We start from the raw sequence: 285,794 nt of genomic DNA on the forward strand, positions 1-285,794 counted from the left end.
GCATTAAAACAGGCCCGAGAACAACAACTAGAGGCCAGAGAGTACACCTGCACTCGGAGGAGACAAACAAACCTCCCCAGCAGCTGGTTAAACAACACACACGCCCGCAAAACCTCCAGCCTCTTATTTATAACCTGCAGAGGAGACGCAGTCACCAGACAGACAGTAACAGCTGTAACACGGACGCCGAGGCGTTCAGGTCACACAGGAGGACCATTAAGCTTAAAAAACACACTACTGATCCTCTATTTTTGGACCTTTTTTATTAGCCAATTGTATTGAAAATAATTCGTCATTTGCACCAAACATTTTCAGAGCCAAAACTGACACTGATTTTATTTTTAAAAGAATGATAATCAAATAAATTCTTAAAAAGGTCTAAATAATACTCAAGATGTGTGTATGTTGAACTTCTTTTAGTTATTTCAGATATATATTTTGTTTTATTCATTGAAAACATAAAATAAGTGTGGAATATTGACACTGGTTAAACTGCCAGTTAAATAATATGGCCATTTTTAAAACCAAAATCACTGTTTGTTTATTGAATGTTGAACTGCAGTGTTTTGCCATAATTGAAGAATAAGGTGAAAATAAATAATTAGTGCTAATGTACTATGTAGGCCTATCCACCAGGAGAAAAAGATGTTTAACAATCTAAATAATCATAAAGCTTACAAATGTTTTGATATAACAGTAGTTAGTAACTTAACCCTCCAAAAACAAAAACAAATTATGCAATGATTAATATCAACTAACAGCCAGAGTTAATCACGCTAATTTTGCTTCTGATGACTGACACTTGAGCACATGTCTTATGTGAGAGTGTGTGTGTGTGTGTGTGTGTGTGTGTGTGTGTGTGTGTGTGTGTGTGTGTGTGTGTGTGTGTGTGTGTGTGTGTGTGTGTGTGTGTGTGTGTGTGTGTCTGTGTGTGTGTGTGTGTGTCATCACATCATCAGTCTTAAGTTTATGTAACTTGACCGCCTGCAGAGCAAATACTTGAGGATGATTATCACCTTCTTTTTGGCTTCTGATAAAAAGGATATTTGAATGAAATAACTTTTCCTCTATTGAGGTGAAACACAATCCTTTGGGTACCAAGAAGTGTTGGAAAATAAGACATAAATAAGCTATTATTAAAATAAACTCTGGCATTGGCACAAGGAGTTTCTCCAGCAGTTCAGCTAAATGACTGTTCTGCTTGATATTCAGTGATCTGGCATATCCAGTACTAACATACTGCAGTACATGCATTTATAATCGGGTGTGTGCTGATTCAGCTGTGTCAATGTTACAAAAACCTGTCACTGTAATTATAGTTATTCATGGAGGCTACAAAAAAGACAATGAAAGACATTATAAATCCTCTAAACTGTGACTTTAAAATGAAATCAGCCATTAAATCATAATTTATGCGAGTCTCCAAAGTGCAAACAGTGCTGGTTCAGCTTGACACCATCATGCGACAAGTCAATTAGTCACTAAAGTGCCAACTTCAAACACAAAGCAAATCATTTAAGATTTAGTTTAGTCTGTGATTTAGCCAAAATTAACATTTAGTTGTGCCCTTTACCTTCAGATGCCATCCGTGTTTAGCACTCAGTTGATACACTTAATGAATGTGGGAGCTCCCTACCTCGCGTGTCGCTCCTCATGTCCGGACTGTGACAGAGTTGAGTTACAGCAGGAACACGCAGGGTATGTGACCACCTGCAGGAGAGGAGGGTCTCCTGTCTCCTGCTGGTGTCCGGGTCGGCAGTAGTGTCCTCCCGGTGCAGCAGTGTCCTCCGGGTGCCGCAGAGGCTTCGGCGTCTGATCCACCTTACCACGTAAATCAATGCGCGCCGAATGAGTGCAAATCAATGCGCCGCTCCTGGAGAGGGTGGCAATTTAGAAAATGAGACTAAACCGGGGGAAAGTGCATTTCTGCGGTATTGAGACTGGACACCGCGAAAGGAATGATTAATCAATAACATTTGACATTTGATAAACTATACAATTAAGATGTGTACCTTAGGCCTAATTAAGCTTGATATGTTTTCTTCACTAAAGATGTATATTTCTTTTATGTGAATATTGATCTTCCATGACCTGACGTTTTTACAATAATCTTAAAATAATGTATTTATCCAAAAGTTTCCAGATGAGTTAACTACATTCTCTGATCCAACCCTGTCTGATAATCTTGCATGAATGAAATAGTTTGTAGGGATCTCTCTCTCTCTCTCTCTCTCTCTCTCTCTCTCTCTCTCTCTCTCTCTCTCTCTCTCTCTCTCTCTCTCTCTCTCTCTCTCTCTCTCTCTCTCTCTCAATTCAATTCAATTCAATTCAATTCAAAGGGGCTTTATTGGCATGAAAGTTAAATTAAACAATGTTGCCAAAGCATCACAATACAAAATAATTAACAACATTAACAGACATTTCAAATTTTTACATATTATTGATGATATATATATACAGTGATACAATTACATTTCAACACGTGTGTGTGTGTGTGTGTGTGTGTGTGTTCTCTCTCTCTCTCTCTCTCTCTCTCTCTCTCTCTCTCTCTCTCTCTCTCTCTCTCTCTCTCTGCTTCCTTTCTCGTGGGAAAGATGAAGAGCAGCTTATTATAATACTTGAGGCTCAAAGGAAGTTCCTCTGCAGAATGAAATGTTCATTTCAACAGAATTTAAGAAATGTGTGCTATGACAATGTCCATACAGAGAATATTAACCATTATAGACTATTACGTAGGCCTAATGGTAATACAGCAGCACAGTGAAGGTTAGTTAGCAGTCTCAGATTCAGATTCCCACTGCTCCTCATGCATTTAATAATAATATGTTTGACCTGTCAAACGTATTGTTACATTTTGATAAAAGGTTGATTTGAAAAGTTACAGTTTATAGTTTATTGGAATAATAGAAAAATGTGTGAGTAATTTCCCAAGTGTATAAAGTAAACCAGCACAGAGGATTACAGTACAGTGCAGTGATACAATGACTAAAGAGTCTTTTTAATATCATCACCTTGGTTTTGGTGTATATGAGATACCATATTGGTAGTGCACTGATCTTAAGTTCATTTAGATTTCTCCATCATTAACAACTAACGACTAACTAGCAAGGGCCCCTCTCTTGACATGAAAAAATGTGTTTCCTGTTTGGGTCAGAGGGTGTAGTAACCGAGAGCGACTAACATACATGTTATGTTAGTCATAGTTTTCAGGGGTGTTGCAGTTCATAAGGTTAACAAAACAGCCACCAACAACTGAAGTATAAGTATTTTAAAGTGAGGCGTTATCTTTCACTCTGAAGCAAGATGGAAGACTGAAGTATTATTACTTTGGTTCTATATAGGTTGACTTAAAGGCAGTTATTTATTGAATAAACTAAGAGAGGAGTAGTCATTCAACAAAATTAGATCTTCATAAATGTGAAGGTTCCCTATTATACTGTTTTTCATCAATATATTACAGCTCTCAGATATATACAAAACATCTCTCTGAAGTGTTTGGCTCAAAACACCTAACAGATCGTGCATTGTCGCATCCCATAATCCCCTCTGTTTCAGCCCTGTTTCAAAAGTGCTGATTCTCTGTCTGTTACTTTAGATAAATAAGGAGCCCCTCCCCACGCCCCTCTGAGAGATATTTGGTTAAAAGAACACAATGGTGCTCTAGGAGGAGATTCAGGTGATAAGGCGGGGGGGGGGGGCGGTTACCTTGGTTGGTGATTGGCTAATGGTTACACAAGCCAAAAAATCGTTATGACATCATAAAGTGGCCAAAATCTGATCAGCTCATTTTCAGACAGGTTTTTATATAAATGGATCAGGACAAAACGAGAGAGAATCTTTCTTCCTGAAACTTTCAGAATGTCTTTACACAGAGGGGAGGACACATGCTTATGTAAAAGACAGGAAAAAGTGGATTTTGCATAGGTGACCTTTGAATCTGTACCCTTTCAAATGTCCTTACCTCCACTAGATGGAGCCATGGCAGCCTCTTTTCGTTCAGTCCACACTTCTCTCTTTTAAAATAAATCATCCATGGCATTCAAACTCCTTTCTACAAGTTTATTGAACGTTTTACTACAACACAATGGTTCACAGACAATACAGCATAGTGATGAGACTATATATACAGAACTGTGATTCTTCATATAATCATGTTGACGCTACAGTTTAGGCATACAGAAATAAATAAAACAAACATATCTCTGAACAAAGTAAGCGTGTACATATCTTAGCTTTATACTATGTCATGCCACGCTATTTTACTTACAAGATTAACAATATATAGCACACGTATTTTAGATATGTTGAAATCAGACAGTGGGTGACAATATAGTACACATTCGCCGCTCCTTCAGATGTATTTATTATACTTAAAACAGATCGAATAGAGGGTCTGTGTGGACACGTACAGTAGGGTCTGACCGGTTATCTTCTTTATTTTGGACGCCATGTGCTAGGATGTTTTACACTATGGGTGAAATTAGGTGTTTTTTCTGAAGATGTATTATCTGTTAAGCCTCGAAGAACAAACTGCGACCTGATTGGTCATCAGCACTCACATGGTTGTAAGGGTTAGGATGATGGTTGAGGATGATTGCTATGAATGTGAAGCCCTGAGATGTTGTTAATGCCAGTAAGAGCATGAGATAGAGCGGCGCAGTCATGAATGAGGATCAGACGACCTCCACCCAAATTACTCGGGTCATATTTGGGATAATTTACACATAGTCATGCCATGTATTAAAGCAAACTTTAAAAAGAGAAATATCTTCAATATAAAAGATTTTCATGAGCAAAAGCTTGTTATGTTTTCTTTACGGTTCAATTCAGTGACTCAGCTCAATCCAAACACAAAACTATCCTTGTCACCCACACTGCTTTCTTCTATCCTGATTGGCTGGTCAGGATTGTTTACAGAAGAATAACAGCATGACTTGAGAAAAGGCTCAAACAACAAGCTTCTGTCCAAACGGCCATTCATCCAAAACTGGTGGCTGCTCAGCGGGGGACGCGTCTGCAGAGACTCTCTATCTTTCCATTGCTCTGACTAAAGAGCACTGAATCACTGAATACTTTCCATGTAGTCATATTAAAGGGGTTTTAGATGTTACTACAAATTGAGATTACACAGTCAATAGTTTACAATAGCATTTCAGCATTAAGAGGTACCAAATAGGAAAATGCATCAAACACCAGAAAGTTAAGGAACATCTTTGAGTGTCAACATGACCTGCCCTGATACGGAATAACTGCTGCACTCAAACATTTTGAGAGCAATTTTCCAGCTATTCTCCCGTTTCTTATATGATAGAGGAGGAAAGTGTGTAGGAATAAACTCCAGGAGAATATTACTAATGCCCTGAAGAGAGCTTTTAAATCTACTCACAGCTATTGAAGTTCTAAACTTTCTACAGAAACTAAGATCAGCTGTTATAGAGCTTCTGAAAGGATGTTAGTGTAATATCATATAATGAGAAGCTCTAGAGGTGGTAATTACAGATCTATGCACATGGCAGCGTGTTAGTGTGATTATGAGAAGTTGTTAAAGCCCGGTATGAAGACTCACATGGAGTGGAGAAGGGATCCACGGTAAATAGATGTGGGCAGCATTACCTGAAATGTATAACAGCGACAAACAGCTGCAACATCACAAAAGAAAAGTAAGACTGTAAATCAGGACTGGGCTTCCCTGATGCATGTTGCACCTGATGCCCTCTTTTTTAAAACTTAAACTAGACATAGATGTGTATTTTGTTATTATTTTCACACTAAATAGAAAAATCTAAACAGACCATGATCAGGATTAAGGGATACCAGCACTCTCTTTTCCTCTCTTTCTGTGACATCTGTCAAAGTCGATCAGACACTCGCAGCATACCGGCTCCTGACTGGGATCAGGACACATGCAAAGATTTTGAAAGCCAACCCGCTAAGCGACATGCATGCAGAGAGAGGGTCTTCTGTTACAAGCTGGCGTTACACACTATACTCTTATTTACGACGGAGAAAAAGGTCACGTCTGCCTACTGTATGTCATCCGCATGATGCCCTTAAGGAGGTGTGTGCAGGGGAAGGTGGAGGCTGTGCATTCACACAGACAGTTGCTGGTCAAAAACCTCTACTGGAGTATACAGCACTATTATTTACAACATGTGTGCATCAGGGATGGAGTCAGCCCTGTTTCAGTTCAACCACCTCAGGAGGTAACACGCATCGCTGATATCGCCTCACAAAATGATTGGCATCTAGTCGGATGAGTTGATTGTATGTCATGTATTCAAAAAGAAATTCTGATTTGATTTACTTCCTGCACTGAGTGAACTGTAGAGGACTGAACTGCAAACCTGAGGGTGAGCGTGGTCACCATGGGAGGGGCTTCATCTAGTTTGAAGACTACAGGGTTAAAGATCTTCATCATCATCTTCATCAGTTATGCACTAGAGGGACGGGGAGACAGGCTGCATGCAGATGTAAAGGGAGGGTCCTTTATAGGTACAGTGTTTGGTCAACATCTGGAAAGAAAAGAGACAATAAAAACAGAAACAAGTTAAATGACATAATGAAGTATGGTCTGTGTGTGTGTGTGTGTGTGTCTGTGTGTGTGTGTGTGTGTGTGTGTGTGTGTGTGTGTGTGTGTGTGTGTGTGTGTGTGTGTGTGTGTGTGTGTGTGTGTGTGTGTGTGTGTGTGTGTGTGTGTGTGTGTGTGTGTGTGTGTGTGTGTGTGTGTTGCTAATCACCATGGTATTAACTTGCAGCGGTCTCCTGCTGAATGATAAAGTGTCTGTTTGATTCATCCACCTCGCTGCCACAGTGAACATCACTTCTGTCATGAAAATATACAAACACAACGCTTAGTACACAACTAACTATACCGAAAGCATAATCGCACCGGACGCCGCATTTAATCATTAGTGTTTAAATTGAACGATAATTAAACATTCTCTCAATTTAATAAAATAGAGCAGAAACAACACACAGCTCCGTGTTTTTGTTGAAAGTGAATTTAGTGAAACTGAGTTCCTTACCTGTTGTCATTGATGTCTCTCGTTTCACTGTTGGTGTTACCTGTTGGAATGACAACTAAGTAACATTTGTCGATTCATTAATATATCCTATAATATAACAGCAAGTGAACAAAGAATGTCAAACTCCTGTTAAAAAATATCTTGTATGTGTTATTGCATTACATAAATGTGATAAGATTTGTGACAAATGTTTTAATTTAAGCCAAATCTGTGTCACTCCCATATACAGACTGCATGTTCACATTCATTTGGAAACAGGTAAACATGTATGCTCTTGTACTTACCATTGTCGATGTTGAGTGGGAAGGACTCCAGTGTGTCTCCATTGTATTTCCCTGCTCTGTAGCCCAGCGCTGTGGAAACTCTGTGGAAAACATCCCAGAGGAAACAGAAAACCATCATGGTCAATAACGAGAGCAGCATGTGGGGTTAGAGAGAGACACTTGTCTGATTCAGTATTTCAAAAATATCAAGAAGGTAGATGGAGTAAAAAGGAACAGATTGATAAACAACACTTAAAATCAAAGAGAAAAGCCAGCCAGCTGTAGGTTATAATAATATCATATAAATTAGCATGCATGGATGAATGCTCTCAGTAGTTTGGGAAGGTCTGAAGGAAGGACTTGAACTCACGTGTTGCTCTGGACAGAGTTGGGGTTGCAGTCGACGCTGGCGGTGCTCGGCTGTGTCACGTTGCCCTGGAAGAGAGCGTTGCTGTAGGTGTTGGCGTGCTCATTGGCCTGGATGTAAGTGTAGAAGGGGTTGGTGGGAGAGCAGACGGGCAGCTGCTTCGGCCTCACTGGCTTGGCTGTTGGGAGGAGGAAGTCATGTCAAGTAAGATACTACTTCTACGGAGATGTGATACTGAAGACCATACATTTCAAATCCAGAGGTGGGAAGTAGTGGAGTACAAATCGTTACTGTACTTAAGTACATTTTCTGGTATCAGTACTTTACTCCACTACTTATTTTTCTGACGACTTTTTACTTTGACTTCTTACATTTTCTAAACAGGCTGGTTAATTTAGTTTTAATCTGTGTTTGGTGGCCTGATCATTATTATTTAGAGTCATTGCGTGCCTATTGATTTGAACACGATCCGTGTATCCTTCATTTCCTGGTCTTCTCTAAAGAAGAGGGACCAATGAAAACTTTGTCATTTTGCCGTTGTTCAGCATGGAAACATTAATTAGCTAACAATGACATTATTGTTCTATTAATATAAAGTGAGGTCAGGTACTCTTTAAAACAGTTGGTAGTTACGGGTACTTTTTACTTAAGTACATTTCGAAGCCCATACTTCTTTACTTTTACTTGAGTGAAGAAGTTTAGTCAGTACTTCTACTTTTACCAGAGTATTTTTAAACATGAGTATCTGTACTTCTACTTGAGTAAAGAATGTGTGTACTTTTACCAACTCTGTTCAAATGCATATAACAAACAGACTTTATGAAGTACCGATCTGTGCTGCATGGGGGCGCCTCTGAGCGCTCTTGGCCCTCATGGCGTCCTTGATGCGGTCGACCTCCTGCTGGTAGCGGCGGCGGTCCATCATGGCGCCCTCCTTGGCGTCCCTCAGTGCAGTCTCCAGGGCCTTAACTCTCTCAGCAGTAGACCGAAGACGTTTCTCCAGCTTTGGAAGCTCACAGCGCAGATCTGCATTGTCACGTACCAGCTGGAGGAAGAGAGAGACGTGACACAGGGCGGAATATTGGATAGAAATCATAAACTATCAAATGAAAAACCAGAGGAAGTGCAAGGAGTGAAAGGGTGTAGCCAAGTATGACACTTACACGTTTAGGAGCTGAAATTGAATTCTTACTTCAAATGAATGTAAGTACAAACACACAAGAAGCCATGCAATTACAGCAATATGATGCAATTGACAGATTAGTCAACTCTGTAAAGCAACAAGTGAGATCAGAGAGCACACTTTTCTTACATCACACATGATTTGTTTGTTTTACATACAGTATGTAACTTATCGTACTTTACAAAGTATCTTGAAAACAGCGATACATCGTTTTGAGGGATCCTTGGTGTGCAGATTGTTGTGAAATCATCCCCAAAATGGATGTTTCTCTTGAATTGAAAATAACAGGATTACTCTCTCCCAGTCTAATATAATGCAGACTGCCGGTTGTGTTTGCACCAGTAAAACCCCTCTCATCCTCTCTTTGTGTTTCTTACCTGTTTGTGAACCTTTGTAAGTTGGTCCAGGTTATTTTCAAGAAAGGAAATCTTCTGCTTCTGGGTGCAAGACCCCCCACTATCATCAGGCTCCATTTCGGAACTCTGCAGAGAGGAAGACGAAGCACGAAGATGAGCAAATATAAAGAAACCAAGGTGGGGGAAAGAGGGTTTCTGTTATCCAGGGGCATTATCTGCTTGAATCATGTGACAGTCAAATGTACCAAACAACCCATTTAAAGCCCAATCAACAACAGCTATTCATCCAGTATTGTGCATGTTTACATTTAGGGTCTTTAATCCACTGTTCTACACAAAAAAGAAATGTTAAGGGAAATAAAGGATATTGCTGTTATTCATCCTGAGGTATATCAGTCAGTATTCAGGTCACAGATTCCTAGACATGAAAACAACATTTCTTGAGTCACTGTCCTCTCTTGCGAGCCTTCAGCTTCTTACTCTTTTAACCCTCGACGTGAGGTCTTGAACAAACAGCTTTCGGAGGTTGTGGAGGGTCTGGAGCTCGCGGGCCTGGAGGACAGATGAACAGGATGTTAGTATGACAGCTCTTGATGTAAGCAAACAGTATGCAAATAAGACAGAGACACAACGAGGGACAATGTCTCTGACAGATAGTGATGTCAATTTTACTCACGACGGTCTCCTCCAGACCTTTTAAGTCCTGTTTGGTCTGCTCATGACGCTCATGCAGGAATCTGAGAGAGACAGTAAAATAAATATTACAAATAGGACAAAAACTCGTTCAGTATATTTCAATATATTTTTGTTGTCTTGAGCGCCCTCTGGTGGAGTCTGAGAGAAGGGAGAGTGGACTGTTTTTCTTTTAAATAATAATGAACAGAAACGTCCACCATGTGCTGACTCATCACACATAACGATCTCCATACTCTGTTTCAAGAACACTGGGATGTCAAGTGTGAGAAAGTGTTCTTTATGTTGACTGTATGTCCGGATGAAGTCGGATATTGGTGTTTACTCTAAAAAACGTTAACAAAATGTACTTAATTAACTTTATTATAATTAAATGTATTGTTTTCCATCTATTTAATTTCTTATTGTATTCTTATTATGCATCATGTTTTTCATTGTCTTGTGTATTTTGATATAGTTATATATTGTATGTTTATTCCTATGGTTATATTTCTTGAAGTTTCAATGATAAAAGTGTTAAAAAAGAAATTGAAAAGTGTGAGAAAGTCCCCGACACTTACGAGAGCTCCTCCAGGCGCTCGCTCTTGGTGTTGTCCTGACACTTGAGGCGTTCAAAGTCAGCCCGAACCTGAGCCAGCTCCAGCTCCAGCTTGGAGTTGCGGCTGGAGGTGTGAAACAACAGCAAAACCTGATTATTAGTTTGTATAATTGTATGCATGCAGAATAGAAAGATTCATGATATGTAGCGAATAATAATAGTAACATATAACGATTAGTAATAAGCGATTGTCACATATGTATCTATGTGTAAATATAAATATCTGAGGGGGTCACTGACTCGGTGAGTTCGTCGATGATCCTCTGCTTCTCGTTGATCTCATCCCGCAGGCGGGCCAGCTGCTTGTGGTGGACGCCGCGGTGAGACTCGCTCTGCTGACGAGGAACCTTCTGGAAAGTGAAGAGCAAACACATTACAGATACTGACTTCAGCAGGAGGAACTAGAAAATTAAGTAAATATAATCTGTTTGAACGTATTCTTTGGAGCACATTGGTTTGACGAGGCCATCGTGCAACAAAGACAATATGAGGGGTCAGATCATGCAGCATCATACGGGGAAACTCTGGTGTGACAGGTCGTGTAGGAATTTCTCTTTTCTTTTCATCAGTTAGCTTTAAGGCTGGAAGTAGAGATTCCTTACCTTTACATTTCCATCCTCAATCTCACCCTTCTCTGCTTCCTTTTCCTCAAGCATGGAGTTATCTAGTAGAACACAAATAGAAAGAAAGCCTTCACCACAGAGCAACAACCCATTAACACTTCCAGGGAAGTCACTAAGAAATGTAAACAAGAGGATAACCTATTCTGTATTTCAGTACAACATTTCTGCGTGAGTGTACACATGTTACCCTGGTCTTGCAGCTTGGCCAGCTCCTCGCTCAGGGAGTCGTGGCTCTCCTCCAGCAGCCTCTTCTTCTGCTCCACGCTCTGCATGTACTCCGTCAGAGAGCGGATCTTAGCCTCATGCTGGACAAATATAAACACAGATACAGTTATAAAAGATTATAAAAGCAAGCCATGACATAATGCAATACATGATTACTTCAATCGGCCTTTCATAAACTCCTTCTCCTCTCCATGGCTCACCTGAGAGATGAGGAGCTGGCAGGAGGAGAGCTCCCTCCCGGTCTCCTCCATCTTGCGGTGGCACTCCAGCTGCATGTTCTCCAGCTGGCGGCAGCGCTTCACCATGCTCTTCACCTCCGACTTGATCTTGCTGATGTAGAGGCGAGCCACCGTGAACTCCTCCTCGATCGCACCGCTAATCTCCACCGGCTGAGGATCGGAGAAAACATTTCATTATTTTCTCTTTCAAAAATGTTCACCAGTAAGGAAAAACAGGAATTAAGAAAACAACAAAAACAACACTCTATTAAGGGTTGGCTTCACTTTATGAGCATTTTTGTATGTTAATAGAAATATTTTGGTACCACTTTACAATAAGACTACCCTTATAAAGGGTTGACAAATAGTTTGTAAAATTGATTTATTAATTAGGTTGTGAACACTTGATAAGACATGAGATAAACAGGGCAACTGTGCTTGCCAAATAGTGAGCCCACATTTATCTGTACTGCTAAGCTTTATTAGAAATGCTAGTAACTCATTAATAAATGGGAATGTGTTTTACACTTTACAATAAGGCTCCCTTTTGGCAGTTATACATGTTAGTAACTCGTAAATAAATGGTCATAAGAGATGCCAAAAAACATCAAGATGGAAAGGGGGGAGAATCAACCCAGTGAACAACAGATACCAAGGATGCTGGCTGATGAAGAAGACGAAATAAGCTACTGTAGGTAGCCAATATAAAGCTTTGTCATCTTGCCAAATAGTGAGCCTGTGTTGATGTATGAAAACTATGTTAGAACTGGTTTATAAATGGTTCTTAATGATTAATGAAGTGTTTACAACCTAATTCATAACCTAATTATAAGCCCTTTATGAATCCTTCATAAGGGTAGTCTTATTGTAAAGTAGTACCAATATTTCTATAGGGTTAGAATCCTGATTCTGTGAATCGAAAATAGGTTGAAAGCCCTCGATCCTGGGAGTCTTAAAGAATTAATGTTTAATACTGTTTTTAAATGTCATTTTATAATGTGTTTCTGCTGCACTATTTCTTAATGTCTTTTATTTTTGTAAAGCCCTTTGCATAGTTCTTTTGAGTGATAACATAAAAATGAGGTATTGTTTTATATGCACAAATATTCCTGGAATAGAAATGTGAACATTGGATAAAGCAAGGTTCAAATTGTTGTTTAATTTCCTAAACTTAGGTGGAACTCACCAGCTTGATCTCCCCGTTGCCCACGATGTTGCTGAACTCGCTGAGATCCCTCATCAGACCATTGAGGACGTCAGCGATGCGCTTCCTCTGCTGCCCGCTCACCTCCTGCATACGAGATAGCTCTGCCTCCAGCTCCATCAGACTGGCCTGTTGCCAAGAGGAAGAGGAAGAGAGGGTCAGAGAGGGTCAGTGAAGCACCAAAACACCATACAAGAAACAAGGAGATCCACTTGTATTTAGATTATGTATGAGTTTAGTTACTCCACACACTTCACACTAACTGGGTGATGGAGTCATTTTGGGAGAATATCTAAAACATGAGCAGGCTTTCTGCAAGAATTACTTTTGCAAGATTTCACTATAGAAGGCCAATCGGATATGGCCAATTATAATGACCAGGAGCCACATAGACTGAGAAGAAATGACAATCAACCATGAGCAAAATAGTAGAACATCGCAAAAATCTAGTCCCAATGTTAATGTACTACAATAACACTTTCCTCCATTTCTTGATTTTCTACAGTATTTTCCACTCATTGGTGCAGCAAGCAAGCAAGCAACTCCGTATCCACATCATTCCTCTTCAAAACCTACCATTTTCTGGGACAGCTGGTCGGCCAGCTGCTGGTTCTGCCGGCCTTTCTCCTCCACCTCCTGGCTCTTGTGGTCGTAGTTGATGGCCAGCTCCTCCAGAGCCTGCAGTACCTCCTTCACCTCCGCCTTGGCGCAGTCGCTCTCCACCTGCAACCTGCCGAGTTCAGCCTGGACCTTGTCCCCATCGCCTTTAGAGGATGCCAGGAGCTGGAAGGAGGGAGGGAAAGAGGGGACAGGGGACCCTTCAGTTAACGTACAAGTCAAACATAGTCTGTCTGTGTATACAGTGTGAGTTGGTGTATACTGACCTCGTCCTGGTCCATCATCTGCTGCTTCAGTTTCTCCACAAACTGGCACTGCAGGTTGATGTCATCATCCTGCAAAATTATGATATTGTTTTTCAAAAGCTAAACTTTTTCTTGGCACTGAACAACTGTTTTGATGTCTGTTAATGTCTTCAATGACATCCATTTAAAACTATTTGAATCCTGGCATTATCAGATCTAGATGCTTGATTCGATAAGGGGCTATAGAGGTAGAATTCAAGTAAAGCAAACCTAATTATGTTTTTGCTTGCAGAAAGTGTGTGTGTAGTTAGTGTGTTCATGTTTTTATGATCGGACCTTGTCATCCAGCTGCTTGTAAAGCTTGCGGATCTCCTCCTCGTATTTCTGCCGCTCCTCCTCAGAAATACGGACCACAATGGAGGAGGTGTCGTTGTCTAAAACGGGACGCTCCTCGATGGTCTCGAAACGGGTCACCACTTCTGCCGTGGTCTGCTCCGTCTCAGGTACTTCCTCTCCTGAGGGGCAGGGGGAAGGGACCAATAGGTCAGAGAAACACACACATCAGGAGGAGGCTGTTCTTTTATATAATGTCAGCTGACGTTTGTCTAAAGTCAAAATACAGCTGATGTGTCTCACCGTTTCTCCAGCGGTTGAGCTCAGTCTCCAGCCTCAGGACGGTTTCCTTCAGAGTCTTGTTCTTCTCCTTCTCCTTCTCGAACTTCTTCTTCCACTGCTCCGCCGTCAGCTCCAGGTTGATGGAAGCGGTGTTCCTGATGGTCTTGGCACTGTGACAGAGGAAAACAAAGACAGTTTGTTAAAAAAATTAAAATAATAATATGTTAAATAACTGAATCTTTTGCTCGAAATTCATCCGTATCTGCCTTGTTTGGATTTATGAGTTTGTTCCTTGCTAACATTGTGGCTTCATGTGAGAAAGCAGTAATCATATTGTGTTGGGTTTCTTGTTCCATGCAGAAGTAGTTTAAAAAGAGTTTTTTCTTTCCAAAGATGCATTGACTGCATCACACAAATGTATCTACCGTTGTCCAAACATCAGAGTGGACTTGGTCTCGGCGTCGTTGTAGCTGGAGGGGGAGCAGCAGATGAACATGGTGGTGCGACAGTTCCCACCCAGGGAGTCCTGCAGGATGCGGGTCATCTTGCTGTCACGGTACGGCACGTGAGTTTTCTGCAGGGGAGAGAAGGGGGGTGTGGGGGGGGGTGGGAGAAAGATGTTGAGGAGAATAAGATAGATTCAGATGGAAAGGAGAAGAAAAAAGATCCGAAACACAAGACAATTTGGAACCAAAAGAATGAAATGATGCTCGAGGTAGGTTTTATTTCATTCGTGATTTTGACACTAATTCATCAGACGATCATATTCATCATAAATGTACACTTCCCCGTTTCTCTATTGTAGATTATAATAGGTTTAAAAACTGCAGTCCACAGTGTCAGAAAGAAAATGCTGCATCCATCTAATCTTATAATTGGAAGGGACAATGTTGGCATTTGACAGCCAATTGGCAGAAACAAAAAACACTACAGGCAGGTTCTGGGGAGGGTGCATTTCATCAACTATCGACAGCTATCGTTCATGAGTTATATAAATGAGGGAGGAGGGTTATTTCCTACAGTATACGAACTTGGAGGTAAACAGGACCCTTCCAGTTGCACACGTGTCAATTAACCATTGTATTTAAAATCCCAGAATTCTACAGTAAGAAAAGCTTCAGTTGCCGATAAGGTAGATGTTTTGTTTTTCACTTAACATAAATGAAGAGAAATGGCAGTTTCTTACTTATCTCACATTTGGCACAACACTCACAAACAGTGTACCAAGACAAGACCAAGACCACTATTATACCACTGTTTAGCTGATTTCCTTGAATCCATATCTGTGTTTCTGCTCAACTGTTTTACTGTAAATCACGAGGCACACAGTCTCAGCTGTTCCTACTGAGGTTAGTAGGGAGAGGATAGCTCACCGTGCCCTCAGCCAAAGCAGAGATGACGTTTCCCAGAGCAGAGAGAGACTTGTTGATGTTTTTAGCCTCGTCCAGGACGGCTCCTGCAGCGCCGGTCTTACTGACCTGGAATAAAGAAAAGCGTGAAGTCAAACATGAGAGGAACAGATTCATTTGAAGGAGCTCCATTGCAGGTTTGGAGATGTTTCAAAAAGAGGGTCTCCTACCTTCTCACTTCCAGCCAGATCCACCAGGTAGAGTTTTCCACACAGTTTCTGCTCAGTCTCCACATGCTCCTGCTTGATGTTGATCAGGAAGATGCTGTGGCTGCGAGAGCTGTGCTCGTTCATGTCTGCTCAGACAGAAGAGACAGAAGAGTCAGGGAAACGAAAGACAAGGAGGATTCCCTGCAGTCTTTGACTTTCTGATGTTGCGTCCATTGTTTTATAAAACACATTACCATCAGTATTAAGAGAAACTATTATATTGAAGAAATATGTGTGTATTTAAGATCTTCCATGTCTTTTTGTCAATTGGAAAAAGCGTTACTGCAGCAATATGATATCTTTGTCTCAGAGAGCAGATAGCGAGCAGCACTGATCTAACCTCTGTCCGCCCGACAGACGACAGGAGGCTCAGGTTTCCCTACAGATGATATCTGAGGCAGAGCTCAGTGTGGTTCATTAGCCTGCTCTCATCACAGTGAGTCAGCAGGCGTCAACCAGGAAGCAGGGAAGAGGCTCCTGAATGCAGCATTGAGCAAATCCGATCCTGCTGCTTACAGTCAGTCGATCTTCAAAGTTAGATTTTAGCAGGATTTGTTTGTTAACAAATAAGCAAATGTTTTAATATATATATTTTTTTTTTAAGAGATCAAATTGATTCATATGGTCACATTGAATGCAATTTATCTTGGTTCTTATCATCTCTCTAACATGTTATTACATCCAAAGCTTACACAATCCAGCTCGTACTGTCTTTGCCTGTTACAACATCCTTATATAATGCTGTCTATTTAAACTCTTAACACACAGGCAGAAATGAATATGTATAGCGGTTCTGCCAAAGAACAGGCTGTAGCTCAGTCTGAAGAAGTTGGTTGGGACACATTTTATTGGCCTGTCTGGGAAGAGACAGCTCGTAGCGCTGCTCAATGGACGGATGATTTACAACAACCATGTTCTTTAATAGCAGCCTCGTCCAGACCAGCAACCTGGGCTTTCATCTTTTAGTAGCACCATGCAGAATGCTGACAGCCAATCTGAGCCGAGCCTGTTTCTAAATGTACTGAACTCTGTTGAACTCAAATATCTGATCATATTTGAAACATCTCTTTTTTGTTCAGCTTACATCATATACAAACAGCTATGTAGAGGACATCACCCTCTATTACAAAGCTTGGACTGGAGATATCATAGTCCCGAAGTGCATACTTTATTTTTATAGTTTATATAACATTTCTGCCGCTCCTCATTATAAATGCATACCTTGGCCTATTATATTAATGTCATCATTATCACGGCAATGATTCCGTTTTATGGAGATTAAGGCGTCACACAGAGAAGCAGGAACGTGCAACCTTTCCTACTGATAGAACAAGATGAATGAGATGTACCAGATGATTAGAATGTGGTCCACAATATGCTGAGTTGATATCTGGGATATTTGTGGTAAACAGCAAAACAAAATGACCTATTTAATGCTCATTAAAGTTATTTTATCCATCATTTATGGCACTGTAACATTTGACTGTATGTTCATAACATATTGTGGGTTCTTCAAACTCGTCTGTATGCACATGGGTCAATTCTACAGCACAGATGTTGCAATGCCTGACAGTAAAAGTTACTTTCTAAAGAGTACAATCTGATCACTGAAAGTCTGATGTGAGGACAGGTAAACAAAGAAAGCACTGAGGCCCAAAATGCATTAACTCTGAAACAAAGGAGAAGTGCACAGGTTGAGATTTATTACAGCGACGCAGTCTTGGGGTTTCTGTTGAGCACTGAGTCACAAAGCTCATCTGTTACTCACTTCGCCCTGTGAGTCAGCACGGGAAACAATTATTGTTTTGTAATGTTTTCTGCAAGGGTAGTTCTCGAAGGATGTGCCTTATGGTAGTTTTACCGATTAATATACTTCCAATGCAATGCAAAACATGTCTTATTATTGCTTACTTAAAAGACATGACAGTGTTGTATGATTATTATTATTTTTCAGTTTAATGGGCACAATTGTTTGGCAAATGAATCAGATATCATACTGACAAAACATAGAAGGACAAACACTATTAAAGCAATTTGATGGATTGTATTTGAAGTACAATCATTGTGTTTATTAGTAATTAGGTCCCATCTTTTATACACTATAATGAAATATGGTGCAATGAAGGTTAGGCATATATCTGACCTTCTTATATGAGCCATTATCAATATTTTATTACTGAACCGAGGAGTGAGTCAGCACGGTGGAGGCTATAATACAGTACAGCAATAACGGCTCACATAGATTTAATTGTTTTGTATTTCTAAGGTTTTGTAACATACATTAAAAATAAACTTCCTGATGACAGTTTGCTGAATAAAGCACCGTTAGAAACCATCTTATTCTGTGTGTTACTGGGAATGACTTTATTTCACTAATGGCTGCAGGCAGAGATGTTGTTTTGCTTTCTTACTTTCTCCAAACCCACATCAACTCTCCGCCGATGCCAATTACATTACAGTGAACCCTCTCTGACAGAATCTGTTTTATTTTTTTGTAAACGAAAGAAGCTTGAAAATGATAGCGTGCTGTAACAAGAATATTACATAACAAGACACAATAACAGGCTACATGAACGCAGTGGTAGCTTCACGCATCAGTGACTAGTTGTGAGTGCTACTGCTGCCACTCAAGATAAAAGGTAGATACAGAGGTAGAGGAACAAGATAACTTATTTGATTGTCAAGGTGGTTATTTAAAAGATATATCTCCCTGGCATTTGTCTTTTGGGATGTTTTCATATGATAAATCATGATTTCCCTCTTGAATTAGAATATATGTGCCTGTGCATACCGTACATCCTGCTTTGCAACACATATATTACATTAATAAAGACTCACTGGTCACAGCAACATGGCGGGCAGCTTTGCCTTGGTCGATCACATCCATCACCTCATCAGGGCTGGAGACAAAACGCTCAGTGCATCCCTGAGGAGAGGAAACAATAGGAAAAGAGAGGAGATGAGATGAGAGGAAACGACAGGAAATGAAAGGAGAGGAAGCAAATGGGAATTAGAGGAGGGGAGATGAAAGGAAACGACAGAGGAGAAGAAAACAAAAGGAGAGGAGAGGAAACGAGACAAAGCCAAAGGAAACAAAAGGAGAGTAGATTAGAGGAAATTAGGGGAAAGGAGACAAGAGGAGTCGAAAGGAGAGGAAACAAGAGGAGAGGAAATTAGAAAATAGAAGAGAGACAGAATATGATTCTAAATGAATACCATGAATTTGATGCAGACCTTAAAAGGCGACATCCAAAAGATATTCACAAACCTTGACAAATGGCACCCTGTTCTTATCCTCATGGACCGACAGGTTGGTCTTCGTCACTGGAACAAAAATTGAGAACCTTTGAATTGATGAGTGTTACAAAATAGTAGCTACATTAGTGCTTTCTTAGTTCGAATTTTACAAATCAATAAAACTGTTGCAAGTGATTCAAGAAGTGTCATCAGCCCTTACCATCCAGAAGGTCACGGATTTTGTCCATGTAGATCTCAAAGTATGAAACCTTTTGGAAGAACAATAGGGAATCCAATTTAGCTGAGATTGAAAGGTAACATGAAATCATCACAACACTTGAGATTAATAAAAGGAGCAAAACTTAGGTAAAAAAGCAGCACCTTGATGTGGAATTCCAGGTTTTCATCCATGGCGAAGATGTGGTTGAAAATGTCCTCGGCGATGCGAGGAATGATACCCATCTGGTGAGGGTCGTGCAGCTTGCCCTGAAACAGGAAGTCACAGATAAAGGTAAGAAGTGGATGGTGATGGTAATCAAGGGTCAGAGGTTAATGGAGGACAGTATGATGCTTGGCAGTAAAAGAGAAAATGCTATCCTGGGAGAACCACAGAGAGTCAATGAAAAATAGACCAAGGAAAAAAAGATTGGAAAAGCCCCTCTGTCAGACCTTCCAACAGTTTCTAATGACATTCAAATGCATTTGAATCTTTATCAATTTGTGAAACTAAAGTGCAAAATTGTGACAAAGACCTAAAACTCCCAAGAATGTTTATAAATGGGGAGAAACACTAAAACCAATTAGCATTAGCAGCATTAGGCACATTCAGCCCTCCAGATCTGAGTGTTTGGATCTTCTTGAGGTTCACTCGTAAGAATATTTGAGCTTTAATGCTCTACTGTACCTCCATGGTGTGGGTCTTCCCGGAGGCGGTCTGTCCATATGCGAAAATAGTTCCATTGTATCCACCCAGAACATCTGAGAGAGCGACAGAACAATAAATGAGACCAACACACATTTCAAAGTGACATGTTTTGACGTAGTTAATTATCCGTACCCTTGACAATCTGCTTGGCGCAGGTGTTGTAGACCTGCTCCTGGGTGGTGTTGGTTGGAAACACTCGATCAAACACATAGGACTTCCCCTGTGAACAACAACAACCAATACTTTTAAAAAATAACAAAAGATAAAAGGTGTTTTAGCCAAATTAGGATTGTTCAGTCTAGTCTTAGGATATTTCATTAAATCAAAGATGGATGATTTCAAATCTTTTTTCCAGCAGTGAGTCATTGGAAAAGTATGTTCGCCCTGTGAAGTGGCCAGTAACTGATTTGTTCTCTGTGTGGACGTGAAAGAAAGAATGAGATACACACTCATATGAAACGGGTGATTCATTTTAACAGAGTAAAACACACATTGATGAAACCAACACATGTTGCTGTTTTTGTCTAAATAAAAAAATTAAAAGCGCCCATATGATGACATGCAATCAAACATTATTCACATTCAAATAAATATGTCTTAAAGGTTGAAGAACTGTCTCTTGATATCATACTTTATCTATTGTTTTAATAAAACCTTTCAAGATATTCAAATGTGTTATTTTCTTATGACATGGTAAAAAATCTTTGTCACCCCAGTCTGAGATCATTCAATCTGTGTGGATGGTTTGTAAAACGCTGCTTAATCTTCCTAACAGTAAGTACACAACAGAAAGAGATGATATCAGCAGTAAGCTCTGCAGCGGATCGTTCCCCAGACAGTCAGAGCCATATTTCATATAGGAGCTGGCAGCCTAAGATAACACACCGAGGAAAAAGGGAAGCTATTTTGAGTTTTATATCCATGTGTTAGAAACTACACCAGCTTTATTACATTTAAACTTTGCATCCCCAAATAAATCATCTCCTCCCAAAAAACAAACTGTCCTGCGTGACAGACAGACGAGTGACTCAGCCGTGACGATCCCCGCTGCGGAAACCCAGCCAGTAAACCCTAAACGTCCTGACCTGAAACAGACGCCACAGTGCAACACAACATAATGTGAGCTGCCAGAACATGAGCCATATTAAATGTCATTAACAAATGGACTCATCTGCTGACCGCCACCATCACAGGTTGATTTAGAGAGAGACTTTCCGTACCGGGACGAGGGAGGAAGGGAGGAAGAGGGACAGAAAGAGACATAGAAATGGAGATGGATGAGCAATAGAAATATAATGGTGAGAATCAACGAGGCAGCCACATAATAGAGAGGGAAACAGTATGAGAGAGACATGTAGAGACAGACAGATGAAGCTGATGAAGAGGCAGAGCAAGTCAGTTGCTGATGCATGAGCTCGCTGGATGATTATTGATCCACTCTGTGGGCAATTAGAGGATCAGTTTCTGACTGTCCAACATCATGCTGAGAGGAGAGAGGAAGGTCAGGCTGAGAGGTTTCCATGATGGCTGGAGAAAGTTTGAACATGATTCCTCTCTCTGCAGTATGTCTATCAAATCAAATCAAATCAAGTTTTATTTATATAGCACATTTATAAACGATTTTTGGTCGAGCCAAAGTGCTGTACATATAATAAAAATAGCCTACAGTAGAGACACTTTACGGCCAATACAGTAAGCAGATTGTTCAGAATATCAGTATGAGAAAAAAACAAAAGACAAAACATCACAACAACATATCTTTTTATGTGTCGTTGTGTACTCTAACCTTCCTTATATAACTTTATTAACAGTATTGGGAAAAATGGAATCAGACAGATTACTCTTCAGTAGAACATTGATAGAAATGGCACCAAAACATATCTTTAAATCATTTGATTTGTATTGGAAACGCTGGAATAAGATTGAACTGGCCGCTTTCCTTTTTTGGAAGAAATAACGTTTTTTGTATGGCCCAAAAAAATCTGATTAAAAAAAGGCAATGTTCACTCATGCTCCCTGGCTATTAAACATTCCGAATATAAAGTGACGGAATTATAGATTATTTCCATAGAAAATCCATAACTTCAGGGTAAACAAGACATGCAGCATCATCATATGTTGGTCTACCCAGCTCACCAGGCCCCATTTCTCCCAACTTCAACATCTAAAGACCCTCACCATGCAGGCTCTGCACCATCTGTCTGCAGCTGCTGATGAATCAACCATCACTACAGGAGAAATATAGTGTGCTGTAAGCTGACCTCCTTATATGGCAGCATTAAAGCTGATTAGGCTAAATAACAAAAAAACACAATGAATATAGCAGCTGTATTTACCTTGAGTGTTGTTCAAATAGAGGTTATAAATAATGGTATGGCCATGAATGATTTACAGCTAAATGTGTTAACATCTCCATGTCTTTAGGAGAGTGCCATAATAACGTCTGTTTACGGTGACAAGGTGTTGGCTAGGCTTCATACAGGCTTCACAGGACAGAGCTCATCAGCTGGTACAAAGGGCTTTGCGCACGTAACAACATCTCATGTGTTTTTGCTTTGTCATGCATGGAAAAACAGATTTTAAGGTTGAAAGCTTTGATCTTTTCCTGCGCTGCACCGATAATGATGTCAGCCCAGCACCCAAACAGAGGAGTGGGGCTGATGATTTATTGAGGAGGGGCCTGCATGCACAACAAAGCGCCTCCCTTTACTCACCCCAACGGTGACACTGTCGTCTGCTAAGAATTTGGGGATAAACTGGTCCCCTCGTACAATCTCAGACTGGTTGAGAGGACGAAAGCGACACAGCACTTTTATGTTGCACTCCGCCGGGATATCGGCCATTGCGTAGATTCAGGGAGGAGGAGGATGCTGATGAGCGGAGGAGAGGCTGCTGAGGCTGCGGGCGACCCGTCGCTGCTCGGGCCTTTCTGACCGTCAAAATAACCGAGGAGAGAAGCGCAGTCACTTCGTCCTGCTGCGTCGAGAGGACTGTGAGGTGTTGGCTGGTTTTATCCGGACGAGCTGACAGAGGAGGCGTTTACTTGGTGTGCAGCTGGACGATGGCTCGGTGTCGCAGAGGCGGGCAGCAAAATTAATGTCAAACGGCAAAACAAAACCCTACATAATTATCATGACCGGGTGGCTTTATCTTGGTGGTTTCTTGTCCACTGTCCGTCTCTGTCTTGTTTCTTGTTTTCCTCCGCGGTGTGGTGGTGGCTGCGCGTGAGGCCGGTTGAAGGTGAGATGCTGTTGGAAGGGCAGTGAGGTAAAGCTGCTGAAGATCGGCCTGCCTATGTCGCCACAGCGCCCTCTATCGGTGGGAACAGGAAGGGCGTGGTCCGCATCCGTGCCTTTAAAGTGGTACCCACAGCTTCGTCATCCTCCGCTCAGCATCCTCACAGCCCGGCGGAGAGCAGAGCCTCGTGCTGCAGCGTCACATCCTCACATGCAGCGCCACGAAGCATCGTTTCATTACTTTACAGAGCAGCAGCTGCCAGCCCGATGATGCAGTGACCAACCCTCAGTCATCCTCTGGGCCCTCTCCACCATACCTGATAGGCCGTTTCTTGGAAGGCATCAGGAACCATTATGGGAAGGCAGTGGAGATTATTGATTAAAAGACGAGTTAATGCCTCACCTTGAAGGAGCATCAGTAGCCGAGGAGACTGAGATGACACAGCACAATGTAAAAAGTGAAAACAAATTGGTGATAAAAATGCAATACAGAATGAAACCATTAAGCACTTACTGATCAAGGCTGCACAATCCTCTATATTTTTAACCAAAACATATGCGTATGTTTCTGTAACCAAATGCTTGTTTATATAATGTTGTGATATTGAGCAGATCTTTTAATTAAAGGGAATTTTTATAATAAAAGCTGACATTATTTAAAAGATATCTTGATAAAAACGATTAACAGAAAGAACATAAACAGAAAACATATCTCTCTAATAATCATACATTTAAGTTTTCATTTAAAGATAAAGATTTATCTGCAAACTGAATTTATATTACTGTTAGTAGAGTAAACTTGTATATGTTGTTCTCCTTAAATTGTGTATATTCAAAAGTAATGTTACTTGAGTGCAAATACGAGACTTCTTCCAAGGGCAATAAGAACATATTTCTTGATAACATTTTTTGCTGCAACGGCACCATGTTCAATAAAATCCTTATTTAAAAATGGGTGGGTTAAAATTACATTTCAGATAGCTATAAGCTAACGAAGTTTATCACATCCTTTTCAGAATAGAAATCAACACAGGGTACATTTTCTGTAAATAGTTTAATATTAAATAAAAAAAGACTCCCATATAAAAAAAGAAAGCTACAGTCCACAATTGAATCGTCTTTTTAAACATAAGTATTGAAAGAAAAGGGTAGAATGAGAAAAATACTTAATTACAATTCCCAGAAAAATTCACAATTCATTGTTTTCTCTCTTGTCTCTTTCTCTAACAATATAAAATCAAAATAAAACACATTAACTATACATATGTACAAATCTCCAAGTGTAGAAATTGCATAATCTGCTTTCTTTTTCACTTTTCTTTATTCTTCTTTTAAATACAGCAAGAGATGCCAGTACTCTTGGGGCAGGGCAGTGTGTGGAGGAGAGCTCAAACAGTGACATGAGGAGACAGAGGGAGGATTTCACTCCAAATCCACAGAAAAACACCAACATGTAAGACGTCGTCGCTCCCCGTGCGTTACGTTTCCAGCCATTTGTTCAACCAACCAAAGGACATACTAAACTTTGTACTAACTCGTGATTCCTGCTGATATTTCTGTTCAGAATGTAATATATTTTCCAGACATGTATCTAATGGCTGAGGAGTGAAGCTTGGGTGAGTATTGGCTTGACAGATATAATAAATATTCTCCATCACACCACAGATACATTGAATGAATCTCAGCAACAACTGACAACATGTGACAGTGGGTTAGCAAACCACAAATTACCTTTTTTCTGAATTGCTCCACATTCAATTTTTGTGGCTGGTGTCCGATTCACATCATTTCTCTGACCTTCCAGACCTATGACGTGATTCTAAGAGTTGTACAAAAGGACTTCATTTCTTAAATGAATGTTTTCTCGATAAAAATAATAAGTGATGTACTAACACGAAACATCTCACAGGACACGAGAAATTATGATTACATTTCTGTGTGACCGCTGGTTGATGTAAACTGATCATGAAACCTGACACGGTGAACATTATATCCTTGGCTTATCCCATATAAAACATATTTTATATGGGAAAAAGTTTTAAAAAACTCAAGTGTGTTCCTTCTTATATTCTCTTCCAGCACCTTCTGAAAACCTTCCAAACATTTCCATGAAATGCAACCTCTGTGTGCCTCCGCAAAGAACCCTTTATCTTACAGACGGGTCTCATCGACTAGAATGACATGTTTCCTAACCGTTGGACAGTGAGAGGCTCAGCAACAGCACTGTTGTCCACACACACTCAGACACATAGACACACACATCCACACACGTACACACTTTCAACAGAGTTTCATTCAAGTAGTTGGGCTTATTCCTGACTCACAGTTATACACTGATAAGAAAACAGTTGTATGTTTGTGTTTTCCTATAGATATAATTCACCAACCATCATTAACAGATCTCCGATCACAAAGTAAAGCAACCATTATTTTGTGAACTACAACTAAGAGTAGTGAAAGTATTCACTCACCTTTTTTACTTATAAATTAACCTTTCAGACTAGATCTCTCTCCTATGTTTTTTTTTCATCGTGGTTGCCATAACAACAGCATAATATTAGTGCAGTTGAATCAATAAAATAAAGTTTCAAACAGTGGTGAAGATGGAGGTGGAAAGTGAGGCGTCTGGCCGCCTTTGATTGGTGAACAGCTGACTTACAGCTCCCTCCACCAATCACTGCCTCTGAGACCTGGCGCCTCGTCGCCTCCTGCCGCGGACCGACCTCTCGGGCTTCAGCAGCACCGTCTGCGGCGAGAAACAGAGAAATACATTCAGAGCAGCCCCCCAGCAGTGGAAAGACTTTACCACTGCAGTCAGAACTGCACAATCATTGCTATTCCTCAAACTGACTCAGGGTCTGCTTTTGCAGTTTTAAGCACTTTAGCCAACGTGTACAAGAAGAACTCATAACTTTTTGGATTAAAATACACAATTTTATGATGACAATGTGGGTCCTCTCTGTCTGAGCAAAATGTAAGGACGAGCAGTTTAAATATGTTTTATGCAATGATCAGTTATAAGCATACTTGGGGTGATTATGGGAGGAATATCAGTATTGTGGTCAGGATAATCGTGACATTTAATTTGTATATCTTCAAATGCCTACATGTGGTATTATGGAAAGCTCCTTAATTCACACTTTCATTTAGTTTCTTACATATGTAAATCACATTTGTACAGCAGTCATTTGATGACATGAAAACACAGGATTTACATGAACTTGGAGCAATTGCTAGTTTAATGCTTACTTGCAGGAAAACTTGCTCACAATAACAATGCTAACATGCTATTGATTGGCAGGTGAATTTATCCTGTTGGCTATCTTTGTTTTTAGTAATAATTTGAATAAAAATGAAAACTGAGGCTGTGAAAAATCTTGCGGGTATTTGGTTATTAAAAGTTAGGGTAGGTAAGAATGGAGAAACCAGCTCGAGTGCTCTAGAATTTGAAACTACGCAGCTGAAGAAAATCTGCCCCTTCCTTCAGACTTCCTTACAGAGCCCCTCCTCCAACACACACGAACGCGCACATGACAAATGAGGGCACGAGATAAGTTTGTGCACGAGATGGAAGGCTGACAGGCAGTTAGGTCATCCAGTTATTTTAGCCGGGCCGGCTCAGATGATTGGTCGTGCTTTTTACAGCGCCACGGCTTCCACAGATGACATTTTTCTAATGTATTTATTGTCAAAGCATTTCATGTATTCATTGCTATCGGGATGTTAATTCCATGGAATATAAGTGTTTCTGAAGAGAATTACCTACCCCACCTTTAACCAAAGTACAAATACAAATTTGGAGTTGATGATGGCACGACATGAAAAGCTAAGAGATCAATCATGTTATTAATTAATCCTGAAGGGAAACCTACATGTCTATTTCGTGAAAATCAATTTAATAAATGTCAAGACCAAGTGTGAACCTCATTGGGTGCTAGAGGGAAAGTCATAGGATGGGTATAAGCTGTAGTAGTAACATCAACATTTTTTGTGGTTTAAAAGGTCTAAATGTAAGACAGGAGGCTTGGAAATAGTCAGACTCAAAACAGTTCCATAATACTAGCTAGGGGTTATTAAGAACCTGTGCTTGACTAAACCACAGGTCTGCAGGTCTGAGGGGGGGCTGGGGTCTTACCGTAGCCTTGGTTTCCTCTAGTGCTGTAGCATCCATGTCTCTGAAGTCCTCTAACACATTCTGTAGCCTGATGTAAACAAAGAGAGGAAACACATAAATACTCTCTACCGCACAATGAAATCACTTTCAACCTGACGGCAGGTTATTATGAAATATCAGAACAAGCTTAACGCACTGATTCATTACAGAGCCAAGTCTTGAGACTGGAACTTGAGTTCTCCAGGCAATTCTAAAGCGTGTCTGAGAAGTAAACCGCTTACGTTTGTTTCCTTTTCCTTCCTCTTCTGGCTCCACCCGCTGCTCCAGCTTGATCCTTGGGAGGTCAAATCAGAAATATTCATCAGAAGACATTTAATAAGTCAATCCTGATGCTACATTGCTCTTTTATTCCATAGATGCAGTCTGGTGTCTCAGTACGATATTTGTGCAGAATCACTATGATATAAAGATCTTTAGAGTAACATATATAAAACATATCTGATTCCCTTGCAGGTATACTTCACACACATATTGGTTTTATGTCTCACAGAATGGCACAATAAGAAAAGTAATCGGTGTGATGTTCTTCAGAGCGAGTGTAGAAGATATAAATCCCATCATTTGTAATAACTGCAGGTCATACGCCAGGAGGAACAGCCTTAAAAACATTAGGACAACAGACACTTAAGAAGATCCTCCCAGTGAACCCAATCCAAGAAGGGACCGTAGAGTTGGAACCAAGTTAGCATCCGCCTCGATTATCCATCAGACATTTCTGTAAATGCTGTCAGTTATATCACGTAGGAATAAAGATAAGCATCATCTGCAGGTCAGACTCTTGCAAAAGGTTGCCTCCATCTTTTTTATAAAGTTTAGAGGAAACACTCACCCTTCCTTGCTCGGTGTGCATCAAGATCCCAGCTGTCTCCTCGTTGGGCCTCCCACTGCACCCATCCCTGGGACTGAGGTACCCCGGGTGGGGAAGATGCCCCTGCCTATCTACCCCTGCCTCCACATAGGGGCACACAGCTGCAGTTTGCCCTGTATAGTCTGTTTTAGCCTCCTCTAGGTATATAGATGGCAGAGGAGGCTCTGGGTGAGTGTGTCCCCCTACCATAGCCCGTCTCCTTTGTAAGTGTGACGTAGAGCCTTCCTCAGTGGGTTTGGGCGTCCCCTGGGCTGGGGAATGGGCTGCTGCTTCCAAGCTGAGTCTGGATAAGTCTGGGTTGCGCAGGGAACAGGCCCGACGGGGGCTGAGGGAGACCGGGGCACTGGCCTGGGGCAGAGTGGGGACAGAGGTGGACGGGGTGTGATGTTCCACGGGGAAAGAAACGGGTGGTAAGGCACAGAAGGGTGAAGTGGGGTCAGACGGCCCCATGTGGCCCCTGCCTTCCTGCTCTTTAGCGCTGACTTGAAGGAAGGAGGTATAAATCGTGTCCATGAAAGAGGTGTAGGGATCGATGACAGACCTGCCCTCAGAGCCCCGATGTGGGGGTGGGGTGTGTCCCTGTGCAGGGGCTGAAACCCGAGCAGGACTGGGAGCCATCTGATTGGCTGGAATGTCTTCCTGTGGGGAAGGGTTTTGCGTTTCCTGTAAGGGCATTGGCTTCTCTCCTTCTGATGGTGGTGCAAGGTTTAGCTGGAGGAACACACGAGGTAAGAAAATCAATAACAGACAAAGAATCCAAAAGCTAATTATCAACATTTCCTACCATATTGGGAAATGATGTAATGGGCCAGCGAGAAAAGAACGTTGAAAAAAAAGAATTGTTCACATTTGGGAATCTGATTACATACTTATTTTACGTTTGACTAAATGTTATGTTTAATACATGTATTTGGCACATTAGGGCTGAAAGATTTGGACAGACAATGCGATTACCACATGATTTGCATTGCAATGATTATGGCGGGTTGTAAATAAGAAGCTGTTCGATTAATGATTATCCACTACATACTCATTACCTACCTGTATGTTATTGAGCAGGTTGATGGCTCCATCAGGACCATGCAGCAGAGGCATGCCCAACGCAGAGGTCTGCGGCAGGAGGAGGGAACCTGCTCCGATCCCCAACATGTTGTGGAGGCCTGTGATGGCGGAAAGATCTCCTGCAAAGACACATTTCAGAGATGAGCTCACATAATGGCTTACTGCTAAACAATGCCATCGTTTGAAGTATATTTACTGAGAGCAGTTCATTGATTTTCCTGGTATAACTTCGATTATTCCTAGTGTACTGACTCATGAGAGACAATTGTTACACAGGATGGGCACCAACTCACCTAATAGGGCAGAGTTAAGCAGAGTGGGCAGTAACTGTTGGAGGAGGGGGTTGTCCTTGCCTTGAAGGGATAGAGGGATGAGGGTGTCAACACCAGCATCAGTGGGTACCTGTAGAGTAAAGGACCGAAAAGGAGTTTCGTTAGAGGGTCAGGGGAGAAAATACAATACAAAAATAAGTTAAAAAGTAATAAAATAAAAAGTCAATAATTAGTTTTAGGAGGCCTTGATTTGAAAAGAATGTAGGGAAAAACATATTTGAGTTGAGGAAAACAGTGGAATGAGCTCAAAGGTTTTGAAGGGGAACTAGGAGCAGCTCAGAGGAAGCAGCTACAGGAGAAAGGAGAGCCTACCTGAGGTTGGGTATGATGGGTTTGCTGTGCAGGAGCTAATTGGGTGTGGGAGTGCGGGTGGAGCTCAGCTGAGCTCAGGGCAGCATTGAGAAGGGCAGGGCTGAGGGGCAGGAAGGCTGCGTGGGGAGGAGGAAGAGCGGCAGAAAGGAGCAGAGACTGCAGGGCCTGCAAAGAGCCTTCAGCTCCTGGGGGAAGGGGGAGGAGACCCTCCAGGAGCCCCGCGGCTGAGAGGGCCGATGGATCCAGGAGCCCGGAGGTCTTATCCAAGGTGAGGCCCTCCAGAGAGCTGGGGATGTGCTGAGGAACCTCCAGGCTCACCTGGCTCAACTGACCCAGCCCAGACAGAGGTAACAAAGGCCCATGCTGTTGCCCGAGCAACAAGGAGGCCATCAGCAGAGCCTGAAGGCTTGGTTTCTCTGATAGTCCTAAATCAGAATCCTGTCCTGGGGTATGAGTTGAGCCTGGGGGTAGGAGTGGGTTAAGCAGGCCCAAAAGGTTCAGAGGCAGCTCCCCGTGGGCCCCGCTTAACAAGGGCAGCAGGGGGAACAGGGGGTTGGTGTTCATGTGCTGTTGCTTCTGATGATGATCCTGCGTCTCTTGGTGCTGCATCAGTAACTGCTGCTGCTCTGAATGATGCTGCTCTGCAAGAGTCTGTGGTGGTTGTGATGTTGCATTGGCAGGGTGTATCTGTGCATTTTGCCCTCCCAACCACAGCCCCCCAAGGGGCAATGAAGCCAGGACTGCAGGGTCCAGGAGGGATGGAAGACCTCCTGTGGATGACAGCAGCTGAAGCAGCTGCTCTTGGTTCATGAATGGGAAGGCCTCTGCCAGAGGTAAGTGAGAGGTGGAGTCGCCCACCCCTGAAGGTGTATGAGGACTGGGATTATCCCCGAGACGGGAGGAGATAGGGGGTCCAGGGCTCGTGGCTGCTGGAGGTTTGGTCACTTTCGGGTCCACACATCTAGACTCCTCTGTTCCTGTGACAGAGACACAAATCATGTACTTCTGTTCAGGCTGTCTTATCAATCACATTTATAAAAGGCATCTCAAGCTGGGCAGTGTGCAGTGTTTTATATAAGAATCAACTGTAGTAAAGCATCGAGAGACAGACAGTTAGCTACATAACATTGCATTAACAAGGAAGCAATAACATACAGTATAGGGGGGAAAACACCAATTCATATCAATGCTTAATATTTGAAAGTGTTTCGCACTATGATTAACCCTATTTCTTCAACATGCCAATCAAATGAAGGTTAGTTCTCAAGACCACAAACAGAAAAATATATTCACCTGCAGTGGGGTTTCCTTGGGAAGACATCACAACATCAGTGGTATGGTCGGGGGAGCTCCCCTCCCCCGGGGGTGCAGTGGAAGATGCTGCGAGAAGGGCCAGGACATGGTTGCTAAGATCAAGAGGCTTCGGGGAGCTGGGTATCGCCATAGAAACACTGTCTTGAGAATGACTCAGGTCCTCTGATGTAGATAAGCTGTTACTACCCATCTCCGTTTCCCGCAATGGAGTCTGGGAAAGAGAGTCTATTGTAGGAATGTGATGCTCAGTTGGATGATAGTAGGGAATCGGCAACATATGCCGAGACGGGCTGCTGCTGTTGTGTAAAGCTAAATGTGAGTTGGACAGCGCTGTAGAACATGGAGAATGTCTGTGTAGAGGACTGGATTTAGTGGACTGAGGACGCGATGGAGACTGCACTGATCTGTACTGTGAGGGGGGGGGAGAAAGAGGCTGTAGCACCGATAGGGGAGGATTAGTGTTACCGGTTCGGCACGGCGACCGAGTCTGTGGGTGCCTCACCTTAGAATGAGGGGCGGGAGAAGATGGGGAGCGCCTGGGGCTTTGTTTATGAGTGTGTCTGCCTCCTTCAGTAGCCTGAGCAGAAGCAGAGGCCTGTGCGTTCTGCACACTGAGCAGGTGCAACAGCGCAGACAGAGGCTGGGTTGGAGGGTCCAAACCAAGAGGGGTAGTTGTCGAGCCTGTAGTGAAATCCAGAGCCTCCGTTTGTCGCGGAGCTCTGGACAGGTGGGCCATCTGTCTGGGACCAGGGAGCCTTTGTGTCCTCCCGGAGATGAGATGGTGATGGTTTTCTAACATGGCAGCATTCTGGTTCTGCACGGCTGAGGTAGAGGAGGAGTGCGAGGAGAAGGTAGAGGAAGCAGAGGATGATAGGTTGATGACTGTAGCCGAAATGGCGTCTCCCGGTGAGGTCCTCCGCGGCCCATTAACCAGCTGCTGGGTGTCTCTGAGCATGCTGAGCACTGTGGGAGATCGCCGCTGCCTCTTCCTGTGCGACGCATTGCGCTCTGCCATGGGGGGCAGGTGGGGCAAGGAGGACGCCAGGGACTGGGCCAGAGAGTGGGAGGGAGGGAAAAGGACGGAGGACGCCGCTGCAAGGGAGGGATGGAGAGGCCTAGTAGAAGCATGGGAGGAGGGGGAGTGGCTGTTATGTAAAGTGCTGTTTGTTACCTTTGATGACTGTTGCTGCTGTGCCTCCTTCAAGACCTCCGCCTTTGAGCCCTGGGTTATCTGGTGAGCCAGCTGAGCCTTAGCAGCAGCGGAGAGCAGGCTGCTCGCAGGGAAAGAGGCCGGGTGGGGCACCTTTCCCTGATGGCTGTGATGGTGGTGGTTCAGATATGGCCCCAGAGGTAAACTAGAAGTCCCTGCGGAGTTCAACCCAAAACCTGGTGGTCCTGCGCTCTGAATGGGATTCAAGGTGGTCTTCGAGGGCTTAGAGGAGAGAGGGTTGCTACTGCTTTGGTTGGTCAGTAATGAGGAGTTAGTAGGGATCAGGAGGTGGTGGTTATTAGTGCTGCTGTTGCCTGAGTTCTTAAACTGCTCCAAGATGTCCTCCAGCTTGTACTTGGGGAAGTGGGGGCTGGGGTTTGGGGAGCCACCTGGGAGAGGGGAGTGTGGAGAGGAAGAGGAGGATTTCCTCCTCTGATGCAAGTTGCTTCCCATCAGTCCTCCTGCTGCCGCCGCTGTGAAGCCTCCGCCCTGATCAGAGATGGGGGAAGGAGAGGCTGAAGGGTGGCGGGAGCGCTGGTGAGGAGACACACAGTTCATGTTATAGATAGAGGGGGAGAGGGAGGGAGACGGAGAGAGGGGGGAACCTCCCACAATGACACCATGAGGGTGATAAGCGTGAGTCTGTGCTCCTCTTCCTCCTCCACCCATAGGGGAAGAGGGTGGAGGTGAAGAGAGGGGCCCTAGACGAGGTGAGCCCGGCGTCTCGGGGGTTTTGGGCGTTCTTTGACCTTGAGGTGTGGGGGTGCGGGGTGACCTCTGGGCAGCGCTGTATGCTGGGAATGAGGAGGTGGAGGAGGAGCTGGAGGAGGAAGAAGGATGGAGTCTTCTCAAAGCGTCTAGTGGATGGTGAGAGTTTGAGCCTGTGTGAAGGACAGGGGAGGAGCCATTGTAGGGGTAGATGAAGTGGTGGGAGGATTTGGGGCTGGCACAGGGGGTCATGTGGAGGTTGCTGTGGGGTCGGAGTTTGGGATGATGGTAAATGCCATGGTCGTCCTCTTCACGCTCCAACAGTACTCGCTTCGAATCCCGGCTGTCCAATCCACTGCTCATCTCTGGATGTGGGCACACACACATATCGTCGTTAGTTCAATTTGCCAGGAAATATGGGTTATGGTGAAGTCACTTTCTCTGCTTTCATAAAAGGTCTTGCATACAGTCTATTCAAAAATGACTGAGAATTGAAAGTCTGCCATATCTGAGTGCTCAGGAGGAGCATGTTGATGCTTGATGTAATTGGTGTGCAATCTTGAGGCCATTATCAGTCTTAACGACCATATATGGAAATGTTACAAACACAAGAAGAAGAACAGATACCTTTCATTAGCCATGACTTGCACAAAATACAATTGGTCCCATGTGAAAGCAAAGTGGGTGTCACAGAATGCAACACATTGCTCTTCTAAAGAGCCCATTGTGGAAAATATCAATCATTGAATACCTCTTTCGTTCATAAACCTAGTACATGGCATGATGGTTGTTGATCTTCTGTGTTCATTGTCAAAATGTGATTGTTATTTTCCCAATAAAGTATGAGCACTTTAGACAATTTGTGTTATAAAAACACAAATTGATAAAAAGTGAATGTAGTCACAGTGACGGCACCACTTTATTTTAAGCAGAGACGATACGAGAGGGTGAAGCAAAGTACCGAAGTCGGAAGAAGAAATCGTTATGGCAACCACATTTTTTTCAATAATAATCATGAAGTGAAAAACGCACTGAGAGAGTATTAAAGTTTTAAGACGAAATCACAGAGAGCATTTTCACAGATTACAGACTCATCATGCTGGCTTCACCTTTCAAACCGGGAAGTTGAGTTTTTTTTTTTTATTGGATATAAACTTAAGCAAGACAAATCATCTGAGCAAACAAAATGATCACAAATGACAGCACGTGATTTTTGCCTAATGTCTTCTGTTTCAGCAAGGCAGTACATTACCGTTATGAACATATCAGTAGTTTTCATGGCACACCGGAAGCTCACCTGGTAGAGCGGACACACCGTGTACAAAGGCTCCTTACTGCAGAAAGCCCTTTGCTGCACATCTCTCTCTCTATCCCTTCCCTGTCTCTGTGGCTGCACATTAGCAGCAAAAAGCCCCAAACATATTTTTATTATTAATGCATTAATTATTCATTTATTATTATTTAAAAACTTTATTTTGTTTTTAAAGGCTATGTCTGGCACTTGTTTTTCAAATCCGACACTCACTTGCCACTGCAGGAATTCCACCTATTGCTGACTTCTCTGACAGAGACCTCCATACCATCACGTGTACTCCTACGATGTTTCTGATCACACACTATGAAAAACAGTCTCAGCGGTATGTCTGCCCCTTTCCACGGTGAAATTAGAAACACTTGGATCTTTCTGTTCTTACTGCTTCAAGCTAAATCCATAGAGGTCTATTTAAACATGGATATGGATCATGTTACGGTTTCTCTGATTACTGAGGTTGACTCCCGTACAACAGACACCAACATGAGGGACTTCAGAGAAGGACAAAGAGGAAATGGGAGACGAAAGAGCGAGGAGCAAGAAACTAAAGTGAAACATCTGATTCTATATTTCAGGCATGTGGTTTACTGGAGGACAATTTAACAATGCATGGTAAAGACCAATAATAATCTCAAAATTAATTTAAACTTCATAAATTAAATACTTTTTTTTGTGTTGGGTTCCATGGGACCTGTGAGATCTTAGTCCCATTGCAGCCCTCTACATATGGTTACAACTGCGCCCATTCAACCAAATATACAAAGATATACTTCAGAAATGATGATTTTGTTGTACTAGGTAAAACTTTAAATAATAATGCTGATCAGCTTCTGTTGACTTTTTTTAATAAATTGGTTTATGTTCCTTTAAACAATGTGTGACAGGTACAGGAGCAGCGTGTTACCTGGATGATGAAGGTTGGCAAAGGGCAGCTGTGAGGCCTGCATACTCCGACAGAGAGCTGCCATGGCGACCACTTTCCTGCGATGATTACACAGTTTGGTCATGTCCTGCTCAGCTTTGCCTAATGGCTGGCTTTGCTGCTCCACCTTCACTCCCACAGTGAAGTTGAAAACCTGCAGGATGCAAGATAACACAAGGTTTAGTCAATTCTGAGATAAATCTTTGCATAACTTTTCATTAAATGTATGACATTTAAGGGAACCAGTGGGGATTGCACTCATTAGTCACACACCGATCATGGCTTATTGCAGACTATGTGCACTCACACATTTAAAGGTTGATCATGACTCCATACAGTTGGACAAACTTCATTCAAAAAGTTTGTCATGGGTAATTAATTCAATACATGCGGGAATATCAAATGTCTGCATCTCCTTCGCAACGAAAGCCTTCCAGTGCTGCAACTAAGTTCCATGCTACTTAGATATCACCATCAATTTGACTTAATGTTATGGTTTCTTTATGGAAACACAATGTCTTGTAATGGTAAGTGTTCTACAGCAATATCAAAACTCATGTATTGATATCCTCAGTGTCCAAACAAATGAATAATATAACTAGCCGACCACACTTCAGTTGAATTTGAAGAGAAGTCAAGATGTTAAAATCTGTGTAGAGATCCACAATCAACTCTCCAACAGTGTATATATGTTGTCTGTGTAACCACACTTAGACAACACCCATACATGAATATAAAGCATATTGGCCTCCTTTACCTTGTGGATGATGATTGGACACTCAAGACCACACTTGCAGGTGCCATCCATCAAGAGATAGGTCTTGACCTCGTCCAGAGAGCATAGGGCAGTGTCACTAGGACTACAGACAGAAGAAAAAGACAAACTTTTACAGCAAACTCAAAGAAAAGATATGAACAACAATAGATCTCAATATTAAAAATTCTCATTGAGACTTGAGATTTTCCTTCACTCATGGCCAAACTGCAAGCTGTTGTTGTTTACATCACTGCTTCAGACAGCCTGACTGCTGTATGAGAGAAATTATTTTTAACTGAACCAACCCACCTGACATAGATCACCTGCCCGCCATCCACTCTCCTCTGCCAGCCGATGGGGACGTGTATTGCAGTGGTGTGGACCCCATCCTTGTCCCCACTGACAGTCTCACTGCCTCCCATCATTTTGTAGCTGCGGCCTGCCAGCACCTTGGAAGAGCAGCAAAATGTGAATATTAGTGTACGAAAAGACACCAGGGTTTTTCTTTAAATTATTACAAATTCCTTTGGGCAGATAATCATTGTCTTGTATTTAAAAAGTCATTGTCGCTGTCTAAATTGTTTGAATGTGTTTGTCTTTTATTTTTGAAGTAACAGAATGAAAAGGTCCAACAGCATCAGTAATAGCAGTAGTTTCATTGTATAGTCGGCATCACATTTCAATACAAATTTGGAAGGACACTTTATCAGGGCTTAAAATAGTCAAGTCAAGTTTCTTTATTCGGCCAACAATCCCACTCCAGCTGAACGTCTTTTAAAATGAAAGCACACGTGCAAATATAGCTAGTGTCAGTGTAGTTTGTTGGGCCTCACATTTTGTCACTAAATAAATAAATACATGCATGCATAAAACGCATGAACGAATGTCTCTGCATAAAGTCTTGAGTGCTCCAACTTGCATGTGTGCGCACCACATTTATCTAACTAAACAACACTCAATGATGACGCGGGAAATTATGACTTCAGTCTACATTGAACAGAATTATGAAGAATGCTTCAACAAAGGCTGATCATTTAATGTACGCATCATTTCAATATCAATGACATAGACTATACCTTCCAGCTGTCCTCAATGTCCCCAAAAAGCCTGGCAAAATGCACAACTTTGACTATTTTACCTATGTGTGCAAGCTCCTGACAATTCAAGCTTCAACACATTTTAGCATTTTCAAACCCAAATATTGTACCAACTGTTTACCAGTGGGTGTGGCCAAGGCAAATATTTTGCTTGGCTGTCAAGGTTATGCATTAAAATAAATAATTAAAGCATATTTAGCTTACCTTGTCATCTTTGAGAAGCCACGATCTGTTTTTGCTAGGGTGTCCACTGTCCAATGTACATGCTTGTGGATTAGAAGCACAGACTGCCAGTAAAACCTGACTTGATGCCGAAACAGCTGGATTTTCCTCAGCTATAAATCAGATCTTCAATTTAGAGGATGACTCCTGCAGATTTATTTGTTCAGTTCACATCAGAGTAGGATCTTGGATGAAGATGGGAGAGCCTGCAAAGTAAGGTGGAGGTGGATTATGTAATCTGACAGGCACAGCCAGGATAAACAGCTCATGTCATTAAGCATTTCTGCTGTTTATGTAATCAAAGCATTTAATAAAAGTAATTACACCGGATGCATTACTCTCTCGAAAATAATACAACTTCAGAGCAAGCTGGGGCTACTTTGAAGTGGGAGGGTGTGTTTGGATAGGCCCCTGGTCTACTGGATGTTTAGCTACAATATAAGCAGCTGCCTTTCCAACAAACAAAATATATGCTCACAAATAACCAACATGGAAAGCGCTTAAAATTAAAATCTTCATGGAAATTGTAGTTGAGCTTGAGTCGACATCTCTGTAGTATGCATAACAATATCTTATTAACTGCACGACTGGTCCACGGCAGGCTAGCAGCTAGGCTAACAGCTAAGCTAGCAGGCTATCCTACTTTGTACTATGTTGTCGTGACAGCTGTCAGGCGCACAAAACACTCCGATGCAAAACTCTTGCATGTTAGCTACTATTCCAGAAGCGAGCCAAACACAATATGACTTTGCAAAAAGCACTATGAATTTGATCAACATATTGCACTTACTTAATGACAGCGTAAGCTACGGTTAATGTTAGCAGGACCTATCAGCCTGTCTCTGGTCGTGGTCTCTCTGTGGTGGCGAAGTTTTGGACTCTTCGCTTTTCTGGCTCGCGGGAGAATCAAGAGTTAGCTGGCTAGCTAACGGACTAGCCAGAGAATGTTTTGAAAACGGACAATACTTCATTAAATAACCGTGAAATGAACAATCCCATCCTTCAATCTGCGTATAAGCAGGCTCAATCAGTTCTCAGCGTTTATGCAACGTCTGCCAGACCGATTTAAAAACAAAGGGCAATAACGCTTCATTTTACTGCGCCTGGGATCTCGGGGCTAACGCTAGCAGCTAGGCTATCAGAGCTAACTGACTGAAATTTACTTGATTCTGGAGAGTGTCCCAACAAGACTGTAGGATGTCCCGCTCCTGGTGCACAGTTATCCAGCCACTGCTTTGGTCTCCACTCTGCAAACCCGACTAGCATTCAAATGTATTCCGACAACCTTAACGATTCATGTAATCCCAAATTCACAGTTTCCCACTGTTTTTTTTTCTTACAGATTCCGAGCAAAAAAAATAATGGAGTTTTCTGTCGCGCATGCGCAAACAGCGCCCAGGGAGTATTGTACCCAACATGCAACGGGACCTTTGTAGTGCAGACAGACATCAGTGCGGAGCTCCTTGATAGAGGACATGATAATGACAGAATAATAGCAGGCCCATGATTCATCTCTGCTGCTCACAATGATAGGCTCATGTGCATCAGTAAGCGCAATTGTAGCCCAGATAACACAACCTTTATCAAAAATACAGACATTATTTGTAAAGCCTACCCAGTTACACATGTATTTTAGTGTGTACAATATAACTTTTAATGCATAATCACATTCTAAAAAAGGGGTACTGAGAGCATACTCTCATCTTTGGTTTCCCAAAATAGATTTACATGCATATAGAAATGTCTCTCAAGGCATTGACGTTATTTGCTTGTTTGTATATGTTTGGTTTGACCAGTGAAGATTGAATTATTAGTAAAGCAGGAAAGGGTCATGAGCCCCAGAACCTCAGGGGATCCAATAATAATATAAATGTATCATGGATGATATGAGCATTAATATAAGGTGTCACCCGAATCATTACTCTTGGATGAAGGGCATCTAGATTATAGTTTTTTTTTAAATGTTTTTTTTATATATTACCACAGTAAAGTTAGTATAGGTTGGATTTGTTGTCCTTTGACCTCTCTGGACAAATAAGACTCCTCATTCTATTTAATCCAATGCTTCTTCTTTCTACATAAATATTCACATGAAAATTAAGCAGTTTTCCATTCCAATATTACTTAAATAGACAAACAACAAGAACAACTCCTTTTGTGGGGGGAATTTAATATTTAATTGAAAATAATGCACTTCTTTCATTGAAAAGTATCATTCATTTCCAAAGGCTTCCATGCAGCAATGCAATGCATTACGAATATTTGAGTCTTATTTTTTAGATATTTCTTATAGGGCTCAATGAGTCCAAGAAATATCTAAAACTAGGGCTGCTCAATTAATCGTATTTTAATCGCAATTACGATTTTGGCTTGCAACGATTATGAAAACAATCTAAATAAAACGATTATTTTTTTATTATTTTTTTTTATTGGTTTTTCAGTTGAATTATACTTAAAGTTCAGGGTAATCAACTGTTAAAAACATACTGTTCACATTTTTTTCAATAAATTGATGTTTTCAAAGTAAATGGATAATCGTTTTTAATAATTGTGAAATATCAATTATTGACCCAAATAATCGAGATTATGATTTTTGCCATAATCGAGCAGCCCTGTCTAAAACCTGCATCTGCATGGGCCAACAGCTCATTTAACGCAAGACTCCTGGTTAATCCTCTCTTACCTTCAATATCATTTAAATCATTAGTTTTAAACACATTGTTTGTGGCACATTTCCATGCTCATAAAAGAAAAGTGTTTTGATACCTCCACTTAAAACCACATAATTTTCAATGTGATCTAATGAAATATCTTACATCTACCACAGGAATAAATACTTAAAATACAAGGCGACACACAGTGCATTGTTCTGGGTCTCCAAAGGATGAAGTAGGGACAGTGAGCAGCATGAAGACAGAGGGCGAGAAGGTATCTGATTTCCCCTCGTCATCGGGGCTCACTCTGAAGTTCCCAGCTGTTGCAAACATTCAGCTTGACACACGAGTGCTCAGTTTAGCACACACACACACACACATAGAAACAAACACACACACAAAACTATAGATAAATCCACAAACACTATGAATCACAACCCAGCCTGCAAATCACTTGGGAAAACACCTAAAGAGGCTAAAGAGGGAATAAAGAAAGGGCCCAAGTGTTGACGCAGAATCCTGAGGGCCAGAAGTGAGGCGGCTGCTTTTTAGACTCTGTGATCATATGCGTTCCAGTCTTCGTCAGCAGGTGAAGGACCGAAGGACTCCCAGTGAGATTTACCCACACTGGATGTTGTCTTTTTTTCTCTGAGCTTCCTACGTTTTCAAAAGAGGTATGTTCCAGTTTGAAGTTTAATGTTTGAGCTTTTCTATTCAAAAAATATGTTTCGATTAAAAAAGCAGGACATTTGATTTATTTGATTCCAGAGGCAGCAAAATGAAGCTTTAAATACTAGCTGACAATCTACTAAATTCTGAATGTTTTCACTATTGATAAAGTTTGATTTTTATTACTGTCATACTTCCAAGAGTTTGAACTTCCTTTCCTGACTCGCACCCAGATTTAGCTGTGATGAGATTGAATTTCACAACCCGAGAATAGTTTGGGTCAAGCTGACAAGGGAACATGTAGCCTACAGTATATGGGTCTGTGTAGACAAGAGAAAAACACCCTGGATTTAAGTGTGTTTTGTGGCTGTATGTTCCTGTGTGTGTTAATATCATTTCAACAATACAAGCACCACTTGTAATTCTGCTGTGTATATTTTTTATAAATCATTTTCTACTACAAATGTATAAAATAAGACAAAATACAGAACTAAAAAACATTCAAAATATTAATTCTATAGATATAATCTGTGACATATTTAATACAGGTGGCTCTATGAACATTTAAACATTTGCTCATAGCTTCTGTAATTTTACAAAACATAGAGCCTTATAAATGTTGAAATGAGTAAATATACTTGTGCATGTTTGAGGATAAAGTGGTACAATACAGAAGTTTAGCTATTCAATACGCAATCTACTCTACACTTTTTTTCAACTGTGCTGCTTCAAAAATGCAATAATTATTATATTATTTACCCGCAAAGCTCTTGACATTATTTGGTTTATAATTGTGTCTTTCTAGGTGGGGAAGTACTGACATTATTAACCAAACATCATGGACCAGTGAGTATTATTTCTTAAATCAGTTCAATGACTTCTGCAATACAACGTAATGCTTGCCAAACATAGCCTGCCTTCGCTTTACCCACAGGCCTCAATTTGACTGATATGTAACAATCATATACTTTGTGGTCATTTTAAATGATCAATAGGAAACTCCAATAATAAATAATGAAGAATGTGTGTGTGTGTGTGTGTGTGTGTGTGTGTGTGTGTGTGTGTGTGTGTGTGTGTGTGTGTGTGTGTGTGTGTGTGTGTGTGTGTGTGTGTGTGTGTGTGTGTGTGTGTGTGTGTGTGTGTGTGTGTGTGTGTGTGTGTGTGTGTGTGTGTGTGTGTGTGTGTGTGTGTGTGTGTGTGTGTGTGTTGTGTGTATCAGGGAGGAGGACAAAAACTCTTTGGATATCCATGATAACCCTCCCGCTCCTGACAACTTTGTGAGAGAGGATGGAGACACAGTGAGTGACAGAGCCCCCCCCCCCACACACTGTTAGCAGTGTGGGGGGGGATTCCCCGGCTGGTTTAAAATAGCAACAGCTGCGACAGGAACGCAGTGCAGCGTCAATTAGAAAATGATGAGGATTCAGTTCAAGTTCTTCTGTCTTTAACACTGCGGGTTAAAGTGACACTGCTGGCTGACCTGTACGGGGTCTATTCTTGTAGAGTTAGAACACACTGAAAAGTAGGAACTGAACAGCAGGATGGAAAGATTGTAAAAATCACATAACATAAACAACATGTGCACATATTTGTATTGTATTGATTGTATTCTTCATTCATTCCCTTTTTTTACCCATGCGATCAATACCTGTGTTTATTGAATGTTGGCCATATAAACTGAATTTTTATCTGGATTTTTTCAAATCAATTTTTAAATGTCTTCAAGCAGTATGACTTTTGCCGTGTCATATACTGACTCTGGACGGATCATTTATTTTGATGGGAACATCCTTTTTTTCAAATCAACAATTTCTATAGCATAAAACCAAACACTCTACATAATTCAAAATATGGAACATGAATGTACCAAACATGGACATCAGTTGTAAAAAGTGACACAAGAGTATCACAAGTTGTCTAAAAATCTGTCATACAAATGTGACACCTATAATCACTGTCCCTTTCTGATCAATTAATTTCCTCATTCTTATCAATACTTCCCTGGAAGTATTGAAACATTGCCCTGGTGTTTATCTTTTGCAATTACTGAGATGTCCTCTTGTGTGTCCAGGTCTACTTCATTTATGACGAGGAGGTGGAGGTTGAAGAGAAGGAGCCAGAACCTCCTCCTCCTGTCATCCGGATCAACGACAAACCCCACAAGTTCAAGGACCACTACTGCAAAAAACCCAAGTTCTGTGACGTCTGTGCCCGCATGATAGTCTGTATGTATTCAAAATGATGTCGAAAAGACATACATACAAATATCAACGATCAATTTCTCATACTTGTGATGTTTAATATGCCCAAATGTGATGTCTGACTGACACAATGTTTATTTTTCTAGTGAACAACAAGTTTGCTCTGAGGTGTAAAAACTGCAAGACTAACATCCACCACTCATGCCAGTCTTATGTCGAGTTCCAGAAGTGCTTTGGCAAAATTGTGAGTAAAGCGTCCTTCTCTCTGACTTCCTTCTGGTATTCATGACTAAAGGGGTTGGACTCAGTGTGTGTTTTTCTTCTGCAGCCTCCTGGCTTCAGGAGGGCCTACAGCTCCCCGCTGTACACCAGTGACATCCCAGATCCAAGTGAGTGCACTCACAATATGTCTTAACCTGTTAACTGTTGAAATATCTAATTATGAATGTTTGCTGACCAGACAACCCAAACAGGAACGACCCGGTCTTTGACACCCTGCGGGTCGGTGTCATTATGGCAAATAAGGAACGCAAAAAGAATGAAAATGACAAAAAAAATGTAAGTGTTCAATTCATCTTTAATAAAACTGCAAAACCTTTCAAAACTATTTTCAGACATACTGTAACAGCGTTAAAACAAATATACCTTTTGATATATGGCTAGGCTACTGTCCTGATTTACAAGATGTTTCCTCTAGATGATGATGATGATGGAGGAAGAGGAAGAGGAGAACCAACAGCCCAAAGAGAATGAGGAGGGAGGAGAAGGTACAAATCATATACCATTAGATGGTCTCTGCAGTACTTTGCCAACAATGTGTGCATATTTATATAACCAACATGGATTTCCTTTTTTTGGTGCAGAAAAATAAGCTTTCAAAAGTCACATTTTTATATATTCTAGTGGCCAGCTTAGTGAACCTGGAAATGTTGAGTATACCAAAGTTATATGTTTGAAATGTATAGTACGGGTCCCCAGAACATTTAAAGTGCCGGATGCTAAGTTGCTGGGAAATTTGCGAAATAAGCATAAGTTACGTTAATTAAAATAAACGGCATTATGGCCTATGTAAACAACAATTTAAAAAATGACTTTTGGTGATTTTGGTATTTTTGAGGATGCTGAATCCTTTACTGTTCTGACATTCTCAGGATTTTAACCAGTAGGTGGCCATATTTGTTCTTTCTGCGGGATGATTTTGACTACAATGAGTAGTGTTGGGATTATCTCTGTGGACAAATATTTTTCAAATAAACGGCCAATCTGTCCAATCCAAATGATCCAGGGTCCCCTAAATCTTCAAAATCGACCCAAAATGCATAGAAATCAGCCCACAGAGAGAACAAATATGGACATTTTCTGGTTAAAACTTCAATTTTCTGAAAACGTCAGAAAGTGACTCAGCATCCTCAATCACCCCCGAACCACTCCAAAATTGTCCAAATCAGCCCGGCCATTTTTTAAACTATTGTTCCTACGGCTATAAGTCATGCTAATAAATGCACATGTTGCTAATTGTGAAAAGTGCCCTACATATACAAATTAGCATCTGCAGTTTCTATGTGCAGTTTGTATAATTGTATACATGAAACTGCGTGTACTCAACATTTCGGGGTTCACAACATTTCTGGGTTCACAACAGGACACTTGACTCATACCTGAAATAGAGAATAATAACATGGTAAGTATATCCTGCATCATCTGGCTTTGTTGATGACTGATGTCCAATCACTGCAGGGAAGCCTGATGATAAGAAGGAGAAAGGAGAACACAAAGCAGAGGACAAGGTGGGAACAAATATCAACTAAAATGTTTCGATCTCTACTCTCAAACAGCTAAAAGTGTGTGCCTGTTGCCCCAGCTGTATGACTCGATGTGTTTCGCCCACAGAGCAAGGGTACGTTCAGCCAGACTCACTTCTTCCTGGCTCTCTACCGCTTCAAGGCCATCGAGAAAGACGACCTCGACTTCCAGTACGTTTAAAACATGCAAATTATTCCCAACATGAGGTTAAATTGCAATTTGTATCTTCTTTATTAATCACGATTTTCACCAAACTACACTGTTTTAATAATAATAATGTAGATGAAATATATGTATTGTGTGTGTTTATGTATTAGCCCTGGGGATCGGATCACAGTGCTGGATGACTCCAATGAAGAGTGGTGGAGGGTGAGTTCACCTTCATCATTAGTTCACTTTATTTAGCTGGGTTCTTTAAATGTGCCCTTTCAGTTTGTGGCAAACCAGTTTCAGTCATACCCTAGTTTCGTACTTGTTGGGTGAACTCTTCTTCTTGCTCTATTTTCAGGGAAAGATGGGTGAGAAGTCGGGCTACTTCCCCACCAACTACCTCATAAAAGTGCGTGCATCAGAGAGAGTCTTCAAGGTGTTGCGCTCCTTCGTAGGGAACAGAGAGATGGGACAAATCACACTGAAGAAAGATCAGGTAACTGCATGTAAAGGTCCCCTACTCTTTTTAAACAATCTATTATAGGTCTCATATTTATACAAAACATGTCTCTAAAGTGTTTTGGCTCAAAAAACCAAATGGATCATTGTAGCAGGCTGCTTTAGCTGATTCTGGGTCTGTAGCTTTAAATGCAAATGAACTGCCGAACCTCTTTATATGTTTATGTATAAAAGACATGAACAAGTTGATTTTGCATAATAGCTGTGTGTTTAGTTAAACAACATGCATTATCTCTCTGATCACATACTGTAAAAACGGAACGTGTGGAATCCTTTGTGAGGATGCGTCACGTTGAAACTGATGCTGAGATGTTTAGTTTAACTCCTGTCACTTTGTGTTTCAGATTGTGGTGAAAAAAGGAGACGAGAAAGGCGGCTACTTGAAAGTCAGCACTGGACGCAAGCTGGGCTACTTCCCTGCTGATCTGCTGGAGGAGATCACTGTGACATAAGAACACAACATGCAACGAAAGAGCCTGTAACACTTTAAACATCAGCACAGCTCGGACAGCATTAGGACGATGCTTCTGATCGTTTCTATAATGGCTCTTTTTATGCAGCAGATATGTGATGTATGTGTGCTTTTGATACCAAATTAAGCATAGGAGATTAATGAATAGTACATTGATAACTTGGTAAGACACACTCAGGTGATGTATGGGCCTTTTGTGGAAACCATGGTAATGTAGTCAGATGCTTTAAGTGAGAACCTGCTCATTCTAGCTACTAGGAGAACTGTCTTGGACATCCTAGCATAAAGAATAAATCAATAATACTGTTATAGAAATCACCTTTAACATTACTGCTAATGGACCATTCACATGGCTTGATTAGGTATGTGAATCAAATATTTTGCTATGTATTAATGTATCTGTCTAATAAATATTGTAATGATAATTAGTATTGTCTGATCATATCTATGACTTGACTGGTGACATTTACACAGATTCTTATTGCAACTTGAAGCCTTGTATTCATTCCAAACGCACACACAGCTTTCCATTCAGTGTCTGTTGGATTCCAACAAAGAGAAATGTTGTCAGTAGAATAGAGAAAAGTAGAACAAAAGTAGAATAACATTTTAAAAAACATTTTACTCAAACATACCTATAAATAGTAAAACCAGAGAAGCTTGACAATAATATATTATTTTAGTTTGGGTTTATCTTGATGGGTGCGCCCTCATGTGGTCACAGAGACGTAAAGCAACTGATTCATTACCTAAATACTTAGGCTGTTCTACTTGAAGGAAATGCAGTACAGTATTAACAACAGGAAATAGCAAAAAATTATGTGCGAACGATTGAATTAATACTAAAGTAATCCAAAATCATGAAAGGTTTGATTTTTCACAGTATCAGGAAGCCCCACATACGCAGGGCATCTAAAAATTAATTGAAACTCTTATTGTTCCTCTCCACGGAAATCTTTAGTAAAAGGCGAAAGATTTATGCGCTCTGAAGAGAAACAAGATTGTACTATCCCCTGAGTGCTGGAGTGACCTTCTTGTATCTCCGCCTTATGATCCTCACTTAGGCTTCCAATTTCAAAGTAAGACTTAAAAGCTAGCGTTTAATGATTCAATCAACATTCACAAATACAAAACTGTATGTGAAAGAAGAGCTCTCATAATTGCACAGAAAAACCGTGGATGAGAGATTCAATGTAACAAGTTTGGTCTGTTGCAGAAACGGGCGCGATGCATTGTGGGAATATGGCGCCCCTGAAGACGCCTCTGTTGAGAAAAAACAGTAAAAAAATAAACTTTTAGGTTTCGCTAAAAAGTGTAAGAGTGAATGCAAACACATACAATCGATACTTAAGAATATATATGACATTATGTGGAGTCATATAATGCTAATGACAGATGTATGAAGACAACTTGTGTTGTGTTCAATTTCCTTACATGTAAATTCCCTGGGACTTCACGGGTTGTATGAATCTCTCTGAGAGGACAAAAATGTCGATTTATATTTCACAAAGAGAGGAAGCCCCACATACGCAGGGCATCAAAAAATTAGTTGAAACTCTTATTGTTCCTCTCCACGGAAATCTTTAGTAAAAGGCGAAAGATTTATGCGCTCTGAAGAGAAACAAGAGTGTACTGAAAATATTGAGTGTGAGCACCGTATCCTATTCCCAGCGTTAATACTCTCACTTACGGTTCAGTATAAAAATGTGCCATTTTTTAAATAAACATTCAAGTTAAACCACCTGGCATTAAAACACCAAAGACTCACTCCCAAAATAGCGTTAGACCTGATAGATAAATGTAGATAATTATACATTTAGCACTATCTGTCACGCCTGCGCTAAGCATTGTGGGAATATGGCGGTGCTGACCACGCCTCCGCTGTCTTCTGTTGTTTCTTTGTTCCTAGATCAAACTCTTCTTTCTCCTTTTACTTAAAAATGATGATACTGTTGAAAAAATGATCATGAGAAATGTTTTCACCAGTAAAAGCTTAAGTGTTACTATTATGGATGTAAAAACGGAGCCATTCTGCTTACAGCCATCTGCTCATGCGCAAACCCAACAGACATGTTATATATGTCAAGAGAGTAACCCAACGGTTTCTGTCCATTCGTATTGGGAATACATATAAGTAACTATTTCTAGCCAGGTGCAAACTTTACGAGAGCACAGTTCAGCACATTTTTGTTTGGACAACAATTCCTGTGTGTTTGTAATTTCTTTTTTGGTCAAAATTGTATTTGTAACCAACGGAACGAGGACAGGAGCACTATTATACCTACTATGGCAGAGCAACAGACACAGACTGCGAGTTTTGATTATCTGATATGATAGGGATATTAATTATTAATTATTAATTAATTGTGTCATGGCTGGATTCGCCAAATGCGGCCAACCGTTCATCATAAAACCAACACTCATCATAAAAGCCAATCAAGGTTTTGACTAGATGTTAATCCCTGTGTTAAAGTGGCAATGTCTTCAGTAAAACTGCCAGCACTATTAACACTGCATTGCGAATAAAAATATATAACTAATACCCTGTAGTAAGCCTAGGGAGCAGTCATTACCAGTTTGAAGAGATGTCCAAGTCTCCAACTTGGCTCTTCTGATGGCTGGTACAAAAACATTGCTTAAAATAATAATAATAAACGTATTCAACGTGTGTCTCCACTCCATTAACACAATGAAATATGGCTGCTTGTTACGTTACGCACATCATTTCCGGTGACACATGCAGTTTAATCTATTTAATAACATATTTGAATTGTTTTATTTTAGACAGCACGATAATTACATCAGAAATATCTTCAAAATACAATGTTATACACACACACACGAGCCTCGGTTATTATAGTCTACACATTATCATGCGAATTCAAGCTATCTTTAAATGTTGAGGGGGAGCATGACCTTTAATTGGTTTCTGTGTTTGCCTCTGATTCTTCATTAAAGGCAACCTGACTGCTTGGTTAGCTTCTTGCAGTGATGTGTTGGCTTGCAATTCCGCTTATAGGCTGAGCAGTGGCAGAGTCTCAGCAGACTTGTCAGTGATTTCTATATTTCCCGGAGAGAGCCCTTGTCATTTTGTCAGCCTCCCCGTGGCGGCTGTATGCAGGGACAGCGGGGAGGCTGTCAAACTGTGCCCGTCTGACAGCGCCTTTCCCCGGGTTGATGAGACATAATAAGGGCCGGCCAGGTGATGAAAATGAGCAGGGAGGGCAAGTGTGTGTGTGTGTGTGTGCGTGTGTGCGTGTGTGCGTGTGTGTGTGTGCGTGTGTGTGTGTGTGTGTGTGTGTGTGTGTGTGTGTGTGTGTGCGTGTGCGTGTGGGTGTGGGTGTGGGTGTGTGTGGGTGTGTGTGTGTTTGTGTGTGTGTGTGTGTGTGGGGGGGGGGATTCATTCACTCGAGGATTTTTGTGTCTCACTCATGGTCTCACTGCAGAGGGTCTCCTTTACTTTTGCAGTGCGTCTACAGCTTGAACTCAGTAAACAGTACCTGTTCTGCCGGCACATTGTCTCTGAGACGCTCCGCTCTGCGCATGGAGACACGCTGTTGCAACATGAGAGCGCTGTGTTTGAACTTTGCCATCACCTGCCTGTGGCTGCTCCATTCTTCGGTGAGTCAAATCCTCCCATAAAAGTTGTGTGGCTCAATAAAAAATGCGAGGTGTTGTTGTATTTTCAGCAGATTAAATTGATCAAATTACCGATGGAGTCCTGTTCAGTTGCTGTTCATCTCATTGCAGCATTGATGCACTGAGTGTTTTTTGAATAGGGGATTAGTTGGTATTGTGTAATTGAACCCATAAATAATCAAGCATCAATCATTTCTTATACATTTGAAACTGTTCTGTTTAAAAAGATGACTGAATAATAAAATCAAGTTTTATGATGGTAATGTATTTGTGCTAATATTGGTTAAGAGAGACACTTATTCATCTTATCTGAAGAAGTTGGCTGAGATTTTTTGACTCTATCTTGAGACTGATTTTTGATTTGACTTTGACTTTTGAAAATGTTTCACTGAAAGTTAGCAGCTTGCTGTTTTTAATTCAATGAGTGAAATGTGCACTAGTCTCCTGTTGCCCTTTGTTTTGCTATTCAGACTCAGTATCTGCAACACTGCCTTGGGATCATATAGTTGACACTTTTATTTGACAGTGAAGTTCAGCTAAAACGTTTCTCATTGTTCCTTTCTCAAAATGGTCATTTGTTCCAGTATCGTGGTCTGTAATTCTCTTACAGGCATCATTGTAATTTATTCGTCTCCCCCGTCTGTAATTGAACTGCCTTAACTTTGCTGCATGAGCAGAGTACTGCAGCTCTGTATACATTAACAGTGAAGCTGTCATGTGAATACCTCCAAGCAGCTCATTCTGTGCTTTATTAGTTGAACTAAATGAATTGAACTTTCTCACTTTGAAAAAGTTGATTTCAGCCTAAAGGCTTAAGAATGACAAGATTCAGGTTTTTATTCATCTGTTACTGGCACAATAAGGACATTTTGAGCAAAGAGCAAAACATGTTCTCCGTGTTCATTAGTCAAACTGCTGCTCTCAGGTTCCTCGGTGTGTGTGCCCAACAGTGGCGGTTCTACGGGGTGGCACGGGGTGGCAGCTGCCACCTCAGAAAAATGCCTTGCCACCCCAGCTGCCACCCCATTTGGCAGCTTTGTTTTGAAAGAAAAGTTGTGGCTCATCGGACATTTATGAGAGAAAATTTCTAATGTCCGAGTGCAAGTGAATGCAGAACAAGACGCGAACCTTGTAACCCCTCCCCCCCCCCCTGGCGCGAGCTTGGAAATATGATTGGCGGCGATTTCATTTGAACGGGAGGACAGCGCAAAACGAGAAGCATTTCGGATACAAGTAGACAGAAGCAGTGGTGTAGTGGGCGCTGGACGCGGGGGTACGCCGTACCCCCACTCATTTGAAGCATGATTTCTTTTTTAATAGTCTAATACATCTAAAATCATTGCCAGTGTTATCAGTTGCAAGTGTGTGTTTGTTGTATTAATGACGAAAACATAATAGGCAGATTTCACAGTAATTATAATAAAAACGTAGCTCAAGCATTTATGCAACTTGATTTGAAGCGTGTGTGTGTGAGGGGCAGAACCGTGTGTGTAGGGTGACCTGGTGTCCCGCACTGTGCGGGACTGCACACACAGCATTTTTATCCCCACCATGAAAAATGATGTTAAAGTAAGCAAAACAAAGTCTGCCAACTCGCTCGGAGTAAATTGCACAGACAGCATAGTAAGATTGATTTCAGTAGCCACTTGTCTGGAAATACCGAAGACTAGAAACGGTTTTGAAAACTTTTGTCACGTAGTGATCGTCTTCTCAATAGAACATCTTTGATAATGTCTTCTGGCCAATCAGAATCACGATAACGGCTGGGTGTTGTTGCAGGAAGTCCCGACGGAGAATACTTTTGCTGTAGTACATCTCTATATACACAGTGCTTGAATTGGGCCGGTACTCACCGGTACGCAGTACCGGCACTTCTGATTTTTACCCATGTGGTACCGGCACTTCTTACTGAGTACCGGTACTCAGCCGCCGGCAATATACGTATATATTGTAAACGCAACGCAGCGCAAATGTGGGTCCGACTCTGCCTCACAGAGGGTGACTGGCTGTCTACATGACGTGGCCTGCCGACATTGCCACTTTCATACAGATCATATTAATGCCCTCGATTGGTCTCTGTGTGTCATTCAAGCTCGGGAGGGTGTGTGTTGGTGTGTGGCGCGAGCGAGCGAGAAAGCGCGCGCACCGTGTATTGTTGTTAGCATCTGGTGCTAGCTAGCTGCGCTAACGGATATAAGGAGCTGTTTCAACAACAAGGTGGAGGGAGAGTCCTTTGCTGACAGGAGAGGCCGATTCAGGAGCCCAGACACACTCACAACTATAAATGAACCAAAAACAAATAAATAAACAAGTTTCAATGTTTTTTCATATTGGATATTGTATGTTATTGGTTATGGCCATGTACTTATGATTTTATGATTATTTAAATGTATACATTTTTGTTTCATATGGGTGTAGTCTCTTTATTTCCCCCTCAAAATGCACCAGATTGATGCATTTAAGTCCAACATTTAAAAAAAAATCTTACCGGGGGAGCATGCCCCCGGACACCCCTATAGGATTTGAGGCCCGGCCCCACTGTTCCCAAATAGATTTGCAATTTTTTTTAAATAGTAACCCATCTCCATATGTTTCTTTTTGGGTAGTAGATTTAAACTAGAGGGCTATCACTTTGTGCAGCAACGCTATTGACAAATAAATCCAGCAAAATGGCACAAAAAACTGGTAGTGGCCTCAGGGACGAGGAGTCATTTAACCAGCCAGTAGGAATCAAGCTTTACTTTCTTTTATATCCATAAAGAAAAAGTAAATCTGTTTACAGTTGTTTCATTATGGATGTTGAGAGGTATCCATATATCTCTTCATTTTGCTCTCAAAGTGCACCAGATTGATGCATCTAACTTCAATATTTTTTAAAAAATGTTCCCGGGGGAGCATGCCCACGGACCCCCCTAGACTAGAGGGTGTCAGGTCCACTCCCCACTTATAAAAATAGCACTTTACCACTGCACCCCCTCTAATCTCAGATGCACCCTGAGTCATTTTGTTTAAGTACAGTGAGCCTTTCTAAAATATACAGTAAAGAGACAAACCCACCAGCATTATAGGATATACTATGACTTTGTGCCAAATACTTGTTGCTGATTTAGAGTACTGGCACCTTTTTTATTCCAATTCAAGCACTGTATATACATCGGTACAACTATAAGACCCCACGGTTTGATGATTGATAGGTGTGTGGACTGTCTTTCATTTTGACACACAGAACAATGTGGGCTATCCGCCCTTATCCACAATGTAAAGTACTTCACACAGCCTTTTCCCTCTCCTCTCTGTGAGGAGCAGCAGGTTCAGCTTTCAGAACAAAGTAACAAAAAACTAAAATGGCATTCATTTTTTTAAATATGTCGTGTAGTAATATATATTTATTGATTTTTCTTCTCAAGAGAGTACCAGAATGTATATTTGATGTTAGTATTTCAAAAAATCTCGTGGGGGAGAATCCCCCCAGACCCCCCTGCAGGGGTTGGGTTTTCAACTCTTTCACCTGTGGAGAAATTGCAGGATTGGCTCCAGGTCACCCTTTTTATTTACTACAAGACAAATGTGCCTTTTTATTTCATACAGTTAAATTTGGATTGAGACAGGGAAATAATCTAAACCTCACGCATGGCGTTTCACTGTCAAGGGGAGCGTGTATGTAATTACATTGCAAATACTGACTTGATCCCCACCACTGTATGGGTTAGCCCTACCATAGATTACCCAACACAAATACTCTGGAGCCGCCACTGTTTGCGGTCTACTATGACAGAGAAGAGCCTGTCAAGTTTGGCTGTACTCAGCATTGAATCAAAACGCACCATAGCTTTAAACCTTAATAAGTTTGTGAGGCGTTTTGCTGATCAAGATGGTAATCGCCACATTCAGCTGTTATAGGCATGCCAACTTGATGCTCTGCTCACGGATGAGTCGATGAGAATAATAAACTGTTTAAGAAGATGACCTTACATGTGTAAATACATGTTTCTTCTTTGTGGGGGTCTGCCCCCAAAAAACAGTTTCAAGTCCTGAGAAAGTCAAATAAGACGGTGTGTAAAACTTCACTGCCCAGCCAAAAAAAAGTAACTACTTTGATTTAACTAGGCCAGTAGGTAAGGGCTTTCCACTGGAAAATGACTTCAGCGATGTATATGTTTTAGCTGAATACACGTTTTTTTAACCCTAACTGATGCAGTTAGTCATTTCTTTAATGTTTGTTCTTTCTGATGTAAAGTCAAGGTTGTAACTGTTTGCAATGAAGTTGTGGGGCGCTGAACTGTTCCTTTGATTCTTTTGAATTATGATAGTAATTACTGGTCTTTCAAATTTGAAGGAGGTTGAGCAAGCATCTTGAGGAACGTTCATCATTAACTCCTCCAAAAAATATAGTTTATTTAATAATAACACTGAATATGTGAATCATAACAGTGATTGACAGCTGATAGGAATAATATGATTGTTAATATTATCATATTCATACAGACACACATCGATGAGACAGTTAATTAATGTACTTATTGCAGCAGTCTGCATATTTGGTACCCCTGCTGGTCTAAGAGTGAAACCAACTCATTCAGTTAAAATTCATTAAATTACGTGTGCCACCTTATATATTTATATTTAAGGCTTTACTGATGTGCCACAATAATGTCACCTAATGTTATTGAGTTAAAATATCAATATTGTGGCTTTCCAAGTTAACATTGATTGATATGACTGCGATTAAATCAGCATATACTTCTGCCAGGGGATGCCACCCCTGAAATTCTCCTGCCATCCTCTTGCCACCCCATGAATATTTGTCTAGATCCGCCCCTGGTGTGCCTCTGCAGGTGAATTTGCACAAGAGTTGTGTGTGCATCCACTCCACCACAGTTGCTCAGTTGCAGTGGCTGCGCTGGCATCTTGACACAGAGCCAATGACACGGCTGTCACACAGAGGGCTCCAATTAGAGTAGGTGAGAACAGCACTATAGCTGGAGATTTGGCCCTGAAACAGAAATCACTGCTGGAGCTCGTTGTGTTACAGGAGAAGTAAGAGATTGGCACACAGGCCTGCGCTGGTTAGGGGTGATGTGACTCCCATGAGAAATAATGATATCCTAGGAGCTGTTTATTCAGAAATGTGTGGGGAGAAACACTTTAAAGCTCCATCAGCCTTTAATATATTATCCTAAAATGGAATTAAAGTCCCAAACAACAAGAGTGCACAGGATGTCTCGCCCAATTATAGAGGCAGAAATCTTTGACTTGTCTCCCACAGCGAATCCACACCTCCACTTAAAAATGGAAGTGTTTAATGAGAGAACAGTTCTGACACTTGGATGCACTTGATAAGTTATTACTTTTTAACACTTAACATTGAAATTGTACGATTGTCCCTCACACTTTCACTTTTTCATTGTGTGGTGATTTTAAGATATATCATTAATATTTATTGGGATTTGAGCATTTTAATATAGACAGCAGCAGTTTGGCTGCCTGCCTCACTTTTTCACAGTCCTCTTCTTTTATATTTAATACGCATGTGCTATTTTTTCACTTTGAGGGACAGTCAGTGGGAGTTAAGCATGCCTCTGTGTTTTACTGAAGTGCTCTGCTCTCTAGGAGTTATGGAAAACAAATGATTACTGATATCAACAAACAAACAGCTTATAAAAACTAACAAAGTACTGTCTGTCTTTTGTACGAAAATAGGAGAGAAGAAGAAAAAGGAGAATGTTTATGAATAAAACATGCTGAATCCAGGTGAAAAGCTTGATCCCTTATTCATTTCAAGAAGTCCAAATCAGTGTCAGAGGGTTTACTGGGATATGACGTGAACGGTGAAAGGGAGCAAGAGGGATTTCGAGACGAATGAGTTCAGCACAGAGGGAGCTGAGTATGAAGAAGATGCTGCTTCAGACTCTCCAAAAGAGAATCACCTCCACAGTTCCTCTCTCTCTCTCAAACATATTGATTAATAAGCTGGTAGATTCAGTTTAATATCAAGGTGGCATTGAAAGGAGGCTGAGAGAGAGAGTGAGAGGGAGGACAGTCAAATTAAAATGTGTTATTAGCAACATGAGTGTGACTGTGTGTGTGCTCTTGTAAGTCCTTGCCTGAAGGAGCTGACCTATTGATCAGAGGCAATTTCAACTTGTTTTCATTCAGAGGACATCATAGCATAATTATTTGTAATCGATTATCTGCAACCTTGTGATGTAAATACACTGGAACTGTCCTTCATTTGCGCTACTTCTGGCCTCTTTCTCCTCCCTCCTTATTGTGACCGCCTATAAAACACATCCTGTGGGATTGCATTTACTGTATTCAGTTTAAGGGTCTCCTATCATGCAAAATGCACTTTTTAATGTATTTTATACATCAATATGTGTCCCCCTGGTGTGTAAGGGAACTCACAAAGTGTCAGAAAATAAAAACCTGTCTCTTTTCTTCCGTACCCAAATCTCTGAAAACGGGGGTACAACTGAGCTGATCCAGATTTGTTGCCAATATGACGCAATATTGAAAATGCGGGCTGGCTTTATGCCAACGGCCCTTTCAGACACGTTGCTACCAGATAGAATGTGCAACGTGTTATGGACGTAAGACGGTCTTTGTTTACTTTAGCAAGCATCGCTAACACTCAGAGCTAACGTTGCACTGGAAAAAAGGAACTCACCTTGTGGTAAACCCGCAAGAGAGAAAGCATTTGAGCTCCCGTTTCATAAATAATTCTTGATGTGGTTTTGAACATGGCGTTTAATCACGGCAGCGTTTAGCCGAGTATCTCGGTAGAATTGTCCTCCGTGAGTTCTCCTTTTATTTATTTTAAAGCTACGGACCCAGAATCAGCACTCCTCTAAAAGGGCTGCAATAGAGGGTTAACCTTTTTAGTGAGTTACTCAGATGAGTACCAGGAGACAGCGTTTGGTACTCACCCCACAAGTAGCGTGGTGTTAATAAGTGCAGTCTTCCTCACTGTCCTCCTCAGTGTCTCCTTCACTGTCCTTTATTTACACTTCTTGCATGGTAGATGATGAAGATGCTGGAGATGCACCTCCCTGTCTCTGTTTAAGCCTCCAATTTGCTTTCTCCAAAACTTGTTGCCAAGACTGTGAAGTCCTTGCATTTACATCAAATACTAAGAAATGATTACATGACTATATAATGTCTTTGGTTTTTTGACATGTCTAATAGTTTACTCCACTGATTGTTGACAAGAAGCACGTGTAGACGAAATAAGTGTTTTGTTTTGATGACCTGGTACGCAAAGGCGCGCAGTGACACAAGTGACGTTACGCATTTCAGATTTTTGCCGCGCATGCGTACCTGTTATCTGCACCCCTGGTTATGAGGCATTGCTAGAATGGGTGATCTGTTTGGTATTTTGAGCAAAACACTTCATAGACATGCTTTTTATATATCTGAGACCTATAATATATGCCTACAAATAGTAGACCTTTAAGCTCCCCTTAATTTCCCATTTGTCATCCACAGGTCCAAAAAACCGCCCTTCCCTTGGAGTTCCAGAGCCAACAATGGAGAGAGGAGGAAAGAGAAGCAGGAGACGCACTGGGAGCTGCTTTGAAAGTCAAAGACCTACAGATCATCTCCACCAAACAGAAAACTCCAGCTTACGGCGCTCTGGGTCCGTATGGATGGCCTCAGAACTTTTCCCAGGCCCTGGATCAGTATCTGTACCGACCTCCTCCTAAATCCAAACCTCCCGCCAAAATTCCCACAAAGGCCAAGAAGATCCTGGGCTGGGGAGATTTTTACTTCAATGTGAAAACGGTGAAGTTCAGCCTCCTGGTGACGGGGAAAATCGTGGACCACATCAACGGCACATTCAGCGTCTACTTCCGCCACAACTCGTCTCGTCTGGGGAACATATCCGTGAGCATCGTCCCGCCCTCCAAAGCTGTGGGATGGGAGGTTTTGGATCCAGCAGCTCAGGGTGTTCCCACCAAAAACCAAGTCCTGGTTCCAGATCTGACGTCCCAGCTCCAGAGCCCGCCCCAGTCCACCAGCTCTCCTCCTCCAGAGCAGCAGAAGCAGCAGCCGGACGTGGCGATGGTGGCCGGGCTCAACTGCAGGATCGAGTACCAGAGAACCAACCGGTCCAAGAAGACCAAGCCCTGCCTGTACGACCCCAGGCAGACCTGCTACTCAGAAAACACGCAGTCCCAGGCGGCCTGGATCTGCGCCAAACCCTTTAAGGTCATATGCATCTTCATCGCCTTCACCGGCACCGACTACAGGCTGGTGCAGAAGGTCTGCCCGGACCACAACTTCCAGACGGTGCAGAACCAGCAGCACCTCGGATGATGGTTTCTCAGAAATAACACACTGACTTTTCATCTGTCTTTTAAATCATGTGTTTAGTTTTGAAATTATAGGTTTGAGATTGACTGTTTCTGCTGTATATACACTGTCAGTGTGTGGACGTTGTTTTTGTTTTAATGACATTTATATATAAGCTTTGTGTTGTCTAAGCATCTACAGAGAGCTCCACATTGTCTTAAAAAAGCAGCCACTTGATCCACGGTATCACTTTTTGTGTACTTTTTTTGTATATATGCGTACAAAATGTATATATATATATATAAACGTTTATAAGACTTGAAATCTATAACTTGATCTTGATACAAACAAGATAAAACTTAAGAGACAGAATTGGGTCGTTTTTTAAACGAGTGCATTCATTGCTTGTTGATTGTACAGTGACCGATTAGATATTTGTTGATTTTGGAACTGAGAGCCAACAGATGATTTACCGCTGCTGTCACTTTTATCTGTGACACAAAGTACGCATGTCCTTGGCTTTCCTCCAGTACTGATTTTACTTTCACCCTCTGCACCTTGGAAAGTTTCTGTTTTCCCAGCCCTCAGCTGTCACAGCCATGCTTTCTCTGTCGTTTCGGCAAACATTACGGGTGAGTACATTTTTAATAATGTATTTTTCTCAGAGCGCTGATACAAGAAGGTCTCTGACACTGTCTCTGGAGAGAAGATGTACCCAAATCACTTATTACTGCAAACTAGGTCATCTCGGGTCACCTCAAACATGATAGAAACTTCTCTTTTGAAGATGCACACTGTAACCAAATGTGTTTTCAATATGCACTCCAGTTTCTCAGGTGCTGCCATGATAGGTGTGATTATGTCAGCTTATCAAAACAGGAAGGAGTGCTACTGTTTGTCCCAGAACATTTGGAGAAAAGTTGACTGTACACCGTATGCTTTATGCAAGACTTCATTTACTCAAGGCTTAGAAAACATAATGAACAGAGAAGATGAGGAGGAGTTTTGCTAAAATACATATATATGCCTGAACATTAATCTTTCTATTAGGCCAAAGTAACACATGGTTACGTAACTATCATGCCGCTACCAGCTGCCTTCAACAAACAAGACCCTGATAAATAAGTGTGTGTGTGTGTGTGTGTGTGTGTGTGTGTGTGTGTGTGTGTGTGTGGTGTGTGTGTGTGTGTGTGTACACATTTCATGTCCAAGGTTTCCCCCAACAACTCCACACGTTTGTTTTTTTCACTGGCTTTCATTTAATGGATTGTTTAGAACATCAAAAGACGCATTCTTAGAAGTCCCTTGTTTCCAAAAGTATTATCATTTTGAGTGATGAAAGTGTTTATTGCAGAGGTGGTTCAAAAGAGACCAAAGGAGCTATCTTTGAAAAACACAAGTAAAAATAACTTTTACTCTGCACATGCAGCGCCAAATTGCACAATGGAGAGTTGCATCAAATCCTGTGACTTGGGTTTTATTAAAAACATAGTGTTGTTGAAAAGCACAATATCTCTCCAGGGTCTTCCCGAACAGAGAGCCATAATTGTTTAAGAAGAGGTTATTTGGATGTTAACCCTAAATAATATTGTTGTGTGTTCACCCTCCGCCCCGTGCAGTCCTTCTTCCTCAGGGCTTCAGGAGGTCTGGGTCGAGAGGGGCAGGTCCCAGCGGGGTCATGCAGACGAGGCTTCGTGAGCGCCGGCGGCTGGACGGGACAGGAGACCCTGGCCCAGGACGACCCAGAGATGTGGAGCCTCCTACAGCAGGAGAAGAACCGGCAGTGTCGGGGTCTGGAGCTCATTGCATCAGAGGTACAGAGGAGGGAGACAGGAGTAGTATTGGGTTTACATTCACTCTTAAAGGTCCCCTATTATAAACATTTTTTAACATCATATTATAGTTCTCAGATATATACAAAACATGTCTCTGAAGTGTTTGGCTCAGATCATGCATTGTAGCATCCAATAAACCCCTCTGTTTCAGCCCTGTTTCAAAAGTGCTGATTCCGTGTCTGTAGCTTTAAATGCAAATGAGCTGCTGCTAGCCACGCCCCTCTGAGAGATAAGCCAAAACACATTGGGACATCACAAAGTGGCCAAAATCTGATCAGCAGGTTTTTATATAGATGGTCCAGGACAAAAATAAATATACTTTTTTTCTTGAAACTTTCTGAATCTCTTTACACAGAGGAGACATATATTTATGCATTCAAGACAGGAAAAAGTGGATTGTGCATAACGGGTGACCTTTAACAAAACAAATAAAATGTTTTAAAGGGTTTTACCACGCAAACTAAGCCAATACCTTGGCAAAATAAGCTTTTTCAAACTGAAAATGGAAAGAAGCCTTTAATCATACAGCCTTAAATACAGAGCGATGTCATAAGGTCAACAGTAGGCCTACATCAGATGCATGCTGCCCACAAAGATGGTTTTGTAGGCCCCCTATTTAAACAGCAAATGAAAGTCATTTATAGCGTCGGCAGGCTCTGTGATCGCACTTCTCCACTCTACGCGCGCCTGGTCCTCTCCTCCAGATGAGTGAAGTATCAGGCCTCCCTCATGTATTTGTCCGGTTGCCGTTGGCTCCCCTCCACGTAGCAAGTCCTCGTCGTCCTCTCCATCTCCTCCAACAGATAATGTCCTCAGTCCTGTCTGTTTTTCCTCTCCCGCTACTCCATCGCTATCAGAACCAGACGGCCTACTTGGCTCCGAGGCCCCTCGGCCGGCACCGCTGCCACTCGGTACAGAAATCAACTGTCCTTCCTCCTCATCCTGGCTTACAGGTTTAAAATAACCTGTAAGCTTCGGCATTTGTTGTAATGGCTGTTTGTCTCAAAACTACTTTTCCCTGAACAATTTCCTTTTCCGAGCGCCACTCTCAAACTTTTTCTTCTCAAACTTTTTCTCCTAAACAACCTTCATCTGTCACTCAATCACTCGCAGTGTGTTAGTCACATGTGAAACATATTCTCATTCTGATTGGCTGTTAAGTGGTGCCCACTGACTGTTTCGGAGTCATCATTTTTGAGAAAAATCTCTGGAATCCATCGATCTGATTGATTAGCGGAGCAAATGATCAAAGTAGTACGGAGGGAAGATATTTTTGTTGGGTTACTGGTCTGGGGGAAGCTCACGAGTGTGTGTGTATACGTGTGTGTGTGTGTGTGTGTGTGTGTGTGTGTGTGTGTGTGTGTGTGTGTGTGTGTGTGTGTGTGTGTGTGTGTGTGTGTGTGTGTGTGTGTGTGTGTGTGTGTGTATTTTAGCGTTTGTGTGTATTGTGTTTGTTTCCCGGGGAAAACCCTCTCGAGAAACACCGGCTATTGTTATGCCTGCTGTGATGTCAAGTTACTCCGTTCTCCGCTTGTAATTATGCCGTTACAAGCTTCAAAGTTGTATTTATCATCTGAATTTGTCAAAACAAGTTTAATATTCTGAAAGCCAAGACTTTGTTACGGACCCTGCCGTGTTATCTCTGATTAATATACGCCTTACATTCATAGTTTCAGCGGGAGGGAGGGGAACAGCAGAACAGCAGAGTGGCGAAGGAGAGCTGTCTTCTTCCCTTTACAAGCTTCAAAAATGTATTTATCGTGTGATTTTGGAAATAAAAGTTTCATATTCTAAAAGCCAAGACTTTATTTATTTTTTATTTTTTGAAAAACATCCGAAATAAAAAACCTTTTTTTAAATTTGTATTGGCTCATGATAGGCCCCTGATCTCCGTAGGCCCCTGGGCTTCAGCCCAGGTCAGCCCTTGCATTAAGGCCCTGGACCCTGGTACTATATTTCTATAACAGATAGGAGGCTTAAACCCCCACATGTGAACCATATGTTGCAGTTGCTTTAAAAGATAAACAATATTCTTAACAACTTCTTCCATCTTAATCTTCATTGTATATGCACCATTCAGACACAGGTTGAATGTAAGCTGTGATGACCCATGTCCCCTAGTGACTGTTTGAATGTGTGTTCAGTATCTTGCGTCACACATACTAGTCTGTGTGTGAACTTGGTCAAGAAATAACAGTTGTGTTTTGAGGTTGTGCTATGTAATGGTTTTTTTAACATTACAATTTCACTTCTCCCATAAAAGACCTCAGCCACAGACAAACACAGATAGTTTACTGTCAAGATTCAACCTAAATGTTAAAACATACATGTAATAATCACAATATAGTCAGATGTTTAGCCAAATAGTGAGCCTACAAGGCATAGTTCAGTATCTGCCTGGAGTTTCTCGTAAAGGGTGATGGCTTAAAAATCCTTCTTTGTGTCTTTTGCACAATGGCAGCAGCACAAACTGTGAAAAAAAAGGCAACGACAAGATTCTCTGTAGACAGACGCGATCACAGTGTAGAAGAAGTTAAACTGCAGAGGACCCTCCTTTGGTAGTAACAAGAAAATATGTTTCTTCAGACATTTTTATTTTGCATTTTTCCCCTTTTAAGTCTGCGATCTAATCTAAGGGAAAGCTGACGGGGAAGAAAGGACATTGTATTATTATATTCACCAGTAAATGATGGATCCGCAGCACAGTGACATCTGAAATATTTATTTTAGTTGTGCATGTGCAGTTAGTTACTGCTTGAGACTCACTCCCAATGATGGCTGCAGTTTTTTCCTTTTTCTTCAGGACCACAGTCAAGTGATCCCGTTAGGTTTACTCACCGATTTCTGCCATTAATCTCCCAAATTTCAGGCTGGATAGAAGAGGAGGGGTTTTGTATGTGTGTTTGTCGAGATAGTGTTTGGAAAATGTCATAGAGAGAGTTTTGTGTCACACTGAGGGCTGGTTTTAAATCCCACTGGAGTGATTGAGGGATCCCGGAGCAGTGACACGTTTGGTATAATAACAAGACAGAGGGGGCGGCTGCGGAGGCCAGAGAGGTAGACAGGGAGAGAAGATGAGCAGGAGAGAGTGGGAGAGAAAAAAGAGAGACAGAGACAGGGAGAGAAATTCATTTGCATTCATTTCCTTTTCTGCGGCTCCATCTCTCCTCTGACTCTGTGTCAGACTCTGAGTGTCTTTGGAACATTTGACACATTGCTGAACCCCACAGGGATTCAGTAGTTCGATTTCTCTATATTCCTCTTTTTATTTGACTATAACGTCTTTTAATCCCCCTCATATTTTTGAGATATTCTGTATTAATTCAGTGTGGCAGCTTTCAGAAGGCTGCAATAAACCTTTTGTAAGATTAATGCAAAACAAATTAACAGATTTAGATGGCTTTGATTATCCTTTGAGACTTTGGTTTGAAAAATTGGTATTTGCAAAGATTTGAACTGTGGTTGTACTGCAGGGGGGTTCAGTCACCCTTATCCAGGTAAATAAGGTTATATTTGGATGGTGACAGTGTTCCGAGTATAAGCAAACATAATATATTATGTGTGACAGTGGATCTTGACACTGTGCTTGTTTGTCAGAACTTCTGCAGCCGTGCAGCGCTCGAGGCCCAGGGCTCCTGTCTCAACAACAAATACTCTGAGGGGTACCCAGGACAAAGGTAACTACGGACAATGCACTATCCAACGTATGCTGTTACAATTATTACAACATTTTTCAGAAGCTTACACTTTTGTGAAATTTCTTAATGGCTATTTTACTCCCTTATATGCTATTGTAAGAAAACATTTTTAAACAGTATTATATGTAACAATATAATACTAAACTATACAATATGTAACAGTACATAACAATACAATACATTTATATTTATTTTATTTATTTATATTTACCATATCAAATAAAGGTCAAAATAGGACAATGTAAAGACAAAATGATACAAAACAATGACAGTGTTTCCCCTACCATTGTCTTGGAGGGGCGCTGCACCCCGCCAACGGAGCCCCGCGCCCCCCCTGAAATTCAAGGTGTTTAAAAAAAAAAAGAAAAAAAAAGTGTTATTATTATTATTTTTTTTAATATATAAATATAGCACCAAATTGCAACTAATCTATATCTACTGTCACTTTCCACATTGAACATGTGCTTTTTTATTAAATAAACTAAACGCTTTCATTTTAAGTTGTGATTTTAGTGTTTTTGACCCTAAGAAACACTGATGCATTAATCAATAACAATAATCCACAGCTCCTCTCTCTGCTCTACAAGTGGCACTATGTGTACCAATGGGGTGTGAAAGGGTGAATGATGTAGTATGCTAAGCGCTACATAAGTACAGTCCATTTACCATATCAAATAAAGCTAAAAATAGGACAATGCAAAGACAAAATGATACAATACAATGTGATGCGATACAAAACAATACAAAACTGAATTGAAAGTTTACCATGAGTAAAATAAGGATACTCTCAAATCTTAATATCTTGCGTCTCTCTCAGGTACTATGGCGGAGCAGAGATCGTGGATCAGATTGAGCTGCTGTGTCAGAAACGAGCGCTCACTGCCTTCGGTTTGGACCCAAATCTGTGGGGCATCAACGTCCAGCCGTACTCCGGATCCCCCGCTAACTTTGCAGCGTACACATCTGTACTGCAGCCTCATGACCGCATCATGGGCCTGGACCTGCCTGACGGAGGACAGTGAGTCAAGTACTCAAATATAGAGCTTTTAGGTTATACTCATACTGATGCGAACAACGCTAATAATAACTTGCATTATTATCATTCTAACGGGATTAATGTTACTTAAAAGAGCATCAATAATAGTTGCTGTGTGTTAAATTAATAATGAGATATTAAGTCCCCATTAGGAAGTCATGACAACAAAATATTCAATTCAGTACAGTATGTTAAATGTGCCATGAAATGTTGTGAGAGTAGTTTTGATATTTTCCTGCAAGAACCTGTATGTATATGGGAATTAACATCAAGAGGAATTAGCTCAAAGTACAAAACGTTAGTCTCGTGGTGGGGTTATACAACATTATACACCATATCAATTCATTTCTTACCAACCACAGAAATGTTAGAAATGTAAACAATAAAAAGCTGTGGGCTAAAGTGTGCCTAGAGATAAATGCAGACCACAATACAATGGCACAAGGTAACAACATCAAACACCATTTTTCTTCTCAAGTAACAATTTAATATAAGGAGGATCCTATAATGTGACAAATTGTAAACACATGTTCAAATGTACAAGCAGTTACAAAAATCGAGGATTTGTAGATCAGAGGATGGAGAAGGAGGGTGTTTGAAGCACAGAGATACTGTAGTCAGTGTCAGGGGAATTATTCTGCTCCATAGTTGATTAGCTACATTCATAAAACGGTTCGTATTGAAGAGAAATGGAAAGTCAGAATAAGTTCACAATGTCGCAGAAGATCTCGCTGAACTTCTGAAATGCATGCTCTACTGAAACTTTTTTTGACTCCTTCACATTTCAGCCTTACCCACGGCTATATGACGGACACCAAGAGAATCTCAGCCACCTCCATTTACTTTGAATCAATGCCTTACAAGCTGGATGTGAGTAATTCGCTTATAAAACAGAATTTGTGAAGACAACAGCTGATCTGAAAACAAAATGTACTATAATGCACGCCTGATTTTTACCTCTATCCTCCTCCTGTCTCCCCTCAGCCCAAAACAGGTCTGATAGATTATGAGCAGCTGGAGAGGAACGCCCGACTCTTCAGACCCAGACTTATCATAGCAGGAACCAGCGCCTACGCCCGCCTCATCGACTACACTCGCATGAAAAAGGTACCTCTTATGTATCAAAATGTCCACTAAAGGATATTAGAACACGAGATAAACAAGTTAAAAATCGGATGAGAGTAAAATAACGTGTCTGTCTGTGTGTGTGTTTCAGCTGTGTGTGGAGCTCAACGCCTACCTGCTGGCTGACATGGCTCATATCAGCGGCCTGGTGGCAGCCGGAGCAGTTCCCTCTCCCTTCCAGCACGCTGACCTGGTCACCTCCACTACCCATAAGTCCCTGCGTGGAGCAAGGTGAGGGCCTTGATGTAGTGTGTTGATGGTGGTCAGGTCAAGTTAACATTGTGTGGTGTTAAGAAATATATTTAAAGGAATATTTCATGTTAAGTGTACTCTGTTGTCTCCAGGGCCGGTCTGATCTTCTACAGGAAAGGCGTGCGGTCTGTGGATAAGAAAGGTCGGGAGGTGAACTATGACCTCCAGGACAGGGTGAACTTTGCCGTGTTCCCATCACTTCAGGGAGGACCTCACAACCACGCCATCGCAGGGGTGGCCGTCGCCCTCAAACAGGTTCAGATATAAACATGAATCATTAATATTCATCCATAGCCTACCATTGACATCATTATCATTCTCTCTACAGGCTTCCACTCCCATGTTCAAACAGTACATCGCTCAAGTGCTGCTCAATGCCAAGAGCATGGCTAACGCTCTGCTGAAGAAAGGCTACACCTTAGTGTCAGGTACTGTAGACGTTTTTTTTCTACCTAATTTGCATTTTTTTTTCATGAAAGTGATGATAACTTCATCTCATATGTTTGAGTGGAGGAAAGTTACAATTTATTTCACCGACAGACACATTTCCCCCTGAGCTGATCTGCACTTTATTTCACCCTGAACTAAAAAGACAGCTCATCTCCCCTTCCTCCTCCTCCCAGGTGGAACAGACAATCACCTGGTCTTGGTTGACCTTCGACCTCGCGGGATGGACGGGGCTCGAGCTGAGAGGATCCTGGAGCTGGTGTACATCACGGCCAACAAGAACACCTGCCCCGGAGACAAGAGCGCTCTCACTCCAGGAGGACTGCGGCTCGGTACGGGAAGATTTAAATGTTGTATGTGTTGATACCCTGATTACTGTCAGTGGAGAGCTGCAGGAGTAGAGGTTGTTTGGGCCAAATCTGTCAATCAGTCAGTTGTCCTACCTGATTTCATATTGTCCCTTTCTCCCCCGCCCCCCCTCACTGTACGTCCATCAACCTGTCAGTCAGCCTGTCAGCATGTGTCTCCCTTAACCTCGACGTATTATTTAATACAAATGTTGTTATTTTACAGGAACTCCAGCTCTTACCTCCAGACAGCTCAATGAGGCAGACTTTGAAAAGGTTGTGGATTTTATCGATGAGGGGATTCAGATCGCACTGGATGTAAAGAAGAAGACTGGTGAGGAAAGAGGAAGAGTTTTTATGCATTGGTAGACACAGCATGGGGACATTGTTTCCATTGTTGTATGGGAGGCTTTTGAATGTTTACTGTCAAGGAGAACCAGGGATAATGTTGTCAAAAATCATGACGATGTGTATCAAAGGAAATCGTTTTGTTAAGCTCTAGGTTCTGCAGTACATAAATATAGTCTCAATTTCCAGTTTGTTTTGTACAACATGGCCCTTTTTACAACATTAGATTACATTGTTAAGCGGATTCATAAAATACCAACTTTCAGCTTGTTGTTTTGTTTTCTCTCTCCCAACAGGGAATCTGGCCAGCTTCAGGTCCTTCCTGCTGGAGGACCAGGAGACGGTGTCGCGCATCGCGGAGATCCGCCAGCGGGTGGAGCTGTTCGCCAGACCCTTCCCCATGCCTGGCTTCACTGACCACTGAATATAACACCACGTGAGGGAGGGTCATGGACATTTTATTCATTCCCCCTTTACTGTAACCAATCTTTTGATAATACTTGATATTATAATGATGTGCATAATTATTGTGGCTGCCATTGGAGTCTATGATTAAAACGACTTCATATGTAAATGTAAGACAGGTGTTGATAATAATGATAATGCTTTGGATTATAGGCTACATGTGTACAACCTGATCATGTTGCTCTTAAAAGGTACTCTATCCTCCAGCTGCTGCCCTCAAATTGTCTCCAATTCTCAAACTGTAATTTGGTTGGACTAAGCCTAGAAGTATACAGTGTGTTTGGTATTTCACTTTTAGTCACTAAGCTGATTCAAGAGCACTTATCGAGTTCTGGGAGTTTGACAGCAGCTTTGTTAAGGAGCAAACCCGAAAGGGAAAAGCAGAACAAACTGGGTTTCCAGTCTTTTATTAATCACCTTCTATATCTTCAACTTGATTTGTATTTGAAAAGGATATTTGAAGAATGTACATGCAGTAGATCTTCCTAGTTGCAGTCTTTATACAATGTTTTCAAGATTTCATAAGCTCTCTGTAGTCACTTTTCAATACATGGAAGATGATTTGTAACTAGTTTACGAAGCAGGGAGGAGACTGCAGAGTTTATAAACACTGATCCATGTTAAGCTGCTGGCATTTCCTCCGGTCATTTCCTCTCACTGTCAACTTCAGGGAATAGTCCAGAAAAACAAATATAAGCTGATCTTTACACAATTAGATCTGACAGAGGGAGATGAAGCCAAAGCTTTGTCAGTGAGCTTCACATGCCATTTTTTGGAAGTGGACTTCTTATCTCAGCTGGTTTTGATTTCCATCTTAATACATTGTTTTAAATTAAACCTCTTTGCATGAACAATGATAACCAGTGTGTTCCTGTTATAAACAAGTTCCCACTTCCTCTGATACCTTTTTTCCTTTTGTGATACTGTCTCTTTATTTCTCCCTGCTATTACACAATAACCACAGACAGTTCCCTGTGGTATACATGAGAAGACATTAGAAGTGTCATCCATCTCTGCCCTGATGTTTTCGACTTGCATTTATATTTATATTAAAGCTTTCTTTTTGTCGCTGCAGTCAGACCTTTATACTCCTATGAGCAGGCTTCCTCTTTTCCATTAAACTTTAATTTTAATGCATTTATTTCTTATTCTGGAGGCATAATTTCCTCAGAGACAAATAAGGTTTTTATGAAGCATCATTACCAAGCTTTGAAGCATTAAGTGCAGCTACTGCCTTTTTCAGGTGCTTAATATTTATTTCACTGAAGAACTAAATGACGTTTGTTTGGTGTCAGACGTCTTTTGTGTCCTGCTGGGCTTTTTTAATGCGTCTTCCAATTTTTTCCAGTTGAAGGTTATTGCTTGAGTTTGTGCCAGAGGAATGTGTCCGGCCAGCTGAGTCAGAGGTCAAAGGTCAAAGTTCGGGGAAACTCTCACAACTCTGTCGTCAGAAAAAACAGACACGCAGCATCACAACACAAATAACGACAAATCCCCTTCATCCCTGTGCCTGCTTCTCATGACCTGACAACTCTTTTGACGCAGTTTGTGTGTGTGTGTGTGTGTGTGTGTGTGTGTGTGTGTGTGTGTGTGTGTGTGTGTGTGTGTGTGTGTGTGTGTGTGTGTGTGTGTGTGTGTGTGTGTGTGTGTGTGTGTGTGTGTGTGTGTGTGTGTGTGTGTGTGTGTGCATCCTTTGGGGAGATCATACTGTATATTCCCTCATGCTTCATCGTTCCTAGCCATCTCTTTATTGCCTAGAGTCCCCGGGGTGTTTAAAGATTGTTATTTCTTTACGTCCGCTGTTCTTTGCTCTCTCTTCATCCGCTCTTTTAGTTGTTTTAGGAGGAAGAGAGTGCAGTGCAGATAGTCTGAAGGGAGGTCTGAAGGTTTCTGGAGTGGATGAAAGAGGAGTCTCTCCTTCAATGAACAAAGTGACAGGGGTTTATTATTAATGTATCCCTCAGAATATGCAAAGATTCACTAAGACAGTGAAAATAAGGGAGGGATAAGTATATTTCAATATTAAACATGACAAGGAGTCTCGAAGGATAAGAATATCATCCAGCCACATGTTTGGGACTCAATAAACCTGTGGTACATTTATTTTTAAATGACGCCCATAACAGAATGATCATGGTTTTTTAGTTCAGAATAAAGCAAGAACAGAGAGAGCAGAGTTTGGTATAAAGTCCATGTCCTCAATAGAAACAGCTTCAAATCAAAAGCTCTTTGCAATATTTCAATCTAAACACTTCTAAATCTGGCAGAGCTGGTATATGGCTGCCCCCCCATCTGTAACCTTTGCCAGGGGGTCCGATTCTCACCGAAATCACAGTTATTCCCCTCTACTTTAAGCAAACTAAAGCAATTTACTCTGGATTCATGGTGTATGCAATGGTAAGGGGGCTTCTTCTAAATATTAAAAAGTAAATTGTAAATTCAACCACTTTCCTCCTCCTTATCAACGTCTATTTTTAAGATAAATATGGATTTAGATGTTAAAAGTCAATGAGGGACATAGGTGTACGTGTTTCATCGTACGTGTCTGCAGAAAGACAGAAAGGGACCTGGATTTGTGTGTGTGTTGTGTACACTGTGCTCTGCTGTCATACATGAACGCCATGCTGTGGGACTGCTCAGCATCCTGCCACTGCTGATCAAAGACATTGCTGTCAAACACACTGTTGCGCGCACACACACACACACACACACACACACACACACACACACACACACACACACATACACACACACACACACACACACACACACCAACTAAATGTGGTTACAGAAGCACAAATCAGGCTTTCAAAGTGACAGCTGCACTGCCAACAGATGGATGTGTTCCATCAGAGTTCCTGATTGTGTATTTTTACCTTGGAAAAAGATCTGTATCTGACTTTGTTCCATGCAGGTGGGCAGGATGACATCAAAAACTCTCATCACACATAAAACTGACATTTTATTTTTTGAAAGTATCCAGCCCAGTTTATACATCTATCACTACACACAGTCATTGCTGAATTTAGTGGCTGCTAAACCAACAATAACGTACCGGTTATGAAGAAACACATGCAGACCAGTCACATGCATTTGACCATCAGTGCGTTCCAGCAGGCGGTAATGATGTCATCACAAGTTTATATATCTAAGGTTTCACACTTGCAGAAGGTATACAAACATACAGCATTTTAAGCGTCAGATTTAGATCGCATTGACATTAAAAGAAAACTTAAAAGCGTTCGTTGCTTTGAGCCACTTAATAATGTATATATTACTTTTCCGCTGATAATTTATGGATGTATGAAGTTTCAGATATCTTGTGTATTTTTCCAATCTGTTCCAGGCAGCTACTCGTCTCCAAAAAATGTTGGGCATTAGCCTGACACCTGAAGCTTATTTGCATAATTTACTTCAGCTTTTGTGAGTCTAATAACTGATTTTAATTTGTTGGTTGAATTGAAACCAACAGATGGCTGAAATTTTAATTTTAATTTGTATTGGCTAAACAATGCAATAGCATATGTTTGGTGCAGTGTGCATGTCTGTCTTATCTGTCGTGTAATAATGTAGAAATACTACATGGTAAACTTTTTCAATATTCTTATGTGCACTCATGATGCGTTCACTGACCCTCTTGGTGGAATTCACCAGAGGTACAGACGCACTAAAGGGTTACAGATCCTGATCTAGGGTACAATTCAGTTTCCATCTGCAGAGAAGATGTCGAGGAGGGAGTGAATCTGACCCCAGATCAGGATTTTCAATCTGGTCATTGAGAGGAGGCAAGCGAGAGATTCAGAACTCAGGTCCCTCCTTCTTCAGGTTTTTGTAGTCTGTGGTAATGGCCACAAACTTGGGAAAAATCAAAAGCAAAAATCAGTGGGAGGGGAAACTTGATGCAGATATTTCACATGCAAACAGAGATGTATAAATCAAATCACAGTCCGAAAATCTGTGTGCTGGTTTACCTTGTACTGGTATGTGGGATCAAGATTATTCCACGGCTCAGGGTTGTTGGTCTTGTTCCAGCTAAACACACAAACACACAGACAGAACTGGGATAAGTTACAGGTTCTTTGGAAACTGAGATACACAAATACAGCTTTTTTCAGACCTAAGACACACACTAATATTCAGTCAAAAGTGATGTGATAACCCTGAGAGCTGCTATATTTCATCCTTGCTTTAATAGATTACACACAAGAAATGATATGACTCAATCCCAGCACACAGTTGGAGCTTTGGCAACACCATGAGATATTTAAAGCTCATCAGGTAAAGAAAAACTGAAGGAAAGAAATAATGGAAGACAAGAAATGCATCATCCTGTGATCACTTAGTTGCAGTTATTGGAACATCATTATGGACAAATAAACAGTTTGAAAAGCAGCATGAGGAGAGGAAGTTGAAGAAAGAGGCGTTTCAAGGGAGGAATAAAAGCAAGCGGGAATCCCCTGTGGTCACATCATAAAAGAAATCCCTCTGCTCAGTTAGAGTGCAAACGTTTTCTTCAACACTCATTAAAATTAGCATTTCAGGATGAAAGTCTGAGAGGAAGGAAGTCTAAAATCCATGATTTAATTCTTATCTATAACCATCCTGTCACCACTCTGTAGGGAGTCATTAATGCTTTTTTGGAGATTTTTGTCTTACTGTTTCTTAAATAATGTGAACATTTGCTTAACAGATGTTTAAACCGGAGGAAACACACAAATTAATCAAATAAAAAGCAGATTCCTAGCAGCCTCAAGGTGGTGCATTTGTTTATAAAGATGGAAAAATATATTGTAGATAGCCAATCTTCAGTATTGACTATATAATGATGATACTGTTATAGAAACGTTTGTAATCCAAAATACCATGTACTGACAACTTTTCTTTTGCATATTAGAAGAGGTTCTTACGTGACATGCGGTCCTTTGGCCAACCGTATCAGATACATCGACGCCCCGCCCATTCCCAAACAGATGAAGAAGAACTGGGGGATGAGCTGCAGACACAGAGAGACATGATCAAAACATTAGCCTATTCCGTGTTGTCTTTTTCATCATACCTAATTGGTGACTTCTGAATCTCAAGTTATATTGTGCTGCTTATAAATGACAACACAACTTGTTAACAGAACAATTCTATTATCCATATTTACGGTAAATCATTTAAAGAGAAGTTAAATCGAGACCATTCTTTGTAAAAATGATCCCAATTTCACAATTTACAGATTATTTCTCTCTGATCACAAAAAAAATATGTTGTGGTTTTACATATGAAATAGATATTCATCGACAGAACCAGGTCACCCCAGACTGCAGTCTTTACGCTGATATATGATAAATGTTGCTCTAGCCTTTTACAACATTTAGTAACTCCATATTAAATGACTATACTGTTGGGCTCCTTTTACTTTAGAGGACACTGTGCACTACGCTAAGTTAATGTACTTCACTTGCATTAGCGACTTAATGTTGATCCGTCACTGGTGCTAGTCATTAAAGTAGAATCATGTCTGCCAGAAAATAACCCGGTATATACATTTATTTATTATTAAACCTTAATTTTCACCCTTGCATCAGCCTCAGTCAGTTTCAGCCTCATAAATCCTGTCACTGTGTTATCTGACTGTTTTGGTGAGTATGCAAATATAAAAGCACAATCTGAATTTCGAAAGGTGCAGATGCAGATTCTTTCGAAGTCACTGTATACTTATTCAACTGAGAGAAACCCGTATGCATCCCAGGCCAACTTGTTTTTTTTATGGAGGGTCGGAAGTTTAAGTGGTGAGAATGGAAACATAAACCAGTTTATAGGTCAATTGGTTTGGACCCTCCGCAGAAATCAAAGTGAAGAGAAACTTTCCATTACACAAAACAGTGAATTTTCCCATGTTCATTGAGAGTAGAAAAAACACAAACAAAAACAGGGACCAACCAGTTTGAAGTCACCTGCGGTCTGTGGCCAATCAGAATGCAGCTCTGGATTAGTGCCACTCTGACCCAGGTGGCTCCAATCTCCTCTCATTTGGATCTAACTAGCAGTCAATTGCATTTGACAAAAGATCCAACCCACTTGATGGAGTTCATGAACAAGGTCACATTCCCATCAAAGGAACTCATTACATTTAAAGCAGGGAAATTAGATTACGGACATTTAAAAGGGGGTGAGCACTACATCAGATTATTGCAGTGATTTAAACAGATAAAGAAATGTGTTAAATTGTTATCAAAAACAAGAGAAGTAGTGTCACGTTGTGTTGGCTCGATTACAGCCTTAATGGTAACCTTTTTTACTTAACTCACATAAAACCCCTGAACACAGCATGCAGAGATAACATAACAGAAAACGGTGTGTGCAGAAAGACAAGTGAACACTGATTTCTCCAAAATCACATGATCATATTGACAGGCGAGGGAACCCTGCTATCGGCACTCACAGCAAAATTGACACAAGGAAATGTATTGGGAGATAAGAAAATGGCTCTATGACAACTACCATCAATATATACCAGAGAAGCGAATATTAACTGACTCCCATTTCACTATAAGTGATTTCATATTTATTCTCCACAAGGTTTTTTACAAGTTGGAAATGTCTTTGCTGAAGCGGCTGAGATTTAGGCTGTTGTTGGACCCGATGCATGCTTTATTTGTTCACCTCCTGTCTGCAGATTATCGTCACTCAAGTCTAGGATTAACAGCTGCCATGCTTCTGCTCAGGCACCCTGTGTCAACTGGAGAAACCTGCTGAAACACAGCACTGTGTGTGTGCGTGTGTGCGTTCGTGTGTGCGTGCGTGTGTGCGTGTGTGTGATGGTGATGGAAACTAACTGAGTATTCACTCAAGTGCTGTGCCTGAGTAAACCTCTGAGTTACTTCTGCTTAGTTTTACTGTTTCCATTTTATGCAACTTCTGCTACATCTCAGGGGAATATATGTAGAACTTTTAATACAAGGTACTTTTTAACTTCAATACAGATCTTTGACAGCAGCAGGAATAGAATATCTTTCAACATTTTGGATCACCTCAACCAAACAGTGATTTCTTCTTCATACTTTACACATGGTTTCATTTGAATAACTGTTTGGGGCCCCAACAGGTACAATAATGCAATGTTTCGTTAAAAAAAGAGAATAGAAAAAGGCATAGATGATCATACTATAAATCTTTTTAGCAGAACTAAATCTCCTGACCCTTATATTAGAAAGTAATATACTAACAGTATAAGTAAAATGCTGATTCAGTATAATGTCTTTAATGTCGATCTAATATGTCTTGTCAATCACAAAGGAAGTTTTTTCTACAAATGCTTACCGAATATAAGTTACATTTTGCGGATTAAACTTCTGCTATTATGTACGACTTTTACTTGTAAAGTATATTGACATCGGAGAGAGAGAACCAGCCATGGATTTGACAATGCAATAAAACACTTATTACTGTCAGCTAAAGATTTGCTGCAACATGACTGAATGATCATCACGTCTTTCTTTAACTGCCTGTCCCAAACCTGCCTCGATCTGTCTGCCACTGAAATTATTCAGTTATTCTGATGATTACACGGTAAACTATATTTTGGAGTTGTGAGTGATTTTGGACAGAGTCAATGTAGCAGCCACCTGTCTCACCTTCTGTCTGTCTGTCTTAAACTACCTGACAATCTCTCTCCGTCTCACTTGATCGAGGAGTCTTGATGGAGTCCCAGAGGGATGTGTTCCCTGCTGCTCCTCTCTGCCTGTCTGTCTCTCTGCCTGTCTATCTCTCAATCTGTCTGTCTGTCAGGATGATAGACGGCATCACGGAGTCTCTCAGGGATTTCCTCCCTGCAGCGTCCCTCTCCCTCTCCTGGGAGGCACATGACGAGAAGTTCAAACACTGTCACTTGGCTCTCTGACAGCAGAGCTGGTTAAAAAACATGGAGAAATAATCCAATCCCCTGTAGGGACAACTGATATGTTCACATTTATTTTAATGCCAACCACTCATTTCCTAAATGGTTAGATATTGTCAGTTTAGATTGAGGAAGGTTTCTAAAAGTCATGGATGTGTTTTAAATTCTTAAGCCTCTCTCAGTTTGGTTAGATTTTAAATGAGCTTCACTGGAGAAACTTAACCTGCTCACTTAGTTAAAATAAGATGATGTGAGACTAAATTAGACTGCTGATCACTTCAATCATTTGCAAACACTCTAAAAACCTTGCGGACAATCATTTGTTGAGTTTCATTGACTGAAGCTGGAACATGTGCAAAAAGTTAACACTTGAACATACCGAATATTTTTGCCTTATTCATCGGGCATTCATGTTCAGTGAGACATTATGTTAACCCTTTCACGCATAGAGGCTACTACAGTGGACAGCTTTTCAAAAGGTGTTTTCTTATATATGCATGGGTTTTGATGGCATAGTTGCACCATCAGCCACTACATAGGACCCTATTGCACCATCCCATACACTGCCACTCAGTGGTAAATCAGTGTAAGTGCATGATACGTGTCTAAACCTGCTCTAAACCAAGATGGACGACAGAAAGCCAGATGGACCGAATCACTCATCGATATCTTGCCAATCCTTTTATGGAAAGCGCTCCCTGCAGGTATAGAGTGGCAAAGTCACGCCCATTTACTTCCGCCCCATGGGACCTTATTTCTGAAAAATCATGTATTGAAGTCAATGGAGAGAGAAAGATTGCACAATTCAAACGGGATCAAAAGATAATCTCTCTCTCTCCATTGACTTCAATACATACTTTTTCCAAAATAAGGTCCCATGGAGGTCCCCCGGAAGGGGAGGGACTTCACCACTAACAATGTTGGTGACATCAAGTAACAACTAAGGAATCATATAATTCATTAATTGTCAAAGTATTGATTTTATGTTTGCAGGAAATTTTGATTAATCACCTGTCCACTAAAGTGGATGGCATGCATCACTGGCTATATTTCAACTAAAATTCATACTGTTACTGGTACTGTTGTTCTTGAAAATACTTCATTTGCAATATCTTTTTGGGCCTTAGATAAATATACTCAAGTTATTATAATGTAATTTTAAGTTTGCACATCTTTATTTATCATTTTTTCCAAATTGACATTTCTTCAGTTCAAACTTTCGCATACTGTCCAACTGAGTGGACATATAAAACTTTTTTTTTCTAAATTTGAAAAAACTAGATAAAAATAAACTAAAGATAAAAACAGTTGGTAAAAAAATCCTGAGTGAGGCTTTCATAATTCATGCATGAAAGGGTTTTAATCAATACATGCATTTTAAGATGACGTGATATTATTTATATTAAAATGCTATTCTACCATACAGACATACGTCACATTTTGGTTCATAAGCTTTTTATGCATTTTAAAGCCTAAACACATGGATCTGCAAATTAGCTTTATATCGCATTACAATGACTTTGCCATGTTTAAATCACTGTTTGTCTCTAATGGTACAGTTACATAAGGGAAAGGGGCATACATAAAAGCCAAAGTACTTAGCTTCTAACCTAAAGATGATAACCAGGCGTTCATGTGAATAAGGTCTTCAATGTTTTTTTACAAGCAAAATTCTGGAGAATTAAGATTGAAGAGTTTGTTGTTCATTGCAGCTCGAACTCAAACTTTAGCTTAAAAAGGTTTGGATATGAAAACAGGTAAAGAAAAAGTAAAGAAATAATTATTACTCACGCCAGGGTGCCTCTTAGCATGCTCCATTGCTGTCCGAAATACCATTGCTCCAGTTTAGAGAGATGTAGGAACAATGCTTGGAATATAATGAGTTTCAGGCCCTTGTTATCGACAAGCAGCTGTGCACAGACAGCATTTAGACCTGTTGCTCTCTGTGTGTGGAGGGAGGAGGAGGAGGAGGAGGAGGTCATTTACATCTGATCGCAGCTGCTTCTGCTCCCTTGTTGGGGTGGTCACACCGGACACTGTGAGACAGTTTATATTCAAATGATAAGGTTTCACCCTAAATGCTTATTAAATATACAGGTCTGAGACATTTGGTGCTCATGTCAGGGTGTCCTATCAGAAGAAGGTTTGTGAGCTCCTGCAGAGATAAAAAGGGAATCATTTTGGCCCTCATTTCCTTCACTGTAGTTTAAAGACGTGTTCCTTTGGGAGCTGACGGAGGAAATGGAAAAGCATACAAACACTGTGTCCTTTCAACTGCCACTGGGGAACATCTATAGTCTATTAAAGAGCATCTTGCAGGGTTTTTTTTTTTCTACATTTATGCTTAAACTTGCTTGAAAATTACAATTAAAAAAGTGAATGTAGGGTTTGATATGTTTTACGAGACATAAGGGCAGGAATTCAGAGGGAAAGAGCAATGTTGAGCTCTGCTCTTAAAAACGGCTTTTTTTTAAGGTCGTACGTTAAACGCGTCATATTACATCACAAAGGGTAAACATCTCCGCTCTCTGACCGCGGGTATAGTTAGTAGTTGCGTTGAGTTGAGCGGTTGTGTTTTAGTGAGCTGGTATTTTTCGGTAGTTTTACATTGTATTTCACCATTTGTAATCATGGTGCAGTATTGTGTTTGTGCAGGTTGCACAAATACCAGCCTGTCAGGACATCGAGTCCACAGTTTCCCTCACGGGAAAAGGACCGGAGCTAGCGTTAGTGATGGCAAAATGAAGCTTTGAATGAAGCGTCAAACCACTTGGACAATTGTGTCGGAAATAGGTTCATTTCTCGAAGCTTCAGTTACAGCGACCTCTCCTGGCGAAGTGCAAGACTGCAGTGGGTTTAACGTATCTTTGCCTTGAAAAATATTCGATGCACACACACACTAAGACTGAATATCATGTTCTATTAGCAATTAAAGATTGATAATTGTGTGTATTGGGTTATTGAGAAGAGACTAGAGAGTGCTAGACATTTTTTGGGTGGAGAGGGACTTTTATCAGTCATTAAAGTATTAAAGTTGAAAAGCAATGATTAAAAGTTTAACTCTTCCAGGCTTTGAACCAGCTGCGCGGAGGACATCGCTGCATCCTGGCCGCCGGCTCTATCCACTGGACTATCTATTCCTTAGAGTCTAAGGAATAGCGTTCGTTCCTCGGTGCGTTGTGCATCCACCTCCCTGCAGCACATACTCTCCACAGCTTTATCAGGAAACCGTATTACATCTCTCTCCCCTCCCTTCGCTGCTCTCTCTCTCTCTCTCTCCCCTCCGGTACACGGCACCGTAAGACGTAGTGTGGTGTTGCATTAGGTAACGCTGTGGTGGCTGTACTGCTCCAGCCGTCTCCTTTGTGTTTGTTTGTTTCCCCCTGTCTGTGTTGTTTGTGTGTGCATGGTGGCTGTCACTCCTTGCTCCCGGCTCAATCTCCACTCACCTGCTGCAATCAGCTGTGCACCCTCCCCGACTACACACCTGCTTTCCATCAAGCCATTTACAACGGCATATCAACGGAGGCTCCACAACCTTTCTCCGCCAGATCGTCAAGTATCAGCCGTATCTCGGGTCTCCCCTCCGGTACACAGCACCGTAGTGTGGAGTTGCATTAGGTAACGTGAGATACGGCTGATACTTGTGCATTAGTTTCTGTTATGGATCAGTATCAACAGTCCTGCCAGTAACGTTACTATATTATCAATGCTACTTTAGTTATAGCCTGATATATGATAGCTAACTTCACAATGTTGTGATGTGACGTTAGCTAACATTCTGTAGCAAACGCCGATCACTCACCAAGATAGCTGCCCAGTTCTCCACTTGTTCTCCTCACACCACAGCTCAATTTCTCTCCGATGGCCGTTATTTCTTCTAATCCTTGGCTCCTCCTGGTCTCTTGGACGCCTAGCAGGCTCATAATTATAAGGTTGTGGTCCGTCGTATGCATTCGAATATTCATGTTCAACTTCTTCTGTGTCTTCTGTGTCGAAACTAGCATTGGGATCCATGTTTATTAATACGTTACACCGGCCGCTCTCCCCCTTGTTTCCCCCATGTTACGTCACACGCGGGAGGTCACGTGCCGAGGCTTTTTTATGCGGAAGTGAAAATGTCTTACAAAAACGACGCCAGATGTCACTGTAGTGTATATTTCTGTATATTTTTTTGAAAATCTAGTGTGTTCATCATTTTCCTACACATTTATTCACAGGTTTCTTTAACCAGGAAGTTGCTCTTTAACCTCTTTAGCTGACCTCATCATATCAGGAAAGATGCATTCAGTGAACGTCCAAAACAACACACTTCAGCGGACAGCTGCTGCCTTAAAGAGAAAGAGAAGATCCGGGAATGAGGCTCATGGATATTGAAATGGGGATGTAATTGAAGCCTATATTTTAAATTATTTCTAAAAGAAAAATTAAACTGTAACACAGACTTGTTTCATATGACAGATTCTCCTGGCTGATTATTTTTGGCGACTAAATTTAGGGACACTCGAACGGATAATTATGTTCCACAATCACCATGCTTGTACCTTTTTACTAAGGACTGTTACAAAAATGTCAATCAGCACAGGGACTGACCAAGGTAGACATTTAGGGTTTGGAAACATGGCAACTCAGCTTGTTTTGGGTTTTTTAAATATTTTTTTATTGAGTCAGGCACAATGAGTTTACATTTATATAGTCAATATACAGTGGGGCAAAAAAGTATTTAGTCAGCCACCAATTATGCAAGTTCTCCCACTTAAAAAGATGAGAGAGGCCTGTAATTTTCATCCTAGGTATACCTCAACTATGAGAGACAAAATGAGAAAAGAAAATCCAGAATATTGCATTGTCGGATTTTTAAAGAATTTATTTGCAAATTATGGTGGAAAATAAGCATTTTGTCACCTACAAACAAACAAGATTTCTGGCTCTCAAAGACCTGTAACTTCTTCTTTAAGAGCCTCCTCTGTCCTCCACTTGTTAATTGTATTAATGGCACCTGTTTGAACTCATTATCAGTATAAAAGACACCTGTCCACAACCTCAAACAGTCACACTCCAAACTCCCCTATGGCCAAGACCAAAGAGCTGTCAAAGGACACCAGAAACAAAATTGTAGACCTGCACCAGACTGAATCTGCAATAGGTAAGCAGCTTGGTGTGAAGAAATCAACTGTGGGAGCAAAATGGAAGACATACAAGACCACTGATAATCTCCCTCGATCTTGGGCTCCACGCAAGATCTCACCCCGTGGGGTCAAAATGATCACAAGAACGGTGAGCAAAAATCCCAGAACCACACGGGGGGACCTAGTCAATGACCTGCAGAGAGCTAGGACCAAAGTAACAAAGGCTACCAATCAGTAACACACTACGCCGCCAGGGACTCAAATCCTGCAGTGCAAGACGTGTCCCACTGCTTAAGCCGGTACATGTCCAGGCCCGTCTGAAGTTTGCTAGAGAGCATTTAGATGATCCAGAAGAGGATTGGGAGAATGTCATATGGTCAGATGAAACCAAAATAGAACTTTTTGGTAAAAACTAAACTAGACGTGTTTGGAGGAGAAAGACTGCTGAGTAGCATCCAAAGAACACCATACCTACTGTGGAACATGGGGGTGGAAACATCATGTTTTGGGGCTGTTTTTCTGGAAAGGGACCAGGACGACTGATCCGTGTAAAGGAAAGAATGAATGGGGCCATGTATCGTGAGATTTTGAGTGACAACCTCCTTCCATCAGCAAGGGCATTGAAGATGAAACGTGGCTGGGTCTTTCAGCATGACAATGATCCCAAACACACCGCCCAGGCAACGAAGAAGTGGCTTCGTAAGAAGCATTTCAAGGTCCTGGAGAGGCCTAGCCAGTCTCCAGATCTCAACCCCATAGAAAATCTTTGGAGGGAGTTGAAAGTCCGTGTTGCCCAGCGACAGCCCCAAAACATCACTGCTCTAGAGGAGATCTGCATGGAGGAATGGGTTAAAATACCAGCAACAGTGTGTGAAAACCTTGTGAAGACTTACAGAAAACGTTTGACCTCTGTCATTGCCAACAAAGGCTATATAACAAAGTATTGAGATGAACTTTTTTTATTGACCAAATACTTATTTTCCACCATAATTTGCAAATAAAGTCTTTAAAAATCAGACAATGTGATTTTCTGGATTTTTTTCTTCTCATTTTGTCTCTCATAGTTGAGGTATACCTTTTGCCCCACTGTATATATATTTTTCCCCCTTTCCCCCCCTCCCGGTCCTAGCTAGTAAATTAAATAACTAACTAAATAAAATAGATACATGTATCGGTAAAAGTAAAGTAATGTAGAAGATAATATTAAAAGAAAATGTATAGATAAGGGAATAAAGAATAGTAACAGTAATACATGTACCCATATACTCACATATGTATACCCACATATACATATACACATACATGTGTGTATATACCCACACACATGTACACATACATACACGTACCTACATACATACATGTATACAAAGACAGAACAAATAAATAAAATATAAAAATTAAAAAAAATTATATAAAAAAAACAAACAGATAAAAAGAGACACAAGAAAAAGAAAAACTGAAAAAAAAACATACACATACATTCGTAGTTCCCCCCCTTTCTTCTTAATTTAGTGTCTTAAGTGCAGCTGCACCATAGAGCCCCAGACAGATTCAAATAGTTTTGAGAACCCAGCTTGTTGATGCAAAATAAGTCTTACAGTCACACACTCTCTCTCTCTCTCTCTCTCTCTCTCTCTCTCTCTCTCTCTCTCTCTCTCTCTCTCTCTCTCTCTCTCTCTCTCTCTCTCTCTCTCTCACACACACACACACACACACACACACACACACACACACACACACACACACACACACACACACACACACGCACACACACACACACACACGCATCCTTTCAGGAAAAAGACATACATCCATAATGAAGTGGCTCTTTTTCCAGAGTCACATCTATGTTTTTTTAATTACTATGAGATCTGCATTAACTATAATGGAAACGTCCACCTTTAGTTCAAATAAGATAATGATCATTTGCAAGAAGAAGGTTTTTTTTCCTAGCAGCAGAGATTTTTTTATAATGACTTCATTAGCCTTAGACGAGGTGTCTGCAGATCCCAGTGTGAGACAATGCCATGTGTAGAAACAGTATTCACATCCTTTGCTAATGAGCTCCTGGAAGTGTCCTCAAAGCCTTAAATCAGCCTCCACCATGACTGTGTGTGTGAATTAAAACCATGCAACAGGTGCTCTAATCAAGGGACAATTCATATCATTTGCGCAGATTCAACCAGAGTTTTAAAGAGTCACTTCATCCAAAGTCTACCCTTTCAGTATGACACATCTGCTGTGGGCTTGACAGGTTGGTTTAAAAGTGACTTACAAAGGATTTCAATATGACATGTTCCCACAGTGGGAAAAATAAAGTGTTAAAACATTCAGAGAAACTTCTCAAACTGCTACTGTGACATTCACTTTTCCTCTCTAACCAAAATGCGTCATATTAAAAATCATCCTTTTCAAACAAATATGATAAAGAAACCTCTAGCAATGGAGGTGAATTATGCTCCAGATATTATCGTTTACAGATTACTGTGTTTCTGATTATTCCATGGATATTTTCATACCACTGTAAAAACCTATGTCCTCTGTGAAGAATACAAACTCTTATTCAAGAATGTGGGAGTGTTTTACTCAATTTCGAGTGGAGTAGCCCTTAAAGAGGAATATCTGTTAACAATACCTAAAACAAATAAACATGTGGTCAGTTATAATACAGAAATAGATAAAATACCCTAAAGTGTATATAAAACACTTTAAATTAGCTCATGCTTACTTGATAGGTACTTTATTATTTACTTGTCACTATTTACTTTTCATATTCAAACTATATTTTGTTAATAAAACGTTGTAATACTTTAGAAAACATTTTATATTCAGGACATTATTCACTCTAATTTGTTATAGATTGAGATGTATATGAGAATATCTTCGAAATACTTCTTTAATGCATTTAGGTGCATTACTGTACAGCAAAAAAGTAACAATTCAACCTCTAATATACATTTTGAAAAAGTTGAATGCCACTTGCTTTACCAGGAAGACACCATGACATCCTGTGTTATAAAAGTTCCACTCCTCACTGTACCGACCAACTGGAAGTCTCTACCAAGAACAAAATCCCAGGCTTCCTACCCTCTATTCCAACCCACGTGTTTGCAAAAGTCTGCAAAAGTGTCCCTGTATAGAGTGAAATCCTACAGGAAACATGGCGAGCAAAAGCATGGGTGTCTGCAACAAAGGTTGAGTTGGATTTCAACATGTCACCTTGTGTAACCATGCCAACAGGACAATCTGCTATCAGGCTTTTTTAATCTCTTTAACTGTCAAGACAAAAATAGTAGCTAGTGTTCAGAATGTGTGACAGGCTCCGGTTTTACACAGGGAAAATAAAATAAGATTGTCCAACCATTAGGAAAACTCTCATTGTGCATCTGTCTCATGGCCAACTCTGGCTGCTTATTTTCTGATCACCTCCAACACAGGACTGTGACATGAGCTGAGCCTGCTGCTGCTGCTGCTGCTGACCTCAAAGAATCCTCCTAATTGGACAGTAGCCAACACCATAGCACAAACAGTGCCAATCCAGAACCAAAACAGGGCAGGCGTATCTGCAGCTTCACTTGAGCTCTGTAGAGAATTTATTTAGAAACCTAATGATGATGTACATTGGTCCTAGCAGTGAAATTGGCTCGTATAATGGCTGACATCTGGCAGGGTGGTGAGCACAGGGGGGGGAAGCAGGAATGAACATGATTATATCTGCAGGACACCATGAGCACCATCACATATTGATGACGACATGAGCTGAAGGATTAAGAAGATCAAAGCTTTATGAAATAATACATATTAAATATGTCCCACAGTAAGCCTTTTAACCAACCAAAATCACAAAATGGGTTTAGAATTAGCTAAACACAACAAAAATACATTATCCATTGTCTTCTTTGAGTTCCACCTGCAGTGGATTTTTCTTTTTATTTAAATATTATTAAGAAAGCCTTGTGGGATTGTATTTATTCGAAATTAATCCTGTTTATAGCTTTTACACCTAAAGATTGCCTTGTTTTTTCCTTATTAATCCCTCTTGCTACATTTGAGCCAATCAGCCTGCAGTCACAGACCTGTTTTGGCTCTAATTAGCCTCTGTGTGTGTGTGTGTGTGTGTGTGTGTGTGTGTGTGTGTGTGTGTGTGTGTGTGTGTGTGTGTGTGTGTGTGTGTGTGTGTGTGTGTGTGTGTGTGTGTGTGTGTGTGTGTGTGTGTGTGTGTGTGTGTGTGTGTGTGTGTGCTGCTGCTTGAGGAGAAACAGAACTAGCTGGCAGTCTGAACCTCACGCTGAGGCACAGTTTAACACCACATAATGCTATTACACCACAGAGGTCTGCTGGGTCAATAATGTGGACAAATAAGAAGCTAACCCTAACCTGCAAGACTCCGGATCCTCAGTGAGAGTCAGATCAGGTGAGCAAGGGAACTACAGGTTCCTGAGAACATTAGGCTGTTTAAGCAGTTTAGTTTTAGATTAGTAGGCTGAACACACAGTAACATTTGTTCAAAAGGCATTCAAATGAAACATGATCTGTTTGAGCATTAGTGGAAACCACAAGCGTCTCTTTTTAAAGATCGCTGACATTGCAAACGTTGCTGCTGTACTTGCATGAAACAGCTTTTCAGAACAAAAGTGTGAAACTTGTTCTTTGGATAAAATCTACAAAACATTGCTATTATAGAGGTCAGTCTACTTTAGTTCTATAATATATCTGCCATTGCAGTTGCTGTAGAGGCTGAGAACAGGACATCTAGTGTTTAACTGTGTCATCTAGTGGTTTAAAACTATATTGCAACACCTAATTATACATACTGCATTCAAAGGCTCAGTACACACTGTCACATACAGTGGGGCAAAAAAGTATTTAGTCAGCCACCAATTGCGCTAGTTCTCCCACTTAAAAAGATGAGAGGCCTGTAATTTTCATCCTAGGTATACCTCAACTATGAGAGACAAAATGAGAAAAAAAAATCCAGAATATCACATTGTCTGATTTTTAAATAATTTATTTGCAAATTACCGTGGAAAATAAGTATTTTGTCACCAACAAACAAACAAGATTTCTGGCTCTCACAGACCTGTAACTTCTTCTTTAAGAGCCTCCTCTGTCCTCCACTTGTTAACTGTATTAATGGCACCTGTTTGAACTCGTTATCAGTATAAAAGACACCTGTCCACAACCTCAAACAGTCACACTCCAAACTCCACTATGGCCGAGACCAAAGAGCTGTCAAAGGATAGCAGAAACAAAATGTTAGACCTGCACCAGGCTGGGAAGACTGAATCTGCAATAGGTAAGCAGCTTGGTGTGAAAAAATCAACTGTGGGAGCAATTATTAGAAAATGGAAGACATACAAGACCACTGATAATCTCCCTCGATCTGGGGCTCCACGCAAGATCTCACCCCGTGGGGTCAAAATGATCATAAGAACGGTGAGCAAAAATCCCAGAACCACACGGGGGGAACCTAGTCAATGACCTGCAGAGAGCTGGGACCAGAGTTTGATTGATTGATTGATTGAAAAGTTTATTAACAGCTTGTATATTGGGTACAGTACAGCTCAAAACATACAATTGTTAAGGGGATGCAGACCAGAGAAAGACTTTCGTCTTGTTTACATCAGGGTCCCCCATTTCCAATTCATCATATCATTTAAGACATATAAGACATATTTGACATCCAGATGGCTTATTTACAATTTATATACAGGTAGTTTTTTACATACAGATGGCTTATTTACAATTTTCATTTTAGATTTCGTTCTAATACATCCTAACAGGACATTTAAGACATACCAAGTCTACAGATATACAGTTAGTAACAGAGTCTAAAATGCGAGTATATACAAAGATGGGGGGGAAGCTGTCCATTGTACGACAGGTTGAGATTTGTACCATTACCGGACCCAGTTTTGCTATGCTCTCCCCCGAAGGTGCTCTTTAAGAGAGGTTTTGAAGGTAAGTATAGTTTTACTTTCCTTTACAGTAGTGGGAAGAGCGTTCCACCTTGATGTGGCATAATTGCGAAACGTGTATTCCCCCTTTTTTGTGCCAAATCTGGGTTTTACATGATTTGTGGAGCTCCCTCTGGTGTTATGACCTTGACCTTTGGGAAGAATTTTGACATGTACATGGGTACCATAGAGGTGTAGTGTATCTTGTAGACCAGGCCCATTGCAAGTAGCTGTACTCTGTCGTCTACTCTAAGCCATCCTAGGTTGTCAAAGTGGGCAGAGGTGAGGTGGGTTCTAGATGAAAGGTCAAGCAGTAGTCTGACCAGTTTATTTTGTGATGTTTGAAGTTTTATTTTTAGCGCCTTGGAGGTGCTATGGTACCATGACGTGCAAGCATAGTCATAGTACCCTTGAATGAGTGCTCCTGCCAGAGTTTTCAGGGTGTTTTTGTTTATCAGAGAGGAGATCCGGTATAGGAATCTAGTTCTTTGATTTACTTTTTTTATTACATTGGATGCCATTTTGTCACAGGAGAGGTTTGCCTCAAGAATAGATCCTAGGTATGTAATTTCCTTCTTACTTGTGACAATAATGTCACCCACTGCAACTGAGAAGTCGTCGGATTTGCTGAGATTAGGTTTCGAACCGAAGAGAATGGACTCTGTTTTACCCAGGTGTAATGATAATTTATTATCGGCGAGCCAGGTGCAGATTCTGCCGAGCTCGGAGCTGAGGGTTTTTTCAACCTGCGATCTGCTCCTGTCAGAGACCAGCAGGGCTGAGTCGTCCGCGAACAGGAACAAGTTGCAGTCACATGCTGATGACATGTCATTTGCATAAATTAGGAACAGTAACGGACCTAATATGCTTCCTTGTGGAACACCACAGCTCACTGGGAGGTGGGGGGGGAAAGAGTACCGTTTACCTCCACCATCTGTTCTCTCCCCTCCAAGTAGGATTGCATCCAGCTCACCAATAGTTTATCAAAACCGATTGCTTTTAGCTTGTCAATCAGAATGGGGTGATTGACAGTGTCGAAAGCCTTTTGCAGGTCCAGCATCACCATGCCGCAGTATTTGCCCTCGTCCACCTCTTGTTTGATGTGGTCGCTCAAATAAAGAAGGCATGTGTCAATGGAGTGGGATGTTCTAAAGCCAGATTAAAATTCATAGATTAGTTTCTTGTCCGCTAGGTACTTTTCGACCTGTTCATATACTATTTTTTCCATGACTTTCGAGATGGAGGTAAGTATAGAAACAGGGCGGTAGTTGCCTGGGTCCAATTTGCTGCCCTTTTTGTGCAGGGGGGTTACTCTATCTATCTAGAGTAACAAAGGCTACCATCAGTAACACACTACGCTGCCAGGGACTCAAATCCTGCAGTCCCAGACGTGTCCCCCTGCTTAAGCCAGTACATGTCCAGGCCCGTCTGAAGTTTGCTAGAGAGCATTTAGATGATCCAGAAGAGGATTGGGAGAATGTCATATGGTCAGATGAAACCAAAATAGAACTTTTTGGTAAAAACTAAACTAGATGTGTTTGGAGGAGAAAGAATGCTGAGTTGCATCCAAAGAACACCATACCTACTGTGAAACATGGGGGTGGAAACATCATGCTTTGGGGCTGTTTTTCTGCAAAGGGACCAGGACGACGGATCTGTGTAAAGGAAAGAATGAATGGGGCCATGTATCGTGAGATTTTGAGTGACAACCTCCTTCCATCAGCAAGGGCATTGAAGATGAAACGTGGCTGGGTCTTTCAGCATGACAACGATCCCAAACACACCGCCCGGGCAACGAAGGAGTGGCTTCGTAAGAAGCATTTCAAGGTCCTGGAGTGGCCTATCCAGTCTCCAGATCTCAACCCCATAGAAAATCTTTGGAGGGAGTTGAAAGTCCGTGTTGCCCAGCGACAGCCCCAAAACATCACTGCTCTAGAGGAGATCTGTATGGAGGAATGGGCCAAAATACCAGCAACAGTGTGTGAAAACCTTGTGAAGATTTACAGAAAACGTTTGACCTCTGTCATTGCCAAAAAAGGGTATCAAAGTATTGAGATTAACTTTTGTTATTGACCAAATACTTATTTTCCACCATAATTTGCAAATAAATTCTTTAAAAATCAGACAATGTAATTTTCTGGAATTCTTTTTCTCATTTTGTCTCTCATGGTTGAGATATACCTAGGATGACAATTACAGGCCTCTCTCATCTTTTTAAATGGGAGAACTTGCACAATTGGTGGCTGACTAAATGCTTTTTTTTCCCCACTGTAGATCAGGGGCCGTATTCACAAAGCATTTTATCTTACCCCTATGAGTGCTCCTAACTCGCGCTAAAACATTTTACGTATGAGTTTTTTCTTAAAAGTTATTCACAAAGCCGCTGAGACCTACTCATACTAAGGATAAATCACTAAGAGTGAACTAAGAGTGACGCGCCGTTGCTATGGATTACGTCGATTCTCGTGCATGAGTTTAGAAGCGGTCAGTACGGTGATTGGTTGTTCAGAGTAGGCGGTCTCGGTGAAACTCATCTTCAACATCCCACAAACGAGCCCACTAAATCACCGAAAAACAAGGAAATAGCCTAGGCTAGAAATGTATTCCTATCAAATAGTTATGGACAGTGCAGTTAGCAGAATACACGCATGATGACAAGTTTGTGCAGACTACGATAATGACGTTGTATATGCACGTTAAAGAGAGAGCAAACAATAAAAATACGTAAATTGCATTAAATCAAGGAGGCAATTAAAAGCACCCTACAAACTATTATCCAATGAGCATATTTCCAGCACTTAAACACTTTCAATAACAGCCCATACCGCCGTTCAAGTCCCCCTATCATGATGAATGAAAACAGTTTGCGTGTTGATGGAATGTACTTTCTTTCTATTGACGAACACGTCCTCATCTTTTGATGGCGCAATTATTTGTATGTTCGTCCCGTCAATAGCACCGACCACACCGGGGCATACCTGCAATTGCCATGAAGTTGGCTTTGATCCTGTATAGTTGATTGTCCAAAGGAAACCGGATAAACTGTTGGGTTTATGGCACGGCTGACTGATGGTTGCGATATTCCTAAATCGTCCGCATTGCAAAGTTGCATTTTCCCACATTGCTAAATATCGTAGTGTTGCCAAACATTTTATTTCCGGACTAATCGGGTTATTCCTGTTAGTCGGGGATGTTATTGCATCCCGCACTAATTCCACAACAAGTTTGATACCCTCACGATTTAGCCTATATCTCTTGATCAATTCAGTCTTCCATTGTCTCCAAAACATCTCGTCTCGCAGCCATTGTCAGATTCTTTGTGAATAGGTCTTACTGAGTTAGGAGTCCTCTCGAGGACTTTTAAGCTCTCCTAAACTTAGGTGCTACTTTTTGGCCTAAAATACTTTGTGAATTGCTCTTAGTGAATAAAATTATGAGTCCTAAATTTAAGACTGACACGCCCATTATGTTTAGGAGTTTCTCCTAAATTCGCCAGTTAGGAGCTACTTTTAGCCCTAAGATCCTTTGTGAATACAACCCCTGGTCTATTCTATTAATGCCATGCCAATCTGTTTTGCACTGGTTAAAGCTTGGAGATGTTTGTCTGCACTGAAAATGAATGATCATGGATTTTGCTGATGTTTTAGTTATTAATCGTGCACAAATATTGAAGATTCTCTGGTAGCAGCTTTCCATAAGTGAGGATATGATTTTGATTTGTTTTTTTTAAAGTTGTAAATTGATAATCTTTGGAGTTTCAAATCTTGGTTGGAAAACTGTGGCCTGGAAAACTGAGAGGGGAGTACTTGAAGAACTAATTGATTTATTAGACATTGGGTCACTTCTGTAGAAAGCTGCTATACTTGCCTCTCCAATCGTCATTCAATCAAAAGCCAACAGATGTTTGCATTGGTGAAAATATATTTTACAAACATACAAAAACAAAATCTATTTACATATACAAAATATAACCATTGTCCTTTTTTAAGATCATTAATTTGATGACCATTCAATATGAATGTGATGTAGCCTAGCATTATGAAAACAAAGTCAGTCAGGAGGATACAAAAGTCAGAGACAAAACGCAGATAACGGAATATTGAGAACAGACAGGTTAAAATATGGAAATGGTGACTTTGTTGGTACTCAAAGTATTGAGATAATACTTGAATTGACAATAATGTTCGGGATCACATATATTCTGATAAACAACAAAAAATACCTTTTTTTCTTTTTGACCTTTGTATGCATCAAGTTCAAACCTGCTTGTTAGGTGTTGTTAAAAGGCATTCTGGGAAAGATTAGAGGTCACAAAGTAGTCAAATAAAAGTGGGTGCACCGAAAAGTTAAACACTTCCCCTCATCAAAAATGACTTTCGGAATTCTTTGAACATCATTTAGTTGTGGTAAAGGAAAGATCCCAGTTTAGGAGACAACCATAGAAACATCAGCAGCAACCGCAGAACAGGATGGAGTAAGGGCAGGCGTAACCGTGGTGACGGCAGCAGAAGGGACAGTTGATGTCGGCATGGTAACCGAGGGCTCGGCGGGGCGAGCAAGAAGTGGTTTGACGAGTTTCATGGGAATAAAGAGGTTGGAGGCACAGTGCTCGCTGAGGTACTCGCCTCCCTTCTCCTCGTACTCCTGCCTGCTGATCCAGCCCTCCCCCCCCGCTGGGTGCTCCAACGCCCAGTCCCTCGCCCCGTACCAGGCATCTAGGGCCGGCTGCGACGCCATGGTTACCTAGAAAAGAGCCAGTCACAGTTCAGATGCATTAACAAAGAGGGTCTAGTATTTTCTACCTTTCTATCAATTAACCTCGGCATTCATTCAGCGAATTTATGTCTCTTGTTATTACACCAAGATTACATTTGGAGCATTTTGGCAGAATGGCCTCGGGAACTTTTAGCTAGATTATGGGTTAGGGTTTACTTTGAACTATTTACTTTACTTTTAACTATACTTCTTAATGAAGTTACATTATGGATAGGTTATATTCTGTGCAAACAAAGACAAAAATCAAGTTCCAGTTCAGAATATTTGTACCTGTATCATTTGCTCGGAACTATATACAGTATATCAATCTCAGAAACAAAAAAACCAAGACATTTCTTTATTGGTCAGTATCGAGGAAGAAGGCGGTGGTTCAGAAGTGAGTGGTTTGGCCCTTTAGGAGTGTGTGGTGATAAATAGGGTTTTAAAGGGACCTAATACCTTGAATTGTGACTGGAAGGGCCTCATAGCCAGCAGCTCTCTCTCCACTCTCTCCTTCATCCCACGGTACAGCATGTTCCCTCCTGTCAGAAACACATTGCTCACCAGCGCCTCCTGCTGCTCTGGAGTGTACCTGTATGACAATATGACATCGGTTTCAAATGTCATTTTCTAATATAAACAAGTTAATATGAGAAATAATGTGTTTAATATGCTAAAAGGAGAGGGTGAAAATACAGTATTTTTGTGTTAGATTAAATAAGAAAGAATATGTTGGTTGTGTCTGCAGGATTTCATTTTCATGTGTTCACATACACCTTATTGTATATGCACGTGTGTTTTGTGCATACACCTGTCCTTCTGTATCATTACCTGGCCAGGACATACTGCAGCGCCTCCATCAGTCCCATCTGCTCCTCTCCTGTCGGCGAGGGCTGAAAGAGGAGCTCTGGACATCGGAGGCGCTCCGTCCCTACGAACAGCTGGTGGTACTCCGCCATGTTGAACACGGGCTGGAGACAAGACCAAATGTTCAGCTTTTGAGCTAAGTGTGCTTCATTGGTGCCATGACACAAAAACATAACACAGGACAAGCGTTCTGCCACACAGTAAAGTGGCAGACAGCTTCCTGCGCAGCATTAATGAGGATCTAAATCTTTATGTAATCCTGAGTCTCTGTGCCACTACCTGAACATGAGCAGGTTTTTCTGGCAGCGTGTCCTCAGGGAAGTCCGGGTCCATCAGCGCCACGCCGTCTCCCTCGTCCATGGGGTGCTCCAGCTCAGACACCTGGCAGAGAGCAAGAGAACAGCCTCAGGCTTCATGTCAGCTGCAGCACATCCAGCGTGATGACATGCAGGTCATTCATTATTATTACATTTGAATGTGATCTCAGCTCTGTGGCTCCTACATGGATCAGCTGCTGTCATTACTCTTCCATTATGTCATTTAAATATGTATCTTTTATTTTATTCTATAACGGGACAACTAATTTGAAACCCAATTCCTCCTGAGATAATTAAAATATTCTGATTACTTTTGTGGACATTTAAAGTGTTGTTTGTCCTCTTGGAAAGCATGTTATTGTTGTTTAAAGCATTTACGTATACAACCAGTAGAGAGGTTTTTATATATCTATGTATATATATATATACTGTATATATGACCCACCTCCGTCTTGCCCTCCGCTCCGTCGCTGTGCAGCAGTTTGTGTCGGCCCTGCTCCACAGCCAGCTGCAGTTTGTTGATGTAGGACTGCAGCTCTTCTGCAGAGTCCATGTTGAGTTCTACCAGGTTCTTATGAAAGTGATCCAGCAGGCCGTCTTCCAGCAGCTCCTGAACAACCAACATCAAATCAAAAACAAAATTGTTAATGCTACTTTTTAAATTGTGGATGTTTTAGAGCAGTGGTTCTCAACTGGTCAGGCCTCGGGACCCACTTTTTACTTGGTCAATAAATCACGACCCAACATTTTAATAATATTTTATGCCATTGTTTGTTTTTCACTTTGTTCTGAAGCTGAACTTGCTGCTCCTCACAGAGAGAAGAGCAAAGAGGAGATAGTCTGTGTGACTTACTTTAAATTGTGGGTAAGGGTAGATATCTCCCATTGTTCTGTGACCTGTCAATCATCAAACAGGGGGTCATATTTCATTATGTGTTCATTTGTATCTGAAGTTGTACCCATGGATGTATAAAGAATAGTTCTACCGCAAAGTTATTCTCCGTGGGAACTTCCGGCAACAATCTTGATTCTGATTGGCCAGAAGACTCGAAAAAACATCAGCAAAGATGTTTTATTGAAAAGATGATCACTACGTGACAGAAGTTTTCAAAGCCGTTTATGGTCTCCGGTACTTCCAGTACAACGCCTACTGCATGCACAGCGTTAGAAAATCGTGCCTTCAAAATAAAAGTTTGACTTTTTCTCCCAAAAAAGATAAATTCCAATTTCTCTTTTTCAATTTATTTTTCTTCACTCACACATCCGCGACCCACTCGAAACGGGTCGGCGACCCACCAGTTGAGAACCTCTGTTTTAGAGTATTTGTCCTAGTATACTATAAGTCTTCCTGCAGTTTATTAAATCTCACACATATAAAAGTCATCTTAAAGACCTAAAGAATACACTTCGTATGATAGAATAGGGCTCTTGCCTGCACGCCCATCAGTCTGTCCAGCTTCTCCTGGTCCTGCAGCAGCTTCTCCTCCCGCCGGCGAGCGTTGATCTCCTGGAGCCGTCGGAGCTGCTGAGCGCGTCTCTCGTGCCGCTCCTCCACGCTCACAGAACCGCCCGGCACCTTCCCCGAGAAGGGGAGCTGCATCCGGTGAACCTCCCGCTCATAAAACTCTGGGCTGCGCCACTTCTCCAGCTCTGGGGAAAACGAAACAAGGAGGGAATGGAAAGTCAATAAAAAAAGAAAGGAAGAAAGTTGACGACCTGGATCCCTTCTGGCCACAGGGAGAAAAATGTATGTCTGTGTTTTTATTAAATAATCAACTATTTAAAAACTTGTCATTACTGTATGTATGCTTTCTACATATATGTTTAGTGTACAATGCTTTGGTACCATTTGTCTGTCATTTAGGTTTTCGTCCACATTACTGCAGTTTGTATAAGAAACTTGGCTTGTTTTCCTTATAATAACATTACACCAACAGCCTCTTTATTTATGATATCTAGTGAAATATCATTAGCTTCCAGACAATTCTGTACATCATTCCTTGAACCTGCATACTATTTATGTGAAATGTCTTATGTTTATTTTGTCCTTGTTTTACTTTGTACTTTTAGGTTTTAGTTCTGTTGTTTGTGCTTTTATTTGAAAACCTTATGCTGCAATCTTGGCCAGGAATAGAAAGAAAAAAAGAGACTTTAAATGTAAATAAGAATATCCTGGTAAAGTAAAACATTTAAGATATAAAATATAGCGTACCGTCTTGATAATCCTCAGCAATGTAACTGTGTTCATGCAGCAGTTCCTCCACGCGGCTCAGAGTGACAGCAGCGAGGTGACCAGGGTATTTCAGCTGCAGGAGGCGCTGCAGGTAGGCCGCTGACTGACTCCCAGCCACGTTCATACGCTTACAGTTCACCGCATCAAACCTGGAATCAAAAGCATATCAAAATCGCGAAATGTTTGTATGATGCATGATGAGAGTCCTTAACAATTTTGGGGATCAAGGACAGACAGGAAAAATCCTTTCTTGGAGAAAAACAAGTAAGAATAAAGTGAACTCTAGAAAAGGACAAACAGACCACATATAAAAGGCTTCCTCACCTGCCATTAATGACTGGCAGGATGTGTGAACAGTGGTATCCTGAGGACAGAACGATGCCGGTGTGAGGCGGCTGGACGCTCCTTTGGGTGTTATTGTGGTAGAAACTGTACAGACTGTCCACTCCATAGGAGACGTACGGGACGTGGTAACACTCAAACAGCAGCTCTGACATCATCTGCCGGCAGTGCAGCGGGTTGCAGGGCGCCTCTGTCACGACGATGGGTTGTGACACACTGCCCTACAAAAGCATGGAGAGAGTAACATTGACTGGTTGTCAGGTAGACTGATGTGTTTGACAGTGACAGATAAAACCATGTTGGCCAAACATTATCAGCATGCATTACTTTATATTCACTTAAAAAACATTTCTCTTTGTGCTCTCATGTGGGTCATTCCTAGCATTCGTTGCCATTTCAGCTAGGGTATTCAAAAATAAAACACATAATTTTTTCCGTGTTGTTTTTAATTTAATCTGAATGATGGGTTGTCAAAGTATAAGACAATACTTCATTGTGCTTCATTTTCCTCGCAATATTTGTATATAATGGAAGAAGTCCAATAAAAAGAGATCTCTCCTACTTGTTAGGCACAGTAATATGGAGTCAATGTGTGACAGGACAGAATATATGGAAAAAAGGTAATTCAATGTTTGATTTTAATTAAAACATCAGTACAAATAATACAAAAATGGTTTCCAAATAAGACACATTTAATATATCTTACAAGTAATTGATATGAGCAAGTTAACACGGAAGTATTGACATTATCATTAGATTTGTGTCATTGAAACAATACTTTATTGATGGTCCCTAGGTGAAACCCTGTCCTTAAAAGCGCGGGCCCGGACGTGAAATAACTTTCCTCTGAAATTGTGAAACTGCGGAAGAACACGCAGCTAGATCCAGAGTGAACGTATTTCGAAGACCCCAACCTTAACGAACACCCGGGGTCTCTCCCCCAGTCCCCTTGCAGCACTAACCTCAGAGCCGATCCCCAGGTGAGCGAACACATGGTCGAACATGAGCTCCTGGATCTCGAAGTTGACCACCACGTTTCGGTCGAACTGGCTCTTCAGCAGCCACCGCAGCGGCTCCAGGTTCGGGATGTCGTTACCGATCTGGGTCTCGCTGCGCGCGGCCCCCCTGCTTCGCGCGGCCACCGACTTGAAGAGAAGCCGCGGAGCCTCGCGCTCCTCCAGCGCCCAGCCGGCCCGGGTCTGGAAGGAGCCGTTATCGATCACTATGGGGGCCGCTGTGGGGGCCAGACTCTGGGAGGGGGGTTCATAAATCGGGTCGGGAGAGGATTTAAAGTCCTGGAAAGAGAAGATTTGATACACCGGTTCATGTTTGGATGCCATTTTGGAAGTGCGTTACTACAAAATACATCCGAGTTGAGTCTGTGTGTCACCCACTGATAGTTCCCAGTTGATTTTAAATACACTATTTATAATAGGGCGACTGTGGCTGTGAGGGAGTGCGGTCGTCTTTCAACCAGAAGGTTGTGGGTTCGATCCCAGCCCATGCAGTCAACATGTCGATGTATCCTTGGGCAAGATACTTAACCCTGAGTTGCTCCCGATGGCATGGCCAACGGTGTGTGAATGTGTGTGAATGTTAGGTCCTAGAGTAAGGTACACTGCTCTGTATGAATGGGTGTGAATGGGTGAATGACATGTAGTATGTAAAGCGCTTTGAGGGGTCTTAAAGACTGGATAAAGCGCTATATAAGTACAGTCCATTTACAGTCCATTTACTATTTCAACATACAGCCAGTGAATCCGCTTGCAAAATCTACAGCAATATAAAAAAAAATATCAGAGTAGAAATGTGTTGATGAATGTAATATAAACGAGGACAACAATAGTGATGTTTTTGCTTGTTTCAAAGTGTGGCACATATACATTCGTATGTTTTTTCTTCTTCTTTACAACTAAACACACTTTTTAGGCAGTATACGAATGTCTTGTGTGTGTTATTGTCGTATTTCTAAGCATTTACATATTCAAAGTTGTGAATTTTGTTTCTATATTCTACCACCAGATGGCGTACTACACTCTTTGAGCCCAAGTCACTCTGAATTAAAGGTCCCATGTCATGGCCATTTCTACTGATCATAATTCCATTGTTAAGGTATACTAGAATAGATTTATATTGTGCAATTTTCCAAACTAACATTGGCTCATACAGCATCTCTGTATAGTATGTGTATTCACCATGGGTATTCACTCTCTGTCCTAAACGGTTTTTTGGAGCTCCTGCCGCCAAACCCCCCCCCCCCCCCCCCGAGCTCACTTTGCTCTGATTGGTCAGCTCGCCCACTCTGTTCTGATCAGGGTCGGCGTCATGGGGGGTCTTGCCACTTTGCCGTTTTTTGTAACCATATAAGTGATAACGTTTCCACTAAAAGTTTTGTGTGTGAAATAAATCAGAAATAAAGAATACAAATATAAAACACAGCCTGAGGTGTACTCACTGCTGCTCTCTGATTGGTGTGTTGCTTGACCAATGACCTTTGTTTTGTTATCATTACGTGGCTGTGGGTGTTTCTCAATCTCGAGTACGCTTGCTTGGTCTTCCGAGCATCTTGCTTCAGAAGCGAGGCAAGAATACTTCCTGGCATTTGGAAAACAAAGAGTGGAACAGGCTAGCAAGTATTCAGGTGTGCGTCATATGAGAGGCCCCGCCTTACATTTTCCGCCACAGATTTGGGAAAATTGGTCCGTGCGCAAAGCATTTTAGGGATTTTAAGACCGCGGAGTGCAGCCTCGAAATTTCACCAAACGAAGTACGCCAGGCTCGGTAGATTTCCAAGTATGCTGGACATTGGAACAGTGCTTCGGCAGCACTCGATGACGTAGTATGCTTGAAATAGTGGCCCTTGAGCAGCTTTACTCGCGATTGAGAAACACCCTGTGTGTTTAGATAAGGCTGAGTGTGTGTGTGAGGGAAAAAGAAAATCTCCAACGAGGCTTTCTGGAGCAGCATAGACAGGTCTTTTCTGTGTTAGAGTTTTACTCGCTACAGTACTTTGAGGGTTTGTGACTTTGCAGACCGTTTACATGCATAAAAAGCTACATAACACACAAGGGGACGGGTAATAACCAGAAAAAGCATGTCATGGGACCTTTAAGACACATTGTTTCATTGTAGTATATTTCAAGGAAAGACCTATTTATTTTTTCGGTCAGGATCTGTATAAGCATCACATTTAAAATCTTCTTTTTCGTATTTAAACATGCTAGGAAACTGCAATACTAGATTTTAGATTACCTTTTTTAGATTGAATATTGTTGCCCAGTCGGATGGAACTCATGCTGTGCATTTTAATTTCTTTAGTGGAGAGAGCCAAAAATCTCAATTTTTAATAAATAAGGTAGAAATGTTAAACATATTTTTCAGAGCCATTTCTGGTGAATATGCAGTCAAAAAGGGATGTTTCACTGCCATTCTCTTATCATCAAATGTTGGGTGAACTGAAAAATATGATAGAAACGTAGGAGAACATTTTGAAGCCAGATTGAAACCATGTGAACAGACATTTCCCCTCAGGCCCTGAGATCCCTGATTCCTCTCCGTCTGCCCTCCTGTTACTCTCAGCTGACCGAGTGAAGCCTCAGCTGGTGATGTGGGACACCTGCACATGTTAGCTACTGTACACACACCCCAGTCTGTGAAAACTCAGACCATTCCCTCAATGCTCTGCTCGTGTGGGAAATCTCACACTCTGATTTAGGTTATCCTGAACTGCATGATCTAAAGCAATTAACAATGCTCTAATGGTTCAAGAGTAGCTTTAGTTTATTTGGCTACAGTAAGCTAACAAATGTACCAAACAGGCTACACAAATACTGCTGCCTGCTGTTCTTCCAGAATATTTGACATTTCGTTTATCATAGCAGTTTTCATCCTATTTCAATGATTGGCTGAATTTGTTCTTGCCTTGTTTTATGTTTTATATGTGGTGACCAGTGCAAATCGTAAAAGCAAATTTGAAATTACTGATTGTTAGAGCCCTTTAATGCTGCCACATCCATCTTTACACTGAGAAAACTGAAATGTTGACTTTTAATTATATGTATTATGTCAACACATTTCTCATAACTGTATTTGGCAATAATATTGAGTTGAACCTAATATTTTGTATTTAAACCTAATACTATTGCTTTCAACTAACCCAAGTAATGTGAAATCTGTTGACATACAATATTTAATTTAAGTGAATTTTCAGTGTTTTTAGAGAATCTGCTGTCCACCCCACAGCACATTTGAATACTTATCAAAACCTCAGATGTGACAAAAAGGTCAGGCATTTATGTATAAAAATATAGTGCTGGAGAGTGCAGTCATATTTCATAGCTTCTCCCGTTTGAACATTTCACTCAGTCTACTGCTATATATACATTTAGTGGGAATGCCCCAGCTGAATTACACATTTGGATACATTTAATTCCTTCTCTTAGGAATAATTACATTTTTAAATTAATGATGTCTAATATTGCCATTGTTTTACCTTGACACTATATTGGCCTTAAGAAAATGCAAGTGATGAGTGCTAAAGTGTGTTTTCCGGTGGGGTTTATTTCCTGGGTAGCACACACATTTGGGAGCAGAGGATGAAAGGGATGAAGGAAGGGAAGTGTGTGAGAGGGGTGTTACTGTATGAAGCTTGATGGTGTGTCACTGAAGCACGAGCACAGTTCACTGCTCAGGCACAAAGCTCTAAGTGACTGCCGGCCCCCTCCTCCTGATGCTAATAAGCAGATCTGGGTCAGCTCACCCTCTCGCACACACACACGGTTACATACCCACTGGTAAGACACACACACACACACACACACACACACACACACACACACACACACACACACACACACACACACATACACACACACATACACATACACACACACACACACACACACACACACACACATCCCCACCCACACAAACATGCACATACGGTCACAAACTCAAATAAACCCCCACCAAGTCTCTCTCCTCTCCAACACACACACATTGACGTCCATCCCTCCCAGGAAGCAAGACGTGACATTGTGTCGCTGTCTGTGCACGACGCTCGCAGCCCTCTGCTTGTTGTGCTTGTCATCCAGCAGTGATGAGGTGCAGGGGGAACTAATAGGCTACAAGCACTCTGGGACTGACACGCGTGATGCCAGGCAGCCTCCATTTTGTGGAGGAATGAGCAGACTGTGATTTCCCACTGATGGGGAGGGGAAGGAAGGGGGGAAATGTTGGATAGGGTCAAATATGTTTAGTGTTTATGATTAATTAAACGATTAAATAATGTCTTATTTTTTTTTATTACTTTACCATTATTCTTGTTAAGTATCTTGTACATCTTTGGTAGTCCCTTCTGAAACTGATGTGTTTTAAAAGAGACATTTGTGGAAAATAAACGTTAACAAAAGAAGAGCTAACTTAATACTCTCTTATTTATATGAAATATTTTTGTATAAGCGCATTTTTTATTGCACAAGGGTACATTGGCATGCTCACTTCCAGAACATATTGAGGGTTTGCAACGCCCCCTCAAAGGCTGTTTTGTGGAGGCAAGATGCTCTTTGCAGGATAAAAAAACATCTGTCAGTGACGATTATGTTTGTGATTATGAATCACAGCATTATGAAGTCTTTTCCATTCAGTCCACCATGAAAACACATAATTGCTTTTGTAAACATGAGTCCTTTTTTCCATTTAAAATTCATATTAGTGGCCTTGTGTACGTTTATTGGGATGACCTTAATTCACGTAAATTATAACGTGACATGTGGGAGTTAGAGGCTGAACACAGACTAGAAAATAGAAAGCTTAGTGTGTATGTGTGTGTTGAATTTGTGTGGGTGTGTGTGTGTGTGTGTGTGTGTGTGTGTGTGTGTGTGTGTGTGTGTGTGTGTGTGTGTGTGTGTGTGTGTGTGTGTGTGTGTGTGTGTGTGTGTGTGTGTGTGTGTGTGTGTGTGTGTGTGTGTGTGAGAGAGAGAGAGAGAGAGTGAAGGAATGACAGAAGAAGGAGGAGAGGCCAGTTTATGTAATGATCGTGACTCTGAGCACTTCTGATATATCAGAGCCACACTGCGGACAAAACCCCCCGCAACCTCCATGACTCCTCCACACCCTGTCACGCCTGCAAACACACAAACACACACACACACACACACACACACACACACACACACACACACACACACACACACACACACACACACACACATTCTTCCTCTTTGACACTGTACACATACACTCTTTCTCTCAAACACACACACACACACACACACACACACACACACACACACACACACACACACACACACACACACACACACACACACACACACACACACACACACACACACCACACAAATAATCTGTCACTATCGTTCTCTTCAGTCTCTGACCCTGTAAGCCAAGCAGATATTTTTGGGCCAATGAGTGATTAATGTGTTTGTGCACCTGCCACTATACATGCATTCATGAATGTGTTTGAGGTATTTTTCTAAAAATACTAGCATTTTAATTTATTAGTATTTATTTGTGTGCATGTGTGATCAGTCAAAGTAGTTAAAACACTTTTTAGACCACAATAATACTCAGTTGGTGCTCTGTGAAATTGTTACAAGGGGCCCTGGTAGTTTCAATATGCCTCAGAAAAACAGTCACAGCTGACACAGCAGCACCATGGACAGCAGCACTGATTTTTACTGGTGTTTGTGTGAGAAAGAGAGAGAGGATATTTCTACTTCTTCTTTCTTTTATACCAATAATATCAATTAGTATTTGTAATGTAATAGTGTGTGTGTGTGTGTGTGTGTGTGTGTGTGTGTGTGTGTGTGTGTGTGTGTGTGTGTGTGTGTGTGTGTGTGTGTGTGTGTGTGTGTGTGCAGAAAATATTTTTTTTATGGTTTAAACAAATTTCTTGAGACATTTCAGACAAAGTTGTCATCCAATGTTTGTTTTTTGTTCGTTTGGTTATTCACTACAGTCAAACTAAAGGTTTTTGTCTTAAATGTTTTAATTCTCCTTCCACCCAGGCAGTTTTCTAAAATCTCAACATACACTCACATGCACATACCCTGTCCAATTACTGTGGCCATGGCAACTATCAGAGATTATTGCTTGCAGTCAGCACTTCGCGGCTGTTAGAGGAAGCTAAGCCCCTCCGTATCTCAGGCCTACACACACTCACCCATAAACACACTCAAACGGGTGTTCTTGCGAGCATACACTCCCATCTCTGAGTGTCTCTTGCCGTCTCTCTCTCTCTCTCTCTCTCTCTCTCTCTCTCTCTCTCTCACACACACACACACACACACACACACACACACACACACACACACACACACACACAGAATGAGCCTGAATTAATCCTTCTCTTTGTAGCCTTAGAAGCTAAATTGGTCGCTCCAGCAACCACAAAAAAAGCCATTTCAGAGAAAAAAGGCAGACTTAAAATCCATTTTGTCGTGAGGAAGTATATCTGGAAGAGAGAATTTATTGTGGTCGGGTATTTGTTTTTTTCAATATCGAGTGTAAATTCGCAAACAATATTATGTAGGCTACGACGTTATTTGTCTGCATGTATTTCTCTCATATTTGAAGATGTAAACGCAGTATTTTTTTTTCATAATTAGGGTGAGGCAGCATGTATTTCGCGTGCTTGCGTTTTTGTGTGTGCGTGTGTGTGTGATATTTGCTGCGGATCCTCTGTCCCAGCGTCAGCCCGGGGTCTGTGCATGTGATGGGGGAGGGAGAGACGCCTCAAGGACTCTCCCTGCTTCCTCACTGTCCCACACACACACACACACACACATACACACACACACACACACACCCACACACATACACACACACACACACACACACACACACACACACACACACACACACACGTGGGTGCACATACCCCCAGACATGGATGACACACACTCACTAACAAACATTGTGTTGGCCTGAGCACAAATAGCAGCTGCCAAAGCAGCCCAAGCCAAGCATGAAAATATGCGGAACTTTCTCTGTCCTCTGGCTGGTTTCTAAATTTAGACCATCCATGTTGCGTTTTTCTGTCTTGCAATGCTGCCCGTAATGTATTGTATTTCTTCCAACATGTCTCTGTTTGACCATTTCAATCAACCTCGGATCCCTAATTAACGTGTTTTTTAAAAATACTTTTGAAAAGCTTAGAAACGGCTTTGAGAGAGAAACCATTTTCTTTGTCAGCCTTTCTGCCACAGCGGGCTACATATCTGCTAGCAGGCTGCAAAAATGTGATGACACATTTGCTCAGCCGTGTCACAGCAGATTATGGAGGAAGAGACGAGGTACTTCGTATTCCCGAGGATTAGAGGTGGAGAGGAAATGACTTTACCCTTGAGATTTGTTTCCAATGTGCACTGCAGACATTTAGTAAATATACAAGATCACAAATAAATATGGGTTTTAGTGCATGATAAATGGGTGGATTCTGTTTTTTGTTTTACTCAGTTTGAAAGTGAAAAGGCTGAGGAGGAGTCTGACAGTCTTTCAGTGTTTAAGGAGCTTTCCGTGGTGCTGTCGAGCTCTGCGGCATGCAGGCCAGCTGCAGGATGTTCATCATATCAGCAACGAGTTGCATCCCTTCACAGCCTGCTGAACATGCTCATCTGGCATCAAGCTGTTTAATGAGCTGGAAACTTAAAATCTGTACACGTATGCATTTGTCAAAAATATAAACAAGCAGATCGGAAAATCATTTTGGCAATCATTTAAATGTTTTACATTTAAGATAGGGCCCATGTTGTATGGCAATACATGTATTCCCCCCGGTCTGTTTATAAGAACACATCAAATTAAAATATTGGAATATGCATTGAAATATTTTCTGTCTATTCCCTCAATTTTAAAAACGTAATTTCATAATTCCTTAAAAATATTAATCTACCCTTGAAATGTAAGGCCTTTTGTCTTAACATTACAGAAAATACATGCACCGTGCTACTGCGGCTCTGTGTGACGCATATGTTGCAGTTCGCATGCATCAGTTCACAATGTAAGATTTATTTCACATGTTAAAATACATTTGAGCAGGTCAGACGGAACAGTCTACATTTTTTCTAACGAAAAAAACTCTATAAAGCGAATTTATATAGACGCCGTTTTATTTGCTGCATTGAACACATCGAACATTTTGAAAATACAACTGTAGCTCTGTATGTAATAATGTAAACAAATGAAGACTATGTTTTCATTCAATAAATGTTAGAGAGTTATTGAGCATGACTATTTGGTTTGAAAACATCGCATTTTGACCTGTTGATATGCAATCAGGTGAAATGTTTGATCTCTTCATTCATGGAAATGTCACGAGCGATTCTGTAATAATGTCTTTAAATGCCCGGGTTATCCTCGCGAGTCGTGATTACTGGTGAATTAAAGACTCTCTCTTTCTCTCTCTCTCTTTCTCCCTCTCTACTCCCTCTCTTTCTCCCTCTCTCTCTCTCCCTCCCTCTCTCCCTCTTTCTCTCTCGTGACAGTTCTGTTATGCGCGAGCTGTTTCTCTGCCACTCTATGCGGACACGTGCACGCTCCTCTCTTTTCGGTGATGCAGTCAGAGATTCCAGCGCTCGTGCTCCACAGGACGCCCAACTGAAAAAAAGTGCTAATTTATATATATTTTTTAAGACAAATTAGGACCAATTTCCCTCCTGTCTCTTTTTTGGGCCGTTTCTTCGTTGATGCAGATACCAAGGAGCATTATTTGAGGGAGTACTATGGATGAGCAAGCGAAGAAAAGCGGCTGAGGATTGTTAACGGTTTGGATGAAACGGAGGGTAAGCTTACTTTGCGACGACATCGAAGAGGCAACAGGCATGACTTTACTGTAGCAGCTCAAACAAGAGAAACATCACCCTGCATGCATCTGCCTCTCTGCTCTTTACTCGGTAGTATCATTTTCAATTGAAGAACGTAATTTATTGGGGTAACGATGGCTCACCTAATACGACACAAGCTCTCCAACAAACTGACCAATGCGGCCCACACGGTGTCCAACAAATCCCAGGCCAAGGTCAGCGGGGTGTTCGCCCGGCTGGGCTTCCAGGCCGCCACGGACGAGGAGGGTGTGGGGTTCGCCGAGTGCGACGACTTGGATTATGACTACAGGCAAGGGATGCAAATGGATGTCCTCCAGGGAGAAGATGAGGGGGGACAGGTGGAGGGCGAGGGGGAGCTGGATGGAGACAGCCACTACCAGAGAGACGGCACCGGCCACGCGCCAGGCCTGAAGACAGGAGGCTCTCTGGACGAGGAGAAGCCAAAGATCACGACGTGGGAAGCAGGCTGGAACGTCACCAACGCCATCCAGGTAAACTGCTCTCATCCTGCATGTCTGCATGCTGAGACCCCGTCTGGTGCATGGCTGAGGCCTGCAGCAGGACCAAAAGTCACCTTGAAGATTTTCATTTTTTAAGATTTATTTCTAGAATTCCAGATTTTATTTAGTGTGGGATGCGCATGATTTCCCATTATTAAAGATAAGAAAAAAAGCAATATGTTCTAACAAATATGCTGAGCTTTAAATGTCTTTAAACATGTTTAAATGTTATGATGATTTAATGCAAGCTTCAATTCAACGTTTATTTCATGGTTTGAGAGTGGATTCGTTGCAGCCAATGGGTGTTAGGATTTATTTATTCAAATCTTTTTATCAGTGGGGCTGCAGGCCGGGCCTGCTGCCTTTGATAGTCCCGAGGCTGAATGGCCCTGCACGTGCTTATCAGCGTCTCCATCAAATTGAAAATGTAATCAATTAAATGTAACATTTCGTTTTTACATTGTCTTTTTAATTGTGTTAATTCGATCCAGCACAGCCTGCTCAAACGAAAGGGCCGATTTTCAAGGGCATGGCTTGTGGTACAATTTATTTTGTGAGGAAAACATAGAAAATGAATATAATTAAGACTTTTCTGCGATGCATTGTAAAAAATATATATCCGTTTTTTTATTACTGTTATTATGTAAGAGGTGAGCTGTTTGAGCCGTTGCATGCCGGGTGCTCGGCCTGTCACTGTGATGCGGGCCTCGTCCATTAACTGCGCCTCTCTGTCCGCAGGGCATGTTCGTCCTCGGCCTTCCGTACGCTATCCTCCACGGTGGCTACCTCGGTCTCTTCCTCATTATCTTCGCCGCTGTGGTGTGCTGCTACACCGGGAAAATCCTAATCGCGTGTCTGTATGAGGAGGACGAGGACGGAAGGCAAGTGCGCGTGAGGGACTCCTACGTTGACATCGCCAATGCCTGCTGCGCGCCCCGCTTCCCCGCGCTGGGCGGGCACGTCGTGAACGTGGCTCAGATCATCGAGCTGGTCATGACGTGCATCCTGTATGTGGTGGTCAGCGGAAACCTGATGGTCAACAGCTTCCCGGGGTTCCCCGTCTCCCAGAAAGCCTGGTCCGTGGTGGCCACGGTCGCGCTCCTGCCGTGCGCGTTCCTGAAGAACCTGAAGGCCGTGTCCAAGTTCAGCTTGCTCTGCACTCTCGCGCACTTCGTCATTAACGTCCTCGTGATCGCCTACTGCCTCTCCAGGGCACGCGACTGGGCCTGGGATAAGGTCAAGTTTTACATCGACGTTAAGAAGTTCCCCATCTCCATCGGCATCATCGTGTTCAGCTACACCTCCCAGATCTTCCTCCCCTCCCTGGAGGGAAACATGTCGAAACCCAGCGAGTTCCACTGCATGATGGACTGGACTCACATCTCCGCCTGCGTCCTGAAGGGCCTCTTCGCCCTGGTGGCGTACTTGACTTGGGCAGACGCCACCAAAGAGGTCATCACAGATAACCTGCCTTCCACCATCCGGGCTGTGGTGAACATCTTCCTCGTGTCCAAGGCGCTGTTGTCCTACCCGCTGCCCTTCTTTGCTGCAGTGGAGGTCCTGGAGAAATCCTTTTTTCAGGATGGCGGGAGAGCCATGTTCCCTGACTGCTACGGCCCTACTGGGCAGTTGAAATCCTGGGGTCTGGGCCTGCGAATTGGCCTGGTGGTGTTCACCCTGCTTATGGCCGTCTTTGTCCCCCATTTTGCCCTCCTTATGGGTTTAACTGGGAGCCTCACCGGGGCTGGCCTGTGCTTCCTCCTGCCAAGCCTCTTCCACCTGAAGCTCCAGTGGAGGAAGCTCCTGTGGCACCACGTCTTCTTTGACGTTGCCATTTTTGTTATTGGGGGCATATGCGCCATATCTGGCTTCATTCACTCGGTTGAAGGGCTCATAGAGGCGTACACGTACGATCTCCACGACTGAGAGCTTCAGAGATGACCTTTATTGAATGGTGATGTCTTGAAATGCCGCACTCCGGCAGGTTGTCATGACGCAGACCTTATTACAACAACACGTTAGCCACTTGACAAAGAAGCTCGTGAGAAGGATTATTTGTGTGAAATGTACATCTTTTTATTTTGCCTTCGTGAAAATGTGCAATAATGAACTCTACAATCATAGTGTAAAGTAGTCTACTCATTCCAGAAAACATGTTTTATTCACTGGAAAGACAAGCTCCGCATAAAAAAGGGGGAGGGGGGTGGGGGGTGGCGAATACGCGGGGATTTACATGTCCAGGTATCAGTCTTCATACAAAGTTGTCAAAGATCCAGTAAAAATATCCGCCATGGGTCTTACTGTGAGTGTGTACGTGTTTATATTTGGGAATGAAATAAGTGAAAACAATGGAGTGAATATGTTATGAGCTGCTTGAAATTTCATTAATCCCATCAGAGAAAATATGACAACAAGGCACCAATCAGGTACTGGGTGGATCATAATAATAATAAACAATGAAAACCGTATGTGTAGTTGTTTAAACAGAATTTATTTATTTCAGTTCGTTTTTGTGTTTTATTTTCCATCTTTTGCCTATAGTAGTCTTCGTTGGCTTGTTTGTTTTCTTGGTGTTTCAAGTGTCATTCTGGATGAAGTGATTTCAAAGTGCAAGCTGGTGCAAAGTGGGTCCTAATTGTGTTATATGAAGAAAAAAAAGTCTGATAATATTCTCTTCCTATTGAACTTGTTAAATGTGATTTAATGGAACTAATCATGGTGTGTGAGACCAAGAGTATTTGTTGAATTAAGAGATAAATAAATTAAATATTTTATGGCTGGTGATTCTAATGTTTCCTTGAAATGTAGCCAGGGATGGCCGAGGAGCCTTTTTATTTTTAATTGTTATGTTCTCGAGAACAGCTACATTTGCCCAATTAGACAGTTTCCCAAAGTTAGCATATCTACAAAACATCATGTTAGTCGTTTATTTAAAAAAAAAAAACGATTAAAAGCTAGTAAAATAATGAAACTTAATACAAAATATATTCTTTTTAAATAAGGAAAAACTATTAACACTAGTTTGATTGACATTCCCTTTAATGCACAAAACAAATAAAAAACAGAGATATTGCCTTTGCACATGAACCCTTCACATAGCACACTGCATGAAAACCTGGCACTGCTCTCTTTAGGTTTGTATTCATCGTCCCAGGGGGATATTTGTTTCCACGGCTAACAACAGACATACACCCAGCAAAACAGCACACCAGGGATTACAGAACATACAGACATCAACATATTTACAATTAATATCTGTTGATATATCATTGGAAATATTGAAGTCAGATGTGAATTCAGGATGTAAAGTCAGCATAGAGAAGATCATTTTCACATCCTTTTTCATGATACTCCACCATGACGATACTTTATTTTAAGAATGAGGATGTCGCTCAAATACCCTGTTTCTGATCACAAAAACATTTACATCAATCTGCTTTTTAAAAAATGGTTACAATATTCTGCTTTTTTCAACATAAAAGCAAATGATGTTGAGAATACAATATGCTTTTACACACTCAGAGCAGATTAAAAAATAGTTTCCTTTTCTTCACACAGAGACACACCCACATGCACATAAAAAATAAACAATACAGCAGTTTGTCAGACATGGGTGCAGTAAGTTTCACTTCTCGTGAACCAGGAAGCTGCAGTAGTTGAATCAACGCAGAGAAGCAGTGAAGCAGTGAAGACGCCTTTCAACTTGGTTAACCATTCTGCAGTAATTCAGGTATGCTACAAAATATAACTTTAACAGCTTTACTGAGGATACTAGTTTGACTTTATTCACATTGCACAGTAACATGTAAAAGTCTCAGTATAGTTATTTGACTGTGAGGAGTTTTGTGATTACATTCATACTAAGTTGTATTTGGTAAATTGCTTGCAGCTCAGTGGACCCAGGAAGATGCTTCCAGCAGTGATTGTGGTGCTGATGCTCATTTCTTTTACCTGTGGTGAAAACCCTGCCATAAAAGTCATCCTGACTAGAAAAGGACTTCAGTACGGTAAGGCAAAATGAGGTGCCATTCACTCAGATGTTCAGTTTATTTAAACCTAAAATAACAGCTTCATGGGGCGTTAGATTGCTTTGACTCTCTTTTTATAAAGAACCCAATTAAATCGTTAGGAGAAATGTTTCATTCACAGTTTTTAAAACTGTACAAATGTGCTGTTTGTCTCAGGAAAGCATTTAGGTGCAGGATGGGTTGAGGAGAAGCTGGAGCATATCACTCTCCCTGACTTCAGTGGTGAAGTCTTTGGCATACACTACATTCTAACAGGGTATGATGACATTCCTGAAGACCTCTACATACTTGATACATTTTATTTGACATCTTTACACCCCTAAGACCTGTGTCCTGCCTCTCCCCTCCCCATGTGCAACACAGCATCACCATAACGAAGTGTGACTTTCCAGAGCCGATTGTTGAGTTCAATCCGGACAACACAGGATTCACCACATCCATCACAGGCCTCAGTGTGGCACTGGCCGGCGGCTGGATGACACACTTTGGTTTAATGTGAGTTTCTGTTGCCAGTATACTGGAAGAAGTACCTGGATCTTTCAATTGAGTACAAATATCAGTACTACACTGCAGAACATTAAAGTCCTGCATTCAAAATCTTAAATTAGAGTGTACAAAAATGTTAGCAAAGTATATCTAATCTAAAATACCTAAATCAAAAGTATACTCATTATGCAAAATGTTCCATTTCAGAATAATGCAATTTAATATTGCAGCTGGTAAAGTTGAAGCTCTTTTAAGTGACTTTAAACACTGCCACACCTTAATCCATTGTATAATCCTGTAAATCATGTTGAAACATGTTTAAGTAGAAAGTATATTTTCCTCAAATATGTGGTGGAATAGAAGTTTAAGGTAGATTGAAATGGAAATTTGTTTGTTGAAAAATGTTTCTTAATTACAGTACTTTATCAAATGTATTTAATTGCTTTCCTACACTAGTGATGTTTGGCAGCTGCTCAGAGACCTGATATAATCTGATCATCCTCTTTACAACTATAGAAAATTGATGACAAACAAAGATAACAATTTAAATATATAAATAAAACACTTCTCTTCGCAAAATACATTTACATGAAGGCTAAATGAGGAAGTGAGATTAAGAGGAACATTTCCCTTTGTCTGTTCCGTTTATCTGGGGTCAATTAGAAAAGGAAGTGTCTCCTTAAAGGCACCATGTCAATGTCTCACGCGGAGCTATGGTCATTTTAAGATAAGAAATCACGTGTTCACTTGTGCTACATCGACATTACTTTAAAAAATCCAGTACTATCTTGATTCAAGACCAGTTGGACCAGTTAGGATAATGTTAGCAGTGTTGATTCTTAAAATTGGCACACAAGTTTGTTGTTGCCCATTCACCCAACCAAAAAAAAAAAAAATCCAGTAAATTCTGTGACTTCCTGTTCCTTAACACAGTACCATGATGGCCCTGAGAGTTCATACTATAATGTCATCCACAGAGTTGAATGTTTACTGCAAGTAACAGCCTACTGGGGATATTATAAGGCCTTTTTTATCATGCAGTTTAATCAAAGCACTATCATTGTTTTAGATAGTAGCCAAGGTCTAAGGACTGCATAGCTGAGCCCATTCTTAAATTGGCATTTTAATCTGACTTCATACTTTTTCCTAACTCCATTTTTACTATTTAGTCGCTTGTGGTTAAATTGATAGCAAAAAAATGTAATCAATATGGCCAGGCGAGAAACAAATATTTTAATTTCTTAATTAAGTTAGATTTGCAATCAATACATGTATAATACGTTAGAATATTGACACGTCACTGAGGTCAGTCTGCTGATTTTATGTGTGTAGAGTAGACAATACATATTCGCACACGTTTCAAATGGTTTCTGTGACTTTGGGGGAAATCATTCTTACTAACACCAACTTCAACTTACTTTTTTTTTTTGTATTGTGTTTTTTAAGCCATGACGGAGGATCCTTCAACATGGCTATCTTTGGTTTGGATGTGACCTCAGTGGTGGAGCTGGGGAAAGATGCTGACGGGCATCTGTCCGTCACCAGCGTCAGCTGTGATGCTCAGGTTGGAGACGTGGACATTCGATTTGAAGGTGGAGCGAGGTACAGTAGAACAGAGGTAGAGAGAGAGAAAAGGGAGATACATGATGTGGAGATGTAAGTTCTGCATTTGCTTTTGTCAATAGTTGGATCTTCCAGCCTTTTGTGGAGCATTTCAAGGGGCGGATGAGGGGTGAAATAAGGAGCAAAGTAAGAGTTTGTCTTTATCACATTGAACAGTGGTGGATTTGTCAATGCTGTTTCGTCATCAGATAATTCTCACTGTAAAGATGTTGGTGGTGAGCATGGCAGGACATTGGCCTTGTTTTTTCCCTTTATAGATCTGCCCTAATGTGGAGGAATCCATTGGGAGCTTGGAGTACCACCTGCAGGCCATGGAAGGTATTACAGCCGGTTATCTCATAATAAACAGGTTTTAATAGTTTTTTTATATTTCCTTTGGGATCAACACCAAAAATATAAAAATATATATTTTATATGTCTTTCTGCTCTGGAAAAGGTACAATGATTGTGCATTGTGTTGGTACAGAACTACTTTATATCTGAACTTACTCTTTAACCAAACCATGCATACATTTGGATAATTATATGTGAAATTATTTAATGTAATCCTTAAATCAGTTTGAAACCCTGGGGGGGCTGCCTCAGACTTTTAAAAACTCTGCCCCAATATATAGATGTACTCTTTTTTTGTTACACATTGATACTAGGTGCTTAGTGCAAATAAGACCTTTATTTTAAAGCAATTGTCAAATAAGAGTCAGGGATTTAAATGTATAATGAGATTATTCAGTAACAAATTATTTCTACTCTCATCAGTGTCCATTCAAGTGGATGAAAACTTAGTACTCGACATCCCTCTGACTGGCGTACCTGTCATTCATGCATCAAGTATGATTCTGGGTCTTAAAGTAAGCAACACATCATTTATATTGGGTGCCAAAACGTATGAATATAAATAACAAAATGGTAAACAGTAGCGGTAATGGGTCATTTTCCAACGTTCTATTTAAAGGGAGAGTTCTACGATATGAAAACTCATGAAAAGCCTCCCTTTGAGGCCCAGAATTTCACTGTGCCTGAGCAGCCCGACTACATGCTGTCGATGGGTCTGTCTGAATTCACCGTGAACTCCGCCTCATACACACTCTACTCTGGGGGACGGATTCAGGTTCTCATCAATGACAGCATGGTAAGTGCACCTCAAATGTAAGAAGCATGTACCCATTATTGACATAAAACATGACTGTTAACAAATGTTGTTTCATCATCTCAGATACCTCCTTACATCCATGTACGCCTCAACACCAGCTCAATGGGGCCTTACGTTCCTCAGGTAAGTGTAACTGAATCAGCGTTAAAAGAACACTCAAGAGTTTCATTTATGCGGCCCATGAGCAGGACTGCATGATGATGTCATTGTGGTTCAATCATTATTATTGAAGGAATAACAATCCTTTAGTCGTTTAGTGAAACCACAGCTTGAACACTTAGTTCCGTCTTCAAAATAATCTGGTTTCAAAGTAGTAAATAAGTAAAATAACAAATACAGGGCACATTGTATCTGAAGTTGTATTCATTTATATTTGAAAGGCTTGTGCAGTGCATTATATTTACATGGTGACATTAAATTGAGTGACTTAGTATGTGAACAACTCTGTTAAAAGAACATCTATATATTCAAAAAGCAGTTTTATGTCTGAAATGTAGAACCTTAAAGCTTTTTCTTAAAACCACTCTTGACTGCAGTTTCTTACACTGGACACAAATATTAACGCAACACTTTTGTTTTTGCTCCCATTTTTCATGAGATGAACTCAAAGATCTAAAACATTTTCTATATTCACAAAATAACCATTTCTCGAAAATATTGTTCACAAATCTGTGATAGTGAGCACTTCTCCTTTGCTGAGATAATCCATCCCACCTCACAGGTGTGGCATATCAAGATGCTGATTAGACAGCATGATTATTGCACAGGTGTGCCTTAGGCTGGCCACAATAAAAGGCCACTCTGAAACGTGCATTTTTGCTTTATTGGGGGGGTCTGGGGGGGTCCGAAAACCAGTCAGTATCTGGTGTGAGGGTTAGGATTAGGGTTAGGGTTAGGTTTAGGGTAATGTTGTGAATCGAGTGGCCCATGGTGGTGGTGGGGTTATGGTATGGGCAGGCGTATGTTATGGATGATGAACACAGGCCACTGACTGGTTTTCGAACCCCCCCAGACCCCCCCAATAAAGCAAAAATGCACGTTTCAGAGTGGCCTTTTATTGTGGCCAGCCTAAGGCACACCTGTGCAATAATCATGCTGTCTAATCATCATCTTGATATGCCACACCTGTGAGGTGGGATGGATTATCTCGGCAAAGGAAAAGTGCTCACTATCACAGATTTTTTCAGATTTGTGAACAATATTTGAGAAAAATTGTTATTTTGTGTAGATAGAAAATGTTTTAGATCTTTGAGTTAATCTCAGAAAAAATGGGAGCAAAAACAAAAGTGTTGCGTTTATATATTTGTTCAGTGTAGAATACTCATGGCTTTCCTAATATTTGATACAGAGACTTTTAATTAAGTACAAAACATGTATTTTAAAATTACTAGTAAGATGTATACTGAAAGATACACTAAAAGTCTGGAAAACACCATCATGCAAATTCTCATGTGTTATTTGATCATACTATATCATATTCATGATAAATGATTGGACGGATTTAACATCAACCTTCAACAATTCATAAATCACGTCATTATGTTTTTATAAATAAGGCAAACAATAACAATTAATGAAGTTGCTTTAGTTGACATCTTACCTCATTAAACCTTTTTTAGGAAGAAAGTGATTGCGTGGACCAGTCACTCACTGTCATGATTTCAAACAAGAACAAATAAATAAAATATATAACTGACCAATTATTGAGTATCCTTAGTTGACTTCCTACATTATGTATTTTCTTAAGAATATGTAAGAATATATTATTATTAGCTCTACGTCTGGAGTTACTGGAGTTACTGGAGTTACCCAGGTCACAGTATCATATATTCATACAAAGAGGTTGAAAACGATCCTTACCTTAAGCCAGTGGTTCTGAAAGCATGGGGCGCGCCCCCCCAGGGGGGCGCAGAGGCATGCCGGGGAGAGACCAGGAGGAAAAATGGTTATTAAAAAAAAAAAATTGATGAGAAAATAATATGATACAGTACTATTACGTCGGGGTCTCTGTGTTTCATTAAAGCTCGGCTCTGTGTGTGTGTATGTGGAACGAGCCATTTTGTCTGTGTGTGTGCGCGAGCGAGAGAGAGCGCACCGGTACCGGAGATCGTTGTTGTTAGCTTCTGGTGCTAGCGAGCTACGCTAACGGATATAAGGAGTTTTTTCAACAACAAAGTGGAGGAGAGTCCTCTCCTAAGAGACTCAGTGAACTAAAGGACTCTCTCAGTGTTATCTCAGTGGGTCTCAAACGTTTTGGTCACCATTAATGTAAACAATTATTTCCGAGGCACACGTTTATATGATCATTATAGTTATAAAAAAATAAGAAAATAAATTAAAAACAGGTATGAAATACTATATGACATTAAAAAAAGAATAAAGTTTAAAAGGGCGATTTGTAAAATATCCATAAAGAAATACTAAATCTGTTTACATTTCTGTTTCATAGTGTTGAGAGATGTATCCATAGATCTCTTCATTTTGCTCTCAAAGTGCACCAGATTGATGCTTTTAACTTCAATATTTAAAAATCTTCCCGGGGGAGCTTGCCACCGGACCCCCCTATGTGAGGTCCAAACACCACATATAAAAATAGCACTTTACCCCTGCTTACACCTATATGCCGTGAGCTGATTATCGAGCCTTCATTGTAACAGTCACACTGTGTATTTGCGTGAGGATTGTTGCAGTAGAAAATTCCACTGTAGCGCCCGGTACATTAATGGGAAACCCTAAATGTTTGAGCACCCTCTATGAAACGTCAAGCTACCCCACAGCACCCCCAAAATAAATCTCTGGCGCCGCCACTGAGCCTGACTATTTGTGTTGGGGGGGGCCCGACTTTTTTTTTTCTCCAAAGGGGGGGCCTGAGAGAAAAAGTTTGAGAACCACTGCCTTAAGCAGTGGAGACACACACACAGGCACACACACACACACGCATGTACACCATCGGCAGAGAAGGGGGCCGCTGTAAGTTGTCTATAAAGAAAACTGATACTGATTATGTACTCTATTATCTCTCTCTCCATCTCTCTCTCTCTCTCTCTCTCTCTCTCTCTCTCTCTCTCTCTCTCTCTCTCTCTCTCTCTCTCTCTCTCTCTCTCTCTCTCTGCAGCTTCCCAAGATGTTTCCTGGTCTTCTGATGAATCTGCAGGTTTATGCCAGTGAGGTGCCAATGTTTTCCTTCCAGCCTGGTGTTGTGAAACTCCACCTTGCGGGTGCAGTGAAGGCTTCTGCCATCGAGCCCAACAGCACCCAGATCCCTCTGTTCAAACTCAATGTTGTGAGTACTTCTGCTCTCAGTCCTATGGATATGATGAGTACATTCACGCCACAAACAAACATTTTGCAAGCACATAAGAAATATTTTGTAGAAAAATGGTTATATCTCTAATAATAACTTGATTTGAGCAACAAATACATGCAGGTGCTTGGACAAAGGGTCACTTTTTAATGTGAAATGTGGAATCGTTTAACCCACTGTGGATAAATTAATTAACAACAAAAAGAACAGATGGATTGATCGTAATAAAATAAATATCGGTTGTTTTGACAGCTGGCACCTTTTCTTTCAGGACTTAAAATTTGACGGTAAGGTGTGGGTCGCTGCTGGAAGACTGAAGGGCTCCATGGCACTGCAGAAGTGAGCATCACCATGTCGTAAAACACACGCCTCAGCCTGCAGTTAACTAAAGCAAAGTCATGTTGTGTCTTTCTTTCAAACAGTTTAACACTGACACTTGCGGGCAGTGAAGTGGGACACTTTGAGGTACATAACTACATCACATAATATGTTAGAGGCAAACTTACGTGTGCACTGAGGAGAATTAAACCCAGACAGTAATAGATCACATGTTCTCTCTGCAGACGGATACATTGGAAAGCTTAGTGAAAATGGGAGTGATGGCTGGCCTCGCAAAACTGAACGGTAATCTTTTAAAGTTTGCTTTGCTCAACAACATTTAAACTGGGCAGTGAAAGCCTTTTTATTTCTTCCCTTTTTGTGAAGTTTATCTGGGGAAAATAAGCATAAAAGCTTTGTTATTTTCTATTGAATGTTGTGCCTTTTATCTATGTCTGTGTATATGTTTTATTATGAATGTGTGTATATATATATATATATATATATATATATATATATATATATATATACAGTATATATATATAGGTGGGTGTACAGGTGTATGTATAATATTTATCTTTTATTTTATTCCTCTGGATTGTGAGAAACAGCATTTCAATCTCTCTTTCTGTGTCATACAAACAGAAGATTGACAATAAAGTTGCTGTTGACTAAATATTTATAATTAATTTAAACGTGAATAGTGCTGCATCTTTAACATCAAGGGAAACAATGCATTTAGTCCTATAGTTGAGAAAAAGCACATTCCATACTGTATTGATCCAACATACTGAACATAATGTATTCAAGTGTGGCTACGTTGTCTTTGTTTCTGTACTTATCTGTTTCAGTGGAACTGGGCAAAGGCATTGTTTTACCCAGAATGAGGAACGCTCAGCTGGTCAACACAGTTCTGGGGGTGGAAAAGGTCAGTGTTATTAAAGGATCACTGTTTTCTGAGGTTAATGTTTGGCTTTGAGAAGACATTTTGAATCAGGGGCAGAAATTGTTGTTGGGCTGACCATTGTCTTTATTTCTCACAGGGATTCATAGCCATGTGTTCAGACGCTGAGGTGTTTACAGACAGCTTCAACTGACATCAAACTGTCTGTTTACCTCATCAAACATGGACACACTTCATCTCAGCACACATTCTTTGCACCTGTAAACAAAATGGATTTGTGTCCATATTTAACATCATAAAGCACCTGTGTTTAAAAGGGAATGCCGTGCTGATACATTTACAACCGTCATCATGACATATCAACAATGATTTAGCCTGCAGTTGATTTCTATAAATGCTTCAGCCTGAAACCTCATCTTTTATGTATGTTTTAGCATTTTATATTTTGTTAATAAGTGCATTCTGTTTCATATATACAAAAAAAAGATGTGGTGAGAATAAAATCATTTTTTCTAGTTTGTTTCTATGTCACTGTTGCATCAAAGACATGATCATTGTATCTGTCATTATAACCATTGTCATGTGTTGACTCAAGGCAACCTGGTAAACCCGAGAGACCCCGGTACCGGGGCACTGCAGCAACATCTTGCAGGAAACAGTGTCTGAGGGCATGTTCATTTAATAAACTATGAATGTTTTATATCCATGTAACGGGAATAAACTCATCTAACTGATCATTATTTATTTTTTCTCAAAATAAAACCCACAATGCTAAGAGCCTCTGAATTAGCAACGAGCGAAAAATGCTAACAGATTACTGCACCGAAATTCACCCACAAACCTTATTCTTTATCTTTTCTGCACATCCATGACATCGTTTCACATCGTGAGGTGACACAGAATCGAAGGTTATCCTCATTATCACTCAAGTATACGAACTCGCGGAGATAATAACAAGAACAGACATCAAAACATGTGGCGCTAGGTAGCTAAAAACGCTAACATGGCTCACCTGTGACGATAAAAACGCTGCTGAAGTTAATCCATAGGTTAATCCAACCCAGTCTCACAAAAAAACGTGTAATAACTACGTTGGTCCACAACGTAGGACGTAGTAGTTCTACAAAAACGCCTCTGTTGTAGGATCCCTACGTTTTTTTTCACCATTCATTCCAATGTCTGGCGTCTATGTCACGTGATCTTCAAATTTCTCCCTGCAGAAAAAAAAGCATGGCCGAACTTCGTTTTGTTCTCGGTGGAAAATGCCTATTTTAAAGTTAGTTTGGCCATTAAAATGCGTTTGATGTCATTTGATGCGAGAACTATTCGTTTTTATTTCAGATTATGTGTGCAGTGGATGTACATGATCTTTAGTTTGCTAGTTATTACGAAGATTACTTCAGGAAATTGTGTCTATACAATGTTTTCATTGTTACCAAGGTGGTCATCTCACATCACATCGTCATAAAAAAAATACCGGAAACAGACCGAAAACATTTAAAAAAATAAATAAAAATACTTTATTCCGAGTGTGCTTGCTTTTCTCTTTGAAAGTCATCACATAACGGCATTGTAATACACGGTCCGGCTGCATTAAATATTACATATCTGCCGTAGTTCTTTATTTATAGAGCCCTGATGAGAAGACTTCTAGACAAACATGAGGAACTGCCGCCAACACTGAAAACGTGATGTGGATCATAAATATATCAACAATTAAACAACATCTTACATTTCTTTTCACACAATACGTCTCCTTTCAGTATCAACACTAATTCGGCTGACTTTTATATTTGATCCAATTGGTAGATAGGCTGTATTCACACCATAAAGGTGCACAGCTGATAGAAAGGGACACCTGGTGGTTAAAGCATGTTATTGAATTTCATTCTTTTTATTATTAGATATTAATAGGATCCCTATAAAATATATTCATTACTCGTTATTCTCTATAGTTAATTAAAGGCTGTATATAATGACTATACAATCAATAAATAGCATAAACGCCCTGTTTTTAATTGATAAGCCTGAAACATGCACTTGTCAAGGTTCAGAGGCAAATTTTGCAAATATGGCAGTAGCCATCGATCATCTTAAGATAAGATATACTTTATTGATCCCAAGTTGGAAACATTTGAGTTACATCAGCATGTCTAACAGTTGTAAATATGCAATGCTGTTTATTTGTAAATCATTTAGTATAATCACACAAATTCTGTGTTTTATATTTAATAATTCCGTGTTCTTTATTTATTGATTATTCAATACCTGACAAGGCCGGAGATGAAATATCTACATACATCTTATAAGATTATAATACATATGTATAATATCAGTTAAAATAAGAGCTTCAACATTAACATTGCTGGAGGTATGCACAAATATTGATAGATGTCTTGTAATGCACTATTGAGGAACCTGCGACCGAAGTTTTTCATTCGTTGCATAACTACACCGTTTGTGTATATATGTCAATAAACCAATAAACCTTAGAAAATCTTGAAATCTTGAAAGGGATGTGCAAAATAGTCATTATATACAGTCTTTAATTAACTATTAGTAGAGAATAACGAGTAATTAATATACTTTATAGGCATCCTATTAATATCTAATAATAAAAATAATGAAATTCAATAACATGCTTTAACCACCAGGTGTCCCTTTCTATCAGCTGTGCACCTTTATGGTGTAAATACAGCCTATCTACCAATTGGTTGATTGTCCATATATACGCCGGGATCCTGAGTCGAGGCTAATCCTGTTGCTGTGGTCGTGTGTCCTGGATCCTCTATCCTGAGCACTGGATCTGAGTCCTGGACTTCGAGTCTTGGCTGAACCTGTCTCTGCGGTCCTGCCAGACTCTCACCATACTACTTCCCTGATGGTTCCCACAGGATTGCTGACATCCTCGTGGATTCATCTTATTATTATTGACACATGCATTTCCAAACATTTGGACTACCTATGTTGTAAATGTATTATCTTTTCGATTTACACACGGCCTCTATTGCACGTCTGTCCGTCCTGGGAGAGGGATCCCTCCTCTGTTGCTCTCCCTGAGGTTTCTACCATTTCCCCCTTTAAACTGTGGGGTTTTCTCTGGAAGTTTTTCCTTGTACGATGTGAGGGTCTAAGGACAGAGGGTGTCGTATTCTGTACACACTGTGAAGACCCCTGAGACAAATGTAACATTTGTGATATTGGGCTATATAAATAAACTTTGATTGATTGATTGATTGATTGGATCAAATAAAAAAGTCAGCCGAATTAGTGTTGATACTGAATGGAGACGTATTGTGTGAAGAGAAATGTAAGATGTTGTTTAATTGCTGATATATTTATGATTCACATCACGTTTTCAGTGTTGGCGGCAGTTCCTCATGTTTGTCTAGAAGTCTTCTCATCAGGGCTCTATAAATAGAGAACTACGGCAGATATGTAATATTTAATGCAGCCGAACCGTGTATTACAATGCCGTTATGTGATGACTTTCAAAGAGAAAAGCAAGCACACTCGGAATAAAGTATTATTTTATTTTTAAAAAATGTTTTCGGTCTGTTTCCGGTATTTTTTTTATGACGATGTGATGTGAGATGACCACCTTGGTAACAATGAAAACGTTGTATAGACACAATTTCCTGAAGTAATCTTCGTAATAACTAGCAAACTAAAGATTATGTAAATCCACTGCACACATAATCTGAAATAAAAACTAATATTTCTCGCATCAAATGACCTCAAAACACATTTTAATGGCCAAACTAACTTTAAAATAGGCATTTTCCACCGAGAATAAAACGAAGTTCGGCCATGTTTTTTTTTTCTGCAGGGAGAAATTTGAAGATCACGTGACATAGACGCCAGCCATTGGAATGAATGGTGAAAAAAAATGTATGGATCCTACAACAGAGGCGTTTTTGTAGAAATACTACATCCTACGTTGTGGACCAACGTAGTTATTACACGTTTTTTTGTGAGACTGGGTAATCCAATGTGTCCGTGTCCCTTTGAAATGATTTCTGACAATCCATAAGCAATAAACCTCTTTTTCCGTTTCCAGATGTCAGAGCTAGAGCTATAGCTCTATAGCAGGCATGGGCAAACTAAGGCCCGCGGGCCATATACGGCTCGTTGGGCTTTTGAATCCGGCCCGCCGAATATTGGTACACAATTGTCCAAATAGTAAAGACCGCATTCATTTTTGCCTTTTTTCCTGCAATACCCGGCATTTCAGTTGATCCCACTAGATGGCGCACTAGACATAATTTACCTTTGCTGGAGTCTGGTCTATTCTCTCAGCTGGCCCCACTCGGCAACCCGGCAAGGTCGGCGAATACAAGTAACAAGCAGTAGTGCTGAGCAAAGTGACTAGAACGCGACCACACACTTATAAAAAACACTTATATAAAGTCAGGCAACACTAACCAGGCTTAGTGTGATTCTGTTTATTTTACCTTACTTTAATAGACCATCCGTTCACTGTTATTGACTATTGTGAAGAGACAGATGTTTTGTGTTATTGCAGCTATCGGATGGAATCAATACATGGGCTACATGTGGCCATCACAAGTAAAATCATAACGAAAACTACTCCGGTAAAATATGTGTGAAAACGGCTTATTCCACAATATGATAGCAACAAGTAGTCAAGATAGTCTGATTAGCCTGCTATGCTAACATCACCTGTAGAATGGCAGAGAAACGTTCATAACAGCGTTGTGATGCCAAACAGCTTTCAGACTAAAACACATTCACTGATGGGGATGGGGGATATTTATCAGCTGCTTGTGTGTGACAGTCAGACAATGAAAACTTTAAAGCGGCTGCTGCCGCGAGTTAACGGGAGAATAAACTCCGGTGCACGAGCAGCACTGCAGCAGGCAGTAATGCAGCTGAACCACATTAATAAACAATGCACCACGGCACTCTGGAGAAAGGTTCAAGGCTGGAGAAGTAGTTATTTAATTTAATCTGGCTTCGTATAATTAAAAACTACCCGACGCAGTCCTCTATTGATGTTGTTGTGAGCGGTGTTGCGGAGAAAATCAGCGACGTAAAACGCCGTGTGGGTCATAAGAAGGCACGTAAACGGTTACGTCATTACGCAAACGATGACGCAATAATTCGCTTTTGAACCTAATTCACCTTTGAACCTGCATCTGTAACAATGAGTGGACCAAAGAAAAGAAAAGTCAACATTGAGTGCCGAGTGTATAATATGGAGTGGACAGCTAAATATTTTTTTACCGATCTGCTACTGACCCGGCCCGTCTGTCAAATTTTCAACTCATAGTGGCCCCCGAGCCAAAAGGTTTGCCCACCCCTGCTCTATAGCTTCACCCTCATGCAAAACTTCGTCCGCGAAGCCCCCCCACCTTTTTGTTTTACCATGTGTGTGTGTGGGGAAATCCCCCTTCGATTCTATTGGCGGTCAGAAAGAGATGTCAATCAGTAACATCGACAAAGGGGGGCCAGAGATATGGGAAATCCACCCAAATGACCCCAGAAGTGTTTTTGTTTGTTGCTAAATCTCTCTAAAAAGGTCAGATTTCACTTGTTTTGCATCAATCTTGATACAGGGTACTTTTATACTTATACTTATTACTTTTAGTCTACTAACCCATCATCCAAGGGTAGTTTTCATTACAAGTAAAAAAGAATCTTTGGAAGGACACTATAATTTACAATTTTTTTACTATGTTCAATCTGAATTTTCTTTAAAATAAAAAAACATCTATATTGATTCTGACTTTTCTACATCCAACTCACCGGTTTATCATTACTTTGAGAAAAAAGATTATTAATTTAACCCTTTTAGAAGGGAAGATATGGTCATTTGTTCTGGAAATGTCATTTTCGAGCCTGAGGCCTGAAAAACAGGCTCAGGGCTAAAGAGGCTAAACATTCGTGCAAAGTGCTGGTACTAGGGGAGACTACATTTAAAACGTAAAAACTATATATTCACAAATCCGTAGAAATGTGCAGGATGATGGATTTACCAGACCGTTGTCCTGCATGGTGACCTAATTTAAAGACAGTAACTTTAATGAAATTGATGATCACTAAGAAATAATTTCTCAATGTATCTGCATCTCTAAACCAATTTAGTGGTGCATTTTTTTAATTGAAGTAAAAAAACACTGAGACGAGACACTACAACGAGATACGAGGCAACAGACTGATGTGACCAACTGAACCTAATGCAAGAACTGGACAGGTGAAGTTAGATGGTAAAAGCATTTGTTTAGGGGACGATACACCTCAAGAGTACAGGGTAAAAAAAAACATCACCACCAAATTCATGAAACAATGACATCTCTTTATTTTGAAACATTTCTTTAGATTCTGTTACATGTTCACATTCTTGGAATGTAACACCACCAAAATATAAATAAAAGCCTATGTACAGCCACCGTTCCTAAAATGTTCTCTGTAGAAACACATCACACTTCTGTAATGACACTGTGGAGGACTGGCTGATTCAACAAGAGTTAGTGATGAAGAAGCTTTGAAAAAGAAGCTCAGCTGAAACAGAAACAGAAGCAGGCGTGACTGCTACTGTGGATAAAAGGAGATTTAATTAAGTAACTGAGAGCGGGACATCGACTGACCTTTTGATGTAGAGCGCCATCAACAGACATAATAACATAACTTTTGTTGTAATTTTAGCTTTTGTAGAACTGTCCTTGTTCAAATGTCTAGAGGAGAAAAGGGAAGAACGCACAAAGAGTTACAAAGTTATTATGGCGCCTTCATCTCAGTGTGGTCCTTAGAGGAAGCAGGGTAAACTGAACTCTGTAGCACCTGAGAGTCTGCTATGGGGTAAAGAGGGGAAGTGCATACAAATACGACAAGCTTTTAAAATCAAGTCAACAGCCTTTGTCAATGTTCACTAATACAAATACTATAAATAACAATATCTATAGATGGTATGAAATGAATGGACGCAGCATACAGAGTGGGTTTGTTCACAGTTAAAGTGAATTGGGGTATTAAATGGGTAGAGAAATTGGAATCTGCACATATTATGTTGGCACACTCAGTGATCCTGAACGTAACCCTCCTTCTGAACGTTCGAAAACATTAAACACACTGCGGTCATTTTGATAAGCGCCCATACATATTTTTTTACAGCTCAGTACTTGCCACTTCTTAAGTGTATTTAAGTACACATGCTGAAAATAAGTTAGACATTCAAGTACTCAAATATGTATACTGTAACACACAACTATACAACACATCATCAGTGTAAGAGAAAATACTAACAAAGGCAGAAGAGACTTCTTTCTTTAGCAAGAACAAGACCAGAATATCTGAGGACCAGTCCACCATGCTAACAGCTCTAACAGATCTGCATCGAAATGAACACTCATTTCCTTTAAACTGCTTTGACAGTTTGACAAATAAACCTATACAGCACCATGCAAGTACACCCATAAACTGGGCACGTAACCTAAATGCAGATCTGGCTGTTCGACAACAGCTCTGCTTCCTCTGAGCTGCATCGACTCAAATACATCTATGACAACATCCAGATGGGGCAAAGAAACCAGACTCGGGCCAGTGGGAATAAAAGCCTGGAGTTTTGACGTCACAAGACAAGAAAGCAGTAGCTGTGTTACTTTTAACTTTGTTGTTAGACTGTTTTACTTTGGTGGCTTGTTGTTACTGAGATATTTTGGTCTGTTCTGCAGTACAAAGCAAGCTAAGCCATCCAGAAGAGCTAGAAAAATGACTTCATGTCAGCGGTTACAAGTACTCAACCTGCTAGCAAGGATAAGGAAACAATAAAAAGAGAGAGAGAAGAAGAAGAAGGGGAGGAAGACAGAAGAGAAATTGATGAGATGACATGGAGGCACAGTGTGATTTTTAAAGAGCTTTAACATTACAATAATAATTCCTATGAGCTTCAAGTGCAGTCCAACTCAACCCTGTTTCTTTTTTTTAACTGTCATCAGCTCAACTCTCCTCATCATTGCCCAAAGCAGCAAGTATCTAACTCGCCAACGCAGACTGCTGAGGAGGGAAGAACACACACACACACACACACACACACACACACACACACACACACACACACACACACACACACACACACACACACACACACACACACACACACACACACACACACACACACACACACACACACACACACACACACACACACACACACACACACACACACACACACACACACACACACACACACACACACACACACACACACACACACACACACACACACACAGGGTGAGGCTGTGGTTATCAGGCTGTGTTGGCAGGTTAGGAGAGAGTAACTGTCCGAGAGGTCCACCGGTTCATGATGGCGGGGGGGAAAGCTGCGGGGGCCGCGATCATTTGTCTGTGACAGCAGCTGCCATTGGAGCACGTATAGAACCACGAGCACTCGCCGCCAACTCCTCGATTTCTGTGTTTAATCGCCTGATGACCCACTCCATGGCTTCCCGACCCTGAGACAGACACACAGAGTTAGAAACATAATGTGTAGTGGCAGAAAGGCAATTTGTTCGGAAAATATATATGATGATAAGGAGATTTAAGTAGTTGGCTTCACCTTGCCGGCGTTGATAGAGATGGTCTTGGCCATGAGACCCTCGAGGTAGCTGCTCAGACTGACACCTTTCACACTGATTAAAGCCTCCTGTGTCAGCACTGTCCTGAACACAACAGTCAACACAATGTTAAAGCCGTTGTATTTTCAGAAGAAGCCTTTTTGTTAATATTATTTAAAAAAACACATGACATTTTTGACAACAAAAGCCATTCATCATTCTTAGTAATTCAATTTGTAAAACTATTCAGGCAAAACCATTTATTCATTACCAATAATAATAATAATAATCTATTAAAAAGTCACTTACTTTTCGGGGTCCTCTGGATGCGGCTTGTATGTCAACTTCTCATCCACAGATACAAGGTTAGTGAAGGAGATCTGAATGGACAAAATAAAGAAAGCATTAGTCTTTGTCTCTTGCACTCAAAATAAACTGTATTCATCATTTTTCATAAAGCCCCGCACACTGATCTGCTAGCTGTAAAGAGACCGCTCACAGTGACCACGGTAAGGACACAGGTGTAAATGATAACACTAACGATAGCTGGTTTGGAGCAATTATACATGTCATGTATTTACTCCTGTCTTGGACATGTAATGTTTCCACTGTTAGACCTTTTTAAAGACAATCACACGGCTTTATTTAACACTATGTTGGATTTGTGGTGAGTTTGCAAAAAAACATCATATCAAGAAACACATAACATGTCAAACGTATGTCAAACATCATTGTAAGTAAATGGATATCTAAATATACAAATGTCTAAAAGGTCCCTCCTAACATGACCTTAAAGAGCCTGTGACACGAGTTTCCCCCCATCATCCAAACCCATCAATTTGAGTAAATATTGTCCCCTTGAAAACTGTTACTGAACTGATTTTGGATATTTGTACTTTGATAACCATTAATCTGCACTTCAATGTTGACCATTTTCTAGATCTTCTCGGGGATTCTTCAAGTCCCGCCAAATTATGGGTGACGTCATTGCGGGCACAGCGCTCCAGCTGCACCGTTCAGGATCCCAGCATCTGCATGTAAACGCACGATGGCGCACACAGCAGCAAGCTCAGACAGCGATGACAGTTTAATTTTGAACGTGTCTGAGAGCTCATATGAGGCTGAAGGATCGGTTTATGTTGTATCCGTTATAAGTTTAGGAATTAGGTGCGTCAATATGGGCGATCATACGGTCATGTAGCCAGTGGTGGACTGGGACTAAAAATCATCCCGGGACTCTCGACCGGCCCACTTCGGTACCGCTAGTAAATTGTCAACGGGGGGAGTGGGGGATGTGCTTGTGACTTATCCAACCGGCCCACTTCGGTACCGGGCCCATCGGTACCGTCCCCACTGCACCCAGCCCAGCCCACGTAAACTGTCAACGGGGGGAGTCTCGCTGCAGGGAAACGGTGGATCTAGAGTCCCGATCGGAGTGGGAATAATAATAATAATAATAATAATAATAATAATAATCCGTGCATTTTATCCATTAATTTCCCCAACATTGTGGTAAAAAAACACACGTTTAATCCATGTTGGTGTACTACAACTACAAAAAGCATCTGTTTGTTTTCTGATCACGAAATGCAGACCGGCTCAAACAAACGATTTTTAAATCATCATCCTCACGATCATTTAATGTATCACAGTGCATGACATTAAGGATTTTGGGAGATGGCCCTGAGGGCCATCTAAGCTAATTTGCAGATGGCCCTGAGCCCAATAGAGATTGCCCTGAAAAATGTGCGCGGACGAAATGACGCACGAAGGGTTTGGGGGGCCTCCCCCTAGAACATTTAGATTTTTGCAGGTCTTAGATGCTGTCTGGTGCATTCTCTAGACTGAATTATAAGATGAACCACCACAATATTACAATTGTATTCTTCATTTCACTTGTTTGTGTTTGCTCGCTTGCATGCCCTGCATAGCTTTAATAAATACTTAAGTTGTTGGTCAAGACACTTTCCATCTGTTGAAGGCAAATGCCTTCCCAGATGTAAAAAAGTAGAAAACATTAAATTCAGTTATAACTGCCAAAACAAACATTATTTACGCTATTATGGCCCCTGTTAAAAATGTTTGTAATGTTATCTACTGTAAGTTGGTAGAAGGAATGCCTCCTCATCCAGAAGCTGACCGAGCAGCCGAGTGCATCCGCGAAGCACACACAATGGCGATTTTTGTTTATGTTCCCCGAATTGACATGAAAGCACTGACAAATATGAATATACTGTAGTCAACTTCATTAAAACGTTATTAACGTGCCTAAACTCAGTAATTCACCATTTCTACGCATGACAACACACTTTGTCCGTGTTTGGCTCTCTCGCCGCACAGTGAAGCGTTCCCGCATTGACGACACTTCCGGCTTCCCCCAAAACTTCAAAATGAGTCGAAGGAATTTCCCCGCGATATTCGAAATTATTGATATTTATCAGAACGGTATCGCATCTTCTTTTTTAAAATGACGGTTCGAGATGACTAGTAGCCCAATATTTCATTGCACAACAGTTGTTGGGATGCTGTCACAGGCTCTTTCAACGATCTTCAACAAATAGTGTTGTAAATTCCTCTTGTTTTCTTTGGTCTGCGTTGTATCGTTTGTGTTTTTTGGTCAGGCACATTTGGGGACAGCTAAGTAGCGCAGCTACGGGTCCTCGAGCTCTTTACCCATGTGCGTTTGATGACAGGACATTATTGCGGTCGCATCTTCACCTACATAATTACGTCAAAGAGAGAATGCGTTGTGAAGAATGTGAGCATATATGCAGATCTTTAGTGTTGGTAATGTTATGAGATTGTATGCATAGTGTCCTGCTGAGTCAGTGTGTTAATTAGTCTATTGATGTCCCGTTTTTATCTGTTATGCTGTTCAGAAATGGAGCTAATGCTACCACTAGCTAGTTAGCTAAGTTAAGCTATTCAGTGATAGTGTGTGGATGAGATGCTAACTTAGCCTTGATTAGCCATGTGTGTGTTTGCAACGTGTCTAATGTGTTTTAGCCTCAAATTAGAATTGCTGTTGCTTATTATTAATAACCAGAGTCTGGTTAGTTATTGTAATGTGAACCGTATTTCTATTTCTGTGTATTTTGCAGAAACCATTCAATCATTCTACATTCATTCATCAATCTCCATTCAACCATTCATTCATCATTAAATACTGCTACAGCTGTTGTAAGAAGCATTCAAGCTGAAATAAAGTCCAAAGACTGTATTTCCTGTCTCCGCATCTACTTTCTAACCGGAGTGCTGTTTTTGGATGAAGCGGCTCCGGCACAAACATCACACAACATAAGATTCCCCAATGTTGGTCCTTTGAGCCGGATAGCTTCACCCACGACAGCGCCATGGATGCACAGGAAACAGCAACAGCTACGATTGGAGCTCATGGAGGAAGACAGCGAAAGCTTCCAATACACCTGCAAGGCTATAAGGCCAGCTTACCACAGTCTCTCTTGCCTAATCCTACCCCCTCCAATATGACAGTGCGCGTCAGCTGTGGTCACTTAGCCTGCAAACCGGGTTAGCAGCTGAGAGTGACCAGCTACACACTGCAATTGGACGCCCTCCCTCTTACGGCCCGTCCACACTAAAGCTTCGACAGCTTCCAAAACGGTTTCCAACGCGTCTGCCCATTCACTTTGAATAGGGTGACGTCACGTTGCCTCGCTTTTCGCCGAACTGAATTGTGGGTAGCATAGCGGAGCTTTCCTGGCGTTTCAGGCTGCAAAAGTTGAGCAATGTTCAACTTTTGAAGCTTCTGAAGCTTTCGGTGGAAGCGTCAGCCAATCAAATCATATGCCAGTACAAGCTCTAGCCAATCAAACCGCTGCTTGTGTGTCAGGGGCGGGAGATTCATGTGATTGGTTGTTGGTCGAGCTTCAGACACGCCGGCCGGCAAGCTTTTTTTGAAGCTGTAGTGTGGACGGGCCGTTATCCTTGCCAGGAGCAGCAAATAAGGTACATTTGTGGGACATGGCACCTTACGCTAGCAGCATGCCTGACCTGCAGAATATGTGTGTGAGGCCTCAACTGCCATCTCCCTCAGAGCAGAGCTGCTACAGTCACCAATCGTCAGAATACAGCCTCAGTGAGAACAGATCTGGCCCCCTCTCGTCACATCCACCTCCAACCCACTCACACTGGTTGGACTCACAAGCAGTTAACCGCACCTTACCACAGCAGCCGTTATCCATCCAGCTGGGACAAACCACCAAGCATCAGGATAAGCGGCCAACGACAACACTGCTGTGCACGACTACAGCGACATTCCAGTCTCAAGCCCTCCCAGCCTTCATGCCGAGTCAGAATCAGGAGAGAAGCATATTGACTCAATATCTACCACCAACAGTCACATCTGCACGGTTGTTGGGAGCTGTTCCTAAGCCAACAGCACTTCTGGCTAGAAGCACGGTCATGTCGTCACCTATCGTCCAAGGGATGCAGGTAGCCGGTCACGTTGGCCAACAACTGCTGACACAGTGTTTCCCCTAGGTTTACTGCCTTGGCAGGGTGCTGCTCGGGCACCCAAAAAAAAAGTATCCTCTGGAGCAGAGAGAGGAGCTGTGGATTATTGTTATTGATATCGTACAGTAACAAAGTATTTGTACATTAAAAAGTAATAAAGTACAGTGTTACACTGTACTTTATTACTTTAATTCAAACTGTATTTCCTTCTTATCATGTAGCCTACACTTCTTCCTTTCATTGATACATTTAAATCACCTGACTACAGCATATAACATACCTGCTGCAACCCTGTGCTGCTGCTGCTTCTCTCTGCCTCATCCTCTATTACTGGAGGCAGCTCCACCTCAAATGATCTCTGATATGAAAGCAATCGTGTTATGATCATATTGAGCTATTGGTGTGAGTCTAACATTAAACAAGCAGTCTGCTTTTCATACATTGCTGACGATACATTTTAAGTGGCAATTTGTTGAGTCACTGCCGCTAAATGCCGGTAGCATCAAGCTAGCAAATCCTGCATTAGCCTGACATCAACAGGTGTAGACAGAACATCCAATTATCCTGAGCTAATTTACTGAATAAACCAACTCACATCTCCTGTCTTTTTTTTCACCCAACTCATTAGACTATTCTTCTGCTGGCGTTTCATTGTTGTTTTCTGTCAAATTCAATACTGTAGTTCAAAACCGCGGTACCTGCTCATCTGTGAGCTATTTTTAGAATGCGCACTCTACGTTCGTTGTCGCGTTCGCTCGCGTCCACCCGGGCAGGCTGTTTGTGTCCTTCTCCCGTGACGATAACGGCTTGCGGTTAAAAAATAATAATAAACTAATTTGAAACTGGGGGGGGACACAAACGGGCAGACAGCAGAGCTGTTGTTCTCCTCCTTTCCTCCGCTCTTGTCTCTGATTGTGAGTGTGTGCATTCGCGTGTGTGTGTGGGGGGGGGGGGAGCGGAGCCCCGCCCTTCAGAAACAGAGCGGAGGGAGAATGTGAATACGCAAGGCAGTGGACACTGAAACATGCACATTGGATAAATAACATAGGCGTTTAGTTTATTTAATAAAAGAGCACATGTTCAATGTGAAACGTGACCGTAGATAGATTACTTCAGTTGCAATTTAGTGCTATATATATATATATATATATATATATATATATATATATATATATATATATATATATATTTTTTTTTTTTAAATAATAAAAAAAAAACATTTAAATAAAAAATAAAAAAACACCTTGAATTTCAGGCAGGGCGCAGCGCCCCGCCAAGACAATGGTAGGGGAAACACTGTGACAACTACAGGGTACCAGCCTGCTCACCAGCCATACCAGCATGTACCTCCTCCTGTGCCAACCATGTATGGCAGCATGCAGGCGGCAACACAAATCCCATATCAGTATGGCAGCATGCAGGCGGCAACACAAATCCCATATCAGTTTATGACGACGACATCCGCTGCAAACCAATATGTTCCGGCTGCACCTGTCCAACCACCATATCAACCACAGTACGCACCAGTGCTGTACCCGGCTCACCAGCTACCAGCTACACAACAGCCAGTGGCCCAACATCCAGTTGTTATGCCTCAGCAATCTTCCTACGTGCCACACAACTGGTCTGTAGCACCCTCACCTTATACACAGTCTGATGTCCCCCAGCAGACAGCGTATCAGTCTCTGCCTGTCCTTCCGGCACAGTATGCGTACCAACAGCCGCAGTACCCGCCGCAGTACAAACAGCCGCAGCACCAGCAGCGGCAGTACCAGCAGCCGCAGTACCCGCCGCAGCACCCGCCACCGCAGTAGCCACCGCAGCACCAGCAGCCGCAGTACCAGCAGGGCCATCTAAAACCGGCGTAGCAACTGCAGCCTGGCCCATCAGCTCAGCCAGCCTATCAACTAGTGCCTTCCACCCCTGGTCCATTAATGCAGCAGCCTGTACCAGCCCTGCCAGTCCAGTATTCCGTTCAACCACAGCAGTCACTGTACGGGTCAAGTGCTCCCCTGCCTTCTAGACAGCCAGTCCCAGTACCTAAACTGCCTAAATTGGTGCGTGACAGCGAGAGAGAATTGACTGACCTAAAGATGGCGCTGGACCACTTACTCAGTGACCACACTGAACTGTTTGAGCATTACAAGTACCGTGTTCTCATGGAACAACTAGTTCTGGATGAGGCCCAGTTAATAGCTCAGTCCTGCAGGCACTACGCCCAGCCTTACAGGGCCGCCATGCAGGCCTGACAGCGGCAATATGGACAGCCACACCAGCTCGTACAAAGCAAGATCGCAACTATACTGAACTCTCCTGACCTCAAAGCTGGAGATACCAAAGCATTCCAGAGCTTCGCGCTAAGCGTTGACCAATTAGTAGGTATGCTGACGTCGCTGGAGGGACCCAACGGGAAGGAAGTGATGTCGACTGGCCATGTCAATCGGCTCCTTAGCAAGCTCCCTAACCATTCAAGGGACGGCTTTGTGGAGCATCTACAGGTTCAAGGTCGCCTTAACACAAATAGCCTAAACCCGTACAACCTCCGCGACCTCTCCAACTGGTTAAGGGGGAAGGCCGAAGCTCAACGACTGTCCGAAAGGATGGCACAGCGCCATCGGAGTGAAGGTATACATCCCCTTAAAAGAGACAATCAATTTCCTGCACCAAGGCCTCGCAACCATCAGGTCTCAGTTTATCATGGCTCTGACAAGTCTAAGGCTGAAAACCGTCATCCTTCAGAGACGACTCGGCCAGAGGCTAAGCAGCAGAAATTCAAGAGGATGTGTCTCTTCTGTAAGAGTGATGAGCATTACCTGTCACAGTGTTCAAACATCATCCAGTGCTCTCAGGAGAAGGTTGAAAAATGGATAGTAGACGGCAAACGTTGTCGTAACTGCGGTCGCACCATCCACCGGCAAGAAGCTTGTAACTTAAAGAAAGCATGCAGTGAGTGCCAGGAAATACACCTCAGAGTTCTCCATTGTGTTGCTAAGCCAAGTCCACGCGTCTACCTCATCACGCCAAAGAATCGTGCTGTGCTCTCTAACTCCAAGCAAGGAGGGAAGGTCTACCTCAAGGTGGTGCCAGTCATCATCAGCCATGGGCACAAGTCCCTTGACACCTACGCGATCCTGGACGATGGAGCTGAACGAACAATGATACTGCCAGCTGCAGTTCAACACCTGGGACTCAAAGGGGAAGCTGAGTCTCTCTTTCTGCAGACCATCCGCCAAGATGTGGCCAGCCTCACTGGTGAGTCTGTTGACTTTCATGTGGCCTCTCTGACACAGCCTCCTAAGCAGCGTCTCATTACGAGTGCCTTTACAGCGGGTCAGATAGCCTTATCAGAGCAATCCTACCCTGTGACCGCACTCCAGAAGCGTTATCGCCACCTGAAGGGGCATCCGCTGAAGAACTTTAGCAAGGTTCAGCCGTTACTGCTAATTGGCTCGGATTGCACCCACCTGATCACAGCCACGGAGCCAGTCAGGGTCGGCCCCAAAGGTGGACCCACAGCTATAAATACAGCACTCGGCTGGGCACTTTAGGGTGAATGAGGACGTACTGCAGTCAGTGGAGCAGTCGTTCTACGTGGACAATTGTCTTCAGAGCCTTTCAACACCTGAGTCTGCCAAGCTCCTTGTGGACAAGATGCGTCAATGTCTAGCCCAGGGGTCGGCAACCCGTACCAGTAGCACACTAGGAATAAGTGTACAAAATATTTAAATTGTATTTTCGGATCCTGAACGAGACCGCCGCCAGAGCGCGTCTCCCCGTTACCTGCAGAAGGAAGCCATGCACGCAACCCCGCTCTCTTTAACTCCAGGTGACTTTCTGCCGCTTTCCTCCGTGGTGCAGTGCTGACCGTTTCACCACGCAGGAATGCACTTCACTAATTGCAGTACCCATAAGGAGCTGTACAAAGGCCGCAGTTTTTGCGTGGCTTTTTATTTAGTTGAAAGCCCAGTGGCGATCTGCTCATCTCTCATCGAAATAATATGCTACAAAGGGGGGGACTGGCCATCTGTGTGTTGAACTTTCCTGTTGGCTCCCAGACCGTAGTCGAGGAGGGCAGAAGCAACAAGCTTCAGGTTCAACAACCCACTTTAGCTTAAATGACTGGAGAGAGGCGAGCTCTTCTTGGGAGGACGTTGCATTTATTTAGCTGTTCTTCTGTTTCACAAAATACATCACAGACCTCTGTTTTTCTGCTTCCTCGTTTCACTTCCAGAAACATACACACGTTCTCTCACTGTCGCTCTACCATCCACAAACACAAGCCACACCCCTCTCTCTCTCTTAAAGGGACAGCGATCTCATCTAACTCTGCATGACCCTAATATCATAACATGTGTGCTCTGGAGAATCACAGAACGGACGATCGTCCTTATTATGCCGTTTAAACCAATTATTTAAATGTGTTTGTTAAATTCGGCGTCAAGCTCCTCAACCCACCGCCGCCCCCCTCCCCGTTGATAATTCTCGATCGTTGGCACGCTGATAACAATTTTTTTTTTTTTTTAAATGGCACTTCATATCAAAAAGGTTGCCGACCCCTGGTCTAGCCTTAGGGGGTTTTGCGATACGGCAGTGGGCAAGCAATATCACTGCTGTCGTCTCCCATCTACCATCCGCTGACCCTCAAGCATCTCCCCACTTTGGTGGTGCGTGGGAGCGCGAGATACAATCAGTCAAGAAGGCTCTACAAGTGGTTATCGGCACACAGTCTCTCCAGGGAGAAGTCCTCCTCACCTTGTTAGTTGAGGTGGAAGGTATCTTAAATGCTAAACCCTTAGGCTATGTGTCATCAGACCTCGCAGATCCAGATCCTGTGACGCCAAGCATGTTGCTGATGGGGCGGTGGGATGCCTCCCTTCAACAAATATCATACGCTACAGACACCCTCAGCAAGAGGCGGTGGCGTCATTGTCAAATGATGGTTGACCACTTCTGGGTGCAGTTCATCAGAAGCTACTTGCCATCCCTTCAAGTCCGCCAGAAGTGGCGGCAGCACACTGATGGTCTTCTTCAAGGTACTGTCGTGATGATAGTTGATCCTCAGCTTCCACGTGCCCACTGGCCAGTGGGGAAGGTCGTCAAGCTGAAGGCCAGTGCTGATGGATGCATCCGGTCGGCTGAGGTTCAAGTCGGGGACAAGACGTACCTGCGACCCGTGGCACGCCTTGTGAAGCTACCCGGTCTATCGGACGACGATGCTGATCCAGGGACTTCCGCTGCACCTTAGGCAATTTATTCTGTTTTACATAATAGCTATGCTATTCTGGGGGCAGCTGTTGTAAATTCCCCTTGTTTTCTTTGGTCTGCGTTGTATCCATTTGTGTTTTTCGGTCAGGCACATTTGGGGACAGCTAAGTGGCGCAGCTACGGGTCCTCGAGCCGTTTACCCATGTGCGATTGATGACAGGACATTATTGCGGTCGCATCGTCACCTACATACAGTGGGGCAAAAAAGTATTTAGTCAGCCACCAATTGTGCAAGTTCTCCCACTTAAGAAGATGAGAGATGCCTGTAATTTTCATCCTAGGTATACCTCAACTATGAGAGACAAAATGAGAAAAAATTTAAAATACAGAAAATCCCATTGTCTGATTTTTAAAGAATTTATTTGCAAATTATGGTGGAAAATAAGTATTTGGTCAATAACAAAAGTTCATGTCAATACTTTGTTATATACCCTTTGTTGGCAATGACAGAGGTCAAACGTTTTCTGTAAGTCTTCACAAGGTTTTCACACACTGTTGCTGGTATTTTGGCCCATTCCTCCATGCAGATCTCCTCTAGAGCAGTGATGTTTTGGGGCTGTTGCTGGGCAACACGGACTTTCAACTCCCTCCAAAGATTTTCTATGGGGTTGAGATCTGGAGACTGGCTAGGCCACTCCAGGACCTCCAAATGCTTCTTACGAAGCCACTCCTTCGTTTCCCGGGCGGTGTGTTTGGGATCATTGTCATGCTGAAAGACCCAGCCACGTTTCATCTTCAATGCCCTTGCTGATGGAAGGAGGTTGTCACTCAAAATCTCACGATACATGGCCCCATTCATTCTTTCCTTTACACGGATCAGTCGTCCTGGTCCCTTTGCAGAAAAACAGCCCCAAAGCATGATGTTTCCACCCCCATGTTTCACAGTAGGTATGGTGTTCTTTGGATGCAACTCAGCATTCTTTCTCCTCCAAACACGTCTAGTTGAGTTTTTACCAAAAAGTTCTATTTTGGTTTCATCTGACCATATGACATTCTCCCAATCCTCTTCTGGATCATCTAAATGCTCTCTAGCAAACTTCAGACGGGCCTGGACATGTACTGGCTTAAGCAGGGGGACACGTCTGGCACTGCAGGATTTGAGTCCCTGGCGGCGTAGTGTGTTACTGATGGTAGCCTTTGTTACTTTGGTCCCAGCTCTCTGCAGGTCATTGACCTGGTCCCCCCCGTGTGGTTTTGGGATTTTTGCTCACCGTTCTTGTGATCATTTTGACCCCACGGGGTGAGATCTTGCGTGGAGCCCCAGATCAAGGGAGATTATAAGTGGTCTTGTATGTCTTCCATTTTCTAATAATTGCTCCCACAGTTGATTTCTTCACACCAAGCTGCTTACCTATTGCAGATTCAGTCTTCCCAGCCTGGTGCAGGTCTACAATTTTGTTTCTGGTGTCCTTCGACAGCTCTTTTGGTCTTGGTTGGTTGTGGACATGTGTCTTTTATACTGATAATGAGTTCAAACAGGTGCCATTAATACAGTTAACAAGTGGAGGACAGAGGAGGCTCTTAAAGAAGAAGTTACAGGTCTGTGAGAGCCAGACATCTTGTTTGTTTGTAGGTGACCAAATACTTATTTTCCACCATAATTTGCAAATAAATTCTTTAAAAGTCAGACAGTGATTTTCTGGAATTCTTTTTCTCATTTTGTCTCTCATAGTTGAGGTATACCTAGGATGAAAATTACTCATCTTTTTAAGTGGGAGAACTTGCATAATTGGTGGCTGACTAAATACTTTTTTGCCCCACTGTAATTACCGTCAAAGAGAGAATGCGTTTGTGAAGAATGTGAGCATATATGCAGATCTTTAGTGTTGGTAATGTTATGAGATTGTATGCATAGTGTCCTGCTGAGTCAGTGTGTTAATTAGTCTATTGATGTCACGTTTTTATCTGTTATGCTGTTCAGAAATGGAGCTAATGCTACCGCTAGCTAGTTAGCTAAGTTAATCTATTCAGTGATAGTGTGTGGATGAGATGCTAACTTAGCCTTGATTAGCCATTCATTCATCATTAAATACTGCTACAGCTGTTGTAAGAAGCATTCAAGCTGAAATAAAGTCCAAAGACTGTATTTCCTGTCTCCGCGTCTACTCTCTAACCGGAGTGCTGTTTTTGGATGAAGCGGCTCCGGCACAAACATCACACAACATAAGATTCCCCAATAAATAGGAAGTAATAAGTGTTACGAACTGTGGATGGTATGTTAATACATGCTTAATGATAATCAGGCGCAAAGGATTAAGAGTTTAATCAGTGAAAAAGTTTTACAAAAACAAATAAATGCTGTCTTTCCAGATATACAAAGTAACACTAGAAACAACACTTGAGGTCCACGTATAACTTTGTGTTATCAATTGCACAGAAAAGTCAATGTATTCGTTTTCTCTCCTACTAAATATTGGCACTAATGCCACAAGTGTTATGTATAAAGTAATAACAATGATCCATGCCAGATCTACTTACATTTGTAGATTTCAACTCAAAGCTCTTTTCTTTGGGGTCCACCACAGAATGTTCCTCAACATAAGTGCATGACCGTGTTACCCCGAACATCTGCAGGAAAAGGACACAGCTCCAGATTAGTTCAAATCCTGACATTATATTGTTCGAGATGAGTCAGGCACCAATTTCTGCTAACACCAGGAATGCGAGGATAATTGAAATTAAAATGTGTCCAACAGTCTGAATATCTCAGATCAATAATAATCATCATGAATAAAATGGGAACTTCTGGAGCAAGGAGTCAAAACACAATTAGACACGGGAGAGCTGGAACTTGATGGCAAATAATGAAGACGTATTTGAAGTTACGGACAGAGAATTGACAAAGACATTTGCTGTAGACACAAAGTGACACAGCTCCCGCCTAAGGAATTCTGAAGAGCTCTACACTAGTCCCATCTATTTAGCTAGCTCTGAGAGAATAATCTAATAATGCATGACAATAATAATAATAATAATAATAATGCATTACATTTTTTATTAGAACGCTTTTACAGGTGCTCAAAGCGCTTTACAATTACACATTACACATATTAGTCATGTAAGAGTCATTACTGTGGACATTACCCACAGGAGCAAATGCGGGTGAAGTGTCTTGCCCAAGGACACAACGGCCTGACGTAGTGGCAGCTGAGGCGGGATTCAAACTAGAGTTCACCAACGCCTCTTGATCTGATGACCAATGCTCTAACCACTGCGCCAAAACCACCTCAAGACAAGACATAACAAACAAATCACTATAACACCTCTATCAGCTGACCCCAACCGACAGGAATAAGGAGGAAAAACTACTCTTAGAGAGCGCAGCTTCCCAAGGTCGCAGGCCTGTGCTCAGCGAAGGGAGTAGAAAGTGATAAACTGGGTCAAAATTATGGGCTTAGGAAAATATTTCCTCAACAATTAATGTATTTCCTCTTCGTGGGCATTTTAAATATTGCTTGAGAGGGACAGCTCGAGCAATGAAATCTGAGCAGAGGATTTCCATAATGCGGAAAATTGAGGGCGTCACAAATATAAACACTGTAATTAAAAAAAGTATGTTATCAATCAAAAATAAAGCTTCACTGCAGCTCTAGTGCTCTCATGATCTAACTTACAGTCTTGGCCATGCTGGGGAGGCCCCACTCTGTGCTGAGCAGTCGGTGGCTGTGCAACCGTCCCTCTGTGTCCACACTTCTGTCCAGGACATCTACACCAAACACACCGGGGTTCATGGGGTTGGGATACTTCTGCATCGCCGCCTTGGTCACCGTCTCCCATGGGTGGCTGTTTAAATCAAGATTACATTTAGAAACAGAAAGTCCCTAGGGAATACTTGCATTGTAATACATTTGGTGACATATGGACTTACCAATACCACAAAGCTACTGTATGCGACAACATGTTGGAAATCAGATGTATTGATGATGTCATTCAGCCCATTTTCACCACTTAGTAAAAAATCACTTTGAAGATCATCTAAGCTTAAAGGGGACCTATCATGCAAAATCCACTTGTTCATGTCGTTTATACATAAACATGTGTCCCCTCTGTGTTAAGAGATTCTGAAAGTTTCAGGAAAAACGATTATCTTACTTTTTGTCCTGATCCATTTATATAAAAAACCTGTCTGAAAATGAGCTGAATCTCCTCCTAGAGCACCATTGTGTTCTTTTTTACCAAATATCTCTCAGAGGGGCGTGGGGAGTGGCGCCTTATTTTCATCTAAAGTAAAAGACAGAGAATCCGCACTTTTGAAACAGAGCTGAAACAAAGGGGTTTATGGGATGCTACAATTCATGATCTGTTTGGTATTTTGACCCAAACACTTCAGAGACATGTTTTGTATATATCTGAGACCTATAATATTGATGAAAAACAGTATAATAGGGGACCTTTAAAGCCAAGCTGCTCCCATTTGTTCAGCCTTATGCAAATCCACTGTAAAAATAATCCTGAATAAGTCTTAGTAAATATACGTACAAAAAGCAGTAACAACATGAAAAACTGCAGAGATGTTTTTACAAAGAGTGAACATAATCACAATCAAAATGGAGGAATAACCAAAGACTGAGCAGACAGGGGGAGGAACGCCCCCTACCGCAGCATAATCTTATTCATCAACATGGATTTCGCTGGAAACTTCTGGTAATGGACAGAAGCGTTTCGACTATTGTTACACACTGAACGCCATCTGTCTGAATAGCCGAAATATAAACAATAGACTATGTTGTATTTTCACCGCAGGCTGACTAGTCGACAGCAGCCTACCCCGTTATGTAACTGTATGACAGCGGTACATAATAACATACCTATGTATCATACTCAGCGGCAGATAACTTCCTTGTGATAAATAAGAAACTCAAGAAAACCACACGAATTATTTCACCATCAAAGTAACTTGAGCCTGAAACATTTTAATAACATTTATTATGACGCACACGGCTGAGCAACTACCGTTACAGCATCTGATAGCCAGCATTAGCTTCAAGGCTAATAAAAGAAGCTAAACTAGTTAACTCTGCTAAAGCGGTTTACCTCTAGTGCACACACACTACCGAGATATGTGTTGAGGAAATGTGAAACTAAATGGCGAGTGAAGGTTACATTTATTAATAAAAAACGACAAACAGTTAGGTATTTCACGGCAGGTATTTGGAGTTTAAGTTACCCAACTTATGTACAACCTTAGCAGCTAAGAGGCTAGCAGCTGCCCGGTGAAGCCACACAAAACGTTATTATAAAAGAGGAAACCAGTTGCTAAACAGACACATGATTATAATGCACAACTACAGACACAAAACTACTCACTTGAAAATGTGTTCTGACGCCCAGATCTTCATTTTGTTAGGATTTCCGTCAAGGCTCGGGAGCCGGGTCGCTTAATGACAGCGTGACCGAGGTGAGGAAGGAAGGAGGAGCTGAAGGAGAAACCTGCACGACCCTGACGACCCTCCCCTGCAGGCCGGGACAAGAGCTGCACTCTACACAACAAGCTACATAGACTGTATAACAGTCTCAGGGTCAGGATAAAAAACACAATAACAAATCAGGCCTTCAGACTTCTCAACTCATAGACTCTTCTTGAGTGTTTCACATACCAGCTGCTTGCACCTTTATCTGCACTATTGCATTATAAACATGGCTACCGGGGGACTACTAAATATAAAATGTGTTATACTGTTTTTTACATGCATGGTATGTTTAGGCTACAGTGCTATATTTTTACTTTTTGATTCCAGCTGTAGACTATTCAATACCGTTGGATCCACTTGTGACTTATTTGAACACATTCTTCTCTATAAATATGTGTACATATGTATATATATTTAAATATGTGTAAATGCGACTTGTATAGCTTACTATAGGATCATATTGAACATTAACAATCATAAAACAAACTTGTATATTAAATAATTACTGGGGGCAGGACAAGCCAAGGTCTAAGCTGTCAGTCGTGGTCAGGCACGGTTCTAATTGGGTGGGGACAGGCATATATCTATGGCGCTGGGTGGGGATAGGCATATATCTATGGCGCTGGGTGGGGATAGGCATATATCTATGGCGCTGGGTGGGGATAAACAACGTAGATACATTACGTCATCACGCACAGATCCTAACTGTCCTTGAAGGTATAACACAGGCAAGATGGTCGCATACTGGAGACAGGCAGGCCTCAGGTAAAAAAATATATATATTATACATTTGCAGATTTCGCTTTGTGCTGAGTGTTAACCAATTTATTCTATTTAAGGTTTTGGCTTGATAACATGGTACTTTAAAAAGTCCCTGTAGCTATTCTGTCTATTATATAACTGAGCAGGCAACATAGCTAACATACGATAGTAGCTTTAGCTAGCTTTAAATCCCATGTGTTTAATTTAGGACGCTTACGTTAGCCGATAACCCTCCGAAATATGACTCTGCATCGTATAATGCATAGGATATATTACTTGTTTTTTAAGAAGCAGTTGTGTTTTTTGGAGGTCAGCAGTGTCCTTTAGCATGCGGCTAACAAGTGTGTCCTCTCTGCAGCTACATCCGCTTCTCGTCTATCTGCGCCACCGCGCTGCGGGCTGCGATGAAGCCGGAGCTCAAAGCCGAGGCGCTGAAGGCCGCGGAGTCCAGCGTCCAAGTATACAAAGCTAAAGTAGCAGCATGTAAGTGCATTAAACAATAAGTAAACAACACCAGAGATGACAGCAAATACATGCACCATGGCCTCTAAATGTTGGAAGGAGAGGCAGCTGCCTCTGACATTGAATGTTGACCCAGGTTACTTGTGTGGAGGAAGTATGTATAGCATTTAGTTTATAGTAATCCACCATTCCAATGTACGAGAATTAGAAGCTACTACATCCTATGCAGTGCAGTAGTGACGATGTCCTTTCTTATTTGCTTAATAGCCCCTTTCAGAGAGGTGTATACGGATTAATACAATCTGATACAATGGAGATATGTGAAATGGGAGTGGGACTCCCTTAAAAGCTATATGAAACGTAGGGGTCCGAGACACTAAGCAAATAGTATATAAAACGCGTATAGATCTGAAAAAGTCTCACGAACTACATAACGCATAAAGCTTATTAAGGACTTATAAACTTACTGGACTGAATTGAAGTAAACATCAGTAAATAGGCAAGAAACAATCAATGTAGGGATATGGAAATAGGTTTGATTTAAATGAATTTCAGAATAGATATTATGCTAGTTTATTTGTCCCCAGCCGTTTAGAGTATTGAACATTTTTATTAAAAACTACTGGCTTGCGCTCTCGGAAAACCAACAGGACATTTTCATACTGTAAAACACAATTCATACATGTGGACCTTTGCATAAGTCTGTGTTGATATTGAAATAATATTGCTGCACATAATTTTACTGTACCCAATGTAGGTGAACATAATTTATGTATATGCTATGAGTATTTCAACCTAAAACATATTTTCTGGATGCATTGTTTTGGAAACAGGCATATGTTTATTTATGCAAAATCACAACCTCAAATGAACTATTAATTGGACTGTTTGAATAAAACCTATAACACAACAGTCTTATCTCATGCTTAAGTCTTTACCAAGACAAGGTCATTGTTTCAGTGTACTTAACATTTTCGAATTATTTAAAAATCAATAGTGCATAAACCTTTATAATAACATCTTAAGTGATACCCAACCTACCTTACATTTAATGATGTTACACCCATGGAAGTGTCCGCCAGACATTATTGCTCTCAACCCGTCTTTGCACCCCTACTTTGCAAGTAGATCAACTCCAAACCTTCAGTCACTGATATGAATGATGCCTTTGTTCTGTCTGGGATGTAAAATAATTTTCATGAGAACATATTTTCAGTAATGTTTCTGTCCTTTCTCTGTTTCCCTCCAGGATTTGAGAATCCGATGTTGATAGTTTCCCCATGAGTTGTGAGGTCCTTTATTGTCCTGTCCTGCACACCGCAGAGAAGAAAGATGGATGACATCAAGATGACGTGGATGAAATTCCTCTCCTTTCTCTTTCATTTGTAATTTAAATTTTATTAAAGATGAATATCGGAAATACATTTTGTTTCCTTGTATTCTTGCATTTCTAGAACTGCACAAAGAGACACTGGAACATTTCTCTATAATAATTTTTATTTTGGTATAAATAAATCAGTGCAGTAGTTTACATGGTAGTATACAGAAACATGGTATTTACAGAGGTATGTGTGTGTGTTAACCATGAGTTTATCAATGGTATGTTGATGATCCTGCCAGAATCTGAGTTGGGGAATACTGTTCTAGTAAAAACCTGAATCCAAAATGCATGCATTGCAATGTGGGCTGGAAGTAAAAAAACAAATGCAAAAACACTGGCACGCTTTCATTATTTTACTGTAACCAAATGTAATTGGTGTTATAGTTTAGTGACTTTAAAAGTATTCTGAAACATTTCATTGTTTTTCTGTATGATAGAAAATACTTGTTTAGCTTTTTGCTAGGAATTCTAGTGTTGGTTAACTAACAGATCATTGTTTCAATTATTTAAATTAGTGAAACTGATCACATGTAAAAGGTATGAAAACCATGTGATTTTTTTTTATAGAAGCGCTTTAAAAGATGCTCTGCTTTCTTTTTACCCAAAGGTCATGATGGGACTCACAATCTCGCTCAGATATTCATCAGAGTGATTACAACTGGATCATTTATGACAGGTTCCACCTGCTGTTCACTTTAATACAAATAAAGGACATTACTGCACCAAAGGTTATTTGCTCTAATACATCCATTTTGAGTGATGGGTGTGCAGTCGTGACACCCTCCGCAGCCCAACCCTAGCTGTCTTTCTTTTCTCTGGTCATCTTGATCATGGTCTCCGGCGATCGGTATAGGAAGATGAGTTTCTCAAACAGCGTCTCCTCCAGCTCCATCTCTCCCGTCTCCCGGACAACGAAGATGTCTGTGCAGAGCTTCAGGACCCGGTCCACACACGGCAGCTCCTCAAACATGATGGACCTGGAGATCCCGTTGAAGAACTCCCTGACAAACTTTCCGACGACCAGCACCACCGACATGTACAGACCCACAATGCTGTGAGGGAGGGGGGGCAGAGACAGAGGACATGTTCAATACGTTTATGTGAGAGATGCCACTGTGAAACCACAACAGCCAATCTAACCAACAAAAGTTTTATTATAAAAAGAATAATACACTTTATTTTTACAGCATCTCTTTTGTAGTGGTGTAGTTCAAACTCTTATAAGAAAGCAAAGAAAAGAGAATACATAAAAACAGGTAGCAGCTGAAGATCTAAGGGTCTGTGAAGCATTATAAATAGACAAAGAATTAAGGATGTAGGCTAGTAACGAACCTTTAGAAGCTTAAAGTAAAATTTACTTTAAAATCAATAATAACATAATGGGAGGCAGTGCAGGTAAACTGTGCTGACATACTCCCTATTTCTTGTTCCCGTTAAAAGCCTGGCAGCTTTAATTTAAGGCAATTTATCAATATATGTTATGGGAACAAAACAAAGGGTGCATAACAGTAGTCTAATCTACTTGTAATGAATGTATGGAGGCATCTTGTTGGGATAGGAGCGGCCGTACCTTTTGCTTTATTTGAAATGATTCAAAGGCTTTATTTGTCACATGCAACAGCTACAGCGTAGTTGTTGGCAAATAATATCTAAAGAACCAGACTTCCCCAACAAAACAACACACAATTATACTTGAGACATAATAAAAAAGAAAGAAAACAAATAAAGCAACCAAAGGAAATGCAGGAATAATTCAAATATATACACATACAATGGATTAAGTACATAAGTTATGAGTAACGTTTTACTGTCAAAATGCAGGTGATGCTTTAGCCTCCTGATCAAAGTGTATTGAATGGGTCTGACCTGCACCTTAGCACACACACACACACACAAACACACACACACACACACACACACACACACACACACACACACACACACACACACACACACACACACACACACAGATGACCCCCCCCCCTTTGCTGTTTTATTTTATTATTATTATTTGTATGTATTTATCTTTTCATGTCTATTTTACAATTTTTATTTTTATTGATCTCTTTTTGTACTTTATTACTATATATTGTTTCTTCTAATGTTGCCTATGTAGATTGTAGATACAGCTAAATGAAAAGGGAAAAACTATTGACCAAAATGTGAACATGTATGTATAATGAAATCTGAAATAAAAACTAAGTTTAAAAAAAAAAAAAGCAGGTGACGTACCCGTGTCCGGCCAGAAAGCCCAGACTGGAGGGGCTTACTTTATCGCTGATCACCACGATCTCTATGCTGTGGCACTTGTGGTGGGAGTATGCGACGACGGGGGAGCATTCCTCCACCACCCACCACTGGTCGGCCCCTTTCTCTGAGCCTGAGTCCACCTGCTCCAGCTTCACTGACATGGGTCTGAAGAAGGACAGCGCCTGCACCTCCGGGCGCTCCGAGTACCCTGAAGGGAAAACACGAGATAGATGAATTAAACTGTATGTTTTCAACAAGCTTTGATCAAATGAGCTCGCCTTTATCTAAGATGGATGCCTTTGGATATTATAAGTTTAATGCAGTAATCATTGATAAAGGATAAATATAAAATAGGCTCTCACAATGAGGTGGTTAAAATCAGAGCCATCCACCACTATATGGATAAAATAACACGTTAAATATATATATATTTTATGGAAAGGTAATTTTACCTCCAAGTAAAGTAAAACAAAAATAGTCCATAGGATCAGACTCAAGCTGACTTGATTTATATAATTGTATCTAACAGCACACACTTTATTTGTATTTTTGTAATTTCCAAGGTGGAAGCGTCCCATGTTCATTTGTAAATAATTAAAGCTAATGTATAAATAGAAAATAATGTAGGAAGAGCCAGGCTCTAAAATGGTTCTCAAATGTATCGCTTATATTTTTGTTTTAATTGTGCACAATGCTATATGCTTTTAGTGATACCGATACAAAATAAAATATTACATGTAAAAGGAATAGTTTCCCCCAAAACACCTCCAGGATGGTCTGTGCACAATAAGCTGCAACTTACCCACTTTCATGCTTTTTGCCATTTTGGACTCGGCTCCTCTGTTACCTCTGATGAACTTCGGCAGCAGAGAATGAATGAGCCTACGGGACAGAAAAACACATTTAAAAATGTTTAGGACACATTCTGCGCCCCTCCATTTCAACTACTCTATTCAGAGTAAATCTTAGTTAGAACGATTAAAAGCATGATTGTTTGATTTAATTTCTCACATTATCATTTATAGTATGTAAAGTGTGTGTGTGCTACTCACACAGGTTTGCTGCTGCTGTTGCCTTGGAGCATGTGGATGATCCCTTCTCTCAAAGCTTGATCCTCAAACTTCACAGTGTTTTCTCCCACTGTCTGTACAACCATTGAGATGGACGTGTTCCTGAAGGAAGGAGAGCAGCGTTAAGGGCCAAAGTTTACACGCTGCAATGTGCATCGGTTCGAATTCCAGATGCTTGAGTACTCAAAGTACTTCCTTGTCTGATATGTAAAACAATAAAAGGTTCACAAACTGACCAAAATCCAGAAAACACAGGAAGTAATAAATATAATTGAGCTTTATATTTTAGAAAAATATATTTAGTAAATATCCATACTTAGGAATTCATTTCAAACCAGTTAAAGGTGGGGTAGGTAAGTTTCAGAAACCGGCTCGAGATACACTTTTTGTTATATTCCATGGAATGCTCTTAACATCCCGATAGCAATGAATATCTTAAGTGCTTTGACAAAAAATCCATAAAAACAATTTCATCTGTGGAACCCGTAATACTGTAAAAACTACAACCAATCCGTTTAGCCGGATTAGATTGCCGCCCTGTCTGTCAGCCTTCCATAGCGTGCACGCACAAATGTATCTCGTGCCCTCATTGGGCGTGGATTGCAGCAGTACTTCAATGACTCGCCAGCAACAGGCGGCCACTTTCACCATGGCAGAGTTAGGTTCAACATCGTCTACTGGTCGCAAAAGAAAAAATGTAACGGAGCAAATTAAGAACAATAAGAAAGTGGAAACTAGGAGAAGTCAAACCAGAGTCAATATCGGAGTTGCTTTGGCTGTGTAGTATTGCTAACCTATATGTGTTTAGCTTTGCCTGATATGTAACGTTACTGCAGCCTGCTCTCGCGGAGGAGGTGCTCTGTAAGGAAGTCTGAAGGAAGGGGCGGATTCTTTTTGGCTGTGTACTTTCAAATTTTAGTGCACTCGAGCCGGTTTCTGAAACTTACCTACCCCACCTTTAATGTACACATTTTATACAATGATTTGTATAACCATTAAAACCTACAACGAGATATACAAGCCCACTGGATCTGCACACGCACGCGTGCACGAACACACACACACACACACACACACACACACACACACACACACACACACACACACACACACACACACACACACACACACACACACACACACACACACACACACACACACACACACACACACACACACACACACACACACACACACACTGACCTGAGCAGTGACCAGCGTAAGGTCATGTATACGTGAGTGGAGTTGCTGAGCTCCTGTATCATGGCGGCTCGACTGGCCGGGCTGATGCTCCACAGCAGACTGGCATCGCTCTTGATCTTAGCCACGATGATGTCGTCTGCACCGTAGTTCATTATGAACTGCATCGCCGACTGGAAAGAGTGATATTATTTTAACAACAGTTTTATAATAATTATTTTTAATAAAAATTAGAAACTCAACCTAAACTTGATTACTTGTAGTTGTTTAGAAACTTTAGATGACAGAATGCATGTAAAGAAAATGTATGTTATTAATCTGATTGTGCTATTAGCAAAATTCCGTATTCATTGCAGCAAATTTCTGAAATAAAAACCCTGACGTTACTGTCTTCATATCCTACATAAAATCTTGCCTGGATACATTAAAATAATGCACGGACTATTCTGTTGTAAATGAATGTGAAAAATGCCTTGTTGTTGAATGCTACTTAACCCTTTATCCACCAGGGGGAGCCAAACTGTTACTTGTGTATGTCTCTGCATACAGCAGTGCATTCTCCTGACCTTCAAATATTAATTACTTATTTTGAAAACACGTCTGCCTCCTGTGGCAACACAATCTGTTTCATTAAAAAATTATTAAAAACCCATATTTAAAGAAAAGATACCATAAGAGTGTAGAATTTTAACATTTATTTTTCTGGTGTTTTAAAGTAAGTTAAATCTTACTGGATGGGTTGCGTAGACTTTGGTGAGTCGGTTGAATCCAGCTTCTGTGTACGGAACCAAGTTCTGCTCCTGGGCGGTCATGGTGAACAGAGGCTGTGGAAACACAATCAGACACACAGAGTAAAACATACACTCACACTGGAGATGGATAAGTACTGTCCCCTGACCCGCAAAGATAGAGGACAAGTAAAAAACGTGATTGCTGGTATGAACCATATCTTGACAAATTATGGATTGTCAATGCAGTTTTGTGCAGAAATTCATGGCTCACAGAGGAAGATGTACCTTAATATGTTTGGTGATCCTCTGACTTTCTTTCTAGTGCCACCATGAGAGTGTAATTGGACAGAGACCATGTTAATCTTGCTGAACATCTGCATTTTTACTTGTTAGCATTAAGCTCAAAACAGTAAAAACCTGTACACCACATTCATTGCTGTAGACTCAAGTGTTTGACTTTCACTCACAAGACACCACACTTGCATTATTTTTGCTGTGTTCCTTAAAGCTAAAAGCAACTTTGCTGTTTAGAAAGAATCCCTGGCTGAACATAAGCAGCCAGCTAGATTCAATGTTTTAGAATATAAGTACAAGAACTCTAAAAGTTGAGAAGTTAGCACACAGTTCGGTGTCCTCGTCTCCATGCTGACCTCGTATCCTGCGATGCTGAGCTGGATGGAGACCTCCACCGGGGGGTTGTTCACTCCGGCTGCCGACTGGACCAGCGACATGAAGAGGAGCGGGAACCAGATGATGCTGATGAGAGCGAAGATGATGAATCCTCCCATCCCGTATTTCACCACCTTCTTCTTCTTCTGACCCGGAGTGTGGGGGTATTTCTGGAAGAATTCAGTCATAAAACATATTAGTTACTTCCTGTCATCTTAGACATTTGTATACAGCATTTTTACATAAAGGATAAAAGATAACACTAAAATGATCTTTTAAATTAGAATATGGATGGTAGTTTCTGTCCGAAAACAAGAGTAGAGGAGTTAAATAAGGCAACAAGCCCTGCAGAAATTCATATTGTAAAAACATATTGTAATTTTAAAGCTTTAAATGTGAGAGGTTATGTAGTAACAGTGCACTATCAATTACTTTCTCGGACTCCCTCCAGCACTTGAGGATGAAAATGTTTGCATAGATGTCTTCAACACAGATCCAGCTGGAGAGGGACAGAGTGGTGTCGGTCCAGACCCAGTCCATCACAGCCCTCAGCTCTGTCAGGAAGGGAACCAAACGGAACCTGGAGCAGGACCCGAGTAAAGGATTTTTTAAGGAAAATTAAGGATTTTATTCAGTTTATTTGGTCAAATTCACCATAAAAACTATCCTTAACATGAAATGCCTAACAGAGAACAATTGAAATACACTCTGAAGACTCTATCAAGAGTCTTTAGAGTTTTAAAATTGTGTGTCATTCAATACAATTACAATAACAGCATGCGTAACAGAGTTATTTGTATAAGGCCTGTAACCATTTTCTTACCCCTGGAAGAGGAAGAGATTCAGGTAGTTGTAGTTTTTGGTGAGGAAGTTGCCCAGGATCTGGTTTGGGTAGCCACATTTGATCTGGTAGGCAGACAGGCCGAAGTAGATACACTTCACAAAGTACCAGAGCTGAGCAATAGAGTTCCTGTTGAACCTCCTGTGGGGCGAAAAAGACATGATGAGATACTGAAAGAAAAACACAGTGAATGTGCACATGTTTCATGAATAAAACACTGTCTGTTTAATTTGGTCACAATTGTGTTTTATCTTATAATCAAAGCAATTAAAACACAATTTGAAAGAAAATGATTTCATTTATTTTTAGTTGTGTATCCCAGCTAGCAGGGAACGTTCTCACAACTTTGGCTAACGTTACCTACAGGTTCTAACAATGTTTTAAAGAAAACGTTTTAATCTGATGTTCCAAGAACCTTTAGAGGATGTTTATCATTTTTAAATAATGTTCCTATAAGGTTTAAGGTTAACTAAGACATAACGTTTTAACTGCAACATTCAGAGGATGTTTTGAGGATGTTATTGAGGCCTGAGATGATAGAAAGTTTTTTATAAAACATTCCTTTAATGTGATATGTTAACAAAGGTGGAACGTTTTGCCTGCAACATTCTAAGGATGTGTTTTGGACGTTGTTGTGGTAACATATTATAGATGTTCTTTTATAAAACGTTCCCTCAATGTTACATGATAACAAAAGAAGAACATTTTCAAAGCAACATTCAGAAAATGTTTTCAGGAGGTTATTGAGGCCTGAGATGACAGAACGTTTTTTTTTTTATAGCATTTCAGGAGGTTATTCTTTTTTTATAAAAACATTCCTGTGATGCGAAATATTAAAACGGTCATCGCCAACATCAGATTTATTTGTAAAGCGCTTTAAAAAACAAACCAGGTTTGTGCCAAAGTGCTTTACAACAAACAGAATTGAGCAGAAGTTGTCATAAAACACAAGTTGTTGAATTTGTTTAAAAAAGGATGTTTTAAAAAATCTGATGTCACCACATTGTCCTTTTGAAAAAAACAAACAAGCACGTAATTCATGATAAGCTGTAAGCAGACATTGCATGTTTGCGGTGGTATGTGTGAGTTCCCAGCTAGACATGAATGTTTTCAGCGGGAAGTTTTATTTAGTTTATTTTTATCATGACAAAAGCCACTTTTAGTCGCCAGAAGTATCGCCGATTAACGTTGGTAGTACTCTCCTCCGGCAGCCGAGTTGGTGCAATAACGATTTGCATGCCAATATTCACTCACATGCACTTATAATCACACTAAGGTATGTAGGCCCACAGTTTTCATAATATCATGTGTAAAATATCAGAAAATAATCACACTTTTTTCTGACTATAAAGGTTGGGTCTTGTATGTAGGTTCTAACTGTTAAATAAGCTATCTGGCCGTGTGTGGTTTGTGAGGGCTGTGTATAAACAGTGTCCGCTGTTTATGCATAGTGGATACAAATCGTTATTGCACCCTTTAGATTTGAGACCAACGGACATATAGAAAAACGGACCGACAGTCACTGCCCGTCCCTGAAGCCCCTGTTAGTGTTTGTTTCTACTGTGTGTCTCTCTCCCTACTTAGAATGTTTTTAGAGAACGTTATCCTACCTTTCAGAAGAACATTCTGGGAACCAAACTAAAACTTCCCGCTGAAAACATTCCTTGAACAGTGAATGGTAACATTCTCAGAATGTTTTTAGAACCAAAAGTTTCTAGCTGGGATGACGCCTACACACTTAGAAATAAGGACTCAGTCTCAATGTAAATATTATTATAATCATTCTTAAAATGAATAATCTAAAAGTCTAACAAATGAATGAACTGAATGAGCAGAATGACCTCTCAGTGACGCCCGGGAGGATGAAAAACATCCAGAAGTGTATGCCGAACACCAACACCACCTGGAAAACACACTTTCCCAGCAGGGACTTCTTCAGGTAGAGGGCCCGGTCCACTATCATGGTGCCGAACTGCATGAGCAGCATGACCAGGAAGGCCTCTGGCACCTGGTCCTCCGACAGAGACTCTGAGATGTCGGCCGCTGAAGAATATTTCTACAGAGACCAAGATCAGTGTGTTAGTGTCATGCTAACAGGCACTTTAAGTGTGTGTACTGAGGCAGACTCTTACTCCAAAAGCCGAGTATCCATATATCGTGACGATGAAGTTGACTACATCGATGAGGAACATGAGAGCGTAGACGTCACACACAGGGCTGTAGTCTGGGTGGATGATGTCATAGAAGAACTGTCTTATGGGTAAGTAAATGTGAAGGGCGCTGTGGATGAAACATATGCAATGTTAAAACACACTTTTCTAATCTGTAAAATGGATATGCTAGCTGTTAATGGAAATAGTGACATATCTAAAATGTCGCGAGGTGGTTACACTTCTATGATGGCAGCTTTGGCCTGCAGCATCCTCTCTTTGATCTGCTGTCGGATCCTCTGCTTCCTGGTCAGAGGAATCTTGTTTCGCTGTCCTCTCTTCTTCATGCTCCGCGGCTTCTTGGGCTTCCCCTCTCCAGTGAAAAAGAAAAGAGAAAGAAAGAAATGTAAGTCATGGAAGCTAAAGTAAACAAATGTTTTTAGAAATCTCTGTTTTAATCCCTGCAACCAGATGAGTAAAACCTGCCTTCCAAATCACAACAGAATACTTAATTTGGTTTATACTAAATACTAAATATAAGATACTTGCATGAGTTTACTTATATAACAAGTTTAAACTGCTAATGGAGTATTATTTTGAACATTGTAGTATTGTTAGTGGGAGGCTGTGGCTCAGTGGGTAGTGTGCTGGACTTGGAATCAGGGGGTAGCAGTCAGCATGTCGTTGTGTCCCTGGGCAAGACACTTCACCCCAAATTGCTCCTGTGGGGATTGTCCACAGTACTGAATGTATGTAAGTCGCTTTGGATAAAAGCGTCTAATAAATGACATGTAATGTAATGTTAGTTTTATATGCACAGGGTTCTTTTAAATAAAGCGATACACATATGCATTATTAAGTACCTTAGGTAAATGAATGAATATATAAATATTACAGCATGGCTACTGCGTGCCAAAAATATAGAGAGTCCTAAATCAAAAAATATAGAAAACTAAATGCACTATATGGAAACAATACGGTCACTATAAAATAGAAACTCACTACACAGCACTATCGGATATATAACTCCCTGTAGGAAGATTACAGTACCGTATTGAATTAATATAAATGCCTAGTAGACAAGGAGAGTAGGTCACTAAATGTAAGCTGCTATTCAGTATCACAGACTCATTTGAATTTCCTTTTAGGCAATAATGATGCGACAGCAGATACAATTACACAGTATCTGCTGTTGTTTATATATAACATTTACAAAACCTAATGGTTAACTGTGAAGAGAAAGGGTTTTGTTAACCATGGGACCATAGAAAAAAATACAATAAAAAAAGGAAACATTTTACAGTGGATTCTCTTAAACTGGTCAGATTTAGATTTTTAGTTCACCCTGAATAGCTCCTGTGGGTATTGTCCACAGTATTCAATGTATTAAATGTCTAACATGTGTTTTATGTAATGTAAACAATTTGAGCCCTTGCAAAAGCACTAAAATAAAAACGGTGAATTATTATTATTGAATATTTTACCATCAGATTCTGCTGAGTCGCCTTTCCTCCGTCTGCAGAACAGGGAGGTGGTGGAGGCCTGGATAGGGAGGAACTTCAGCCGGCGTTTAGATTTATCACTGCTGCCTGTCTTATCTCCTCCTGTCATCTTCTTCCTGTCCACTTTCTTCTTCATCTTCTTGAAAAAATCTGGCATCTCCACCTCTTTGTTGTCCCACAGCCCGTGGCACTGCGCAGTCATGGACACAACAATTATTTTAAACTGACAAACTAGCCGAATTAAAACAATGCCGATGGTCCCCTACTGGACATACAGCAGCATGCAGGTGGGTTTATTTGAATGAGCAGATCATTATTACCTTGAGAATGGAGCGGTGGAAGAACAGAGCGAGCAGCTGGATGAGGTCGAAGAGGACGTAGCCGTCTTTCTTCTCCACCCCGATGATGTTTGGCAGGGCGAAGGGCCGCTCTGCGTTGATGCCTCGGTACGCAGAGGTGGTCCAGGGGAAGAAACCAAACTGGAAGAAGTACTTCACCACAACAGTTAGCTGAGAGAAACAGAAAACAAGTTCAGCATCAGGAATCAGCTAGAAACATTTGATCAGATAATGTTTTCCCAAGAACACATTTAGTTTCTGCTTCTGCATATGACAATTAATCAGACTCTACTCAGCTCTTTCTGTAGCCATGTCTTAAGATTTTTCTACTCAAGTATGGGAGGGTCAACATGCACCTTTACACATATTTGCGTACATTTTATCTAAGAAAGAAGTCACAGTCTCATGTTTACTAAAACGAAAATAAAATGCAGATAAGATGAATAATCAAGTTTAATTCAACAAAACTTAAGGCTTTTGATAATACATGTATTGGTGTCTGGTGTCAATTTGTTCTAAAAACAATATCCCACCAAATTATGACCCCTCACATTTGAATATTATGTCAAACACAGCACACAACAGAGTGTAATATTAACCTACTGTACCTCGGTGTAGATGATGGCGGTCATCCAGAAGCGCTTGGTGGGCCGGGGCACGGACAGCATGGCCCAGAGGAAGATGAGGATGGGCAGCATGAGCGAGAGGAAGGACGCCGTCACGATGTGGTTCAGGATGATGACAAAGTAGCACAGCATCTCTGACTTGGACACCATGGTGTTGTAGAGGGCGAACAGCAGCTTCAGTGGCGGCGGCAACGTCACGAAAAACTTATCCGACTCTGAGATCTCATCATTCTCAAACATACTACAGCAAGGAGGGGAGGGAAGGAAAGACAGAAATTATAATACTGCTATTAGTGAAGCCACAAAGTAACTTGTTTCTCCTACCAAAGATCAAACATGCTTTCTCGTGTGTACTGACTTGTTGAGCAGCAGCTCGCTGGCGGTGAGGTTCCTGGCTTCACTCAGAGGTCGGGGGGATCCCAGGAGGTTGATGCTCTTCTCTCCATGACTCTCCCTTAAACTCAGCGAGGTGCATTCTGGGTAATCTGCGCATTCATATACTTCTCTCAGAGACGTTTTCTCGTTCAGCTCTTCTCCCTCCACCTCAAGGTCCACCTCTCTTGGTCCCTCTTCCTCCTCTTCCTCCATCTCTTCTTGTTCTCGCTCACGTCTTGTCTCAGCCTCCATTTCCTCCTCATCTTCCTCGTCTTGTTTGTGCCCTTCTATTTTAGGGGCGCCATCTTCACAACTTTTGAGACAAGGAGAAATGCAGGGACATTTAATGTCAAGAATCTAGGACATTATTTAGTGAAATGGTTTCAGCCAGGTTTGAAAGACTTAAGGAATTCTAGATTTACTATAAACAACGTTCTTGCATCTTTGCACCGATTATAACTACCGGTACTTATTTTTTCATATATGATTGAATTTGATAATTAAATGAATAATTTTGTTAGTAAAATGTCATTAAAAAAAATTATGTCAAACACCGTTAGATTTCTTCAAATGTCTTGTTTTGTCAGTCCAAAACCCAAATATATTAGTTGAATACGATGTTAAACAGAGAAAATTGATGAAATCTCCATATTTAAAAGCCTGTAAAAAGCTATTTTTAATTTAACACAAGCTTTCATAATTCAATTAATACATTTAAAATTATACACACACATTATATATTACATTTTAGTCTAACAAATCTAAACCTTTAAAAAACTGCAGTAAATGATATACTTGTTACATCAAATTATCAAGGGGACACATGTAAATCAGGAACCCAAGTATTTTCTTTATGCTGACCGGGGTCCCGAGCTAAATAAAAGTGAATGACCTTTGCCGTCTAATCGTTGCAGCTCAAGTACATGTACTGTATGTACTCGCATGAATAATTTAAACTGAGAAAGAGGTGCTCAAACTGTGAAGCACACTTTCCAGCAAGTAGTAGACAATTATATTGATTACTTTTTTTTATCTTTATTTATTTATATGTTTAAAAGTTTATTTAACAGGGTTGCACATTAATAAACATTGCTGTAAATAAACAAAGTAGCTATTTTCATCTGTAGACCCTGGACGGATGTTTAAAAGTCACCCTAAAAGCAAACTCAAAAAATGACCTTAAACATTAAATAAAGCTCAATTAAAAAAAAGAAACCATTAATAAAAAGGAACATAGAGGATTAAAATACAGGATAGGCCAGACTGGCCAGTTAAGAAAAACATGAAAAGCATTCATATCAGTAAGTAAAGACTCCTCCCTGACCTTGGTGAAAGTTCAACAGTCTCAAAGGTGGTCAGGTCGATGTTGGCTGTCCTCAGGAGCCTGCGTCTGAGCTGGTCAGCAGCAGGAGACACAGCGGGGGGGTCGTCCAGCTCCTCCTGGGTCGGCTGCCGGGAGCCGAGCAGCGTCTCGTCCGTCATACAGCTGAGGAAGAGGAGCAGGGAAATAATGATAATAATAATAATATCTTATTCAGGTCTTTATTTTGTATATACAGGAAAGACAATGTGAAAGAGCGACTCTGTGTCCAGTACCTGGAGACGCTGCTGCCCCAGGACACTTTGGAGGCTTGGTTCTTCAGCTTAGCATAGGCGTGGGATGAGGAGGGGACGTCAGGCGGGGAGGAGGGGGGAGGCAGGTAGTCATCCAGGTCGTCTTGGGAAGAAAGCGTGTTCTGACGGGATATCCAGTTTTCATAAAACTGCTTCACGCTCTCCTGGCTCACATCTTTACCCTGCAGCGAGGAAGCCACATAACGCTCACAGGTTAACATAAATGGGATGCAGCCATCACAATAAAGGGGATATATAAAAACTCAACAAAAAAAAAAGATAGCCAGAAGAAATGTTTAGGCAATTTTGTAATTACAGCACATTTTTAAACGGAAGATATGGAAATACAGATAAAGGAAGGTTTTACATATTTAAATAAATCTCACATAATGAGTGCACATATTTATTTTCAAATTCTGTAAATATTTGCATATAGTTATTCAATAAAAAAAAATGAGAAACAGACTCACTTTGTGTGTCACAGATGTTAGTCAGATAAAAGTACCTTAAAGTCATACCAAATTGTTACTTGGGGATAGAATTTGTTTATGTCTATTTAAAATGATAAAAAATCTATGGATCGTGTTGAGGCCGAACTCAAACCCAGTCTTGAATAAACCATCATCAGCTCTCCACCCTTTCCTCTCACCTTCTTCTGCTGCTGGCTGAGTAACGCACGCTCGAAGCGCAGCACCTTGGAAATGTCCAGGCCTTCTTTGCAGAAGGAGTTCAGGCCCTGCGTCAGGTCGTCCAGAAGAGACTTCACAAACACAACGCCGAACTTCAGGGTGCTGACGACACGCTGCAGGATGTTTTCTGTGATCACAGTACAAATGTGTTTAGAGTAAGGCTTCCCAGCTTGCTCATATCACAGTTATAACAAATAGAAAGTCATTTAGTCATATTTATTTGACTTGTGGTATAATCCAGTTGAATGCAGGGACTTATGTCTATTTACCTTTTTCCTCCTCTCCCTCTTCCTCCACAACGCTTTCATCCAGGTCATCCTCACTAGAGTCTGCTCTTTCAATGCCTGGAACAAAGAAAGTGTTATTGTTGAAATATTTCAGCAGGATGTCTGAACAACTGCTGAATTTGAGGGCATTCTGTCAGAATGCCCTCAAATTCATGGTTCCCTCCTCAGGAGTCATGTGACCTCTTGACCTCTCCTCTGGCTCCAGAATCGCTTTTGAAGGTGTGGTTTACACCAAGGAACCAACACATCTGTCCAACCTGACCTTTTCTCAGGTGCCATATTGCCAACCTTTACACACGATTATTATGTGACGGACAGAATGAAGCAAAGATGTAATTAATGGCCCACTTAATGGAACACTAAGGGCAGAAGAACATTTTGGAAAAGAAAATACTTTATCTTATCATCTACTGCAGGAATATCCAACAATGTTTCACTCAGGGCCACATACAGACAAATATAAGAATTGCAGGGCCTCATAAATTAAGTTATTAAGTTAGCAAAATCAATCAAATGTAGGTAGATTATTATTGATAATTGAATATGCTAAAAGAGCCTACATCACAGCTTTCCATTAACAAAAAGTGTTCGCAACTCATTCCTCAAATCAGCCAACAACTTTGGCTTTTTCTATCAACTAAGATTTGTCAGGGAATGTTTTCAACCTGAATTGACTGTATTTATGTGAAAATGGGGCTAATCGATACATATTAATACTGAGTAGAATTTGGTAAGACATATTTAAGAAGTACATTGTGAGACAAGCACAAGATTCATGTGTGGGCCATATTCAATTATACTTCAGAATTGGCTGAGGGCCAATTCAAAATGGACCACGGGCCGCTGCTTGGACACCCCTAATCTACTGCGTTTAAATTATCCATACATGTTCATACTACGCAGAGGGTAAACCTTATGATTTGAATGACCCTCTATCAAACCAGTCTCAGAATTGTCTCTTCAAATGACTTCATACAACAGTATGGAACAGCTGTGGTTCACAGTATCCTCTCACATCCTCTCAACATTTGAATTCAAAGACTCACATGAATAAATGAAGACCACAGGAGGGTTAGATGTGAGAGTCTCTCACCTTGCTGTCTCTGCAGCTCTCTCTTTGCTCTCTTCTTCTCCTCTTTTTTAATCTTTTTTTTCTCCTTCTTCAGGTCCTTAAGAGCCGACTTAGAGCTGTTGACCCAGGCATCGTACGCCAACTGGGAAAAACAAAGACACAAACACACCTCTCAACTAAGGATAATAAAGAAACATCCATCAGTGTTTAAGATCATTTAAAATATGGAAGCAACGAAATGTATTCATCATTCTTTTGTATATGTACGCTGTGTTTTTGCTGGCTCTAACCTGGAAAGCAGATTTCTTCTTCGGTGGTGGTTTCTCTTCATTCTTCTCTGTAACGTCGTCCCCCTCTTCCTCCTCACTGTCACTCTCAAACAGGTGGTAGCCACAGTTGTTTTCCACTGCATAAAAAGAGCGATGTCAGAAACTGCAGCACAATGCATACAATGATCCAAAACTGCTCCAGTGCAGCTCAGAGGCTGAATTCACTGATTTACTGCATAGCCATAGAGTTAAAAACACGTGACAAATAATAGGAGATAGAATGATCAGAAACAGCTCTAAACAGTTTAACATGTTGCCTCTCACCTCCAGGCTGAGACACCCAGGGCTTCCACCATTTTCCGATATCTTTCTTAGCCTTCTCATCGTCAGCTGGAAAACACAGATCGATCGGTTTAGTTATGTTAGATATATGCAGAAGTTTTCCCTTCAAATGACAAAGACTCCATTGTTTAATAAACAGTAGAAACAGAAAATGTATTTGTTTTAGTTACCCAGTGTAACCTGCTCCTGATCAACAGGAAGAACTGGTTTGTCTGCTGGTCCACCCTTCTGTTTTGATTTGATCTTCTCCATCCTGCAAGAAGAGGGTGGGAAGATGATAAAGTGGGATATTAAGAGGGGAAGTTGTGTTGGGAGACAGTAGAACGCGATGTTATTATTTCATTCACAGTCAGAACAGCTGAGTTGTTGTAAATGTATTTTACACTAAATGTGGCTATTTAATGTCTTACTGTTTCTTCAGTGTCTGCATAGACTTCTTCTCCATCTCCAGCCTGGCTGCTACCTCCTTCTTCACTCTGGCCTCAAACAGCTCAGCGCCCCTTAGAGGAGGAGACAGGTCATATTGAAAAACAGCCTATCTCTGTAAAAAATTATATTCTGGTTTCAGCTATAGTCAGAAATGTTACAACATTTTGTGTAAAGAATCAATTCCTAATTTTTGTAATAAGATGTTTCCTGGAAAAGTTCTTATGACTTCATTTCAAATGAATTATTTCCAACTAATGGCATGCTTAACATAGATTATCTTTTAGCAAGTCTGTAACATTTTAACACTTATAAAGAATAACGTTTTGAATATTAATGAAAAATGAATAATATCCACACACAATTTCTAGTTTCTAATTTGTATCCCCTCTGCCTTATTGTACAGTTCCTTTGCTGGTGCTATAAGTATGTTGGGGTCGCAAACCTGGACGCCAGGATCTTGGAGGACTTGAGGTCCGACACCACGTAGAGGAAGTAGTAGCTGAGGAAGACCCTCCTCTGAGCCAGCAGGACCGTGAAACAGATGGCGTCCCAGACGATGCCGGCCTCACCCTCCGGCAGCTCGCACCCATCGTCAGGAGCAGCTGACGGGGCGGGAGAAATATGTTAGACTCTGTTCATATAATGTGTAAGTTATAGTATGAAAGAGAGAGATTTTAGATGATACGTTATACTCTCACACCAAGAGGCGTAAACCAAGACGTGTTCTCTCAAATGAAAGACCGTGGCACACAGGTTTGTAAATATGCATAATAATTTTATAATAAGAGAGGTGTCTGTTTTCTAACTGTGGTTTCATCTAGCTAAATATAATTGATTTATGTACGTTTTCAACAGCTCTTCTCATGTTCTGAAATTCAATGCAATAATTGTAAATGTAGTTATATTGATATGATTTATATTGTATTATATGGGATGAAGAATGTGATGCTTATAAAGAGGATGTATCTTTGAAATATAGAATTAGGGCTTTGGTATGACTGCTTTTTCTTTATGCAATTGTTCAATGTACTTTAATGGATTGTTAATAGACAGTTTGTTTTGGGAAGTGTTATTACCCTGGACGTTGTGGAATGTGTGTCCATCCTTTAGGTCTTCTGACCTGACAAACGTTAATTTAACTTTTGGGGCATGGATTAAGTGTTCAGTCATTATCTCTCTATTAAAAAAAAACACTTAGGAACATCAAATGCTCCAAAGTAGTTTAAGTAACCTCATTTCTGAATCCTCTTAAGATGTAACTCTGAAGTCTAACATGAACTGTATAATTGTATTATTTATATTCAGCAAATATGAAAACACCTATATACTATACAATGAGAAGACTGTGCTGAGATGTATCACTCACGGACGTCGTAGCCTTTGATGGTGCAGAACAGGCTGAAGGCCTGAATAAACCAGCAGCCGCTCTTCAACAGGCTGTCCAGGTAGGCACAAGACCCCAGCTGACCACACACAAATAAACCACATAGAAGGCACAGTTGACTGTATAACGTTTGAAATAAATGAAGTGCTAGGCGTCTTAACAACTGCATGTGTTTTTGGTGTGTTGACTCACAGACAGCAGGTTCTTCATGGCGATGACGAAGCAGGTGTATCCGATGAGCCAGTCCCACAGGCGCAGGATGTATCTGACCGGCTGCAGCAACACGCTGCCTCCAAACAGCATGAAGTAGAAACAGGCCACCAGGTAGCCCAGGCAGAAGATGTTGATCCGCGTGGTGCCGGTGATGAAGATGAGGCACAGCACCAGCCAGAAGAAATAGCTGAACACAAACACTTTGGCCATGTCGAGGTAGCACCTGAGAAGCAGACAGAGAGTGACGCTGAGAAAGAGAGGCATAAAGAAAAAACAACATGCTGCCAGAACAGATTTCAAGAGGGGTATTTAATGAAATACTGTGAACAATACATGAGAAACTGAGATTGTTGTATGTACAATCACCGGTCGGACTTAAAAGCCAGCTTCATGAGTTCATTAGAAACAATGCAGCTTATTTACATTGTTACTGAAACTGTTAAAGGACCCAAGCAGATGTGGAAGCAAGCCTATAAACTAAATCGGAGACGTCCATAGATGCTTATCCAGCAGTCTCAGTTTATCAGAGCCGCTTTCATTAATTGAACATACTGAGCAGGACGCTGTTTGAAGTAACTAAACAAGTCATGGAATATGTTATGAGTTTCCTGGCATATGTGAGGCTCTTTAAAAAAAAGACACTCAGGGCCATGTCGGGCAGAGAAAAAAATGAATCATACATCAAAAGAAAACACTTAAAGTACAGACTTCTCATTCCTGTTTGCAATCACTGTCTCTACCACTACTTTATATCATTTATTTAATTGTTTTATATATCTTACATTTTAACTTCTGCACTTTTTTACATCATACATTCTTTTTTTGTTATTATTTTAAAGTAAATATATATATATATATATATATATACCAAATATAAAATATTTTGTATACAAAATATAAAAAATATAAAATCGATATCATATATATGTTAGAAGGAGCTTTAGATCAAGATTTTGTTGGTTATGACATAACATAAAATAAACCTAAAAACTGACCAAAAGAAGTCTGAAATGTATTTGAAATGGAAGAAGGACTACTTTACTGATTACAAATACTTAATGAAAAACTAAATGAAAAGAAGTGCTTGCTGTTTTCCTGACCTGCAGTGAAGGAAGTTATCGACAGGGATGAAGGAGTTGCAGGAAGAAGGGTCCAGACTACGACTGATCTCCACGTTGTCTCCAGCCAGCAGTCTCACAGCCGCTCGGTTCTCCTCCTCAAACACCTGCCACTGCAGAGAGGAGCAGAGCAGCAGGAGGTGGTCGTCTGCAGAGGGCAGGAGAGAGAGGAGGGGTCAATATCTGACACGAGGAAGAGATTCAAATCAGGAGAGGAGAGAAGAAAGTAAAGATAGCTAAATTAAACTCACAGAATATGAATAAAGGATCGGGGCTCATGGCGAAGTCCGGCAGGTAAAACCACTTGATAATATTTGAGGTGAGAGGTCTAAGTGCCGTTCTCCAGGGGTAATCTGGTAAGAGAATACATTGGAATAGAAAAGCATACAATGATATAGCATGAACTATATGCAGCAGGGACATTTTTTATTTTGAAGTTGTGTGAAAGGAGAATTAATCATTAGGTGAAGTGACAGAACATTCATGACCAACTTGTCTCTATGTCTACCATTGTAGAATAACGTTATATCAACCTATAATTTATGTTATCTTACTTACCAAACCATTCATAGCTTATTAAAGTGACAGATCATTTGATGACATATTTCATGCGTGCTTTGCCTTGATATTTTGCACATGTTTCTTTATTCAATCTCTTGTTCATCAATTTGTGTAGATCATACTATAGCCTCTTCATCCCTTGATTTATTGTTAGAGTTTAAACTTCTTTATCACTACTCAAGTTCCTCATCGATATATTTAAATCAAACTGCTTAAGATTCTTCTTAGAAATATTCTTTCTGCGAGCTGGCGACCATACAACGACAGGGTATTTAAAAAAAGGACCTGAATTTATAATTATATAAATATTATATTTGCATAAAAATCTGAATTACAAGCATCCATACCAACACAGACGGCAGGAGGGATGCCGATGCAGAGCAGGTACTGCAGCACCATGAGCCCCGCAGTGAAGCAGCAGTATTTAGGCCACACCTCCCCGATGGCCTTCCTGCGTCTCCGAGACACAACAGCCAATAGAGCGCAGGAATGCAGCAGGGCATAGAAATCCATCCTCTGACCAATCACATTGACTGCCACGATTAAACTGATCTAAGAAGAAGTGAGGGTATGTTATTAAGTCAGAGTCAAAAACAGTTTAGATACACAGACCCACACTCCAGTTCCTGATAGGTACCTCCAATCCAAATTTGTAATAGAAGAAGTTGATGAAGTACTTGATGCAGGGCAGGACGCCGTGATCAAGGTGCTGCCTCGTTATGCCCTGGAAGATGATGCTGAAGGACGGGGTCTTCAGGTTGTTATGGAGACGGAAGTAGAGTTGGTGCCGATGGACGGTTGCCTCGAACACCAGCAGCCCGAGCACCATCAGGTGGTTCTACAACACAAAAGTTAAAGGTTTAACATTCACACTGCTACATCTATGATACATCTGACAGTCCAACTAAAGATGAGACATGCCTCATTTAGATCTGGCTGATGACACATAAAAAGGCCATTACTAAATATAGTCTTCAGAAAAACTGAATGCCAGCCTATTTGTCAATGATGTTAAACACCTAAATCTACTTTATAAGACTCCACAAAGAATTTATAAATAAACCGCGGGAAAGAGACCAACCTCTTATAATTATTGTATGTACTGCAATATTGTTCTTTAAATGTATTGTTCATCCTATGGCCTCGTTATTGCTTACTTTTGTTACTTTTTAATTTAAAAAAGGAGAAAAAAGGTATTTATAAATGCTATTTCACCTACAATAAATGCACAGCAGGGTCCCACTCTTGATTTAATGTACTTGATCTTTAATAATGGATTTCAAGAGCAGCTTTGTATGATTGTTGGGATTAAGAAAGATACAATGTTTTTAAACTTCGGCAGGCGTGTCACCGTACCCTTAGACAGGGGAGGATCCTGCCCTCACATTTGAGCAGCGCTCCGCACCAGTACACAGGGTCCACAGGCTCTATGTAGAGAATAGACCTGGTGAGCAGCTCCACCATGTTCGCCCTCAGCTCCGCCCCGTCATCCAAGCCCGAGCTGTTGGACGGCACCAGCCCCTGAAATACAAACAAGGTTAACGCCCACTGACAGGGGATGCAGCTGTTAGAAACACACATGATGTAAGGATACTCACAACTGTGCAGTTAGAGGAGTAATCTAGCGGTTTTATGACTTTGAGCTGGTAAAACATCTTGCACACCACCATGACGCAAGCCCACACCGCTGAGATGCTGGAGGCCGCAGGTCGTAACCTTGAGAACGGGAGCGCAAACACCCACAGAACCAGGAAGAGCGAGTTCATCAGAGAAACCTGTGAAAAATCAAGAGGTATCACTTAACATTTAAGTACATGACTGCGCAAAGAACACCACATTTGAACTGGGGCAAATAAAATGTTGGTGACAAATATTTTATTCCAAGAAAGCTTTGGTAAACTTTTTTTTGTACTTTTTTTATAATCATCAAATATGAGCTGAGTAACACACAGACCCCAACATTTATTTACCCCACCTCTTGCAGTGATACCCAGATGATGCCGGAGGACACCATTTTGAGGCTGTGGAGCTCCAGCAGCCTCCAGCTCTGCTCCTGCAGCTTCTGGAGTCCTGACAGAGCCTGAATGAGCAGCAGGCTCGCCCGGTCCACGATCACAATCCACTTATCCTCCAGACTGCTGGAGACAGCTTCTGGGAGGAGGAGAAGACATAATTTGAACAACTCTCATATGGCTCAAACAGCAAAGATGTCTGTTGTAATGCACTACTTTAACTTGACAATATGACTCACAAGCACTTTGACATTATTGCCAATTGTATGTATAAAAAGAATCAATGAAACTAAAAAAAAAACTTGTTGTAAGCACATTGTTCAATTAGTCCCAGGCCTAATTGGCCTAATGGAGGCTGAGGAGTCATATGTGGGTATTAAGCTGTAGTTACCCTCCTCTGTCTTCTCTTCCTGATCCTCCGCTCCTTTCTCTGAGGAGGTTTGTAATCCAACGCTGTCCAAAGTCTCCTGACTCTTCCCATTTCCCATTTGCTCCTTCACAAGTCTTGAGGAATGGAGAAAATGTCTTGAATATTTAGACAAGTATTGGAAAACTATATTAAGAGAAACTTACAAAACTGAGAAGATTCTGCACCAAGGAGAGGTTTTATCAGTTATTATGTGTCTGTAGCACCCATAAGGTTGAGGTTGTCTACCTGCACATGCATGTTTATACCACAAGGGGGCAGATCACCTGATGGTTCATCATTGTTTCATGCTGGAGATGAACAGAAGAAGTGTGTCTGCCTTTCACAGCTTTCACACCAGCGCTTTCCCCTTTCTAGCTCCGAGCTAGAGCTTTTCTGGTTCAGCTCCGGTTTCCCTTTTCTGCTCCCGCTTTGTTCACACCACTGAAGCCCCTTTCACACCAACGCGTGTTGTGCTTGGAGATCGTTTTGAGATGCTGACATCTTGCACATGTGCCTTGTGGAATTTAATAAATGAGCGTTTTCTACATCTATAATACCCTTGCGGTCTGAGTGGTGTAACAATTTGTAGGTCCTACCGAGATTATTAACTTCACGGCGAAAGGTTCCCGGAAAAGCACGGTAAAGACGGATACTGGAGAGCGACGGGTAATGTGGTTCATAGCTAGGCTAAGCTAACAGTTCAAGTGTAGTGTAGCTAGTACGGCTCTGCCTCGTTTGTTGTTTTTCCAGTGAAAAAGTCCGGTCGAACTGTGTACGGTCATAAACAAGATGTCAGATCAAAGAGAAGATTTTCTAAATGAGATTTTTAAAAAAACTGTTAGGACTGACTGTAAAGGAATTGCAGCAGTGTTGTGAGTGTAGCAACCTCACTGGAAAAGGATATGTGGACTGTTAAGGGAAATGTTTACATACTGTATGTCCTCAGTTATTGTATGTATAGAGAGATTGTGTCTATTCTGTACTATAGGGATGTAATACTGTTATTGTACCACTGTGAGGCACTGTAGTATTACGTGCTAAGTAATGACCAGGCTTGTGTCATGTAAATGAGGGTGTGTTCACCTGATGCACGTGTACACTGTCTATCTTTGTTCTCTTCTAAGTTAGCTCGGCTGAGCGAAGGAATCACCTGTGAAGCAGGGGAATAAATCATGCTCAAGGGCTAAACAGTTCATCGTCTCCGTCTCCAATATTTCTCTCCGAGTGCAGCGTAAGACTAAGCTGCCATCCTAAACCTCAACAGGTTATGGGCCCAGGAGTCATTCGGGGAGAAGTTTGAAGATTTATCACCGTCAGAAAGTCACGGCGAACAGCGTGCTAACGGGATAGCAAGATAAGCTAACATGGATCATCGAGGGACAAGCAGGTTGCCTCGACTGATGTTCGACGGAGATGAAACTAAGTATGAACTGTGGGAGACAAAATTGTTAGGACACCTTCACCTATTAGGGTTAAAGAACACGATTCTAAGAGAACCAGATAGTGAAGCCGAGATAGCGGCAGACGGCAAGAAAAATGCAGACGCGTATGCTGAGCTAATACAACTTTTAGACGACAAAAGCCTCTCGCTAATTATGAGGGATGCGCCCGACAATGCAAGAGAAGCCTTAAAGATATTAAGGGGATATTATGCCGGGAGGGGAAAACCCCGGATAATAAACTTGTATACCATGTTGACATCGCTTCAGAAGACGAACAGTGAAAGTGTCACAGACTATATCATACGGGCAGAAACCACCATCACTGCGCAACGGAACGCAGGTGAAACGTTAGCCGACGGCCTATTCATAGCCATGGTTTTAAAAAGACTGCCTGAGATGTTTAGGCCATTTGCAATACACGTGGCACATAATGATGACAATATAACGTTTCCAGAGTTCAGGACAAAGCTAAGGAGTTTTGAAGACACAGAGAAATTAAGCACGACAGAGTCGAGTGATAACGTGATGAAGACTCAAGCGAGACCCGGACGGCGGCCCGCCAAGCAAAGTGCATATGACAGGAACAGTGACAATGCCGATATTGTGTGTTTTAAGTGCGGCACAAAAGGCCACCGAGCGAGAGTGTGTCGGCAGAAGACATGGTGTAGTCAATGCAAAAGTGACACACACAAAGATGCCACGTACAGGCGTAAAGACAGGCAAGATGGCGCGAGAAAAGTCTCAGAAGAAGATAGCGGCGGCGACGCAGATTACGTCTTCAGGATCAAAGACGGAGAAAAAAGGGTCCAGCGGCAGCCAGCACGCAGTATCCAGGGGAAGGGTCTGATGGTCGACACAGGAGCCACCTCACACATCATCACGGACATCACCAAGTTCAAAAACTTCGATGACACGTTCAAGCCAGAGACACACTGCGTGGAGCTGGCAGACGTTACCCGGTGCAACGGCGTCGCTCAATGCAAGGGAGAAGCAGAGGTTTGCCTGGTCGACAGCGGAGGACGGCGACATACCACTACTCTGAGAAAGGCGTTGTTTATACCGTCATATCCCCAGGACATCTTCTCAGTGAAGGCAGCGACCGCCAGCGACCGCCAGCGAAGCCACGGCCGTTTTCAAGCAGGGAAAAGACGCTTTGATACATAAAGACGGTACCAGGTTTGACATTCATGTGTACAACAGGTTTTATTATTTGCACACTGAAGGTGAGAATAGTGACAAATGCAATGCTTGCCATGATGTACAGACGTGGCATGAAATACTAGGCCACTGTAATTATGACAATGTGCTACAAATGCAAAATGTGGTTGAAGGTATGCGGATCAAGGGCAAAACAGATAGACCCGACCAAGAATGTGAGTTGTGTATTCAGGGGAAATTTTGCACAAACCGAAAATAGAAACCCTGATAGTAGAGCAAAGGCTCCATTACAAATGGAACACACGGACCTAGCCGGTCCAGTAGCTACAGAGTCAAGAGATGGTTACAAATATGTACAGTCATTCACTGATGACTACTCGGGTGCAATATTTGTATATTTTCTAAAAACTAAAAGTGACACGGTACAGGCAACGGAAAGATTCCTAGCAGATACAGCCCCATACGGGAAAGTGAAGTGTATAAGGTCAGACAACGGCACAGAGTTCACATGCAGGGATTTCCAAACGTTGTTAAGGAAAAATAGGATAAGACATGAGACGTCAGCCCCGTACTCACCCCACCAGAACGGTACAGCTGAGAGAAGCTGGCGTACTCTTTTTGAGATGGGTAGGTGTATGCTAACTGAAAGTCAGCTACCAAAACAGTTATGGAACTACGCAGTCCAAACAGCAGCCATAGTGCGTAACAGATGTTTTAACAGGCGTACAGGACAAACCCCTTACCAGATGCTGACAGATAAAAAGCTTAACGTCTCTACAATGCAGAAGTTTGGGTCTGTATGTTACACAAACAAACAGGACAAGGGAAAACTTGATTCCAGGTGTGATCAGGGGCGTTTTGTGGGTTATGACAAGAACAGCCCCGCGTATTTGATCTATCACCCAGATACTGAGAAAGTACAAAAACACAGGCTAGTCAAGTTTGTAAACAAGGTAACTGTGGAGAAACAGACACAGACATTTGGGTCAGACCCAAATGATGACAAAGACAGTGTGAGGCAGCCTAGGGCTAGCAGGGTCACACAGGACATAAATGAGAGCACAGAGAATGCTAAAGAGACTAGTGCACAAAGTGACAGTCCAGTAACTATGTCTGACGACAGTAGCCAAACACAACCAAGTGGGACAGATGATGAATCTGAGGGTGGGAGATACCCGACTAGAGACAGAAGGAAACCAAGTCACTTAAAGGACTTTGTAACTGAAGACAGTGATAGTGATGGCATTCATACTACTGTAGACTACTGCTACAGAGCAGTATGTGGCATTCCACAGACATTTAAGGAGGCTATGACGTCAACTGACTCAAGAGAGTGGGTCAAAGCCACGGATGATGAAATCCAATCATTAAACGACAACAACACATTTACCCTGACAAATCTGCCAAAAGGCAAAAAGACAGTGGGGGGCAAATGGGTTTACTCTATCAAAAGTGATATTGAGGGAATGGACAAGTACAAAGCAAGGTTTGTGGCCAAAGGCTATAGCCAGAGGATGGGGATTGACTATGGAGAGATTTTTTCCCCCACGGCCAGCTTGACGAGTGTAAGAGTGTTGTTACAGAAAGCAGTACAGGAGGACTTGCTACTGCATCAGATGGATGTAAAAACAGTGTACTTACACGCTCCTATAGATTATGAAATCTATATCGAACAACCAGAGGGTTACGAAGAAAGAGGGGAAGGTCTAGTGTGTAAGCTAGAAAAATCTCTTTATGGTCTAAAACAATCCGGTAGAAATTGGAACAGGATTTTGCACGATTGTTTAACTGAAGACGATTTTGCACAGAACCCAGCAGACCACTGTGTCTATGCCAAAGAGACCGAAGGTGGAAAGGTGATAATAATCATCTGGGTCGATGATCTGATCATTGCATCTAGCAATGACAAAATACTGAAGGAAGTGAAAGAGATGCTCTCTGCCAAATTTAAGATGAAAGATTTAGGCAGCCTAAAACATTTTCTGGGTATCGATTTCAAACATTCGGATGGATGTGTAAAGATGTCACAGGAAAAATATGTTAACAAGATACTGGAGAGGTTTAACATGCAAAACTGTAAACCCAGAGAAACACCCTGTGATTAAAAACTTGACTATACCGAAAATGCAGTCAAAATGGATGATGTCAGGATGTACAGAGAGGCGGTAGGCAGCCTTATATACCTGACCACTTGTACAAGGCCAGATTTAAGTTTTGTTGTTAGCAAACTATCACAATATTTTTGCTGAGGCTACAGAGGAGCAGTGGGTAACTGTGAAACACGTGTTAAGATACCTTCGAGGCACTATAGAGAAAGAGTTGTGTTTCAGAAGAAACGATATTGAGAAGCTAGGCTTATTAGCCTACAGTGATGCCGACTGGGCCTGTGATGTCACCGACAGGCGCAGTACCACAGGATATTGTGTAAGCCTCAGTAAGAACAGCTCTTTAGTCTCATGGAAGAGTAAGAAGCAGCCTAAACAGTAGTGTATGAGGACAACCAGGGAACAATTGCCCTAGCCAAAAACCCTGTAAGCAGACAGAGGTGCAAGCACATTGACATAAAGTACCACTTCATAAGATCAACTGTTAAGGATGGGAAAGTAACTCTGGTGTACTGCCCTAATGAAGAGATGGTGGCAGACATAATGACAAAACCTGTAACTAAGCTGAAACTGAAGAAGTTTGCAGGAATCGTTTTTGGAGTTTAAAATGTGAGAGGAGGTCCACATTTTCATTTTGTTTACATTTTTGGAATACAGCAACCTGAGAACAAGTGGGGGTGTTAAGGGAAATGTTTACATACTGTATGTCCTCAGTTATTGTATGTATAGAGAGATTGTGTCTATTCTGTACTATAGGGATGTAATACTGTTATTGTACCACTGTGAGGCACTGTAGTATTACGTGCTAAGTAATGACCAGGCTTGCGTCATGTAAATGAGGGTGTGTTCACCTGATGCACTGTACACTGTCTATCTTTGTTCTCTTCTAAGTTAGCTCGGCTGAGCGAAGGAATCACCTGTGAAGCAGAGGAATACATCATGCTCAAGGGCTAAACAGTTCATCGTCTCCAATATTTCTCTCCGAGTGCAGCGTAAGAATAAGCTGCCATCCTAAACCTCAACATGGACATTCAAAATAAAGGCAGACGTGCCCTGGTTAAGCACATTATACAGTTTTTTGAAAGTAATGAACTGTTGGAGATGGAGGATGAGGGAATATCCGTGCTTTTGGAACTAAACGATCTTCTGGACATTCTTCAAGAGAGCCAGCCGGAGACCGTCGTCGATGGAGCAGCGCCGCATGCAGCCCACGAGAGAGAGGAGCAGGTGGATCAGCCTGTGCAACCCACGAGGGAAGCTCAACAGGGAGGTCACACGCAGCCTTTGTCGTCTCAGGAGCAGCACAGAGGCAGGGACTCCATCAGAAACAACAGCTGCTGTGCTGCTGTATCCAATGGATTCAGAAAGGACTTCAGGATTAACGGTGAGGTTGGTGAGTCAACCTCAAGAGATACACTGAGCTTTAGTAGCCTTGAGCACCAGATTGACAGTGGGTTAAGGAAAAGTTATCCTGAAATAGAAATTATGGAAGCAGTTATTCGTGCTGTGAGGCCAAGATTGAAGCTAAGGAGTTACTTAGAGGGGAAAAACTCATCTCACCCTATCCACTCTAAGACAAATATTGAGAGCCCACTATGCAGAAAAAGATGCAACTGTTCTTTAACAGCAACTAACAATAGCTGTGCAGGGACTCAGTGAAACATCACTTGAGTTTTCTCATCCGAGTGTTGGATCTGCGCCAAAAAGTCCTGTTTGCATCTGAACGTGCTCAGTCTGGCCTGAGATATAACAAAGAGCTAGTCCAAAGTCAGTGTTTTCAGTCTATTATGACAGGCCTGTCAAATGACAACATAAGAGCAGAGATGAGAATGTATCTGCAAGACGAGAACAGTACAGCTGAGTTACGGCTGCAGAAAATGCAAAATGCTCAATATAATGAAAATGAGCGGGCTAAAAAGATGAAAGCTACAACCAAAGCCAGTCATAGAGCAGGTTTGAACTCAGTAGATCAGTGTGAGGATGAAAGCATCCCCTTAACAACTCCCAAATCTGCTAAAACTAGCAAACCAACAAAAGATAACTCACTATTTACAAAAATAGAAGAGAGCAATACAGCAATCAGAGAGCTTACAGGACAAGTAGCTTCACTCTTGCAAACTGTTGAGCATCAGAGGAAAAATGATGATTTTATATATATAATATAAAACCCCTGCAAATGCTGTTAAGAGACCAAGAAGAAGATGCATAGCATGTCAGCAAGACAACAAAGACTGCAACCATTGTTTCCGGTGTGGCAGTGAAACACATTGGGCAAAAGGCTGCAGAGTTGGAGAAAAACAGAAGCCGCAGGCAAACTGGAAGAGGCTGTGACTGAGGGACATGTCATGATCTTAGAATCCAAGTCCCACAATGATCCACATCCTAATCATACCTCACCAGTTAAGCCCAAAGGCTCACAAAGAAGGCAGGAGGACAAAAACATTCACCTCACCAGCCACACTTCAGTACCCTTGAAACTGAATATGAAACATGGTGACCAACCAGCTCACTCACACAACCTTCACACGAAACGCAAGAGAGTTGCACAGCTGATAGGCAGAAAATGTCTTGCTTGGTTTAAAATAAATAACATCAAGGCTCAAGCCCTGTGGGACACAGGTGCACAGGTATCCATTGTGAGTGAAGAATGGAAGTCCCAGAACTTACCTGATTTGACAATCCATCCTATCAGTGACCTTCTGAGTGAAAATGAACCACTGGACTTGAGAGCGGCCAATGGCTCTGAAATCCTTTTTCAGGGTTGGGTTGAGGTTAGTCTTAGCCTATGTGATCCAAAAGCTAAAACAGCATGTTCTGATGAGATTCTAGTTCCAATACTAGTGAGCAGGGACATTGCACAGAGACCCATAATAGGTTTTAATGCTATTGAGGAGATTTTGAAAGGGGGAGAGGAGGAACAGAGTAAACTTGGTGAACGTATAGCTCTTCTTAGAAACTCACTAAGGCTGGGGACAACAAAGGCAGAAGCACTACTCAACCTCATTCAGGGAGCTACACATGAGGATGTTACCCACCCAGTCAGGACAGGGCATACATCTGTGGTAATTCCAGGGAGGCAAATGCAGTGCATTACCTGCTCTGTCGAAACCAACCTTAAAGTTAAAACCGAAATGCTGTTTGAACCTGACAAGAACCTCTCGCTAGAGGAGGGACTCAAAATAACCTGTCAGTTGATAAAAAAAAAGTGAACAACACCACTCATCATGACATCACAGTGCCAGGTAAAATTGTGATAGGGAGCATACAAATAATAACAGACTTCTACCCTGTTTACTCAGAGGAACATCAGGTTAGCTCGGTGGTAGTTGAAAATTGTCAAACTCCACCCAACCCAACCACAGAAAAGTGTCAGAGTGATGGCCAAGGCAAACTGTGGGATCCACCTGTTAATGTGAACCACCTGACAAGTGAACAACAAACATTCATTAAACAAATGCTCAGGGAGGAGTCAGGTGCGTTTGCTACACACAAAGATGAGGCAGGCTACATAAAGAACCTAAATATGGACATTAAGTTATCTGATGATGTTCCAGTAGCGAGAACGTATAGCGCCATACCCCAACCATTGTATGAGGAAGTCAAGAACCACATTCAGGACTTGCTGCAAAAAGGCTTCATTCGTAAATCCGCCTCACCATATGCTTCCTCTGTGGTTGGAAGGATGGAAGTCTAAGACTGTGTATTGATTACAGGGGGCTGAATAAAAAGACAACGCCAGATAGGCACCCCATACCGCGCATACAGGAGATACTTGATGGACTCGGTGGAAATGAGTTGTTCAGCGTACTGGACCAAGGCAAAGCTTACCACCAAGGTAGCATCAGTGAAGACTGAAAGAAGTACACTGCTCCATGGGGACTGTATGAATGGAATAGAATTCCATTTGGCCTCACAAATGCACCTGCAGCCTTCCAGCGCAGTATGGAAGAGAGCCTAGAAGGTCTCAGAGACAAAATATGCATTCCATATTTAGACGATGTCTTAGTCTACAGCAAAACATTTGAACAGCATATAGAGGACTTGCGCTCTGTTCTCAGGCGACAGCCAGCCTGGGGAATTAAGCTTAGACCAGACAAATGTGAACTGTTCAAAAATAAGGTGCGTTATTTTGGAAAAGTGATCTCTGCTGCTGGTTACAAAATGGACGAAAGGGAAGTATCTGCAGTTAGAGCACTAAAGGCTAAACCCCCACTGACATTAAAGAGCTGCGTAAACTTCTTGGTTTCCTAGGCTATTATAGAGGCTATGTGCAAGACTTCTCTCGCCATGCAAACTGTCTGTAAGACTTACTCTCAGCCAATGTAACTCCAATTCCCAATTCAAAGTGTAAGTCTCGATCAGCTAGACAGGGTCAGGCTCCCCCAAATCAGAACATAGTTTGGTGTGACACCCACCAGAAAGCCTTACGGCCCGTCTACACTACAGGCATCGAAAAATGCTTTCAACGCTTCGCCCATTCACTTGAATGGGGTGACGTAGGAGATTTTTAATCTTCGCCGAACTGCATTGTGGGGAGCATGGCATGGCTTTGCAAGCATCACGAGCATCTATCGGCATCAAAAGTTGAACAATGTTCAACAGTTGAGGCTCGATGCTTGGCATCAGCCAATCAAATCCCGTTTATGCAAATCCCGCCAGTGCAAGCGCTAGCCAATCAAACTGCGTGCAAGCTGGGAGAGCCAGACCGCAGTTCATTTCCTCATATTCCAAACGAGATATTACGGTAGCAAATCACCCGGTTCTTTACAACCAGAACTATTTACCGGGATACAAACCGGAGGAACCAGGCATGGAGGGAGGTGGCAGAGACAGTGGGTGAAACTGGTAGGTTTTTCGCCTGTTTGGAGAGTTTATATCCAGTTTACTTCGTTTTAACATTGCTATTGCTTTGTATGTCGGGGGCGGGAGATTCATGTGATTGGTTGTTGGTCGCGTTGCTCTCAAAAAATCGCCAAGCTTCAGACACGCCCAGCTTCAAGATTTTTTGATGCCTGTAGTGTAGACGGGCCGTTAGACTTTCTAGTTGATGTTTTAACTAACCCACCGGTAATAGCTTACCCCAGGTTTGAGGATCCATTTATCTTGCATGTAGATGCTTCGGAAGAGGGGCTTGGAGGAGTTCTATATCAGAGGCAGGAAGGCAAACTAAGAGTTATAAGCCATGGCTCACGAACATTGACACCAGCAGAAAAAGACTATCGATCGCATTCAGGGAAACTGGAGTTTTTAGCACTGAAGTGGGTTGTAACAGACAGATTTAGAGATTATTTGTTTTATGCTCCTTCTGTTACAGTATGCAGTGATAACAATCCTGTCACTTATGTCCTGAGCACAGCTAAACTGAACGCAACTGGACATCGTTGGGTGTCTGAGCTGGCTGACTTCAACATAACTTTGAAATACCGCCCAGGAAAAAGCAACACAGACGCAGACTTCTTGTCCCGCATACCTGCGAGTATGGACTTCTACATGAGGGAGTGCATAGAGCAATGCTCTCCTGAAGTGTTATTTGCAATACTTCACGCAGCTGAGACACAAAAACAATGTGATGTGGACTGGATCTCAGCTATAATCTGCAGCCCACATTTTCAGGAGGTAACTGCAGATAATCAGCCTGACATTAAAATATCGCAGCAGGAGTTACTGCAGGCCCAGTCTCAAGATCCTGCCATATCTCGTGTACTCAACCTGAAGAAGTTGGGAGACAGACCAGACAGGAAGCTCATGAACATGGAAACAGCACAAGTTAAAGAGCAACTTGCAGGTTAGAGACACCAGTGAATAAATGTGTAGGAAAATGATGAATACACTAGATTAAAAAAATATATATACAGAAATATACACTACATTGACAACTGGCGTCGTTTTAGTAAGACATTTTCACTTACGCATAAAAAAGCCTCCGCACGTGACCTCCCGCGTGTGATGTAACATGGGGGAGAGCGGCCGGTCTAACGTATGCATAAACATGGATCACAATGCTAGTTTTGACACAGAAGAGGTTGAAAATATATATTCGAATGCATATGATTATAACTATGAGCCTGCTATGCGTCCAAGCGACCAGGAGCAGCCAAGGATTAGAAAAAATAACGGCCATCGGAGAGAAATGGAGCTTTGGTGTGTGGAGAACCAGTGGAGAACAGAGCAGCTGTGAGTGACCGGCGTTAGCTACAGTTAATGTTAGCCAACGTCGGTCACATCACAACATTGTAAAGTTAGCAATCATATATCAGGCTATAACTAAATTAGTATTGATAATATAGTAACGTTACTGGCAGGCCTGTTGATACTGATGCATAACAGAAACTAATGCGCAAGTATCAGCCGTATCTCGCGTTACCTAATGCAACTCCACACTTCGTCTTACGGTGCTGTGTACCGGAGGGGAGACGCGAGATACGGCTGATACTTGACGATCTGGCGGACAAAGGTTGTGGAGCCTCCGTTGATATTCCGTTGTAAATGGCTTGATGGAAAGCAGGTGTGTAGTCGGGGAGGGTGCACAGCTGATTGCAGCATGTGAGTGGAGGTTGAGCCGGGAGCCAGGAGTGACCACCACGCCCACACAAACAAAACAGACAGGGGGAAACAAACAAACACAAAGGAGACGGCTGGAACAGTACAGCCACCACAGCGTTACCCAATGCAACTCCACACTACGTCTTACGGTGCCGTGTACCGGAGGGGAGAGAGAGAGAGCAGCAAAGGGGGGGAGAGAGATGTAATACGGTTTCTTGATAAAGCTGTGGAGACGGAGTAGGTGCTGCAGGGAGGTGGATGCACAACGCACCCAGGAACGAACGTTAGCTCTGGTCCTTTTCCCGTGAGGGAAACTGTGGACTCGATGCCTTGACAGGCTTGAGTTTGTGCAACCTGCACAAACACAAGTTCACCATGATTACAAATGGTGAAATGCAATGTCAAATTACCGAAAAAATACCAGCTCACGAAATCACAACCGCTCAAACCAACTACAAACTACTACCGCGGATTGGGCAGAAAACGAGTTCGAGAAAGTTGCTCCCCCATGTGACGTAATATGACGCGTTTAACGTATGACGTTAAAAAAAAGCAGTTTTTAGTAGCAGAGCTCAAAACGGCTCCTTTTCCTCTGAATTCCTGCCCTTATGTTTTGTAAAACATATCAAATCCTGCATTAACATTTTTAATTGTAATTTTCAGGCAAGGTTAAGCATAAATGTAGTAAAAAAAAAAAAATGCAAGTTGCTCTTTAAGCAACTGTTACATGAATGGGTCATTTGGGGGTGGAGCAAGTTTTACACCTCGCACGAGGTATTGGCCTGGGATGCAGAAAGACATTGAGTTTTTCATCCCTCAGGTGTGCAAATGTAACATCCAAAAAAAAACTACAGTGCATGTCAGAGCCCCTATGTGTCATGTACCTGCAATAGCACCATTTGAAATGGTATCCATAGATTACCTTCACCTTGAAAAAAGCAGGGGAGGGTATGAATATATTTGAATGATAATTGATAACAGCGCTAAATTTGCCCTGGCGTATCCAACCCGAAACAAATCAGGTAAAACTGCAGCTGAGAAAATCTTCAATGATTTTGCATTGAAATTTGGTTTTCCTGCTAAAATACATCATGATCAGGGTAGAGAATTTGAGAACCAGCTTTTCTGACAACTGCAGAAGTACTCAGGAATTGAAAATTCAAAAACAACTCCTTACCACCCACAGGGGAACCCGGCAGAAAGATTTAACCAAACTTTGCTTTCAATGCTGCGGACTTTGGATGAAGAGAAAAAGGGAAACTGGAGTGACTATGTAACTAAAGTGCTACATGCTTACAACTGTACAACCAGTGAAGTAACTGGTTATTCGCCATTCTATCTGCTTTTTGGGAGAAAGTCCTGTCTGCCAATTGATTTAATCTTTGAGTATGCTCAAAAATGGCAGCAACAAATGAAAGAGGCTTATGACATTGCATCCAAAAATATTCCAAAGACTACAGCAAGAGGGAAAAAAAGCTGCGATAAAAAAAGGCAAAGTGCAGTGCTTTCACCAGGCGACAGGGTCCTTGTGAGGAATATGTCTGAGCATGGCGGACCCGGAAAGTTACACTCATACTGGGAAGATAAGATACACATTGTAGTCTCTCGGAAAGGAGAAAGCAGCCCGGTCTATGAGGTAAAGCCAGAACATGGAACAGGAAGAAATAGAATCCTCCATCGCAACAGTTGATGTCATGTCATGCTTTGCCACTTGAGGAACCAGTACAAAGCACGGTACAAAGACAATCAAAGAAAAAGCACAGCAGGATGTTGAACCATGTGTTAAACCAGGTGAAACAGAGGAATCAGCAAGCTCAGATGAGGATGAGTATTAGTGGGCTAATAGGTTGAGACATCGACATCATCAGTCTGAAGAGCAGGATGCTTCACCTCCAGCCTTTCCTAACAGGCTTTCCTGCTCAGCCTCAACTAGACGTTGACGCAGAGCAGTTCAGAATGGAGAATCCTGACACTCAAGAGCTAACACAAACTGTTCAGCCTGAAGACCTGCCAAATGTTCAAGAAAATGACCCTTTTGACACACAACGACGCAGGTCACAGAGAGAGAAACGGCCCAGAGAAACACTGACTTATGAGACATTGGGTCATCCTGTTCATCGTTTGGTAGGGCTTCACATAAACCCACTTTATGTTAATGCTCTTGCACCAGCATATGGACAATACAATGTGCCCTGGCCATCTCCACAGGTGTTTGGGACGTACATGGTTCATCCTATTCCTGTTCCTGTAGGATATTACTGAGAGGATTAATATGGACTGTCTAAAATGTGGATACAGTAACATAGACTGTTTTTGAACCAACTGGTTACTGTTAATAGTTACTGTTAAAAGTTGTGTACTATAATAGTGAAATGTGAAGAACATTTAAAAACATTTACTTGTTTTCAAGCAACTGCCATACAGTAGGTAATTTGAATATCAATGTAATGTGTTTTGATCGGAAAGTTCCATAATCAATGTTGTGCTATGAATGCAAATGTTGAGGACAACATTTAGTTTGCAGGGGAGGAATGTAGCACCCATAAGGTTAAGGTTGTCTACCTGCACATGCATGTTTATACCACAAGGGGGCAGATCACCTGATGGTTCATCATTGTTTCATCCTGGAGATGAACAGAAGAAGTGTGTCTGTGTGTTGTGCTTGGAGATCGTTTTGAGATGCTGACATCTTGCACATGTGCCTTGTGGAATTTAATAAATGAACGTTTTCTACACCTATAATACCCTTACGGTCTGAGTGGTGTAACATGTCCACACATTAGTTGACACTATGACTTTGATTTATTGGGTAGCCCACCCTGTGTATTTCATACAAAGGTAGAGGCACTGTAGATGCTGATCTGTAAGCTTTGATCTGAACAAAATAACCAAGATTCGAACAACAGCCTTACCTTTTCTGGATCTTTTCAATGTTTTCTTTGATGCTATAAATTAAATCAGAAAGAGTCACATGACAATTATGATATTTATGTTACTGTGATGAACACTAAAATAAGTCAATCATTCTTTCCATCTCACTTTTGATTACCTTTCACACAACGTAAGAAGAAACTAATGTTTCCTAGTTAATACATTTACACCACGTATAGCTAGTGTACTGACTAAACATTGATTACTGTATATCTACAGGCAATACATCAACTGTGTGAGATATGATCATTGTGATGGGCCATCTGAAATGTGAGGGCCTCAAAACATTTATGTAGGAATAAATGTATCTCTTACGTCTCAGATATCACATTCACTGAAATCCTGAGCTCTTCTTCTCTGGGAGGAGGAAAGGAGACAATCAAATACAAATGAGACAAGCAGTTATGTTTTGCTGTTAAATACAAAGACAACAGAAATTGTTTGTTTTAGCATTCAAGAAAGAATGGTATAAATAGTACCGTTCATGAAGCAGGCTCAGGAATTAATTTCTTTATTTGTACTATTTTTTAAATAAATAAAAATAAAAGATCAGTAGAAAATGCTCCACATTACTGTCTAATAATGACCAGATATAAATAACTCTGAAAAACTGATGTTGTGCTTTTCCTATAGAAAATCTTAATATAAGTGATCTTATTTCTGCTTGCCAAATTTATTTAGTGACACTTTTATTTCTTTAGGGCATTCTTTTCTGTGCCTGCGCATATTGCCTTCTCACCTGGGAGCCTCTCTGATGGGGACGTTGTCGAGGTCAGTGAGAGTCAGGAAGTCTGAGTTGAAGTAGTGCAGCTGGAGTATACAGGCCAATAGGAACACAGCAGGAAGCAGGATACGTGCAAACAACTCCACTGTGTCGTAACGCTCCAAACCAATGTCACGAAGACTGAGAAGAAACAGATGTATTGACATTATAACAAACAAGAAAGGTCTGCTGTCTGATGAATCATGAATTTTCTTGCTTCATTCTCAAAAAGACCATTAAAAAAAGAAGCTCACCCTTCCTCAGACATGCCCATGATCTGTTTGAAAAGCCCGGACACGCTTCTGAACTGGTACATGTAGATGGCGATCAACACCACCATGGAGTACCCGACCACCACGGACCAGAACGTCTTCAGCACCCGCCGCCACACGTCGTAACGGATCTGAGAGAAAACAGACAGAGTGATACAATACCTTATCGCTGCATTTACAGATCTTAACTCATTATTTTTCAACTTATTCTAGAGTCTTGTTTGTATCGTCTTGGTCGAATGGACTTATTGTAAGTCGCTTTGGATAAAAGCGTCAGCTAAATGCTACTGTTACACTCATTGTAATGTAATAATTACTGCTTGAGTTAATTAACAATGAATGTAACAGTAGAATAAATTGATATTAGGTCAGTGTATGTTTTGGTCATTGGATTTTCTTTTCACAAATGGATATTCAAAAACAAAAAACGACTGGATATTTGATTTTCGTTTTCAAATTGAAAAACCAAAATTGAAATACAAGGCGTTTTTCTTTATCATGGTCAAAAATGGATTGACTAAACTTAAAAAACGGGATGATTTTCATTTTCTGCTTCTCAAAACAAAAAATAAAATCACTAGAAAACAGAAACAAAAAAGCCCGCTTTTTTCATATTCTGCTACCGGAAGTTGTCTTTCAAAAATAAGAGCGCAGATGAGGACGGTCAATCCGTTTACGGTCCATTTGTTTTCACAACGAAAACAGCTAAGACACATATTGAGCCCAGAAAATGAATGTTATTAACCCTTGTGTTATGTTCACATTTTGCACCCTTTGGTAATGTTCCCGGGACATATTTCAGGGTTTAAAAAAAATACAGAACTAAATTCAACATGCACAATTCCTTATTGTCTTTAACTCATTCCCCAACAATATAAATGAAATATATGATTAGTTTTTGAAAATACTCTTTGCTAGATCAAATTTAACAATGGATAATCGCTTTTTGTGATAAAAATGTAATTTATGTAAAAAAAAAATACACTGTAATAAAAACTAGGTTTACATTTTGCTCATGCTTTTGTTGGACAAATGTGAATTAAATTTGTTTTCATTAATGTTTATTATTTTTAATCTGTCATATAATAATCAAAGCCCTGAAGGAAATAAAGCAATTTATCAGCAATTGGAACACAAGAACCACACATCCAAAAGTATTTGGCTGTGAAATATAGAGAGAATGAAACATCCATATAAATTACATAGAACAGATATAAACACAAAGCAAATAAAAACAATTAACAGTCACTATTCATAAAATACAGTATATCCGAAAAATATATTGATGAAGTGACGCTGCAGAACATCATGTGAGTCAATGGGCAAGTCCGTTTAGGAATGATGTACAGAACTTCTTCATGTGTATAGCACAGATGTACTTGTTGCAGTTGCTGCATGTAGTCTGTGTCTTGGAGTCCTTTGAGGGTCCACAGACCTCACAGCTGGCTGTGGGGGTCTTCCAGAAGCTGACTGTGGGGGTCTTCTTGCGGCTGGCTGTGGGGGTCATCCAGGAGCTGGCTCTGAGTCAAGTTCATCTTCCAATTTGCTGTCAAATTCTGAGTTTACCTCCACATTATCCTCATCTTCAGAAATGTCTTCCTGTTCCACTTCACCGTGTTCTTCTAATGCATTCCACTCACTCTCATCCATTATTAGCTCCAAGGCTCTCTGAGTAGAATATCTTTTGGCCATTTTATTGGTAGATAATAATTGTAGTTCTGCACTACACTGTTACTACACTGAGGTTATGTCTCTGTTTAGTCCCTCCTCTGGCGTGCAGGTGCGAGGGGGACAGTGCGAGAAAATGTAAAATGTTTATACATTTCTGGAAGATGTAAAATGTTTATAATGTTCTAGGATAGTTTTGTGTACACACTACAAAGGGTAAAGATCAAGGGAAAACAGGATCAAACAGCTTCTCTATGCATACAATTGTGTGTGTGTGTGTGTGTGTGTGTGTGTGTGTGTGTGTGTGTGTGTGTGTGTGTGTGTGTGTGTGTGTGTGTGTGTGTGTGTGTGTGTGTGTGTGTGTGTGTGTGTGTGTGTGTGTGTGTGTGTGTGTGTGTGTTTTTATCTGTCTGTCTCTCCTGGTATTGTATCCGGGTCAGATTGACCCGAACCTCTTATGAAGGACATAAATGCGGTTGGGCATCTTTTCATAAGTGAAAAAAAATAAAAACAATTCCACATGTCCTTCACAATAAATAAGCCCCGGCCATTGAGTTTCAGGTTGAACGAAAATATCTTCTTTTTTTTTTCTCTATGGCATGACTTTTTATTTTGGGAGAAAAAACATTTTTCACCATGTGTTTTAGGAGCTTAGGGGTCCTTGATATTATATCAATTATAAAATGTGTGTGTGTCTGTGTGTGTGTGTCTGTGTGAGTGTGTGTGTATGCGTGTGTCTGTGTGGGTGTGTGTCTGTGTGTATGTAAGTGTCTCTGTGTGTGTGTGTGTGTGTGTGTGTGTGTGTGTGTGTGTGTGTGTGTGTGTGTGTGTGTGTGTGTGTGTGTGTGTGTGTGTGTGTGTGTGTGTGTGTGTGTGTGTGTGTGTGTGTGTGTGTGTGTGTGTGTGTGTGTGTGTGTGTGTGTGTGTGTGTTTTAATCAGCGTTAAAAACCTTTCTTCCTGAGACTGATATTGTTGGACAGAGTACTTTAAGAGGATGGTAGACATGATATCAGCAATACTTCCAGTCAGTACTCCGCAGCAGCATTTTTACCCCTTGGAAAGTCTTTAGAGTCTGGCCTGGATAGCTGGTCACAAATATCCTTCAGCAAAGTGACACATCTGTCACATAGTTGACCTCTTATGATGCTGCTTTCTTTTAATATATAATTATTCCTCAGCCGCTAGTTCGTATCTCGCAGGTTCTTCAGTCTCATCAGCCTCATCCTTCCATCAGTCCCAGTCAACGCCTCCAGCACACTTCCAGTGTCTGACTCCATATGATATTGTCCTGATGCTGTAAGGCTGATGCCCCATGATCACAAAATGACCCCTCTAGAGTCTGAGTGCCAAGGACCTCATATTATGTCTGTCATTAATGTTACATCACCCATTATAACAATTGTCTTTCCTTTTTCTCTTCTCTTAACTGAATAGTCCTGTCTTTAAGTATAATACAATGTAAACTCATTTTCCTGCACCATTTTAAGGCTTCAAAACAGGCATTTTTACTGTATGTGTTTGGAGAAATGACACAATCAATGGCCCAGAATTGTACTTTATAAACTATGAATCTTGTGGTGCTTGAAAAAATACACACTGGCTAAGCCGGCCAGGATAAATGCCTTTTTTGGAGCCCTTTTTTGCTATATTTATTAAAATGTCACTAGTTATTTAAACAAACCCCTATCTGAGGATAATACAAGCAACCATAAAACGCCCTTTATCTAGAGAGCCATTGAAGCCAAGAATTGATCCTTCCACAAATCTTTTCATCTGCTGTATTCATAAAGCTGCCACGTGTTTTCAAATTTAAGTTAAGGCACTATCTGTGCAGAACATTACAAATATTCTTAATTTGCAGTATTTTATTTTAAAAGTGTTCAGAAAGACTGCATCACATATGCTATATCTATAGAATATCATTATTGTTATTAACTTCAATCAAAGTCCATTTAAATAGCGGGCAAGACTTTCCTAGGGGTAAAAAATGCTTCTGCCGGAGTACTGACTGGAAGTAGGCTATTGCTGATATCATGTCTCCCATATCCTCTTAAAAATACTCTGTCCAATAATATCAGTCTCATGAAGAAAGGTGTTTCAACACTGATTCAAAATAGCAGAGAAACATGCATTCTTGTTCTCAGGAGGGGACATTGACCGAGGATTACTCAAAAATTACACAGTAAGCAGTAAGTACTTCATAGTACTTGTTGTGGGAGTAGTTTCACTACTAGCCTACTGAGTCCAACAGGATCGATCTCACGAAGAACTATTGGCAGAAAAAATAATAACAAACTCGAGAGACGGCTGAGCTGACCCCAGTGCAGAATCGCTGTATAGTTCAAATATCCTAACAATGTTGTCCATTTTAGACATAGGCTTATTATATTTACAGCCCTTAACAACATCAATTTTCTGGGCTCAATATGTGTCTTGGCCGTTTTCGTTGTGATCGCTAAATTCCCCTTGTTTATAATAATCACCGTTCCTTCAGCAGGACACTGCAGTGATTCAGAGGCCCTGTCTAAGGTCGACTATTTTCATTTCCTCGCTCCTCGGTCCTCGGTCTCACCGGAAGTTGATTTGTCTGCACCATCTTGAGTACCGTCCCATGGCTCTTATTTCTGCCGGAGGACCGAGGATCGAGGAGCGATAATGGAGGAACGATAATCGAGGAACCACCAGTCCATCCCCCGATGAAATCCTCAGATACTCGCCCCGCCCCCTTACTGTGTATCGCTCACTGATTGGACGATGCAGTGCATGCACTGATCTCATGCTTCTTGTTCTTGACATGAGAGCAGTACCCCAGCGGAGTGAAGAAAATAAATGAAACTCATGAGAGTCACTCCTCAGTTTAAATTGTGTTTTGTTTCAATTCATGTATCATTTAGTTACAAATATGTGATATATCTGAACAACAAAGTGGTCAAAAATCATTGTATTCATTTATTGGAAACATTTTCATGATCGCTTTTTTCGTTTTATATTTTCATTTACTGTCATTTCCATTCAGTCAGTCATTAAGTGCTATTAAAATGTTAATGTGCTACATATCCACACAAACAAACAAAGTGTGCAATACAATAAATGTTAATCTAACTGGGTTTTGATAGATAATATATATCTTTTTCTTCTCTCAATTATTTTTATTTCTATTGTGCACTCTAGTCAATATTAATTAAAAAAGAATGACAAAATCAATGGCCCAGAATTGTACTTTATAAACTCTGAATCTTGTGGTGCTTGGTGAAATACAGACTGGTTAAGCCTGCCAGGTTATATGCCTTTTTTGGAGCCCTTTTTTGTAATATTTATTCAAATGTCACTCGTTATTTAAACAAACCACTATCTGAGGATTATACAAGCAACCATAAAACGCCCTTTATCTAGAGAGCCATTGAAGCCCATGAAGAATGTATCCTTCCACAAATCTTTTCATCTGCTGTATTAATAAAGTTGCCACGTGTTTCCAAATTCAAGTTAAGGCACTACCTGTGCAGAACATTACAAATATTCTTAATTTGCAGCATTTAAAAAAAAAAAGCGTTCCGAAAGACTGCATCAATTATATGCTATATATCTATATTTATATATATATAATATTAATATTTGTATGAACTAACCAAAGTCAATTTAAATAGCGGGCACAAATGGGTTAATTGCCATGGATGTGGTGTTTGATATAGTTTACGTTCAATTTCAACTATTTTAGGCAGAATAACGTTTATTGACTAAACCTTTTTTAATAATTTACTATAATTTAGAAAGGTTTTTGTGAGAAATCATTTCAAAAGTAAACTTTTTTCATTTTATATTTAAATTTGAAATGTTTGCCCACAACATTATTAATTTATACATTTGTATCATTTAAAAAAAAAATATGAATCCATTTATTTTATTGTTTTTCCTTGAGGCTGGGGAAGATATCCAGTATGTAGTTCAACATGTAAATGTTCTAATACAAGTAAGTATAACATGGAAAAGGAAATAAAATAGGTTTCATATAGGATGTGGATTTATTTTCTCTCTCCTTCTAATTACACAATCAAACAATCTATAATTTAGCTCTGGCCTTCACTCACAAAAAAACATTTTGTTGAATTGGACCCATTTTTCGAAGCTCTATTGACTGACATGCAATGACTGGGACTGATGGAATAATCCGTGAGGAATGAACTAGGAGCAGAGAAATAATCATATTTTAAAAGACAGCAGCATCATAAGAGGCCAACAAGAGTGACAGAGTGTGTCAGTGTGCTGAAGGAGTTGGGACCAGCTATCCAGGCCAGTCTCTATAGACTTTCCAAGGGGTAAAAATGCTGCTGCTGGAGTACTGACTGGAAGTATTGCTGATATCATATACCATCCTCTTAAAATACTCAGCAATATCAGTCTCAGGAAGAAAGGTGTTTTAACGCTTATTAAAAGAAAAACATGCATTCTTGTTCTCAGGAGGGGACATTGACAGAGGACTACTGGAAAAGTACACAGTAGGCCTAAGTACTTCATAGCACTTGTGGGGGTAGTTTCACTAGTACTGAGTCCAACAGGATCAATCTCACGAAGAACTAATGGCAACAAAAAAGAATTCCCTCATCAAACTTAGCAGAAGTGGCTTGATTTTGTTCTCAGCAGGGGACTTTAACAGAGTATTTCTCAAAAAATACACAGTAAAAGTACTTCAATGTATTGTAAGTAGTAGGCCAATACAAAGTCAAACAGTATCAATTTCATTAAGAAGTAATGGTAAAATTATATTTGTATCATTCATCAAAGATAGCAGAAAAACATGCCTTATGGAGGGGACTTTGACAGAGGATTACTCACAAAGTACACAGTAGATGTACTTCATTTTATTTCTGGTAGAAGTCAAACTAGAACCGAGTCCAACAGTGTCAGTTTCCTTAAGAACTTGTGGTAACAAATATTTGTATCACTAGTGCTTTTTATCATCTGGCTCATTTTTGTTAGTTGCAGTCGGTTCCACTACTTCTATTACTATATTGTTGGCAAATGGAGTTTTGTAGAAATAAAATATTTCCTAAATGAAACTGTCCTCAACATCTTGAGTAACTGGGTGAGGATTTCTGAAAAGACTCATTGCTGTTACATTCTTTTAATGTTTTTTTCCATTATATTGGAGAAAAGACAGACATCTCTACAAACAAAATCTCCATCTATCTCTGCAACTTACATTAACACAATCTAGATTGATAAATAGCACTGAAGGTAAGATAATAAAAATGTAGTTTTGAACTGTCCCTTTAACCTCATTATTGAACTACAGCTTACTGCTACAGTCATTGTAATTTAGTTCTCCTTTTCGTATTCAACAACAACCAAAGTTACTCAATCAGAACTCAAGCTAAATGTTTCCGTCTCCTAAACATCAACATAATAACAGTGTTTCCTGTATCCCTTTCATCCCACTCTGCAGTATTTAAAACACCAGGGTGTTGCTGATGTTGTCCGAACAGATACATGATGTTGTTATGTCTTACGTCGCCTCAACAGCCATTAGGCCTTCCTGTAAGTGCCGAAGTGATTTTAAAAGGTCAGCAGAAACATAAGATGGGGGAGGAAAAAAACTGTAAAATAGAAGCAAAAAAGACTGTGTACGTGTTTATAAATCATAATCAATACTTTTACCTGTAAAATAGCATCCATGAGCGGCACAGAGTTTATATAAGGGCACGTGTTTTCATGCACAAACAACAGCTGAATGGTTCACTGATGATAATTCAGGATCCAACACATTACAGTGTAAACTGACCCTGAAATTATAGTAGCTTTGTGTGTTACGCAACAATGACTCGGCTATAAAAGCAGATTTCCTCTCCATTTATTAAGGCCTGCCGTCTCAATATCAAATTTAAACCCCCTTTTAGTCCGAGAATAAATGCATTTACACACGAAGGTCTAGCAAACAGGTCATTGCTATACGAGATGTTCTATGAGTTATAGCTTCGCTGCAATATCTTGATGACTAAAGTCACTTTACTTCATTACAAAAGACAGACAGATTAAATGTTGGCTGTGTATTAGCAGCCAAATGACTGAAATCACTTACATGGTAGAGGACAACACAGAAGAGGAAGAGGACAATGTAGAGGATCTTGTAGACAACCACCTAAGCAAGTGAAACAGGGTCATAATTAGGTGCATTTAAATACAATAAAAGAGAGGACGTCCTGCATTCTCAGGGTTTAAGAGTGTCAGTAAATACCTTTCCAGAGAAGCTGATCACAAAGAACATGGAGCAGCAGAAGAGGATCCAGTATTTCACCAGCGTCCCTTTCACTCCTGAGATCAGCATCGCTGCCAGAGGTGATGGCGGAGTTTCCTCCTCTGATAAAAAGAAAAGAAGGATGAGCAGGGACAGGAATAATTAACCAACAGGAAGAGAATGAGAAAAAGTGAGACATTTTTTTATTTGAGTCAAATTGAATTCAGTCTCAAACATTTCAAGAGACTGAAGACTCCAAATGAAATATTATTTTCTAAAATTCAAGCCGGTAATCAAAGCAGTTCAAAAATATATTACCTGACACGACTTCATCAAGAGATTCGGCCTTTAAGCTCTGCTCCTCCTGTCTCTCCTTTAGCTGCTGACGAAACATCAACCAGAAGCTGAAACTGTAGAAGACCTGCGGCACCAAAAGTGTATCATGAGTACAAAACACACAGTTTTATAATTTGCTTTTGTAAACATAGTTATGTTATAAACAGTTGTTGTTTTACTATCAAGAAATGGGTTACAGATATAAATCTAAGACTCTGCTTGGTGATTTAAAAAAAAAAGCTTGATGACAAAGACAGATTAGGTTGAACTCAGGTTGAACTACATTAACAGGTGGAAAATGTGTCGGACGTGTTAAGGGCTGATCGATTTGCGTAGATGCTAAGAAGATAAAATTATGCCTTCATGTGTCATCTTCTTTAATGATCCTGAGTTACCAATTTTCTCAAACCACTTCCTATAAGCAATAAGATTAAACCATGCTGGTTAACTCCACATGGGAGATTTCGTTTTTTTCTGTATCCTCAGGGTTCTTGGGAGGACATGGCAGCATTATTCCAAGAACCAATCTTATTTTTAAGAAACATTTTTTTAGAGATGTATCAGATACCAAATGATGATATATTATTCTAGATTAAGCTATGCAGCAGTACAAAAAATGATGTTGAAATTGATGAACACATGAATCCTATAAAAATCACAATCAACTAGCATAATATTATTGTGAAACAGGCCATTAAGCATAATAAGTACTTTTAATATTGATACTTAAGTATATTTTGTTAATACTTTTGTACTTTAACTAAGAGTTTGAAAGCAAGACTTCCTTGTGACAGATTATTTTTACACTGTACTGAATGTACATATCTGAGTAACCTTCTTCTACCATATAAAACGTACAATATTGATTGACAAAATGTAATGAATTACAAGTTTAAAGAAGGATACAACAGAAACACAAAAGTATACCTTTGCTCGAAATTTAACCTATTTGTTAAAACAACAACTTAAGTTTTAAAAAAAAAAAGCACGAGAAAGCTTTCGTTATAAATATCTCCATGATCTCATAACGTTTTCAATTAAGTTAATGGTATTTTGTTGTACCTTTGCTCCCAGGTGGACACAGGGCGCAGGATGGTAGCTGTTCAGGTCGAAGTCGGTGATGACGGCCTTCGGCAGGCCGGGGTACAGCTCGGCCCGGTCGAGCCGCAGGCCGCTGAGGAAGCCCAGAAGCAGTAGCGCGGTGCCGTACACCGCCAGGAAGGGCGCCGACAGCATGGCGTAGCGCCGGCGGTCCCGCATCATCCAGATAATACAGGACCACACCAGCAGGGCGAAGGTCAGCCAGCTGTTGTAGGTGATACTCCACACCTAAACATACACATGTTTGATAATGGGACATTGTACCATTGAAAAAGCTTTTCAAATATATATATGTGCCTTTCTTATATTTTATGTTAGCTTGTTCAGGTGGCAGTTAACTGCAGCTAACTTTAGCTAGCTACTAAGCTAATTTGACCTTTCTTGCTAAACATACGATTCTAATGTTAAAGACCATATTTGCGCTGTTTTTAAATGTATTCGTCGGTTTTTGTCTCGAAAAAGCAAGATGGTAAGCAAACAACATGACAATATCAGTTATATTGTTTTAAATCCTTTGAATTAATGCTAGCTATCACAGCTAATGCTATCATGGTGTGCTAACATAATTAGCCCAATAAGGTACTAAGCAAGCTAATCTTACACACTCACAAGGTAAATCTGTCACTCAAAGAAAATGAATAACCAACTATTATATAATACCTTAATTGTTTAAGGAATTTTTCTATATGATAATACATTTTACCTTTTTTGGGGATTTTGGAAAACAAAACATTTGAAGAAATTAACTTTGGCTTTGGGAAATGTTCTTTCACTACAATCATTTAATTTAAAAATAATTGTGGAATCAATCAATAGTTTAAAGAAAATCAAATGTACTACACATTTAAGTTGCAGGGGTCTTTTGTAATAGATTTTATAACATGTTATACTTATCTGTACCAACTTCTTTGGTCAATCCCTTTTACTACTCTAACATATGAATCCTCTTTATTTTATGTTATCTCCACATCACTGAGCCAACCTATTCTAGAAAAATATTGCCTTTTTTAGATAAGGTGGTTTACCATCATGATAATGAGTGCGCTGACATAGCTGTGTTTTTGCACCAGGTGTCCAAAGATGACCAGACCACTTGGGCCTGAGGGGGGAGGCAAGGTCTCTGTTTGGGTTTTCAAGTCCATTTCAGACTTCTCCTCCATTTCTCCCTCTCCTTCTGTCTCTGGCACAAGAGAGGTAGAAGTAAAGAAATAAAGAGATTAGTAAACAGATTAAGCAGACTAATACATATATTGATAAGGTTTTTATGAGATTTAAGTGTGATGATTACCATGTGACGGGGAGCCTTTGCCTTCATACTGTGGTGGAGGGTAACAGTTTGTGTACCCTGCCACGTCTAACAGAGAGCACAGATCATTTCTATGGACATCTTGCCAGGAACTCCCTGGTATTAAAATAATTGGCTGCAGAAAGAGAGCACATCATACCGTACATTTAGTCCAATATTCACATGGCCCACCTTATAATCAGTCAAAAACACGATAAACCTTGAACTTTAGGGTTACAAATAAAATGACTAACCTCATCAGGAAGATAGGTTTCCTCATCCGTGCTACTCAAAAGCTGAAAATTCAGAAAATCTTAGAGTGATTTTATATTTATTGTATAATGGCAATTTTGAAATTCTGACTTGTGTTTCAGCACGAAGTGAAATAGTAGTAAAACTATGACTTCAGTCCCAATGTGTAGCTGATACTATCCAGAACACCTAAAAATGTGGACAACAGTAGAATACTGATCACTGAAATAATAAAACACATCAATTTTTGTGGGTTACCTCCTGCTTATCTCCTGTGATGTAGAGGACCCGGGAGAAGCTGGGAGGATCCTCTGGACTTCCTGCTGGACTTTCATACTCCTCATCATCCACAACATCCTGAGAAACACAGCTCTATTTGATAAGCCTGTCACGTGAGGTACATTTGTCTCAGTGCTTGTATGTGCCTGTATGTTTAACGCTAAACAGAACTTTTGTAACATTTCCAGTAGTAGCCGTGGCGATAGTAGGAGTAGTAGTATTCTGTATTGTCAACCCTCCAGCATTAGCCTTTCAAAGTTGGAGGTGGGCCAAACAGTTCCCAGGGATGCTTGATAAATGGATGATAGAATAGCTTTAATGTGTCTACAATGTGTACAATGTGTGTTTGGTTAAAGAGATAATTCACAGTAGTAGATTTCTGCTTTTTTTTTACGTTTTCCCACTTAAACCAGAGTCTGAAACAAACAAGTGCCTCAGGAACACCAACGTCACACTCACACACAAAATATAACAAAACATAATTCCCACAAATACCACTTGTACAAACCTCCTCTGTGATGTGGACCCATTTGTGCAGCAGAGCCACCAGAGTGTAGTAGAGCAGCAGCAGAACCAAAGGGTTGATAAAGTCTGGCCAGCTGACATGTGGGTGCAGACCGAGCATGTGCGGGTCAGAACTGTTGGTTCGGATCACTCCTGTCATACCAAACAACCTGCCACAGGTAGAGTGGGACGATTGCAGGATAGAGAAAGAGAGATAGAGGGAGAAATTCTTTGTGGTTATACAAATATATTGTAGTCAAACTTTAAGGAGAATGCTAACCTGGAGGTAAACCAACCAGGAAGAAGGTAAAGGACAATTTAAATAAAGCCATTAAATAAAGGTCTAGATCTGAATAATTTTTGCCTGGCAACAATATTTGCTTTTTTCTCATCTCCCACGCAATAAAACATTACATAGGCAAAAAAAAAAAAAAAGAAAGCATCAATGAAGTCCAGGATATATTAACAGGTGCGGGTGTATTGTCAAAATTGATAAACAGATTACCTGATTCTGATGTAGATACACCTTCCATTAAAATATTTACCTGACTAATTCCCAGAAAACCTTGAAGCATATTTGGTTTATTTATTAGTTTATAGTTTATTTATTTAATAATAAAAGCAGTCCAATATACATCAGTTTAGTCCCACTCTTTTATCCCTACTGTACCTGGCATAGACGTCGTCCGGGGGGATCAGCTGCTGCGACAGAGGCAACTGGTAGAGGTAGAGAGCCAGCAGGTGTCCTCCGCTGAAGATGGCCAACATCACACACAGAGAGCTGAAGAGCAGCATGCTGATGGATCGGCTGAACACCCACCACCACACCAGCCCCAGAAACGCTCCGAAATACACCCCTGAGGTGAGGGATGGTAGCATGATACCTGAACACACACACACACACACACACACACACACACACACACACACACACACACACACACACACACACACACACACACACACACACACACACACACACACACACACACACACACACACATACACACACACACACACACACACACACACACACACACACACACACACACACAAACACACACAGTATGTCAAGCCAAGTAAAACAAAAAAAATAGACAAAAGACACTTCAGGCAACAGCATTTTTTCATTATCTGAGTCTATATTTCCTTATTATTGGAGTGATACAAAGATATATCCAACATTCCCTCTGCATAAACCTTTCACTCTAATATGTCAACAAAATAAAAAAATTACCCTGGCTTTATCCAACATCAGTATTTCAGTTTTTGCAAATTCGTAGTTACTTAGTAAGATTATACCTCATGAATATTTAAAAAATATCAGCAATGTTTTATTCAAATAAATAAATACAAATAAAAAGATTTCTTAAGTAATCAAGTGAGTAAGTTTCTTCTCCTGCATGCTCACACAAGCTGCTGTAATGTACCTGCCAGTCCGAGCAGTAAAGTCACCACCACTTTCCCCGCCGTGTTCATGATCGCTGACAGCAGCAGCCTCAGTGCGGCTGCAAACACTATCAGCTTCTGGACAAACTGGGGCGGGGCCGTCTGAACCGGCACCGTAGTCTCATCTGAGCTGTCGAAGGACGAGCCCTCCGTGTCACTTCCATCCTCAGACTCTGATTCAGAGGTTTCCACTTCCTGCCAGACCCACGAAACAATCAGATTTATATCGATGTGCTTTCTAACGCATTGTGGAGTTACAACAATTGATGAGTTTGAACGATTACCTCAGGGTTTGAAGGCGGTATTCCGTTCTCATGCAGACTAACTTGGGGCAAAGAGCGTAGAAGTTTTCTGCACAGCCTCAATATGAAGAGGGAAGAGAAGAGGAGGCCCAGGTCCGGGGCCAAGAGACGCACAATGTTCCCAGCATCCACCGAGCTGAATCTGAAAACACACAAGCATTATCATAGGTTTCTTCATAAATCTCCATTCAACAGAATGGTTTGAATGGAGATATGATTGCTTAGTTACATAGTTGTCCTGTAGTTCTAGTTTTAAGAGTTACCTTAGTGGTACTGCTATACCATAACAATAGCTGTGTTTCCATTCAATTGTCAGACACATTTTAAGAGACTTTTTTCAATGCTTTGAAGTAATGTCAAGTAAATGTTATTCAAAGTCTTCTGCATAGTTAAAACTGCATAAACAATGATATGATCACTGAAAATATGAAGGTCAAGTGTGTTTCCATACCTTATAATGCCCAAATGGTAGAGGACATCTTCCCAGTGGCCACTAACTGTAAAAAAATTGTCATCATTATTTTCAACTAGTTTTCTTGTTCCTTAATGTTGACATTCTTACATAACAAGGGGGAAAGTTTTCAGTTTATTAATCTCCTCTTTTTTCAACCTAATATACTTGAAGTCCACTCACAGGACTTGTGAAAATGTAATCTGTGAAGTTTCACGAGTTTTTTTTACCTTGCGGGGGGATGTAGGCAAAGGGGATCTGCATGAAGCACTGCAGGGTCAGGAGGGTCAAACTAGTGCAGATGATCAGCCGCAAGAACTGACCCGTTTTACCTGAATAATTAAGCAAAGGAAAGAAACCAGAGTTAGTTTAGTCTTCAGCTACTTTTATCTCTTTATCTTGTGAAACTTCTTTCCTATTTCCTAGAAATTATATTTATTCTCTTGCCTAAATGGTCCACACATGCACATTAATTGATGGACCCTGTACTTATTTTCAAGACATTTTTTAGAAAAATATTTCTCAGAAACACTTGGCAGTATTTTAAATTGAACCAGTCCTGTCTTTTGTGAGCACTTTTACGATCAATAAGCCAGCTAAAGGGAGAGATGTGAGTCTGGGTAAGCGTTATTGAGGTGGAATATTAAAGCAGATGTTTCTTACAAATTATCTTTTTAAGGATTAGTCATAAAAAAAATGCTGCCGTAAGTGCAGGAAACTGGACCACAGCCCTAGCCTTGGGGGCTGTTACCCTCTACCTTAATGATTTGGTGGATTTTATCATTGATCATGTAGTGGAAAAAAACCTCCTGGTTTCATATTTGGCTTGGCCCCAAACAACTGTTGTTTTGTTATTGTAAGTTATTTTGAAGTTGGCAATGCTACAGTGACTTCCTATTACATAGGTGATTGCTTCTGAATGAACTGCGCTTGACATTTTGAAACAACACCTTTAGACATTACCAGGAGCGGATCTACCGGGGTGGCATGGGGTGCCACCCTAAAAAATAGCCTTGCCACCCCAGCTGCCACCCCAGTTGGCATCTTTGTTTTGAAAAAAAAACGTTGTGGCTCATCGGACATTTATGAGAGAAAATCTCTAATGTGGAAGTGAATGCAGCACAAGACGCGAGCCTTGTAACCCCTCCCCCGGCCCTGGCGCGAGCTTGGAAATATGATTGGCGGTGATTTCATTTGAGCGGGACGGCGCAAAACAAGAAGCATTTGGACCCAAGTAGACGGAAGGAATGAGGTATTTGCGGTCTACAATGACAGAGAAGAGACTGTCAAGTTTGGCTGTACTCAGCATTGAATCAAAATGCACTAAAGCTTTAGATCTTAATACGTTTGTGAGGCGTTTTGCTGAACAAGATGGCAATCGCGGAACTACCATTCAGCTGAAATAGGCTTGTCAACTTGATGCTCTGATGAGCATAAAAAACAGTTAAGATGATGTCCTTATATGTGTTTATATATTTTTCTTTGTGGGGGTCTGCCCCCAAAAAACTGTTTTAAGTCCTGAGAAAGTCAAATAAGACGTGCGTAAAACTTCACTGCCCAGCCAAAAAAAAGTAACCACTTTGATTTAACTAGGCCAGTAGATAAGGACTTTCCACTGAATAATAACTGCAGCGATGTATATATTTTAGCTGAATACACATTTTTTAACACTAACTGATGCAGTTAGTCATTTCTTTAATGTTTGTTCTTTCTGATGTAAAGTCAAGGTTGCAAGTTTTTGCAGTAAAGTTGTGGGGTGCTGAAATGTTACTTTGAATCTTTGGAATTTTGATACATGACAGTAATGACTTGTCTTTCAAATTTGAAGGAGGGTGGGCAAGCATCTTGAGGAACATTCATCATTAACTCCTCCAAGAAATATATAGTTATTCAATAATAAATGAATATGTGAATCATAAAAGTGATTGACAGCTGATAGGAATAATATGATTGTTAATAGTATCATATTCATACAGACAAACATCGATGAGACAGTTAATTAATGTACTTATATATATTATAAAATATATATATTATAAAATATACCAATAAAATGCTCTAAATGGGTAGCTTTTGGTTTGTTTTCATTTCATAGTCTGGAGTCTGACGCTTGTATTCAAATGTCGGACATATAGAAGCAGAGATGGCTGATGTGGCTCGATATTAGCTGAGCCTGCAAATGTACTGTTGATGTTCTGTTTTTTTTTTACTAAAAGCCTCGTTTCACTTAAACCCTCTCTGCTTCCCAATAAGGAAACACATGCACTCTCCCAAGTATAGGTGCATGTTAAAAAAAAACTCATGAAACAAATGCACGCAGGATACACACACACACACACACACACACACACACACACACACACACACACACACACACACACACACACACACACACGACCACTTAGCTCAAGGAGAGCAGATCATATCAGGGAGATGAAGATAACTGGGGGAGCTTTCAAAGATAATCTGAAAGGCAAACAGTTTTTCGATGGAGGGAAGGAAAGGGAAAGATAGATAAAAAATGCTGTCAAAATGCTGACATCACATCTTTTAATTCCTCACTGTAATTACCAGGCTATGTATAATTGATTTGACCGTTCTGACCGCATCCCCTTTACAAAGTACTTTGAGGGAGGGGTACAGATACTTTAATTCACCAGAATGCAGGGATCAATACAGAGAAAGCACACAAGCACGCAAACACACACACACGCACACACACACACACACACACACACACACACACACACACACACACACACACACACACACATACACATACACATACACACGTACACGTACAGTACACATACACATACACACACACACACACACTTACTCAATATAATCACTAGTGCTTTATCTGCGCTCTGCCTCTTTGTTTTTCTCTGCATCAAACTTTGACGGAACAATCACGAGTTAACTCATCATTTAAGAGTTTACAGTTCAGCGAAGTTACCAAATCCATTTTTTCTTTACCAAAATGTTAATTTTTTATTATATTCCAGATAATCACTACATAATAAATGACAGAAAAACATATACAAACCTAAAACAATATATAACCTACACCGTGAAGTAACATGTTGAGTTTGTTTTTTATAGACTCAGGTCCTTGTCTGGCATCAAAAACATATATATGCAGAACAGACAGTGCGGTACAAAAATATACTAATGCTGTCAAAATTATCGCGTTTACGGCGGTAATTAATTTTTTTAATGCGTTAAAATATTTAACGCATGTGCAGAATGGCCCGCCCTATACATCCCACCAGTGGCAGCGCCGGGGTAGGCTACACCCATACCAAGAAATGGCTTAGCCCCACCATGAAAAAATATGTTAAAGTAAGGAAAATAAAGTTCACCAACTCGCGCGGAGTAAATTGCACAGACAGCAGTTAATAAGATTGATTTCAGTAGCCACTTGTCTGGAAATACCGAAGACCAGAAACGGTTTTGAAAACTTTTGTCATGTAGTGATCGTCTTCTCAATAGAACATCTTTTATGATGTCTTCTGGCCAATCAGAATCAAGATAACGGCGTGGTGTTGTTGCAGGAAGTCCCGACGGAGAATACTTTTGCTTTAGTACATCTATAACATTACGTTTTGATAGAAATCAACACGTAATGAAATAAGACCCCATGGTTTGATGATTGATAGGTGTGTGGGCTGTCTTTCATTTTGACACACAGAACCATTTTATAATAAACATACATGCATACTGTATGTTAAATGGATATATCCGCTGTCACGGAGGTGATCTCTGGGCCCATAGATCTCGGCCTCCGTTACGGGTTGTATAGCTTAATTGTGGTTGATTGTGTTCACCTGGTGCCCTGTGTTGTCCCCTCCCCCCTCACCTGTGTCTTGTTGATTGATTAGTGTGTGTATTTAGGCTCTGTTTTCCCTGTCAGTGGAGAGGAGAGGTGTGTGAGATCCTGGTGGCTGCAGGCTGGGCTCACGTGAACAACAGCAGCAGCAGGATTGAGGCTGTGTGAACTTTGTTTTAATAAATGCCCACGTCGGGTTATATTTTTGGACGTTCTGCCTCCTTGCTTGGTCTGGGCCGCTCAACGGTCAGTCTCACATCCGCCTTCTTTCATTTATCTTTCCATTCCCACAACAATATACATAAAGAAATGGCATATTTTGGACATAGTAATGGTGATTAATCATGATTAATAAATGTTTAAGCTGTGATTAATCTGATTAAAAATTGTAATCATTCTACAGCCCTAAAATATACACCACCTTGAAATTATTAAAGTGTATCACTAGACATTTTAAATACTTAAAACTGGCTTATTAGTAGACAAAGGAACATAACAATAATTTGTAACATGGTGAATTTATCTAATTTTCATGTGATCGTCTTAAATTGCAGATACAAGGGACCAAAACCTTAAGAGACCGTAAATTAATTTGAATTAGATGTATGCATTAAGACTTTCTTAGTGATTCCGAGCAAAAACCTGTGAGATCACTTTAATAATGCGTATGGAACATAATTAGTTTAGATCACTTGAATTTAAATGCATTTTCATCACATTTCTTTTCCACGTCTTACACACCAAATGTCCATAATAGTGATGGTATTGGTCTCTGGAGCCGCTCTCACCTTTCATAGTGACCAGGCTGGGGTTCGGCAGCAGGGGCAAGGTGAGGAGAAACAGAAAATACACCACCGACAGACCATTGTAGCGGAACGAAGACGCTGAGGGGCAGAGGAAAGAGCGCAAACACTTCATCTGTTTAATAGAACTGGTTTTAGTTACTGTACTTCAATTTTTGTATTCTTCGAAACAGGTCACATTAACCATCAAAATGCTGCTTCATGCCTAATTTGTAATGTTTGAACCAATACAAATGTATTCTTAAATGAAATAGTCACAGCTCATCTAAACCATGAATTGCTAAAAAAAAAACATGGAATACAGAAACCAGTGCCAATTGAGATTTTTTAACAATTACCAAAAATTACATATCTTAATTTATTTTTATATTTCATGTCTTATTATTAATCTGTATCTGTTAAGTAGCTTGTAATTTAGGTTATTAAATAAATGTAATTTAAATGAAAAGTAGAATATCTGCCTGTGGTGAAAAGTACGTCAATGTATATTACATTACATGTTAGATGCTTTTATCCAAAGCGACTTACATACTCAATACTGTGGACAATCCCCACAGGAGCAATTTGGGGTGAAGTGTCTTGCCCAGGGACACAACGACATGCTGACTGCTGTGGGGTATGAACCTGTGACCCCCTGATCCCACCACCAAGGCTCTATCTACTGCGCCACACGCCTATACTCTTGTATATAAATCAAGAGTAAATGTACATAGTTGCTTTCTAGCTCTGGATTTTCAGATTGTTCTCATTATGAAATAATAAGCTTTGTCAGTCTCTGTGTGACTCTTTGTCTGGTAAATAAGACACTGGGTTAAACAAGTTTATATGAAATAATAATGTGTGAAATTGCCTTATATCCGTATTTGTTATGCAGTTTCACTTTGCAAGATACCTATTTAAGTTATGTTTTATTTTGCTCTGTATCACATATTTCCTGTTATTCACTAATGAAAGAAGACATTCACGGCAGTAGCATATAACTTGTTTGATGGCTGAAAAACATTTTGACCATCAGCAGATCAAATTAAAATCTTAAATGTGTGAATTCATCACACATTTTGTGAGGTTAAGCATCTCCTTTGCTGCGCATAGCGGCATGCTTGATTTCATAGATTACCACAAATAGTGCCTGGAAAACAGTAATCCCTAAAACTGAATCATTTTTTCCCCGTTTCATTTCCCTTAGAACTGGACAAACAAAAGGTCAACCATCTGCAACAATAAGCACACATTTACTTGCTTTACTACAATAACTCGTACTCATCTATATGCTGCCTTTTAATACAACCCGTTTCCACTAAAGTAATGAATTCTAAACAGTATATGAAAATTAACATAATGTTTATACTATAAAGAAATAATATCCACCACAAAAAGCAGCTTAGTTTGCATTTCATCACTTGAAACCTAACGACAACTCTAACTGGATCTCAGGATCAGAAATGGCAGCAGACTTACCATTTTGTAGACTTTAGCCTAAAATGACCTATTTTCCCCTAGCTAAAATCTGAATAGGGACTAGAAGACAAGAAATGCATTTTTTTCAGTTTACATGCACGTGAATAAAACAGACTCACCAGCCAGAAGGAGCAGTGGCAGTAATAAGTTATAGAGCATCCCCACCACGAGGTCCCCTGCCATGTCTCTTCCTTTGTGTCAGAGACACAGCTCCTTCAAGTACGATTAGCAATGTGGAGGGAAACTCCAACCTGCTCACACATCTCTCAGAAGAACATCTGGGAAGCTTTGGTCAAAGCATCTTGCAATAGACCAGTAAAGATGCAGAAAATATAGAAGTGTCCAACAAACTGCAACAAGACAGAGATGAGGCCCGTCCGGTGACGAGCTGTGCTGAGAGAGCAGAGTAACGGGAGTTCAAATTGTATGAAGATGATCTTTGCTTGTGTCTCTGTCACACCCTCTTCTCCCTCCCTCACCTCTCTCTCTCTCTCCCAGACATAATGGGCTGTAACCCAACATCTCTGTTACTATGCTCTTATTGGGGCTAATCTAACTCAGGAGAATATCCGCTATCACTGCATGACTGTAAAGCTTCCATTAATACATAAAACCAGGCCGACAGAGAGCAGACAAAAACAATGACTTCTGACAAACAATATTATGACCTTGATTGATTCTGCTTTTCCTGTTTGCGCATTCATTCACGCAATATTGAAAGTACAGTCTGATTTCATTATTTGTGATACTCATACAGCACTGTGTTTGTTTCCGCTAAGCCTCGTCAGGCTAGCTCATCATATTTGCGCTGAGGGGTGAAGGGAAGTGTATCTAATATTCATGGCTGTGAGGCCATTAAGAGCTGGTGTGACTACAGAAGAATGATCAATACCAGGACTGGGACGAGCAAAAGCATTAACTTTAATCCTAAATATACGAGAAACACATTGCACTATCCTCCAAGGAGAATCGAAAATGATGTTTTGGTGTGTCAAATTACCTTTTTTTCTGCACAACATAAACTAAAAACATAAACCTGCTCAAATAGCAGCTGAGTCTGCCCAAGTATTAGAGGCGTGAGTTGGAGAATTAGGTTAATTACTGTTTTATTACCAGTTACGGACATCTAAAGAGCCATTTAATTAATTTAATGGCCATTTCAAGCAGGTATTTTATGCATTGGATGCTCTAATGTTGATTAAAATCAATGGGGAACTGATGTTATTCTGCATTGTATTGTGTTTAATATTAATGTTATTCAATAGTTTAAAGGATAGTAATACAGGGTCAGAGTGGGACAGTACAGGACATGCCTTGCTGCTTAAGAAACAAAAGATTAGCCAAACGCTATAGTGGGTTATGTATTTAAAAAACATTTTCCTTATACTTGTGGAAATACCCCTTATATCTCGACAGCAACCAATAAATAAACTGCTTTGACCAAAACAAACATGCCATCTGTTGCTGTGAATTGGCTGTTATACTGCCTTCCTGCCTCTCTACTTACCTGTGACAGCTCTAATACTATCCAGAGCTATGTTTGTCTTTTTTATTTATGTTACATGATCATGTTGGGTGAAGGGCTCTGGAGGAGGCCTGAGGGGATGTGCTGTCAGTGTTGCCAACTTGGTGAATGTATCGCTAGATCAACAAGCACTAGTGCTGCTGGCTATTGTAATTTTAAATTAAGATGGGTTTTTCTTTGGTTAAATGATTTAAAAATCCAACTTGCTCAGCAGAGTTCTCACATGTTACTATGCAAGCCTTAAAACATAACAAAGATTGTGTCTTGCGTCCCTCAGTAATCCTCTGAAATCCAGACATTTTCTGATTATTGGTTCACTTTTACCTCATTCACATCAACGATGTTTCAGGGCCGGTTCGGAGCTGGAGCTTGAAAAGCACCGGGTTTTCCTGTTCACACCGCAGCGGGGCAGCCTCTTAGCTCCGGAATCCGGTTCGTTTCAAGCATCAAAAAATTGTCCGGTCAGAGCAAAAGCACCGCATACGTCACGCTTACGTCGAGGCGGGGGCAGGGGCGGGATCAACTCCTGAACAAGAACAAAAAGCCGGCGTTTTATCGGGTTCGTACACAACGATGGAGAAACTTAACAAGCCGCAGTGGTCCACTGAAGAGACCAGCTAACTACTGGGAATCTGGTCTTCTGAAGAGGTACAGAGGAAGCTGGAGCACAATTGGCCATTGTTGTTGTTTTCGGTGTCAGCTGTGAGGGGTTTCCGCGGTTTGGCTTTATGAAGCAGGCACGCAAACGGTTACGTCATGACGCAAACGATGACGCAATGACGCAGCACCAGTCGGACTCTGGGCAGTGTGAAAAGAACCAGAGCTAAACCGAAGAACCGGTTCTGAACCTGAAAAGCTCTAGCACGGAGCTTGAACCGGAGTTGCGTTGGTGTGAATGAGGTATTTTTAAGGTGCATTGCATCCTCTCTAGCTTTAGAGTTAAGCAATTAAACTTGAGTTTTAGAAACATAAAGTGGAATCTTGTATTTCGACGATTTGTTTTTCTTACTTAAGTTTGAATTCAGACTCCTTCAGAGACCTTTCAGTAAAGTGTCGAGTAGGTGTTGCTGACAATTCAAATAAAATATAATTTGTTAGATTTTAGGAAATAGTGATTTTTCACTAGTTTCTCACATTTTATAGTCTCAAAAATGTATAATGAAAGAATTGAAAATAAGCTAAAATCAGCAAGGGAAATCAAGCAAGCAAGGGAAGCATCCCTTTTCTTATTTCTCAACTTTACAAAATGCTCAGAATACCATAACATTTAGTTTACTGATTTCTATTTGATCATTGTAACCCCACAATACTGTTAACTAAGCCCAAAGTAAACTAATAAATTCCTTGTGTGTGTTTGTCTGTAGATAATGATGCTTCTCTGCGGACAGATAAACCCTCTGAGTCAATGAGAGGAAATAACACACTCAATTACTCCTCAGCAGTAGGTCCAAATTGATTTTTGATGAGAATGAGTGCTGATCAGGCAGCTAACATTTCATGACAGTGCAGTTTAAAAGCAGACGTACTGATAAAGGTTCTTGGGTGGTGATCTAAGGGGAGAAAAGTGTTTTAAACTATTTACCTATTTATGAGGCTTTGAGGATAGAAAGATGAGAAAAACAGTTTGAGAAGTTCTCTGTTGTCTCAGGATTTGGGTGTAGTTCAGAGTGAGTCACAGCTTGTTCGATAATTCGTTCTCAGCCTTTAGGGAAGAGGAAGTGCAGAATTGCATTTCCAAAAATGTAGTCACTTTGTTTAAGCCTAAAGTCGATAACTGGCACACTGACACATGATGGTCAAATTCGTACACATTTTAGTGCAATGGTTTTTAATGAGCGCTGAACTCATATCGATCTGTTGCCAGGAAAAGTATCACATCATTAAATGTAACATTTGAATGTTAAGTTGTCTTCGAGGTGTTGCATGCTAGCTATTAGTATTGAAAGGAATGAGTGAACAGTTTGTAAAGTAAAGGACACAGAAAGAAAGGTCCCTGCTGCAGTCTGTTGTCCCCACATGTTTTAAACACTCCACTATCGTTCCTGTCCCCAAAAAGACAAAAATCACCAGCCTCAATGACTACCGCCCAGTAGCACTCACCGCCATCATAATGAGCTTTGAGCGGTTAGTCAAATCATTCATCACCTCCTCCCTCCCTGACTCTCTGGACCCCCTGCAGTTTGCCTACAGAGCAAACAGGTCCACAGACGACGCCATAGCCCTCACCATCCACACTGCCCTCTCACAACTGGACCAGAGGAACACATACAGTATGTGAGAATGCTGTTCATTGATTACAGTTCAGCATTCAATACCATTGTGCCCTCCAAGCTGGTCATCAAGCTCAGAGACCTCGGGCTCAACAGCGCCCTCTGTGACTGGATCCTGAACTTCCTGACGGGCAGACCCCAGGCGGTGCGGGTGGGAAACATCACATCCTCCACCCTGATCCTCAACACCGGAGCCCCTCAAGGCTGCGTGCTCAGCCCTCTCCTCTACTCCCTGTTCACTCACGACTGCGTGGCCATACACAGCTCCAACACCATCATGAAGTTTGCTGACGACACGACCGTCATCGGCCAGATCACAGACGGCGACGAGACGGCGTACAGAGAGGAGGTCGAAAACCTGACATCTTGGTGCCAGGATAACAACCTCCATCTCAACGTCAGCAAAACAAAGGAGCTGATTGTGGATTACAGGAAGCAGCAGAGAGAGGGACACGCCCCCATCGCCATCAATGGGACTACGGTGGAGAGAGTCAGCAGCTTCAGGTTCCTTCGGGTCCACATCACTGAGGACCTGACATGGACTCTTCACACCACCACCAAAAAAGCTCGACAGCGGCTCTTCTTCCTCCGCAGGCTGAGGAGGTTCAACATGGACTCCAGGATACTCTGCAACTTCTACAGGTGCACCATAGAGAGGATCCTGACTGGCTGCATCACGGCCTGGTACGGCAGCTGCACCGCCCTCAATCGACAGGCTTTACAGAGGGTGGTGAAAACTGCACAGAACATCACCAGGACGGAGCTGCTCTTAGCCCGCCACAGATGCTTTTACCTTTTAATGTTACTAAGATCCTCTGTCCTTCTTTTGTGCTCAGTTTCTGGGTTTTGAAGTTGTGTGCTAAGTATATAAGGTGTTTTCCTGAGTTGTATAGAGATAAGGAACTAGATAAGATACGTATATGCCTTATTGTTTACTTCACCAAAAAGCAAGGCACTGTTCTCCTTTAATAAACATATGTCATAACAATACAACAGGAATTCAATATAAATAATCTTACATTCGCTATTGAATTATTTAAATAGTCTTCATTCACATTAGGATTTATTTGCAAACCTTTCCAGACGTAACTATTAAGACTGAGGAATTTTTTTAAACCAGTTTTAGATATGAGTGTATGTCAATTATGCATTTGTTTGGGTTGAGTTTTCAGTACAGAAATTAAACCAAATGCTTAGAGTTGGAAGACTGGTGCCCCCTAGCGGCCAAGCTAGTGGTCTGCCCCTGTGGCCACTATTAACCTTTTTATTAAAAGCATAACTCATTAAAAGAAATATGATTTCATTTAAAAACAACAGATGTACTACATTTAGCTAAAAGTGGGCCAAAAAGTAGTTGTTTTTATTTGATCGTTTTGTTAAATTTAGTTTTTCATTCATTTAAATTATGAAACTACTAAGAGGACATATGTTATAGCAACTTGTTTTAACATTCCTTTTGCTATATAAACATTACACAGCTGATAAGGATGACGACTGTTTGTGCAAAAAGCATTTTAGTAACCAATATTCAAAAACTTTGTGATATTTGTAAGCAGCATTTGTATATAGTACATGCAGTACGAGAAAGTATCTCGAACGCACGAGAAACTAACCCGTTATCCCGACTTTTTTTTGGGAGAAAGTTAACGGTGTGCCAAGAAGGAAGTGGAGCGCACAGGAGACAACCGTTTCATTGCAGACTGTTATGTTTACGTGAGGAAATTACATGCTATATTTCGAAATCAGACTTAATTTTAAGGAAATTTCGGCCAGGGGTGTGTGGTCACTCCAGGAGACAGCGGGACGTGCAACTCAGAGAAGAGCAGCACCAGCGCTCAAAGAGCTTTTACGCACCACCTACAATGTGTTCACCTTCATTCGAACAACTAAAGACCCCCCCCCCCCCCCACACACACACACACACACACACACACACACACACACACACACACACACACACACACACCACACACACACACACACACACACACACACACACCTCTACACACATCAAACTGCCCGATTACTCCCCCTTTTATTAGTTTTATGAAGGAGATGTCCGGTCACCAAGGCGCATGATATGTGTGTGTGTGTGATCTGCTCAGCTCCGCTCTGCTCTGGCTGTGGGTGTTCTGAGTGTTTGTTTCCCTTTAAAACAGCGACGGGCAGCAGGTAGCCTACTATGAGAGTGACGGACATTCATTCATAGATCAAAGCAGACTGGTTTACAGACTCTCCTGTTTTGCCAATCCAGTGTTTTAACAAATAGCTCTACACCCCGGGCCGAAATGTCCTTAAAATTAAGCCTGAGTTTGAAATATATCTCAAATAATGTATGCACTGTCATTTCCCCACATAAACATAACAGTCTGCAATTAAATGGTTGCTCCACTTCCTACTTGGCGCACCGGTAACTTTCCCTCTTTTTTTTCGTTCATAGGCCCTCCGTACATCTTCACACATTGTGTTAAGTGAAGGAAAAATGGATGTCTCAATGAGGCCTCATGGGACCTTTGTTTACAATCAATTAATAGGTTTGACATATTTAAGAAAAAAGTCATAATTCTCTGTTTCAAGCTTTCAAAGAATGTGAATGTTTTATGTTTTCTTATATGAGAGTGTGAAGCTGACAATTGAGCGGCCCGACCAAGCAAGGAGGCAGAGGCAAAGAGTTCTAATATAACCCGGTGTGGGCATTTATTAAATGATCAACACAATAACACACAGCCTCAATCTTGCAGTTGTTTCCCTGAGCACAGCCTGCCACCACCAGGATCTCAAACACACTTCCTGCCAACACAGACAGGGGCTGCGGTCGGATATTCTAACCCTATCGTCTATTCCTTGACCCCTGAGTGAAACGTTACGGGGTTAAGGGATAGTGGATAGGAGAATTTAAAAGGATTTAGGAGAAGAGACTGCGGTACTTTGGAGAATCCGACTGCACTTTCACTATCCGACGTGTTTTTGATGCGCCAGTGGACGTCATTTTCTGCGTCTGCTGCTGTGGGGAAACTATGGAAACTACAGTTTTCTATACAGCGGACTACAACATGGATTTTTAATAAGAACGACGGACTCATCTAGAGACTCTGCTCTGATGCTGTTGTTTTATGCTTTATGAACGTGGACAACAGAGAAACATATTCTTCATGACCAAAGTTGGAATTGAAATAAAACAGGAAAGTGAAACTTATGCTCCTCACCCTCTCCCTCCGGTCCACATTAATACAAATGATCCCAATACGTATGTATGAACTATGAAAAGATCTTAAAAATCAATACAAATGTATTTATTATAAACGTTAGTCCTTAACACCTATCGATGTGTACATCACCATTCAAACATCTTTTAAAAGTTGAACAAACCCCACACAGCTCAGTGAAATGTTGACTTTATTTGATCATTTCAGTAAAAACTAACGTTCATATTTCTCTTTTTGATTATAATACTGATGAACGTTCAAAACAAAGCACTTTGGCAACTTACCACATACGTTTTAAAATGCTTAATAAGCACTGTAACTTTCATGATATAATCTATCCGTCATAATCGTTTGTTTCCGTGAACGGCCGACTGTTGTGTGACGGCAAATGCTGCGGCTGCAAGGCATTGTGGGGCAGCATTTTCTCCTCTCCTTTCGGTAAGGGAGGTCCAGCTAAAGGAGGTTATAAAGGAAGTTTGAAACCTCCTTTCCTATCATGTAGAGCAGTGGTTCTCAACCTGTGGTACGCGTACCACTGGTGGTACGCCAGCTCCCGCTAGTGGTACGTCGAGGAATCTGACATATATATATAAAAAAAAAAAGATTTTTTTTTTTTTGTTATTCAAAGGTGGGGTAGGTAATTTTGGAGAAACGAGCTCGAGTGAGCTAGAATTTGAAAATACACAACCGGAAAAAATATGCCACTTCCTTACAGAGCCTTCCACAGATGACATTTTTTAACTGATTTTTTGTCAAAGCACTTAAGATATTCATTGCTATCGGGATGTTAAGAGCATTCCATGGAATATAACAAAAAGTGTATCTCGAGCCGGTTTCTCAAACGTACCTACCCCACCTTTAACCTTTACACATAACACAGACATATAAAATACAGGAAACACAACTAAGTAAACAACAAGACGAAAAGCAGTCACTACATTGTGCACATTTGGGACATTAAGGTACACTATTATTACTGCAAGAGCAGCTGATGGTAAGGACCTCAGACAACTTCAATTTAAAACAGGCTATAGGGACAAGTGCCATCAGTTTGAGGCTTGATTGAATAAAATTAATTAAAAAATAAATCATACTATCAAAATACTACAACGAATGATAATAAGCTTGAGATAATTGAAACTGTGGTTTAAATTAGTTCTAATAGGCTATTGCTGTTTTTAGATTTAGAAACGAAAACATTTATTTTATTTTATTTCTGGCATTGCTAATTACGACCTTACTACCCGCTAACGTTGCAAGCAAGCTAAAGAAAGAAGAAAGCTGAATGATGTTAAAAACGTGGCTCAAAACGGGAGGTATTCGGAAGAGAGGTACAGAGGAGAATATTACCAGCGAAAGTGAACAAGTGAATGAGGAGGTGGACAGTCATCAACCGAGCACAAGCGCAGGCTCCGCAAGCAACGCAAAAGTGATATGCACAGCCGCTGTGATGGAGGAGACAAGTGACTCAGGAAGAAGACATTTGCTCAAATAATGGAGAGAAGGCTGTGACCGAGGTCAAACGCTGAAAAAGCACACACTTGTCCTTAATTGTTGTCTTTTTTCTTATCTCTTTTATTTTTTACTTTGCCACCACATAAATGGCAATAGCAAACATCAGAAGACTGAAGATGAGCTATTAGCCCTTAGGCTCATCTGCTCCTGGGGGCTTTCATTATTATTGTGGAACTGAATTCCCAATAGGACATTTTCTGTTACGATGTAGGTTGTTGCAGGAGGCCTACATTCAAACTTTGGTATAGGTCCAGGAAATGACATGTGTGTACAGTTGACATTTGTTGTGTGAGAATAAGTTATTATTTTGTTCTTTATATTCTCACTTGTGGTGAGTGTGAGAGAGAGTGAGAGAGTGAGAAAAAATATATATACATTTGCCTCCGAGTCCTGCATGGACTGTATTTTAACATTGGTCATATGGTGGTACTTTGAGAGCCAACTATTTTCTCAGGTGGTACTTGGTGTAAAAAGGTTGAGAACCACTGATCTAGAGAATTCGAACGGCACTTATCATGGCTGCCACTGAGGGACTTCCGGGTCATTTCACTCGGTTAGGAAGGTTCCTAAGCTAAATGGACTATTCGACTTCAGCCAGGGAAACAGAGCCTAAATACCCACACACTAATCAGCACAACAAGACACAGGTAAGGGGGGAGGAGACAACACAGGGCACCAGGTGCACACAATCAGCAGTAACAGACATGGGGGAAAGGGAACACTTTTCAAAACAAAACCAGCAAACAGAGACAGATGCACACACTACAATACATACACTTCGCCACCAACGAAGCTACACAATCCGTAACGGAGGCCGAGATCTATGGCCCCAGAGATCACCTCCGTTACATTTGAGAGTAATTGGAATATTTTGTATTCGTCTCACCAATCAACATTTTGACCAAATAACTAATTGATGCGCAAGATGCAGCCCTGCTTCAAATAAACAAGCACTACAACTATTTTCCGTTTCCAAAGGTTCATTACTAATCTTTGTAAACACACATATTAATAATGACCACTTCAGCTCATTTGATCACATTCTTCACTCTTGTGCATCTCTACTCGTGTATGTGTCTGGGAGCCCCCGGCCCGGCTGCTGTGCCCTGACCCCCACCTTTCAAACGGTTTTGGGACTTTTGTTTGAAGAGGGCGCCGTTTCCTCGGCAGAGCCGCGCCGCTGACGCTGCTCCGCGCCCGGGCCACGTGACGAGGCGAAGCGGCCTCTCCTCTCCTCCTCTCTCGGTCCTTCCTTCCCAGGGTTCAATGAGCGCCGTGTGGCCCCACCCCGTCTCTCTTCATCGCTGTCTATCTCCTCAATGTAAGCTACTATTCTCGGAGAGAGAGAAAGGGAGAAAATAATAACCTCCAAGAATTGGTTATTCCTGTCTTTCACCTTCCTCGACCAGCGGCAGGAGGGGAGCGGCCTTCGCGGTGGGAATGTGCTGCTACAACAACCCCGCGTCCTATTTTTTGTGAATGTAAATGCACATGCAGCCTCAAGCCTGTAGCCTATTTACCCAGCTCGGATTCAAGAGGAACACAAATCTGTGTATGAGACAGTATACATATAGGCCTTATGTAGGCTAAAAAAACCGAGCCTGACAGCGGGGGTTGCTTTTTCACCTGCAAGAAACGTGGATACATTTCGAGGGATTTTCACATCTTGGTCACGTTTTCTTTTTCTTTTCTTAAATCTTTTTTCAAAATGTTTTTTTCTCTTGGAGGGATTCTTCGGAGCCGAGCCGGGAATTAAAAAAAAGTATCGGTGCGCAGTTTTGGAGGCTCGGTGGTGATGTGAGGGGCTGATAACACATTTCAGCAACAAAAGCGAGGGGCAGGGAGAGAGAGAAGGCCTTTTGGAGGAGAAAACAAATCGGGGGGTATTGGATCGTTGTTGACTCGGAGGTGGTGGGGGATCCAGCCGAAAAGACAACCGCAGTGAGTTTGGAGCTGTTTCGGGTTGATTCGATGCAGAGAGTGAAAACGAGCCGGATGACGACGGAAGCAATGAGAATATCACACATGTAGTTGGGGTGTAAATATTATTTTCCTTCCTCCTGTCCTGTGGCCCCCCCGACGAAGACAGCCGTCGGGGAGACAGAGAAATAGCTAGAGAGTATAAGCGTTCACCTATGGAAATGTTTAACATGACAGGAGACGTGGAAACGAGCCGCGCCGCAGCACTGGCGAGGTTTTCGGACACGCCGAGTTCGGCTCCTTGTCACGGGCAGCAGTGAGACGCAAGACCCGGGCTTTTGGAGATGCAAATTAGGCTGTCAATTCTGCCTCCGTTTGAGGTGAAACCCCAATATTTGGTGTCTTAACAGACGTTGTGGATTACAATTGTTTGTGTTACACAGTTGACGGGGGGAGAGAGTGGGGAAAACAAAACAAAACGATACTGCATGAGAAGGAGGAAAAGCCCGAGCAGGATTCAGCAAACTGAGAAGGCGGCCTCGGTGTCGTCAGCAACAGTATCCTGCCCTTTCTCTGACAGCAAAATACGCGTTATGGACACATAATTTCTACAGGGCTGCACCACGGACAGTTTTTGAGCAGGCCAGAGACGTTAAATGGTGTAAATGTGGGTGTCATTGCTGCCAGATCCGCATGTCAAACGAGGGATCTAGACTAGTTTAGTTTATTTATTTTCTTCCTACATACCCCTCCACCGCCACTTCTTCTTCCACCTCCTCCCCTGGACCCCCTTTTTTCTTTTTTCTTGCGGGAAGATGGGTTGTTTGGGCAACAGTAAGACCGAAGACCAGAGAAATGAGGAGAAGGCACAAAGAGAAGCAAACAAGAAGATAGAGAAGCAGCTCCAAAAAGACAAACAGATATACAGAGCAACTCACAGACTACTACTTTTAGGTGAGTGTTTTTAATATTCCATGTTTTCTGTGCCTGCTGCTTTACAGCTCTGCTTCCTCCCTGCATAACCTTCTGGGATGTTGTTTTGGGAAACATTGTCAACAGTGTGACTTTGCCATTGCATAAGGCTAAAAATGCAGCACTGTGCTGGGTTTTCAGCATGTTGTCAAAATGACTTTACTGAGTCTACCACTAGCAATACAAACATGCTTTAGCCGGTTGGTTTGGAAATATACATGGGGTGTAAGGTGGGCAACTGCTAGCAGTAGTAAGAGAACAACCTTCTTCAAATAAACTAAAACAACCTGAGTGTATTGTAGTTTATAGTTAATACATGCACATTTTTAACAGACACTATCCTTTTAAGCTGTTTTAGTTTGGGACTAAATGTTGTGCCATGCATGTAGGCCTGAATGGTTTTACCCCAACACTGGTTACATTACAGTTTGTCAGTGTGTAGCCCAAACAGTAACTTAAGACAATGTGCCTGAGAGAAAAACAATTAGTCCTGCCTAAGGTAGAGGTGAACATGTGTTCATAAGACTCAACATGTGGTTGTGTGTCAGAGAGTACACTGGAGGTGGGCTGGGTCTCTACATTACATAAGAGCCAAATAAAAGTGTCTAACTTTCGCCCGGCATGCTCTACTCTGTACCCTCCTCGTATGTCTAATCACGGGTTTACCACCTCTAAATAGCCTAGGTGTTCTTTGTTAAAATCATAATATTTGATTGCAGAGGTGCCGGCGAGGGTGCTTATTGTACGACACGCCGTTATTTATGTTGAGGAGGAAGTTGTGGTGACTTTAGGAAAGCAGAAGGACAGGACCCATATGAAAACCAAAACAAAGTCTGTTGTCAAGTTTATCCCCTTTTCATTTATACTATCTGCTTGTTTGACTTTATCACAGACCTACAGGTTGTTTTTGTTATTCTGCATATTTTAGATATGTTTAAACAGTTAAAAAAGCTTAATGAAGTGCACAAGAGTCACTATCAATTCAAAGCCTGTGCAGCTAAACAACTGTCTGTAAGGCCTTGTGCTTGGGTTGTATCCATGTTGGAAGTAGTGAAAACAATTTTTTTTACCGTCAATAATTAGCAGTTTAGGTGGCTATCCTGAACCAAAAAATTACAATTGTTCATCATTTGTGATGTCATCATTGGATTGTGTTGCTCAGTATTATTGTAACCTGCAACTACAACTAAACTGGCCATCGGTTTAAAAAGATCTTCTGGATAAATTGGTAAGGGTTTGTGACTCCTGTGGTTCACAATCAACCATATGCACGAAATGTAAGGTTGACTATCAGTGTTGCATCACTCCAGAGATCATTCACAATTTAGTTAATCAGAGTTCATGACTTACATCTGACATATTTGAACAGTTTACACCTATATTTGCTTTTTAGCCAAACTTCTGAAATCCATCAGTGTCTCAACAAACGTCTGTACAAAAACAAATACAACTTAAATATTTCAAAGGCTAAATATCTAATCCGAAAGAGCATTTTAAGTCATTTATAAATAAGAATAGGAATCTGACTAAGCATAGAGGACCACTTTTTGTGTATTTCACCGCTTTAAATGCATTTGACTATTGACACAGCTACTCAGCTATACAGCTACTTGCTAGCAATGTGAAGCTAGTCTTTTTTCAAACTTACTATTTGTTAATTCCTCAGACAAGAGCAGTGTTTATGTTTTTCCTCAAAGGACATAAAGATATATAAGGAGTTCTATTTTTTACACTTCAGCACCTGCTTTTAAAGGGAAACGTTTAAACGTGATTTAATGGAAAAGAAAATCTCTTCCAGGAAAAAAGGCAGCTCTAAAAATGTCATCTTGTGATTGTGATCACAGTATCTAGTGAAATAATCCAGTTTTATTATTCCAGCCATGACCATGCAGCTCTGTCCTTGCTTCTCCTCTCTCACTTTTCCCAGATAACGTCACAGTCATGTATGAAGTTTACTGTTTGTTCATTAAAAGTTTCCTGCAGGGCAAAGCAAATCACCGCCGATTCAAAACAGCCTATGATCCTCCAAAAATCTTTTTAGTGAGGGATGGTGCTTGTATCGATACACGGCATATGAAACTACTGTACACCAGGGATTCCGCTAGGATTTTTTTCTTGCCGGTCAAGTGTCCAGAAAGAATTTATTTTACCGGACAAATTTGAAACTTACCGGTCATGTTTCAATAATAAGAATAAGAATTGTGTAGGCGTGTGGTGCAGTGGGTTGTGCGTTGGTGTTCGGATCAGGGGGTCACTGGTTCAAACCCCACTGCAGTCAGCATGTCGTTGTGTCCCTGGGCAAGACACTTCAACCCAAATTGCTCCTGTGGGGATTGTCCACAGTATTGAGTATGTAATTCGCTTTGGATAAAAGCATCTAACAAGTAACATGTAATGTGTAGCAGAGTTTCCGTTAGCTTGTAATTACCGGACTATGACCGGATATGCTGATGTTTAAGACTCAGTTAATGGGGCTCATTTTTATATTGCTTCAGTTTATAATCGTAACGGATCGAAAAGTTCAGATTCATTTTTCAATAAATGATGCGCTTCCACAAACAACAAACAACATAATTATTACATTCAAACAAACTACTTATAGTAGATGAAGTAAATTATTCAAAAGTTTACATTAACTTTGAATATTAACACGGGAGAAACGGATCCTCTCTTTTTTCTCTCTCTCTCTCTCTCTCTCTCTCTCTCTCTCCTGACAGCCCGTCAGTATCTCATGCAGCTTGCTAAACAGCGGGCGGAGCTTCAGGTGATCATGTAGAGCTGCGTGTCTCCGTCAGACTCAGCAGCTGATCTGATTTCTCTCTCGCGTCCGGTTACACTTCACTCGCGTTTATGTCCATATCGATCAGATCCAGCTCTCCTGATCGGCCTTTATAGAGAGCACCGATCAAACTATTAAGAGTGAATATCGGCCGATGATGATCGGCGGCCAATCGATCGGAGCATCCCCAATTATTACCGGACATTTTGACCGGCAGGTTTTGAATTTACCGGTTTTTAATAAATGTTATCAGCTAAAAAATGGTAATTATCGGCTAACGGAAACCCTGCTGTACACATACTGTAAAAGGACATTTCAGACCAATGTGTATTATCTATAACCCAGCTCAGTGTTTTCTGTGTTTCAGATCAACAAATTCCTAATGTATCTCTCTCTCTCTTTCTCTCAGGTGCTGGGGAGTCCGGAAAGAGCACAATAGTGAAACAGATGAGGATCCTACATGTCAATGGCTTCAATGCAGAGTAAGCACCATTTTGTAAAAAAAACATCTAGCCGTTTCATTTTGGATGTCCAAACTGTTATAGTCGGAACAAAGTGATATGTATTAGTGTTCTCTCAACAGAGAAAGAACTGTGCTTTTATTTTGGATAAAAACATGGTAGACTTGTCAGACTGCCGTGCAGCAATGGAAGTTTGACCCTTGAGAGGTAAAAGCCAACGACAGTGGTGAAAAACAAGTTATGTACCTATTATGACATGTCAATATTACAGATGTTTTGACTAAAATTGGATATTGAGGTAATCCATCTGCTGTTATCTGGCTAGCAGCTCCTTGTAAAGTAAATCTAGAAGTCAGTTTGCTTAATGAGACAATGTCATCTCACCTCAGTAAAGATAATATTTAATGCTGAATTAATTGAGAGAAATACTTATCTTCATCACGACAGGATTTGTATCTTCCAATAAACTTAATTGATGCCATGCAAAGCCTTATGGGAACTGTATTTGAGAAGAATGCTATTGACAATTGTTGTTATACCTCAGTTTGAAATAAGAGTCCATGAAGGAACAAACCCTCTGTGCAAAAATAGACTGTATCACAGTTTTCTATTTCTCTTCCATACGTTTATCTAAACTTTCTGGATATTGTTGTTCAAGAACCAATCTGCTGACCCAAGTCAAGTAAGACAAGAATGAAGGATCATTTTATTTTAGACACCCAGCTTTGCCCTTTGTTGTGTGAACTAAATGTTTTCCAGATTACAATTATTTCATTGATCTTTCTGTTTTTTATTTTCAGTACTTTAGACACACAAGTCACAATTGTTTCTTACAAGAGACTTCAATTGTGTCAGTTCTTTTTTTTCTTTCTGCTTTCTGGTCTCTGAACCACATCCCTGACTTATGGCGCGCTTCCACTGCAGCGCGGAGCTCGCTTTAAGCGTGCCGAGCCGTGCGGGGCCCGTTTTTGGTTGCGTTTCCACTTGGCCTAGTACCAGCTAGCGGGTCCTAATTCACAGTTTTTCTGGCCCCATAAAATCGTGGTTCTAGGGCCAGGAACAACCAGGCTGAGTCGGGCTGAGTATGCTAAACTAGAGAGAGAAACGCTGGCAAGGGGGCTACTACAACTACAACAAGATGAACATATTTGACCGTGATTTAATTGCAATACACGTTTCAAAAAGATGCCGAAGTAACAACATACTGATACCGGTTAGTAAAAACCATGAATTAATGCTTTGACGAGTCTGCAGACAGACGGCAGGCGAAAAACCTTTTAAAATGTGTGTTGTCTAAATGGAGATTGGCTAAGCTAAAGCAGTATATGCTCCGACCGTCCACACTCACAACAACAGCCTACAGACATAAATAAACCAGCGACTGTATTCGCCATGACACAGACAGTCTGTGGTTTGTACTTGTTTAACTTTTGTCTAGTTTCTGAACAGATATGAGGAGCTGTGGCTCTGAGTGCTAACAGCTAACGGCTGTGTTGTTTTTCTGGGGCTCTCATTGAAGATGGCGTCACGGCTCCGCCTACACTGCGTTATATTACCCCAGTTCCTAAACTGTAATGGAAATGCGCCATAAAGTGAGCCAGTCCTAACGAGGCCTAGCCATACCGAGCGAGGCTGTGTAGTGGAAATGCGCCATTACATCCCTGACTTGCTGCTCTTGCAATAAGCAATGTTTTGTGTGTCATTGACTTGGCCTGTATTGGTCTGGTGGTTGTGATGGGGATGGAAGTATCATTGCAAAGTTAGAATAGAAAATCAACACCTAAGGCAGACAAGAGCGTATGACCCAGCGTGTGACTCCACAACACTGAGCTGTGTGTGTTAATGCGTGTGTGTTAGTGTGTGCTCAGGTGGATGGGTGTCCTCAAAAATAAGTTACAGCATCATAACGGTTTAATCTGTGACATTGCATGGATTATCCGGCAGATTTTTTTGTCATCCACGCCATGTATGGCTCCTTTGTTTCCTTTATGTTGAGTAAGCTTCCATATATGATGCTCCATGTCTCACGGTTTTACTTGTATTTTCGGTCAGATGTCATCTTTTAAGTTCATTACAATAAATCACCAGTTGCTTGTAGGTCTCCACATGATGAGCATAGTAATATGTTTTAATAAGCTCAGATCCTGAGGCAGGACATACATTTACTGATGTGGGACTGAAAGAGTTCAATAATGCCTGTGATAAAAGATTTTGGGTGAATGGATTGAGTGTTGTGGTAACCTAAAGGTCAAAGCAATTGGCTTGTGACCGGAAGACTGCTGGTTCCAATTGCTGGCCTCATTTAAAAAAATGAATGAATGACTCAGCCCTCTCTCTTTTATTCTCAACTATGACTAAACTTCCCTTGGACAAGACATTCAACTGCCAGCCTCATCACTGGAGCTGTTAAGTGGTCAAAGGCTGAGGACTGCCAATGTGCAGGACCATTTCTGTATTTATGAAAAAGCTTGAAGGAACCCATGGATGTAGAGAAGGTACAGAGTTAGAGGCGGGGCCCCTTTTTATGCCAAAGAAAGTAGCTGACTAATGGTGTAAAACCCTCAGATGTTCTGCATTTATGGGCTCATAGAGCAAACACAAAATTAGAAATAAGTGATTTATCTTTAAAACGATTCCATGCTTTTGTCTATGGAAATATTGATTTTAGATTCTTGAGATTGTAAGCAATTCTTACATTTTCCCTTTTTATCAACATTTGCTGGTTAAGATAAGATGTACTTTATTGATCCCAAAAACATTTTGTTGCAGTAAAATAAAAAAAAACAAGGCATTGCACATAATTAGAAATTAAGAGTAGAAATAAACAATTCTAAAATATAAACCAAAAATGTATCAAAGTTACAGCTTTTCAAATGTTTTAATTTCTATATCATTATTAATTAACTTGGCTTTTATTTGATGTCCCTCTTCTATGCTGTTATGGGACTATTTGTTGAGGTTGTATAGACTAAATGAGCATGCCTACAGTTCTTCGGTTCGATTCAATTTCAATATTTTGATTTCGCAGGCAAACCCGTAAAAAAACAGATTAATTAATGACACATTTTAATTATTGTGGCTTTGATTTCACACCTTGTACCTGCCAGCTGCATTTATCCACCTTAACGTATCACAAGACATCATCACTGAACCACGCTGTGTCATGTCTTCTTCCTCGCTCTAACCTCTCACAGACACACACACACGCGCACACCACCATGTGATTTTTAATGACTATCAGGTTAATAATGTAAACAAGGCCTTCTCAATTTCCCATCTAACCCAATAAACTCTGTCTTACCCCTTATTTTCTCTCTACTTCTCATTCTGTTACCACTTGTCAACAAGTATAACTCAATTTGTTTATTAAACAGTAATTGTCTTGTACATTATGTTTATTTAAACATAATACATAACATGATTTTAGTGGTAATTAAATCACTCACTGCAGTAATTCCTGCCTTTCTGCACCAAATTCAAGAAAAACACATTGTAAATTGTGTTTTTTTTTCCGGCATTCCCCTCTTGTCAAAGTTACAGTTTCTGCTTATTTGAGTAATAATAATCTCTTGTTTTCATATTTATTTTATTATCTGCCAGAGAGAACATTCCTTTACAGATAGCATTGCAGCCACATGGTAACTCGGCTCCTCAAAGTGTGTGTGATAGCCTACATGTGAGCACTTCTTGTTTGTTTATGTAGGCTTTACGAAGAGCCTCACATACTTGATTGTATTAGTTTGCAGGAGGCGATACTGACATGTCTTAAATTCTGCTGCTAAAATAGGTTTTTTTGTATTATTAAAGCAAATATTGGCATGGGGCAAACTATAGAGAACAATTACAATTAAGTACTTCACAATCCCAAAACCTGATGCCCTGTAAAGTAAAGTTTGAAGGAGTTGTGCAGCCTCTTGGGTAATTGGTTGAGAGATTGCACTGATCTGTGGCTGGCAGGAAGGATGAAATCAAATATCACATAGGAAAAAAAAAATGACATCACCTTGCTGTAATGCAGACTTAAAAACACAACACTAAAACCATATTATGAAACAAAGAGGCCCGCCTCGCCCTCTGTCGCCGACAAAGATCTATTGTAAACACAATGTTGTCCTGGAAGGCTCAAGGTGAAAGATAGACTAACTGGCTCTCTGGTTGCCTTTTAATAGAAACATTTCTGTCACAGAGAGTCCAAATGTCTTGTATAAACAGCAGACAGACATCATCTCTCCACCACGCGTGCCAACGAAGGTCTGTTTACCCTTCTCGGATCAGAAACAAACTGAATGCGGCTCAGTGTTGTGTACCATGTCACGGTGACACAGAACTCCTCTTTTGAACACCAAAACAACACTTTCTAAATAAACCCTTTATTTGTGTACAAAAGAAGAGCATACAAACTATGTTGTGAGAAATGTCACATTTAATGTCACTCATTTGATATTTTCACATTCATCCCATTACATCTTTATTTTGAAAATAATGTGTTTTTCTTCCTGCATTTTAACAACTATTTCCACAAATACCTTGATCTTTTTTGGTTATTTATGTGATAATAAGTGTTCTTTCATCTGTGAACAGACATAATAACAAAGATGCATATCATTATTGAATTAAAAGAACATTTCACCAGCTTTATTCATTATAAATTGCTGTAGCACCCCTTTAATACTGCTTTAGAAACCTTAACCTCAGTGATTAATATGTGTGTGATTTGCCGTGCCGCCACAAATAAATATCGTCCGCCACAAATGGATCTCATCCCAACCTTTTCTCCCAAGAGCCCCCCCAAATGACTCCTGTTGGAAGTTGCACACACACACACACACACACACACACACACACACACACACGGGAGGAGACCGATCTGATCGGAGCAACTGTGACAAATAATCCAACTGAAACCGGCATGGACAATGACTGTTTTAAAAATGCAATTATCCAGACAAGCCTGGTTTGGACACTTTACGGGCAGAAGAAACATTTCTATTAAAGAAAGAATTATACATTTCTGTCTTTTTAGGCCTTTAATAGCTACTAACTTGAATTTTTATTCTAATGAATTAATCAATAATTTTTTATATTTTATTGTAATGTAGAGACAAGGCTTTTAGCGACAATCATGTATTGCGTTTAAAATTATATGTAAAAATGTGATATGATGGCCTCAAATCATCTGACGCCTGGCGCACCCCCTGCGATCTTTGGCGCCCCCCAGGTTGGGAACCACTGGTCTAATGGATAGTGAGGTGGGCTGATGATCGGAAGGTTGCGAGTTCAAATCCCGCCTGGAACACCACTACTAGTGTGCCCTTGAGTAAGGCACTTCTCCAGGGAGAATGTCCCTGTAATTGGTCATTGTAAGTCGTTTTGGAATAAGGCCTAAATTGTAAATGATATTTCTGGGAGAATAAACCCCACAGATCTTCAACTCCGGTGTGTCTCACTCATTAACAACGCAACACAGAGCAACAAGAATGTTGTCTACAGTAGCCATGAACTTGCATGTATTTTCTTATTTGAGGGGGGGGTGGATGCGTGGGTCATCCGAATAGGTTAAGGGGCCTTTGGCTTTTCTTGCCGGGGGGCTGCGGTGCGGTGCCCCCACAAATAGAATCAAATTCTGTGGGAAACACTGCATACCTGTCTTTATTTTATTTTTGCATACCTTTGGTGTGACGACACTCTTCAGGCTGTGTTACTGTTGTAAATCAATAACGAGATCATCTGTTTTGTCTCCTTTTCAGAGAGAAGAAGCAGAAAATCCATGACATCAAGAATAATATTAAAGAAGCTATTGAAGTAAGTGGTGGAAAAAACAACAAAATAGCTGTATGTGCTTCCTGTCCGGTTTCTGTCTCTGTCCTCTAAAGTGAAATGTACTAAATGTATTTTGTGTTTGTTTTTTTGTGTTAGACCATAGTAACAGCTATGAGCACCCTGGCACCGCCTGTGCAGTTGGCCTGCCCACAGAACCAGTACCGCATCGAATACGTCCTCAACCTCGTCACCCAGAAGAACTTTGAGTTTACATCTGTGAGTAGTACAAATATTCACAAAGAAATCACACGCACACTGTCAATTCACTCCAATTTTAAAGAATTTGCTTATGCTTGTAGTTTTGCAATGACTTGGAATATTTTAACAAACGTTGCAAGTTAACCCTTTTTAGTTTTTACCTCGACATATGGGCTGGATGGCTAAGTCAAAGTAAAGTTGTGGCCGATATAAAACATTAGCAACAGCTGCAGGCATCCCAGCGGTGTCTGTATCCTTAGATGACAGGAAGTAATAGTCCCAACATCCCAGGTGATAATCCCTTGACAGGGGTAGCAAAAACTGAGGTTCACTAATGACCTGATGGGTAACCTCTGTGTGAGTTTAATATTCTCAATGGGACATTACTAATTGTCTGAGCCAAGAGACCAAACTCATAGTCTGGGACTCCCTGTTTATCCTCAGCCACCTGCGGGGCCGGGCTAAATTCACTCTGCATTAAGTCTCACGTAGGAATAGAACCTGTAGTTAGTTTTCTTATATATCTATTTAGTTTGAGGATTGGCTGTTTGATAGACATTCACTGTCAGAAGCCAGAGGACGGTTAGCTCAAATCCAAACCTTTGCTCTTCACCATAGGGTTTCACTAAGGGACCATCAATAAACTACAGTTTTAACCGTGCCCGTGTTAGTTAAAATTACGCCAAAAAATGTGAACAGTCTGCCGCCGTGGCACAAACTAGAGACTTGCGAGGCGGCAGCAGAGCAGTTTTGCTTTCACAACCTTTGTATGTTTATTTTTGCCTTTTTATTTCTACCTTTGTATGTTTATAGAGACACTTTAATCTGAGCTTGAACTGCATTTCCAGACTATGGTCATTGAGATTTTATTTTGAACTGATGTTAAAACTGTTGATAGGAAATTAATTTCAGCTGCTGTGGTTCTGCTCTCTCAGAACTCCTAAAGGGGATTGATAGTGTCACATCTCATACCTGAGGATTCAGGCTTTCTAGTTGCTAAGTTTGATGTTTGAGCAGCAAGTGTTCCTTGAGAGAGAAAAGAAGCAGGCAGCGATAGAGGGAGAGGAAGCAAGGAAGAAAATGCATTACATCAGGAGAGGAAGAGTGAATCCATTGCATGACTGATATGAAAGAGCGCTCTGTTTGTAAACTCACGATGATGAAATCATTCTTTTTTTTACACATGAGTGACAATGCAGCTGTTAAGATTTCTCTTTGACACCCAACACGGTGTTGACATTCAATAAAGACACATTTAGTGTCAGGTGGAAGCTTAAAGCAGCTGATGCAAACAAGGAAAATAGAAATGCAACAATGAACTGATTTGTCAATCATCAGAAATGTAATTGGTTGATCGACTAATAGGGATGTAACGATACCAAAAACTCACATTACGATAATATCGCGATTAAAAAGTCCACGGTACAATATTTATCGCGATATTGAAAAATAAAGGGGGAAAAAATGTGAATTACTTTTCTTTTTTACTTGCATTTCTTTTTATTTTATTAAATAATAAATCTGATTTGTACAGCATTTTAGTAGGATAGTAGTATTTTAAAGTGCCAACAATATAATAATCAGACCCTGCAATAGAATAAATCAAGTTTCACTTTAGTTTTTCAAGTAACTCTAACTCACTCACTCAGCATCATCAAGGTTATCTTTTAGGAATATGAGCATGTCCACATTTCCAGGTAGAAGGGATGTTTGGGCGTTTACAATATCCCCTGCTGTGGAAAAAACTCTCGCTTGGTACTGATGTTGCTGGGACAGAGAGATATGCTTTGGCCATGGGTGACAGCAGTGGGTAAAACTGTGCATTGTCTCTGCACCACTTCAAAAACAATACAGTTTTTGCCAAGAAGGTGAGGCCTATTGACAGGGCGAGATACAAATATACTGTTGTTACTTGTCAATGTCTCCAGGTATGTACATGTAGCCCTGTAAATACGATGTCCTTTTGTGTTATCTGTTGTTTTATGTTCATGTTGTAACCTACTTGCTGCCATGTTGAACAGGTCTCCCTTGAAAAAGAGATTGATTATCTGAATGGGACCATCTGGTTAAATAAAGGTTTAAAAATAAACAAATATTTTTAAAAAAATGTAAGAAATCGCGGTATATTTTGTCAGTCTCACAACGGTATTGAGGCATTTATTTACCGCGATATTCGATATATCGTTACATCCCTATCGATTAAGTATTTCAGATTTTTGCAGAAAATGTCAAATATTTCAGTTAGTGTGAGAATTCAAATATTTAACAACATAAACTAAACATTATTTGGAAAGAAAAATGAATTGCAAAATGTCAAATGTTCTCGATTTTTCATCTGCTTAAATGGTAAAAATGTTGCCCACATGTTTGCACACACATAGTTGTTTTAATACAGTGGAAGGTTATAATTGACATTTGGGGATCATTCACCTTCATCTTCGTTTTCACTTATGATAAACAACAAACACAAGTATTCTTTATACAAGTTAATAAAAACGTTCTAATGAAAGATATTGATCTGAACATTTTATCAGGAAGATTAGAAGGTAAAGGGCAGCATGTAAAATCACAAATGGCTGTCCAATGCTCGAGTCTTATGCTGAGCGAGCACACAGAGAACTAATGTCCTACTCAGCAACACTTCATTAAGACACATGAGCTGTTGCAGGTTTCAAATCTGTGAGTTTTCCTCCACGGGTCGCTCTCTTTACCACTAAATAATCACTCGGCAGCCTGAGGAATTCCACTCATGCCGAGCTGTTGGGAAGCAATTATTTATTTGCGGTTGTTGTTTGGCTTTACTTGTTTGGTTGGTTGACTTGTTTATGACTAGCGCGGCATAGTTTCCAAGTTATAAAAGAGGATGGCGAAAGTGTACTCTGCTTTTCGGTCTGCATGACTGTGTGTGTTTGTGTGTGTGTTTTCCCACTGTGGAACATGGAAGTAGCCTGTGTTTGACCAAAACGTATCTTACATGTAGGGGAAATACATGTCTAGGATACAGCAGGTGAACTGTGTGTTTTTGACAAATGCACACAATCACCGGACCCTTTCTCCCAATTAAGCAGTAGGAATAGTTGTGTTGTTCTTATGTGACTGACAGTGTCTGCATTTGGTCATTCATGTGTTTCTGTTTCCTCCGCAGGAGTTTTACGAACATGCGAAGACACTGTGGCAGGACGAGGGGGTCAGGGCATGCTTCGAGAGATCCAACGAGTACCAGCTGATCGACTGTGCACAATAGTAAGTAACTACATGGTGTAGGCCGTGATGTAAGTTTGGATTAGTGGACCAAAATGAATGATACTTTTCTCATTAACTGATTCATTGTCTTGTCCTTACTTAGTTTTGTTGGTTTATTGTGGTTCACTCTGCCAGAAGTCAAACAAGGGAAGCACGCATTGGCCTTCTATGATGTTAGTGCTTTTGTTTGCAGCTAGCAACAGAGCAGCTGTTCTGTGTCTCGTACAGTATGGAGATTAAACCAGTTTAGCCCAATTATTTCCAAATTGAAAAGTGGTTGTGATGGGAGGTTATCTGGTATCAAAACAGAAGACTTTGGCCCAGGCAATAGAAAAAAACATATTTTATAGCATTCAAATCGAGGAGTCACACCATCCTTATTCCTGGAAACCAGATTTGACGGTGCTTCTTGTTACTGTCTATCATTCTTCTCTCTTGCCTGCACAACACAATCAAAAGGAGAAGTCATTATACAGATTTAATGGAATACCACAAACATGCCTGACGTTAACTGCAGACAGATTTACAGTAATATGTTGTGTATCTTTCGAGATAAACTCTTACAAGTACGCAGTTGATGTCCAATCATAAAGGTGATGATTTTGCGCTTCAATCTAATGGCATCTGTAGGACAAGCTTTGTGCCCATTAGGTAACTTCAGAGATATGACTTCATGGGTACTTAGCAAATGTTGTTTTACAATACTGGTCTACAGTCAACAACCTTAATCAATTTATTTACTTTTTACGGTTTTTTCTTTCTCTCCTTTATGAACTGACAGAGGGATAGTAGGTCAATGCTCAGATAGCACCAACATTAGCAACATCTTTGCCTGTCAAACAAATGTGTTTTATACCAAGATGTGTTTATGAGCATGGAGATATTGCTAGAAAATACTTTAAATTCTGCCTTTTTAATTAAGATAGCGAGTCAACTCTATAGTCACTGGTATTCATTTCAAACATTTTAAAACCTCTTTGCAGGAGCCTCTAGATCAGGGGTCACCAACTACATTGGTCCAAGGGCCAAAACTAATCCAAGAGACACTTTCGGGGGCCAGAGATTTTTATATATATTTATATATATAAATCATAATAATTTATATATATATATATATATATATATATATATATATAATTGATTAATATGTTCACTTTATTGAAATGTTTTATAAGCCTGTATCCGGGGTAATAAAACTGAAAGCAGTCCTGATTGGCAGGGAAATAAATCAACTTTTTTATTAATACCGTGTCCTGATTGGTGGGAAACGGTTGCAGGATATAAGAAAATTGTTTGCCAGGCACGCATATCTCAAATAATGTATGCGCTGCGATTTCCCCACATAAACATAACAGTCTGCACTGAAACGATTTTCTCCTGTGTGATCCACTTCCTCCTTGGCGAACCGGTAACTTTCTTGTTAACCCGTTTTGGTTTAAAAACAGAATAAGTTCCGGTTTTTGATTTTCCGTTTTGGTTTTGAGCGTGGGGCTCGAACCCGTGTAACTCGAAGTGACATGAGTGGGGGGCGAACGCACTAACCACTCCGCCAACGCCACAGTCACCCCCCCTCCGTGCTGGCCGGATGAGAATGTCTGGCGGGGCACTGCTCTAGATTGTTTCTTCATTGAGGTACATCTGAGGTGGTCACGTTGGATACCATTTCGAATATATGCAGTTTACCTTTTATGTAATTATTTAGGGCAATCAATGAATTCTGTCTAATTTTGTTCCCAGCATGAGCATCTCTCAGCCAGTATAATCTCCAAAACCAAACCTTTGCGTCATCATATCTATATGATGCCTATGGCTTTCTTTGAAGAATGCACAAGGGCATCTTGAAAGGGATTTTAAGGCATGTAAAATAGTGGAATATTTTTCATGTAACAGCAGCAGTCTGCAGTGTTTGGGAGCAAACATGGCCGAGGCTGAGTCATCCGCAGATCAGAGGAAGTTTAGAGGAGGAGAGGTGGGGATTTGTGAGGAGGATAACGTCACTGCTCAGCTGTGGAAAGACTGCAGCCTCAACTGATATGTGCTAATAATCGTTAGAATATTAATTGCATTTAAATTGGTACTTTCAGATTTTGTTGGTGTTATTTGAAAGTTACCTTGAGGAGAAACTCTCCCCTGTTTCTTCCTCAGGTGGTTGAGTTGGTACAGTCCAGTCTTTTGTTCCCTCTCTCCTCTCGCTCACACATCCAGTATAAAAACTCACAAGCTCCTCCTGCTCCTGCTTTCCTTTTCCTCCTTTTCTCCATCTCCGTCCGTCTGTCTGTCTTCTTTTAGTCCAGCCGCAGTAGATTGGGAGCTGATGGACTATTAATAGCGTCTGTGGTTGGGTCTCCATGGTAACCGTGCTGGAGGCCAGGGCACTGGGGAGCTATTTTTGAAATCTGCTCTGTAATGTCAGACGGACGCCATAACGCTTGCAATCTCCGTCCTCCTCTCCCTCTGTGTCTTACCTTCATCACGTGCACTCTCACATGCACTCTCTCTGTAATGCACACATCAGCATGTCTCTGACCAGCCTTGGATGTTTTTACAGGTGAAATGGCCAATAGAGCTTATATTAAAGAGAGTTTATCCATCACTGGACATAAAGACAGTCTGACAGAAGAGACATCTCTGGGATGTCTACAGTCAAATCAAACTGTAATCATCTTTATGTAATCCGCAACTTCCTGTTCCTTTCTGATCGGTTTTATTTTACATCGACAGATCATGTAAAGTTCAGAGACAGTTTTTAAGAAAGGAAATGGTGTGAGCATTAAATATTCTCATCCACATTAAATATCGTACATAGAAAGCAGCGTTACAGGAATTATCGAATAGAATTCAGCATGATTTTTTTTTTAGCAGACTATTTAGTAAAGCGTTGTCGCTATTTCTTCAGATTTGTGCAAAGGCAAGCTTAAAGAGCACTAAAGGACATACTTAATGTTCTGTTGGAGTTATAAAGAGGTTAACACGCAGATAATGATTTCACTTGATACTGAATGTGGAGCTTTAGCACGCCTGTGCAAATCTTTAACAATGAACCCACACTCGGATCAGCATTATTCTCTCCCTAACATTGTTTTATTTCTTCTTCTTTCCTCTCAGCTTTCTAGACAAGATTGAGATTGTGAAACAGAATGACTACACTCCGACAGATCAGGTGAGTGAAACATTTAAATGACCTACATTTAATTTTGCATGTATATTTTCATACACAGGAAATGGGTTGAAAGTGTAGTCTACATCATCCCTTATAACCTTTTCTCAAATGTAATAGTACACACCCATGTTTCAGTTGAGTCTTGATCTGATTATTGCATTTTTTTCAAGTGCATTTTTTATTTATTTTCCAAATCAACAATATTTGCCGTTTGCAAAGCCTATGAGTGGGGGCAGAAAATAAAAACACATTGCGTCCCAGTTTCTCCAGTTCTTACCCTGTTCTAGAAAATAAGTTCAGCAGCAACTTGCCAAGTGTAATGCTTGCTCCAGGTTTTCAGAATAATCATTCAAAATCCTGTAGGATGTCTTGATGACCTTGGAACCTTTTTATTCACAATTTTGTTTTTTCTTCAGGATTTGCTGCGGTGCAGAGTCCTGACATCGGGCATCTTTGAGACTAGATTCCAAGTGGACAAAGTTAACTTTCAGTAAGTAAAACCGTAAAGAAAAGGGCGGTGACATAAATAAATTATTCATAACTTTCTTAGAAAACTGTATCATTATCAGTGTGAGAATGTAAGATGTACAGTCTCTACACATGGTGGCAGAATTTCACCTTTTAACACCTCTTGTTTGATTCCCACAGTATGTTCGATGTTGGCGGTCAAAGAGACGAGCGCCGGAAATGGATTCAGTGCTTTAACGGTAACTCGAGATTCTTTCTCTGTGTTCCTCTCACTTCACTAAGACCACGTCTTTTTTTCTTTCACTGATTCATGCGTGCGCCTCACCCTCCTCAGATGTAACGGCCATCATCTTCGTGGTGGCCAGTAGCAGTTACAACATGGTGATCAGAGAGGACAATCAGACCAACCGTTTACAGGAGGCCCTCAACCTCTTCAAGAACATCTGGAACAACAGGTGAGCACACTCAGACCTGATCTCTGCATGTGGTTTTCAGACCTGAGAGTGAAGTGAAATGGCAACGTTGCAGTGGTGGAAAAGTACCGATACCCCACTATGAAAGTACTCTACATAAGTATCAAAAGTCAAAGTACGTATTCTGCTGTCAAATGGTCTCTGTTGCTATTAGTGCTCCAATTAAGGAATACTACATCCTTGAAGTGCTATTTGATTATCAGTTACTCTGCGCGTGTTACCTTGAATTCTTACATGCGCACACAATACAGAATGTGAAAACAGATTCAAGTGGCGATGAATTGAAGTAAATGGAGGCTGTGTTTATAAATCAGAAAGACTATGTTAAAACATCCAGCCTAGGTAATCAGAAGTAGAAAGACTGTCTGAGTTGGATTTAATAAACCGAGCTTAAAATATACTTGCTGCATGCTGCCGAAAACCTGCAGTTACTCCCACACAGGACGGAGGAGAGGAGCCCCGCTGTGAACTATTGTAAAGTTAGGACAGATCGTCTCTGTGTCTTAATCCTTCAAAATGATGCACAGACTTCAGATTTTGTCAGTCATTTAAAAAAGAAAAATTACGGCTAAGGCAACCTATTCCAGTCACCTAGTCGAGCAAAACATATAATTGTCGGCTACTGCTATCGACGCATGTCATCTTATTTACCGATGGCAGTAAATGGGGCTAGAAGAGTAGATCACATACTTTATTTACAAGATCCAGCTAAATGTAGGCCAATACATGTTTTAGAATAGATGGAAATGAACAAGGTCTTTGACAGTGTCTCTCCCACAAACACTGTGGTCACAGATATGAATAAGTATTGAATCTAGACACTCAATGATTTATTCCAATCTTTATGTTGTATGAAATACTCTGGACTGTTTTGATTGTTTTAGGACACAGATTTAGTTTTTATGCAGTTGGAGATCAATGCAGATGCACTTTGGGATAATGAGTATTTTCTAATAAATGTAAATGTATCCGCTGATCAAGCAGTCCTCTCCTGACCCCCCGTTTGTATTTATTTGACCAACTCAGAGATATCTTCTTGTGTCTCTCTTCATACAGTTTGATGGTTCAGTGTTTGATGTTGACGTGTTTTGTTTTGTTCTCTTCAGGTGGCTGCGGACCATTTCTGTCATCTTGTTCCTAAATAAACAGGATCTGCTAGCAGAGAAGGTGCTGGCAGGGAAGTCCAAAATCGATGAATACTTTCCTGAATTTGCTCGCTACACCACACCTGACGATGGTGAGCGGTTGAACCTCTTTCAGACCCCTGTTGACCTCGGACGGCTGATACCTCCCTTATATTGTTAGCTGCACAAATATACTTTTTCCAGCTTATTTATTACAGATAAGTATTTTTTTGTAAGGAATCCCCAAACTGTCTCAAAGATTCCCAACTGGAAACTGCCTTCTGAAAATCCCTTGCACATCACAATAAAATGTTCCTGAGCATGCAGAAACATCCCTGTGCTTCCAGAGGAATACACTGACACACAGCGATAGTTCCGCTGTGTCGAGTCATGTTTTTTCCTTCTCATTAAAGCAACTATGCATATACTTTCACAAGCCCTTATATGCTATTCCTTCAAAAGAAAACTAGAACTGTGAGGGATAATGCATCTACAGTCATTTTCCAGAAAAGGTCACCCTTGATGTGGAAAATGACTTGCATCACATCATAATGTATACCTGCTCACCAATATATGTTGTAAGAAATGTCACTTCATTATTCTCTCTCTTCTCTTCTAGCCACACCGGAGCCAGGAGAAGATCCACGTGTTACAAGGGCAAAGTACTTCATAAGAGATGAGTTCCTGGTGAGTGCAATAGGGACAGGTTCGCTTTTGGGCTTTGTAATGTGCACACTTTAAGAGTCCTTGTAGTAATAGTTTATATTGTTGTTCAAGAAACCCAACAATAAACTGAGGGCTTTATGATGATCACTCTTCCGCCATTAGTGTCCAAATAACAAATGTATCAATCCGCAGCTGAAAATAGTCCCGAACAAACGCAGTATTCACTCCTGAATTTAGTAATGTTTGCTAAAAGCTACAGGCCCCAGCTAATTCAGGTTGTTTGTTTGTTTGTTTGTAGCCTTTATTTAACCAGGTGAAAGTCCCTTGAGATCAAAAGATCTCTTTTTCAAGGCTGACCTGCAGGACATTAGTTACACATGTAACATAAAAACAACAGAACAACAATAAGGATGACATACAACATAATGTACAGGGTACAGTTTACAAACTCTATTTACAGTGACAGGTAACATGAGTATCAAACAGCATGTCACCCAGCCGAGTTTAAAAAAAAAAAGGTTATTATTATCTTATTCTTTGATTAAACTTGTTGTGACATGTTTGTTAAATGTATCGTCAGTGGGAACATATGGGCGTGTTGTGTCAGTCTTTGACTACAGTTAACTCATATAAAATGTTGGATAATTATGGCATGACCATTAATGTGTTTAGTGCTATATATGTCTTTGCTTTATATGATTACATTTTTAAAATGTAGATTAAAGACTGCAGCTAGAGAAAACAGCTGTGTGAGTTTTAATACGCATCGTGATGTGGTTTTCCTCTCTCCATCCCCAGAGGATCAGCACAGCGAGCGGGGATGGGAGGCACTACTGTTACCCGCACTTCACCTGCGCCGTGGACACAGAAAACATCCGCCGTGTCTTCAACGACTGCCGAGACATCATCCAGCGGATGCACCTGCGGCAGTACGAGCTGTTGTGATGGGAGAAACCAACACATCGGACTATAAACAGCCCTGAGTCTCAAAACTCTCCTCTTCCACAGAAGGGTGTGAGCTCTTGTAAGGAACGGGGGCCAAAACACACACACACACACACACACACACACACAAACACACACACACACACACACACACACACACACACACACACACACACACCCCCTGAACCCAGATCTTCCCCCTGATGCAAACTCTCACATGCAGTACACGGCGCTATTTTGCTGGAAAGGTTTTCGGGGCTAACACATAAACAGACTTTGATCTCCACCTTCAGCCATACTCGCAGATCTAAACGACATATATCCCCACACACGTTACACACACCTTTCTAGAGAAGCCCTGAGTGGCCCCTGGACAGTATATCCTTAAGTAAAGAGGGTTTGATCCAGTTGTGAGATTTCCCTTATGTTGAGGTTGGGGTAAAAACTGAGCGACTACTTCAGTGCAACAGATGACTGTTGAATAACTGCAAATAGATCAGCTGAACACTGCATCTTACAAAAAAATAGCACTGTGCTCAGGGCTCAAATCCTTCCTATCATGTACACACATCCATGTGCAACCACAGGATCTGTTCGCACACAGAAACGTATCACACCTGCTTTTTACTGGACTGCACAAACGGGTAGGATCTGGAACCGTACCGGTCTGCGGACGAGCTGATTTATCCGGCACAGTGCTTTGAGATTAAACTGAGCGACGAGGAGCAGCGTCGCCACAGACTAAACAAACCAAGGGTGTATTGTGATCGGGGGTTCACAAAAAACATGACATGGACTACGATGTGAATTTTTCTGATGGAGTCACGACGACAGTTCCTCGCCTTCTCCACCGAACTGTTTTGCCACCTGACTTTGCCTTGTTGGTAGTGGAGCGAAATGTAAAGAGGATACATTGAGTTTAAAACAAAAAAGAAACAAAAAAAGACTTTAATGGAGCTTCACTAACGGAGGGCGAAAAGAGCATCCTTCTACAGTACAGTACCATATAAGTTAAATTGAACTCATCTTGTCATGGTTGACCCTGTTTTACTGTCTCCACAGCTGTTTCTGTCTGTGTAGACTTGTGTGCCATTGTGCCCTGTGCGCTCTCTTTCTTTATCTTTACTCTCCGTCTCTGTCGTTCTCTCCTTTTTTTCACCTGATGATTTTACGGCCTCATTTTCTCCTTTATTCTCCCTCCTCGTCCTCGCCATCACCTGCCCATCTCCATTTCTACCTTCCTGGCAGTGCACTTTTGTTTTGAAGAGAAAATAAAATATAATAATCCTGGAATATAAAAAACAACCACAACAAACAGGACACTAATTTCTTTTTCTTTTTTTTACTTTCTCTGCCATTCCTCCATCTTTCCTCTTCTCTCCTCCACCCTCCCCTACCTCTCTCTCCTTTGTATGTCTGTCTTTACATTACTGCTGAACTATTATTCTTGTACAGACTGTAAAATGTATTATTTTGTACAACTTTATTGAAAAAAAATAACTTTTAGAAGATCCCTGTGCCTTGATCACGACTGTACGTGTGTAATGAGCTAAAGTGGGTGTCATACTGCGCTGTATAGCTTGGCCAATCCCCTCCTAACTCCAAGCCTCCATCTCCACTTCCTCCTCGTTTTATCTCCGTCTCTCTCTCCCCTCTCTCTATTCTCTGTCCCCCCCCCTCCCCCACCCTCCCTCTCTGTCCTCTCCCTCTCTCCCCACGAGGACAGAGGACAACCATTCGTAGCTTTTGTAGTTTTATTTCTCTCCCTTACCCTCTCATTCTCTCTTTATGATTTAAATGTCTATTTTTGAATCCATATACCCCAAAAAGATAAATTTATGAAATGTATATGGGTTTTAAAAAAAGTATTTTATTAGAATCAAATGAACCTTGACAAATTGTACACTTGATAGTGTGCGTATTGCTATAACTTAAATCCTTTCAACTGAAGTTGTGTTCAGGTTTCTTTTGTTTTCTTTCATTGACATGGGCAAAGGACATTTTGAAGGGTTACAGAGGAGAGGACAAAACATTGCTTGATTCTACACATCGTATTCTTTTGCTTAAAAACAAATGGCAAAAAAAGAAACTTGTCAGTTTATTTCTGGATGAAGGGGGTCCTCCTTCCTAGCCTTGCACAGCAGAGGTGGCCTGTACAGTATTAGCATCTCTCTCCTTTCAGTGCCCTAGTCTTCATTTAATGTGTACATCAAATATGGGTCTACTTTCTGAAAAGACGCTCTAAGAAATAAAGTTGTTTTTTTGGTGCGGACAGAAACAGGTCTGTGATTACACACTCACAGATACAGGCAACACTACTTTCTACTGTTCTCACTTACAATGACTTGCATTTTTTTTGCAAACTTATCCCAAATTGACTTCAGGCAGAGGGGTTGTAAATCCACGCTAGAGGAAGTGAAGTTTCCTGTTCCTTTACCGGTCATTTCCTCTTAAGATAAGCAGAGTATGTATGTATTGATATGACCATGGAGGTTGTACAGGACCTCTGGTTTTGATGGTTGGATGTTAAATAACAGACATCAAAGTTTAACTGGTGGGCTTTTATTCTGAAGTGGGCTCCTCAGTCCCCGATGGTAAAAAATGTAATGATTGAAGTTCTGAAAACACAACTTTTGACACCTGACTTGATGGTTTGGCTGTGTTGCTATGACCAGTCAAAAATACATACACAAACGTTTTAAAAGGGTCATTTTAAAAAAAAAAGAAGATTGCAGAGAGAGTTCAAATCAGGGGACAGAGGGGATGAAATGCGGCAAATGGTCCCGAGCCAGATCCGAACCCTGGTCCTCCGCTTGGGGACCTTGCCCAAGTGAAAGGGTAATTTTAACCTAAGTTTGGGCACTTCTTCAATAAAACTCTTTGAGAGGTGTTAACTCCACACCACTAAACACAGCGAGTTACTTGTAGTTTACTCACAAGGTTTTTTATTTTACTTTGTGACCCTTTTTTTTTTTTTTACCTCCCAACAGTTTTTAACTTTTCTATTTTTAGCCATATACATGTTGGCTGTACATAGATCAAATAATTGACCTTGTTGCATTTATCTTTTGGATGTTTTTAGATAGCTATGCAACCAATACATGGAGGATAGTTGAGCTTCACTTCATTTAGTGGGACTATCCACTTAGGTTAAAATGCAGTTGATGTGGAGGTAAGTAGAACAAAATACAGAATTAGTTTTGGAGTGACTTGTTGCCTCAAGTCTACAGGAAAAGATGCAATAAAAGCAGCAACCTTGCCCTGACCTTACTTTAATTTCCTATAACAAGCGGAGTATGATTGAATGAAAGGCAGCAGCAATTTCCCCTCTAATGAAATGACATCTGTGTATTTACTGAAAATACATTAAAAAAATATGTAACTTCTGTATTTGAATGAGGAATGTTACAGTCATGATCCTTATGATTAGGACAAACCGAGTGGGATTCTGGGAATTAATCATAAATTATTACTTCTTTGTAAGCGTTTAAAAATGGCAAACCTTCAAAAGTGGAACTGATTAAAACTGCACCTTTGCAGAACTCTGACTCAGCTCTTTCATTATTCATATGAGGCCTTGGGATTGTTAGCTTGTCTCTTACACTATACCTGTTAATATGTTGTTTTTTAACAAGACTCTACTTCAGCCCTCGACAGGTACGGAACCTGCTATCAACAGTGTGTTTAAACCCTGTTGAATGTTTAAATTCCACATTTGCTTAATCTGATATTTTTTTGCCATTATTTTAAAACATAAAAGGAAATTTCATGGTATTGTAAATGTCCATAGCAAAATAAAATGCAAAGTAGATACTTTGTAGGCTAATTCTAGCATTTTTTGGACCCGCTAACCTAAATGTCAGCATTCAACCTATGCATTCAACACAATAATCAAAGTCTTAAGCAATTTTCCCATTTGGGGTTATATTAATACTTCAGAACAGCATGTAGACCACCATGTTTGAAAATGCCTAACTGAAAGGGATTGGATTGATAAGAAAAATAATGCAAGACAAATGTAAAAGATGTTAGGCAAAAATGTAAAGAAATAGACCGTATATAATTTAGACAAAAATATATTTAGCAAAAAAAATATGAGGCTAACGACAACAACAATTGTTTTCCAAAATTAAATAAAAACACAATCTCAGTCGGAATGTATTGCGGCCCCGGGTTATGTATACATGTTTATATTTAGATGCTAATATTCATGTTTTTATTCAAGGTACGAACGTTTGTTTTTGCAACAGTCAAGTAACCACGTGACATCTGGCAGCAGCCCGGCCCCTCGCGTGACGTGTCCTCCTTCCTCTCTCCGTTGCTTGCTAGCTCGGTTAGCTCGTTAGCCTCCAGCAGCTGTCGGTGGCACTCAGTCAGCCAGCCAGCCAGCCAGTCAGTCCGAGTGGTGGTGCATTTGTAATCATCCTGCTCCTCCTTCCCTCCCGTAGATAGACCGTGGACGGCCGGCTTGTTTGTTTGGGAGCCAGCTGCTTCCCCTTCTCGGGCTACCTGCGGTAAAACCTCGTTGTCGTCGCCGTCACGACAGGAAGAAGCTCTGGGACATGGCCAGAACAGAACAAGTGCTGGCGCTGGAGCCACAACACGAACTGAAATTCAGAGGTAATGCCAAGCTAGAGGGCAGGGCCGGGGGGCTAGGTAGCTAACAGGGAAGCCGTCAATGATAGCTACTGTATCGATTTCAGCATTAACCAGTTAACGGTGGCTAGAGGTTCATTAATTGTTGCTTTTGTTGTTAAATAAGAAGGGTTATAGCTGGCTGTAGTGAACATTGTTTGTTGGACAGAGAAAAGGCGATGACAGGTGAAACGACACTGAGTGCGACGACGCTAAATAGCTAGCTAAGTAGCATTCCGCTAACCTAGTGCTAGCTGTCATTGCAGCGTCAGTGCAGGCCCGCCGTCCCATTTCTCTAATTCACTCATTTCCTCCCTTTGCTTTGTCTTACACTCTCTGACAACATGTGAAAAACCGTGATGTGATCTAACACTTGACATACTCCTTCATCTCGATGTGTTTGCGATCACAGGTTTGCCAAGAAGTGACTATATTCTAGCAATTTCTACGATCAGGATGTCATTGCTCAGCCTTATTACCATGCTTATTTCACAATGTTTTAAGCTAGCAAGCTGTGATTTGGAGATTTACCGTTTTACTTACTGTGCAACCTAAATTCCTTTGCAGCTTTTGCTATATCCAGGCAGAAAGATTGTGAAAATACAGACTGAGCTGGTATGCCTTGGGATAATAGCTGAGGAAATTGCCTTTTTGGGTGGGATATAGATGGAGAAATGGGTCAAGTGATGGCCTAAGGAAGAGTAGCTGGTTGTTCACTGATTGATTATTGCAGAGCTTTGAATGCAAATATATCCCAGGAGAAGATTCTTACGCCCACTCACTTACTGAAGCACAGTGTATCTGAACAGAATGCACAGTGGGGTTGTTTGTCCAGCAAACAATTCAAAAAACAACAAGGTTCAGTTTTCAAAAAAGGCTGAATAATACATTAAACTTGGTCAGGTGGTGTGATGAATGATGCTGTGAGGGTGATCTAAATGCCTCACAAGCAACAAGAAAACATAGTAGTACGTTTTTGACAGTGTCAGGTTGTGTCTGAGGGCGGGGCATGAATAATACAGTAAATGCTTTTGCTGCTCATTCCACAGTTTGAATGTTTAATGTGCAAGTCCCTCACAAACACTACTCGTACACTCATCCTTGCAGACAGACACACAACATGTGTATGTACTTTATCAATCACTCAGGTTTGATTCTCACCCAGGAAACTGAGCCATGCACACACATGCCAAACAAACACCCCAACTAATAATTTCACCAACACCATTGAGTCACTGTTCTGTCTCTCTCTCTCCTCCTCAGGCCCGTTTACAGATGTCGTCACTGCTACTCTGAAGCTCACCAACCCCACAGAGAGAAATGTGTGTTTCAAAGTCAAGACAACTGCGCCTCGCAGATACTGTGTGCGCCCCAACAGTGGCATCATTGACGCGAAGAACTCCGTCAATGTTTCCGGTTCGTAAGCATTTCTTATATCTTCCCAGTCAAAGTTCAAAACCCACAGTATGGTTTCCACATCTCATTTAGAGAATCAAGAATAATGTGATTATCTGTAGTTGTTATCAGAGAACAAAATCACTGCTTTGTATATCGAATTGCTGAGCAGGAGGAGGCATTTATTGATAATTTCACCCGGCAGCAACACAAACAAGTTTAGGAAATTGTATCATTTTTCCTGATTGCGAGCAGAAAACTGTGTTAAAGTTAAATCAAGCCACCAGTCGGCATGTATTGTATTTCAGCACCAAAATCAATCTTCTACCATTCGTTGCACCGATACATCTGTCAGCCTCTTGGGGTTATTGTTGAGCAATCATCTGGAGGAATATCTGAATATTCTTTGCAGGTGATGGGTAAAATACAATACAATGCCTGCAATTTTCTTTCCTGGTCAATGATTTAAGAAAAAAGGAGAATAGGGAACAATAAAAACATATTGCATTGTCAAATTGAAAAATATCATCACTTCAAAAAGATAGTCATACCTATAATCGTTATATATATATATATATATGGCATTTTTATTTGTAGTGAACCCAAAATAATGTTTCATTGTCCAATTCATGCTTTTCCAAATTGAAGCCCAAAACATATGCAATACATAAAATCTCTAACATATGGTTTAAGTAGTTCAATTTGTTCACAGCTTTCTTTGTGAAATACCTGTTTGATTGAAAACAGTCCCGCACCTGAATCATCTTCTCTGTTGGCAATTACATCTAACAGATAAACTGGATTCCTGACATTCATTACGAGCACAATCATTGTACTGCTCAGTGGCCAAGTCAGTTATTATCCAGGCAGGTCACAATGTGACCCACATCATAAACCTGATTGACACCTTTTCAGTTGCAGGTTACACAATAGTTGTTTCGGGCCAATACAGGAAGTAACACTTTACCTAATATTCCTGCTTTCTCTATCCTCTTTCTGTTTGGTCTACAGTTATGCTGCAGCCGTTTGACTACGACCCCAATGAGAAGAGTAAACACAAGTTCATGGTGCAGTCCATGCTGGCTCCATACGACATGACTGACATGGAAGGAGTTGTGAGTACCAGAACATAGGATAGGATTATATTATTGTTGATGCATATTGATTTATTCCCTTCACTATGTGTCTGTTGATCCTGAGTGGCTCTTGATGAAGCATGTTTTTAATTTTTAGAAACATAAACCCCCTACAACTGAACTCTTGAATAATGCAGTTTAGATCTGTCCGTCCCATTGCACAGAAATAGTTTTGAAATTGCCAGAACCAGCCATCCAAATGGTCCAAGCAAGGCCACTTAGTGACTTGGAGAAGTGTGGGAATCCCAAAGTCATTCCAGTGTCAAAGTCCTTTATTCTAGTTTTTAAATAAAATGCACAGCTATTCCTATTGGCCATTGTGGTTCTTGCTGTAACAGTAGCAGGCCCTTAGCTGAATATGCTATTAGAGAGCCCTTTTGCTAACATGCCAAGGCCACTGTTTATAAAAGAGTAAAAATGTATTTCTCCAAAAGGATATAAATGGACGCCTTACTTGAAAAAAGAGCGTCTTATATTTCTTGACAGAGGTAAATGAAAAGCTGGTTTGCTTCAGAGCACCTTGTGGGGCTCAAAGGTAATATTTGGCGCCACTATCAGACACATCATGGCGGAAAAATATAACAAATTGCACGGACAAACTGAGGATAGAAAAGATAAATAGTTGTCCACGGCTTGAGGAAACAGCTGTGTTTAGTGGTAGCTGGGACATCAGTTAGAAGTATTAGGCTGGTCATCAGCTGTTATAAAAATGGACTGTTAAGGAATTAATTACAAAGGTAAACAAGGGGAGGTTTTGCTTTTGTTAGGTTATTATGCAATGGCTTCTCAGGTCCAGCCTTTTTAAAAGTAAATTGGGCTTTTCTGGGGCCATGAACAAAAAAAAGTTTGACACCCCTGTTTTAGATTATTTCCTGCAAAGTAATGACTTAACGGAACGAACAGAACTGATCTGATGTTAAAGAACCCTTGTATGTAGTTTCCCTGTACTAAGTTCCTGTGTGTCTCGATGTTCTCACCCACAGTGGAAGGAGGCGAAGCCTGAAGAGCTGATGGATTCAAAGTTGAGATGTGCATTTGAGATGCCTCTAGAAAATGACAAAACTGTAAGTCTATCCCTTTGCTGTTAGCATTCAATTATTGCACAAAAGTCACATTTTCTCATGCCTCATGACTTTCGAATATATTTAAATAAATGCAGAGTAGATGTTTAAAAATAAGATTTCATTGCATGTTTTCTTATTGTTTATTTTCTTTCTCAGTCTACCCATCACAGACACACTGTATCACTCATAACATGTTTGATTTATTTGAATTTTCATCTCACTTCCTTCCACGTCTCTGCATGTCTCTTCATCCCCGTCCCACCTCTCGCCCTCCCCCCCCCCCTCACTCTCTCTCCACAGCATGAGAGTGAAAGCAACAAAACTGTGTCTTCCTCTACCTCCTCTGTTAAGACTGAGCTGTCCTCGCTGCCCAAGTCCTCCAGCGCCTCTCTGGATGACGGGGAGGGGAAGAAGATCATGGAGGAGTGCAAGCGGCTGCAGATGGAGGTGCTGAGGCTACGGGAAGAAAACAAACAGATCAGGGTGAGGCGCAGTAAAGAGAATTTATATTGTAGACTTTCATTGTATGACACTGAACTAGTTGCTTTCAAATTATTCCAATCATCATATGAATTATTATTATTATTCAAATTAGTCTTGAATTACTTTCAAAATATCATAAATGTGTCTGTTATTTAGGTTTCCGATATTTTTAAGACCGATAACACATTCAGCTCTATTGCCAGGAATAATGTTAAAGCTTTTAGGGGTGGGGCGTCGAAAGGATTTTATAAAAAATCAATAATCTTAGCTTGCGTTTGTCAGAGCGTTAGTCCTCTCTGCTCTACCTACCAGTGTTGCTGCCAACTCTTTGCAGGGAGAGATGCTATTGGCTGTTTAAAATTTCACCAAATGACTGTAAACTTAATTTCAAAATTATAAACCAACAAATTAGACGTGTTTTGTGATTCAAAAGTCATGTGGTTCAATCATCATAATTTCTAGATATTCTTCTACATTTTTGTATCATGACACTCGTCTCCTCTTGGTCTTTAGTCAACTGAAAACCACCCTTCAACCAATAAATGGGTGGAAAAACGTATCTCTAGATTAATTAAACGGGCCAAAGCAAGCTGAGTGCAATATACATTAGGCGCTTTCACACCGGAGTACTTTTCCCAGTATAGTTCCGAAAATGTGCGTTAACACCAAAATAATCTGGAACTAGAATTTAGTTCATGAGAACCTTTCCAGTCCCTGCTAGAGAGCAGGTACTCTCATGGGAGAAAAAGGTTCCCATTTCTGATTGGCTGGGCGTGAGTTTAAGGATATTACGCCTAACTTTATATACAAAAAAACGAAAAAGTATCGAAAACCGGATCTGATTTCGGTACGGTATACCGTAGCCCCAGTAACCGTTATTTCGGTAATACCGGGAACCGGTATGCACCCCTACTTTACACTCGCATAAAAAGAGGATTCAGATAAGTATACAAACACACATGTCTATTCAGCTACCAAATATTATAGATTAAGAAGTGCTCTGCTACTTCCTGTACTCTTCTCTCAGTGAGAATTCAGTCTGACAAGAGCATTTCAAATAATCGCAGCGGAATGTGTACCTGCTTGCATCAACAGTCTGTATCCGAGTGGTTTTGTGCTCACTTGACTCCTCTCTTCCTCTCTCTGACTCCGCTCTCTCTCTCCATGCAGGAGGACGACGGGCTGCGGAAGAGAAAGGTAACCTCAATGGGCGCTCCCCACTCTTCCTCCTCCGGCATGGCGACCTCGACCATGAGGGACGAAGGCCTCGGCACCCGCGTCCTGGCGTTCTGCGTGCTCTTCTTTGTCATCGGAGTCATCATTGGCAAGCTGGCCCTGTAGAGACTCAGACAGACGGAGCGCAGCGACAGAGGGACGGCGTGTCGTGACGACGCGTGTCAATGACGGCAACGGGGATGTCTTATGGGTTTATGTTGGTTTCTCTTTCTTTTCTTAAAACATAAAAGGCAATATCATAACGGTTTGTTGTCTGGATAGAAAATCATTTAAAGTGTAAAGAAGAGAACTAGGGAAGGCGATCCCATGGTAAACCATGAGTGAGAGCGTTTTTGTCACAGGTCTTGCCTTTTTTTTTTTTTTTGTCAAAATAATCACCTCTGATCTGTTCTTTCCGTCCATCCCTCCTTCCTAAATGATCTTCCGCTACTTGCACAGGTAACAGTTAGGTGTGTGGAAGTGGCTTCACGCTGGCTGAATGTCTAAAGTTTTTAATCGTTGATTCTTAAGTCTTCACGTTCCTCACTTTATCCCTAAGAAAGATCTAACACTCCTCTTCTGATAATCTCTCTTCCACCTATTACTGATAATCTGAAAGGAGAGGTGAACACACATGATCAGCGAAATACTTTTTTTCTAGATTCAAACTCAATGTAATGTCTTCTAAACAGTATGCGGCAAAAATGTGAGCCAGTAGAAGCCGTGTGCATGTGTTTCTTCTTGATTTTGACTACGTGTGGATGTTTCAATGTGAGTAAATGGTGAAATCACACGCTGTTTTAGAACTGAGGAAGAGGGGTGGCTTGAAAACAAATCTCTCATCTGCACAGATTACCCGTTTACAACAGAAACATGGGGGTCTTTGTTGAAAAGTCGACATACAACTTGATCGTAGTTGTCGCTGACATATAGAAAATTGTTAAAAATCCAATAAATCAATACTTTGTTCATTTAATTATTAACTGGTAAAAAGTATAATAAATAATATATGCTGCATGGTGATCTAGTTAAACAAACACTTTAAATGTACTTCAAGACCTTCTAAACGCTGGATAATTACTTCCTCAGGTTGAGAGACGGCACTAGACCAAAACAACAAACTCCCCCTTCTTAAAGCACATTTGTCATGCAAAACCATTCTGGATATTTTCAACATATAACATACAGTATGTAACGATAGCTTTGGCCACCTTGTTTGATTTTGCCCATGGAGTATTGTATTTGCGTCCTCTAGTGTATAATGGCAGTTGTTTGCTTTTTTCTTTTCTTCTATTATCATGTAGCCACGATGCTTTGTTTATAATATTCACATGCACTATATTAGAGTGTCCACTCTGCAGTCTGCATGAAATGACCTGGATTTATTATGATTATTATTATTATTTGAGTGTTGAAGTTATATTGGCGAAACAAAAAAAATACTGTCTTCTCAAAAGGGACCATCTTGAGTCTGGTTTATCAGTGTGTGTGTGTTTTGTTTCCTTTCGGTTTTTGTTTTGTGTCGGGTTCTGGTGGTGGTGAGATCACTGAGACAACACAGCTGTATTATCTCAGCTGTCACATGACCATCTAAGCAGGTTGTTGAAAAGAGTAAATATCTGTGTTTTTCGTTGCCTGAGGGAGCTCGAGGAGTGGAGGAGGACTGACCTGTGAATACACACTACATTAAATAGAACAAAAAGGCATCAGCGCTTCAGACCACACTTGCAAAGATACAGTCACACAACAATGTAATCACACGGTAATTGGATACTCTTTTGTATGTACATAAAAATAAAAAGACTTAAAAAGATAACTGGCAGAGTTATTAACATGCTGTAGTAAAGGAAGGAAATTATTAAACAACCACCATTGATCATGTAGCATCATAATGAATTAAAATACATGAACCCCCTACTGTCTGCTTCTGTGAAAAGTTTACTCTGTTTTTTCTTAATTAGGTTTGGAGAAAGATGTGTGTGTGGAGGCAAAATCAGTTTGATATTAAACGGCAAGAGACACTTATTAATCGTCCTAAAAGCTATTATTAAGTGGGGTATGTAGTACTGGAAGAAAACATATTTTGAAATGCTTTACATTGATTCCTTAATATAAAACATGAAGATTAGTCAACAAGTGAAATATATTGTATAATGTATCTCTTGGCTCTGGATGGTGTTTATTAAAATCATAAGAAGCCTCCTCAGAGACCCCTTTCTAATGTTGGGGTTCCAAAGATGTGTCGACCTGGTCCAAAGAACATGATATGGGAATTTTGAGTTTGAGCCATACTAGTGAGTGAAAGACAGGACATAATGGAATCTGCTCCATACAGTTCACTGCTCTTTATTTGGTCTCTGCTACATGTCAACCAACTTTATAATTACTTTGTGTATGATAACAAAACTATCAAACTAGTTATGTCACATATCCTGCTTGTATGTTCTGAATATAAATCAAAAGTGAAAGCAAAGATTCATTGAACAAGAATGTTCAGTGACCTGCAGATGGGGAACAACTTAAATCAGACTTCCAGTTCTAACTGCCCATCATTCTGCACAGGGATGCGCAAATATCTAAGTGAAGTCACTTTTATTTTTAGTGGAGGTATATAAGGCATTAGCACTTCTACTTATATAACTGTCAGAGATGATGAGGGCCGCACATGATCATATCATTTCAGCAAAGTTATTCATGTATGGCAGGGGTATTCAAGTACAATTCAACGAGGTCCAGTTAGAGAAAATCTCCCCATGCAAAGGTCCGGAACATCAAAATGTCTAAGTTGCTTTATGAATTAGTGTGATATATATTGAAGTAGCCTGTAGCTGTATCAACGTCTGCATTTAATCAACAACTGAATGCCAATCAAATAAAGAAAGTACAATTCAAAAACAACGATATTTATTGTCAATTAACATTGAACTATACAGATATAGGCCTACAGTAAAATACTGTGGATATGTGTAATGTTCCTCTCGGGCTGCATTTAAAAATAAAATAGGAGAAAATAAATAAAATAACTTTAAAAAAAACTCAGGTTAAGTACATTGTCAGAATAAGTGAGAAATGAATGTAACTTCTATGCTATCATACTGAATAAATATTTACTGTGAATTTATGCAAAAATGTATGGCATATGGCTGTCTAACAGAAGTTAAATCCATTTCTCACTTATTCTGACAATGTACTTAACCCCAAATAAAAGAACCCCATAAAAAGAGTTTTTAAATAATAGTGAAGTGACGTTGTAATAACAATAACTCATCTCTCTCTCGTTTTATTTTTCAGCTTTGCCAAAAGCCACTGTGTCAAGTGTCCTTCCTGGGTTGCCGTCTGGAGTTCTCCAATATGGCGGACCATCTCGCACATGCGCAGTACAGATCGGGCAGGGGTGCGGATCTTATTATACATCCATGTTGCGGATCGGGTAGTGACAATTATGCAACGCACTAGCAATACGTTGATCGCAAATGCGCAGGTCTCGCTTGTCTCAAACAAGCCTACTGTATTAGTAGTATTGTACTGTACTTGTACTCAGGGACGTGCACAGGTACGGGCTAATGTTGCCCGGGCAACGGCCCGTTTGCCATTTTTGTCTGATCTGCCCCTCTGGAGAGAGCGAGAGTTTTTTTTGTTTTCTACTATGGCCGAATCAACATGATAAGCCCACAATTAGTATTGTAGCGTCTCACTGCGATAAAAACACAACTTGTCAGCGTTGTCATCTGCCCCCAGTCACGTGACTTTGTTTACAATCTGACAGCTGGAAGCAAAGGAAAGCCCTCCGAGTCTGGCCTCATATGGCTATGGTGATCACATCAAAATGCCTGCCTGGCGTTAGAGTATAGGGGACACACCAGGGGACTTTACTTCCTCTTGACACCGTCGGTTATTTACAAAAAACACACCTAAATATACTTGTTATTGTGCTTTTGTCTTTCTGTGTCTTTTCATCTGTAAACTCCCTCAACGGGGCCGCTCACTCTCTTTTCTTGATTGCCTTCTCACGGGTGAACAGTTAAATGTCCCGCTTTATTGTAGGATTTCTGCCATGTCTCCACTTTAGTTTGACCACATCTGTTATGAAGTTATGGAATTCTAAATACATAAGTAATTAATTACCTCACTGTTACTGCGCTCATAAAGAATGATAAGAATAATGCGTATTGAACTGGTTTAATTAATTAGTGAGTTTATTTAATGTAATTTGTTAGAAGCCCCAATTTATCAGTAGCCTATGTCTGCCCAGCAGTTACAATGGTCAAACTACATTAAAACAGAATTGTCCCCATTTTTCTTTAATAGTTACTAACATTAGATATTTTAATGAGATATGCAGTGCTTGAATTGGGCCGGTACTCACCGGTACGCAGTACCGGCACTTCTGATTTTTACCCATGTGGTACCGGCACTTCTTACTGAGTACCGGCAAGGTGCCGGTACTCAGTAAAATGCCGGTACTCAGCCGCCGGCAATATACGTATATATTGTAAACGCAACGCAGCGCAAATGTGGGTCTGACTCTGCCTCACAGAGGGTGACTGGCTGTCTACATGACGTGGCCTGCCGACATTGCCACTTTCATACAGATCATACTAATGCCCTCGATTGGTCTCTGTGTGTCATTCAAGCTCGGGAGGGTGTGTGTTGGTGTATGTGTGGCGCGAGCGAGCGAGAAAGCGCGCGCACCGGTTACGTGTATTGTTGTTAGCATCTGGTGCTAGCTAGCTGCGCTAACGGATATAAGGAGCTTTTTCAACAACAAGGTGGAGGGAGAGTCCTTTGCTGTCAGACTGAGAGGCTGATAACTACAGCTCTGGTGAGGTAAATTACTCTCTGAGTCTTTAGATAGTTAACTTAGTTTAAGTTATCTCAGTGGGTCTCAAACGGTTTGGTCACCATTTATGTAAACACATATTTCCATTTGAGGGGGTAGTGATTAGTAAAATATGCATGAATAATACAAACAAAATGTTAACTAGGTGAAAAAAGGTAAGATACAGTTGTTGAGAGCTAAAACTAGTCTTTGCTGTTGCCTCAAAGAGGAGCAGGGGGGAGAGGAGGGAGACAGGAGAGGCCGATTCAGGAGCCCAGACACACTCACAACTATAAATGAACCAAAAACAAATAAATAAACAAGTTTCAATGTTTTTTCATATTGGATATTGTATGTTATTGGTTATGGCCATGTACTTATGATTTTATGATTATTTAAATGTATACATTTTTGTTTCATATGGGTGTAGTCTCTTTATTTCCCCCTCAAAATGCACCAGATTGATGCATTTAAGTCCAACATTTAAAAAAAAATCTTACAGGGGGAGCATGCCCCTGGACCCCCCTATAGGATTTGAGGCCCGGCCCCACTGTTCCCAAATAGATTTGCAATTTTTTTTAAATAGTAACCCATCTCCATATGTTTCTTTTTGGGTAGTAGATTTAAACTAGAGGGCTATCACTTTGTGCAGCAACGCTATTGACAAATAAATCCAGCAAAATGGCACAAAAAACTGGTAGTGGCCTCAGGGACGAGGAGTCATTTAACCAGCCAGTAGGAGTCAAGCTTTACTTTCTTTTATATCCATAAAGAAAAAGTAAATCTGTTTACAGTTGTTTCATTATGGATGTTGAGAGGTATCCATATATCTCTTCATTTTGCTCTCAAAGTGCACCAGATTGATGCATCTACCTTCAATATTTCAAAAAAAAAATTCCCGGGGGAGCATGCCCCCGGACCCCCCTAGACTACAGGGTGTCAGATCCACTCCCCACTTATAAAAATAGCACTTGACCACTGCACCCCCTCTAATCTCAGATGCACCCTGAGTCATTTTGTTTAAGTACAGTGAGCCTTTCTAAAATATACAGTAAAGAGACAAACCCACCAGCATTATAGGATATACTATGACTTTGTGCCAAATACTTGTTGCTGATTTAGAGTACTGGCACCTTTTTTATTCCAATTCAAGCACTGGAGATATGGACCGCAAAACAAAACATTTGCCTGAATAACGAATTTAGCAGTTGTTCATGAAAGTCAATGAGTGTCACTTGCAATGATAGGGTTGTGTTTTTATTACATTACATTAAATGTCATTTGTTAGACGCTTTTATCCAAAGAGACTTACATACTCATTACTGTGGACAATCCCCAGAGGAGCAATTTGGGGTGAAGTGTCTTGCCCAGGGACACAACGACATGCTGACTGCAGTGGGACTCAAATTTGCTACCCCCTGGTTCGAAGTCCAGCACACTACCCACTGAGCCACAGCCACCCCATTTTATTGTATGAACCTTTTACATTAAAAACAAGGGGGGAGGCCCTTTTTCCAGTTTAGAGCAATAGCCCCTCCAAATGTCTGTGCACATCCCTGCTTGTACTGTATTGCATGCCTTAGTGTGCCGCCTCTGACAGCTGATGGAAACACAGGAAGTGACATCAGCGGTCTGGGTGAGGCCACAGGATCTCAGCAGCAGGGCAGGGCAGTTCACCAACAGGTTACTTTAAAAGGTTCAGAAATTAGTATAAATATTTAGCAGAATGAATATGATGGGGAGTAGACAGCCAAGCCAACTGAGGACCTGGGTACAGACGAACAGAATAGACCCTACAGCAGGGGTGGGGAACCTTTTTCCTCTCAAGGGCCACTTCAATTTGTACAACATTCTCCGAACAAATTATTGAACTCAACCTATGCTTTAAAAAAAAAATCACAGCCCATTCATTTCGCCTTTCTTTCATGCTGTGCAAAGAAAAAGTAACCTCTTAATCCAGATCTCTTACCATGACTCGCGCATGCATGCACGTGCACGGTTGTGGCATGACCAACAAAACAGGAAGATATGGACACAAGATGTGCAAATGTATTTAGTTTCCTATCCATGTGAACATGATTTAAGTGGGGGTGGACCTAACATCCTCTAGGGGGGTCCGGGGGCATGCTCCCCCGGTAAGATTTGTTTTTAAATGTTGAAGTTAAAAGCATCTATCTCGTGCACTTTGAGAGCAAAATTAAGAGATCTATGGATACATCTCTCAACACCCATAGCCTATGGAACAGAACTGTACGCAGATTTTCTTTTTCTTTATGGATATTTTACAAATCACTCCCCTTTTAAACTGTATTCTTGTTTAATAATAAAAACTTTTTTTTACTGTCATATAGTATTATATACCTGTTTTTCCTTTATTCTCTTATTTTTTTTAGAACTATAATGATCATATCAAGATGTTCCTTTATCTCACTGGTTGTAGAAAAAGCTTGTTATATTCGTTAGCATAGCTATCTAACCAGATGCTAATAACAACAAAGTTATTGACTGTATGATAAGTATGACAGATGAACAGATCGCCACTGGGCTTACAACTAAAGACCATAGCTAAAGACACCGAAAAACTGCGGCATGTACAGCTCCTTCTGCGTATTGCAATTTTTGAAGTGGCGGAGCGGCGTTCCAATGCTCTCCGTCAGCACTACACCCCTGTCAGACGAGACTACCACCTGATAATACGTTAGGCTCGTGTTGTGTTCAAGGACCCTGACCGTGGCCAGGAACAACAGGCATTTGCTTGTTTAATTATTTTGCGGTCTAGATTTCTTTATTTCATTTTTTTTGCGTGTGTTTATAAATGACCTCGAGGGCCGTATCAAATGGTCTCGCGGACCGTATACGTCCCGGAGGCCGGAGGTTCCCCACCCCTGCGCAAGACAGACCTACTTCATACTTTAAGTGTGCTTAGCCACTTTTTGTTTATGTTTTTTAAAACAGTTTTTTTTTAATAGTCTTTCTGAGTCTTTTTGTGTCACTTTTAGATCTCTCAAATATAAAATAAAGCCACATAGTAATATGTAGTGCTTCAGTGGTCCAGCAGGCGGAGACAGAGAACAACAAGACCCGCCCTCTCATAGGCAGCATGACGTCATGGGGCCTTTTCCAGGAAGTAGAAAAACGTCAACAATCTGGCCAGGGCGAAGTGTCAGTGTAGCCTAGCAGTGAGGTAGCTAAGCTTGCTTCTCTCGGGTGTTTCGTAGATTTTCTTTATTTTTTTTATATAATTAGTGTAAGTGTAGCGCTCAGACATGTCGTTGTTTGCTAAGATGTTTGGAGGAGGTGGAGGAAAAGGAGGAAAGGGACCGAGCCCACAGGAGGCGATCCAGAAACTCCGAGAGACGGAGGAGATGCTAACGAAAAAACAGGAATTTCTAGAGAAAAAGATCGAACAGGAACTGCAAATCGCGAAGAAAAACGGCACGAAAAACAAAAGAGGTAAAATACCGGGACGTATTTTGTGGTCATGTATACCCCCTTATTATTAAATAACCTTTTCCAAAACGCTAAGCTAAATGTTAGCACGTTAGCTAAGTTGGCTAACTTTGCCAAGCTGTCAGAAGTGTTGGCAGCCTCACCCACCGACAGTATCACCGAGATACCAGGGTGTTTGTTTTGCACTGTCTGTGAGAGTTGATTATATCGTGATTGTTTATCTTTACTACTTATCACTGAGCAAATGCTAGCTTAATATGTTTCCCTGTGGTGGTCATTGTGTCGCCTCATTGATCAGTGGCCATTTAAAGATCATAAAGGTGTGGCTAAAGCGCTACAGTTAACTGTTAGATATACTGCTGCAGAGACACTGGAAATATAGATAATGTCTCAGAGGGACAGGATAAGAGTTGTGCATCAGAGTTGCACATGCTAAAGGACATGATGTCACTGTCAGAGAGGTGGGCGTGTTTGCACCTTGGTCAGAAACCACAGACCTGCTGCAGCTCTGACATAATGTTAGAGAAGACAGAAACTAAATACAGAGTACCATAAACTTAAGTTATCCATCACTATTAATGATGGAAATGTGTGAACAAGAGTATCACCATAACCCCATACCTTTTATTTTTACTGCATATGTAGTACAGTAACACGATTCTCCATGTTATATATTTTCATGAAAAACAAAATAGATGGAAGAACAGATTAAAATAATATATATGAAGAGATCATGTTTGTTTCTCTATGTTAGGCTAAACTAAACGTCAAATAAAGTCAGGAAGTCCAACTGATATGTTGATACTGTAAACGGTTTGACATTTTGGTTAGTTACCAAAAAATGTGGGATACACCCTAACAGCTCAGTAGTGTATCATGTGGAAGTGTGGGCAGCAGTTCTGAAGACACTACTGCCTTAAAGTGTTGGTTAAGGGCAAGACAAATAAAATGCAATCATCTTCTGGGGAGGACATAAACAAAACAAATCTCATGCCAATCTGGACAATCGTTGTTAAGATATGTTGTGTGCTGGAGATTCCACACTTAATCCCCTTCTGGTAAGAAATGAACAGATCTACAAGGTTAAACCAAAGTTGTGTTCATTAATGAATAATTCAACCATTTAACAGAATCAATCTATTTCCAGCTAAAAGGCCAGTTAACCCTGCACCAATGTGTGCTAAAGAAATCTGACCCTGTAGCAAACAATACAATGGTGGCACCCAATGCCTGTCGAATGGTAGAGAACATTAGGTTGCCATTTTTTTGTATTAAAGGTGTGAAAAAGCCTTCGAGTGGCACCCGTAGTGAGCCACGCAAAATCATGTTTGCATGGAACTGAATGACACTTATATGACACATTTCCATGATATGTTGCTTTTGATTAAAGTGTTGGAAAATATGAAAACTCTTGGGACAGGCTGACCAACAGGAAGAATAATGTCATCACATATGGAGTAAAACATATCATTTGTTATTACCATGATAGTTTATGCATTTATATTGCCCTGCTTGATCCATTTAGTAAATAATCTGTGGAGGTTAAAGAATAAGTTGTAGACCCCTTGGTGGTACACTAAAAGAAAAACAAATGTTATCTTGTATTTGTATTGTATGCTTTGTGTACATTGACCTTAGCCTAACTATTTCCTCCTTTAGCTCCACAAAAGTTGACAGAATGAGTCAGCCCTGTACGACAATGTCTGATAGTTTCACTACCGCAGGTGTATTAGTGTTGTGATCATGTGACCACTGAGGCTGATTCATGTTTTACCCCTTTTTCCATCTCATCATCCAAGTGCCTGTCACAAGCTATAACTGAGTGTCCTTCTTACTATCATGGTAGTGTATGGTTTATTTATGATTCCACTCAATGGTGGATCACTGTCATTTCCCAGAGCACAAGTATATTGACTTACACTCCTAATGTTAAACGACAAAACCCCATGACTTCACAGTTTTACTTCACGGTTATTGAATGTCATTTCCAAGCAGCCAGTCTATTTTTGTGACCATCTTTTCATGTTCCCCTACTGTGTTTTGTGTCCTCAGCGGCTCTGCAGGCTTTGAAAAGAAAGAAGCGATATGAGAAGCAGCTCGCCCAGATCGACGGCACGCTGTCGACCATCGAGTTCCAGAGAGAGGCTCTGGAGAACGCCAACACCAACACTGAAGTGCTCAAGAACATGGGCTTCGCCGCCAAGGCCATGAAGTCTGCCCATGAAAACATGTAAGAGCAAAAATCCAGTAATGTGAAGTGAAGCCTGTTTACACAAATCTTGTATTTGTAGCCTGCTGCTTCTAAATTGACTTTCAGGTAAAATAAGGTCTGTGTGTTTTAAATCAATAGAAGGATTAGGAGCAAAATGCTTCAATTCTAAAAAAACACAGAGGATTTGACCCGTTTGCAGTAATACCTCCTAATCCAAGCCCATCAGCATCTATTATGTAATCAGTGGCAGGCCTAAGAGTTACATGAAGAATATTCAGTTCAATTCAAGGCTTTATTGTCATTTGCACATTAGCTACAGTGTAGACTTAGGGCACAGGCTCCTCCAACAGTGCAACATATAGGACATAGAACAAATAAAACAGATAGAATAGTGCAATAAGAGTCTATATACAAGTGAATGGAATATGATATATTAGATAAATAAGCTGAAAGATGCAGACAGATGAATGTTTATGGATGTTCTTTAAAAGGTTCAGGTGTTTAATAGTCTTATGGCCTGTGGGATGAAACTGTCCCTGAGTCTGGTGGTTTTATATATACAGTGAAGAAAAGCACTCGTACATGTTTACTCAATAATGGTGGGGGTAAATAATGCTTGTAATCGTGCGTTCTGTTTCACTCAAATACGAATCATCTTGTTTGTTGTTTCAGGGACATTGACAAGGTGGACGACCTGATGCAGGACATCACAGAGCAGCAGGAGCTCGCCCAGGAGATCTCCGACGCCATCTCTAAACCTGTCGGCTTTGGAGAGGAGTTTGACGAGGTGAGCGACCGTATCCATATTTTAGATTTGTGGGGAGGTCATGTTTGTCTTGTATTTCATCTTTGAGACAGAAGACTGTTGTTTTGAGAGCCACAAGGTTATACCGTTTGTGGACCTTTGCATTTCTTGAGTCATTACTCAGGCATTAAGGCTGCCATATTTTTGTATGGCCTGATTCATAGACCAACTTCACCATAAATGATGGTATTCACTCATTCAGGGACATATGGCAGAAAGAAACGCTCTTCCTCAAATCCAGCCAACTGACTTTGAGTACTTTAAAAAACTCAGCGAGATGTTTTACTCATTATATCACCAAAAGTCCCTTTTTACATGTAATCTACATTGTTTTACTAAGGTCAATCTCTTTGGGGTTTCTGTTCTGCATGAATTTGTCTCGTAAATATCCTCATCTGAAAAGTTTCTGCTGTGTTTGTCAGGACGAGCTGCTGGCGGAGCTGGACGAGCTGGAGCAGGAGGAGCTGGACAAAAACCTGCTGGAGATCGGGGGTCCGGAGAACGCCCCCCTCCCCAACGTGCCTTCTTCTTCATTACCTTCCAGACCTGGTAAGAGCCTTTTTGGAAAACGGATTCATCAACTCTAACTGTGGCTGTCAGGCTTCAAAGGAGAGGTTGTGGGTTTGATCACTGCAGTGAACAGGTTAATGTACTGTGTCCTTGGGCAAGAGGACTTGTGAATGTGAAGTGCTTTGAGGGCTCGTAAAGACGGGATAAAGCGCTATATAAATACAGTCCATTTACAACTTGACGGAGCCTACTGCAGCTTCTTTCTTCTTTTAGATTTAGGAATAGTTAAAGACTCTGGCAGTGAATTAGATGAGGCTGATATGGGAGTAATGTGCCCTGCGTAGTTGCCAGGTAACCAGTAGAGAAGTTATTGGTCAAGGCCAAAATAAATAGTCACACCAAACATAACACCACCCCTTACATTCAAAAAAGACTTAAAACATTTGTATGGATTCAAGAAAGGATATATAGGAATGATGAATGAGATGTGCTGGTATATTACTGCTGGGCAGAACCACAGCAGCTGTTTCCTTATGCTAAGATAAGCTGCTGCTTTAAATTTATTTCATTTCATATATTCCATTTTGGGAAATGACTACATCCATGTTTTTCTAATTGGAAACAATCCAAGTGTATGTATGTGTGTGTCTCGCTCAAATACATCTCCAAATCCCCACACACAACATGGTTCTTACATGCCGTCCCTTGCCATAAGATAAGATGAGATGTACTTTATTGATCCCAATTTGGGAAATGTTGGTGTTGAAATTCCAATTGACAGTAAACTAAATATAAAGCAGGATATTATATATACATAAGGTTTGTAAGGAATGGAATATTACATTTAAATATAAATGTAAGATGTACAGTGTGAGTTAAGTCCAGTTATCCAAGAGAAGCTATGGAGTTCTCTGCCATCCACATTATCAGACACGATAGTCTACTTTTGGAAACATTCATTTAACAACCAATTACCTGCTTATGGACCAATAATATATCGGCCCCCGGTGTATCCTGCATCCCTCTTCATGAGCAGCTAAAAAAACAGATACCATTTTATTCCATATCTCTAACAACTGTTTTTTCTTTACCCCCGAAGCCAAGAAAGAGGAGGACGAAGACGACATGGAGGACCTGCAGCGCTGGGCGATGGAAGCCATGTGAGCGCAGCGCTGCTTCATCATACCTGCATCAGAGAGGGACGAGAGGGAGCCAGAGGAAATGAATGGACTGATAGGATGTTGTGTATGAGTATATTTTTGTGTGTCTGAGAAGAGATGACTTTATGTAACACTAAAAAAAAAGCAACAATGCTGTAAACTTTGTTTTCCTGTCCCCTTCACAATACAGAGACCCCTGAGTATCAGGGGCTTTTATATCCAGGCTCTATCCCTGTCCTTTAGGAAAGTCACCTAATATTTTTACCCTCAATTTTAACTCAAGCCTAGCTCCTAACGGTCATTGTACTGGGTAGGGCTACTCGGCGCCCACAGAGTTCATACTGAAGTGTACTAGGATGAGCGCTGTGGTACGAAGAAGGCGTTGTTATCAGATTAGTGTTACAGGCTGTGTGGCGACGCTAACCTCACTGTATGACGGGAATGTTCATGGAAATGTAATCCTCAAAGAGCTGTTTCCGACTCACATATTTACCTGTGTTTGTGGCGTTAAACTGGCTGGATGTTTTTTTGTTTTATTTCTCCCTACTTGACAAAAATAACAGTCCTTATCTCTCTGTTCTTTGTTAATGCTGTTGAAAGTAGGAGAAAATCTGAGCATGAGCTGGGTGAAGAAGCTATGAGCTGTGTGTTTGCCAGAATATCAATCTCTTCTTTTGTTTCAGGCTGCGTGCTTTGTCTCTTTTATCCCCTGCTCTTGTCTCTTTTATCCCCTCCTCTTTGCCTCCTGTCGCCATGTCAGCGGCTTCTCCCTCCATCAAAGGCGTTCACACCAGTGGTTCTTGTTATTTGGTGTAAATATCCCAAATGTGTCTCTTTTTATATACTGTATTTCTGCCGTCAATGAGAGGTTCAGTCGAGGTTGCGTGAAGCATGCAGCAATTTGGGAATCACGATACAGATCACTACGCACGGCTAGGAGGGAAGAACACAACACTTTCATCAGGCTCTGTCTGTCTCCGGCCTTTCCATAAGGGTTTCTGTTTCAAATTGTATAATGTTGAAATAATAATAATAAACTATTGTCACATCTTATTAACTGCATCTTGAAGGAGATGGTGCTCTATAAAAGATTAGATTATAGTCAATCTACAACATTTTGGAGTTTAAAGAGTTGATTCCTTTAGTTTTTCAAGTCATGATGTACATTTTTTACATAGAAAAAAATAACAACACAAGGAACAATGGACAAGCATGTTTGCATTTCTATGTTTTATTTATCCAGATGAGAATATTATTTGCAAAATCATTAAAGGTTTTCAATTCTTTTATTGTAGTTTTGTCATTCATGTTAATAGTTCAGAACATCTACTGTCAAAGAAAAGCACAAGATGCTCCCATTTGGGAAGCTGGAACTCGCACATGTCGCGTTTTAAAAGCTTTGAGTTATTACATTTCCACTTGTGGATAATAGATTTTGATCAAATATAAGGATTAGGTTTATCATATAATATTCAAATTGAACACAAAGTGATATCAAGGTCAAGATTATCAATAATAAATACACTGAAGTCAAGTCCTTCCATAGCCTTCATTATATTATGGGTACATTGCCAAAACCAATTAGGAAGTGTTCCTGGAAGTGCATAAGAAGTACATTTAACAATTTACCAGAGTTGTGAAGTAATTGAGTACATTTAATCTATTACTGTACTTAAGTACAGTTCTAAACATTCAATTTATGCTACTTTGTACTTCTAGTTCACTACAATTCAGAGGTAAATAGTGCACTATTACTCCATTACATTTATTTTGTACCTTTTATCTAATATAATCAAGTCTTGAATCAGACTTTAGTTCCACCTGGAGTAAATTCACAAGCTACCCTGCAGTATACAAAGTCATTCAAACTAGCTGCACCTTTACCAGCTTTGAGAACACTTAATGCAACAATAATTATAATCAAAACATATAATATATATTATTCTGAAATGGATCAATCTACATAATGAGTACTTTTGGTACTTTAAGTATATTTTGATCCTCATATTTGTGTACTTTTACTTGAGAAATATTTTTGAATGCAGGAATTGTACTTGTAACAGAGTATTCCTACACTCTGGTACTTCTACTTTTACTAAAGTACAAGATCTGAGTACTTCTCCCACCTCTGCAATTTACAATGATTTCCTTTCTCAACAGTACAATATAATTATAGGAAGGGTATTATCCATGTATAATTAAAGCTTAGCTCTTAAAAGAGACGTGCCTTATTGTATTAGTCAATAAATAGTAATAGGGTAGAATAAATGCAAATCATTTTCCAATTAAGGACAAAAACTATAATTTAGCAAGAGTTACTAAAAAAACAGACCTTTTCACATTTATTCAGGCAAGCATGTTGAATATATATGCAGGGGGTCGAAGCATTGAAAGAGATAATAAATCAGCTAACATACAGTAGGCCTATGTTATAAAAGGTGCATAGATTCAAGGTTTCCTTTCTTTGTGCAGAACAAAACAGATCAGAAGTGCACGTTAATGTCCTTATTTTATCTTCAAAGATCTTAGAACCATAAAAACATCCTTTAATCTTATTTATTATCAGATATGTATCAGATAGACTTTTCTAGCCTTTCTGCAGCAGTTTAATTGTTGTTCTTGAACACCCACACGGAAGGCGACGTCGCAAATTGATTACGTCAGGACTCCACGCCTGCGTACTGCTGATCCAACGCTGATGCAAGAATTTTTTAGCGCAGCATTGTGGGACTGATCGAGGGACCAAAAGTAGCCAGATTTGAGTCATTTTACAGCCCGCAAACATGTCAGGAGACGAGGTAAATCATCTCGGGTTGTTCGCTGTGTGGTCTGTGTTAATGTGTATGTTTATTTGGTGAAATAATGGTAATTATCGCGTTAGATGGGTGTAGAGATGACTTTGGGCCTCGGCTGGCTGCTCCTCCCTGCTCGCCGCACCAGACCTCACATGGCTGCGGCTCATTCAGGCAGCCCGGCCTGCCTGAATGAGAAGCTAGCATCCAGTACATCGCTGCATCACGTTCTTTCTCATCGAGATTATTAATAATTATTCCCGTGGTTTAGAATTCCGCCGTGTCACAGCTGTTCGTTAACTCCTATTATACGGTCGATGTTAGCTAGCTAGCTAGCGTTAGCTGGCCGGTTACCTAGCTAACGGTCGGTGTTCTCTACCAGAAACAATAGCTGCTGTTACCGAGTTGTAACGGTGGTTCTGTTTATTTGCTATGGACAGTTAACACCGACACAGCTAAACTGTCATGTTTATAGTTGTCAACATTATATAAAGGAAATATCACGAAATTATTTTATTTGACATTATTTTAATGAGCTGTATAGAGTCAGTCAATGTACCCATGCTATCCCTATGTTTTGATACAAACCAACATCGTACACATATTGTAAGATAGATATATAGAAATATGCTTTATGTATCCCATGTTGGGAAATTGTCACACCAGCATTTCTGACAGTCATTGTGCAAGTTTTACAACATTTCTTAAAAATAAAATACAATAAAGCTAACATTGAAAGCAAATATAAACATATTCACAGTAGAAAATACATATATTCAGAAGACTATCTAAGAATACACACTATAAAATATACATAATAATTCAGAATACTCTCTCAAGTACCAATCTACCTTACTCTACCTAACTATGGTAAGGACCATTTTTACTGTTGCTGAAAAGAAATAAAGGGACATGGACGTTCCAATGCAGTGTGAATGATTTAAAAGTGGCCCAGCTACTGTGGAGTATTCAACATCTAAAAAAATAAATAAATGAAAAACTATTAGACAATAAGCGGTATGTAAAGGATTCGACCTGTAGAAACTTTCATTGCTAAAAACATTAAACCACTGTGTTTTGGTAATGTGTCATATACAGATCATATTTAACTGAGGAACATAGTCTAATAAATTGATATAGCACAAAAACAGCAGAAGTTAATCCAAAGTGCTTTCCTGGGTTAGGGATCCGCCTCAATACAGTCAAAGACATAATTAAAGCTAAGGCAATAACAAATAATGTATTTCCAGTCATTCAGCTGTAACAGTATTTCATAAAATTGCATCAGTTTGCTGAGATAACAATTACCATTAAGATGAGGAAGAGAATCTGTCCTTCCCCTTTGGCCTCTCTTGGCATTTTTGGATGCAATTGTCCCATTACCGATAAGGATTATATTGAATCTACTCTTGAAATGATAAGCAGTCGTCCAAATGATACAACATTTAAGACATTTTAAATCAAATGTAAACAAAAGCCGTACTACATAGGTGGCAGCTAGGAAAATACGATATATGTCATCAATTAATAAAATAAACAAAACAAGTATATATACATTATATATAATATACCTTTTCTTTTCTCCTCCTTCAGATGATTTTCGATCCCAACATGACCAAAAAGAAGAAGAAGAAGAAGAAGCCCTTCATGCTGGACGAGGAAGGAGGAGAGGGCGTGGGAGGAGAAGAGGCTAAGGAGGTGGAGGCGAAGGAGGCCGAGCCAGAGACAGGAGATGACAAGGAGGTGGAATTCGAGGAAGATGAAGGCAGGAAGAAAGGTTAGAATGAGATGAGACTCCTCACTGTGCATAATACTCACACATGACGTGATGTCATTCAGCCACCAACACAACGTTTGTTTTGTCTTGTCCAGAGCCATCCGATGATTTGAACGACTTGAACTTCTTCAACCAGAAAAAAAAAAAGAAGAAGCCTAAGAAAGTGTTTGAAAATGAAGTCGAGGAGGGTCTTAAGGTCAGTCGCTGCTTAACCACAGCCATTTGTTTTTTTTCTTTCTTCCATCACTTTCATTGTCTCTTTCTTGTCTTAACAACCTTCAAGCTGCCATTTCTCTTTGTTTCCTCACTAAATGTCCCTTCTCGTTGTTTTCCAAACCAGGAGCTGAAAATCGAAGGAGAGCAGACAGAGGTGCCCGAAGAGGACAACTTGGATCTGATGCTTCCTACCAAGAAAAAGAAGCAAAAGAAAGTGGACTTTGATGAGGGAGAACTACTGGAGAAGGATGACGGTGAGAATAAGTCCACTCAGGATGTAAATTGAAGAATAAAAAAAGACACTTGTAATGATGTATTCATGTTTATGTGTTGTGTTATCAGCATTGGAGGATGACGAGGGGAAGAACAACGATGGGATCTCCTTCAGCTCCATCACAGGACCATCCTGGGCCGGCTCCGAAAGAGATTACTCTTATGATGAGGTAGGATGGATGGAAAATGTCCTACTTCCTTGTTGTGTGTGCTCGGTTGCATCAAAGACTAAAGCGAATGGGAGAAAAAAAGGATGGTATATTCATTAAGTTAGGTCATGATGAACACATTTTGTGACGTCCTGAAGTCATAATTAGGAATTGGATTGGAAATAAAAACATACATTTGCTGGGAAAATCACTCTTTAAACTCATAATTACAAACTGGTATTAGTTCAGCACACTTTGAATCATGGCAATTAGCCAAAATGCAAACAATACAGGCTTTTAAAAAAAGGCATTGAAGTTATAGCCCTCGCCTTATGTACTGTCCCTGAATGATCGAAACATTATTTTGATTATCAACCAAATGGAAATAAGGCTAAACACGTCAGTATAAAGTTTTATCAGGCCATCAATGACACTCTCCTCTATCCATTTATATAGATATGTTCCCTGTTCTAAATACCTCTGGGGAAAAAAGGCAACAACTACAACCCTAAAGCAAACTCTTTGTTCATAGAAGCACAGTTCTCTAACCCTCCTCTCTCTCTCTCTCTCTCTCTCAGCTCCTGAACCGAGTCTTCAACATCATGAGGGAGAAGAACCCCGACATGGTGGCCGGAGAGAAGAGGAAGTTTGTGATGAAGCCTCCTCAGGTGGTCCGAGTGGGAACTAAGAAAACCTCCTTCGTCAATTTCACAGATATCTGCAAACTGTGAGTCTCAAACCTCGTACATCTCTCAAACCGTTTCCACCAGCGCTGCATTTTTAAACTCACCTCTCATGTATCCTTCATCACAGGTTGCATCGTCAGCCTAAACATCTCCTTGCTTTCCTGTTAGCTGAGCTGGGAACAAGGTGAGTTTAAGTGTTTATTATAACACATTCATGAGTAAACAGCCATTTGATTATGTTTTCTATTCTAGGTGCTATCTTCACAAATAAAATGTTTCTGCGTGAATTGTTATTAATGTTTGTGTTTTTTCAATTTTTTCTGTTCACAGTGGTTCCATAGATGGAAATAACCAGCTTGTAATTAAAGGCAGATTCCAACAGAAACAGATAGAAAATGTTTTGAGAAGATATATCAGTAAGTATACATTTTACTTCGTAAAAAGCTATTCATATACCAATATCTAACTTAAATTAGTGCTTTGGTTGAACGTCTACGTTCAATGTCTGTATTCAACTTGTGCCAAATAATTTAATACAAGCAATAATTATTTAAAATCTGTCGCCTAAATCTGTCGCCTACTAATGTCAACCTCACTGATTGCAAATGGCAAGTATAATCTACCCAATATTTTTTTTTAACAAATTGTAACCATATAGATTAGATATAGAATACGTTTTCAGCACCATGAAATAAGTCTTTAGGAACATCCCATACAAACATTTGATAAAAGCTATGGATTTTTGATCAAATTCAGCTTGTTTTGAAAAATAAATAAGATTTTTCTTTAGCTCTCCACCATGAATCTAACAGTGTTTTAGGGGTGCAATGCTGAGGTTTTTTTTACTCAATATCCAACAATTATTTTGAGTTCTACATCCCGTACCTCTGTACAGAGAACAGTGCTAATGTCTGTCTTTCCCCCCGCAGAGGAATATGTGACGTGTCACACCTGCCGCTCCCCAGAGACCATCCTGCAGAAGGACACTCGCCTCTATTTCCTGCAGTGTGAAACGTGCCACTCCCGCTGCTCCGTCGCCAGCATCAAGACCGGTTTCCAGGCTGTGACGGGCAAGAGGGCGCAGCTCCGTGCCAAAGCCAACTAAAGACCACCGAAGCTGGGCTCTCGGTCCCCCCCAATTGCCCTCAGAAAGGCTGGGGTCGGGGGCCCTCATGATTTCTCTAAAAGGACTCTCTGAATCGAACTGTGGGAGGGTTTGGCTGTTGTTGAGTTGTGTCGTGGCCTGAGAGGCGGGGAGTGAGAGTATCTAAGGCTGACGGATGGGGTTCAGGCACCACAAGCAGATGATGTGTAGCACACATTCTGTTGGATGCATTTGATTTGTTTGGCTGACGAACCCTCCAGCTCCTAGGTTGTTATTTCTGTCTCCATTTGCTGTGATTCCTGCAAGAAAACCTTGATTTTAATATGGCATCCTCATTCTTTCCTCTCCCACTTTACATACAACAGACATGACATTTTTCCAGCTAATTTAATCTACCATGAAAGGGCATAGTTTGCTCTGCTCAGTGTGGTTGTGTCACTCATGTGGTCAGGTCTTTATTCTTGAATTTCACACTGCTTAAACTCAAGGTTTTGTTCTTGTTTCTAAATCACAAACTGGCCTGTCCAGAATGTTCTGCTCCTGTTTATCAATGCTAATCAAAATGCCTGGGCTGGAGTACGTACAGGAGGATTTGTCATTGTTACTTATCTGTGCCAGGCTCCTAACAAGGATGCTGTTTTATAGCAGGAGATGACCACAAAGTCAAACAATGATAAAGGGGGTGAGCATGTTTTCACTGAAGACTTCAATAGAGAGGTTGTTTGGGGGACAGATCTAGAAATAATTCAGCGTGTTTGTGAGTGCTTTTTTGGCATTGATGAACAATTGTGTACTTCATGGTTTTTTGCTTCTGATGTTAAGATCAACTCATTTTATAAACATTGGAGATTTGATGTGAAAATTAATACATTCTGTCAAGAAGAAAGCTTCCCCACTTAAAAAAAAAGCCTTTGAGTGGAAACTTAACATCAGTCTTCTCTTACAGATCTTAATTTTCAAGTGTTATTCAAGAAATGTAAGCCCAAGCTAGCCAGGATATGGAGACTTATCAACCAATGATGCTAGATACCATATTATATTGATACTGTTCTTGTTTGAGAAGAATGGATAAGAAGGTCTGGCTGGAATCATTTTAAAACCTGGTTTTTACAAAAAATAAAATGTTCTACTCTCTCTCTCAATCACGGCTCTCTTTGTGCTTACACATGTTCACACATGATTTGTAATGAATTTGTTGAATATTCAATTTAAATGTAACGAGAGACTACAGCCAGTTTGCTCTTAAGTCCTTGCTTGACATTATTGCCATTTTGCTGCTACTTCTGAATCCAAAAGTCGATACTTTCAAATAATGCTTTATTTAGCTGAGACTTGTCTTACACTGTCACATCTACCAAGTGTAATTTATTTACAAAATAATATTTTATTTCTGCTTTTCCTTCTTTAGACACTGAGATTTGAGTACTTTAAAATTATATTATGACACTAAACTGGATCAGATTATACATGCAAAGCAATAAGATCATACAATTTGTATTCAACCCAAGACCAGTGCTAATTAAAGAAAGACTAGTTATTTGTCTTTCTGAACTGTTTTTTTGGATACAGTACTGGTTTAGGTTATATACATTTCTCCTGTTGGGTGCCTATGTGATTAATAGGAACTTTTTATTTGAGGTCGTTTTTCCATTGAAGTACACATTTCCGAGAGATTATTTAACATGTATTTGCGTAGGGAACTAAGAAATCAACAGGATGATATATAAAACAATTCAACATACATAGGCTACTACAGTACCTAGATTAAATTATACAATAAAGCAAAAAATATTAACGAGAAACTCCAGGTCATTCATTAATGATCCCTTTTCAGTTTGAGTTTTAAAATATATGCCAGTGTAACATCATTAGTTTATGGCTCTTAATAACAAAGAGCACACAATGCAAGTTGTAACATAACATCATTCTTATTTAAGGGCTAGTTATGATCTAAGAAAACAGATGTATACACTTCTTGTCCTCCACTATGATTGCAAATACCAGCTGTAGTTGAGGACAAACTTAACATCCAACAAATATCAGTTTTGGGGAAATTGGGCTTTTAATTTGAAATGAAATACCGGAAATCTGCCACCGTTAGCTCGAAATTGATGGGCTTGTGTGTCTTGTTGGAAGAGAAGCTAACGGTGTGTACAACAGCTGCAGCTCGAGGAGCGGAGAAGCTTGGTAACGACTAACGAGCCCTCGTGAAGAACAGTCGAGAACAGCGTCAGGAGAGACACCATGCCTCGTGTTTATATCGGGAGACTGAGCTATAATGTACGCGAAAAGGACATCCAGAGATTCTTCAGCGGATATGGAAAGCTCATGGAAATTGATTTAAAAAACGGGTGAGTTTTTTTTAAACAAAGTGTGTTAGCTAACATTTCCAAGCTAGCATTCGAGCTAACCGTTCATGTTAACGAGGCCAGTGCGGGGCAGTGCTGCTAAAGAAACGAAACAAATCATAATATCTGACGCACTGACATGTTTGCCTTAACGGCATCGTTGTTAAGTTAAAGTTATTATTTTTCTTATAATATTACGAGGAGGCGTTGTTGTTATTTCATGTTATTAACTTGCTCGTGTGACAGGTGGCGCATGGCCAACATGGCGTGTTTCTGTTTGCTACAGTTCGGAGCTAGCTAGCGCAGCTAACACTAACCAGAGAGCTGGGTGGCTTCTTACATTGTTTTGACTTGATTTTTATCATTCAAACTCTGTCTTTGCATTGTAGCTATGGGTTCGTGGAGTTTGAGGATAACCGGGACGCTGACGATGCCGTGTATGAGCTGAACGGGAAGGAGCTGTGCGGAGAGCGCGTGATCATCGAAAACGCCCGGGGACCACGGCGAGACCGGGACCGGGACCGAGACCGAGACGGCCACGGTGGGGGTTCCAGGGGTGGTGGGCCCAGTAAGTTCAGTCTATTACAAGATGCCCTCTCTTTGCCTTGGGACGAGGTGTCGATCTGAACTGCACAGACAGCTGTCGTGTGAATGCATAACTTTGCTAATGTATACTTGCAACATAAGCTCACACATGTTTGACTATTTCAGGAGACTCTTGATTTCCAGGTACACTGTCACGATCAGTGATCCATGGCTAAACGTTATTATGGCTCAGATTTCATGCAAACTTGAAAAGTAGCTGCAACATTATATATAGTGATACTTATTCTATTCATTTTTATAACTTATGAGGCAGTTTGCCCACATGGAAAAGTTCCTGAACTGAATTCTTATTGCTTAGAATGTATTGTGTGTGTTCGGCCTCATCCTGCTGAACAATGCTCATTTTCTACCATCAAGGGTTGGTGACCTAACGGTTTTTGCTCCTCCCCAGTGATCATTGGCCACCTTTTGATGGTCTGGGTTTCATTATTGGGTGGAACAACAATACGCAAGTCAGTGCCCTTCGAACATAGGTTTTAAAGTTGGTATTAGCTATAAGAGCTTAAACGCAAGGCTTTCTTGCCATGTGCTTTTTTTTATCATAATAATTTGGTTGAGCTATTTTTTCTTTTTGAAGGTGTGGATTTCCAAATTAGTTTGCACCACTAAAGAAAGCTAATCACAAACCTAGCTATAGTATTTTTAACTCAATGATAAGGACTAGAATCATATTTTCCTGTGAAATGTGTATTTTTAACTATTTTAATATTCAACATTAACAAAAGTCCTTGATGTTTCAATTTGAAAGAGTCCAGTTGCGGGCTGAGGCTGAGAGTCCATTGAGGCTAAAGATGACTGGCTAAGATGACTGCCTGTCCCGTTTGGCCTTGGCTTTCACCTTACAATGTGTGTGTGACCTTTGACCCCCTTGATCCTTGGCTGACCTAACCGGAAGCCATGATGACATCAGCCTTTTGCCAATAGACCAGGGGTGATGGTGAGGATTGCCATTGGTTTTTATGTTGACAGCAAACATAAGTGGAGTGGCTCAAGTAAAGAACTTCCAATCAAAAGAGATATTGTAAGTTAGAAAACCGGAAAACTAAATTTCAGACCAACATCCGGTCAAATACCTAAAGATTGGTGTACGTGTTTCTCTACACCGCTCTTTCTCAATTTGATCGAACAGTGTCCTTGACCACAGCCTATGTGGATACCTCCATTCTGTTTGTGTTACAGGGGTTGGAGGCCTTGAAAGAATATCGAGCCTGTGCATTTGTTAAAGCAGCTATAGCGTCACAGTGTGATATACCGGAGTAAGACAGGCTTTGTATTGCCGGAAACAGATGCAGTGGTGTTCTTTGCAGCAGCGAAAAACATCAAAATGCTGAACTATACAAAGAGCCCGTGATGTGACCCGTAGATCACTTATCTGAAGCTTTGTGTTTGAAAATGGGATCAGAGGGACTCTCCTTATTAAGATCAAATGTATATACCCCCTTGGACTTTAATATAGCAAGTCACTGCCATGCGTTCATTAGATAACCCAGGCAAATAGTTCTGTGTGTCTTGCAAATTTTTCTTGGATCTAACTTTTTTCATGTGCTGTTGTTTTTAAAGGTAGCGGTTACAGCAGCCGGAGCCACACTGGAAGGGATAAGTATGGACCCCCTGTCCGTACTGAGTACCGTCTCATTGTGGAGAATTTGTCCAGCCGCTGCAGTTGGCAAGACCTCAAGGTACATGTTTTAAAATCATTGTTTTTCCTCTGTTCTGTAAATTGTCTAGTTGTTGGACCAAGAACATTTCAGGATGATCAATTCTTACTTTGTTTTTCGTGTCATACAGGACTTCATGCGTCAGGCAGGAGAGGTGACGTATGCAGATGCCCATAAGGAACGCACGAATGAGGGTGTAATCGAGTTCCGGTCCCACTCGGACATGAAAAGGGCCATTGACAAGCTGGACGGTACAGACATTAATGGGCGCAAGATTCGCCTGGTGGCGGACCGGCAGCGCAAGCGCAGGTCTGACCCTGGCAGCCGCTCCAGGTGGGAACACTAAATAAGCTCTGTGATGCTAAACATTTTTATATTCAAACAAAACTCAAACATTTTGCAGAAGAAATTGGCTGTACTTCTTTATTTGATTTTGCAATCTCACCCTCAGGTCTCGTAGTCGCCGTCGTTCCCACAGCAGGAGCTCCAAGAGTCGCTCCAGATCCCGCTCGAGGTAAGAATAGGTCTTTAAAAAATTACGTCATTCTCAATAGTATGATAGTAGTCGTATTTACATAAATTAGTTGGGTGTACAATGCGTTAAAGTATGTTTTGGGTGCCGGAATAATTGAAAATAAATTGTTTTTTTAAGGTCTGGTTCCCGTAGCAACAAGAGACGTGGCCAGTCCCGTTCCAGGTCTGGAAGAAAGTCTCGCTCCAAGTCGGGAGAAAGCAAATCCCGATCTCGCAACCGCAGGTCCCTTTCTTGCAAATCCAAATCACGTTCTAACTCCCGCAAATCCCGGTCTGGTTCTGCTGAGCGAAAATCCAAATCTCGCTCAAAGAGTCATTCAAAGGTAAAGTCGGAGCGAGGTTCTCGCAGCCCGTCCAAGGAGATGTCTGTGGACAAGAAGTCCCGCTGTCGTTCCGCCTCCCCACTGGAGAACGGGAAGGATGAGCATGTTGCCAAACCTGCCTCCCGCTCCCCAACCCCACACGAGGACGACCGCAGATCCAAGTCCAAGGAGAAGAGCTCTCCGTCCCTCTCAAGGTCTCGCTCCCGTTCTAGATCGGCTTCTCAGGATTAGTGGAAAAAGAAGAGGGAGATGATTCTCTTGTTGTCAAGCCTCATCCCTATGTTGTACATACTGAGCAGTGTCATAATGGCTTATGCTTCCTGGCTTGTCTACTTTTCTCCTTCAAGTTTGCACTTGTCCTTAACATGTTTTATTAGAGCATGCACCACAGTGGTGGCGTTTTCCTTTTGCAATCATGAATGGTTTGCCTCACAAAAAACTGTTTCTCCTCCCTTTTCTTTAACAAAAGCGGAAGTGCTAGTCTTCATATATTTATATCAGCAACCTAATATGGTGCAAGTCCCAAACATTTAATCTTGGTTGGTAAAATATATTTTTGTTTCAAAGAGAACTTTTTAGAGTTTGGCAAAAATGTCTTATGAATTGTATTTAAAACATTGATCATGCATCTTGGTTTAGTAGACCAGTTAATTTAATAGCATTGTTGGCGTCTGGCGCATCCAGCAGGCATTGTTTGTTGCAAGAGTTTCGTTTGATATTAATTCGAACTGCATGGTTGTTGGGAGAAAAAGTAGCGTTTAGAAAAAAGTAACAGCATTGATGCAGTTACTTTTTTCTGAGCTGCATTCTCAATTGCTTTCTCAAGGAATCGCTAATCTGTGTGTTGTCTTGCGGCACTCTAAAATGCACAACTGGGATGCAACTTGAACTGCAAACTTACAATAAATCATAAGGGGTTTGTATTTCATGTTTAAACAACTTGCATTGTAGGTGGCCTATTACGATCCCTTTCTAACCTCTTTTTCATAGACTTTAATCTGCATCAAAACCGGATTTCTTCCACTCCGTTGCTACCAATGTTTGGGTTTTTTGTAACCCTGAGCACTGTAAGAACCTTTTTCAGTTTGCCTAAAGTTCAAGGCATCAAATGCACTGTTCGATTTAATACGCTTTGCTCATTTGCAGCCCTGAAAAAAGTCAATTTCGAGAATAGGCGGGGTTAAGGTTTTTCTTGTTTTTTAAGCCACTGACAATTGTGCAAAACTTGAACTGGAGTTCTTGTTCTTAAGAGGTACATCCTTCGAGGCTCCGGAGGATTTGTTTGTGGGTTTATACTAACACCATCATATTTACTAAATGCATCCCCTTCTTCATCTTGTGGAATAAGATTCACGTTTTTTTCCACAGACTTTATGGGAAAATGCCCTTTTTATTGTATGATCAAATAAAGCTCTTAATGAGAAACTTGCCGTGTTTTGTGTCTGTCAGTATTACAGAAACCTTGACTGCAGTATCGACATGACCTATATCCTGCTAATTATATAATGAATGCTCTTTCATTAAAGGGTGGACTTTTCTAGGGAAATGAACAGAATCAATGTAGTGCAGATGTTAAATAGGAAGTAAAAATTAAATTAATTAAAAGAGACAGCTCTCCAGACTAATCGATAGTCCACTACATTATTTGCACATATCGAAGTCTTTTGGCGTTACATTATATCCAGCGAGCGGTGACTGTACTGGGGGGGCCACGCATGCGCAGTTGGAGCCCCGGAGCCGCAGGAGATCATAGCTGGTAAGCCAAATTTCAGTTCCGAAATGATCTGTAAACACCAATTTATATCGCATTTACAGTGTTCCTCAAATAGTGCCAGGTACCAGCGTATTTACACCACATACGTTTGAAAGGGACAAGTGTAAATGTTTTTTTGTTGAGGTAAAGCGTTTTGGCGTCAACCACAAAGCTTCCCATCTTAAAATATATACGTGATAGTGCCGCGCGTTTAATTAACCTATCGTGTTAAATACTTTTAAATGATAAAAGCAGTCTAACCGATATTAAATGCGATGTGTAGTATGCTTGTCGTTGTTGTGAGGGGAAATGTTGCTCATTCATTGGAGATGCAGCCGGAATGGGAGACAAGGTTCATTTTTCACTAAATGGGATTTTCACAGGATTTTAGACACTGCTGCTTTTATACATTTTTTTTACTCATGGGTTTTCTTTTGCCTCCGCCATTTTAACTGAAATGTGCATGTTTTGAGTGTGTGTGGATTTATAAGCTTTTGTGTAAACATTTGTGAGTCACCATTAATGCTTTTTTTAAATTGATGGTGGTATAATCGATGGCTGTTAAAGTCACACCGGGTCAGGCTATTCCTGGAGGAAGGCTTTGCTCAGCCATTATCTGTAAAAGCCACCCTTAAAAGTTTCTTATTTATTTTAAGTTATAAATAATTATAATAAAAAGTATTTTTTGTTTACCTTTTGTACATTTGATTCCATCTGTCTCAGGGCCATTTTAGGAAAAAATATTTAAAGGAAGAAATTGGAGAGAAAAACGTTTATAGAAATAGCCTTGTAATTTACTATGTTGAGAAATATATCAAAGTGGACTATAATTTAACATTTAAAATGTAAAATCTTACTAAAGCAATTAGTATCAAGAGTAAAGGTAGCCAAAGCCAAAAAAAGGTCCAATATAACTTTATTTATATATTATATCATTAGATATTTGTGTGTTTTGTCCAAAACAGTGCAAAATGAAATTATTTAAAATAAAACATTCAAAAAACTTTCTTCTGCACTTTGAGAAGTTGAAACTAAATGTTTTTGTATTAAAAACAGTTTCTTATTATGGTCAAACTTGTTGTTGCTGTGCTCAAATCTTAATATGTAAAGTAAATCAATCTCTCAGATAACTTAAGTGGAATTTAAAACAAACAATTTTATCCATTGAAAGGAAGTAGATGAGAAGTGCAAAGTCACATTAAAATAAACGGCTTTAATAAAAAGTACCTCAAAATTGTACTTAAGTACAGTATTGGAGTACATGTTAAATTCCACCTCTGGAAGGCGGAAGTACAGAGGTTCTATTATAACTTTTTTTTTATATAAGCGAAAATTACCTCTTTACATGAGACAACCTTAGACATACAACACTTTTGATTCAGATATGGAAAACAAATATTTATCTTGTCAGTCTTTGTATTGATGAAAACCCCCTCTGCCCTGCAGCGCTCCGGAGTAAGGGACAGCGACGCCATGATGAGTGCCAAAGTGAACATGGAAGCTCCACCCAAAGAACCTGACCGCACACCTTTGGACCCGTCCTCCTCCGCCACCTTGTCCTCGAGCGAGGCCGTCCTCGTGTGTGGGAGTGATGTTGTGGCCAAGAAGGCTCGTCCCCAAACCCACACCACCACAGCTTTCCTCCTCCCAGGTGAACATGGGGGGTGCAGTGTGGTCACATGGGTTTACAGAGACTATCCTTTAACTCAGAGTTCTACCGTATTATCAAGTACATCAACCCTCACCTCTGACCTCTTTAAACTGATGATCACACTCAAAAGAGAGCATAAGCTTCAGGGTGCATTGGTAGCTGAACTGTAACTCAGTGTCAATATTAAATCATGTTTTAAAAATTAGAAAAATGATGTACCATTTTTCAAATGCTCTGAGTCAGATGCAAGATATGAGAAGCCTTTATTGATCCAGACGTGACATGTCTTTCTGCATAATGTAAACACAAAAACTATTTAGCAGATTGTCATGGCAACAAAATATGGAAACATGAACTAAAGGGGACTCCGCTGATTATCCGTCCCCAGGTCTTAGGGAAGCTGCTGTACATGTAAAATGTTAAATCTATTGAGGATTCTTAAATGATAGTGTGTAGAGTGCTGAATAAAACCTAGTTTCTGGTAAAGGCTAACATGTCAACTTAACTCAGTTTTGAACCAAACCAAATGATGCAACAAAATGAAAACATAACGTGGTAAATGAATTGTGCTGGCTAACGTGAGATCAGATACATTATTAAGTGTGAATGCAATTCTCTCTTTAGCTCCTGCTGCCGGCCATCAGAAGCTGGAGGTGACTCCAGCCATATCCGTTGGAGACGCAGGTAAAGGAAGCCGGGCCAATGAGACGACCACCCTGACAACACAGGTGGGCGGGGCTTGTAGCATCGTCCACGTCCTGGAGTGGAAGGAGGGGATGGCCATCCTGCCAAGCAGCAACCTCAAGGTGAACCCGAGTTTGTGCCTTTATTCTTTATAGAGGATTTCAAGATGTTTTTGTTACTTGCTTGCCTTCTCCTAAAATAACATTATAGATCGTCCAGTTGGCTCATTTAAATCTCATTAATCTTATTCTGACAGCAGTTTGAGTAATTTACATCATTGAAAAATATTCTTTCACCACATCAACTATGGCATTAACAATGCCAGGAAAAAGAAACAAATCTGTGATAATTGATGTACGACTTAAGTCATTCATCTGCTGAAATTACAAAGTTTCAATGTCAAATTTGAAGATTTATGTTGTTTTTTCTGGTTTGTATTTTGCTTAATTGAGTTCAATTTGACTTTTTGACTAGTGGTAAAAAATGTATTACGATTTATTTATTTTTTTAATCCTTTGTCATGGATATAAAGAAGCAAACATTTTTTTTTTTTAAACAGAGGGATATATTGACGGTTTGTGTTTGTGTTGTAGTTCTGTGTGAGTGACGTAGTTACCCTGAGCACGCTGATCAGCCCGGGGACGACCAGCAGCACCGAACCAGCAGCCGGGACTTCTGGAAGATCTTGTGACGTAGAAACTGCTCCATCAGAAAGGCCAGGTAGAGTCATGGTTTCATACTGCCAATTTAATCATCCAACAGAAAATGATATACCTTGAAATACATTTTTTATCTGGTTTTAGGTATCACATCGTTTTTAAATCACACATTTGATCCGTAACGCTTTTGTATGACAGTGATGAAACATCTTCGTGTATTTGCTGGTGTTGCAGGTGTCATGCTAGTTAAGGAGAGTTGCTTTTCTATACATGGGTGCACTTGTATTTGAAGTGTTTTGCAGCGTGCCCTTTTCAATGATCACTTGAGCAATAATTACATCAGCTGCAGCAGAGCTTCTCTAGCCGAGTGAAGAGTGCAGCTGCAGGTTTATGATAAAAATACTACAGGCATCACATACATGTTTGGTCAAATCAAAAATCCAACAGAAAATCCTAAAAGTAATCATTCAGTGGTTTAAATAGTCAAAACAGTAATAGATCAGAAATGCTGTAAAAGTGTTACAGTACCCATTTAGGTTCAAGACACTGAATAATATGTATTTATGAGTTATCCTGTCTAATCAGTCTGACTCTCATCTGTCAGATGTGCTGGCTCCTGTGGGCTCAGTGAGAGGAACCGTGGAGACGGAGAGGTTTGTGCCGGTGGTCAAACACGAGGTCCAGGTGGGACCAGGACATCAGAACCACGATCCCCGAGCTCAGAGGAGCTACACCGAGGAGCTGCGCAGAGAGCCAATCACTGACAAGTATGATGGCAACAGCTGCTTCTGCTCTATGCTCACTCATGCACCTCTGTATACACGTGCGTGCACAGGCACTTTTAATCATTCGTGTATAGGCAAGGCAAGTTTATTTATATAGCACATTTCAACACAAGGCAATTAAAAGTGCTTTACAAAAATAAAAGACATTAAGGAATAGGGCAGCGGAAACACGTTATAAATGACATTTAAAAACAGTCATTAAAAAGCTAAGATAATTAAATAAACATGAATAACACAGGTATAAAATAAATGAATAAACATTTCTATTAAAGCCTCCCCAAGATCTTTTTAAGTTTCCCAGAAACTTCCCTTTCTTTTTTAGATTCCCTGAATCTGGATTTTAAACCTATTGTTTTTAGATTTCCTGTGTATAGATAGCTTCAGGGATAATGAGTTATTGCAATCAACCCGGAAGTTAGCATTGCACTGGTTTCCTTGAAAAAAAAGCCAATGGGGCTTTAGTTTGTATTATTGCAAATAACAAACTTTGTGGCACAAAAACGTTATGATACTTAAAGTGGCACCACTACCACTTATAGAAAAGTTTCCTATGTGTTCGTCGTCAAGACGGTAAATGCCCCGGCAACCTCTGTAGTCTCATTTAGCCTCTTGCAGGCATCCAACTTTTTAAAACCCGAAAAAACTTCAAAATTCACCTGTGTCAATACAAGGAAACCACGAGTGCACAAATACACAGTTCTGGGTTTTAAGACCCATTCCTAAAGCACTGCATTAATTATCACCCTTATATTTTTATCCTGGTAGACATATTATTTATTTGGTTGATGGTGTATCTTCCCTCACTGAAGTAGACATTTTGGGACAAATAGGGAACACTAAAACCATAAAGCAACATCAGTCCTGCAGCGGAGAGGCAGACACAAATATCATCACAACAGAAAACCAGCTACGCTCAGGTGATGTCTGTGGAAACGAGCACTCTTTTTTATTTCTCTCCTCACCTCAGGAGGAGTTTCGGGGTGGAGAAGGTGCCGGCAGGCGGGAGGGTCTCCTCTCTTAACCCCGACCACCTGAAGCCCATGAGGAAGAGGAAGAGAAAGGAGTACCTGAGTCCCTCTGAGGAAGACTCTGACATCGAAGGCACGGTGGGACTGCATTGTTATTAACATGTAACACCTAGATATGACTCAGATTTAAGTGATGTGGTTGATAAAGGTCATGGAAAATAATCATTTAATTAATAACAATGTAATGGGTTTCCTTTAATTCAGTGACTGTATTTTCTTTCTACTTTTTGACTTTCGTTTGATTTCGATTTTTCTTAGGATGAGAAGACGGATGATTCTAAAGCAGACTGCAGGCTCATCAGAGGAGGTTGAACTCATATCTGTCTTATTTGTCTGTTTTATAATTTGTCATTCTTTCTTGTTTTTCTTTAGTTATGTTAAGGTACATCTTCTGTTTTCACTTCCTCCTCTCCCTCTTACTAACAGACCTTGCTAAGATGTAGAATTTAGAGATATAAAAGATCCTTAATCCCATATATGTGCAGACTAAATGACCGGGGATTTATGATATACATAGAGTATATACTGTAGCATAGACAGACAGACACACACCTTGTTTATCCCAAATTGCGAAATTATTTTGTTCCACCAGCAGTGTCAAGCAAGTTAAAAATGTTTAATTAATAAACTCAATAGCTTTACTTCACTATAAAACTGATTTAAGTCATAATAACATACTCCTGACAACCTGTAATTCCATACAAAGACAATAAAAAATTAGGACTTTCTATTTTTAAGTTTTCCATCAAGTTAAACGAATATCTCTCTGACATGTTGTATTTTTTAAACGAGACACTGCATTTAATTTTTCAAAAGTGACAAATGATCCTGTTATCTAGCCCCTTTACGTCTTTAATTTGCATCGTGTCCTTCCCTGACCTTTAAGTCATTTTTCTCTTGTCTTCGATTATATTCCTCTATGTAGGAACATTAGCTGCTTCCCTCCTACTTACCAACTTCCTTTATGTGTTCTCTTTCAATGTTTTTCCTCTTCCCGTTTGCTCTCATAAACAAATAATGACTTTATTTGTGTTTTTGTTGAAGCTGGAGACAGTAAGACAGAGCAGTGGACGTGGGCTCAGTATCTGGAGGAGACCAAATCTGTTGCGGCGCCCAACAACCTTTTCCAGGAGGTACTGTATGTTCGAGTTTAATATTCAGATTGCAGTTTCTGGCCATGTACTCACAGGTTTACCCACTTTGCCCATGATTTTGTACTGCTTTTCTTTACTACCACTGCAGCTCTATTTATAGCACAGGGACAGATCTACAGCCTGAGTGGAAAAATAGTGCAGCATTGTCAAGGAAGGAAATGAGAAATGTAAATGTACCTGGGACACAGAGATGTATGCAGCCGAAGGACATACATTAATATTCTTATTCTGATAAAGAGTGGGGTTGAGTTATGTACATTTGAAGGTTGCTTTATTTCAAAAAATGTTTAAAAAACGATGTTAAAATAAAACTCTGTAATCTCATCTTTTCTTTGTTTGTTGTTCGGATCCAATTTCCCGCTCTCCTCTATTTTCAGCTTGTTTTATCGCTGTGGTGTGTACTAAAATACTCTGTCTATTTCTTCCTGGGACCAGACACAGAGAGTGCCAACAGTGAAGAACGGTTTCAAGCAGGGGATGAAGCTGGAGGGAATCGACCCGCAGCATCCGTCCATGTACTTTGTTCTCACCGTGGCCGAGGTGAGCCAGGCAGCCATTATCACGGTCGATGCGTCTTAATGGCCCTGTTGATTATTGAGGATGATAAACAGTCATTCACTGGCAGGCTGCTCTGCATGCAGGTGGAGATCAGCTGCTTTGTTTTTCGTCTCATGCGTCGTGTCCTCTTGCAGGTCTGTGGTTACCGGCTGCGGCTTCACTTTGACGGCTACTCCGACTGCCACGACTTCTGGGTGAACGCCAACTCCCCCGACATCCATCCCACAGGCTGGTGTGAGAGCACGGGACACAAACTGCACACTCCCAAAGGTCAGAGGTCACGACATATTGAAAAGACCTACGGGCAAAAAGAACCTAAAAATAATAAACAGCATGCTTCACTTATGCAGTTTCAACCTATTGTACAATATTTTGAGATGACCTTGATCCTTTTTGCTAACCTTAATATTGCCTGTTTACATTCATTTAATTAAGAACTTTTCGCATGTTCTCACATCTTTTCATATTCCACTCCAAATTAATAGCTCTCATATTATCATGATATTAAAATGGAAAATATATTGTTTATTGTATTTATTGATAGGAACATTTATCGTCAATCAAAAACAGTTACTTTGACAGGTCTAATTGTATGTGAATTTTGTTTAGCTTTTAGAGCCAGGCGAGCTTTTCGCCCCTGTTTTCAGTTTAAATGCCAAGCTATGTTAACCATCTTCTAGCTGTAGCATCATATTTAATGTACATATATCAGATAAGCATCCTCTAACTTCTCAACAAGAGAAAATGTCAAAATATTCCTCTCAATGATTGAATGCTTTACCAAACATGGGTCTCTTTAATCTTCTCTGTATCTCTGTTTTTCCTGCAGGCTGTAAAGAGGAGGAGTTTACCTGGGCCAACTACCTGAGAATGACTAAAGCACAAGTGGCGCCCAAAGAGCTGTTTGCCAGTCTTGGGAGGGTAACTGCCACTATATAATATACGGTAGTAGCATTATCTACAAGCATGAGTGGATGAGGTGAGAATGATTTAGGGTCGTGAAAACTCTGGCTCCAATCAAAAGCAAATATAGTTAAAAAAAAGATTTTTCAGTTATAGTCTCTCAGAGAACATATAACTTGTATAGAAAAGGATAGTTGTGTTCATGTTGACTTGACTTCCTCCTGCTAGCTAATGTTTAATTCTACCAACGTTCAATCCCAATTCATCAAACTGTATCCTTCTGGCACTCGTACTATTGGTGGATCCAACACATTTAGATACAGTCAAATTAATAATAACTTTGTCAACAACTTGTGCATAATTTAAGTCCACAGCTCTGTCCCTCTCTACTTCAATATGCCCTTTCTACTCTCTGTTTAGGTTGATGTGAAGAGCAGTTTTGAGATAGGAACGAAGCTGGAGGCAGTGGACCGTATGAACCCCTCCCTCATCTGCGTAGCCACCGTCACTGACGTGGTGGACGACCGCTTCCTGGTGCACTTTGACAACTGGGACGACACGTACGACTACTGGTAAGCCTCAGAAACAGAAACAGGATGTGTGGGCTAAAGATGTATCTCATTTTTATATTATTAAATTACACTTTATGAAATTGCTAAAGCAAGTCAAACTATGCAGGTGTGATTCCAGCAGTCCATACATTCACCCGATTGGTTGGTGCCAAAAGAGGGACCTCCCACTAACACCACCCCAAGGTGACCAGTGTGTTTACTGTTTTCATTCGATCATGTTCATATTTAATCATTTTTGTAAAAATGCCTTGATGATGTAATACTTTTGAGTTCAAATATATTCATTTTGGGGCTTCAATGTATAGCCCTAGTAAGCATTGCCTTTAAAATAATATAAAACATTTGCACAAATAGAAAGACTCTTAAGGGATGATTTTATATGTTTCTATTAAGGTACAGATGTCAATTTATTTTCTGATGCACCAGATTACCCAGACCAGGCCCGGTTTATCTGGTCTCAGTACCTGGAGGAGACTGGGTCCAAGGCGGTGGCTGCAGACGCCTTCAAAGTGGTGAGGACTAAGTATAAATGTACTCTTTTTCATCCAATTAAAAAATGATAGGAAATGCTGACACATATCTGTAGTACACTAACTCTGGATAACAACGTAACACCACCTCACTTCAAAAAGTCCGAACCATCCCGTACTACTTAGCTGGAGTGTGGATCTGTGGTATGGCCCGGCGGATAACAGCAGCATAGCCAAAATAACCAAAATCATATAGAAAACAAAACTAACCAATTGAGGCTGCGGTAGACCAGAAACCTGCAAGGTAAAGGTACTGGTTTTGCAATGAAGTCTTGTTCAAAGATGACATCTTCAGTTATCAAAAGAGCTGTTTGCTGCCCACCGGGGGAAATGACAATCGCAATCTACTAAACCATCTATAGAAGTACCTCACAGCTCCCCTTCAAAAGAACCAAACCCACCCTAACTGCAACGCCTGGAGTTTGAGTCTGTCGAGGACCTTTGCTACATGTAGTTTCCCATCTAACTCCCCTAATTTCCTTTAATCTCCATGATGTAAAATATCTAACAAAAGGCATACAATTCTGCAAATCAAATAGTAGAAATTATGTTTCCAATGCTTTATAGAATGTATGTTTGACATGATTGGTTCCCATCATCCTCTGCACGTCCTCTCCAGCGTGCGGCCCACAGCTTCCAGACTCAGATGAAACTGGAGGCCGTGGACAAGAGAAGCCCCGGTCTGATCAGAGTGGCTTCAGTGATGGAAGTGGAGATTCATCGCATTAGGGTAATACTCTGTGTGGAGCGCTTTTATTTATAAATATATAAGTACTAATGTCTAAGGTTAAAATACTACCATTAAGTGATTCTGTACATCTTTAACCAACCCTGAAGCTATCATAGGAATTGTAGCTGTTTATTCATGCAGAGTATATATATTGATGCTCCTTCAGGTCCATTATGACGGCTGGAGTCACGTCTATGATGAGTGGATGGACTCAGATCACCCCGACATCCACCCAGCAGGCTGGTGTGAGGCGACCAATCACCCGCTCAAAGTTCCCCCGCGGGACTCCAAAACACAGCAGCCGCACGGGAGCAGCCTGCACTTCAGTCCAAACTGCAAGTTGATTTTCTTCAAAACTCAAATCAAAGTTATTTTTGGTAGCTATCATTAAATTAAAGAACAAATACATTTGTTGTAATCAAAAGATGTTTGTGATGACAATTAAACTGGGGAAGGGGAGAGATTGTACATTTGACATTACATTACATTACATTTAGCTGACGCTTTTATCCAAAGCGACTTACAATAAGTGCATTCGACCAGGAAGATAGAACCTTGAAGAAAACAGAATCATATAAGTACATCAGGTTTCATAGAGCCAAACCTTTCAAGTGCTACTCAACTGGCATTTAGATAAGCCAGCCCTTTATTAGTATATACGTGCTCTGTTAGTAGTTTCTTTGTTAGTAATTCTATCGCTCGAAGTGGAGTCTAAAGAGATGAGTTTTCAGTCCGCGCCGGAAGATGTGTAAGCTTTCTGCTGTCCTGATGTCAATGGGGAGCTCATTCCACCATTTTGGAGCCAGGATAGCAAACCCACGAGTTTTTGCTGATGGGAACTTGGGTCCCCCTCGCAGTGCGGGTGCAGCGAGCTGTTTGGACGATGCAGAGCGGAGTGCACGTGCTGGGGTGTACGGTTTAACCATGTCCTGGATGTAGGAAGGGCCAGATCCATTCGCAGCATGGTACGCAAGTACCAGTGTCTTGAAGTGGATTCTAGCAGTTACCGGAAGCCAGTGATAGGAGCGGAGGAGCGGCGTGGTGTGGGAGAATTTCGGAAGGTTGAAGACCAGACGAGCCGCTGCATTCTGGATGAGCTGCAGAGGTCAGATGGCACATGCAGGTAGACCAGCCAGGAGGGAGTTGCAGTAGTCTAGGCGTGAGATGACGAGAGCCTGGACCAGAACCTGCGCTGATTTCTGGGTCAGCTGGGGACGTATCCTCCTGATATTAATTCAAATGAGAACACCTTTGTTTTCTAAACTATTGAACTTTTAAACCTTTTTGCAACTGTTTTACCGTTTGCACTATGAATACACCAATTTGTTTCCCTCTTAAAACTATCCTGCCAGTATTCATACATTCCACTATTTACTCTGTTGCTTTTTCATTGGTTTGCATGCAATTGGTTTGATTCATTACATTTCTCTCATCAATGTCAATGTTATAAAACTAGTTTCCATATATGTTGCTGATATATACATGATGGTTTTAATCAGTAAGTATTAGTGTGACAACTCAAAATGTTAGCTGAGAAATAGGCCCATTAAACTTTCCACCACTTAGTAGCAATTGGCATAATCTCCCTTACTGCAGCATTGCAAGGGGGTTTGTGAACTAGTTTTTGAATGTGTATTTTTTAATGTACAGGTATGAGGGATCTTCCCCCCATTACAGGCCAGTCCACCTACCCCTCCTCTGTTCCCTGTAAGCCCATCAGCCACCCGAGAGCCAACAAGTACAGCTTCCACAACAGGTCAGCTGATCTCAACTCTATCACCAGGTCAATTAAAACTTTATTCAGCAGGCCAACCATTCAAAATACGCATCACAGTTAAATTAGGAAATCTAACATCTTCTTAAAATGCACTCTAACAGGAAGTGTCCTACTCCTGGTTGTGATGGTTCGGGCCATGTGACGGGGCGTTTCACGGCCCATCACTGCATATCCGGCTGTCCATTGGCTGAGCGTAACCAAGGCAGGCTGAAGGCCGAGCTGTCAGACTCCGAGTGCAAGAGGACCCTCTTCCTCAGCCAGAGACCCAAGAAGACCCATTACCGTGGCAGGTAAGAGTGTGTGTGTGTGTGTGTGTGTGTGTGTGTGTGTGTGTGTGTGTGTGTGTGTGTGTGTGTGTGTGTGTGTGTGTGTGTGTGTGTGTGTGTGTGTGTGTGTGTGTGTGTGTGTGTGTGTGTGTGTGTGTGTGTGTGTGTGTGTGTGTGTGTGTGTGTGTGTGTGTGTGTGTGTGTGTGTGTGTGTTGTGTGTGTGTGTGTGTGTGTGTGTGTGTGTGTCCACTTCTATCTAGTCTGTGTGCTAAATATAATATCAAATTCAAAAAATATATTTAAAAATAACTCATCAGCTAATATTTTAATTTTTTTAATTCAAGTTAAATATACTCAACAAATACACACATTTCACACTTCAGCTTTTGTATGCTGTCTTTAATTATTCATCCAAAGAGTTTTGCAACTTGTCGGTTACCTTTTAGACACAACCGTATACAAATGTGATCGTGTGTATCTTAAACACATAGCAGCGAGAGAACCAGGTACTGAGCATCTCAGTTCTTAATGTAAAACATATGGCCTGATTATCCCATTTGTACCTACACAATAATAATACAATAATTAACAATTTCTTATTGTAAAAGGCACATATTCCAGGCTTCGCTAACTATTTAAAGTGATAACATGAGCAACGGAGGACGATTTAGTGGGCAAGATATAATCTACGAAATGCAAACAGTTTCATTCAAATGCTTTAAGCAACAATGTGTTAACCAATAAACTATCAAGTTATTACACAGATAATATGTGCAAAACCCATCCGCACTTTCTGGATGAAGGTGAAATAGTTGATGAGTTTCTTGGGGTAGTCCAAATGTAATGCGTACATCAACCCAGACAACAATAAAAATGCATCTGCTAACCTGGGGATATACCTGATCACAAAATCATCTTCCACCACATTGGCAGTACCTGCAGGCCTGGGATGAACTGGACTTGTAGTGCTCTCGGTGACAACGCTGACGATAGCAACAGCCGTGTGACTGAGGTCTGGCTGGTCCAACTCCCCCACCTGGGAGAAGAGAATCCAACTGTAAGGTTAACTTGTAGAAACTAGACATTTGCACTTACATTACAGTTGACTATTTCCCACATTCTTAAACTGATATATTTATAAGTAGGTATTTAACATGTGACTAATGTACAGTCCACAATCTAAAAGGTAGGTATAGAAGCAAGAATTTGACAGGTGGCTATTTGGTTATAGCAAATCATCAAATCATCAAAAAAGTTGTTTGACTAGAAATTCTACAGGTAAATATTAAACTGGTAGAAAAAAGGGAAAGTTTGAATGTTTTGTAGTGGGATTTTATGAGGTAGTTATCCATAGTCAGTGTATTATAGATGGGGGTCAGCCAGCCCCAATGTACTGTTGTGGAAGGGGGTGCAACAAATGTATTGTAGCAACCTAAAAAGAACGGCTTACCGAAAGAAAAAAAAACTGATCTGAACAATTGTTCGTGTTTGTGTATGAACTTTTGAGTTCATAGCTCACTGCACTCTGTTTTCTTTAGTCTCTCTTGTTATGTCTCCTCTGTGCTTTTGCCAGTGTGTATTTTTGTGTGTGTGTTTTTGAAGTTGTGTATACATTTCCACAGTGTAGAGTAGAAAGCTAGTAGTAAAGCTTATTGTTTAAAACTTAAACCACTGTATTGCAAGGTTTCACAAAATGATATTAGTGAGTCATATTGAATTCAAACAGAAGCTTGAACGGCATTAAACACTTTAATTAAAACCAATTGATCAATGGATCAAACATGGTTAAGACTTAGATGGTACATTTAAAAGTAAATTAAAAGTATCAATACCATCAAATATTTCAGACAAAAACAAATGTCATCCATACTCTGAGATCTATTTATTATGACGAGAGACTAATAGCATGAAAAGGAAATCAGGAGAATCACTCCTGCTGAATCCATCCATGCTCAGTTCCTGGCCTCTCATCGTCCTCTCTGCTCTTCCTCTCATCCTGACATGAAATAGTCATTAGGTTTAGTGGTAATTCAGCCCAGCCGTCTTTCCACATTAGCTAATGTGCATCAGAAACGTCAGGAGTGTGTATGTATGCAGTTCATGTACACTATCTGGAACCCTATGTGTACGGCTCTGTGTGCAGCATTGGGAAGTGTGTTTCTCTCTGTGTGTGTGTGTGTGTGTGTGTGTGTGTGTGTGTGTGTGTGTGTGTGTGTGTGTGTGTGTGTGTGTGTGTGTGTGTGTGTGTGTGTGTGTGTGTGTGTGTGTGTGTGCGTGCGTGCGTGCGTGCGTGCGTGCGTGCGTGCGTGCGTGCGTGCGTGCGTGCGTGCGTGCGTGCGTGCGTGCGTATGTGTGTATTCATGTTTGGTTTTGACTCACATTCATCTTTTCCTCTGTTTTCAGGATTGGCCGTCCTCCCAAATACAGGAAGAACCAGCAGAGAGACTACCACAGTGAGTTTTTCGAAATTCCCTTCACATGTCCTGCATTGATGAGAGGATTTTAGTTGACTTCAGCTTAAGGGGGTCTGCCTGTCAAACCTGTAGCCTTATCCTGCTTTAAGGATCGTATCATGTCTTTCAGTGGAAAGATATCATGTCTGTGCTGACTCATGTCTGTCCATAGGCACAACACCGTCTTGTTTTAGTTAACTCATTTTAACGCTTTGATATGAAAATGATCCGATGGCAAAATGCCGGATAACAAACGGTTGGTTATAAGCCTTCAAGGCATTATTTAACTTGTGGCAGGGCAAGGTCAAATATATGCAAAATTCACATCACGTTTATTTTCATTATATCTGAGCCAAGTGGCGAATAAAACATTCAGGTTCAACTATAGTGAACTTTGACGTCTGTAGCTATACGGCAGTACAAGTATTAGAAAGACTTTTAATTTTCCTGTTATTATTAAGCCAAATGTTTGTGTGTGTATGTTTGTCCTCAGACCTGTCCTCAGAGGGAGTGTACCCGTCCCTGTTCATGTCCGCTCTGAGCGGTCAGACAGACAGGACTCTGTCTCTCTGCTGGGAGCAGCACTGTAAGCTGCTGCCCGGCGTTCAGGGCATTCACGCCAGCCAGGTGGCAGCATGGAGCGTGGAAGAGGTGAGAAAACCTCAGCACTTACCCATATATTTATATATCTATACTGTAAATGGTTGGTTCGTTTGATTATTTGAAATTTGAAAATGATGTGTTTGTGCCACAGGTCTTCATGTTTGTACAGAATCTAATCGGCTGTGAAGAACAGGCTTGTCTCTTCAAAGAAGAGGTGAGACCACATTTTATGCTCTACACATGCCCAAATGTAGACGGGCCTATACAGTATTTATTGTCAGGTTCCAACAGTCTGTTACCTTTTTGCTGATGAATAGTATGTCACCATTTCTTTTTTTTGGCTTTAAAAACATAATGATGGTGTATTTGCAACAGTTTCTAATTAAGTACAATTGATTAAGTTTTCCAAAAATGCTCAGAAGCCACATCCTTTCCAGTTCAATTCCAGTTCAACTTTATTTAATTTCCTACCTTTTCCTCCTCACATTAACTGCCCAATAAAGGTAGGAAAATGCCAACACATAAATAATGATCATCATCTACAATAGGGGAAAATAGACAATAGAATGAACATAAAACAGGCAAAGATTGTCATAATTATGGAGAATAAAAACATACTTCATTAAATAAGAAAAGAATAAGATAAAAACATACAATTCATAACATAAAAGGAATTTTTAAGACAAAAACTCAAAAGTATTTCACCTCGAGTGCAGGTCTCTGAGGTTTTAAATAAATACATCACAACCTTTTTTTCTGACAGACCCAGACCGACAACTGATCTTGATAACAGTTAGAGTTAAGATAACATAATTTAGCTTCCTCAAAACGTCCTCCATCCATCTGATACCCCAAGTAGCAGAGGAAAAGACCAAAACATTAAGGTTTTTTCCTAACCTGTAATCTTGAGTTGCATCACGACAGTTGTGTGTGCCCCCCCCCCTCCAGATGATTGACGGCGAGGCCTTTCTGCTGCTAACCCAGACCGACATTGTGAAAATCATGAGCATCAAGCTAGGCCCCGCCCTCAAGATCTCCAACGCCATCCTCATGTTCAAGAGCACAGACGAGGTACTCAAGTGATCCCGCCCTCACCTGACCTGAGATCATCCCGTGCCAAATTCATTCTGTTACAGGGAAAAAAGACCCTGACCCCTTTTTTCATGTGTTTGGTGTCCTGTACCCATCAGAGAGAGGGGGGTGGGGGGTGAGGTGCGATCAGGGTTAAAGAGGAAAAAAGGAGAGAGGTTAGAAGAAGAAAAAAAAGGAAATCCATTACAGTAATATTTGTACTTTTACTTCCTGAATGAGAATCACTCATATTGATGCAGGCCTTAACACAGGCAGTGTTGGGAAGATTACTTTGTACATGTAATAGGTTACAGATTACTTACCCTAAACAAAAAAAAGTAGTGTCTCTTTTAAACCCTTCATCATTACTTTTCTAACAGATTAGTTGATTAGTAACTGTTTGATTCTCAGTAACTAACAACTATAGTTATTATAGTATAATAAAAGAATGCTTGTTACATGGAACTAGTAACTCCCCAACATTGTCAGACAAGTTATGGAAATAAAAAAGTACACATGAACATTTTTACAAGACATACCGAGATTCGGACTCAACTGGATTTACAACATTGGTTAACTAAAAGGGAAAAGAGAAGACTGTGGATGTGGGGGGAGGGGGGGGGGGGGTAGACAAAAGGCCGTAGACAAGGCTGGTCAGTGAGGCTCCTACAAGCCTCATGTTATGTGCAATAAAAAAAGTAAAGACAAAAGTACTGTACTAGGGGAAGCTAAATATTACAGCTCTTTCTGTTCATCAAATTATTCTGTAACAGAATAAAATGAAAATTAAATTAAAAAGCTGCTATGTTGACACTGTTGGGAAAAGACTAACGTTTGTGACGGAAAAGCACTTAAAGTTTCCCAATCTTTCTCAAGTATTTGATATTTGAGTTTATCCAACACTGTACTTTCTAACCGCACTGCTAATGTGAAGACTCAAGTGATACAGGAGCTGTAATTTAAAAATATTTTAAAGTATCTGAGTCAAAGAACAGAGTGTTTTGAGTTTTTATATATATATGCAAGAGATCTTAAACTATTTTGTTTGCAAGTCTTAATAGATGAAAAGGACATTTTGCATTGGCCTTTTAGCACAACTGTGAAACCCAAATGGATTTTACACAATGGTGTTCCCACACTTGGTCACTAGAGTGCAAAAATACACATTTTGGCACTATAAACATGGATTATGTATCTAGTCCATGAAGCTCTCTGCAGTTTACATGTGATGGAATCAACAACACTAAAATGTTTACATTATAGAAATGGTTTAAAAAACAAAATGTATGAATACAACATTGTGAGATAAAATCATTTTACTAGAGTGTTTTAAGGGCTCTTGGAATCTTTTTTGTGTGTCTCTCTGGTGGGATTTATATGTGTGTATGTATGTGTTTGTTTGTGTGTGTGTGGGTGTGTGTGTGTGTGTGTGTGTGTGTGTGTGTGTGTGTGTGTGTGTGTGTGTGTGTGTGTGTGTGTGTGTGTGTGTGTGTGTGTGTGTGTGTGTGTGTGTGCGTGTGTGTGTGTCTGTGTGCGTGTACGTGTGCGTGTGCGCGTGTCAAGATAATCTTGGGTCACAAATGTCATTCAGTCCATATGAATTAATAAACATCCAAAGCTGTCTTGTCTGATTAAAGCCGCAGCCTCTTGTCTTTTTTACACACTGCATTTCCTGTTCTTGTGCAGGTGCGTGTGTGTGTTGGTCTATTGACTATAAACTTACTTTGCTCATATCACATCC

The 285,794-nt window shown here is 40.8% G+C and overlaps 17 protein-coding genes across 28 annotated transcripts; 11 read left to right on the forward strand and 6 right to left on the reverse strand.

Annotated features, from left to right (window-relative positions):
• Positions 1–4,045: 4,045 nt before the first annotated feature.
• Positions 4,046–23,324, reverse strand: kif5aa (kinesin family member 5A, a). Of its 2 annotated transcripts, none has more exons than XM_079676404.1 (29): positions 22,728–23,324; positions 20,146–20,233; positions 19,993–20,066; positions 19,470–19,574; positions 19,309–19,357; positions 19,120–19,175; positions 18,690–18,777; positions 15,813–15,937; positions 15,607–15,711; positions 14,659–14,807; positions 14,255–14,403; positions 13,955–14,133; positions 13,640–13,708; positions 13,332–13,538; positions 12,738–12,884; positions 11,534–11,722; positions 11,296–11,413; positions 11,088–11,149; positions 10,726–10,835; positions 10,448–10,549; positions 9,871–9,931; positions 9,675–9,746; positions 9,216–9,320; positions 8,484–8,700; positions 7,659–7,833; positions 7,310–7,389; positions 7,026–7,065; positions 6,738–6,823; positions 4,046–6,512 (listed from the first exon to the last, which is right to left on the reverse strand). In XM_079676404.1, the coding sequence occupies exons 1-28, from the start codon at positions 22,854–22,856 to the stop codon at positions 6,745–6,747; spliced, it is 3,129 nt and encodes a 1,042-aa protein (XP_079532530.1). In that variant the 5' UTR covers positions 22,857–23,324; the 3' UTR covers positions 4,046–6,512; positions 6,738–6,744. The 2 variants fall into 2 exon arrangements, with proteins under 2 accessions (XP_079532530.1, XP_079532529.1); XM_079676403.1 differs by having other exon boundaries at positions 7,026–7,080; positions 22,728–23,323.
• A 960-nt stretch (positions 23,325–24,284) lies between these two features.
• Positions 24,285–38,945, reverse strand: mbd6 (methyl-CpG binding domain protein 6). 3 transcript variants are annotated; one of them, XM_079674495.1, is made up of 13 exons: positions 38,703–38,945; positions 37,522–37,745; positions 36,530–36,669; positions 36,221–36,323; positions 35,446–35,617; positions 31,291–33,594; positions 29,998–30,974; positions 29,647–29,755; positions 29,333–29,472; positions 28,253–29,002; positions 27,645–27,697; positions 27,385–27,451; positions 24,285–25,995 (listed from the first exon to the last, which is right to left on the reverse strand). In XM_079674495.1, exons 3-13 carry the CDS (start codon positions 36,643–36,645, stop codon positions 25,924–25,926), a joined length of 4,863 nt encoding a protein of 1,620 aa, XP_079530621.1. In that variant the 5' UTR covers positions 36,646–36,669; positions 37,522–37,745; positions 38,703–38,945; the 3' UTR covers positions 24,285–25,923. The 3 variants fall into 3 exon arrangements, with proteins under 3 accessions (XP_079530621.1, XP_079530622.1, XP_079530623.1); XM_079674496.1 differs by having other exon boundaries at positions 38,330–38,945; XM_079674497.1 differs by lacking the exons at positions 35,446–35,617; positions 36,221–36,323; positions 36,530–36,669; positions 37,522–37,745; positions 38,703–38,945 and adding an exon at positions 34,482–34,612.
• A 1,580-nt stretch (positions 38,946–40,525) lies between these two features.
• On the forward strand, positions 40,526–46,436 carry stac3 (SH3 and cysteine rich domain 3). Its single transcript, XM_079674498.1, has 13 exons — positions 40,526–40,867; positions 41,668–41,708; positions 42,082–42,160; positions 42,934–43,087; positions 43,210–43,307; positions 43,392–43,452; positions 43,524–43,621; positions 43,761–43,830; positions 44,801–44,850; positions 44,954–45,036; positions 45,184–45,235; positions 45,375–45,512; positions 45,880–46,436. The coding sequence occupies exons 2-13, from the start codon at positions 41,701–41,703 to the stop codon at positions 45,985–45,987; spliced, it is 999 nt and encodes a 332-aa protein (XP_079530624.1). The 5' UTR covers positions 40,526–40,867; positions 41,668–41,700; the 3' UTR covers positions 45,988–46,436.
• A 2,994-nt stretch (positions 46,437–49,430) lies between these two features.
• Positions 49,431–58,240, forward strand: LOC307034693 (neurexophilin-4-like). Its single transcript, XM_079673564.1, has 2 exons — positions 49,431–49,628; positions 57,132–58,240. Exons 1-2 carry the CDS (start codon positions 49,551–49,553, stop codon positions 57,960–57,962), a joined length of 909 nt encoding a protein of 302 aa, XP_079529690.1. The 5' UTR covers positions 49,431–49,550; the 3' UTR covers positions 57,963–58,240.
• A 163-nt stretch (positions 58,241–58,403) lies between these two features.
• LOC307034692 (serine hydroxymethyltransferase, mitochondrial-like) lies at positions 58,404–68,399 on the forward strand. Its single transcript, XM_079673563.1, has 12 exons — positions 58,404–58,570; positions 59,558–59,752; positions 63,371–63,450; positions 64,289–64,489; positions 65,296–65,377; positions 65,492–65,614; positions 65,724–65,863; positions 65,977–66,139; positions 66,213–66,312; positions 66,508–66,663; positions 66,905–67,012; positions 67,323–68,399. Exons 1-12 carry the CDS (start codon positions 58,538–58,540, stop codon positions 67,448–67,450), a joined length of 1,509 nt encoding a protein of 502 aa, XP_079529689.1. The 5' UTR covers positions 58,404–58,537; the 3' UTR covers positions 67,451–68,399.
• A 2,041-nt stretch (positions 68,400–70,440) lies between these two features.
• LOC307037701 (NADH dehydrogenase [ubiquinone] 1 alpha subcomplex subunit 4-like 2) lies at positions 70,441–77,396 on the reverse strand. The gene is made up of 4 exons (XM_079678758.1): positions 77,168–77,396; positions 72,399–72,484; positions 71,463–71,523; positions 70,441–71,346 (listed from the first exon to the last, which is right to left on the reverse strand). Exons 1-4 carry the CDS (start codon positions 77,210–77,212, stop codon positions 71,290–71,292), a joined length of 249 nt encoding a protein of 82 aa, XP_079534884.1. The 5' UTR covers positions 77,213–77,396; the 3' UTR covers positions 70,441–71,289.
• A 12,969-nt stretch (positions 77,397–90,365) lies between these two features.
• Positions 90,366–96,376, reverse strand: actr5 (actin related protein 5). The gene is made up of 9 exons (XM_079678812.1): positions 95,939–96,376; positions 94,959–95,197; positions 94,614–94,783; positions 93,834–94,051; positions 92,847–93,011; positions 92,364–92,465; positions 92,049–92,188; positions 91,677–91,809; positions 90,366–91,205 (listed from the first exon to the last, which is right to left on the reverse strand). Exons 1-9 carry the CDS (start codon positions 96,314–96,316, stop codon positions 90,888–90,890), a joined length of 1,863 nt encoding a protein of 620 aa, XP_079534938.1. The 5' UTR covers positions 96,317–96,376; the 3' UTR covers positions 90,366–90,887.
• Positions 96,377–104,529: 8,153 nt separating this feature from the next.
• Positions 104,530–108,105, forward strand: LOC307034631 (vesicular inhibitory amino acid transporter-like). Its single transcript, XM_079673456.1, has 2 exons — positions 104,530–105,312; positions 106,060–108,105. Exons 1-2 carry the CDS (start codon positions 104,935–104,937, stop codon positions 107,245–107,247), a joined length of 1,566 nt encoding a protein of 521 aa, XP_079529582.1. The 5' UTR covers positions 104,530–104,934; the 3' UTR covers positions 107,248–108,105.
• Positions 108,106–108,913: 808 nt separating this feature from the next.
• On the forward strand, positions 108,914–117,649 carry bpifcl (BPI fold containing family C, like). The gene is made up of 16 exons (XM_079679720.1): positions 108,914–109,051; positions 109,211–109,328; positions 109,506–109,605; positions 109,713–109,844; positions 111,282–111,437; positions 111,521–111,584; positions 111,716–111,776; positions 112,215–112,306; positions 112,411–112,587; positions 112,672–112,731; positions 115,724–115,891; positions 116,184–116,251; positions 116,335–116,377; positions 116,476–116,536; positions 117,082–117,158; positions 117,274–117,649. Exons 2-16 carry the CDS (start codon positions 109,229–109,231, stop codon positions 117,325–117,327), a joined length of 1,413 nt encoding a protein of 470 aa, XP_079535846.1. The 5' UTR covers positions 108,914–109,051; positions 109,211–109,228; the 3' UTR covers positions 117,328–117,649.
• Positions 117,650–123,432: 5,783 nt separating this feature from the next.
• LOC307035739 (PRELI domain containing protein 3B-like) lies at positions 123,433–141,175 on the reverse strand. The gene is made up of 6 exons (XM_079675403.1): positions 140,756–141,175; positions 139,063–139,231; positions 137,927–138,016; positions 126,020–126,090; positions 125,713–125,815; positions 123,433–125,608 (listed from the first exon to the last, which is right to left on the reverse strand). The coding sequence occupies exons 1-6, from the start codon at positions 140,785–140,787 to the stop codon at positions 125,492–125,494; spliced, it is 582 nt and encodes a 193-aa protein (XP_079531529.1). The 5' UTR covers positions 140,788–141,175; the 3' UTR covers positions 123,433–125,491.
• A 2,159-nt stretch (positions 141,176–143,334) lies between these two features.
• On the reverse strand, positions 143,335–203,626 carry LOC307034753 (piezo-type mechanosensitive ion channel component 2). The gene is made up of 54 exons (XM_079673634.1): positions 200,899–203,626; positions 199,307–199,402; positions 194,917–195,018; positions 194,687–194,732; positions 194,218–194,377; positions 193,915–194,128; positions 193,155–193,368; positions 192,230–192,654; positions 191,453–191,566; positions 191,190–191,338; positions 190,126–190,392; positions 189,046–189,148; positions 188,728–188,849; positions 188,572–188,631; positions 180,812–180,960; positions 180,534–180,698; positions 180,110–180,151; positions 179,776–179,808; positions 165,598–165,710; positions 165,170–165,345; positions 164,793–164,969; positions 164,551–164,715; positions 163,832–164,032; positions 163,542–163,746; positions 162,885–162,986; positions 162,616–162,781; positions 161,495–161,738; positions 161,285–161,381; positions 160,361–160,520; positions 159,900–159,989; positions 159,660–159,742; positions 159,472–159,537; positions 159,169–159,284; positions 158,900–159,020; positions 157,789–157,863; positions 157,480–157,646; positions 156,813–157,012; positions 156,541–156,702; positions 155,200–155,529; positions 154,824–155,082; positions 154,198–154,386; positions 153,860–154,067; positions 152,616–152,748; positions 152,358–152,505; positions 152,067–152,281; positions 150,208–150,366; positions 149,817–149,964; positions 149,366–149,554; positions 148,716–148,808; positions 147,988–148,157; positions 146,767–146,886; positions 146,517–146,596; positions 145,697–145,922; positions 143,335–144,516 (listed from the first exon to the last, which is right to left on the reverse strand). Exons 1-54 carry the CDS (start codon positions 200,960–200,962, stop codon positions 144,261–144,263), a joined length of 8,334 nt encoding a protein of 2,777 aa, XP_079529760.1. The 5' UTR covers positions 200,963–203,626; the 3' UTR covers positions 143,335–144,260.
• On the forward strand, positions 193,208–233,802 carry gnas (GNAS complex locus). 3 transcript variants are annotated; one of them, XM_079675398.1, is made up of 12 exons: positions 193,209–193,346; positions 215,376–215,448; positions 221,175–221,229; positions 221,344–221,463; positions 224,591–224,688; positions 227,794–227,848; positions 228,265–228,338; positions 228,497–228,555; positions 228,651–228,771; positions 229,896–230,026; positions 230,533–230,600; positions 231,378–233,474. In XM_079675398.1, the coding sequence occupies exons 2-12, from the start codon at positions 215,414–215,416 to the stop codon at positions 231,522–231,524; spliced, it is 963 nt and encodes a 320-aa protein (XP_079531524.1). In that variant the 5' UTR covers positions 193,209–193,346; positions 215,376–215,413; the 3' UTR covers positions 231,525–233,474. The 3 variants fall into 3 exon arrangements, with proteins under 3 accessions (XP_079531525.1, XP_079531524.1, XP_079531523.1); XM_079675397.1 differs by lacking the exon at positions 193,209–193,346 and adding an exon at positions 210,072–212,169 and having other exon boundaries at positions 231,378–233,802; XM_079675399.1 differs by lacking the exon at positions 215,376–215,448 and having other exon boundaries at positions 193,208–193,346.
• A 2,003-nt stretch (positions 233,803–235,805) lies between these two features.
• On the forward strand, positions 235,806–243,367 carry LOC307035738 (vesicle-associated membrane protein-associated protein B/C-like). 2 transcript variants are annotated; one of them, XM_079675402.1, is made up of 6 exons: positions 235,806–236,144; positions 237,423–237,575; positions 238,566–238,669; positions 239,674–239,754; positions 240,106–240,237; positions 241,408–243,367. In XM_079675402.1, the coding sequence occupies exons 1-6, from the start codon at positions 236,087–236,089 to the stop codon at positions 241,576–241,578; spliced, it is 699 nt and encodes a 232-aa protein (XP_079531528.1). In that variant the 5' UTR covers positions 235,806–236,086; the 3' UTR covers positions 241,579–243,367. The 2 variants fall into 2 exon arrangements, with proteins under 2 accessions (XP_079531528.1, XP_079531527.1); XM_079675401.1 differs by having other exon boundaries at positions 235,808–236,144; positions 240,055–240,237.
• Positions 243,368–249,386: 6,019 nt separating this feature from the next.
• LOC307035757 (charged multivesicular body protein 4b-like) lies at positions 249,387–255,695 on the forward strand. The gene is made up of 5 exons (XM_079675436.1): positions 249,387–249,724; positions 251,774–251,951; positions 252,606–252,720; positions 253,161–253,287; positions 254,348–255,695. Exons 1-5 carry the CDS (start codon positions 249,538–249,540, stop codon positions 254,410–254,412), a joined length of 672 nt encoding a protein of 223 aa, XP_079531562.1. The 5' UTR covers positions 249,387–249,537; the 3' UTR covers positions 254,413–255,695.
• A 1,352-nt stretch (positions 255,696–257,047) lies between these two features.
• eif2s2 (eukaryotic translation initiation factor 2, subunit 2 beta) lies at positions 257,048–262,548 on the forward strand. The gene is made up of 9 exons (XM_079677010.1): positions 257,048–257,206; positions 258,794–258,977; positions 259,073–259,173; positions 259,318–259,447; positions 259,536–259,636; positions 260,194–260,342; positions 260,429–260,485; positions 260,632–260,717; positions 261,231–262,548. Exons 1-9 carry the CDS (start codon positions 257,192–257,194, stop codon positions 261,404–261,406), a joined length of 999 nt encoding a protein of 332 aa, XP_079533136.1. The 5' UTR covers positions 257,048–257,191; the 3' UTR covers positions 261,407–262,548.
• Positions 262,549–263,508: 960 nt separating this feature from the next.
• Positions 263,509–268,300, forward strand: LOC307035335 (serine/arginine-rich splicing factor 6-like). Its single transcript, XM_079674513.1, has 6 exons — positions 263,509–263,757; positions 264,144–264,322; positions 265,921–266,039; positions 266,149–266,351; positions 266,470–266,532; positions 266,671–268,300. The coding sequence occupies exons 1-6, from the start codon at positions 263,651–263,653 to the stop codon at positions 267,104–267,106; spliced, it is 1,107 nt and encodes a 368-aa protein (XP_079530639.1). The 5' UTR covers positions 263,509–263,650; the 3' UTR covers positions 267,107–268,300.
• Positions 268,301–268,567: 267 nt separating this feature from the next.
• l3mbtl1 (L3MBTL histone methyl-lysine binding protein 1) lies at positions 268,568–285,677 on the forward strand. Of its 6 annotated transcripts, XR_013807068.1 has the most exons (23): positions 268,568–268,631; positions 270,075–270,279; positions 270,904–271,085; positions 271,557–271,683; positions 272,227–272,389; positions 273,375–273,513; positions 273,694–273,742; positions 274,480–274,568; positions 275,025–275,129; positions 275,282–275,417; positions 275,977–276,068; positions 276,471–276,622; positions 276,729–276,805; positions 277,016–277,134; positions 277,772–277,882; positions 278,049–278,217; positions 279,533–279,665; positions 279,761–279,949; positions 280,860–280,983; positions 282,330–282,379; positions 282,873–283,030; positions 283,134–283,196; positions 283,931–284,006. XR_013807068.1 is itself a non-coding variant. In XM_079674508.1 (22 exons), the coding sequence occupies exons 2-22, from the start codon at positions 270,102–270,104 to the stop codon at positions 284,063–284,065; spliced, it is 2,616 nt and encodes an 871-aa protein (XP_079530634.1). In that variant the 5' UTR covers positions 268,568–268,631; positions 270,075–270,101; the 3' UTR covers positions 284,066–285,677. The 6 variants fall into 6 exon arrangements, 5 of the variants coding, with proteins under 5 accessions (XP_079530634.1, XP_079530636.1, XP_079530635.1 ...); XM_079674508.1 differs by lacking the exon at positions 280,860–280,983 and having other exon boundaries at positions 283,931–285,677; XM_079674510.1 differs by lacking the exon at positions 280,860–280,983 and having other exon boundaries at positions 279,533–279,638; positions 283,931–285,677.
• The last annotated feature ends 117 nt before the right edge of the window (positions 285,678–285,794 follow it).

Source organism: Notothenia rossii, assembly GCF_949606895.1.
Source record: "Notothenia rossii genome assembly, chromosome: 4".
NCBI lineage: Eukaryota > Metazoa > Chordata > Actinopteri > Perciformes > Nototheniidae > Notothenia > Notothenia rossii.

What these genes read in the sequence shown, in the direction of transcription:
- kif5aa (XM_079676403.1), bottom strand. Translation starts at nt 22,856, where the DNA reads ATGGCCGATATCCCGGCGGAGTGCAACATAAAAGTGCTGTGTCGCTTT. An exon ending in CGCCAAGCAGATTGTCAAGG is followed by an intron (nt 20,067 to 20,145) that starts GTACGGATAATT and finishes TCGCTCTCTCAG; the next exon opens with ATGTTCTGGGTGGATACAAT. An exon ending in TTACAAAGGTTCACAAACAG is followed by an intron (nt 8,701 to 9,215) that starts GTAAGAAACACA and finishes CTCTTCCTCCAG; the next exon opens with CTGGTACGTGACAATGCAGA.
- mbd6 (XM_079674495.1), bottom strand. Translation starts at nt 36,645, where the DNA reads ATGATGGGAGGCAGTGAGACTGTCAGTGGGGACAAGGATGGGGTCCAC. An exon ending in TGCCAACCTTCATCATCCAG is followed by an intron (nt 33,595 to 35,445) that starts GTAACACGCTGC and finishes GCCCACATCCAG; the next exon opens with AGATGAGCAGTGGATTGGAC. An exon ending in ACCTGCTCAATAACATACAG is followed by an intron (nt 29,003 to 29,332) that starts GTAGGTAATGAG and finishes GTGTTCCTCCAG; the next exon opens with CTAAACCTTGCACCACCATC.
- stac3 (XM_079674498.1), top strand. An exon ending in TGAGAGAGGATGGAGACACA is followed by an intron (nt 42,161 to 42,933) that starts GTGAGTGACAGA and finishes TTGTGTGTCCAG; the next exon opens with GTCTACTTCATTTATGACGA. An exon ending in ATGAAAATGACAAAAAAAAT is followed by an intron (nt 43,622 to 43,760) that starts GTAAGTGTTCAA and finishes TGTTTCCTCTAG; the next exon opens with ATGATGATGATGATGGAGGA.
- LOC307034693 (XM_079673564.1), top strand. Translation starts at nt 49,551, where the DNA reads ATGGAGACACGCTGTTGCAACATGAGAGCGCTGTGTTTGAACTTTGCC. An exon ending in TGTGGCTGCTCCATTCTTCG is followed by an intron (nt 49,629 to 57,131) that starts GTGAGTCAAATC and finishes TGTCATCCACAG; the next exon opens with GTCCAAAAAACCGCCCTTCC.
- LOC307034692 (XM_079673563.1), top strand. Translation starts at nt 58,538, where the DNA reads ATGCTTTCTCTGTCGTTTCGGCAAACATTACGG. An exon ending in CGTTTCGGCAAACATTACGG is followed by an intron (nt 58,571 to 59,557) that starts GTGAGTACATTT and finishes CGCCCCGTGCAG; the next exon opens with TCCTTCTTCCTCAGGGCTTC. An exon ending in GGATGTAAAGAAGAAGACTG is followed by an intron (nt 67,013 to 67,322) that starts GTGAGGAAAGAG and finishes CTCTCCCAACAG; the next exon opens with GGAATCTGGCCAGCTTCAGG.
- LOC307037701 (XM_079678758.1), bottom strand. Translation starts at nt 77,212, where the DNA reads ATGGTATTTCGGACAGCAATGGAGCATGCTAAGAGGCACCCTGGC. An exon ending in ATGCTAAGAGGCACCCTGGC is followed by an intron (nt 72,485 to 77,167) that starts GTGAGTAATAAT and finishes CTGTGTCTGCAG; the next exon opens with CTCATCCCCCAGTTCTTCTT. An exon ending in GCCAAAGGACCGCATGTCAC is followed by an intron (nt 71,524 to 72,398) that starts GTAAGAACCTCT and finishes TTGTGTGTTTAG; the next exon opens with CTGGAACAAGACCAACAACC.
- actr5 (XM_079678812.1), bottom strand. Translation starts at nt 96,316, where the DNA reads ATGGCATCCAAACATGAACCGGTGTATCAAATCTTCTCTTTCCAGGAC. An exon ending in GAGCGGAGGGCAAGACGGAG is followed by an intron (nt 92,466 to 92,846) that starts GTGGGTCATATA and finishes GCTCTCTGCCAG; the next exon opens with GTGTCTGAGCTGGAGCACCC. An exon ending in CCTTCCAGTCACAATTCAAG is followed by an intron (nt 91,206 to 91,676) that starts GTATTAGGTCCC and finishes GCTCTTTTCTAG; the next exon opens with GTAACCATGGCGTCGCAGCC.
- LOC307034631 (XM_079673456.1), top strand. Translation starts at nt 104,935, where the DNA reads ATGGCTCACCTAATACGACACAAGCTCTCCAACAAACTGACCAATGCG. An exon ending in ACGTCACCAACGCCATCCAG is followed by an intron (nt 105,313 to 106,059) that starts GTAAACTGCTCT and finishes CTCTGTCCGCAG; the next exon opens with GGCATGTTCGTCCTCGGCCT.
- bpifcl (XM_079679720.1), top strand. Translation starts at nt 109,229, where the DNA reads ATGCTTCCAGCAGTGATTGTGGTGCTGATGCTCATTTCTTTTACCTGT. An exon ending in GGCTCCATGGCACTGCAGAA is followed by an intron (nt 116,252 to 116,334) that starts GTGAGCATCACC and finishes TCTTTCAAACAG; the next exon opens with TTTAACACTGACACTTGCGG. An exon ending in GTGAAGTGGGACACTTTGAG is followed by an intron (nt 116,378 to 116,475) that starts GTACATAACTAC and finishes TTCTCTCTGCAG; the next exon opens with ACGGATACATTGGAAAGCTT.
- LOC307035739 (XM_079675403.1), bottom strand. Translation starts at nt 140,787, where the DNA reads ATGAAGATCTGGGCGTCAGAACACATTTTCAA. An exon ending in TCCCCAGCATGGCCAAGACT is followed by an intron (nt 138,017 to 139,062) that starts GTAAGTTAGATC and finishes CTTTTCCTGCAG; the next exon opens with ATGTTCGGGGTAACACGGTC. An exon ending in CATCCAGAGGACCCCGAAAA is followed by an intron (nt 125,816 to 126,019) that starts GTAAGTGACTTT and finishes TGTTGTGTTCAG; the next exon opens with GACAGTGCTGACACAGGAGG.
- LOC307034753 (XM_079673634.1), bottom strand. Translation starts at nt 200,962, where the DNA reads ATGGCAGGGGACCTCGTGGTGGGGATGCTCTATAACTTATTACTGCCA. An exon ending in CCCATCAGAGAGGCTCCCAG is followed by an intron (nt 180,152 to 180,533) that starts GTGAGAAGGCAA and finishes TCCTCCTCCCAG; the next exon opens with AGAAGAAGAGCTCAGGATTT. An exon ending in GTGAATGTGATATCTGAGAC is followed by an intron (nt 179,809 to 180,109) that starts GTAAGAGATACA and finishes TTTAATTTATAG; the next exon opens with CATCAAAGAAAACATTGAAA.
- gnas (XM_079675397.1), top strand. Translation starts at nt 212,031, where the DNA reads ATGGGTTGTTTGGGCAACAGTAAGACCGAAGACCAGAGAAATGAGGAG. An exon ending in CTGATCGACTGTGCACAATA is followed by an intron (nt 224,689 to 227,793) that starts GTAAGTAACTAC and finishes CTTTCCTCTCAG; the next exon opens with CTTTCTAGACAAGATTGAGA. An exon ending in ACTACACTCCGACAGATCAG is followed by an intron (nt 227,849 to 228,264) that starts GTGAGTGAAACA and finishes TTTTTTCTTCAG; the next exon opens with GATTTGCTGCGGTGCAGAGT.
- LOC307035738 (XM_079675401.1), top strand. Translation starts at nt 236,087, where the DNA reads ATGGCCAGAACAGAACAAGTGCTGGCGCTGGAGCCACAACACGAACTG. An exon ending in TGACTGACATGGAAGGAGTT is followed by an intron (nt 238,670 to 239,673) that starts GTGAGTACCAGA and finishes TCTCACCCACAG; the next exon opens with TGGAAGGAGGCGAAGCCTGA. An exon ending in CTCTAGAAAATGACAAAACT is followed by an intron (nt 239,755 to 240,054) that starts GTAAGTCTATCC and finishes CTCTCTCCACAG; the next exon opens with CATGAGAGTGAAAGCAACAA.
- LOC307035757 (XM_079675436.1), top strand. Translation starts at nt 249,538, where the DNA reads ATGTCGTTGTTTGCTAAGATGTTTGGAGGAGGTGGAGGAAAAGGAGGA. An exon ending in AAGTCTGCCCATGAAAACAT is followed by an intron (nt 251,952 to 252,605) that starts GTAAGAGCAAAA and finishes TTGTTGTTTCAG; the next exon opens with GGACATTGACAAGGTGGACG. An exon ending in TTGGAGAGGAGTTTGACGAG is followed by an intron (nt 252,721 to 253,160) that starts GTGAGCGACCGT and finishes TGTGTTTGTCAG; the next exon opens with GACGAGCTGCTGGCGGAGCT.
- eif2s2 (XM_079677010.1), top strand. An exon ending in AAGTCGAGGAGGGTCTTAAG is followed by an intron (nt 259,174 to 259,317) that starts GTCAGTCGCTGC and finishes TTTCCAAACCAG; the next exon opens with GAGCTGAAAATCGAAGGAGA. An exon ending in GAGATTACTCTTATGATGAG is followed by an intron (nt 259,637 to 260,193) that starts GTAGGATGGATG and finishes TCTCTCTCTCAG; the next exon opens with CTCCTGAACCGAGTCTTCAA.
- LOC307035335 (XM_079674513.1), top strand. Translation starts at nt 263,651, where the DNA reads ATGCCTCGTGTTTATATCGGGAGACTGAGCTATAATGTACGCGAAAAG. An exon ending in GCAGTTGGCAAGACCTCAAG is followed by an intron (nt 266,040 to 266,148) that starts GTACATGTTTTA and finishes CGTGTCATACAG; the next exon opens with GACTTCATGCGTCAGGCAGG. An exon ending in GACCCTGGCAGCCGCTCCAG is followed by an intron (nt 266,352 to 266,469) that starts GTGGGAACACTA and finishes TCTCACCCTCAG; the next exon opens with GTCTCGTAGTCGCCGTCGTT.
- l3mbtl1 (XM_079674508.1), top strand. Translation starts at nt 270,102, where the DNA reads ATGATGAGTGCCAAAGTGAACATGGAAGCTCCACCCAAAGAACCTGAC. An exon ending in CAAACTGCACACTCCCAAAG is followed by an intron (nt 275,418 to 275,976) that starts GTCAGAGGTCAC and finishes TTTTTCCTGCAG; the next exon opens with GCTGTAAAGAGGAGGAGTTT. An exon ending in GACGACACGTACGACTACTG is followed by an intron (nt 276,623 to 276,728) that starts GTAAGCCTCAGA and finishes CAAACTATGCAG; the next exon opens with GTGTGATTCCAGCAGTCCAT.